This window comes from Anomaloglossus baeobatrachus, chromosome 7 (genome assembly GCF_048569485.1).
Source record: "Anomaloglossus baeobatrachus isolate aAnoBae1 chromosome 7, aAnoBae1.hap1, whole genome shotgun sequence".
Lineage (NCBI taxonomy): Eukaryota > Metazoa > Chordata > Amphibia > Anura > Aromobatidae > Anomaloglossus > Anomaloglossus baeobatrachus.
In genome coordinates, this window is record NC_134359.1 from 223,062,455 (window position 1) to 223,350,812 (window position 288,358).

The following is a 288,358-nucleotide window of genomic DNA, read 5'->3' on the forward strand; positions in this document are numbered from 1 at the left end:
ATCAGTTTTTACACAATCTAAGACGGATCCGTTGCATCAGGCACAAACCGGAAATGGCAGATGAGCAAGTGGAGCAGGAACCAGTAGATGTAGCTGAGCCAGAGGTGTGGATTGTACAGGATTCACAGGAACAGCAGAGATGTATAGTGAAACTGGTATCTTGCTGGCAGGAGTGCAGTTACACACAGGAATAGATTGATATGAAAACTGATACAGTATCTTGCTTGCAGAGGTAGCCTTACACATAGAAATCATACAGATGTATAGGAAAACTTGTATCTTGCTAGAAGAAATGTGGTTACATTACCGGAATAGCAGAGGTGTATAGACAAACTGGTACCTTACAAGAAGTGTGGCTACCCACAGGAAAAGCAGGGATGCATAGCAGACAAGCAAGCACATAGGCATAGTAGCGTTATATGTGTTCAATAGAAGTAGGACTGCAGAAACAATTAAATATAACAGGTACCCTGATAATAGAGACAGATTTGTAACATGTAACCTGACACGTGAGAGCCGAAAATATATTGTCGCGGGCGGAGGAGGGGACGCTGCGCTCTCCCACTGCTCGGGTCCGACCGCTGCTGCTGCTGCGGCTGCCGCTGCTCGGTGGTGGCTCGAGCGGTGGGCCGGATCCCGGGGACTCGAGCGGCGCTCCTCGCCCGTGAGTGAAAAGGGGGAATTTTGATTGTGGGGATTTGAGTATTGTCCGTGACGCCACCCACGGTTGTGGTGATATTGGTGACACCACCGCTGCTCTGGACGGGGATCCCGGGAGCGGTGACAGGGAGCAGCTTTGTTGTTAGTTCTCCCCTCCGTGGGTAGGGGGTTGGTTGTCCCGAGGCCCGGTGATGGGGTAGGAATGGATGACAGGCGGGTTACAGGGCCTGGTGGGGTGCAGGGTCGCGGGGGCAGCGCTGTGCCGCACGGCACGGTTGTATTCACTCAGCCAATGATGAGGACACAGTTCTCGGTAAAACAAACGGCTGGATGGACGGGTTCCACAGGCGGCTGCGGTGTTGTTTCTCCCGGCAGGTTGGTGGTGACTGCCTTTCCCTGCACCTATGTACGGTAGATGGTTCCAATGGGTTCCCACCGGTAACCCACTCCCCAGCTTGGATATGGGCTGGAGGAGCCCCTTTTGCCCGCAGGCTCTGGCCCTGAGAAACGGTTGCCTTGGCGGTGGCGGTGTCTCCCTCTCTTGGTTGGACTGTTGCCTTCTGTCGGGACTTGGCTGTTGGGAAACCCAGGAGGTTCCCTTCACTAACGAATTCAGCAAATTCACGGCGACTCCTAGCCTTGCCGGGGTCCGTAAGCCCCTGCCAGATGGTGCTGGCTTCTCCTTGCATACCGGTCCGGTACCGCCGGGCCACCGCCCGTCCACGGTCCTTACGGTAGACTCTGATAGGCCACTCCTGCAGACGGTCACCACCGTCTGCCAACCTTGCTGTACCGCCCGGGCCACACACCCGGACCAACTTCAGTCTGCTCAGCTGCCACTTTCCTTCCTTCCACTTTCACCTCCCTAGCTGATCTGCTTACTTTCCCCGCCTCCAGGACTGTGAAATCCTCGGTGGGCGGGGCCAACCGCCTGGCCCACCCCCTGGTGTGAACATCAGCCCCTGGAGGAAGGCAACAAGGGTTTTGTGTCTGACTTCGGTGTGCCTGACCGGGAGTGTGGGGTGTGTGGGCGTTGTGCTCTGTGGCCCCTGGCTTGTCCAGGGAGCCACAATATTAACTCCAAAATTTGAGTGTAGAAGTATTAGCTGTTTACTGGATTACAGCTATGTGCAGTAGAGAGGTCTGGTACCTTTATGACAGTGTTTACACGTAATTTATCACACAGAGCTGAGAGTGCAACAGCGCCAGGGTTATATGAACGTGGAAATGAAAACTAGTTGCCAGATTGCAATAAGGAGGGAATAACTGGGAAGATAATTTGACAACTGGTTAGAGCCGAGTCAAGTGGATGGTGAGGCAAACCCCTGGGAAAGCATGTGGTAGCAGGATGCTTTACTTCCCGGATACTCAGGTGGCTCACAGCATCCTAATCTGGCCTTAAAAGCTCAAGGTTGATGTCAGAAGTGTTTGTGTACCGCCCTCACGTCAGTGGCCGAGCCGCTTGGATCCGGCGCCGCGGTGGCTCGAGGGGTCTCCGGGCCCTGGGGGTCCGCACGGACACTCGAATTAAAAGAAGAGGGGAAGTATGTATAGGGGATTTGGAAAGTTCGTGATGCCACCCACGGTGTGTGGTAATGTAGGAGACCACCGCTGCTGTTGGGGAGGGAGCCCGGTGGCGGTGGTGTGGCAGCAGGATGTTTAACCCCTCTGTGGGTAGGGGTTTGTGCCCCGGGGCCCGTTGGAATGTTGGTGATGGGGGTGCCATTGGGTAGAGGAAAAGGGCTTTTCAGTGTACTTACTCAGTCCAGTAATAATCACACCGACAGCTTGTAAACCAGAATTCTGTAAACCAGAATTCTGAGCACCACTGCAGCTTAGAGGGTGCACGCTGGGATCCGTGCTCTTGTTATTACTGTTAGCTTGTTTCCTTTTCCGTGGCACCTTCTCACTAGCTGGACCCTCAAGCTTGAAACTTTTCGGGTCCCACTCACCTGTATATATATAACAAATAGGAATAACGTTTGGAACACCATTCTAAGTCCGAACTGGGTGCAAAAACCTAAAAAACATCACTATGGGGAGATAAGGTATGCACACCAGTGACTATGTAAGGGGAATACATGTAATAGCAGAAACTGCTGTGTGAATACTGACTTGAAAAATCCAATAGCTATATGCAAGAGTGAAAATGTGAAAAATGGAATCTGCATTACTGCCATGAACATATGAATCAAGAGAAATTTAGCTACTGAATTGATCAATGCAATAGAGCCCCAACACTACGCCAAAGTATTTCTCTACGTTGGGGTCCCTAGCTTGTGTGTGTCCTCTCATGCAGTTAAAAAACCTACCGTGGGGGGGCGTGTCCAGGATGCTGAGCTGAGTGGACGTGGGGAAGAGGAGCTCCTGTTGACCCTCAGCTAAATCAGCACTTATCATAAGCACAAACCTACTCACCGGCTCTCAGGATGGGACCACGGAGGATTAAACCATCGCAGCAGGCATCGGTGGCCCCCCCGCTGCACACCACGGCGCTGGATACTTTCTTGGGCCTGGAACAGGGTCCAGGGGAGGCCCAGACGCCATCTTTCCAGGAGCATGGAGGGGAAATGGAGGCACTGGCCCGGCCTGCTAAGCAGCAAGAGAAGGAGGAGTGGGTGAGCGGGGACACAGGGGAAAGTGGAGGAATCTCTGCAGCAGTTCCAACAGGGAATGCCTTGTCTCAGCAGCCCTGCACTGCATCGGATCCTCAGGCACAGCAGCAGCAGGCCCAGGAGCACATAGTGGCTGTGGGAGATAAGGTGGAGGTCGGGGGGCAGCCCTCCCCACTGCCGGGAGAAGGGACTGCAGCCACAGCTGGTGATATCAGGGAACAGAGCAGCCTGCTTCCCCCCTCTGGGCCTCGGTGTGGAGATCAGCTTCCCCAGCACCAGACTAAAACTCCAGTGTCTATTACTGCAGGTGCTCACCTTAAAGGGCCAGACACCTTCTATAAGGACATGCATGATTTCATAAGTAAACTTCCTTCTAAAGAGGACTTTCAATGCCTCATACGTGAGGTTAAAGCAACTTGCAGGTCAGAAATAGCTGAAGTGAGGAGAGATTTGCAGCAATTGTCTGGCAGAATTGAATCCCTGGAGGAAGAGCATGACATCACCAGATCCCATGTATCAGAATTACACAAACTGGCAACATCGCAACAAAAAATAATGGAGGATATGCAGTCTCACATAGAGGATCTCGACAACAGAGGACGCCGTTGCAATGTCCGAGTGAGGGGGGTCCCAGAGTCAGATGGGCCCGAGGACACAAACTCCATACTACAATCCATCTTTAATGAAGTGTTGGACGCTCCCCCTTCTAACATCATCAAGCTGGACAGGGCACACAGGGCTTTACAGCCGAAGAATTTATCCACCCAACCCCGGGACATCATTTGTTGCATTCACGACTTCTCCACCAAAGAACTGATCATGGCTAAGGCTAGAATGAGGCGCACGGCACCTGTGTTCAATGGCAAGGAAATCCAGCTTTTCCCGGATCTTTCTCGCATCACACTCCAGAAAAGGCGGCACCTCAAACCCCTCCTCACGAGCCTGAAGGAGCACCAGGTTCCATACCGCTGGGGTTACCCGTTTGCACTAACAGCGCGCAGAGGGGGTAAATCGGCGACCCTTCGCACTCCAGCAGATACCACTCTGTTCTGTGAAGCACTGGACATTCCAGCGGTCTGTATCCCAGATTGGGACTTGCAAAGGTTGGAAGGGCCGCCCCCTCCCGTGTGGTCCAAGGTGAGGGGTGGAGGGCGTGGGGCTTTGGGGGGGAGAGGAGGTAGGGGCCGCGGGTCGCCCCCCTCCCCGGCTCACCGTTGAGGACACTTCTTAACCTGGTTGGTGCCTATTTCTTATACCCCCTGAGTTCCAGTGGCTGAGCATGCTTTGTGATACTGTGACTCTCTCTACAGCAAGCCTCTGACTGTCCATTGTGTCATCTGCGGCCCTCTGGGTCTGTTGAGCTGCATAAGGGGGGGGGGGCTGTAGCCACAATGATGCCGTGGGTGGTAGGGGGGTTGGCGGGAGCCCGGTCCCCTTACTTGGAGTTAGTGGTTGAGGTTTTTTGTTTTGGCTTTTCTTCCCTTGTTTCCTTTTGGCACGGGCCCGTGCCCACTGGACTGACCCCCGTGGGAGGGCTACTGGGGAGTGAGGTGGGTGGCTCTCTTAGCTCAGACGGGTTGGGGAACCTCCCTCTAGGTCTCTCCCTTCCGGGTTGACCCCCCGGGAATCTATGCCTAAGGTTTATGCATTTTGGTTAATGTTCTTAATTCATGTTCATTTCTATGTTTGTCCTTGTCTTCCCCCCTCCCCGATGTTTTTTCCTTATGTGTCCTTTCAGGTACCACCCCTTCTAGAGTCCCTAGGAGCTGCGGCCCTTTGTCGTATGGACCATCTCCTCTGGCCGGCTTCACAGGGGAAGTCATGCCCCCGACGGTATAGGTGTGCCATTAGCTTTTTCTTACTTCTAAGTTTTAGATATGACCCGCATTATCTCTCTTAACGTAAAAGGTCTGAATTCACCCCGTAAGAGGAAATTGCTGCTACAGGAACTGAAAACATCAGGTGCAGACATAGCCTTTATCCAAGAAACACATTTTGTGGAATCAAACACTTTCAAATTTGCGTCCCACCGCTTTCCCATCCATTACTCGGCTTACTCGGGCTCCAAGAGGGGGGGAGTTGCTATTTTAATATCCTCCAGTTGTCCTCTACAAATTACGGGTTCTCACTGCGATCCAGAGGGTAGATATGTGATTCTGGAGGGCCAACTGGGGGGATCCCCGCACATAATGGCCAACATTTATGCACCTAATGAAGGGCAGATACGCTTTCTTAAGAAAATACTCGATCTGATAGGCGGACTGGCACCGGCCTCTACGGTGTTGGGGGGAGACTTTAACATCCCTTTTTCGGAGGTGGCCGACAGACTCTCTGTGGGTGGACACCCTCCATCGGGTGCTTTGAAAAATTTGTCCCGGGACTTTCGTAGGCTCATTAGATCAGGGGCTTTATACGACGCTTGGAGGGTGGACCACCCGGGAGAGAAGGCCTTTTCCTTCTACTCGCATCCGCATCAGACGCACACCAGAATAGACTATTTTTTCATTGACTCACAGCTGCTGGGGCGTCTTGAGAGGGTGGAAATGGGATCCATTACGTGGTCAGACCATTCCCCACTCATAATGGACTTCAAGAAAGATGGTCCTCGACCTAGGCCTCAGCATTGGCGCCTTAATGAATCTCTGATCAAAAATCCCGACACTAGGGCCTTTTTAAATAAGCAACTGGTCGAATTCTTTCAGTTGAACACGGGCACGGTCACGTCGCCGGCAACACTCTGGGAAGCTCACAAGGCAGTGATGAGGGGACTATGCATTAGAGAGGGCGCCAGGGCTAAAAAGAATGCCACAAGCCAGCGGGACTCTATAACGGCCCATCTTAAGCTACAGGAGGGGAGACTGGCGGCTGCCCCATCACTGACTATTCTTAGGAGAGTCATCAGCCTTAGGGAAAAGTTGAGAGACTTGGCAATTGGCAGAGCAGAAAAATTGCTAACCTTTTCCAAACAAAGATACTATGAAAGAAGTAATAAGGCTCATACCTTACTCGCCAGGCAGCTTAAGGAGCGCGCTACATCCTCATGCCCTCAGGCTCTGCGCGACGAAAAGGGCACTATCCACTATCACCCCGCTTCAATAGCTGACATTTTTTTCAATTACTACAACAAGCTTTATAACCTTCCGGTTCCCCCGGGCATGGCTTCGCGCGGGGCTGGGGCACTTGGGGACTATTTTTCGGCCCTTGAGCTCCCTTCACTGCCTTGCGGAGCAGCCGCGGCTTTGAATGAAGAGATTACTACAGAGGAACTGGAGCAAGTTCTGGAAGCCCTGCCTGGCGGGAAGTCACCGGGCCCGGACGGCTTTACTTATTTTTATTACAAGGTGTTTGCGGCGGAGCTCCTCCCACACATGGCCGCCTTGTTTAACTCTTTCCTTCAGGGTGACCCTATCCCTCCATCCATGCTACACTCCCATTTAATCCTCCTGCCCAAGCCACCCAGGGACCCATTGGACTGTGCTAATTATAGACCAATAGCCCTTTTGAACTCCGATTTGAAGATGTTCACCAAGCTCTTGGCGGCCAGGCTTAATCGATGGTTGCCCCAACTCGTGTATAAAGACCAGGTGGGTTTTGTCCCTTGCCGTCAGGGGGGGGACAACACCAGGAAGGTCATAGACCTGGTGGATGTGGCAAATCGGACGAAGCAACAGGCGTTGGTGTTGAGTCTAGATGCAGAGAAGGCTTTTGACCGCCTTGCGTGGCCTTTTCTCTTCAAGACAATGGAGGTCTTTGGGATCTCGGGTGGCTTTATGCGGGCCTTGAAGTCCCTGTATAGCGCTCCTACGGCCTCTATCAAACTCCCCCTCCACATCTCTAAGCCTTTTCTCATCTCCAATGGCACCAGGCAGGGGTGCCCCCTGTCCCCCCTCCTTTTTGCACTATGCATAGAGCCCCTCGCGGCCTCGGTCAGGAGCAACCCAGACATCTCGGGGGTCCTGGTCAGGAATAAACCGTTTAAAATCTCACTTTTTGCCGACGATGTGCTCATTACACTTACTAACATCCATGTGTCCCTTCCAATTTTAATGTGCACCTTGGGTAGGTACGGGAGCCTTTCGGGGTATAAGATCAACTCTAGCAAAACGGAGGCAATGCCCTTGAATCTCGACCCGGTGGCCCTGGATTACCTGCGTTTGAATTTTAAGTTTCGTTGGAAGACAGATGCGGTCAAGTACCTGGGGGTTAACCTCACATCTACTTATGATTCCCTCTATAACCTTAACTTCCCCCCCCTTTTCCGAGAGCTGAGAACTCTTTTGAGCAAGTGGTTGCCCCTCCCTCTTTCGTGGATGGGGCGCATTGCGGCGGTTAAAATGAGCTTGCTCCCAAAATTATTATATTTCTTTGAAACCCTCCCAGTTAAGGTACCAATAAAGGAGCTGAAGTCCCTTCAGGCGGCTATCCTTAGATTTATTTGGTGTAACAAACGTCATAGGGTGGCCAGGGAGGTGTTGATGGCTCGGAGAAACAGGGGGGGGCTTTCTGTCCCGGACATCCTAAAATACTATTGGGCGGCCCATCTTAGGAGGATCCCCTGTTGGGTGTCCCTTTGGGCATACAACAGGTGGACTGAGATTGAAAAACTTTGGCTGGCGCCTATACATCCAAAAGCGCTCCTGTGGCCCCCGGCCCAGTGTGATTCGCCCCCCCCCTCTTCTTGGACCGATGCAGTTCACTAGGGACCTCTGGGCATTTTGCATTAGAAGATTTCCTTTGGCATCCCCCTGCTCCCCTCTGGTGTCCTTCATATACCAACCCTTGCTCCCAAGCAGTCTGGAGTCGGACATGGTGCACCCCTGGCTCAAGGCAGGTCTATTCAGATTTGCAGACATTATAGATGGAAGTACAATGCAGATCCATTCCTTTGAGTACCTTAGAGATAAATTCTCTCTCTCTAATCGAGAGTTTTTCCAATATCTGCAGATCAGAGACTTGGCTGGCTCCTTGTTTGGCAGGGCAGGGGCCTCGATTCCCACAGATTTTGAGAAAATTTGCAGAAGGGGCACTGATACTAAGGGGCTGATTTCGGAAATTTACATTTTGCTTTCTGATCCACGGGAGGGGCCCGAGGGGTCTTTTCCATACATGCGGAAATGGGAGTCTCTATTGGGAAGGCGGATACTTCCTCAGGAATGGGCAGCAATCTGGGGAAACGCCGCCAAGACGTCAATTTGCACACTATATAAGGAAAATATCTATAAAATTTTGCTATTTTGGTACCACACTCCAGATTTCCTTCATGGCATAGACCCCTCCATACCGGCTTGTTGCTGGAGATGCGGGGGAGGCAGGGGCACCATTCTGCACATATTCTGGTCCTGTCCAGGGATAGTCCCCTTCTGGGAGCGGGTTAGAGGGTTGATCCATAAAGTACTATATATAGAGGTTGATCTTGATCCCCTGATCTATGTTCTGGGTCTTGGGAATGGGGGATTGGGAAAAACGGCCTCTAAGCTTTTGTCCCACATCCTTACGGCGGCCAGATGCTTAATTGCAAAGAATTGGAGGCAGCCAGGGACACCCTCACTCCAGAGCCTCAAGTATAGATTACTGGACGTTAGACGCATGGAACATCTCACGGCACTATTGCATGACACAGTTGACCGCTTCCAGGCCGTGTGGGCACCATGGGACTACTTTGCGGGACAGGAGGATCTGTGAGACTGAGGCCTATGGGTCCTATGGAAGGAGCATGGACTCTTGAAACCCTTCCCTCTTCCCTCCTATTTCTCCTCTCCCCTCCTAACCCTCCTCACCTGTCCTGTCATTGTTTGTCTAGGTTCGATAAGAATTGTGAATTTTATGTTTTATTTTATGTATGAAAAACGTAAATTGAAAATCTCAATAAAAATTCAAAGTTTAAAAAAAAAAAAACCTACCGTGTATGGGAAGCTGAGACCCAGGCCATTTATGCGTATGATATGGATTGGCAATAGGTGTGGTTGGGGAGGGTTCACAAACGAAAAAATACTAACAAATAGGAATAACGTTTGGAACACCATTCTAAGTCCGAACTGGGTGCAAAAACCTAAAAAACATCACTATGGGGAGATAAGGTATGCACACCAGTGACTATGTAAGGGGAATACATGTAATAGCAGAAACTGCTGTGTGAATACTGACTTGAAAAATCCAATAGCTATATGCAAGAGTGAAAATGTGAAAAATGGAATCTGCATTACTGCAATGAACATATGAATCAAGAGAAATTTAGCTACTGAATTGATCAATGCAATAGAGCCCCAACACTACGCCAAAGTATTTCTCTACGTTGGGGTCCCTAGCTTGTGTGTGTCCTCTCATGCAGTTAAAAAAACCTACCGTGTATGGGAAGCTGAGACCCAGGCCACTCGAATTAAAAGAAGAGGGGAAGTATGTATAGGGGATTTGGAAAGTTCGTGATGCCACCCACGGTGTGTGGTAATGTTGGAGACCACCGCTGCTGTTGGGGAGGGAGCCCGGTGGCGGTGGTGTGGCAGCAGGATGTTTAACCCCTCTGTGGGTAGGGGTTTGTGCCCCGGGGCCCGTTGGAATGTTGGTGATGGGGGTGCCATTGGGTAGAGGAAAAGGGCTTTTCAGTGTACTTACTCAGTCCAGTAATAATCACACCGACAGCTTGTAAACCAGAATTCTGTAAACCAGAATTCTGAGCACCACTGCAGCTTAGAGGGTGCACGCTGGGATCCGTGCTCTTGTTATTACTGTTAGCTTGTTTCCTTTTCCGTGGCACCTTCTCACTAGTTGGACCCTCAAGCTTGAAACTTTTCGGGTCCCACTCACCCGTATGGCTAACAGAGTGACCTTGCTCTCAGGGTCCACATACCCTGTTGTGCCCTGGCCCCTGCCCGGTGATGGATCAAGGCCACCGGCTGCCTTACTCGGCAGACCGTGCCCCTTGACGCGATCCCCTGCGACCGGGGTTCCAGCTCCTACCAGGCCCAGACCAACGTCTGCCACCAAGTAGTCTCCAGAAGCCCTGCTCCGGCCCAGTAACCTCTCTCTATCAGAGAGAAACTTTTTCACCTCCTTCTCCTTCCACTCCTGTTTCACTTCTCTCTCCTTCCCCTACCAGCCCCCCCTTCTGGGCGGCCCTATTCCCTTCAGGCACCCCAATGGTGTGTCTGGTGGGTTCGGTGCAAAGTAATCCTAGGATTTTGATTGGCTAAGCTGGTAGCAACACCAAAGGACCAGGATCCGTAACCAAGGAGGAGTGGATACTGTGCAGAAGGGCAGGTTGCACAATACCGTGTGACGACCTGATAGGCCAGGGCGTCACATTTGCAGTGTTGGAAGGGGGCTCTCTGGCCTCCCTTCCAACACTCTTGCACCCCTCCAATCTATCCTGAACTCTGAAGCCCACTTAATTCACCTCTCCCCTCGCTATTCCCCAGCCTTGCCACTCTGCCAATCCCTTTACTGGCTTCTCATTGCCCAAAGACTCTAGTTCAAAACATTAACCATGACCTACAAAGCCATCCACAACCTGTCTCCTCCATACATCTGTGACCTAGTCTCTCGGTACCTACCTGCACGCAATCTGGTATCCTCTGATGTCACGTCAACTTCCAGGTGCTGAATGTTGACGTTACATCAGCAGCAGCAGCTGCCTCTGATCCTTAGTAACTGGGCTCTGGGCGGTGATCACCGCACTTCACAGCCCAGCATGAGGAGAAGGAGAGGAGGGTTTTACTTACCATCCTGCAGCTGTGTGCGGGGCCAGCAGCAGGAGCGAGAGGAAAGGAGGAGTCATGTCGGGTGAGTATGTTATAACATGTTATAGTATGGGGGTGGGAGGATGAGCAGAGCGCAGGGCGCCACTGCAAAAGATTATGGGTGTTGTAGGAACTGAATGCAGGAAGTCAGGAGAGAGATTAACCCCATCAGAGCTGGAGCCAGGAATGGATGTGCTGCTAGAGCATGATAAAAGGTAATATTGCTGAAACAACATAATAGATGTGTGGAGAGGCACATAATAGCAAGATTTAAGAGAAAAAAAAAATCAGTTTTGGTAACTGGACAACTTCTTTAACAGCCATTTGTTAACGACTATGTAGAATGGATAGCGTATACATAAAGTCTCGTACTATTCTTCATCGAGAAAATGAGACTCATTTTCTTCCAATAAAATGTTGCTTTGGACCCAAGTTTTTATTTTTCAAAAGGGGTAATAGGAGAAAATGAACAATGCAGTTTGTTACGCAATTTCTTCTGAGTATACGATACAAAAAATGTGATAGAAACTACTTTTGAGGCACAGTACAACGCTCAAAAAGGAAGGAGAACTACATAATGGTATAGATTTTGCTGAAATGGTTTGAGAGTGTCATGTCGCATTGGCAGCGCCCCTGACATGCCAGAAAAGCAGACCCGCCCACAAGTGACCCACTTTACAAACTACACCCTTCAATGAATTTATGCTGACACCACATGTACCTCAATTTTATACCATTGGGTTGTGAAGAAAAAATATTTTTTACTACTAAAATGTTGTATTAGCCCAAGTTTTTCATTTTTAAAAGAGGTAATAGGAAAAAAATGGACCACACAGTTTGTTGCGTAATTTTTCCCGAGTGCGCCAATACACTACATGTAATCAGGAACTACTTTTCAGGCACAGTGGAAACTTCAGAATGGAAGGAATGTGATATTATAGTGTAAATTGGCACCAACATTTGTCACACAATTTCTGCTGAACATAGCAATGCCCCACATGTGGTTGTACAGTACTACTTAGTCACATGGTGAGACTTGCAAGGGTAAGAGCGCTGACTCTTGGAACACAGCGCAGCGCAAAACAAGTGTGACAACTGAGATAGTATAGAAGGAAGGCTCTGGTGACAGGAAGAGGAAATGGGACATCTTCTGCAACTCATCTGAGTCTGTAACCTAAGCTCCCTTTTGTCCCTATACGAGTCCTTCCCCCTGTCACGATCACATGCCTAGGCCCTTGCTTGCCCTGAACTCAGCATGGCTAGTGAGAAGGCCGACAAGCGCACTACTCTCACCACTATGATAATGCAACACCAGATAAGGGAGACAGACAGAGGGAAAAAGGCACAAACAGGAAAACACTCCAAGTTTCTGTAATGCAGCAAAACATCACTGCCGCAATAGTTACAACTACTCAGTTTCTTTCAGAGACTGGCTCCTTCCAAAGTGGTCAGCTTAAGAATGAGATTCTATCACCAGCATCAAATGGTAAGACACATGATTTGTTTTATAGATAATGGAAGTGGTCACAAAAGAGTTGTACTTGTGATTAAGGCTACAAAGGACAGCCAGATAGGAAAGAATCCTTAACTCCTACAGTATTAAAAGCAAGTAGATTTCACTCAAATACAAGTAGTGGATCTGCAAGGAATAAGGTGTTGTGACCTTTTGATCCTGGATTCGCGAGAGGTCTACCCAGAGCAGACACAGTTATTAGACTACTCCTTCTATGAGGGGCCTCTGGACCCTCAGGACCTGGCTTGTCCAGAAGAGATGCATAGAAGGAAGGTATCATCCTACTGGCAGTTCACTTCTGATACATCCTTTCCTCAGGTGCAAACCATCTTCAGTGCACCAAAAAGTAAAAAAAGAGCGAGGAACAAAGCGAGGATCCATGATTCTTGCTACTTGAAACTCTATGTTCCCATCAACAAAAAGTGGAGGCGGTGGTTAAGGTGATGGCGACATACTTTTTGAGCAATGAACTGTACATTTTTTTGTGTATTTTAAATGCTGGGGGTAGCGCAAGCCAAATGACCAGAGGGTTAATAATGGCGACTACTTTATGAGGGCCGATGAACCTAGGACCCAGTTTTCAAGATGGAAACTTCTGAACCTGACAAACATCTTTTGTCAACCATGCATTTCCACCTATTCGTCATAAGTTAACCCTTAAGTTGTCCAGTACTCCAAATAGAAGAGAGCAACGAGGAAAATTGTTCCTTCCCAGGAACACTCTGTGATGGGGTTACTCCCTTTAGCTGGCTTCTCGAGGTTGCAAACAAAAAAACATTCAATTTAAATGTCCAGAAGGTTTATTAAACATCACAAAACCTCTCCAGGAACATGGCATAAGCCTCCTTGCAGCTTTAAAGGAACACAAACTCAATTTACAGTCCATTCCTGGTCAGAACAATCAGATTCTTTTTCCCTCAAAGAATCCTTCTAAAGTCATAGCAGCCTCTATACACTGAACATGTGCCAAACTGTGGCGCCCCTGAGGCTCCAGTTGCCACAGAGGTACTACACCTCAGCTAGAGGTGTGGTATCCCATTTCCGGGTAAGGAGGAGGTCACTGTAACGCCTGCCTGGATCCACAGACTCAGATGGGCTGTGATGGGGAGGCTAGTGGGAAGCCACTCACCAAGCAGGACCCCCAGAACCCTGAAACCCTTTAACCTCCTATACAGGGATTTGGAATTACACAGGGCCCTGGTGATCACTACCTGTGGAAGGCTGCAGTCCGATGAGAGTAGTAGTCAGGCAGGGTCAAACCAGGAATTGCGGAACAGAGACAGAATCGGCAGGCAATGACGTAGTCAGCAAACGTAGCAGAGGTCAAATCCAGATCGGGCAGTGAGGTACAAAAACAGTAGGCAGGAGGGTAGTCAGAAAACACGCAGAAGTCAGCACACTGGAATCACCAAAAAGAATAGGACGTAACAGGAGCCAGGAAAATCAGAACTATCTCTGGCAATTGTCATGTAACGGGGAATAAGAAGGGTGTGGTGTCTTCCCATTGGCTGTAGCTAAACGCTGGCAACTTCAGCTGGAAGACACATGCCACCCAGAGTCAGCCAGCGGTACTGCAGATCTCAAGATAACCCAGCCTAGTGGATGATCGGAGCCTGCGCCTACTGGTGTCGCTGGCATCGACTCCTCTCCCATCACCAGCATCATCCACGGCAGGAACACGGCGTCGCCTGGCGATCGGTGCAGAAGTCACTGGAGCAGACTCCGGCGGTGACGTAACAGTCACAAGTCGTTACACACATACACATACACAGACACACACTCTTAATTTTGCGACACTCTATTAGGCCGTGGTAAGAGCAAGTTACACCTTAAGAAACCACAGTCCCGAAGCCAGTCTGGAGGTGGAGTTTAGTTAGTGTAGTAGGAGCAGACTGTAGAACGTTAGTCAGTCAGGAAGTGGGCTCGGAGGAGACAGGTCCTGGGGTCTGGAGCTAGAGCAGCTCGTCCCAGGATCAGGAAAGGAGTCTTAGAGCTAAGGGAAGTGCGCTATCCACCTGTGGGCTCGCATCCACAGCCGGTATACTGGTGTGAAGGGACTTGGCCGACGGAGAACCGGTCCCTAGACTAGTGGAGAACCACAAGGCTCAGCCAGTAAACCGGAGGCCAAGGTTCCTTAAAGTACCAAAGCCAGCACCGCACATAACCCGCTGAAAAGGTGACCACATAGGACCAAGGGACCAGGCAGGAAAGCCACCCATACACAGGATCCACGGACACTGGCTCAGGGCCACTGTGTGTGAAGTGCAGGGCAGGCGAGAGAGGCTAGCGCAGGAAGATGACCAGGGAAGGAACACAGAAGGGTGTACCGGGCTGTGACTCCGAACAATCCAGGGATCGGCTGGGGCCCATCACAGCAGTACCCAGCACTCCAAGGGCAGCCTCTGACTAGTCGTGGTAGACTGGAACTATGAACAGTGAGTAAAGAACTTGTGACTGCATTCCAGTGTTGCCCAGTTATTGTCTGCACCCCGCCATTACATCTCGACACCATGGACAGCCCTAGCCCTAGGGCCCAACTCTACCTGTGGAGAGCTATACCAACTCAGCTGCATCACCAACGACCCAAAAGGGAACTGAATAGCAGCGGCGGCACTTATCTTGCCGCATACCACAGGTGGCATCAGGACATCTCCCCTTGTAAACAACTTTTCCCCCATTATCTTAAAACAACACCGCCGGGGTCATGGAGTCGGGTCTTGCCGCCATGATCTCTTAGAACAGAACTGGCCCAGTAACGAGTGCTCCACGGTCCTGGTGAGCGTGTCACAGCAAACAGACTTCATTTTAAAATTATGAGACAGACCCATAAGTGAAAGTATGTGGATACTCAGATCTGCCCACCTCTCCAGCTAACTGTAAAACCTGTCCCTGGAACACCCTAAGAAGCCTTGTGGCACTAAACTACCAGATCGGACATCAAGGTTTACCCACCTTGGGTGGAGCCATTAGGCACCAAATATGGGGGACTTTGCAGTGAATTCATTGCGATGGTTATTTAATGCAAACTCAGCCAAAATGACATTTTTGTGTACTCACTGTAAAATGTCTTCCTTGTAGCCTTTCATTGGGGGACACAGACAGTGGGTATTATGATGTCTCCAGGGAGGCGTGACACTAGATTTGCAAAAGTGTTAGCTCCTCCCCCCACAGCATATACCCTAGCTAGGCAGGAAACTAGCTCAGTTTGGTGTAAAAGCTGTAGGAGAAGGACAACCAAAACCACAAGGGTGGGAGCTGTGTCCCCCAATGAAAGGCTCCAAGGAAGACATTTTACGGTGAGTACACAAAAATGTAATTTCCTTTCTCGCCTTTTCATTGGGGGACACAGACAGTGGGATGTCCCTAAGCAGTCCCTGGGTGGGAGCTGAACTATTAACAGTGTATAACATCAGACTAAAGGGGGCTTTACACGGTAGCGATATCGCTAGCAATTTGTAGCGATAGCGAGCGTGTAAGTACCCGCCCCCGTCGCGCATGCGATTGTTTGTGATCGCTGCCGTAGCGAACATTATCGCTACGGCAGCGTCACACATACTTACCTGGTCGTCGTCGTCGCTGTGACTGCCGAACAATCCCTCCTTCAAGGGGGAGGGACGTTCGGCATCACAGCAACGTCACCGCAACGTCACTAAGCGGCCGGCCAATCAAAGCGGAGGGGCGGAGATGAGCAGGACGTAACATCCCGCCCACCTCCTTCCTTCCGCATTGTGGCCGGCGGCAGGTAAGGAGACGTTCCTCGCTCCTGCGGTGTCACACATAGTGATGTGTGCTGCCGCTTGAGCGATGAACCACCTGGATAAACAACCCTTACCGATTTTTGAGTTTGGGACGACCTCTCCATGGTGAACGATTTTCACCATTTTTGAGGTCGCTTAAGGTCGCTGGTCAGTGTCACACGCTGCGATATCGTTAATGACGCCGGATGTGCGTCACTAACAACTTGACCCCGACAACAAAACATTAACGATATCGTAGCGTGTAAAGCCCCCTTAAGAGCTGACTAACGACTGCAACTGCAGTGAACATATATCAAACACTGTCAAAAAGCCGAGCAGTGGCCACTTATAAATGGGCCACTGACGCCTGAAGGACTTGTCTTCTAAGAGCAACATCCGAGGAAGCATGCGTATACACTCTGTAGAATTTTGTAAACGCGTGCACACTGGACCAGGTAGCGGCCTTGCAAAGTTGGGCCGCCGAAGCCTGATGGCGGATAGCCCAGGAAGCACCCACTGCTCGCAAAGAGTGGGCCCGCACAGATTGAGGAGGAACAACACCTCGTGCTTTGTAAGCCTCACAAATGGCAGTCCTAATCCATCGAGAAATTGTGGATTTAGAAGCCTGATTGCTATTTTTGTGTCCTTCTGAGAGGACGAAGAGGGCATCGGAATTGCGCAACGGCGCTGTTCTGGAGATGTAGATCCGCAGAGCCCTGACAATGTCTAGAGTGTGAAGGGCTTTTTCAAAGGAGTGGACCGGGGCCGGGCAGAATGACGGCAACACAATGTCCTCGATTAAGTGGAAAGAAGATACGACCTTCGGGAGAAAAGCGGGGGAAGGCCGAAGGACCACCTTATCGTGATGGAATATCAGGTAAGGTGAGCGACAGGAAAAAGCCGCTAGTTCGGACACTCGCCTCATAGAGGTAATGGCGACGAAAAAGGCAACCTTCCAGGACAGTCGTTGAAGAGAGATTTCTCTCAGAGGTTCGAAGGGAGGAAGCTGAAGAGCTCCGAGAACCAGATTCAGATCCCAGGGATCTAAGGGGTGGTGATAAGGAGGAACCAAATGCGCTAACCCTTGAAGAAAGGTACGGACCTGAGGGCGAGAAGCCAGCTGCTTCTGGAAAAATATTGACAAGGCAGAAACTTGCCCTTTAAGGGTACTGAGAGCTAGTCCCGAGTCCATACCGTCTTGCAGAAAGGCAAGAACATTAGGGATTGAAAAGGTAAGGGGCGACCGATTATGACGGTCACACCAGGAATAGGTCTTCCAGGTTCCGTGGTAGATACTGGCGGAGGAGGACTTCCGAGCATTAAGCATGGTATGAACTACCTTAGAAGAAAGACCTGATTTGGCTAGAATCAAGGATTCAAGCGCCACGCCATCAAATGCAGCTGTGCTGTATTGTGGTGGAATATTAGACCTTGCGACAGAAGATCCGGGCGGTCGGGAAGACGCCAGGGCGTGTCGCCGAGCAATTGGAGAAGCTCTGGGTACCAGGCTCTCCTGGGCCAGTCCGGGGCCACGAGGATCACCGGGATTCCCTCCGCTTTGATTTTCTTGATTACTCTCGGAATGAGAGGAAACGGAGGGAAGATGTAGGGTAGGCGGAACTGCGCCCACGGAAAGACTAGAGCGTCGGAGCCGATCGCTAGCGGGTCTCTCGACCGGGATATGAAGGGACGTATTTTGGCATTCATCCGAGACGCCATGAGGTCCACATCTGGGAGTTCCCAACGAAGAGTGATCTGATGGAACACTTCGTCGTGGAGGGACCATTCCCCTGCCGCCAGACCTTGCCTGCTGAGAAAGTCTGCGGCTCAGTTGTCTACCCCTCGGATATGGACAGCTGAAATAATGGGGATGTGCTTCTCTGCCCAAAGAAGAATCCTGGATACTTCCTTCATCGCTGCATTCCTGCGAGTTCCTCCCTGACGGTTGATGTAATCCATGGCCGTGGCATTGTCTGACTGGATCCGAACAGGGAGGCCCAATAGTAAGGGTTGAAAATTCTGAAGGGCCAAATATATGGCTCTGATCTCCAGAACATTGATGTGCAGGGAGCGCTTGGAAGGAGACCAGCGTACGTGAACAGTGTGGTGGAGAAACACCGCCCCCCAGCCTATCAGGCTGGCATCCGTCGTGACTACTTGCCAGTGAACCGGGCGGAAGGACTTCCCTCGAGATAGGGAAGAGGCTTGAGTGTGACGGCGAGAGCGGAGGGATTGGGCGGCCCGGATCAGGGAACACCTCTTGTCTTCTGGAAGAAAAACCCGGGACTGAGCCATGTCTATCAGCATACCTAAAAAGGTGATGCGCTGATGAGGAATGAGGGATGACTTGTTGAAGTTGATAAGCCACCCTAGCCTTGACAGCGTGTCTAGGCAAATCTGCACGCTTTCTGAGCAAACTTGAAGAGAGCTCCCTTTGACAAGAAGGTCGTCCAAATAGGGAACGACCAGGACGCCTCTGGGGTGTAAAATGGACATGACGGCCGCCATGACCTTTGTGAAGACCCGAGGCGCAGTGGCCAGCCCAAAGGAGAGGGCCCTGAATTGGAAATGACGGTGTCCTACGGCAAAACGAAGGAACTGTTTATGAGAGAGACATATGGGAATGTGTAAATAAGCATTTTGAACGTCTATGGAAGCTAGGAATTCTCCAGGTTCCATGGCGGCTAGCACTGCTCTCAATGATTCCATTCGGAAAGTCCGAATCCGTACGAATTTGTTCAGCCGTTTGAGGTCCAAGATAGGGCGGACAGAGCCATCTTTTTGGGAATGACAAAAAGGTTTGAATAGAAACCTTTGGCGCGCTGTTCCAGGGGCACTGGAATGATAACGTTTGCTTTCTGTAAAGAGGCTATGGCCTGAAATAAGGCCTGGATTTGCGTTTTGGACTTGGGAAGACGAGAACGCAGAAACCTGTTGGCCGGCAGGGAATGGAAATCGATCTTGTAACCTGAGGTGACGATTTCTCGAACCCAAGCATCGTGAGTGTGGTCTAGCCAGATATCCCGAAAAAGCAGAAGCCGCCCTCCAACAGGAGTCGGATCTGAGGGATACCTGGCGTCATGCTGAGGGGGCCTGTACAGAGCGAGGTCCTTTGGGTTTAGGTTGCTTGGAGTGGGAACGCCAGGAAGAGCCCCTTGAGGGACCGGATCCTCGATCTGAGCGTTGGGACGATCCTTGGGCTGATGGTTTTTGGGGGGCAGGCCGAAAGGACTGCCTGCGCCAAGGAGATTTTTTAAAATTCCTGGATACAGGCTTTTGAGGTAGAATGGTACTTTTACCACCCGTCGTCTCAGATATGAGCTTGTCCAAGGATTCTCCAAACAGACGCAGGCCATGGAAGGGGAGTGTAGACAGGGATTTCTTGGAGGCACTGTCCGCAGTCCATATTTTTAGCCAAAGGACTCTGCGGGCAAAGACAGCATTGGCCGCCGATAGGGCTGACAAACTAGCAGCATCTAGGGAGCCGTGAAGAAAATAATTAGAGGCTAGAGAGAACAAATCAAGGATCTCAAAAGCCGCCGGGGGAATATTACAAGAGCGAAGTATCCTGCGTAGGTTCTTGCTCCACACCCCCATAGCTCTCGCGACCGATGTTAAGGCAAACAGGGGGCGAAGACAGGAGCCTGAAGCCTGGAAAATAGATTTGACTGCAGCATCAACTGCGCGGTCGGACGAGTCCTTGAGAGACGCGTTGACTGAAACAGACATGACCGTGTGTTTAGCCAGTCTGGATACTGGCGGATCCACAACGGGGGGTACTGACCAGGGCTTAACCATTTCAGAGGGAAAGGGATAAGCGAATGAAGAGAAGGGTTTTTTATTAAACCTTCTATCAGGGTGATCCCACCGTTTAGATATAATTTGCCGAAAAACCGGATCCTGAGCAAAGGATTTAGGAGGCTTCTTGGCCCGCTTGATTGCCGACTGAGAAGTCGGGTCAGGAGGCTGATCAGAGATCGACAGAGAGTGATTGACAGCCGAAATTAGTGTGTCTTCTATATGCCTAGACTCAGAAAGGACATCTGAATCAGAGTCAGAGTCTTGAGAATCGTGACTACTAAAGGTCACGGAACCTCGGTCAGACTGACTATCGTCCGAGTCGGATGAGGCGTAGAGGTCGCAATGGCGCCTTTTGGAAAAAGCCTTTTACGTTCTGGGGAAGAGGGACCAGACGAAGCAGGCGGGCTCCTCTGAGGGAGCTGGGCCGGGGGAAGGCTGTGGGAGCCTGAGGACGGCTGGGATATATGAGCAGCAAGGTCATCTAACCTTTTAGACATTAGAAGGCAGGCATTACGTCATCAGACTGGGGTGCTGCCTGGCCAGTGGCCGGAGCAGAATCCAAAGACTGCACGGCATCCTGATCTGGCAACGGGGTCTGTTGTGACATGGTAGTAGGGGCATCGCAGCCCCGGCATAGTGGAAAGCTTCGGCCATTAGAAAACGAGCGTCCACAGATGGTACAGGCATAGTACAGGTCCGTAGAGGATGCCTGGGAAGGTTTATCACCCTTGCGGTTACGCATGTCAGCAATAGAGTCTTACAGCCCTATAGGGATAGAGTTATATGAGTGAGGAGCCACTAGCAGTATTATAAAGTGACTGCTATGCACAGCCGGTATATACCGTAGCAAAATGGCATATACTGTCAAACAGCCGGCATATACCTGCAGGCAGAGCCAGTATATACCGCTAATAGCTGATATACACCGCTAGCCAGCTAGAGAGACAGCGATATACCGCTGAGCAGAGCGGTATATAGTGCTGCAGAAGTGCAGAGCCAAGGAGGCGATCTCACCCGTATCTGCTCCCCACGTGGAAAATGGCGTCCAGCGTTCCTGGCAGCATGGAGGAGTGAGACGGCCCCCGGAGGCTGATTGGTCCCAGGGCTGGGACTAACTTGACGGCCAATCAGAAGGAGAGCCGCTGCGACTGAGGGAGCGGCCTCCAGAGCAGTGAGAGGGGGCGTAGCTAGAATGCAGGTCGACGCCGGGGGCTAAATTAATGAGGCTCCCCGGGATCACAGCCTGCATCGCCCCACCGGCGCCTTTTCAGGCGGCGGTTTGGATGCAGGGGACAGATGACTCGTCGTCTCCCTACCTGCTCCTGGCTCCGTCTGAAGACGCGTCGGTCCGGTGATGCGGGAATCTCGGTGACGCATCTTTGGCTGAAGGCTGAAGCAGGTCCTCGGCTCTGCTCAGCCCTCTGGAGCTACCTTGGTGTGAGGTGCTTCCAGGGAGCCTGGAGGGGTACGCAGACCCGACCACTTGGGCGCGAGGGAAGACTGACGGCTTGTGCACGCCAGGTTTCCTCTGCCCGTACGCGCGGGGAACGAGGGTGGCAAGGCACCCCAGTATTGCCCCATAATCAAAAATAGAATGATTAAGAAAAAAACAAAATAAAAATAAAAACAAAATAAGCTGGCCTAAGGCACCTGGTAGGGCAAGGCCAGACATGTCAGCCTCCCTGCTGACAGAAAAAACTGAGCTAGTTTCCTGCCTAGCTAGGGTATATGCTGTGGGGGGAGGAGCTAACACTTTTGCAAATCTAGTGTCACGCCTCCCTGGAGACATCATAATACCCGCTGTCTGTGTCCCACAATGAAAAGGCGAGAAAGGAAGGTAGGTAAGACCAATTTTCATGGTTATGGGACATAAAACACCTTAGGTATATTTCCAAACTTTGATTTAAGGGTTCAGTCTGCACATTGGATTGGGGATGGAATGCTGAGGAAAAAGACAAATGTACCCCCAGATGACAACAAAATGCCCTCCAGAATTTAGAAACAAAATGGGTCCCCCGGTCTGACACCACATTGGTGGGAATCCCATGAAGATTCACAAATTAGGAAACAAACACTAGCTAACGATTTTGCATTAGGGAGAGCAGGTAGAGCAGTGAAGTGCTGATCATGTCATCCACCACTAAGATCACTGTTTTACCACTGGACAAAGGAAGGTCAGTAATTAAGTCCATAAATAAATGAGTCCATCGTCTGTTAGGTATAGTCAAAGGTAGGAATGACCCGGACAGTCAAGTATTTGGGGTCTTAGAAAATGGTCCTTATGCAACCTAGGTCACCAAAACCAATGATAAAGGAGGTCAAGGGTTGCTTTATTACCTGGGTGTCCTGCTACAAATTAGTTTAATTAAAATTGTGAGGAGCAACTGCTAAGGTATAAATAATTTCCCTGAGAGCAAGAAACAGGGACGCCCCCCCCTGAACCTTTAGCATCTCACATTTGAGCTTAGAAAATACAGTAGAGACGACCACCCTCTCCTGTAAAATAGAGAGAGTCATCCAAGCTACCTCCCCAGGAAAACTCTGGGACAATGGGTCAGCTTTGACATTTTTCACCCCAGGAAAATAGGTAACCACAAAATTAAACCTGGTAAAAAATGAGGACAATCTATCTTGTCTAGGATTAAGGTGCTTACCAGACTCGAGGTACAGAAGATGTTTATGATCGGTAAGCACAGTGACAGGGTAAACTACCCCCTCTAAAAAAGGACTTAATTCCTCAAATACCATTTTATTGGCCAACAGTTCCCTATTGCCAATATCGTAGTTCCTTTTGTCCAGCAATAACGTCTTTGAGAAAAAGGAGCATAGATGCGATTACTAGGAGACAGCACTTGCGATAACACTGGCCCAACCCCCACCTTGGATGCATCAACCTTAACAATAAATGATTGCGAGACATCAGGTTGGTCAATCACAGGTGCTGTAGCAAAGCATCTCAAGGAAGAGAATGCACTGAGGGCATGGTTGGACCACCTTGAAAAGTCTGTACCTTTCTTAGTCATGTCCTTGATTGGATTGACCATTGAAGAGAAGTTCCAGAGGAACTTCCTGTAATAATTAGAAAACCCCAGAAAGTGATGTAGACCTTTCAGATTATCAGGAGGATCCCACTCCAGAACAGCACAGACCTTATCTGGAGTCATCCGAAAACCAGCAGATTACACCAAGAAACCCAAAAATTGTACCTCCTGGACAGCGAATACACACATTTCCAGTTTGGCATACAGTTTATGATCATGTAATATCTGTAAAACCTGCCTGATGTGTATGTGATGTGTTTTGAGTGTGGAACAAAATGTTGGAAAACGGTGGGGACATTAGTCAAACCAAAAAAGGATGACCAATTTTCATAATGCCCTTCAGGCATGTTAAAGGCCATTTTCCATTCATCCCCTTCTTTGATTCTAATCAGATAAAAAGCCACCCTGAGATCCAACTTGTTGAACCATTTAGCACCAACAATCTGATTAAATATATCAGGGATAAGTAGAAGAGGAAAAAGGTACCTTCACACATAGCGAGATCGCTAGCGAGATCGCTGCTGAGTCACAGATTCTGTGACGCAACAACGACTTCGCCAGCGATCTCGCTACGTTTGACACATAGCAGCGACCAGGCCCCTGCTGTGAGATCGCTGGTCGTGTCGGAATGGCCTGGACCATTTTTTGATCGTCAAGGTCCTGCTGGGCAGGATGCATCAGTGTGTTTCACGCCTTACCAACGACCTCGTTGACGACTCAGAGCTCAGACACGTACAGCCACGTACAGGTCCCAACGACCACCGAAATCATTATACAGGTCGCTACGGTCGCTGCGTCGTTGGGAAGATCTGACTGCTTGACATCTCACCAGCGACCACGTAGCGACTTACCAGCGATCCTTATCAGGTTGGGCATTTGCATGCTTTCCATGGTATCATGCCCCTATGGGCGTGAGACCATGGATTTACATGAGCGATGTCACCATCAGCTCCTAGAGATCCCGCGCGTGCGCACTTGCCCTTCGCGCAGCCTTCTTATTCGGATGTTTGCTTGCTGGCTTTAGGCCCTGTGTGCACTAGAAAAAGATTTTTTTCTCAAGAAATTTCTTGAGAGTCTGAAAGATTAGTGAACTTGCGTTAAAAAAAATGCACCAATAACGCACCGAAAAACGCATGCGTTTTACTGCATTTTTGTGCTTTTTTTATGCGTTTTTTCTGTAGGTTGGTCCCTGCGTTTTTTTATCATTATCTATGGCAAAAAAACGCAGGTACCTGCAGAAAAGAAGTGACATGCTCATTCGTTTTCTCAAGAAATTCTGCAGAAACATTGTTCTTAAGAAAAAAATGCAGTGTGTGCACAGATATTTTTTTTTCCATAGGTTTTTCTGGGGAATATCTGCAGAAAGGTTACAACCATTTTCTCACAAAATTTCTGCAGCAAAAACGCAAAAAAGCGGGTAAAAAGGCAGTGTGCGCACAGGGCCTTAGACGCTCTCTGCGCATGGTCGGAACCGCAGGAGTCTTCTGATTATGCGCAGTGACCTTGTGAAACTGACCAGCAAACACCAGAATAAGAAGGCTGCGCGAATAAGAAGTAAACACGGGCGGGATCTCCAGGAGCTGACGGTGATGTCGCTCATGTAAATCCATGGTATCACACCCACAGGTGAGTGATACCATGGAAAGCATGCAAACGCCCACGGGGCTAATGCGGGCATCACACGGTATGATATATTTGGTGATATGTCGTCGGGGTTACGTCGTTAGTGACGCACATCCGGCATCGTCAGAGATATCGTACCGTGTGACACCTATGAACGAGCTGGAATACTCACCTTCCCATTCATCGTTGACACGTCGTTCATTTTCATAATATTGTCCCTCCTTCTGTGCTCCGGTTGTTCATCGTACCCGGGGCAGCACACATCGCTCCGTGTGACACCCCGGGAGCGACGAACACAGCTTACCTGCGTCCCGCCGCCAATGCGGAAGGAAGGAGGTGGGCGGGATGTTTACGTCCCGCTCATCTCCGCCCCTCCGCTTCTATTTGCTGGCTGCCGAGTGACATCGCTGTGACGCCGAACATCCCTCCCCCTTCAGGAAGAGGATGTTCGCCGCCCACAGCGACGTCGCCCGGGAGGTAAGTGTTGTGTGTGACGGGGGTTTAACGACTTTGTGCGCCACGGGCAACTAATTGCCCATGACGCACAAACGACGGGGGCAGGTGCGATCGCTTATGCGATCGCACGATTTATTGTCCCGTGTGACGCCCGCATAAGCGACGCCCAGGGGACTAGACCCTATGCTTTTTACATAGGGAACACGTAAGTATTAAAACCTTTTTTATAATTTCCTATTACACAATATTACAACACAGGGATGGGTAGGAAGGGGTTTCTAGGCCACTCATCACCCTGCTTGTAGGTCAGAACGCATATGGAACCTCACAGATTCCCTTTAAGGGTGTAGAATTGCGTGACGGTAGCGCAAAGTGTGTCTGGCATACTGCGTTTGCTGTCCTGCAGTCTGATCATTCCATCTCTACCTTGGCAATACACTAGATTAGGGAAATGGCTGGTGAACACCCAGAGTTGTTAGAAACCTTCAAGAACTTTGCGGAAAGCAGACGTCCTCTAATGTTTCCTATACCTGGCGCCATCATTCGTTATCATGAGATGAAGCCCGGGCCACACATGCAAAGGTCGGGACACGGAGACGTGGGGGACGTGGACTGATCTGATTACAAACACTTCTAAAACTTAACAATCTGGAAAAGTGAGCAGGATCCAGTATGGTAGAACTGATAAGCTGAGTATGGGGGGTGAGCAGAGATCTCTTATCCCATGAGCTCTTCCCACCAATCACCACATTAGGAAGGGGCGCCCTCTGTCTCTCTGTTATCAGCCAGCGCATTACGACCCCCCCCTCCGGCTGATGTTTTTTCAGGAACAGCCATGGGCCTAACACAAGCCCCCGATGCACCCGAAAATGAATCTGTAATCCAATACGCCACAGTCTAATAACACAAGCCTCCTCGTGGGACACACACGTTTAGAGAAAAGTTTATTAAAGGTCATTTAATAGGAATAAAAAAGTTCTTATAAAATCTTTCTGATAAAAGCCATAATACAGAAAACGTTCTATGCATTTGGGGTTCCCATAATTGTAAAAACTATTGCAATAAAGGGTTAATACTGTAACAATAAATGGTGTAATAAAAAAATTCTGATATAAAAATAATATAAACAATTTCCCCCCCCAAAAGTTAAAATTATCAGTGACCTCACAGGGTAAGTGACATTACACTGATATACCCTGGTGCCGGTAGAGGGAGCTCTTCCACAAACAGCTTCTCTTATCACAGGACGTCAGCTCTGGAAGTAACGAGACTCTATCACACGCTGAGCGGTTTTTTCTCTGTGTCGTGCGTCCCTCGCTCACTTACGGCACACTATTCTTACCCACAATCCCCTCCTGAATGCTCGCACCGGCGGGAGAGTGTCAACCACACGATTTGGTTTCGAACACATGACCCGTTTGGTGCACACGCCCTCCTGTGCGTGACGCAGCGGATGAGGGGCGTGGCTTTAACCGTTCACCAAGTTTGGCACCAAACGGATACTGTCCTCCACGTGATCGGTACTACCGGAGCGGCTGTGCAGAGAGATGGAGGCGGCGGCGAGTAATGACGAGGTAACCGGAGGACGCGGGGCGGCGCGCACACAACAGAACTTGCCTTATTTCTGCTGTTCTTGTCATAATTGGGGTTTTGTTAATAAAGATTTGTAGAGTCAAAGTTCTCATGCGGTTGTGGTAGTGGTAGGCTCCTGATAGACAGCACTGTGCCCAGAGATCAGGGGACGCTCTGTACCGACCACGCCTCTCTATGGTGCTCTCTGTAATGCATGGTTGTATGTAAATGTATTGTCCATTATATCCCAGCCCAGGCACAGATGTGCGATTACTGCACCTCTATTGGTTGTGCTCATCACCATGGTGGCACAGGTACTCCACCGTGCTGGTTCTCTGGAGCGCGCCCAGGTACAGATGTGCGATTACTGCACCTCCATTGGTTGTGCTCATCACTATGGTGGCGCTGGTACTCCACCGTCCGGTTCTCTGGAGCGTGCACAGGTACAGATATGTGCGATTACTGCACCTCCATTGGTTGTGCTGATCACTATGGTGGCACAGGTACTCCACCGTCCGGTTCTCTGGAGCGTGCACAGGTACAGATATGTGCGATTACTGCACCTCCATTGGTTGTGCTGATCACTATGGTGGCGCTGGTACTCCACCGTCCGGTTCTCTGGAGCGTGCACAGGTACAGATATGTGCGATTACTGCACCTCCATTGGTTGTGCTCATCACTATGGTGGCACAGGTACTCCACCGTCCGGTTCTCTGTAGCACACCCAGGTACAGATGTGCGATTACTGCACCTCCATTGGTTGCACTAATCGCCATGGCAGTGCAGGTACTCCACCGTGCCGGTTCTCTGGAGCTCGCCCAGGTACAGATGTGCCTTTACTTCTTCGCCATTGGTTGTGCTCATCACTATGGTGGCGCAGGTACTCCACCGTGCCGGTTCTCTGGAGCTCGCCCAGGTACAGATGTGCCTTTATTTCTTCGCCATTCGTTGTGCTCATCACTATGGTGGCGCTGGTACTCCGGCGTGATGGTTCTCTGGAGCGCGCACAGGTACAGATGTGCGATTACTCCACCTCCATTGTCTGCGCTCATCATCACAATGGTGGCGCAAGTGCTCTGGGTTGCCGGTTCTCTGGAGCGTGCCCAGGTACAGATGTGATTACTCATCGCCATGGCGGTGCAGGTACTCCAGCGTGCTGGTTTTCTGGAGCGTGCCCAGATACAGACATACGATTACTCCATCTCCATTGGTTGCACTCATCGCCATGGCGGTGCAGGTACTCCATTGTGCCAGTTCTCTGGAGAGCGCCCAGCTACAAATATGCCTTTATTTCATCTCATTGGTTGTGCTCATCACTATGGTGGCGCAAGTACCCCTGCGTGCCGGTTCTCTGGAGCATGCCCAGGTACAGATGTGCGATTACTCCATCTCCATTGGTTGCACTCATCATCATGATGGCGCAGGTACTCCCATTCTGCTTCTCTGGAGCACAACAGTGTACTGATGTGCCTTTACTCCGTCTCCATTGGTTACGCTCATCACGATGGTGACATTGTTACGGCATGTCAGCCTTGCTCACAATCACTGATGATGTCCACCTTTAATCGAATCGAACATCATGAGGAAGTGAGAGCTGCGGCTGCCACTCACTTCCCATTTTTTACTTATATGGCCCTGCAGGTGGAGGACAGTGAAGCAGGCGCAGACTTGTGGGACTAGTATGACGTAACAACCTCGCGAGAGCCCCAGGAGAGTGACTGCTTTCACCTCTGGTATAGCATCGGAGGGGAGTTACAAGTGTTATTTTAATAATCAGATTGAGAAGGGGGTTATCTGAATAGTGGACAACCCTCTTTATTTCCACATTACGAGTCCAGAGATATGGGCCTTTATATTAAGCTCTAATTTTTTTAGTCTTTGCCAAGAGGGTGTGACTTAAAGGGTAATAATGCAGAGCTGCCTATAGACACGCCCACCGAGACTCTTATAAGCCTCTCTCCTTTGGTAAAGACTATACATATTTGCACCAAAAAAAGGTCCAGATCAGAGACCGTATGGCGGATTAAAAAAAAAAAAACAACATGGGATAAACGGGAGCAGCGGGAATTTAATAGGTAATACCGGTGTAATTATACCTGGGGACAGGTCCTTGTAAGATGTGAGTTTGCGCCGTGGAAAGGACAAACTGGACACATAGATTTCAAAACTTGTTGGTCTTTCTGTGAATCCATGGGTACAAAAAGTTGATGTGTAAAAAAAAAAAACCCAAAAACTGGAGAACCAGGGACACTTCAGTGTGTGTTTATTTTTTTTTTTATCGTGTTATGCCTGGTGAGCCTCTTTAAAGGGAACCTGTCAGGTCCAATATGCACCCAGAACAATGAGCAGTTCTGTGTGTATACTGCTAACCCCTGTATAACCGTCCCTGTATAGACTAGCATAGATAAAGAGATCTTTAGAAAAAGTATTTCTAAAACTCTTATATCGTATGCTAATGAGCGAGGGCAGTAGCCCCAAGGGCATTGCTTCCCTTGCCAGTTGCCCCCATTAGTATGTTAGCTCTCCCCTGTGGGTGTGCCATCATGCTAATAAATGCGCAGTGTCAGTAGATGATCTCACTCACCTGCGCTGTGATCGCCGCCTGACGCTGGATCAGTGCACATGATCCCGGAGTTTGGGTCATGCGCACTATGAAGCCGGCTGTACACGTCCTGGCTTCAAACTGAAGTAGTGCATGTGATCAAAAGTCTGGGGTCATGCGCACTGAGCTGAAATCCAGCGTCTTGCAGAGGAGAGGTGAGAGAGATCATCCTGTGACACTACGTATTTATTAGCATGATAGCACACCCATAGGGGTGTACTAACATGCTAATGGGGGCGACTAGCAAGGGAAACAACGCCCAGGGGACTAGTGCACTCACTCATTAACATACGATGTAAGATCTTTGGAAATACTTTTTCTAAAGATTCCATTATCTATACAGGGACGGTTATACAGGAATTAACAGTATACACCCAGAACTGCTCGTGGGTCTGGGTGCATATTACACCTGACAGGTTCCCTTTAATCGCATCTTTGCATTTATTTCCTGCATCATTTTTAGACATATCATTGAGACGCTGCAGAGGCAATTGTATGGCTCCGCACGCCTGACATCCGCAGCATGAAAAGTGGAGAACGCAGCACATTCATACTTCTACAATCGAACATTCTTTATCGAGGATCCATAGAAAAATGGCAAACCATTAAAATCCACGTGATACAAACACTGTGGTCACTGACGCATTTCTGATGTCTCGGCCTAATTCGTAGGCCGAGACATCATCCCTTTGACTCCCTTTGACTCCTTTGGTGCACATTTCGCACTGCGGTGGTCACTGCCCTTATTGACGACTGTTTTGCTTATGGACCCGAAATCTGAAAACCTATTTTGCCTCTTTGTGATACTTGTGAATGGACAACATGAGTCCTAGCACGTTTGGTTCCATTTTCTTATCTGATATTGTCTGAGAAGACAGTTTGTCCATGATGGTGGAGGAATTGTGCAGAGCATTGATAGCTGTGGTATGTGAAATATGAGACTTGCGGGGAATCTCCATCACTCCTTCATCTGATGTCACTGGATCACAGGACTATTATGGAAGCGTCACACAATGTCATGTTTATCTGTGGTTGTCTTTAGAGATGGTGACTACTCTGCACCTTCTTCTGTAGGCATCGGGGCACCTTCCTGTGCACGGAGCTCAGCGTTCTCAGCTTGTGCCTACACTGTTATTACATCTCTCCATAGAGATTTCTTCTCCTTGTTAAGCAGCTGACGCAGCCTTTGGAAAGCTCAGAAACTAGAGTGAAGGACAGGTGAAGATTCAGCAGGTGAAATAAGTATTGGACACGTCACCAATTTTCTAAGTAAATATGTTTCTAAAACTGCTATTCACATGAATTATTCACCAGGTGTCAGTAACAACCCATCCAATCCACACAAGCAATGAAATCAAACCAAAGATGTCCATAAATTTAGTGGTTTAATATTGAGAAATGACACTCGAAAAAAGTATAGAACACACACTGAAATTTATGTAATACTTCATACAGAAGCCTTTGTTGGTGATGACAGCTTCAAGACATCTCTTGTATGGAAAAACAAGTTGCATGCATTGCTCAGGTGTGATTTTGGACCATTCTTCCACACAAACTCTCTTCAAATCCTGAAGGCTCCGTTGTCTTCTTCAAGAACTCTGAGCTTCAGTTCCTTCCATTAATTTTCTATTGGATTCAGGTCAGGTGATTGGCTGGGCCATTCTAGCAGCTTTATTTTCTTTATCTAAAACCAATTGAGAGTTTCCTTGGCTGTGTGTTTGGGATCATTGTCTTGCTGAAATGCCCTCCCTCGTTTCATTTGCATCATTCTGGTAGATGCCAACAGATTTTTATCAAGAGTGTCTTCAGTACATTTGTGCATTCATCCTTCCTTCAATTAAGCCCCCTTCACACATCATTGTTTCCAGTACGTGTGGTGTCCAGCTTCACATGTAGTGGAGACACACACACACACACACACACTAAAATCTCTGATCTTCACATCTGTTTTCTGACTAACCGTGTGCCTGTTTTAAGCCATCGGCACAGATGTAAAGAGCCTATAGAAGTCTGGAAAAACACGTACGGCACCGGATGCCATGTGTGTGACATCTGTGTGCCGTCCGTGTGACAGGTACCAGAATTAAATGCATTCAAGAAATGTGTTGAAAATGTTTAAAGTTTATAGATTGAGTGAGAGAGATGATGGATGGCTGTATAGATTTTACAGCTATTAACCAAATAAATAAAAGAAAAAAGCAATGTGGAATCCACCACATTTGTGATAACCAGCAAAGGTAAAGCAGACAGCTGCAGGCTGATATTATGAGGCTGGGAAGGTCCAGGGTTTTTGGGCCCTTTCCATTTTAAAAATTCCAGCCATCCGCTTCCCCTAAAGTGGTGTTTCACATTAAATATGCCAATTTTGGTGCTTCACCCCAGCTTTTCCCAATTGCCCTGTGGCAGTAGGCAATGATAGTTGGGGTTGACGTCAGCTGTGTAGTGTCATCTGGCATCAAGCCTTGGTGTTTGTAATGGAGAGTTATCTATCAGACACCCCCATTACTAGACCCATTAAGTAGTAAGTATAAAGAAAAACGCATACCCCAAAATAGTTTGTTTGAAAAAACACTCCCCGACTTTTTCCCTGGTTCACCAATTTATTAAAAATAACAAAAAAAACCCATGCAGGTCTAACATAACCCAGGGAATCCGATGTAGTCCACAAATGGAAACTTGAAAAATTATAAGAGAGAAATAAAAACGACTCTTCCTTGTTCACTAATTTATTAGAAACAAAGTTCCTAGGTCCGACGTAGTCCAGTGGTTCCCACAACATTCCTTCATTATGTTGATCAAAGGCTCTGGTGCCGAAAAACAAGGTTTCATAGACTTTGAACAGCAGCCACTCCTGGCTCAAGCTGTGCTCCGTGAGACCCTGCAACACTGTCAATGGAGAAATTTAGGTAAGACTGCTAATGGAGTCTTTGTTCAGGGCAAATTCAAAGGACGGGTCCAAATTAGCTATCTGTGCAGATATATTAAATAACTCAGACAATGATCACAAGGAGACGTGTTCACTGTTTGAGCCAGTACAGGTGTCTGACTTATTTATACCATACAACATTCAACTTCGACCTTGAAGCAAGAACAGGGAGTGATCATCCCACATATAACATCCCTTATTTCAGCTGTGAGAAAATTATAATTATAAAATTCTTTCAGCATATTATGAAATACCTCTCTGTTTATTATTTATTCTGGCTTGATTATCTAGTTAGAACATTCTTTCTTTGTGTGAAATCACTGATAAGACTTTCACTAAAGCTGGGGTCACACATAACGACGACGACAACGACGTCGCTGCAACGTCACCATATTCTGTGACGTAGCAGCGACCATAGATGATCGTTAGTAAGCTGTCAAACATGGTATAAAAAGCAGCGACGGAGCAGCGATCATAGCGACGTCGACGGTCGTTGTGTGGTTTCAGACGTAGCGTAGCGTCCCTGCTGCGGTGTCAAACAAAAGGATTATCAGCTTATCAGCATGGCGCAGCGGGATAGCAGCGTTCAAAAAATGACCTGGAGCATTTAGGAGCGAGCAGCGATTTCGCAGCAGGGGTCTGATCGTTGTTATGTGTCACACATAGCGACGTCGCTGTTGAGGTCGCTGCAACGTCACAGAATATGGTGACGTTGCAGCGACGTCGTTGTCGTCGTCGTTATGTGTGACACCAGCTTAAGGGGTGCTTCCACATAGCGAGATCGCTATCGAGATTGCTGCTGAGTCACGGTTTTTGTGACATACCAGTGACCTCATTAGCAATCTCGCTGTGTGTGACACTGAGCAGCGATCTGGCCCCTGCTGTGAGATCGCTGCTCGTTACACACAGCTCTGGTTCATTTTTTTGACGTTGCTCTCCCGCTGTGAAGCACACATCGCTGTGTGTCACAGCGAGAGAGCAACGATCTGAATGTGCAGGGAGCAGGCTTCTGGCAGCCTGCGGTAAGCTGTAACTAAGGTAAATATCGGGTAACCAAGGGAAGCCCTTTCTTGGTTACCCAATATTTACATTAGTTACTAGCACCGCAGCTCTCACGCTGCCAGTGCCGGTTCCCTGCACACGCAGCTGGACTACACATCAGGTAAATAAGCACAGCGGTTTGCTTATTAACCCGATGTGTACTGTGGCTAGGAGTGCAGGGTGCCAGCGCTAAGCGGTGTGCGCTGGTAACAAAGGTAAATATCGGGTAACCAAGCCCTTGGTTACCCGATATTTACCTTAGTTACCAAGTACAGCGTCGCTTCTACGCGTCGCTGGGGGCTGGTCGCTGGTGAGATCTGCCTGATTGACAGCTCACCAGCGACCATGTAGCGATGTACCAGCGATCCTGATCAGGTCAGATCGCTGGAGCGTCTCTAAAGTGTGACTGTACCCTAAGTAGGGCTTCACTGCTCATTATTTATACCTCTGTTCACTTGTCCTTGGTTAACTCTTTCTTGAACATACAGCTTAAAATCATATTATGGCATCTGTGCAATTGTCATATAGACACACAGATAATTATGCAATAACATCTATATTTTGATTATTTACATACACAGATAATCTTATTGCATTTGAACAAACACTATACCCCAGGCTACCTTCACAATGCTAATGAGTGATAACGTCAGAATTGTCAACGATCATCACCGTGATGAGTGGTGACGTCCCCGCTCATTAAAGACGTCACCGCTCATCAGACGCTAGGTCTCCAGAGTGGTTGCTGCTCAAAGCCTATGGAGCCTCGTTCTGAGGCTCAAATTTTTTGGGTTGCACGCTACATGTAATCGTGCTTATGTTACCTCCAGTGCGAGCCAATGAAACACTGCAAGCGAATCGCACAGGGATGAGCACCAAGCGTAACCGAACACAGCGTTACTCACACGAGTGAAGTTTGCACATAAAACATCCGAACCTCGAACCCAAACCTTGATTTTTTTATTTTTTTTTTAAGTTGGTGCTCGGTTTGAAAATTGAACCTCAGGTTCACTCATCTCATACTAATACCAGGGCTTCGTGACAGCTGACATCAACCTCAACTATCATTACCGTGATTGCCACCACACCAGGGCAATTGGGAAGAGCCAAGGCAAAGCACCAGAACTGATGTATCTAATTTGATGTGCCAATTGTGGGGCGGCTGTTGGCTGCTGTTTTTAGGCTGGGAAGGGACAAGTAACCATGACCCATCCCTGCCTGGTAATATCAGCCCACAGCTGTCTGCTCTACTTTGCTGGTTATCAAAAATTTGGGAGGGTGATATAATCTACATATCTATCTCTCTGCCTATCTCTGCAGATACTGAACTCATAAAAACTATTCATTTCAGTGTGATGCGTTTTTTTTCTGCTACGTGGGCACACGTACACACGAGTGGACAAAACGGAATGTGCCAGACGCATATTTTTTGTGCGCATGTGTAAATGTTATGGGTTGTAATAATCACCCAGGCAGGTCTTATAGCAACTTTGGGGTAGATGGCCAAAACAAAATGCCCCTAGTCCAGTCCACAAGATCCCAAACCAGGACCGATGGTTCCACTGCTCCTGTACCAGGTGATACCTACTGTCTCCTAATTTAGGTTGGCCCACAGCTTTGGCATGTCCTGCCGATATGGTCTGCAGTCACAGCCTATGCTCCTCCAGACCACTGCGTGTGTATGTAGCTCCAGTCGGCAAAAACCCCCATCCCCTCAACAGTGTCCTAAGTATTCCACTCCTCAATGCTAATTGGGCATTGATGGAGGTATTTTTCTGAGGATCAGTTCCCCACACCTGGGACTGCATGTTAGACTCCTGTAGTGACTGATCTGCACATAATGGGCCTCGTGGCTGGGAGAACAATGGCTTAATTGAGGCCCCTTTGACACTGAGCATAATATCATTGGTTAAAGCTAGGTTCACACACTGCGTTTTTGTGCATTTTTTGCGGCAAACACCGGACAAAAACGCACCTGCGGCAAAAACGCATGCGTTTTTACCGCGATTTGCGTTTTTTGCTGCGTTTTGCTGCATTTTTTCTCACTGCGTCTTTATGCGTTTTTTTTTTATCAGGGAACAATGCCATTAAAGATTGTTGAAAAGAGAAAAAAAAAAAGGTCTGATGTAATTTCCTTCTTCAATATTTTCTTCATTCTCCACTAGTGTATGCAGGAGAGCAGACAGCTGCAGAACTACAAGGCTCAGCATGCTCCATCCAGGACTGTATGCTGGAGGGAGAGGCAGGGGGAGCAGAACTACAAGGCTCAGCATACTCCATCCAATAGTGTATGCAGGAGAGCAGACAGCAGCTGCAGAACTACAAGGCTCAGCATCCTACATCCAATAGTGTATGCAGGAGAGCAGATAGCAGCTGCAGAACTACAAGGCTCAGCATCCTCCATCCAGGACTGTATGCAGGAGTTTTTTGCCCCCCAAAAAAATGACGCGGGCTTCGCCATATTTTTGTATGCTAGCCGGGTACAGCAGGCAGGTACGGGCTGCCCCCAACCCCCAGCTGCCTATTTGTACCTGGCTGGGAACCAAAAATATAAGGAAGCCCTTTTTTTTTTTCTTTTTATTATTTCATGAAGTTCATGAAATAATTTAAAAAAAAAAAAAATGACGTGGGCTTCGCCCAATTTTTGAGTCCAGCCAGGTACAACTAGGCAGCTGGGGATTGGAATCCACAGTGCAGGGTGCATATGCTTTCTGGGCACCCCCGCTGCAAATTTCAGTCCGCAGCCACCCCAGAAAATGGCGCTTTCATAGAAGCGCCATCTTCTGGCGCTGTATCCAACTCTTCCAGCTGCCCTGATGCCGGGTGGCTTGCTGGGTAATAATGGGGTTAGGCTTAGCTGTATATTATCAGCTGGCCCTAAGCCCGAAATTCATGGTGTTACGCCAATATTAGGCATGGCCACCATGAATTTCTAGTAAAGATAAAAGAAAACCACAACACACAGAGAAATATTTTTATTATAAATAAAACACAACACAATTAGTGACTCCATCTTTTTTGAAATAAAGAACCCCCCTCCGCAGTAATCCTGGATCAAGGGTCCCGCGCCGTCCAATCGGGGATCCAATATCATCTGATCGGTTTGCTGGAAGGCAAAGCGATCAGATGATGTGATTCAGTCCTTGATCCTGACACATCACACATTAGCTGATTGTATAAAAGCCGTTTATAAAAGCTGATGCATCGGTGCAAAAAAAAAAAAAAAATACTTATGTGCTGATTACCGCCAGCTCCTGGAGCGGAGTCTGATCCCGTCCGATCACTGCAGGAGCTGCCGGTAATCAGCGATGAAGTCTCCTGACGGCAGGATCAGCTGATAGGTGAAACCGGCCGGGCGCCGGCGTCACCGCGAGACTTACGATCAGCTGATGCGTCAGGTGATCAGCGCCAGGTCCTGCAGCCATCGGACGTGCCCGGGAAGACTGCACACAGTCGGAGCGGCGGTACCGGGAGAGGAGCTGGGAGCGGATATGGCACCGGGAGTCTGCAGACAGGTGAGCATGACTTTTTTTTTTTTTCTACTGTTCACTTTTGTTTTCACAGCTGCCTCCACCTCCTGCCCAGACATGATGCCGGGTGGCAGCATACATGCACAGGACTGGAGGTGGAAGCGGTGGTGACGGTACCGGGAGGATTCACGCTTCTGTATTTACTGACAGAAGGAATCCTCTTCCTGTACATGTCACTTTACTACCCACCCCTTGCGTTTATAGCTGCGTTTTTAGTCATAGAAACGCACTAAAACGCAGCTATATTTGCAATTTGCGTTTTTCATTGCATTTTTTAACATCTCATTGAACTCAATGGGTGGAAAACGCAGTGAAAAACGCAAAAATAATTGACATGCTGCGTTTTTGTGTGCACCACAAAAACGCAGCTAAAAAAAAACACTGTGTGCGGACAGCAAAAACGAAAACTCATAGACTTTGCTGGGGAAGCAAAGGCACAGCGTTTTCTGAGCAAAAATGCACTCGAAAAACGCCGCGAAAAACGCACTGTGTGAACTTACCCTTACTGTAATTGCCAATCTGTGCCTGGTCTTCTGTGTACCTAAGGTCCAACTAGCAGATCTCTGCTTCATGGCTTCAGGGTCTGGTTTAACATAGTATGTGTACCTATGAACTGTCTCCCACAGCGCCCCTTCCGATGCATTAACATTTTATTGTGCACTTTAAACTAACAAGTAACAAAACATCTAAAAAAAAAAAAAAAAAAACAATGAGATCGACGTAACCAGTGCCCCTTGCTGGAAATTCTGTTTTCTTTTAGAGCTGTGGACTTCATTCAACGTCCATTGGTCCAATAGTCTTTATTTCGCAGCCAGCTCCTCACGGGAACCTTAGATGAAGTTTGTCAGCGCCATATGCTGAAAAACAGCCCCACGCCATGGTGTTTCCACCTCCAAACTTCACTATTGGTATGGTGTTTTGGCGGTGATATGGCTATGAAGTGACTTTTGGCCTCCAATCATGGTGTGTATTATGGCATCCAAAGAGTTACATTTTGGTCTCATGTGACCAGACTATATTCTCCCAATATTTCACAGGCTTATCTAAATGTTGCTGAGCAAACTTTATAAGGTGCTTAAGCATTCTTTATTCAGCAATGGAGCTTGCATGGTGAGTGTGCATACAGGCCATGGAGGTTGGATGCTTTACTTATTATTTTCTTTGAAACAATTATACCTGCTTTTTAAACTTTTTGTAGCTCTCCTCTGGTGGTCCTTGGCTCTTTAAACAACTGTTCTGATAATTCTTTTCACTCCTCTTTGACATCTTGCTGGATTAAAGTCCCACCAGTGCTCACTGGAACCTTCAGCAGTTAGAAATATTTCTGTAACCAATGCCCTCAGTATGTTTTGCAACAATAGCTGGCGAAGGGCTTGAGACAGTTCACTGGTTTTACCCATCATGAGATGTTTCTTGTGTGGCACCTTGGCAATGAGACACCTTTTTATACGCTATCAGTTGAACCAGCTGATCTTATTTTTTCACTAAGTGGCAGAATTGTTTTCTAATTACTAATAGTTTTCACCCGCTGTATATAGGGGGTCCTTCTCATTGAGAAGGATGCCTTTAAGCATGATGGTACTGAAGATACATAGAGGTATATTTTGCTTTCTTGCCTAAAAGCTGTGTAAAATATATCTTTGTACCGTGTTAGCCAGTAGAGATAAAAAAAAGTGTTTAAAAGAACTGAGAGTCCTCAGTGGTTGATACCTTTTAATGGCTAACTGAAAAGATGGTAATAATTGCAAGCTTTCGAGACTACTCAGGTCTCTTCATCAGGCATGGTATAACACAAAATCTGAAGAGTCACATATTTATACACAACAGGACATAGAAAAGTGCAGTAAAAAAAAAAAACAAAAAAAAAAAAAAACACGTTATATAACGTTTATAACGTGTTTTTTTTTTTTTTTTGTTTTTTTTTTTTACTGCACTTTTCTATGTCCTGTTGTGTATAAATATGTGACTCTTCAGATTTTGTGTTATACCATGCCTGATGAAGAGATCTGAGTAGTCTCGAAAGCTTGCAATTATTACCATCTTTTCAGTTAGCCATTAAAAGGTATCAACCACTGAGGACTCTCAGTTCTTTTAAACACTTTTTTTTAAAAGCTGTGTGACAGTTTTCTTACCGGCGAAAGAGTTCTGGGGTAGGGCAAATTTTTGGCCATTCACTGATTCTCACCTTGCCAAGCAGCATCTTACTGTGCCATCTCCAATAATTGGCACTAGAGAGCCAATTTTTTTCCTCAAATTCTTCTTGGAAATTATGAAGCTATCATGTGGCATTAGGTAGTCAAGGGGCTCCAGCTGGTGCCAATTGCATAAAGTTAAAGGGAATCTGTCAGTAGGATCAACCCTCCTAAGTCAGTGACCTCATTAGAGATCTCGCTGTGTGTGACACTGAGCAGCGATCTGGCCCCTGCTGTGAGATCGCTGCTCGTTACACACAGCTCTGGTTCATTTTTTTGACGTTGCTCTCCCGCTGTGAAGCACACATCGCTGTGTGTGACAGCGAGAGAGCAACAATCTGAATGTGCAGGGAGCCGGCGTCTGGCAGCCTGCGGTAAGCTGTAACCAACGTAAATATTGGGTAACCAAGGGAAGCCCTTTCCTTGGTTACCCGATATTTACCTTCGTTACCAGCGTCCGCCGCTCTCACGCTGCCAGTGCTGGCTCCCCGCTCCCTGCACAAGTAGCCGTAGTTACACATCAGGTAAATAAGCAATGGTTTGCTTATTAACCCAATGTGTACTGTGGCTAGGAGTGCTGGGAGCCAGCGCTAAGCGGTGTGCGCTGGTAACCAAGGTAAATATCGGGTAACCAAGCCCTTGGTTACCCGATATTTACCTTAGTTACCAAGTGCAGCATCGCTTCCACACGTCGCTGCTGTCTGGGGGCTGGTCACTGGTGAAATCTGTCTGATTAACAGCTCATCAGCAACCATGTAGCGATGCACCAGCGATCCTGACCAGGTCAGATCGCTGAGAGAAATGGCTGGTGCGTCGCTAAAGTGTGACAGTATCCTTAGGCTACTTTCACACTTGCGTTGAACGGAATCCGTTGCATTGCGTTGTGTGACTGATGCAACGGATATGTTGCATACAGTCATGGGCAAATGTTTTGAGAATGCTACAAATATTAATTTTTACAAAGTCTACTGCTTAAGTTTTTCTAATGGCAATTTGCATATACTCCAGAATGTCATAAAGAGTGATCATCTTAACAGCAATTACTTACAAAGTCAATATTGGCTAAGAAAATGAACTTTAACCCCCCAAAACACATTTCAACATCATTGCATTCCTGCCTTAAAAGGAGCAGCTAACATTGTTTTAGTGATTGTTCCATTAACACAGGTGTGGGTGTTGATGAGGACTCGGCTGGCGATCAATCAGTCATGATTAAGTAAGAATGACACCACTGAACACTTTAAAAGGAGGCTGGTGCTTGGTATCATTGTTTCTCTTCAGTTAACCATGGTTATCTCTAAAGAAACACGTGCAGCCATCATTTCTCTGCACAAAAATGGCCTAAGAGGGAAGAGTATCGCAGCTACAAAGATTGCACCTCAGTCAACAATCTATCTCATCAAGAATTTCAAGGAGAGAGCTTCCATTGTTGCCAAAAAGGCTCCAGGGCACCCAAAAAGGACCAGCAAACGCCAGGACCGTATCTTAAAACTGTTTCAGCTGCGGGATCGGACTACCAGCAGTGCTGAGCTAGCTCCGCAATGGCAGCAGGCTGGTGTGAGTGCTTCTGCACGCACTGTGAGGCGGAGACTGCTTGAGCAAGGCCTGGTTTCAAGGAGGGCAGCAAAGAAGCCACTTCTCTCCAGAAAAAACATCAGGGACCGACTGATATTCTGCAAAAGGTACAGGGAGTGGACTGCTGAGGACTGGGGTAAAGTCATTTTCTCAGATGAATCCCCTTTTCGATTGTTTGGGACATCTGGAAAACAGCTTATTAGGAGAAGAAGAGGTGAGCGCTACCACCAGTCTTGTCTCATGCCAACTGTTAAGCATCCTGAAACGATTCATGTGTGGGGTTGCTTCTCAGCCAAGGGAATCGGCTCACTCACTGTCTTGCCTAAAAACACAGCCATGAATAAAGAATGGTACCAGAATGTCCTCCAAGAGCAACTTCTCCCACCTGTCCAAGAGCAGTTTGGCGCCCAACAATGCCTTTTCCAGCATGATGGAGCACCTTGCCATAAAGCAAAGGTGATCACTAAATGGCTCATGGAACAAAACATAGAGATTTTGGGTCCATGGCCTGGAAACTCCCCAGATCTTAATCCCATTGAGAACTTGTGGGCAATCATCAAGAGACGGGTGGACAAACAAAAACCAACAAATTCTGGCAAAATGCAAGCATTGCTTATGCAAGAATGGACCGCTATCAGTCAGGATTTGGTCCAGAAGTTGATTGAGAGCATGCCAGGAAGAATTGCAGAGGTCCTGAAGAAGGGTCAACACTGCAAATATTCACTTGCTGCATTAACTCATTCTAACTGTCAATATAACCTTTTGGTACTCATAATATGATTGCAATTATATTTCTGTATGTGATGTAACCATCAGACAAACACAATTAAAAACCAGAGGGCAACAGATCATGTGAAAATATAATTTTGGTGTCATTCTCAAAACTTTTGTCCATGACTGTATAATGGCACAACGGATGCAATGGATCGTACAAAACGGAAAGCTTTTTTTTTTTTTCTCCTCTTTACAGTTTTACCGGCAACAGACCATTGTGAACGATCAGCTGAGCGTTCAGCCACCAAGAGACAAAATAAAGTTTCTGTGATTTAAAAAAAAAAAAAAAAAAAAGATGAGCATGTGCAGTGAAAAATAGAGGATTCCGACGCTCAAAAAAACGTTACATGCTGTGTTCCTTCCGCCCGGCGGACGCAACGCAGCGTCGGCCAGCGGAAGCAACGCAGGTACTTTTGGCACAATCCTTCATCCATACAAGTCTATGGGAAGCAGCCCGGATTCCGCTATTTTCCAAAAGGGCGGATTGCGCCAGAAGGTAATTAACGCAAGTGTGAAAGTACCCTTACTGCTTCAAGCACCACTCCATAATTTTTTTTTTCTTGTACCGCTGGAACGGTGCTTTAAATCTAAGTTTCCTGCCCCTGGGCTTATACTCCCCTTCTGGCGTCTTCATCTGTTTCCATCGTCCGTCTGGTTGGTCTTCTCCAGTTTGTGAACTGCCGACAGCTTCAGTGTTTTATGGAGCGCGCCGGAGGTCACAGCTCAATACGAGTCTATGGGTGCCTCGTTCTGTCCTCGATTTGGCTCTCATAGAGATGCATTAAGACCTTGTGACGTAACGTCTGAGTTGCGGGCACAAGATGGCGCCGTGGGACCAGAGGAGTTGTTAGTACAAGATGAAAACGCCGTAAGATGAGTATACTTCCATTTCGCAGGATCCTAGTGTCGCAATATCATTGAAATACAGCTGTGAGAGCTGCTGATGCTAATATGTTGTAATAAGAAAAAGTTGTACTGTTCTGTGTTACCGTAGTTACATGTCTCCACTGGTAACTCCCCCTTTTATTAAAAATTATCTCCGGAGACAGATTCTCAGAGAGATCTCTGTCTGGCCATAGCCTGGAACAGCTCATTCACATATAACACAACATGGATTTCCTTGGAGTCAGACATCAGATCACAGGTATCATTGATTTTAGCTTCCTTTGACCTCAGTGCCCATATAGATGGCTTAGTAGGGTTGATCCTACTGGCAGATTCCTTTTTAAAGGGTTTGTTCCATGAACAAAGTTTGTTAATCAATGGATCTTGGAATAATAATAATAATTTCCGCAATTGGATGTTTGTTTTTTTTTTTTTTTGTTTTTTTTGTTTTTTTTTAAAAAAAAAGTTCCTGTGAGATAATCTTATATCTGTGTACTGGCCGTGTCTGACCGTACAGGGATATGGTCTGATCACACCACATCTCCTGGGCTGGGGAGGAAGCAAAAGAATATACAGCCATTACTGCACAGGATCAGAACAGAGGTAAAGCAATAACCTGCCAGTTTAACAACTTGTTTTAACTCACAGAAAGATTTATCTGTGCTGTTATCTTTATACTCTTTTGCTTCCTCCCTGCCCACGAGATGTGGTATGTTTAGATCATTGGTCATGATGGTAATTCCCTTTGCCCCACTCCACAGACCCCATGCTTCCTTGGGGGTAATTTCCCACGAAGATAACACTGACCAGAGAACAGAGTATTTCCAAGGCACCATTGTTGTCAGCTCTTGTGCCTTGGGTATACAGTTTTCTGTATGTTCAGACCATGTTCCTGCACTTCCAATTGTAAAACGTTTCTTTTTTTTTTTTTCTAAGATCTATTAATTATAATATACCTTGTTCGTGGGGAAAACCCCTTTAGGCTATGTGCCCACATGTGTGCGCTCTGCACAGCAGCGTAACGTCACTGCATGTGTGCTTCAGAGCGCAGCTGAAAAGCTCCGTTCTGAAGCTTCGGTGACTGCCGATTCCATGCGCTCTGGATGCAGCCTCTCCCATAGACAGAGCAGGGGCTGCATGCAAAGCGCATGAAAGTAGTGACAAGTCACTTCTTAGATCTCAGCGCTTTGGCAGTAGCCGAATCGCTGTGTTCTAATACGCAACGTGGCCATGGATTAGGCACAATCTTCATAGATTATGCTGGAGACGCAGGACGCATGCAGTTACGCTGCGGTGCAGATCGCAGCGTAACTGCATGAAAATACGTCACGTGGGCACAGAGCCTTACAGTATGTGCCCACGTATCAGATTTGTGTGCAGATTTTCTGCTCACAAAACCGCATGTTTAGGCAGGAAAAACGCAGCAGAACAAAATCGCTTGCTTTTCCCTGGCAATCTGGTCCTTGTAATGCGATCACAGGGACCTGATCGCTGCCATGGCAACCAGGGTCGTCACCATGGCAACCCTGGGTCATCACCACGACGACCCCGGGTTACTAAGCTATGGAGACCCTCACACACCATTCCGGGTGCATGGTGTGTGAGGCGAAGTGCAGCACTGACAGATATAATGCAATGCAGTGATCAAGCTCAAGCACTGTAGGGGATTATATCCACAGGAAAAAACACAAAGAATTGATATGGCTGCAGATTTTTTTTCTGCACCAAAATCTGAAAGGACAAAATCTGCAGCATTTACACTATTGTATTCATCAATAGTGAATAAACTGGGAGAAATGATAGTTCTAGCCAGGGCTGTGGAGTCGGAGTCGGAGTCGTGGAGTCGGAGTCGGAGTCGGAGCTCATTTTGGTGGAGTCGGAGTCGGAGTTGGAGTCGGTATAAAATGCACCGACTCCGACTCCTAAAATATATAATAAATTGGGGACAGGAGTGCAATGCAGAATGTGCTGAATATTTTACTAAATAATAACATTTAGTATAATGCTTATATTTAAGTGAAAAATTTATTGTAGTATAATGTGAACATCAGACATTTAATTGTTTTTATGATACAATAATCAAGATATTTGGATAGAACATAAAATATTTATTGGATACAACTTTAGAACACAAAAAACTAATAAATTGTAAATATGTAATATTATATATATATATACACAGTGTATATACACACACAAGATATATATGTAATCTACTGTATATTACATAGTGTATTACATATTTACAATTTATTACAGTTTTTTGTGTTCTAAAGTTGTATCCAATAAATATATTTTATGTTCTATCCAAATATCTTGATTATTGTATCATAAAAATTATTAAATGTCTAATGTTCACATACACATATTCATGTACTACAATAAATTTTTCACCTAACTATAAGCAATATATGTAGGAGTCGGAGTCGGAGCCGGAGTCGGAGTCGGAGCCGGAGTCTGAGTCGGTGCAAGAGAATTTGAGGAGTCGGAGTCGGAGTCGAAGGTTTGGCTTACCGACTCCACAGCCCTGGTTCTAGCTTTTCTAGCTGCACAAGTGACACTTTCAGATAGGATTTTATACAGAATGTCAACCTGGTGTAACATAGGATAATATTTGTGCATAAGATCTGCGATTTTATAGTCTGTGCCAAAAGAAGCAGAACGTCACTTGTCCTGTTGAGACATTTTTGGATTCATCTTGATGAAATGAAAATCAAGGTTTTTGGTGTGCTTTTCAGGCTATATGCGCACGTTGCGTTTTTTCCCCACGTTAACTCTGCGTTTTGAACTGCAGCGTTTCAGTGCCAAATTGCATGTGTTCTGCTTCCCAGCAAAGTCTATGAGAAGTCTGAAAATGCAATGCGCACGCTGTGTTTTTAAATGCAGTGTTTTGGATGCCAAAAATCGCTACGGAAAAAAAAGCAGCATGGTACTACTTTTGTGCGTTGTAGCTGCGTTCTCCACCCATTGAAATCAATGATGTGGGTCAAAACTCAACCAAAATGCACTTGGACTGCATTTTTGCTGCGTTCCACGTGCTTTTTTGACAAACAAAACACAGGTCTTTTCAGTCTCTCTCTGTCGATGTCGGTCAATCTGTCGATCAGTCTCTTTCTCTGTTAGTTGGTCGCTCTGTCTCTCTCTCTCTGTCCGTCGGTCAGTCTCTCCCACTCCCTCCCTCTCTCTCTCATACTTACTGATCACCGGAGCAGCGCTGCACGGTGTTCACACTGCTCTGGCGGCTTCTCTTCTTTTGAAAATGCCGGCCACTCATTATTCCATCTTGTATTCCCTGCTTTCCCCGTCCACCGGCGCCTATCATTGGTTGCAGTCAGACACGCCCCCACGGTGAGTGACAGCTGTCTCACTGCAACCAATACCTTGATACCAGCCAGGGTAAAGCCACACAGCTGAAGGCTGGTATTCTCAGGATGGGGAGCTCCACGTTATGGGGAGCCCCCCAGCCTAACAATATCAGCCAGCAGCCGCCTGGAATTGCCGCATCCATTGGATGCGACAGTCCCGGGATTCTACCCGGCTCATCCTGAATTGCCCTGGTGTGGTGGCAATCAGGGTAATTAGGAGTTAATGGCAGCCCATAGCTGCCACTAAGTCCTAGGTTAATCATGGCAGGTGTCTCCCCAAGATACCTTCCATGATTAACCTGTAAGTTAAAGAAAATAAACACACCCGAAAAAATCCTTTATTTGGAATAAAAGACAAAAAAAACACCCTCTTTCACCACTTTATTAATCCCCAAACACCCCTCCAGGTCTGACGTAATCCACACGAGGTCCCGCAACGCATACAGCTCTGCTACATGAAGCTAACAGGAGCGGCCACAGACCACAACCGCTCTGTCAGCTCCACGCAGCAACTGAAGTGAGCTGCGTGATCAGCAGTGACGTCACTCAGGTTACCCGCGGCCACCGCTGGATCCTCCAGCTGTGACAGCAAGTCGCCCGAGTGACTGAAGTAAGCTGCGCGATCAGCGATGACGTCACAGGTGAGTTGCAGTCTGGGGTGGAGGACTCCAGCTGGCTGCGGGTAACCTGAGTGACGGCACCGCTGATCGCGCTGCTCACTTCAGTCACTCAAGGGATTAGCGTTCATCGGTGAGTCCTTCTCGGGTGACCGCTAATCAGGACACAACACACAGACAGAGCCGGGGGGATGACAATGAAGTCGGGTGAAGTTCATCCGAGTTCATTCTCATCGCGCAACTCTGCTGTCAGTGGGCATGTAGCATGTTTTTACAAACGCAGTGTTTACATTTGTCCAGTCTGCCAGAGGGTGCGTTCTTTTCCGCACTGCACAGAACGCAACGTGCGCACATACCCTAATGGTGAACATTTGTAACCATGTTTTCTAACGGTTTTTTTTTTAATATTCTGGCATTCCTGAATCCTGATTGAGGCTATGATCAATAGAGCATACGCGACGGGCTCTAATGAATTTCTCCAAAGGCAGAATGCAGGTGATAAGGTGAGATGGATGATGGCTATCATCCACGTGCAAAATAAAATTGCCACTAATAGTGTCTGTATAATGTAGTGTGAATTACGCCATTTGTTGTATCACCGTTAATTGTAATGTCCAAAAACTTCCACATCGGTGTGTTTTGTCAACCTTAAATTTAAAATTTCATCTATTATGTTTTTTCAAATGACATCAAGGTATCAGAGGACAAAATGTTTGGTTCCACTTGCCATGTCATCAGCAGGTCGTCTATATACCTTCCATACCACATGATGGATGGTAGGAATGGATTTTTGTTAGTGTGACTGTATTATTCCTTCCACCAAGACATATACAAATTGGCTAAAGGCAGTAAGAAGCTAGCATCCCTAGGATATTCGTATATATGAAAGAAAGAGATGATGAAAACTAAAAAAAGTGTTAATTTCATGTAGAAATATTACCAGTAAGAATACATTTGCTTAAGTGAAATTAATATATACTATATTTGGAAAGATGAAAGGAGAGAGTGTGAAGAGAGAAATCATGAGGTATACTTAAATATAAGGAAAAATAATATTTGACCCATCTCATTTTTTTTTGTATACTGAAAAGAAGCTGTTTGGTGTCACATATATAATCAGTGGTACATTGTACCAAAGGTTGTAATAAATGATCCAACCATGGTGAAAGGCGTTCAGTGAAAGAACCAATTCCTGCTACGAAGGGACGTAGAGAGGGTGAAAATTGGGATTTGTGTTTTGTGAAAAATGTGGAAAATTGGATATACGGGAAATTGTACAAGCAAGTATTTTATTTTTCGTTTTATAAGACGCACCCTAAATTTACAGAGAAAATAAGGTAAAATAAAATGGGGTCCGTCTTATACTCCGGTGTTGTCCTATTGGAGGGGGGCGGCAGGGGCGGTGCTGGTGGGGTCTGTGCTGGCAGTGGAAGCTGCAGTGGTTGTGTGGAGCAGGTTGGTGCGGCCCACGTTCGAGATGCTCTGTCGGCAGTCTGGGCTTCAAAGAAATGTCACCCGGAGCGGTGTGTGCACAGATCGAGCGCTCAGCCGAGAGCTCCATCTGCTCACGCACTGACTCTGGGCACCATCCTTTGAAGCCAGCGCATCTAGGACACCTGCCAGCACAGCCACCGCATCCTGCACGGAGGGGCAGCTCCCTGCGACAATTCTCCACCTTCCGGTAAGCTATATTCGGATTCTAAGCAGCACACCTCATTTTCCTCCCAAAAATACGGTATTCATATAATTTATGATTTTGATATACCCAATTGGACGCCTTACCATAGAATATGATCATGTTGTTTAAATTTAAAATTGGTTGTAGAGTCATGTAGAGGGAGATCGGTATTGGTATCACACAACATAGTCATAACCTTACATCTTTATAGATTTCTAAACATAACAAGTGATCCTCTTTGTCGGATGTCATATAATCACATGGTTATTGGTTAGCGCTTTCGAAGCCGGCCTTTCATCAGGGGTAGCATTGTGGCAATTAGAAATCTGGGTTGGGTATACAACTTGGACAGGTGGGAGAAGATAGCAGACTCTTTTGTTGTAAATCCATTATTGTTTCTGTGGCTACTTGATCCGGAAATTCCATAGAGAGTGGAATATCTGTTTCAATTTCAGGTGTGGAATAATCATGTGAAATTTCATCTGTATGGTCGTTAAAGAAATGTCTTTTCACTGCGGGTAACCGCATACATTTATTTATGTCTTTGATTGTCTGAAGTAATTGGCACGTGTTGTGGGTACAAATTAATTCCTTTTTTGAACACCTGAAGTTGTGTAGATGAAATAATGTTAGATTGATGACTGAATATTCCGAAGAGTTTTCATTTTGCGAATGGGATTCATAATTAACATCTACTGGTTATAACGGCCCGGAAATCTTTGTTTGTGCTTTCTTCCGGCTCGGTCGTCTGTGTTTTTTGAAGATGTAGTAAAGTTAACTTGATATTTGTTACTTAAAGTGCCCATGCTTCAGGAGTCAGAAAGCTCCATATGACCTTCAGATGTCTCCAGATCTGAAGACGTAAAGTTGACCAGTCAGTTGTACCATTCAGACTGTTGGACTATATCTATGGTTTTTGGAAGTTGTCCATCAATAAAAGGTGTTGGATTTATACTCATGACAGGTTCCCTTTAAGTTTGACCAGGACTGTAAACAGATTTGGGGCCTCTAAGCTGCGTCCACCACCAGTGGGCTCTTGTATACAGCATTCTAACATGCTGTATATAAGAGCCCAGGCCGCTGTGTAGAACGTAAAAATCACTTCATAATACTTACCTAAACGGTCACTGTGGTGGTGTCGAGTCATATGGGTGTTTTGTGTTCTCCGGTACCGGCGCCTCCTCTTTCGGCCATCTTCATCCTCCTTCTGAAGCCTGTGTGCATGACGCGTCCTACGTCATAGACACCGGTCCCGCGCAGGCGCACTACAATACTTTTATCTGCCCTGCTCAGGGCAGATCAAAATGCACCTGCGCAGCACCTCAATGCCGGTGCGTGGGGATGACGTAGGACGCGTCATGCACCCCAGCTTCAGAAGAAGGACCTCAAAGATGGCCAAAAGAAGAGGTGCCGGACCCGAAGAACGGAGACGCCCATATGACCCAACTCCACTGGAGCGACCTCCTTGGTGAGTATTATAAAGTGATTTTTACGTTCTACACAGCAGCCTGGGCTCTTATATACAGCATGTTAGAATGCTGTATATAAGAGCCCACTGGTGGTGGCCGCAGATTATAGACCGAAAAACTGGTGACAGGTTCCGTATAATCTTTTAGTTGTGGTGATATATTTTGTGGAGTTTATTTTATGTTGTAGTTTGTCATTAAATTTGCTGAAATCTGGGTGATGTACAATACAAGATTATATTGTGGTACCGTGTTAGTGACAAAAGTGATCTTTTTTTCTGGTTAGCCAGTAAAGGTATCTTTGTGAGCTTTCAGAGCCCAAAGGCTCCTTCATTAGGTCCATCTAAAAATGAATTAGAGACAAAAGGCCCCTTTACACACTGAGACTTTGTAGCGATCCCAACCTGGCCGGGATCGCTACAAAGTCTCTGGTGAGTCGCTGGTGAGCTGTCAAACAGGCAAACCTGGCCAACGACGCAACAGCGTTCCGGACCTGCAGAACGACCTAGCTAGTCATTGGAGACGTTGTAAAGCAGCTTTATGAAAGGGAAGTCACTAAGGGGTGCTTCACACACAGCGAGCTCGCTGCCGAGTCACGCTTTTTGTGACGCAGCAGTGACCTCATTAGCGATCTCGCTGTGTGTGACACTGAGCAGCGATCTGGCCCCTGCTGTGAGATCGCTGCTCGTTACACACAGCCCTGGTTCGTTTTCTTCAAAGGCGCTCTCCCACTGTGACACACAGATCGCTGTGTGTGACAGCGAGAGAGCGACAAATGAAGCGAGCAGGGAGCAGGAGCCGGCATCTGGCAGCTGTGGTAAGCTGTATCCAAGATAAACATCGGGTATCCAAGATAAACATCGGGTAACCAAGGTGGTTACCCGATATTTACCTTAGTTACCAGCCTCCGCCGCTCTCACGCTGCCTGTGCTGCCGGCTCCGGCTCTCTGCACATGTAGCTGCTGTACACATCGGGTTAATTAACCCGATGTGTACTGTAGCTAGGAGAGCAAGGAGCCAGCGCTAAGCAGTGTGCGCGGCTCCCTGCTCTCTGCACATGTAGCTGCATTACACATCGGGTTAATTAACCCGATGTGTACTGTAGCTAGGAGAGCAAGGAGCCAGCGCTCAGTGTGCGCGGCTCCCTGCTCCCTGCACACACAGCTAAGCGGTGTGCGCTGGTAACTAATGTAAACATCGGGTAACCATATCCGATGTTTACCTTAGTTACCAGTGTCCGCAGCTTCCAGACGCCGGCTCCGTGCAAGCGCAGCGTCGCTGCTGGCTGGGGGCTGGTCACTGGTTGCTGATGAGATCTGCCTGTTTGACAGCTCACCAGCGACCATGTAGCGATGCAGCAGCGATCCTGACCAGGTCAGATCGCTGGTCGGATAGCTGCTGCATCGCTAAAGTGTGAAGGTACCCTAAGTCGCTGTAAAGGCCCCTTTACACACTGAGACTTTCTAGAGATCATGCTGCACAGCGGGAAACAAACAACCAAAGAATGGTCCTGAACGATTTGTAGTGATCAGCGACCTCACAGCGGGGGCCAGGTCGCTGATGTGTGTCACACACTGCAATGTCGCTGGGGAGGTCGCTATTACGTCACAAAACCGGTGACGTTACAGCGATGTCGTTTGCGATGTTGCAGTGTGTAAAGGGGCCTAAAGACACAACTATTAAGTGATGTTACAATAGGACATTTGTGCCTGGGAAAGATAAGCTGGGGAAATCAAGCAAGTTAAGGTGTTACAAATGTAGATGTGGTGGAAGTGATGGCTTAGTGATCTGGAGTGTGTCTGGTTTTGGTGTGAAGTATTTCCATGTAGTGAGTCATAAATCCAAGTGTTAAAAGTCCTTTTGTCAAAGACATGAACAGCTTTATGAGCTTGAATTCCGAGATTTTTATCTGTTACCCTTAAAATGACCTTTAAATCTGCCATGCTGTGTCCTGGTCCCGAGAAATGTTTTCCCACCGACGTGTCCAGCTCATTCCTTATAGTGTGCCTGTGTAGATTCATTGTCGTTTGTAGTTTTTGCTTAGTTACCCCAAGATATGTTCCTCCTCCAGCAGGGTGCCTCTCGTAGTCCCATACAACCCCCATGTGAGCATCCTAAGAAAAATAGGCGCTGATTTCCAACCAATATTCCACAGACTACCACTTCTCTCCCACAAACAGCCGCCGAACTTAAAGGGAAGCTGTCACCAGGTGTTTCCATGTATGAGCTGTGGCCACCACCAGAGAGCTCTTATATACAGTATTCCAGGATATTGTATATAAGACCCAAGCTGCTCTGTAGAATGTAAAAAACATCATAATACTCATCAAGGGGGCGGTCCGGTCCGGTCTGATGGATGTTGCTGCTCTCCTTCCGGCACCTCATCCATCTTGTGCGTCATCTTCCTCCTGCCGAGCCCCATGTGGATGATGCGTCATTATTCACAGAGAGGCTTCCATTGTGCTCCTGCGTATATGTTCACTGTGAACAAAGTACTGTAATACGCAGGCGCAAGGAAAGGTCAGACCTGCCGCCATCGATGGCCCCGTGACGCGATCATGGGTCGCCAATGTGTTGTCATGATAGCGTGGGGTCAGCTGATGACCCCTGACGTTGCCATGACTCACTTCCTGTGAGCGCCAACGGAGATGAGCATTTCTGCTGATCAGAGAGATGCTCCTCTGATCAGCAGAAATGCTCATGTGATCGGACTGTGCAGTGATAAAGTTCTCTAGTGGGACTATTAAAATAAATAAAAAGTAAAAAAAAATAAAATATGAAAAGATTTAAAAAAAATAAATTCAAATCATCCCCTTTTGCGTCATTGAAAATAAAACCGATAAAAATATACACATATTTGGCATCTCTGCTTTCAGAAATGCCTGAGCTATCAAGATATAAATTAAATTAATCTGATCTGTACACGGCGTGCCAAGAAAAAAATTCCAAATGAAAAAATTGTGTTTTGGTCGCCACAACATTTATTTAAAATACAATAACAGGTGATCAAAAAATAAAATGAATAAATCTTTACATACAGTACAGACCAAAAGTTTGGACACCTTCTCATTCAAAAAGTTTTCTTTATTTTCATGACTCTGAAAACTGTAGATTCACATTGAAGGCATCAAAACTATGAATTAACACATGTGGAATGAAATACTTAACAAAAAAGTGTGAAACAACTGAAAATATGTCTTATATTCTAGGTTCTTCAAAGTAGCCACCTTTTGCTTTGATTGCTGCTTTGCACACTCTCGGCATTCTCTTGATGAGCTTCAAGAGGTAGTCACTGGAAATGGTTTTCACTTCACAGGTGTGCCCTGTCAGGTTTAATAAGTGGGATTTCTTGCCTTATAAATGGGGCTTGGACCATCAGTTGTGTTGTGCAGAAGCCTGGTGGATACACAGCTGATAGTCCTACTGAATAGACTGTTAGCTTCTTTTTTTCTTGCCATAATACAAATTCTAAGTAAATAAAAACGAGTGGCCATCATTACTTTAAGAAATGAAGGTCAGTCAGTCCGAAAAATTGGGAAAACTTTGAAAGTGTCTCCAAGTGCAGTGGCAAAAACCATCAAACGCTACAAAGAAACTGGCTCACATGAGGACCGCCCCAGGAAAGGAAGACCAAGAGTCACCTCTGCTCCGGAGGATAAGTTTATCCAAGTCACCTGCCTCAGAAATCGCAGGTTAACAGCAGCTCAGATTAGAGACCAGGTCAATGCCACACAGAGTTCTAGCAGCAGACACATCTCTAGAACAACTGTTAAGAGGAGACTTTGTGCAGCAGGCCTTCATGGTAAAATAGCTGCTAGGAAACCACTGCTAAGGACAGGCAACAAGCAGAAGAGACTTGTTTGGGCTAAAGAACACAAGGAATGGACATTAGACCAGTGGAAATCTGTGCTTTGGTCTGATGAGTCCAAATTTGAGACCTATGGATCCAGCCACCGTGTCTTTGTGCGACAAAGAAAAGGTAACTGGATGGACTCTACATGGCTGGTTCCCACCGTGAAGCATGGAGGAGGAGGTGTGATGGTGTGGGGGTACTTTGCTGGTGACACTGTTGGGGATTTATTCAAAATTGAAGGCATACTGAACCAGCATGGCTACCACAGCATCTTGCAGCGGCGTGCTATTCCATCCGGTTTGCGTTTAGTTGGACCATCATTTATTTTTCAACAGGACAATGACCCCAAACACACCTCCAGGCTGTGTAAGGGCTATTTGACTAAGAAGGAGAGTGATGGGTGCTACCACATATCAAATGTATTATAGTTGTATTTTATGCACAAAATCCTACTAATGAAGCAAAATGGCATACAATGTATAATGCAGTGGTTCTCTTTGGTGAAAATACCATGGAACTCCTAATCCAGGACGTGCAGTAGGATTCTGTGCATAAAATACAACTATAATACATTTGATATGTGGTGGTCTTTGGCAGTCATTGAAGTTTACCTTTTGATAAACTAAGAAGAATTTTCCTGATACTTACCTGACCTGAGGGTGAAATAAATTATTCACCTAGAAGGATGCATATATTCACTATATGAATCTGTCTATCAGCAACATCCATAGATCTAGTTACTGACTTGTCAACCTGATCACAACAATTATTCTAAACAAACATCTAAGGCATTTGACTCATAACCCGACACATTTGTTTGTGTCTATTTACAACTTAAGGTTGTTCTATTAGGTCTTCCTCTAAGGATTTTATCCATCACAGGTCAAAACCTTAGGATTGATCGGATTGATACTCTTTGGAGTTTTTTCTGTATTGACACTATTAAAAAATCATTGAAAAACCACTAAGAACTTCTTCCATTTTTTCTATAAGTGTGCTATAGTCTCTACATTATCCTAATTTTTGTTGGGTCCCGAACAGCATTACTTAGTTGACAGAATTCTGCAGTTTTGCATGTAACTGATCACTTCCGGCCAGAACGGTGAAGAGCTGTTCAGTGGAGCCCTAGGGGTTGCACCGTTGCCAATCTGATATTGATGACGTTCAATTAATTGGTGTTCCGTATTCAGAATCAAGGGTGCGTTACACACTGCGACATCAATAGCGATTGCTAGCGATGTTGCGAGCGATAGCACCCACCCCCGTCGTTCGTGCAACATTTGGTGATCTCTGCCATAACGAACATTATCGCTACGGCAGCGTCACATGCACATACCTGTTCTGCGACGTCGCTGTGACCGCCGAACAATCCCTCCTTCAAGGGGGAGGTGCGTTCGGCGTCATAGCGACGTCACTGCGGCGTCACTAAGCAGCCGCCCAATAGCAAAGGAGGGGCGGAGATGAGCGGCCGAAACATGCCGCCCACCTCCTTCCTTCCTCATTGCCGGTGGACGCAGGTAAGGAGATGTTCGTCGTTCCTACGGTGTCACACATACCGATGTGTGGTGCCGCAGGAACGACGAACTACCAGCGGCATGCACCACCAACGATATTATGAAAAGGAGCAACGTGTCAACGATCAACGATTTTTGATGTTTTTGCGATCGTCGCTCCTTGGTGTCACACGCTGCGATGTAGCTAACTGCGCCGGATGTGTGTCACTAACGACGTGACCCCACGATATATCGGTAGCGATGTCGCAGTGTGTAAAGCACCCTTTAGAATCCTTTTTTTGTTTTTTGTTAGAGGCCCATGAAAATAAAGTTATCATAAAATGTTCTCCTGCTGAGTTCCCTAAAGATCAGCTATAATCCACAGGAGAGCCAGGCAGCCAGAGTTCATGTATGTATGTATGTATGTATATATATGTATGTATGTATATATGTATGTATATATATATCTATCTATCTATCTATCTATCTATATATCGATCGATCGATCGATCGATCGATAGAGATATATATATATATATTTATATATATATATATATATATATATATATATATATATATATATATATATATATATATATATATATATATATATATATATATATATATATATATATATATATATATATATATATATATATATATTTATATATATATATATTTATATATATATATATTTATATATATATATATTTATATATATATATATTTATATATATATATATTTATATATATATTTATATATATATTTATATATATATTTATATATATATTTATATATATATTTATATATATATATATATATTTATATATATATATATAAATATATATATAAATATATATAGATAGATATATATCTATATATATATATATAGATATATATCTATATATATATATATCTCATGTATATGCTTAGCCCTCCGGATGCACAGACATTCTTTGTCGCTCGCCTACATCTTGGCTAATTGATGAAGTTCTGAATTGTAGGACTTGCCTGTAATAACTCGAAATGCTTTAATAGATATTAAAGATAAAATTAAATTCTAAACTGGATAAACTCTTGTCAATGGACTCAGCAGTCGGGCTACTTCACAATATAGCAATGCACAGAGTGCACTTTTCCCATTATAATATGTGGCCAAATGTGTTGGGAAACACCTCTTAGGCTGGTTTCACACTACGTTTATTTAGCATCCGTCCATAATGTTTTTTTAGCGGAAAAACGGATCCAGTGCAAATGCGTTTTCACTTCAATGCATTTGCAATGGACTCGCGTCCACCTGCGTTCGCATGCGTTTGCGTGCATTAGACACAGGATCCGTACTTTTGCGTTATTTTAACATGTTTCAAAAACGCTACTTGTAGCGTTTTTTACCTTTGTCAAAATAACGCATCTCACAGGATCCTTCACATTGCGCCGCGAGCTGCAATGCATTTCAATGAGCGCTGGATCCTGCCTAGCAGAATGCGTTGAGTTGCGTTGTAACAGGATCCTGCTTTTGTACTGAGCATGCCCAGAAAGTACTGAGCATGCCCAGAACCAGTCTCGCGTGATCTGTCTCTCTCTCCTCCCTCCCTCCCTCACCCTCTCTATCTCTGTCTTTTCCCCCTTCCTCTCCTCCCTCTCTCTCCCACCTGAGAGCTGCGGACACTCGTAACCAAGGTAAATATCGGGTAACCACTTCTCTTAGTTACCCGATGTTTACGTTGGTTACGTGTGCAGACAGCCCTGCTCCTAGCAGCTGCAGACACTCGTAACCAAGATAAATATCGGGTATCCAAGCCCGATGTTTACCTTGGTTACGAGCCTCGCAGCTGTCAGATGCCGGCTCCCAGTCTGGCACGTTTAGTTCCCCTCACTCCCGATCACATGACTCCAATGCCCGCCCCTAAACATCCAGTGACAGGATCCTGCAAAATAACACATGCGTTTACATGCGTTTTTTGCTGTAAAAGCAGGATCCGCTTTTGCAGCAAAAAAACGTTCAGGACGCATGTTAAATAAACGTAGTGTGAAACCAGCCTTAATCATTGAGTTTAGGTTTTTCGTTCAGGCCCATTGCCACAGGTGTATGATATCCAGTCCCTCACTCTGCAGTCGGCCTTTACTAACATTTGTGAATGAAAGGCTCGTTCTAAAAAAACTCACTGATCCCAGCGTGGTCCTGTAATACCATTGGAACAAGTCTGTTCTTGTAATTCCTTTCCTCCTAAATATTACATAATCAATTGGGTGATGTTATTGATAAGTGTAAGGAACGAAAGAAACTTAGCTTCGAAGTGGAGACCTTGTAAAGCGCAGAGTCTTCATGTGATGAAGCTCATAACGCATAAAAGTCGGCAATGCTTTCTTAACTCCATAACCGCAGAGATCCACCTCTCCTCTGGCAAAAACATCATGACAAAAACTGTGGGCCAAGAGCTTCATAGCACAGTTTCCGTAGCTGAGAACTGCATGCAAGCCTTACATCACCAAGCACAATGACAAGTGTTGGTTGGATGAGGTGGTGTAAGGCATGCTGCTATTCTGCTCTGAATTATTGGAAATGTGTTCTCTGGAGTTGCCAGTTACAATTCTCTGACAGTCTGAAATACAAATCTGGACTTTGTGAACTCCAGGAGAACATTACTGGTTGGCTGTATTTGCCAGCTGTAAGTTTGGTGGAGAACGATAAATGTTATGGGGATGTATTTCCTCGGACTGCACCTTCATTCAAAAGAAGGAATTCTTAATGCTTCAGCATTTGAGATTTTGGATAATTGCAGCTTCTAACTTTGTGGGAACAGTTTGGGAAAGGCTCTTTTCTCCTCCACATGACTGTGCTCAGTGCAAAAAGCAAGGTCCATAAAGACATGGTTAGGGGAGTTTTGTATAGAAAGGTCCATAAAGGCATGGTTAGGGGAGTTTGATGTAGAAAGGTCCATAAAGGCATGGTTCATGGCGTTTGGTGTAAAAAGGTCCATAAAGACATGGTTCGGAGAGTTTGGTGTAGAAAGGTCTTTGAAGGCATGGTTAGGGGAGTTTGCTATAGAAGAACCTTGCAGCACAGAGCCCAGACCTCAACCTCATCCAACAGCGTTGGGATTAATTAAAGCAGAGTTTGTGAGCCCAGTCCTCTCGTCCAATCTTTAACCTCGCAAATGGTTTTCTCTATGAATGGGAAAGGTGACCACAGACTAAAGGTCCAGTCACACTAAACAACTTACCAGCGATCCCAACAACGATAGGGATCGCTGGTAAGTTGCTAGGAGGTTGCTGGTGAGATGTCACACTGCGACGCTCCAGCGATCCCACCAGCAACCTGACCTGGCAGGGATCGCTGGAGCGTCGCTACACGAGTTGCTGGTGAGCTGTCACCAGCAACCAGTGACCAGCCCCCAGCGCCGCGTGGAAGATGCTGCGCTTGGTAACTAAGGTAAATATCGGGTAACCAACCCGATATTTAACTTGGTTACCAGCGCACGCAGCTACACGTGCAGAGAGCAGGGAGCAGCGCACACTGAGCGCTGGCTCCCTGCTCTCCTAGCTACAGCACACATCCGATTAATTAACCCGATGTGTCCTGCAGCTACATGTGCAGAGAGCAGGAGTCTGCACTGACAGTGAGAGTGGCGGAGGCTGGTAACGAAGGTAAATATCGGGTAACCAAGGACAGGGCTTCTTGGTTACCCGATGTTTACTGTGGTTACCAGCCTCCGCAGAAGCCGGCTCCTGCTGCCTGCACATTTAGTTGTTGCTGTCTCGCTGTCACACACAGCGATCTGTGCTTCACAGCGGGACAGCAACAACTAAAAAATGGCCCAGGACATTCAGCAACAACCAACGACCTCACAGCAGGGGCCAGGTTGTTGCTGGATGTCACACACAGTGACATCACTAGCAACATCGCTGTTACATCACAAAAGTTGTTCGTTAGCAGCGATGTTGCTAGCGATGTTGCTTAGTGTGACGGGGCCTTAACTCCAAAATCTTATGCAAACCCTTCTCAGCCGTGTAGAAGCTATTGTAGCTGCGAAGGTTGGACCAACTCCATGTTAAAGGGGTTGTCTCAAGTTATGTAGTTAAGATAGCAAAGTGCTTCTAGAAAACAAGCAACTTTGCAATATCCATTTTCAAAAATAAAGGGATATTTAATTGTATAGTTACCTGTGATACCGGCCACCCTGTCGCCTGAGTGGCCGGCTACCAATGGAGCTTCTGAAGTTGGCTGGATCTGGCCAGCTTCAGTCCTCCTTCATTTCTTCCATGCTTCCTCTACCAGTCTGGAATAGTGCTCAGTCCGGACCGGTGTCCTAATCCTGTTGAGCGCACCCCCGACAACCAAGAAGCCAGGGCTGGGAGTGGGCCCCTTTTCATTCCTATGTATTTAGAATGGGATGTGTATAATGCTCCTATAGGTGTCCATATCTATTTGTATACATGTATAGTTTCTATTTTGAAGGCTCCCATTACATTATCGGTGACACTTGGTATACATCATTGGCTCTCCGCAGGAGATGAACATACAGGGAGATCGGTGGCTTGATGACACAGCTCTGGTGTCGGCTGTACAATAAGCTGTCTTTCTGATCATTGTACACACTTGTCAGCTGCTACGACAATTTGTATAAGCTAGAGGCCAAGGACCGAATAAGGAGCCCTTGTGATCTTGAGAGTTGGGATGTGGATGTGATGAAGGTTCAATGATTGTTTCTACTTGCATAGAGTTATAAATTGCCACATCTGCTCAATTTGTGTCTGATATCATGTGCCGTGTACAAAAGGAGTGGGTAACATGGATCACCCTCCATGACATTCGCAGTGGAGAAGCCTGCAGACATCATTTTAGACTTCTGTCACCTAAGATTTCATCATCGTGCTGGTTAACACCTTCATCATAATTCTCTTCTCAAACCCTTTGATCCTATTTATTCTATAGGATTTTAAAGAGAATGTATTGTCAGAAAATGAACTGTTATGTACGGCAGGTGTTTAACTTAAACATAGCTGGAAAAAATTGGGTGGTCTTGTTTTTTAATCCTTTGTTATGCCTATTAAAAAAAAAAAAAGCAGTTTTCTGGCTTCTGAGCCTCATGTTTGACTGACGCGTCCTGTCCTGTACAGATCACTTTTCAGCAGTTGTTTCGTTATCATCACAGGCAGCATTATGATGACCGATAACACAGGATCCATCATTAGCACTCGGTGACGCAACATGAATCCGAAAAAAAGCAGATTTGCTCATTGCATTTTTCCCATATTCAGTACATTTTATGATAAAATGAATGGTTTAATTGAAAACTACAGTTCGGCCTGCAGAAAACAAGCCCTCAAATGTCTATGTAGACACTAAAAAATGCAAGCGTTATGGTTCTTGATAGAAGAACCAATGCAAAACGCAAAAAAACTAAAATTTACTGAGGCTACAAGGGGTTAATTAGGAATAGAAATGCAAAAGCTTCATTGAAATATTGTGATGAAATGTCATCTCCTGATTTGTGAACGCATTTATCTCCGTTTTTGCCACCCATTGATCCCTTCAGGATGTAAATGGTAATGTGAATTCACACAGTCTCCACTTGAGTTAGTGCAAATTTATTTGGGCATCTCATTCCAAATAATGGTCAGCATTCATTATGGTTTTATCCTGAAGAAGAGGCCAGATCGCCTCGAAATGCGTAGATAAGTAAATCTGTTAAATTTTATCAGACTTATCATTTGGTTACACGGGCAGCACAGAGGAACCACTTTCTACTGTATTATATTCCATTGACCATGACAGTGGTCCATGGCATAATACCTGCCAGAATCTGTGGCCCTTCTTTTGATTAGCTGTCCTTTTGGGACGTCACTGAGGCACATGCCCGACCGGCTAATCAGAAGTGTTGTGGTGTCAGGTATGTAATAGGCAGTACTCTTGTTGCTGTCAAGTGGCTACAGACCTACAGAACATTATGGTGGAAGATGGATTGGGACGATTTCCACCAACTAAAGTCTCTGAGAACTTTGCACCTGACAAGTCAGAATGTGACTTGATCAACATTAGAGTTGGTGCAAATTTATTTCCATTGACCACAACACTGGTCTATGGCCCATGGAATGGGAGATGGAGAACGGCCTCTTCCCTGACAACACCCGCTGCTCTTCTTTTGATTAGCTGACCTGGCTTAACGTTGTTGTTGCAGTATGACGCATATGTGGACACATGCCGGGCTGGCTAATCATAGTATGAGCCATGGACGCTGTTGAGTAAGAGCCCGTACTCCCTCTCCATTCTAGTGGCCATGGACCATTGACGTGGCTGATGAAATATGATGTGCGAATCAATTCACATAGATCAGAATATAGTTAGTGCAAACTTCATTGGTTATCATTACGGTCTTACAGCACTGGGGTCCTGAATTCTAATCCAACCAAGGGTAACATCATAAACTTTGTATATTCTCCCCGCGTTTGCCAGGATTTCCACGCAATTCTCTGTTTGCCACCATTCAAAAATATATTGCTAAATGAAAGGGGTTATGCACTACTTGGTCAATCCCTTTTCATTCCCTATGTCTGGAGCCATCACTTGTACTCACCTTCCATACCGGCGCTGTTCAAGTGGTGTTTATAGACTCTCTAGCGGGGCTCTCGTGATGTTGTAATGTCTCCCAATCCCCGCCGGCTTCACTCTCCCCGCCTTAAGACATACAAATAATCAACAGGATGTGATTGCAGCCGCGTTTCTCGCGGTTGATTACTCAAACGACAGAAGACTGGAAGAGCGAAGCCGGCGGTGATTGTGTTGGGGCTCGCGTGACATCACAACGTCACATGAGCCCTGGGAACAAGTAGTGGCTGTCCAAATCTAAATTCCATCTAGTGGACTAGGAATTTTAGATTTTGAGTCATGGATTGATGTGACTGATGGCAGTGTCTGTACGACGCTTCAGAGTATGTTAGCACTACATAACTGAATAAAATAAGCGTTGCTGGTTCTTGGTAGTCTTTCTACTCTGCTTGTTGCAGTTTGCTGACAATTCCCATATGTGTTGTCGTATATCAATTACTTGTGTTCCTACACGGCCTCTTTTGCAGTCTGTGAAATCTATTTTTAAGCTTTGATTTCATGGCGGCTGTCATCTTCCTTAGTAAGATATAAGCGTGTATAGATCTAGACGGCCGTTGCTGGCGTTGTACACAGTGCGTGAATTATACCTGAGCTGAGCAGAGAAACGTCTGAAGTATAAAACCGCCACTGATCATAAAGTATGGCGTATAGCAGATTGTAAATACCTCTTTAATGTTAAGCTGTCTGTAGGATTTTGCTATGGAATCTGAGAGCAGCATGATGTAGGTATAGAGACCCTGATTCCTGTGATGTCCCTCACCGGACTGATAGAATCCCTGTTATCTCTGAAGTGTCTGTAACAGTGGTCAGAATGCTGAGTTCTGTATAATCACGCCCATACCCCCGATAGGCAGCATTCTGTGTACACTGAATTATCAGCAAGCCAATCAGTGGTGGGGCGGGGTAACCCAGATTAGCTGGACTTTCCTGCATGTCACAACTAGTCAGGCGGTGATAATCTCCTGATGATAAAATACTGATTGTGCTGAAACTACAGCACACAGCCTAATAAGTGACCCAGCTCTAAAATTAGGATCTCTGCCCCTACATCATGCTGATTTCAGACTACATAGTAAACATATTTTCACAGATTTCCTTTAAAGGGACTGTCCAACCTCATTGTTTTCTTACAGACAGCAGCCGACTGTCTAAAATAAGAAAATGAGTAATGTTTTCCTTTGCACCCCCGTGCCACTCGTGTGCCAGCCATCCGGTCTGGGTTCACCTGGATAGAGCCAGGATTTGGTGATGTGAAATGTGTGGTGTTGTCACGCCATGTCATCACTAAGAATATAGGAAGCTTTAGTATGGGAACAGCAGATGTTGGGTGACTATCACACTTTTTGTAATTTTAGACCATTGGTTGCAATTTGTAAAAATGTTAAGGGTTGGCCAGTCCCTTTAAAGTGTTCTCTGACATTATGAAACTAATCATGGACATTTTGACTCTGAAACTTACTAAAATTGTTTTTCTTCTAGGCCGTCCTAATGTCCCCTTCAGGTGGGCCAGCAAGAAAAAAATTCCGAGCCAGAAAAACTATGACGGCAAGCTGTCGAGAGCAGCTGGCCACACTCAAACGGAAAAACTCTTCCAACGGTGAGAACACCATTAAAGGTGATAACTCCCTCAAAGAAGCCCCTATAAAAGCCGTGCAGCAGCCAGATAACCCTGCACCCGCAATCAATAAAAGCCAAGGTGTCTTCCATAACGGACTGAAGCTTTCTATAGAGGTTTCACAAGTGGACTCTGGAATTAACATTGGCTGTTCTGTCAACGAAACCTGGGATGGCATTTCCAAAAAATCTGAAGATGTCCCATTGTCTCACACGACTCATTTTATAGTCCATGATTTCAATACCGATGCCACAGAAAATCATATCACTGCCGTACAGCAAGTCACTGCCTTCACGAATACCGAAAATCAGGCTTTCAGTGAGGAGGTGAAGGACGAGGGTGAACAGACAAACACTACATGCAGCACCATTCCTGAGAATCTGAATGCATCCATCACTGTCAAAATAATTGATGAAGACAAGAGCCTTAAATCGGCATCCTCTTTTGATGTGACACCAGCAGAACCCCCAGATCCAGAAAGCTCTTCAGTTCCCGAAAAGGAGCTTGATGCTTCTAACTGCACTGCGGACAATAATAATGCACCACCAACATCTGAATCAATCACCGGTGCAGTGTCCGATTCTGTCCAGCCGGAGCCCCCATCTGATGCTGCGTTCCAGAAGTCTGATTTGGGGGGTATGTACATAGAATAACTTTATATTTCCCCAGGTCACCTGTTAGTGGGGAGTCTGAAGATCTACCTACACCCAAGATTGTCTTCCTCTCCCACCAAAAATCTCGTAAAAATATCAGTCTACATACAAATTTATTCTGGTGGGGGAAGGGGACTGGAGTACATTTGTAAAAAATTGCAGATTTTTTTTACAAAGTCGCATTTCATTAGTCTGTCTAAAACAGTGGTCCCAACTTTTTTTTTTTCACCAGGGGCCGGCTTCAAGCAAGACCATTTTTCCATGGCCCAGCAGGGGCGGGGCTTTGATCATATAGGGGTGGGGTATGGAGAACATTCAGCTAGTAGGATGGGAAAGAGGGCTAGACACTATATGACGTTCTTGTCCCAGCTCCTGGTTGAGCAAATCCTGCGAGTAGCAGCATTGTACATTGAGCCTCCGTGTACAGCACTACTACTTAGCAGCACTATACACCAAACAGCGCTGTAGATCGGGGACTGCTGGCTGGACCTCTGTGAAAAGCGCTGTAGACCAGGTCCGCGCCAGGAGCCACAACACTGCCAGATTGCCGATCCGCCCCACCGCGCCCTACATAATGGGCTGTGTCGGGAGCCACGTCTACTGAGGACACCCTGCTGCCACGGCAATGTCATGGCTCCCGACAGAGCATTATGCAGGGCAGCGGACCAGCAAAAAAACCACCACAGACCGGTGGTTGGGGACCCCTGGTCTAAAACATCTGGAACAAAGACAACTTTAAAAAAGGAGAAAATTCTTTGAGCTTCTTGCAAATGAAAAAGTCGTTACTTACGATGTATTCATGCCAACAGGCCCATAATTTATTGTCTTGTAGGACCAATAACCATCTAATGTATATGGGGGCTTCCCAACTGTTCCCAGGATCAGGAGGGACACTTATTGGTTATTTCTCGTTCTCCCATATTACATTTACACCATATGGACATCTTTATTATTTTTGCTTATTATTTTTTTTTTTACCACCCTGGGTTATTAGACCTCATCCACTAGGATTGTACACAGAAATATACACAGAAAATCCCTCACAAACTATATGAGCACCCCTTAGAGCTTGTTCACATGTTGCATATTTGCTGCCTACTCTGTTTCGGAAAGTTCTTCCACTGATTTCTGCAGCGTGGGGATTGTTGCAGTGCTCATCATTAGTTGTGTTCTTATTAAATGACAACAAATTTTTCTTCTTTCTTAAGGTGGCTGTCGAAAGAAAAGGACTTGTGGAGAAAGCAGTCAGGTTCCTGCTGGGAAACGAGCTAAAACATCAACTAATACTTTATTAGACGAGGTACGCAAGTTTGTCTTACGGAAATGGGATTGTACCCTCCAGTCACCCTCTTCTCTGCCTGGCCTGTTGGCTCCGACATGAGCGTGGGTTACTGTGTTCTTCATAGCCAACGTGAGGCGTCTTGTCTCTAGCCCGATCAAGAAATGTAAAGATTTCCCTTATTTAGAGGGGTTGTCCACTTTTCGGGAGCTTTTTTTTTTTTTTGCATGTATTTGGGGCTAAAATTATTTTTTGCATTTGGGTGTCATAAAACATTTTGCATATTTTTGGCTTTTACAGACTTTTTCCCTGCACATTTAACTTTGATGTGATCTGTGGTCATAAATCAACTGAGGAGCTCGGAGAAAGATCTATTAAAGTTGGTCTCTCCTATTAGACTTTTAAACTGGGTTCACCGACTGATTCTCAGTCAACTCATTCTGCAGCCAGCAATAGACACTGGAATATAGTGTATTAAAAGTAAACTCTGCAAACATTTTAATGACACCCAGTTGAAAAAAAAAGATTTTTAGTCTACAATTCGTTCATATAAAGGGTATGTGCGCACTAGGCATTTTTTTTACGCTGCGTTTTTATGTGCGTTTTTGTCTCAAAAAACGCACCCGCGGCTAAAAAATGCGTTTTTACCGCGATTTGGTGCGTTTTTTTGCTCACTGCGTTTTTAATCAGTGCACAATGCCATTAAAGATTGTTGATGAAAAAAAAAAAGGTCTGATGTCATTTCCTTCTTCAAAATGTTCATTGTATGCAGGAGAGCAGACAGCTGCAGAACTAGTGTATGCAGGAGAGCAGACAGCAGCTGCAGAACTACAAGGCTCAGCATCCTCCATCCAGGACTGTATGCAGGAGTTTTTTGCCCCCCAAAACAATGACGTGGGCTTCGCCATATTTTTGTATGCTAGCCGGGTACAGCAGGCAGGTACAGGCTTCCCCCAACCCCAGCTGCCTATTTGTACCCGGCTGGGAATCAAAAATATAGGGAAGCCCTTTTTTTTATATTTCATGAATTTCATGAAATAATTTAAAAAAAAAATTACGTGGGCTTCGCCCAATTTTTGAGTCCAGCCGGGTTCAACTAGGCAGCTGGGGATTGGAATCCACAGTGCAGGGTGCCCATGCTTTCTGGGCACCCCCGCTGTGAATTGCAGTCCCGCAGCCACCCCAGAAAATGGCGCTTTCATAGAAGCGCCATCTTCTGGCGCTGTAACCAACTCTTCCAGCTGCCCTGATGCTGGGTGGCTAGCTGGGTAATAATGGAGTTATGGCTAGCTGTATATTATCAGCTAGCCCTAAGCCCGAAATTCATGGTGTCACGCCAATATTAGACATGGCCACCATGAATTTCTAGTAATGTTAAAAAAACACAACACACAGAAAAATATTTTCTTTGTCGCTCCATTGGGAGACCCAGAAAATTGGGTGTATAGCTTCTGCCTCCGGAGGCCACACAAAGTATTACACTTTAAAAGTGTAACCCCTCCCCTCTGCCTATACACCCTCCCATGCATCACGGGCTCCTCAGTTTTATGCTTTGTGTGGAAGGAGGCAAACATCCACTAATGCATTCTCAGATTAGTTATATCGGTTGGAAGAAAAGAGGACCCCCACGGGGTCCCCGGCATGTTCCCTTCTCACCCCACTAAAGTCGGCGGTGCTGTTAAGGTTGAGGTACCCATTGCGGATACAAAGGCCAGAGCCTCATGCCGTTTTCCTTCACCATCCCTTAGTGGCTCTGGGAGAAGTGGGATCCTGACCGGTCATCCATTCACTGGGACCGGGCTCCCTCCGCAGCCCCTGTGGGAATCTGCTGGCAGGAGTCTATTCTTCCTCAGGGATCGGGCCCTGCATCTATAAGGTACTCTGTGTCCCCATGGGGACTGTGCATGGAGCGCCTTATTCCCGGACGCTGCAGCAGCTGCTGATTTCTGAAGACCGGCGGACTTCCGCGCCGACCGAGCCTGCTTGTCGGCCGCGGTCTTAAATTTAGTCCCCGGCTTCATCGCGGCCTAGTAGCAAAAATCCCGCCCCCGGGCCTGCCTGTCAGGGGTAAGGGCGGGACGGCCGGCCTGACGTCGGCTGTGAGGGCCGGAGCATCCTGTATGTTTCCTCCCCCCTCACTGATCACTGTGGGGACCCCAGATTCCCGCACTTTTCTAGCACCGCCCACGGCTCCACTCCTCCCCTGAGAGCTCCGGCAGCCATGTTTTTGGCATTCTGCCGGTGGAGGATTATCAGAGAAGAGCTCTGCAGCTCTGGGAGACCTAAGGCAGGGAATCTGGAAGACACACACTCGCTTTTTAGCGGTCGGTAAGCCACACCGGTCACCCGGTGCTGGTCCCCCCCCAGGGTGCCGGAATAGATACGTATTTATATACATATTTCTGTTCGGTCGGGCTGTATACCCCTTCCCATATACCCTCAGTGATCACTCTCCTAGGAGACAACAGCATGTCGTCCACAAGGAGCAAAGGTGCTAAGGCACAGGGTTTTTTTGCGGACTGTACCTCTTGTGCGGCTATGTTGCCTGCGGGTTCCACCTACCCTCACTGTGAGCAATGCTCAACCCCTGTTTCGCTTGCTCAGCCGGAGCCTCGGTCACTAGTGGGCCCCTCGGCTCATGTAGACCCCCTGCTCCCCCTGTCCAGGCGGCAGGGACAGAGTTTGCTGCGTTTGCTGAGAAACTCTCTGAGTCACTTTCGCAATCCATGGCTCAGTCTATGGACAAATGGTCTGCCAAGCTGCTAGAAGCTTTGCAGTCCAGACCGGTCCTTACACAGGCCCCGGTCCCCGTTAGCTCGTCGCCTCCAGGCCCCTCTCGGTCCGCGCCGCAGCGCGCTCCCAGGTTGGGCCCTAGGTCCCACGCGGAGGACTCCTGCCCGGATCTCAGTCCCAGACCGACTAAGCGGGCTCGCTGGGAATCTTCCCCGACTTCTTCACGCTGTTCGGGTTCCCAGCCCAAGGACTCTCTGGAGGACGAGGCGGACGTCGCAGCTCAGGGCTCTGAACCTGACGTTGCTCTCAATCTTGATACACCTGAAGGAGACGCCTTAGTTAATGATCTTATCTCGTCCATCAACCAGGTGTTAGATCTGTCTCCCCCGCCTCCACCTGTAGAGGAGTCGGCTTCTCAGCAGGAGAAACACCAGTTTCGGTTCCCCAAACGTACACGGAGTGCTTTTTTCGATCACTCTAACTTCAGAGATGCCTTCCAGAAGCCCAGAGCGGTTCCGGACAAGCGCTTTACTAAGCGCCTTACTGACACACGTTACCCCTTCCCCTCTGACGTAGTTAAGGGTTGGGCTCAGTGTCCCAAGGTGGATCCTCCAGTCTCTAGATTGGCGGCTAGATCTGTAGTATCGGTGGCAGATGGCTCATCGCTGAAGGATGCCACTGACAGGCAGATAGAGCTCCTGGTGAAATCCATTTTTGAAGCTACGGGCGCGTCTTTTGCCCCGGCCTTTGCAGCCGTGTGGGCACTACAAGCTATCTCAGCTTGTCTGGCTGAGATTAATGCAGTCAAACGTAATTCTGCTCCGCAGGTTGCGTCTCTGACTTCTCAAGCGACAGCTTTTTCTTCCTACGCCATGAACGCAGTCCTAGACTCTGCTAGCCGTACAGCGGTGGCATCCGCTAATTCTGTGGCAGTCCGCAGGGCCATGTGGCTGCGCGAATGGAAGGCAGACTCGGCCTCCAAGAGGTTCTTAACCGGTTTGCCGTTTTCTGGCTACCGATTGTTTGGCGAACGATTGGATGAGATTATTAAGGAATCCAAGGGAAAGGACTCCTCCTTACCCCAGTCCAAACCTAAGAGACCTCAGCAACGGAAAATTCAATCGAGGTTTCGGTCCTTTCGTCCCTCCGCCAAGCCCCAGTCCTCTTCGTCCAACAGGCCGGAGAAAGGCCAGAGGAACTCCTATGCGTGGCGGTCTAAGTCACGCCCCCAAAAGGCCGCCGGAGGCACTGCCTCCAAGGCGGCCTCCTCATGACTCTCAGCATCCCCGAACCGCATCCTCGGTCGGTGGCAGGCTCTCCCGCTTTTGCGACGCCTGGTGGCCACATGTTCAAGACCGATGGGTGAGAGACATTCTGTCTCACGGTTACAGGATAGAGTTCAGCTCTCGTCCTCAGACTCGTTTCTTCAGAACCTCTCCGCCCCCCGCTCGGGCCGACGCACTTTTTCAGGCAGTGGCCACTCTGAAAACAGAGGGAGTTGTGATCCCGGTTCCCCCTCAGGAACATGGTCGCGGCTTTTACTCCAACTTGTTCGTGGTGCCAAAGAAGGACGGATCATTCCGCCCCGTTCTGGACCTCAAATTGCTCAACAGACATGTGAGCACCAGACGGTTTCGGATGGAATCTCTCCGCTCGGTCATCGCCTCGATGTCAGAAGGAGACTTCCTAGCATCGATCGACATCAAGGATGCTTATCTCCATGTGCCGATCGCACCCGAACATCAACGCTTCTTGCATTTCGCCATCGGGAACGAGCACCTTCAGTTCGTGGCATTGCCTTTCGGCCTGGCGACAGCCCCACGGGTGTTCACCAAAGTCATGGCATCCGTAGTGGCGGTCCTTCACTCTCAGGGCCACTCGGTGATTCCCTACTTAGACGATCTCCTAGTCAGGGCACCTTCTCGGGCGGCGTGTCAACACAGCCTTACAGTCGCTCTGGCGACTCTCCAGCAGTTCGGGTGGATAATCAACTTCCCAAAATCCCAATTGACACCGACCCAATCACTGACTTACCTCGGGATGGAGTTTCATACACAGTCAGCGGTAGTCAAGCTACCGCTGGACAAACAGCTGTCCCTGCAGGCAGGGATACAATCTCTTCTTCGGGGTCAGTCATACCCCTTGAGGCGCCTCATGCACTTCCTGGGGAAGATGGTGGCAGCGATGGAGGCAGTGCCGTTCGCGCAATTCCATCTGCGGCCACTCCAATGGGACATTCTCCGCAAATGGGACAGGAGGTCGACTTCCCTCGACAGGAACGTCTCTCTGTCCCTTGCAACCAAGACGTCTCTTCAGTGGTGGCTCCGTCCCAATTCTCTATCGCAAGGAAGATCCTTCCTACCCCCAACCTGGGCTGTGGTCACCACGGACGCGAGCCTGTCAGGGTGGGGAGCGGTTTTCCGCCACCACAGGGCTCAGGGAACCTGGACTCCGGTAGAGTACTCCCTTCAGATCAATGTTTTGTAGATAAGGGCGGTGTATCTAGCCTTATTGGCCTTCCATCGGTGGCTGGAGGGCAGACAGATCCGTATACAGTCGGACAACGCCACGGCCGTCGCATACATCAACCATCAGGGAGGCACGCGCAGTCGTCAGGCCTTCCAGGAAGTCAGGCGGATTCTGCAGTGGGTGGAAGCCACAGCCTCCACGATCTCCGCAGTGTACATCCCGGGCGTAGAAAACTGGGAAGCAGATTTTCTCAGTCGTCAGGGCATGGACGCGGGGGAATGGTCTCTTCACCCAGACGTGTTTCGAGAGATCTGTCGCCGCTGGGGAACGCCGGACGTCGATCTCATTGCGTCATGACACAACAACAAGGTCCCGGCCTTCATGGCACGGTCTCAGGATCACAGAGCTCTGGCGGCGGACGCATTAGTTCAGGATTGGTCGCAGTTTCGACTGCCTTATGTGTTTCCTCCTCTGGCGATGCTGCCCAGAGTGTTACGCAAGATCAGGTCCGACTGTCGTCGCGCCATTCTCGTCGCTCCAGATTGGCCGAGGCGATCGTGGTACCCGGATCTGTGGCATCTCACGGTGGGTCAACCGTGGGCGCTTCCAGACCGCCCAGACTTGCTGTCACAAGGACATGTTCACAAAGTCCACATGAGACACCCAAAGAACCTAGATAACTTGGAGAAGATCTGCATGGAGGAGTGGGCCAAGATAACTCCAGAGACCTGTGCCGGCCTGATCAGGTCTTATAAAAGACGATTATTAGCTGTAATTGCAAACAAGGGTTATTCCACAAACTATTAAACCTAGGGGTTGAATAATAATTGACCCACACTTTTATGTTGAAAATTTATTAAAATTTAACTGAGCAACATAACTTGTTGGTTTGTAAGATATATGCATCTGTTAATAAATCCTGCTCTTGTTTGAAGTTTGCAGGCTCTAACTTATTTGCATCTTATCAAACCTGCTAAATCTGTAGGGGGTTGAAGACTACTTGTAGGCACTGTATACCAGTCCTATAGTGGTGGGTACATACCATGTTTACAATGGTTTAAATTACTTGATTAAATGTAATATTCTCTATGTAGTGCTAAGTTTACCCCCAAAAGAAAGCAGACATTCCCTAAAAGAATCGCCCTTACCTGACCCCAAACAATTTGAGTTGGCAAGTAAATGGGCTCTCACAAACAAATCTGCTTCACTGTCAGGTCCCACTGCACGCTATAGAGGTTGAAAGCAGTATCACTCACGCGGAGTGATACTGGTACTCAATCTGTGTATGAGAGCTGCACTACAATGCAGATGTAATAGCAAGGGACCTGACAGCAGGTCTCTGTGTGAGAGCATATCCACCATTGGCACTCGCCAATTGTAATTATTTGGTGCCTGAAGAGTGTAACTTTTTTTTGGTGAAGGGTGACCCCCTCCGGCGACTGCTTCCTTTTCAGGATGTCTGCTTTCTTTGACGAAGAGTTCTGCTGTATTCTTTAACCTTTTTGTTGCTTGGACACTTTATGGAACCACAACTAGGGCTGTTTGTTTGGAGCAGGGCTTATATTTTAAGCATACTCAAAAAAGCCCCAAATATACTTCTAGGACGTATTTTCGAGGAATGTCTTATGTTAGAGGAAACGGTGTATCTATAATATAATTTATTTTAATCTTTTTTTTTTTTTTAAATAGGTTCAGTGTCTTATCGACAAACGGGTGAATAAGATATTTGAGGATGCTTTTGACCAACGAATGCAAGCTTTAATGCGTCAAGCCGACCTGGTCCAAAGAACTCGGAATTACACTGATGAGGTTTCTAAGCACCTGGTAGGTTTTCAGCCTCAGATATTTATTTGCTCTGGAAATAGTAAAAAATAAAAAAAAAACAAAAAAACCCACCTTGGTACGTTATGTATGCACTCTGCATTTCCAGCAAAAAACGCACCCTCTGGCCAAAAAAAAGTATAAAAAAAATGCCAGCATTTGTGCCGTGTTTTCAGTGCATTTTCCCACGATACCATATGTGTATTTTATTTTTTTTATTCTATTTATTTATTTTATCTTTTACGTTTAATGGGCGAAAAGAGTGTTTCAGACTTTTTTACTTTTTTGTCTTTTCACTGTATTTATTAGTCTGCTTAGAGGCCTTGAATCTACGATTGTCTGAGGTTTTGTATTTTATACTGTAATACCACAGTATGGCTGCATATAGTAAAAATCACTGCCACCTTTGAAGCCCGGCCACAGGCAGAGTTTCAAAGGAGCTCCATAATGACAGGCTTGGACGTCTTCAACAGACCCACGACTATCGAAGCAACCATTCGGCCACCTGCGATCACATATTATTGTTTTATAGAACAACCTCTATACCAGCGTGCTGTTAATGCCGTTGTCAGAGTTTGACAGCGACATTTAACAGGTTGTCGGTTGTGGGATGAGTTACGCTCCTCCCTTGGCTTATAGCAGTAGGTCCTGGCTATAACACACAGCCATTACCTACCAGGTATGGGGTGAGCTCACCCCATGAGCCCACTCATTACACGCACTACTACCTTGCACAGTACATGTACGATGGAAGTCTAAAGAGGCGGTTAGTGGAGCCATGTGCCATTTTTAGGATTTATTTCTACTGTACTATACACTAATCTTATAGAAGTTAGTGTCTGTTGGAACTGAAAACTAATTTCTTTATTTTTTTTCTTTAAATTGCGCGTGATAGAGAAGTGTAAGAAGACTGGAAAGACAACTGAAGTACGCCGTACACAATCAGAGGCAGTTAGGCACTCACCCGACTAATGTGAATCCCATCAGCTCTTCATCTCAGGAGGTAATATATAGCCACCATTCATCGTCTGTGTACCGGGAAGATAACTGAAATATTTTGTTAAGGTCAGCATTTAGAAATAAATTACTAAATGTGAGGATTATGATTAAATTACGTATAAACACTTGTTTCAACCGGAGGACCCCTTTATCACTTATCCAGAGGATATGTGATAACTTCTAGATAGGTGGGGGTTCCATCTTTTTCCAGAATGGGGCCCTTTTATCCCTGCAGCCGTGTGTATAACTCATTTCTTATGGGGCTGCCATGTAAGGTGGCAGTCCCATAGGAATAAAGGGGATAAAAATGCCCTGTATTAGCAATCTGTGAGGGTCCCAACAGACATCACCTATCCTTATCCTCATTAAGGGTTCGTTCAGACCAGCATAATTTTGGATGGTATACAGACCATGTGCCAAACAGACTGCACACAGACTAGCGCAAGCAATTGGGCATGTTCACATGACCAATAGCTTGACACTCCTATGCATTTAATGTAGCCACTATGGTGGTGATTACTACATATGTATACACTTTGTTTATATCAGGATGGGGGACATATGTATATCAGGATTGGGGACATGTATACCAGTTTGTTTGTTTTCCCATATTTGCGTGGGTTTCCTCCCACACCCCAAAGACATACTGATTGTGAGCCCCAACGGGGACAGTGATGTTGTATGTAGAAGCACTGTGGAATACAGTGGCGCTGTATAAAGGCTGCTTTACATGATGTCGCTAGTGAAAGCACCTACCCCTGTCGTTTGTGCATCACTGGCAAATCGCTGCCCGTGGCTGAACAATATCGCCGTCACACATACTTACCTTCCTAACGACGTCGCTGTGGCCACCGAACAACCTCTTCTTTTTTTAAGGGGGAGGTTCGTGCGGCGTCACAGCGACGTCACACAGTGGCCCGCCAATAGAAGCGGAGGGGCAGAGACCAGCTGCTTTAAGGACACGCCCACCTCGTTGCCGAAGGACGCAGTAATGCTGTTGTTCGTCGTTCCCGGGGTGTCAAACATAGCGATGTGTGCTGCCTAAGGAACGATGAACGACCTGTGTCCAGAACCAGCAACGATATTTTGAAAATGAACGACGTGTCAACGATTCGCGATTTGGTGAGTATTTCTGATCGTTAGCGGTCACTTGTAGGTGTCAGACGCAACGACGTTGCTAACGAGGCCGGATGTGCGTCACAAATTCAGTGACCCCGTTGACATATCGTTAGATACGTCGTTGCATGTAAAGCGGCCTTTAGGGAAGAATAAATAGTGTGCAGAGAGAATCTGTGACTTACCAGCTATTGAAGTCGTCAGAATAATCCACGGTGCTATGACGGAGGATTTCTTAATGGGAGGCAGACGACCGAGCCCTTACTGTACGAGCTATTGAGTGTCCCAGCTATGCTAAGCACTGAACCCCACAGCCTTCTATTGTAGGCCATATCTGTTGCCGTTTGCAATGGTGTTTTTGTCTTTAAGTAGCAGTGAGCTGCTGATGGGGCTTTATGTGGCAGCGATTGGGGCAGGGGCAAAATGGATTTATACTTGTTACTATTTACTTTGAGTTGTCTATAAAACATGGTGTTGTAGAGACGGATTGTAACCAGGTGAATAGTCAGTCATTTCTTTACAGCTTGGCAGCACAGTTGCAACATCCAGTGCTCCACCAGTCCTCCCAGCTACCGACGCTGCAGAGTCCGTGCCGAGAACCCCACCGGCAGATACCGCCAAGAGCATGGACCTGGTTGTAGTTAGTGACAATGAGTCGGAGGAGCCGAGGTAAGACAGTACTGCGATGCCACCACAACTCTCCAAATAAAAATATACTCACCCCTGCAGATTAAAGGGGCTGTCCATTTTCAGATAACTTTTCCCTTTATGGACAGTTTGATTTAAAAAAAATAAATAAAATAAAAATTAAATATATGTATGTCATTAAAAGTATTTTAGGTGCATCAAAGCTTTTCTCTAAAGGGCTTGTCCGGTCTTGGGAGTGAAAGTCTGTGCTTACTCTGTGTCTGTAGGCTTCTGAATCCTGACAGTGTGTGGACCGCATGCTGTCAGGATTCTCCAGTGTTGCAGTGACAACACCGTCTGCTCTCAACAGCAAGTTTGCATACTTTTTGTTTGAGTTTGAGCACGTCTATTGATTACAAGTATACAAATCTCATTCACAGTCACGTGACCGCCATCTGTCACTGACAACACCGAAGAATCCTGACAGCGTACCGTGTACATGATGTCAGGATTCAGAAGACTGCTGCCACATATAGTGACTGCAGACTTTTATCCTAGACGTTCACCTGGACAACCCCTTTTTAAGAATTTCGTCCTGAAATCACCAGTAAATGTTAAGGTTTTGCATTGTCCTTTTCTAGCAAGTTTTTCTTTTTCAGCAATTCATCGGAATCTCGAAAAAGCTCCTCCAAAGAGAGGGAAAACGCAGGTATGAAGCCTTTCAACATTAATGTCCACAAGCCATTATGTATTTACTGAGGAACTGGGATATAGTGGTCCCGCTAACATGTGTCCTGTCAGGTGGAGAAATTGCCACTTTTTTCTCTTGTATACTTCTAATTCATGCTAGATTCACTTTTCTTTTTGTGCTGGAAAATGATCTTCATGTTAAAGGGAACCTGCCACCTGCTGTATAATCTGCGGCCACCACCAGTGGGCTCTTAACATAAAGAACACTTTATAATACTCACCTAAACCGGTCGCTGCGGTGGATGTGGCTCAAATGGGAGTCTTCGTCCTCCGGTGCTGGCACCTCCTCCTTCGGCCCTCTTCTCCTCCTTCTGAAGCCTGTGTGCATGATGCATCGTACGTCATACACGCTCGCTGGTCCCGCGCATGCGCACTACAATACTTTGATGTGCCCTGCTCAGGGTAGATCAAAATGCACCTACACAGGACCTGAATGTCAGCGAGTATATATGACGTTGGACGCGTCATGCACCGCAGCTTCAGAAGGATGACGGAGGCAGCGACAAACCTGGCCGAAAGAGGAGGCGCCGGCACCAGAGGACGAAGACACCCATCTGAGCCACAGCCACCGCAGCGATTTGTTTAGGTAAGTATTAGAAGTGTTTTTTTACGTTTACACAGCGGCCTGGGCTATTATATACAGCATGTTAGCATACTGTATATAAGAGCCCAATGGTGGTGCCCGCAGTTTATAGGGCAAAAACTGGTGACAGGTTCCCTTTAAAGGGAACAGGTTACCACATTTGAACCATAAGAAACCTGAATCTGAGAATGGCTGTGAAACTTGGCTTTTATGCTGCGGCTGACTAATCCTGGGCTGCTCCTCCCTGCCCCGGTCCAGTTGACTGACAGGTCTCTTCTTATGTAGGCACGTGCTACTTGCTTGCCCGTGGTAGCCTAGGGGTCACTATCGACTGCAATGGTGCTGTGACATAGAGCATTTTTTGACCATGTAACCTGTCGGTGAAATTCCCATTGTATCCCCAGCGTTGTACAGCAGCGAGGTGTGAACACAGCTCTGCAGTCCCACCACTCTGTTGTACTTTATGAACTATGATGAACAAAGTACAAGGTCATATACAGTATGCTATGTAAAGTGTAGTGTGACGTCCAAAGGTGGCCCAGATGTAATGTACCGCTACAATCAAGACTTATTCAGCCCCCATTCCATATTTATTTACAAACAAAATTTTCACTTTTTGCTGTATAATAATTCAATACAACTAATAGAACTGGTTTCTCCAAGTTCAACACAAAATGTTACTTTCTTTGTCGCTCCAATTGGGAGACCCAGCCAATTGGGTGTATAGGCTATGCCTCCGGAGGCCGCACAAAGTATTACACTTAAGTGTTAAGCCCCTCCCCTTCTGCCTATACACCCCCCGTGCTCCCACGGGCTCCTCAGTTTTTTGCTTTGTGCGAAGGAGGTCAGACACGCACGCACAGCTCCACAGATTGGTCAGCAGCAGCTGCTGACTATATCGGATGGAAGAAAAGTGGGCCCATATAGGGCCCCCAGCATGCTCCCTTCTCACCCCACTCTTGTCGGCGGTGTAGTTAAGGTTGAGGTATCCATTGCGGGTACGGAGGCTGGAGCCCACATGCTGCTTTCCTTCCCCATCCCCCTCAGGGCTCTGGTGAAGTGGGATCCTATCGGTCTCCAGGCACTGAGACCGTGCTTCATCCACAACTCCTGGGAGACTGCTGGATAGGAGCCGGGTATCGTTCAGGGACATGGCCCTGCTACTTGGAGGTACTCTGTGTCCCCGTGGGGACCGCGCACAGCAACACTCCAGCATTGCTGGGTGTGCTAGTGCACCGGGGACCGCGGCGCTGACCGGGTTAATATGTGCCATTACACACTCAGCGCTGCTGAGTGTGTTTATGTATAGGGACTGCCGCACTAACCGCCGCTGCCAGGGAAACACTGCGGCGCGGCTGGGACTTGTAGTGCGCCGGGGACTTTCGCGCCGGCCGCGCTTTTACGGCGGCCGCGTTTATTACTAGAGTCCCCGGCTTTTTGCGGCCTAGTTTCCTTTCCTCCCGCCCACAGCCCTGACAGGCAGGGGAAGGGCGGGACGCTGCACAGAACAAGCAGCACTGAGGGCTGGAGCATGCTTTGCATACTCCACTCCCCTCACTGTGCACAGTGCAGGCACCAGCTCCCGCTCTTTCTGAGCCACGCCCACGGCTCCCACCTCTCCTCAGGACGCCGGCAGCCATTCCTGTCAGCTCCTTGGACGCTACAGAGGGGGACAAAGTCTGGGAGACTCAGGCAGGGACTCTGGTGGCCTCACAACCGCTTTAAGCGGGTGGTAAGCAGCACCTGTGGTGCTAGCCCCATTGTGCAGTAGTGTAACATTATATGTTTATGGTATACATATTTTACACTGTATGGTGCACAGTTGATTTCTGGCTATATACCCTATTGTGTTACTCAGGGAAGATAATAGCATGGCGCCCACGAAAGGCAGGGGTGCCAAAACACAGGCTTATTATGCTGCCTGCGCCGCATGTATGACCCCGCTACCGGCAGGTTCCACTGACCCTCATTGTGTGCACTGTTCGGCCCCTGTGGCACTTACTCAGCTAGAGCCTCTGCTAAGGGGGGCCCAGGGGGAGCCACCTGCTGACACTGTTCAGGTGACGGGGACAGAGTTTGCAAAACTCTCTGAGACTATGGCTAAGATACTAGAAGCCTTGCAGTCCAGGCCGGTATCTCAGCACAGGGACTCTGTTGAATCTTTGTCCCCTGGCCCACCTCAGTTGGATCAACAATGTCCTCCTGGGGTGTCTCATGGATCCCAGGCTGAGGGTTCTGACACAGACCCCGGCCCCAGACCGACTAAGCGAGCTCGCTTGACAATTCCCTTGACATCCTCATATTGTTCAGGGTCTCAGCGGGGGGAATCTCTAGTTGATGATGCGGACACAGCTGATCAGGATTCTGATCCTGAGGCCGCTCTCAATCTTGATACTCCGGACGGGGACGCCATAGTGAACGACCTTATTGCGTCCATCAATCGTATGTTGGATATTTCTCCCTCAGCTCCTCCGGTGGAGGAGTCAGCTTCACAGCAGGAGAAATTCCGTTTCAGGTTTCCCAAGCGTACACCGAGTATGTTTCTGGACCACTCTGATTTCAGAGAGGCAGTCCAGAATCACCATGCTTGTCCAGATAAGCGTTTTTCTAAGCGCCTTAAGGATACACGTTATCCCTTTCCCCCTGACGTGGTCAAAAGTTGGGCTCAGTGTCCCAAAGTGGATCCTCCAATCTCCAGACTGGCAGCTAGATCCATACTTGCAGTGGAAGACGGGGCTTCACTCAAAGATGCCACTGACAGGCAGATGGAGCTCTGGTTGAAATCCATCTATGAAGCTATCGGCGCTTCTTTTGCCCCAGCATTCGCAGCCGTATGGGCGCTGCAAGCTATCTCAGCAGGTCAAGCGCAAATCGACGCAGCCACACGCACGTCCGCGCCACAGGTGGCGTCCATAACCACACAGACTTCGGCATTTGCGTCTTACGATATTAATGCTGTTCTGGACTCTGCGAGCCGTACGGCGGTTGCAGCCGCCAATTCGGTGGTACTCCGCAGGGCCTTGTGGCTACGGGAATGGAAGGCAGATTCTGTTTCCAAAAAGCGCTTAACCAGTTTGCCAATTTCTGCCAACCGATTGTTTGGCGAGCGTTTGGATGAAATCATCAAACAATCCAAGGGAAAGGATACATCCTTACCCCAGCCCAAACCGAAAATACCCCAACAGAGGAGGGGGCAGTCGAGTTTACGGTCCTTTCGGGGCACGGGCAGGTCCCAATTCTCCTCGTCCACAAGGCCTCAGAAAGATCAAAGGAACTCTGATGCATGGCGGTCTAAGTCACGTCCTAAAAAGGCCACCGGAGGTGCCGCTACCAAAGCGGCTTCCTCATGACTTTCGGCCTCCCCACTCCGCATCTTCGATCGGTGGCAGGCTCTCCCGCTTTTGCGACACCTGGCTGCCACGGGTAAAAGACCGTTGGGTGAGAGACATTCTGTCTCACGGTTACAAGATAGAGTTCACCTCTCGTCCCCCGACTCGATTCTTCAGGTCATCCCCGCCTCCCGAGCGAGCCGAGGCTCTTCTGCAGGCGCTGGGCACTCTGAAGGCAGAAGGAGTGGTGGTCCCTGTTCCTATTCAGCAACAGGGTCACGGTTTTTACTCCAACTTGTTTGTGGTCCCAAAGAAGGACGGGTCTTTCCGTCCTGTCCTGGACCTGAAACTTCTCAACAAACACGTAAAGACCAGGCGGTTCCGGATGGAATCCCTCCGCTCCGTCATCGCCTCAATGTCCCAAGGAGATTTCCTTGCATCGATCGATATCAAGGATGCATATCTCCACGTACCGATTGCTCTAGAGCACCAGCGCTTCTTGCGCTTCGCCATAGAAAACGAACACCTGCAGTTCGTGGCACTGCCGTTCGGCCTAGCAACAGCCCCACGGGTTTTCACCAAGGTGATGGCTACTGTAGTAGCGGTCCTCCACTCTCAGGGTCACTCGGTGATCCCGTACTTGGACGATCTGTTGATCAAGGCACCCTCTCTAGAGGCATGCCAACACAGCCTCGACGCTACCCTGGAGACTCTCCAGAGTTTCGGGTGGATCATCAATTTTCCAAAGTCAAATCTGACACCGGCCCAATCGCTGACATATCTTGGCATGGAGTTTCATACCCTCTCAGCGATAGTGAAGCTTCCACTGATCAAGCAGCGGTCACTACAGACAGGGGTACAATCTCTCCTTCAAGGCCAGTCACACCCCTTGAGGCGCCTCATGCACTTCCTGGGGAAGATGGTGGCAGCAATGGAGGCAGTTCCGTTCGCGCAGTTTCACCTGCGTCCACTTCAATGGGACATCCTACGCAAATGGGACAGGAAGCCGACGTCCCTCGACAGGAACGTCTCCCTCTCTCAGGCGACCAAAGCTTCCCTTCGGTGGTGGCTTCTTCCCACTTCATTATCGAAGGGGAAATCCTTCCTACCCCCATCCTGGGAGGTGGTCACGACGGACGCGAGTCTGTCAGGGTGGGGAGCGGTTTTTCTCCACCACAGGGCTCAGGGTACGTGGACCCAGCAAGAGTCCTCGCTTCAGATCAATGTGCTGGAAATACGGGCAGTGTATCTTGCCCTGAAGGCGTTCCAGCAGTGGCTGGAAGGCAAGCAGATCAGAATTCAGTCGGACAATTCCACAGCGGTGGCATACATCAATCACCAAGGCGGCACACGCAGTCGGCAAGCCTTCCAGGAAGTCCGGCGGATTTTGATGTGGGTGGAAGCCACGGCCTCCACCATCTCTGCAGTTCACATTCCAGGCGTGGAAAACTGGGAAGCAGACTATCTCAGTCGCCAGGGCATGGACGCAGGGGAATGGTCCCTTCACCCGGACGTGTTTCAGGAGATCTGTTGCCGCTGGGGGGTGCCGGACGTCGACCTCATGGCGTCCCGGCACAACAACAAGGTACCGGTGTTCATGGCACGGTCTCAAGATCCCAGAGCTCTGGCGGCAGACGCCTTAGTTCAGGATTGGTCGCAGTTTCAGCTCCCTTATGTGTTTCCTCCGCTGGCACTGTTGCCCAGAGTGTTACGCAAGATCAGGGCCGACTGCCGCCGCGTCATCCTCGTCGCTCCAGACTGGCCGAGGCGGTCGTGGTACCCGGATCTGTGGCATCTCACGGTCGGCCAACCGTGGGCACTACCAGACCGACCAGACTTGCTATCTCAAGGGCCGTTTTTCCATCTGAATTCTGCGGCCCTCAACCTGACTGTGTGGCCATTGAGTCCTGGATCCTAGCGTCTTCAGGGTTATCTCAAGACGTCATTGCCACTATGAGACAGGCTAGGAAACCAACGTCCGCCAAGATCTACCACAGGACGTGGAAAATTTTCCTGTCGTGGTGCTCTGCTCAGGGTTTTTCTCCCTGGCCTTTTGCCTTGCCCACTTTTCTGTCCTTCCTTCAATCTGGACTGGAAAAGGGTTTGTCGCTCGGCTCCCTTAAGGGACAAGTCTCAGCGCTCTCTGTGTTTTTCCAGAAGCGCCTAGCCAGACTTCCACAGGTACGCACGTTCCTGCAGGGGGTTTGTCACATCGTTCCTCCTTACAAGCGGCCGTTAGAACCCTGGGATCTGAACAGGGTGCTGCTGTTTCTTCAGAAACCACCATTCGAGCCAATGAGCGATATTTCTCTCTCACGCCTTTCGCAGAAAGTGGTTTTTCTAGTAGCAGTCACTTCACTTCGGAGAGTGTCTGAGCTAGCAGCGCTGTCATGCAAAGCCCCTTTCCTGGTTTTTCACCAGGACAAGGTGGTTCTGCGTCCGGTTCCGGAATTTCTCCCTAAGGTGGTATCCCCCTTTCATCTCAATCAGGATATCTCCTTACCTTCTTTTTGTCCTCATCCAGTTCACCAATGTGAAAAGGATTTGCACTTGTTAGATCTGGTGAGAGCACTCAGACTCTACATTTCTCGTACGGCGCCCCTGCGCCGCTCGGATGCACTCTTTGTCCTTGTCGCTGGCCAGCGTAAAGGGTCACAGGCTTCCAAATCAACCTTGGCTCGGTGGATCAAGGAGCCAATTCTCGAAGCCTACTGTTCGGCTGGGCTTCCAGTTCCCTCAGGGCTGAAGGCCCATTCTACCAGAGCCGTGGGCGCGTCCTGGGCTTTGAGGCACCAGGCTACGGCTCAGCAGGTGTGTCAGGCGGCTACCTGGTCGAGCCTGCACACTTTCACGAAACACTATCAGGTGCATACCTATGCTTCGGCGGATGCCAGCCTAGGTAGACGAGTCCTTCAGGCGGCGGTTGCCCACCTGTAGGAAGAGGCCGTTTTACGGCTCTCTTGCAAGGTATTATTTTACCCACCCAGGGACTGCTTTTGGACGTCCCAATTGTCTGGGTCTCCCAATGGAGCGACAAAGAAGAAGGGAATTTTGTTTACTTACCGTAAATTCCTTTTCTTCTAGCTCCAATTGGGAGACCCAGCGCCCGCCCCTGTTTTTTTGTGTACACATGTTGTTCATGTTGAATGGTTTCAGTTCTCCGATATTCCTTCGGATTGAAGTTACTTTAAACCAGTTTTTAATTCTTTTCCTCCTTCTTGCTTTTGCACCAAAACTGAGGAGCCCGTGGGAGCACGGGGCGTGTATAGGCAGAAGGGGAGGGGCTTAACACTTAAGTGTAATACTTTGTGCGGCCTCCGGAGGCATAGCCTATACACCCAATTGGCTGGGTCTCCCAATTGGAGCTAGAAGAAAAGGAATTTACGGTAAGTAAACAAAATTCCCTTCTTTAATGACTTACGCAGTCTCAGAATAACTCATCGTTTTCATGACTTTGAACTTAAAGGGATGTTCCCATCTCCAAGATCCTATCCCAAGATGTAGTAGGTATAATAGTAATATTAACAAATATCTCCAATTAGAAATGTAGCATAGTTCTTCTGATTTCACGGTCTCTTACCTCATGTTCAGGGCATTGCAGGATCTTAGGTATCCATGGTTATGACCACAAGCTAACTAACTATATGTGACTATATGTGTGGTTGTAATCATGGACTCCTCAGGTCCTTCAACTACATATTAGGATAGGATCTTGGAGATGGAAATATCCCTTTAAAGGGGGTTCCTATTTTTTTTTTTTTTTTCTGACCATCGGATAGACTGGAACATGACGCGCTGTCGAAGATGAAAAAAGCCCAGTGGGTATAAACAGTGCTTTTTACCGTGTGTGTTCCTGAGGAAGGAGAGGGGTTTCTCTCCGAAACGCATTGAAATAAAAAGCACTGTTTATAACCTCTGGGGTTTTTTTCATCTTCACAGCAGCGCGGCATCTTTCCTGTATATCTAGCGGTCATCCTCTTATCTACGTGGAACCGCAGCAGCCGTGGCTTTCAGGTTTCTTAGTCAGTTGTGACTCCCACAACTGCCGAATGTGAGCTCCCCTAGAGTTTTTTTTCACCCTGGTATCATCTGATACAACCCATTTGTGCTCTATTTGTCTTACAGCTTTTTCTAGAATTTTTTTTTTCTTAAATACATACAGTTGGAGCTAAAAATATATATACAATGGAACCTCTGTTTACGAGTAACTTGGTGTGCGCGTATTTTGCTATACGAGCAAAGCTTTCTATAAATTTGTAACTCTGTTTACGAGCAAAGCTTTGCTGACGAGCAAAATACCGCACACACTTCCGGTTCCGTACGCACAAACACACATATTATACTCACATATCCTCCATTACCTCACCGGCCTCATACTTGGTTCTTGTAGTCCGCCAGTATGTGGTTCCGGTAACTATCGTGACCGATCTAGGAGCTGCCGCTCTACTTCCCAATGGCAGCGCGCTGACCAATCGGAGACACTGACGTCAGCGCCCTGGCCAATCAGAGGCAAGCGGCTCATGCCAATGACAGCCACTGTAGGCCTGACAGTGGCAGCCCTTGCATCGGCCACCATGGTTACAGGCGGATTTACAAGAACCAGGCTGGCGAGGGAGCGGAGGATATGTGAACATAATGTACGTGTGTGTGCATGTTTGTGTGTGTTTGTGCGTGTGTGGAATGGCACAATAGGGGACCAGAATAAGACATTGCACAAGTTGTGGATCGAATTGTCTGCATTCCAATGATTTCCTATGGGAAATGTTGCTTTGCTGAATGAGTAACTTGGTTTACGAGCACACTCCCAGAACGGATTGTTCTCATAATCCAAAGTTCCACTGTACAAATATACTGGCACTCCCACCCCAGCTACATAAAGCTCAAGCTATCTGCTGCAACTTGCTATATCCAAAGAAAAGAAGTATACAGTGGAACCTTGGTTTAAGAGCATAATCCGTTCTGGGAGTGTGCTTGTAAACCAAGTTACTTGTCTAGCAAAGCAAAATTTCCCATAGGAAATAATGCAAACTCAGACAATTCGTTCCACAACTTGTTCAATGTTCCATCCTGGTCCTCTATTGTGCCATTCCACACATGCACAAACACGCACGCCGGCCTCATGGTTCTTGTAGTTCGCCGGTACAGGATGTGTATTGGGTAACTATCGCGACCGATGCCGGAGCTTCCGCTGCCTTGCCTCTGATTGGTCAGCGCGCTGCCTTTGAGAAGCGGCTGACAGCGAAAGTTCCTCCATGGTCGCGATGGTTACCGATACACATCCTGTACCGGCGAACTACAAGAACAAGGATTCCGGCGATGGAACGGAAGGTAAGGTGAGCATAATATATGTGTGTGTTGACTGCAAGAGTGGGTCAGAGCGTGGTGAAAGTACAGAACCGGAAGTGTGTGCGGTGAGTATTTGTTCGTACGGTAAAGCTTGCTCGTAAACTGAGTTACAAATTTACAGCAAGCTTTGCTCGTATAGCGAAATACTCGCACACTAAGTAACTCGTAAACTGAGGTTCCACTGTATACTATAAATGAGCAAGCTGCAAGATGCTCTGATGTGTCTGTAATCCACATTCCAGGAGCAAAGAAGGGAGAGTAAAACGTAATTGCCCGTCAGCGGTTGATTTTCTGGTTGTGGATGATAGGAGTTTGTGATATGTGGATGATTGGTGTACGAGGGAGGTGCTTGTGCAGGGCTCCGACCAACAGTGCTAGCCACAATACAATATAACAATCAGTCTAAACAGTGACATCCCTCACTAAGGAAAAGTCTGATCCAGGATACTATCTCCAACGCGTTTCAGAAGAAGCGTCCATCAGGGTGGGTATAGATATGTATAAAAACTGGAAATACAAAAAAGTGCAATAGGGTCTTATCTGTGTGAAAGTATGGAAGAAAAAAAAAAGCGGACCCCCTCATCTAGAAGGGTTGTGTAGACATAACTACTTTTAAAAGGATCAAAACAGCTGCCATGGGTCCTGCCATGTAAGTCAAAAGATGTCAGGACAATTCTGCGCTGCTGATGATCCAAATTTTGCCCTTGACATCTAATGAACTTATATAGGCAGCCCTTACTTTAGGTAATTATGGATTCAATAATACACCACCTATATTTTCCAACACTTCACTTCATAAATGCAGACTGTACTATATGGTATTGTGGCTAGCGTTGCTGGCTGGAGCGCTGCACAGGCACCTATCATTCAAATATCACAAGCTCAGGAACTCTTCCCGTTCCATACACAACAGGTGCCGGCTGCCTCATACAGCTGGCACCAGCCTCTAACAGCAGCGACCAGAACTAGTGCCGATCAAGACTTCTAAATGCCGCTGTCCATCCCTGAGCAGCATAGAAACGGTTGAGATCTGTGTATCCAGGAATTTGAGATAGCGAGGTAGGAATGGATTACCATAGCGGTACAGGAGAACAACCACTACATTGTGCAGAGCTTTGCTGGATTTCGTTTATACACAGTTTCCTTCCATCCGCCGTGGGATTTAACAGCTGATTGTGGCGGTCCTGGGTGTACGACTCCCACCAATTTGTGATATTGATGACTTATCTAAAGGATATTCCAGCTTTATCAAAGTCCACGACAAACTCTATGAATGGGATCTATACATCTGTTTACAAAGCTGATCCAGGGGCATAAGCATAGTCTGGGGAATACTGCTATAGCATATCTAGCTTCTTTAGCTCTTTTTCTAAAGGAACTTTAACCTTATACATATATATACTTTTTTTTTTTTTAATTCAGCTATGCAAAAAATTATGGAATCCATCAAGCAGCATAGGAAGAAAACTCCTTCACACACAGTAAGGATACTTTTACTTTCTTTTTAGAAGTTAATCTTGAAGTCATCCATTTGTGCCCTCTATATTATCTGTCTGTTTTTATTGTCCTGTATGATAGCCTTAATAATTCTAATAATATGCTTTATTGCATCAACAGGATAAGCCAGTCAAGACAGTAATTGATCTGACGGATGATGAGGGGCAAAAAAGTGATAAAGGTACCATGAAATGATGAATTGTTTGAATATATCGGGACAGTGAAAGTATCCGAAATCTGCGTGTATTAAGTCTTTCAGGACATATGATGTAACTACATTGTGTGATAGGGAAGGGGTTCCCGCAAACTGGTGTACAGCTATGGCACGGTGATCACCCCCCTATGTTCACCGCCAGGAGCTCTGCCTAAATGATAGCCGGGCTCCTTGTGTCACAGCCAGGGCTGGTGCCTCACCACCCCTGACTGGTTAACCCCCTAAATGCCATTATAAATAGCCATCACCGCATGTAGAATACTAAGAGAGGGTGTGGGTGTGTGTATATGTATGTATATATGTATGTATATGTGTGTGTGTATATGTATGTATGCATGTATGCATGTGTGTGTATGTATGTATAATATATATATATATATATATATATATATATATATATATATATATATATATATATATATATATATATATATATATATATATATATATATATATATATATATATATATATATATATATGCATGCATGCATGCATGCATGCATGCATGCATACATACATACATACACACACACATACATACATACATACATACATACATACATACACACACACATATATATATATATATATATATATATATATATACATACACATATATATATATATATATATATATATATATATATATATATACACATATATACTGTATATGTATATATTATGGCAAGTAAAGATTCAAAACCTGCAATTTTTTTCAACATTTTTGGTTACATTTTTAGTAGCTATAAAAAAAAAACCCCTGAAATCATGTCAATGTATATTTACTACTATCATAAAGTACAATGTGTCACGAAAAAACAGTCTCAAATTGACTGGCATATGTTGAAGTGTTTCAGAGTTATTACCACATAAATTGACGCTGGTCAGAATTTAAGTTTGGCCTGGTTAGGAAGGTGAAAACCGACTGTGGCGTGAAGGGGTTAATGGGGTTGTCTAGTTAGCAAAACCTATAGTAGGGAGGGTCCTCTTTTCAGGGGATTCCTTTCTAGGCAAGATTGGAGAGTGATTAGAGACAGTCTCTTAAAGCCCTCATACAGATTAAAGCCGACCCAACCCACTAATATCAATGGTGGCCATCCATGTTAGATGAATGCCAGTCAAACAGCTTGATTTCTAATGTGTATACAGGTCTCTTCATTTTCCTCTATTATGGAGATCGAAATACATGTCCGATACGTTTTTAGGTGGTAAGTCGCCACTTTTTTCACTTTCTTTTTTGACCATACATGCCAAGCTGAGAATGCACACCTACCGTGTTTTTCCAAAAATAAGACCTCCCCCAAAAATAAGCCCTAGCAGGGATTTTCAGCATTTTCAGAGAAAGGCTTAAATATAAGCCCTCCCCCAAAAATAAGCCCTAGTCCCGGATCAATAATGAAGTGTCCGTGCAGCTAAAAAAGTTAGATACTGCAGGACACTTCATTATACACAGCGGCACCCGGCAATCACACTCACCAGACGCCGAGCAGCAGGACCTGCAGTGATCACACACCCGCACACATCAGCTCACACACACACACAAAATCAGATCACACACACACACCAGATCTCACACACAAACATCGGATCGCACACAGTCAGATCACACACATAATCAGATCGCACACACAAACTTCGGATCACGCGCAAACATCAAATCACACACACACACACACACACACACACACACAAACATCGGATCGCACACACATCGGATCACATACACACTCACCTCATCCAGCGACACCGATCTCTTCTCGCCGGGAGAATCCTGAGAGGCAGTGCGGTGCAGCGCGACGAACAGGACCTGCGGCCGGACATGTGACTTGCTCTCATTCCCTGCTGCCGTAAGTGCTGGATGTGATGTGTGTGTGTGTCTGCGATCGGCTGTGTTTTTCTGCGATCGGCTGTTTGTGTCTGTGATCGGATGTGTGTATCTGTGATCGGCTGTGTGTGCCTCTGATAGGATGTGTGTATCTGTGATCTGCTGTGTGTGCCTGCGATCGGATGTGTGTATCTGTGATCGGCTGTGTGTGCCTGTGATAGGAGGTGTGTATCTGATCGGCTGTATGTGCCTGTGATAGGATGTGTGTATTTGTGATCGGCTGTGTGTGGCCTGTGATAGGATGTGTGTATCTGTGATCGGCTGTGTGTGCCTGCGATCTGCTGTGTGTGATCTGCTGTGTATATCTGCGATCTCCTGTGTGTGTGTGCCTGTGATTGGCTGTATGTATCTGTGATCGGCTGTGTGTGCCTGCAGTCTGCTGTGTGTGTGATCTGCTGTGTGTGTGGTCTGCTGTGTGTGTGGTCTGCTGTGTGTGTGGTCTGCTGTGTGTGTGGTCTGCTGTGTGTGTGGTCTGCTGTGTGTGTGGTCTGCTGTGTGTGTGGTCTGCTGTGTGTGTGGTCTGCTGTGTGTGTGGTCTGCTGTGTGTGTGGTCTGCTGTGTGTGTGGTCTGCTGTGTGTGTGGTCTGCTGTGTGTGTGGTCTGCTGTGTGTGTGGTCTGCTGTGTGTGTGGTCTGCTGTGTGTGTGGTCTGCTGTGTGTGTGGTCTGCTGTGTGTGTGGTCTGCTGTGTGTGTGGTCTGCTGTGTGTGTGGTCTGCTGTGTGTGTGGTCTGCTGTGTGTGTGGTCTGCTGTGTGTGTGTGGTCTGCTGTGTGTGTGTGGTCTGCTGTGTGTGTGTGGTCTGCTGTGTGTGTGTGGTCTGCTGTGTGTGTGTGGTCTGCTGTGTGTGTGTGGTCTGCTGTGTGTGTGTGGTCTGCTGTGTGTGTGTGGTCTGCTGTGTGTGTGTGGTCTGCTGTGTGTGTGTGGTCTGCTGTGTGTGTGTGGTCTGCTGTGTGTGTGTGGTCTGCTGTGTGTGTGTGGTCTGCTGTGTGTGTGTGGTCTGCTGTGTGTGTGTGATCTGCTGTGTGTGTGTGATCTGCTGTGTGTGTGTGATCTGCTGTGTGTGTGTGGTCTGCTGTGTGTGTGTGGTCTGCTGTGTGTGTGTGGTCTGCTGTGTGTGTGTGGTCTGCTGTGTGTGTGTGGTCTGCTGTGTGTGTGTGGTCTGCTGTGTGTGTGTGGTCTGCTGTGTGTGTGTGGTCTGCTGTGTGTGTGTGATCTGCTGTGTGTGTGTGTGATCTGCTGTGTGTGTGTGTGATCTGCTGTGTGTGTGTGTGATGTGCTGTGTGTGTGTGATGTGCTGTGTGTGTGTGATGTGCTGTGTGTGATGTGCTGTGTGTGTGATGTGATGTGATGTGCTGTGTGTGTGATGTGATGTGCTGTGTGTGTGATGTGATGTGCTGTGTGTGTGATGTGCTGTGTGTGTGATGTGCTGTGTGTGTGATGTGATGTGCTGTGTGTGATGTGATGTGCTGTGTGTGTGATGTGATGTGCTGTGTGTGATGTGATGTGCTGTGTGTGTGATGTGATGTGCTGTGCTGTGTGATGTGCTGTGCTGTGTGATGTGCTGTGCTGTGTGATGTGATGTGCTGTGCTGTGAGTGATGTGATGTGCTGTGCTGTGTGTGTGATGTGCTGTGCTGTGTGATGTGCTGTGCTGTGTGTGTGATGTGATGTGCTGTGTGTGTGATGTGCTGTGTGTGTGATGTGCTGTGCTGTGTGTGTGATGTGCTGTGTGTGTGATGTGCTGTGTGAGTGATGTGATGTGCTGTGTGATGTGCTGTGATGTGCTGTGTGATGTGCTGTGTGTGTGATGTGCTGTGCTGTGCTGTGTGATGTGATGTGCTGTGTGTGTGATGTGATGTGCTGTGTGTGTGATGTGCTGTGATGTGATGTGCTGTGTGTGTGATGTGATGTGCTGTGTGTGTGATGTGATGTGCTGTGTGTGTGATGTGCTGTGTGTGTGTGATGTGCTGTGTGTGTGATGTGCTGTGTGTGTGATGTGATGTGCTGTGTGAGTGATGTGCTGTGTGATGTGCTGTGATGTGCTGTGTGTGTGATGTGATGTGCTGTGTGTGTGATGTGCTGTGTGTGTGATGTGCTGTGTGTGTGATGTGCTGTGTGTGTGATGTGATGTGCTGTGTGTGTGATGTGATGTGCTGTGTGTGTGATGTGCTGTGTGTGTGATGTGTGTGTGATGTGCTGTGTGTGTGATGTGCTGTGTGTGTGATGTGCTGTGTGTGTGATGTGCTGTGTGTGTGATGTGCTGTGTGTGTGATGTGCTGTGTGTGTGATGTGATGTGCTGTGTGATGTGATGTGCTGTGTGATGTGATGTGCTGTGTGTGTGATGTGCTGTGTGTGTGATGTGCTGTGTGTGTGATGTGCTGTGTGTGTGATGTGCTGTGTGTGTGATGTGCTGTGTGTGTGATGTGCTGTGTGTGTGATGTGCTGTGTGTGTGATGTGATGTGCTGTGTGATGTGATGTGATGTGCTGTGTGTGTGATGTGCTGTGTGTGTGATGTGCTGTGATGTGCTGTGTGTGTGATGTGCTGTGTGTGTGATGTGATGTGCTGTGTGTGTGATGTGCTGTGTGTGTGATGTGTGTGTGATGTGTGTGTGATGTGCTGTGTGTGTGATGTGCTGTGTGTGTGATGTGATGTGCTGTGTGTGTGATGTGATGTGCTGTGTGTGTGATGTGCTGTGTGTGTGATGTGCTGTGTGTGTGATGTGCTGTGTGTGTGATGTGCTGTGTGTGTGATGTGCTGTGTGTGTGATGTGCTGTGTGTGTGATGTGATGTGCTGTGTGATGTGATGTGATGTGCTGTGTGTGTGATGTGCTGTGTGTGTGATGTGCTGTGATGTGCTGTGTGTGTGATGTGCTGTGTGTGTGATGTGATGTGCTGTGTGTGTGATGTGCTGTGTGTGTGATGTGCTGTGTGTGTGATGTGCTGTGTGTGTGATGTGCTGTGTGTGTGATGTGCTGTGTGTGTGATGTGCTGTGTGTGTGATGTGATGTGCTGTGTGAGTGATGTGCTGTGTGATGTGCTGTGATGTGCTGTGTGTGTGATGTGATGTGCTGTGTGTGTGATGTGATGTGCTGTGTGTGTGATGTGATGTGCTGTGTGTGTGATGTGCTGTGTGTGTGATGTGCTGTGTGTGTGATGTGCTGTGTGTGTGATGTGCTGTGTGTGTGATGTGATGTGCTGTGTGTGTGATGTGATGTGCTGTGTGAGTGATGTGATGTGCTGTGTGAGTGTGAGTGTGTGTCTGGGATCTGCTGTGTGTGTCAGCTAGCAGCAGGGTAGGACGGCATGCAGCACCGACCGGAGATCATAGGAGACGTCTGGCTCTGGTGAGTATGAGTCTCCTGGGAAGTGGGGGGATCTGCTTTTTTGGGGGGTAAACCTACCCCCAACCGTGTTTCTCCAAGAATAAGACCTCCTTCAAAAATAAGCCCTAGTGCTTTTTTGGGGGGCAAAAAAAAATATAAGACCGTGTCTTATTTTTGGAAAAACACGGTATGTGAGATCAGGAGCAGTCGCTGGCGGCTGATGCATATACACGTACCAACAGGATTCTCCACTGCTCACAGCTGATTGCTGGAGGTCTGTCGTGCTCAGCTTTTAACAAGCAGCAATTATCAAAAGCCGAGACTCCTTTAGCAGTTTGATACAGTTTTCATACAGCTATTGAACCCATAAAATGTTTGCAGGTGTTTTGAGGGTTTTATGACATAGTGATTTCTCCATTATGCCATCCTATCCAGATAACTTTGATTATCTTGAGCATAAATACGTACGTTAGACTTTACTTTTGTGCGAATTCATTTTATAATCTACAACGATCCCTTGGATATTCCATGACGTGTGTACATTGTCTTAAAATCTACCATAATGTGCATCCAAAATTTTAGAAGTAGATGGAAACTGAACACTGCACACTTACTTTTACCTTTTTGAAGAAGCCCAAAAATACAACCAATCATGAACATAGATAATGTTACGAGTCCAAGAAAAAGTGAAACGCTGATATCTGTGTTTAAAGTCCATGATTCTGACTTTTTTTTCATTCTTTTTAAAAAGTCAGACGTAGGGATAAGGCAGTAAATTGAGTTACGATGAAGACTCATGTAGAGTCGAAACGTGTCAACTTACTGCCTTATCAACTTTTTAAAAGGAATTAAATAGTTGGAATCACTTATTTTATACACTAATGACGTGGTATTACCTATGGCGTGGTATCTGGATCTATTTACGAAGGGCTGCTAATTTTACGGTGAGCACAAATAGATGTGTTACGTTTGACGAGTGAAGTCTATGGCCAACCAGATGCCAAAATCTTGCTGTAAACTGCCCTTATAAAGTGATGCCGTGACTTTGCGATTGCCTCAATCTGACTTCTGGGACCTCATTAATGCTGGGAATAATTTTTTTATTACATTTTTACTTCCAGAATTACCTGACGACCCAGATGACATTACAGTAAACCATGATTTACTATTCACGCCTCGATTTATTTCTAAACGACAAGTTTTACATGATTGCTGATAACAAAAGCAATACACATTTTTCTAGATTTCGGTTGGAATATCCACAGGTGTCTTTGTAGATATTGTGAGGCAAATCCCGGGATATGAAGATGAATTATGACTCCAGTCATAATCTCTCATCACTCCCTGGCAGTGCCCCCTCCCTTCTTGTTCTCAATGTCCAGCATCTGTGAAGGTGTTACACCTCCATGGCCATGTCCTGTGATATGGAAATGAGGTGGTGTGGGAACAATGGACACAGGATGACTCCCTGCCGTCACCCTGTAACAAGAGTTGTATCTCATTAGCAAGGCTATGGAACTAGCTAGACAGAACGACTCCAGTAAAAAATGGTTCATATCTCGCAAGCCATATTTCCGATAAATATGGCAACCATAAAAATGGTGTCTCCGCATGCGGACGATGCCGGCACACCCTTTTTATGGGAGCAGGACATTGGGAAATGCCCCAGGCGTGATATCAGCCAATGGGGAACTGGCAGACAGGTCATGAGTCCCCTCGTTCTGTAGCTAAATTCATAACTGTCACAATGAGAGCATTGGCGTCCGCCTACGACGCTCCCAGGCAAAGTTATGGCCAATATCCCCTTTGCTGGATAATTCTGATCCATGCAGGGGGAGTGGCAGTGCTTCCCTGTGAGGTCACTAAGGTAGGAGGGGACCTGGATGTGCCCAGGTTGATAACCCTACTTCGGCCATTTTCCAGGGTTCTTTCGCTGGGGGTCACGTGTAGGAAACATCTGTGGGAGTTCCTGGAAACCTGGTCTACAGCGCCCCCCTGTGGCCAGACGCACAAGGTAACTGATTGAATTGCATACCTGTTTGAAAACCATGCTTTATCTGTAACTGTACTCTGACATATGTATATTCTGTAGATTCCCTATTGTATATATTGTAGTTCTAGTGTGCTTTAGGCTGATTAAATTATATAATTAATCTTGGGCTGTTCTGTTATCTCGATCTTGAATCCCACGTCTGTGTGTTCGGCTAATAGTTACCGTAAATCGGTTGGTGGCAGCGAATTGTGCCAAGGATTATTGTGGGGAGGCCAGTGAGATTCGGGGAGATTTTATATATTCCGCCCGCGGAGGTCGGGGGAATATATATAACTTACTCTCACCGGGGACCCTTCAATAATCGGCATAAGTAGTATAGCGGCCTCCTTGCTTATTGTCGGGCAATTCCATAATTGGCCTGACTATAAGAGGGGCGCTAGAGAGCGCGTCACGTGCTCTGTCTGTCGGTCGGGAGGTATAAAGGAGGGGTGACCCCCACTTGTTACCCCCCGATTGTGACGTACTGGTAGCCAGCGCGGGGGATTTCTGAGTGACCCCCCCGGTGGTTTGTGACATATTGGTGGCATAGCGGTGGGATCGAGATAATAGTGTGTGTGAGTGTGAGACCCATACTCCCAGACACTAAAGACTGCCTGCAGCAGCTGTGGCTGCTGGGGTCTTCAGACTAGCTCAACACTAGAGTGTCAGAGTGCAGATACTGTAAGGTTGTGTGGAGGCATCAGGTGTCAGTTCTGTGTCAGTGACCAAAAGTCTGCAAGAATGGCTGATGGCACCAGGAGCAGAGCTATGCAACTGGCCAATGCTAAGGCAGGAGCCGAAGAGAGGGAGGACGGTGCTGTGGACAGCAATGAGGAGGTTGCCCACGAGTCCTCCAGGAGCTCGACGCCAGAAAACCGTTCTGCCGAGGACATTGCGCAACCTGGCACTGCTGGACAAGATGAGGAGGAGCTCACCCAAGGTTCCTCAACGAGCCAGATGCCAGCCCTCCGCTCTGAAAGGGACAGTGAATCGCCTAGCTCTGCAGCGTGCCGCAGATCACCACGTGCCATTCCACCGAGCCTGGGAGGCTCGGATAGCCTTCTTCAAATGGCTATGGCCCTTCTCCAGGCTGGAGACCAGAAGGGCTACAAGGAACTCCTGGCAGAGCGCAGGGCAGAGCGGCAGGCAGCGCGTGACGCTGAGGCTGCGGAGCGGCACGCAGAGCGTGAGGCTGCGGAGCGAGAGCGGCAGGCAGCGCGTGAAGAGCGAGAGCGAGAGCGACAGGCAGACCGTGACTACCAGCTGCAGCTAGCTCAGCTCCGGCCCTCATCAGCCACATGTGACCTTCAAAACACCAAACTTCCAAAGGTCCGTGTTGAGGACTTCCCAGTGCTGGAGAAGGATGGAGACTTGGACTCTTTCCTGACTGCTTTTGAACGGACTTGCTTGCAGCACCATCTGAACAAGGACCAGTGGGCCAAATACCTGACCCCCCGTTTAAGGGGTAAGGCCCTGGATGTCCTTGGGGACTTGCCTGCTGAGGCAGATCAGGGCTACGACACCATCAAGCGGGCCCTGATCCAACAGTACAACCTCACCCCGGAGTCCTACCGCAAGAAGTTCCGGAGCCTACAGAAGGGACCAAAGGACTCCTGGGCTGACCACAGGCGGGCACTTGCCCGAGCTGCCGACCACTGGACCCAAGGCCTGCAGCTTTCCACCGGACCGGAGATCCTGGACTTGTTCATCACGGAGCAACTCTTGTGGAACTGCCCTGAGGATCTCCGCCAGTTCATCCGAGACCAGAAGCCAAAGGGGTCCACGGCTACAGCTGCCCTTGCCGATGACTACACCAACAACCGGGCCCCTGAGGCCAGGAGAGCGGCCACCAGCAGCACCTGGAGAGGGGGTAAGATGAATTCTGCGACTGCCCCACCTGCCCCTAGACTGCAGGGGGTGTCCCCCTCAACTCCCCTCTCCAGGCCCGTGGCAGAACCAAGACGGTGCCACCAGTGCAACTTACCTGGACACTTCAAGGCCATGTGCCCTCAGCGTCCCAAGGCCCCGGCTCCGTCCCCGTCCCAAGGGCCGCCCAAGGTGTATTGTGTGGGTGGGGGTGGTGGTAGGTCCCTGGACAGCTTCCAACCTGTCACCGTCGGCCGGTCTGTGACCATAGGACTGCGAGACAGCGCCTCGGAGGTGACTCTGGTGCGGCCTGAGATGGTGTCCCCCCAAGACTTGATCCCTGGAAAAACCCTCGCTGTCTCCGGGATTGGAGGCACTGACCCGGCGCTGCCTGTTGCTGACATTTATGTGGACTGGGGCGCAGGGCGAGGGGTGAGGGAGGTGGGGGTAACTGATCGGATCCCTGCAAACGTGCTACTTGGGACAGATTTCGGGCAGATAACCTCCCAGTTTGGGCCCCAACCAAGGGCTGAACCTTCAGCCAGTACTGACATGCCTCCGGACAATGTTAATGTGTTATCTATGAATGATGTAAGGGAGGAGGGAGTGAACTCTGATATTTCTGCTTGCATAGACACCATAGACACACACACAGCTGCAGCTGTGACAGGGGAGGGGGTCAGAGAAAGGTGTGACAATGCCTCTACAAGTAATCAGCCTGCGAGCTGGGATCTGTTGCCCTCTGCAGGGATAAGCAGAGAGCAGGGTGCTGCAGGGGGAGGACCAGTGTGTGGGGTGGGGGCTACCACAGCAAATGTGGGGTCCCCAGAGATTTCACAGCGGGGTTCTGTTGCTGCAGGAGGGGAACAGGCAGGTGAGATTGGGGCCGGTCCAGGAGCGGAAGTGCTCCCAGGTAAGATCTCGGTGCATGGTTCCCCCACAACCGGGGTGTCAGGAAGCCAGGTAGGTCTGCCTGAACCGGCGACTTGGTCAGGAACGGAGGAGGAGCAGGCACGACCCACGGTCGCAGCGGCTGTGGCCGCTGTCACCCGCAGTGGGAGTGCTGGAAGCCAAGGGGCCTCCCGGAGGTCCGATAGCTCTTCCCCTTCTGACCAAGTGGCAGCCGAGTCAGGTGGAGGCCAGGACACAGGTCCCAGGGTACTGACCGAAGATGTGACAGTCTCGTCGATTCTGGCCACATCTAGTCAGGGGTTTCAGGCAGCGTTAGAAGCTGACGACAGCCTGAAAGCTCTTAAGGAGCAGGCGGCACAGCCTCCCTCGGACTCGGACCCGGAGCGAGTGGTCTGGGACCAAGGACGGCTGTACCGGGCCACGGTCCAGCAGGGTTCACCGGAGGCGTGGCCCAGGGACCGACAGTTGGTGGTACCCTATCCGTTCCGGACGGAGTTGTTGCGGATCGCACATGAGATTCCGATGGCCGGACACCTAGGGATCGCTAAGACCAAGGCCAGGTTAAACCAGCATTTCTACTGGCCAAAAATGGGGGCCGATGTGGCTGCCTACTGCCGTTCGTGTGAAACCTGTCAGAGAGTGGGGAAGGCGGGGCCACACCCCAAAGCCCCACTAGTATCTCTGCCAATCATCGATGAGCCTTTCAGGAGGGTGGCTGTGGATCTGGTCGGCCCGCTGGCCATCCCCAGCAGCTCCGGGAAACGCTTCCTACTGACGGTAGTGGACTATGCCACCCGGTACCCAGAAGCAGTGGCCTTGTCGTCCATTCGGGCTGACAAGGTGGCCACCGCATTGCTGGAGATTTTCTCCCGAGTGGGTTTTCCCCAGGAAATGCTCACTGACCGGGGGACCCAATTCATGTCCCAGCTGATGGAGGCCCTCTGTAAGCAAGTCCAGGTGCGACATCTGGTGGCCAGCCCGTACCATCCACAGACTAATGGCCTGTGCGAGCGGTTCAATGGCACCTTAAAGCAGATGCTTAAGATGTTGGTCGACTCCCATGGGCGTGACTGGGAGCGGTATCTCCCACACCTGTTATTTGCTTACCGGGAGGTTCCACAGGCCTCAACAGGATTCTCACCGTTTGAGCTCCTGTACGGGCGACGTGTGCGGGGCCCCCTGGCTCTGGTGAAAGAGGCTTGGGAAGGGGATTTGGCCACCCCTGGAGTGTCGGTTATCGAGTATGTCATGCGCTTCCGGGACAAAATGCAGGCCTTGACGCAACTGGTACACGACAATATGGCTCAAGCCCAGGCCGATCAGAAGCGTTGGTACGACCAGAACGCTTGTGAGAGGACCTACCAAGTTGGTCAAAAGGTGTGGCTACTGGTCCCCGTACCACAGGACAAGCTTCAGGCAGCCTGGGAAGGCCCATACCTCGTGTACCAGCAGCTCAACCCTGTAACGTACCTGGTCACCCTGGACCCTGCCCGTGGAAGGCGGAAGCCCTTCCATGTGAACATGATGAAGGCACATCATGAGCGGGAGGCATGTGCGCTCCCCGTGTGCAACCTGCCCGAGGAGGGAGAAGCGGAAACCCTCTTGGATATGCTAGCCCAGGTTAGGGCAGGCGGATCCATGGAGGATGTGGAGGTTGGCCACCAGCTCTTGGAGGACCAACGGTCCCAGCTGTGGGCCACCCTCCTCCCCTTCCGGGGGTTGTTTACCAACCAGCCCGGAAGGACTGACTTGGCTGTCCATCACGTGGACACTGGGGATCATCCCCCGATCCGGCGTTCAGCATATCGGGTCTCCCTGGAGGTGCAGCAACACATGCGCCAGGAGATTGACGAGATGCTGAAGCTGGGGGTGATCCAGGCATCCAACAGCGCTTGGGCCTCGCCTGTAGTCCTCGTCCCTAAGAAGGACCGAACCACTCGGTTCTGCGTGGACTACAGGGGGCTCAATGCTGTCACGGTCGCCGATGCGTACCCAATGCCACGCATCGATGACCTGCTCGATCAGTTGGCCGGGGCTCAGTACCTGACCATCATGGATCTGAGCCGGGGATATTGGCAGATCCCCCTGACTCGCAAGGCCAGGGAACGCTCTGCCTTTATTACCCCATTTGGACTGTACGAGTCCACGGTGATGCCATTCGGGATGAGGAATGCCCCTGCCACTTTCCAGCGGATGGTCAACACCCTGCTCAAGGGACTTGAAGGGTACGCGGCCGCGTACCTGGATGACATTGCCGTCTTCAGTCCCACCTGGGAGGACCACCTAGAGCATCTAGCACAGGTGCTCAGGCGGATCCACCGGGCAGGTTTGACCATCAAGCCGGGAAAGTGTCAGCTGGTCATGAGCGAGGTCCAGTACCTCGGTCACCGGGTAGGTGGGAGAACACTGAAGCCCGAGCCTGAGAAAGTGGAAGCCATCGCATCCTGGCCCACCCCCAGGACCAAGAAGCAGGTGATGTCCTTCTTGGGGACCGCTGGGTACTATAGGAGGTTTGTTCCATGCTATAGTAGCCTGGCAAAGCCCTTGACGGACCTCACCAAGAAGAAGCTGCCCTCTGCAGTCGATTGGACAATGGACTGCGAGACAGCCTTCCGGGCCCTAAAGGACGCCCTGTCCAGCCCGCCCGTGCTACAGGCAGCCGACTTCACGCGGCCGTTTGTAGTACAGACCGACGCCAGTGACTTCGGCCTCGGTGCGGTGCTCAGCCAGGTGGACTCTGCGAGCCAAGAGCACCCAGTCTTGTACCTGAGCAGGAAGCTGTTACCAAGGGAAGTTGCCTATTCCACGATGGAGAAGGAGTGCCTGGCCATAGTGTGGGCCCTGCAGCGTCTGCAACCCTATCTATACGGGCGCCACTTCATCGTGGAGACGGACCACAATCCCCTCAGCTGGTTGCACACCGTCTCTGGGACGAATGGGCGATTGTTGCGATGGAGCCTTGCGCTCCAGCAATACAACTTCACCATTCGCCACAAAAGGGGCCGTGACCACGGTAACGCAGACGGGCTGTCCCGACAAGGAGAGGTCGCGGACGGGCGCACGGGGGAACACCGGAGTGTGCTGCCCACTAGCGCCCTCAAAAGGGGGGAGGTGTGAGGCAAATCCCGGGATATGAAGATGAATTATGACTCCAGTCATAATCTCTCATCACTCCCTGGCAGTGCCCCCTCCCTTCTTGTTCTCAATGTCCAGCATCTGTGAAGGTGTTACACCTCCATGGCCATGTCCTGTGATATGGAAATGAGGTGGTGTGGGAACAATGGACACAGGATGACTCCCTGCCGTCACCCTGTAACAAGAGTTGTATCTCATTAGCAAGGCTATGGAACTAGCTAGACAGAACGACTCCAGTAAAAAATGGTTCATATCTCGCAAGCCATATTTCCGATAAATATGGCAACCATAAAAATGGTGTCTCCGCATGCGGACGATGCCGGCACACCCTTTTTATGGGAGCAGGACATTGGGAAATGCCCCAGGCGTGATATCAGCCAATGGGGAACTGGCAGACAGGTCATGAGTCCCCTCGTTCTTTAGCTAAATTCATAACTGTCACAATGAGAGCATTGGCGTCCGCCTACGACGCTCCCAGGCAAAGTTATGGCCAATATCCCCTTTGCTGGATAATTCTGATCCATGCAGGGGGAGTGGCAGTGCTTCCCTGTGAGGTCACTAAGGTAGGAGGGGACCTGGATGTGCCCAGGTTGATAACCCTACTTCGGCCATTTTCCAGGGTTCTTTCGCTGGGGGTCACGTGTAGGAAACATCTGTGGGAGTTCCTGGAAACCTGGTCTACAGCGCCCCCCTGTGGCCAGACGCACAAGGTAACTGATTGAATTGCATACATGTTTGAAAACCATGCTTTATCTGTAACTGTACTCTGACATATGTATATTCTGTAGATTCCCTATTGTATATATTGTAGTTCTAGTGTGCTTTAGGCTGATTAAATTATATAATTAATCTTGGGCTGTTCTGTTATCTCGATCTTGAATCCCACGTCTGTGTGTTCGGCTAATAGTTACCGTAAATCGGTTGGTGGCAGCGAATTGTGCCAAGGATTATTGTGGGGAGGCCAGTGAGATTCGGGGAGATTTTATATATTCCGCCCGCGGAGGTCGGGGGAATATATACCTTACTCTCACCGGGGACCCTTCAATAATCGGCATAAGTAGTATAGCGGCCTCCTTGCTTATTGTCGGGCAATTCCATAATTGGCCTGACTATAAGAGGGGCGCTAGAGAGCGCGTCACGTGCTCTGTCTGTCGGTCGGGAGGTATAAAGGAGGGGTGACCCCCACTTGTTACCCCCCGATTGTGACGTACTGGTAGCCAGCGCGGGGGATTTCTGAGTGACCCCCCCGGTGGTTTGTGACAGATATGTAGAAATATATATGTATATTTTTTCCAGATTCAAACATGGTTAGCGAACCTTGTATCCCAAATGGCGATCTGTCGGCACCGGTGACATCGTCTCGGAAGAGTGGCAGCGTAGAGAATGTCCTTGATATAAACTCCGCCAAGAAAAACCCTCCTTCGAGTGATCATAATGAAGCTTCAAGTTCTGATGTGAATGAAGAGAGACCGTCTGCCACCATACCACCCAACTCTTCTACGGCAGAGGTAAGAGACCAGATGGTTATCAGGACTATCTTTTTCTTAACGACTAGCAGCTTATACAAGTACGTGTACAAGTGACCAATAAATCCGCTAGATACGTCACTGCTGCTATAAATGGGCAGAGTCATGCTTCTCTATAATAATGAGTTGCAAGCATGCCCCTTACATAATCTGATCATACCCCTTATATAATCTGCAGTCGTACTTTTTTTTTTCATCTGCTCTCCAATTCTTTATTAGCTACTATATACACAGTATGATAGCAAGAAGTAGCAGAAAAATGGCCAGTGACTGTCAGCTCAGACTGCAAAGGATTTCTTTGTAATTTGTTTCCATGTAGACATCAATCTGCATAAGAGCTGTAGACGCAGAAAGGTAACCTGTATTCTAATGGAGTCTATTTACAAAGTTTCATTTTAGATGCATTGGAACTGTAAAAATAATGGTTAAGGTGAATGTAGGATAGGCAATCAGTTTTTAATTAGTGGGGAGGCCGGCTCCTGACACTCCAGATAATGAGATGTTTATGGTGCCATAGTGCAACTGTGAACGCTGCAGCCTTTTCAAGATTTGCATTGTACTCCAAAAACCTAAAAAATCTATTGCCTCTGCTTTAAAACTATAAAGATAAGATGCACAGTACTGTACCTGTAATTCAGTGGGACGCTGGAGGTGCTCCCCCTCCTTTCTGGGATGTTGTATCACACATCAGGGGGCCTGGCCTGCTCCATGCTGTTGGTAACAGGCAGCCCCCGATAGCTTTTTCCTTGCGTGGCTACACCCCCTGCTGCCCTGTTCTGTCAAAGAGCTGGAGTCATGGTGGGGCTATTCCCTTGTTCTCTGACTGCAGGGGGCTGATGTGTGACGTAATGTCCCAGAGGTGAGGGGGGGATCAGCAAGGAGCAGCTCCAGCATCATTACAGGAACAGCACTGTGCATTTATAGTTTGAGGGCAGCGAATTTGTCATCTCCCCGGAGTATCCCTTTAAACAGACCCCATACACCATCAGGGAACTGAATGAGCACATGCTCTTTTAGGGTTCAGGCTCATAAAGCTTTTGCCATGCACAGTGATCTGAGGTGTAAACACCTCTGCCTCACCAAGCTTACTGCTCATGATCATCATCTATCCCGCACATCAGTCTAGAGAGCGCCACTCTAAAAGGTTGATCATGCACAGTAAGCTTGGTGGGGCTGAGCGGTATATGCCTGTGCACTGTACATGACAAGCCTGGACCGCAAAAAAGCATGTGTGGGACTTCAGAAATGTCTACTCTTACACCACCATACTGAGGAGCAATAAAAAAAAAACATTTTGGTGTATTTACAAGGATAAAATACCCTGATGACTCAAATAACGGGGTTTTCTTCAGCGCTCTATTGGGAGACCCAGACGATTGGGGTATAGCTACTGCCCTCTGGAGGCCACACAAAGCACTACATTAAAAGTGCAAGGCCCCTCCCCCTCTGGCTATACCCCCCCCGTGGTATCACGGGTTCTCCAGTTTTAGCTTTGTGTGCGAAGGAGGTCAGACATTCCATGCATAGCTCCACAGATTTTAGTCAGCAGTAGCTGCTGACTATTTCGGATGGAAGAAAAGAGGACACGTATAGTGTCCCCAGCATGCTCCCTTCTCACCCCTGGATGGTGTTGTAAGGTTGAGGTACCTATTGCTGGTACAGGGCTGGAGCCTGACATGCTGTTTTCCTTCCACATCCCCTGGTAGGGCTCTGTGGAAGTGGGATCCTGCCGGCCTCTCAGCTCTGACGCCGGGCTCCATCCACAGACCCATTAGAACCTGATGGAGACGGAGCAGGAGTACGATCAGGGACAGGCCCTGCATCATACAGGTACTCTGTGTCCCCGGCAGGCACAGACACACTCCGGGCTGGCTGGGTGTTGTAGTGCGCCGGGGACCGCAACGTTGGAGTTAGTGTCCCTACAGATTACTGGGGGATTTTTTGTGTATGGGAACGCAGCGCCGACCCCCTCTGGACCGGGCGGCGCTGCTGTGACTTGTGGTGCGCCGGGGATCCGCCGTCCGCGCTTTTACGGCGGCGGCGGTTATAAATTGAGTCCCCGGCTTTTTGGGCCTAGGACGCCGGCAGCTCCGATTCGTTCCCGCCCCCACCCTGTCATTCAGGGTAGGGGAGAGACGCTGTTCGCTAGCAGCGACGAGGGCTGGAGCCTGATTTACATGCTCCAGCCCTCACACTAGGCACAGAGGGAAGCAGGCTTCCCGCTCTTAGCCAGGAACGCCCAGGGCCCGCCCCCCTTCTCTCTCAGGACGCCGGCAGCCATTACATGCAGTCTGGCTGGAGGAAGGACGCAAGGCTCTGGGAGACCTGGACTAGGGGCTATCTGGCGACCACACACCCGCTTTTTAAGCGGGCGGTAAGCGATTTTTCTGTGCTGGTCCCTCTAGTGCCTCACGGTGTATCGGTGTACTGTGTAGGATATAGAGATATTGTATTTCTTGCACTGTGAGGTCGCTTCTGGCTGCATCTCCCAGATCCCTCTGTGGAAGCAACAACATGCCATCCTCAAAACGCAAGGCTGCCAAGGCTAGGGCTGTGTATACTGCGTGTGCTGCATGTGGGGCTAATCTACCAGCAGGCTCCGATGACCCCCATTGTGTGCAATGCTCCGACCCGGTGCTGCTTCGCCAGCCGGAGTCAGGAGAGGTAGTGACCCAGGCTGAGACGCTTGTAAGTTCTGCCCCGGTGACAGGGACAGACTTTGCAGTTTTTGCTGATAATATGTCTGTGTCTATGGCAAAAATCCTTGAAACCTTGCAATCTATGCATGGGGCTCAGTCTTTGGGCACGGCGAGGCCTCTGTCCTCAGGTCCCCCTCACTTGGAATTAATCCAGCCCACAGGGGGGTCCCCGGCTTCACAGGCCGAGGATTATGACTCAGATGATAGCCCCAGCCACCCTAAGCGAGCTCGCTGGGAAAGACCCTCGACGTCATCACACTGCTCAGGGTCTCAGCGCAATCAGTCTCCCTGTGATGTGTCTGATGAGAGTGATCAGGAATCCATTCCTGGAACCCCTCTCAACCTGGATACCCCTGATGGGGATGCCATGGTAAACGACCTTATCTCAGCCATCAATAGGCTGTTGGATATTTCTCCCCCAGCCCTTTCAGCAGAAGAGGCGGCTGCGGAGCAGGAGAAGTTTCGTTTCCTTTATCCCAAGCGTAAATTGAGTGCTTTGTTGGATCACGCTGACTTCAGAGAATCAATCCAGAAGCACGACGCTCACCCAGAAAGGCGTTTCTCTAAACGATCTAAAGATACGCGTTTCCCTTTCCCCCCTGAGGTGGTCAAGCGCTGGACACAGTGTCCAAAGGTAGACCCCCCGATTTCCAAACTCGCAGCTAGGTCCATAGTTGCAGTGGAGGATGGCGCTTCACTTAAAGATGCCAATGACAGACAGATGGACCTTTGGTTAAAATCTGTCTATGAAGCTATCGGCGCGTCGTTTGCTCCGGCATTCGCAGCCGTATGGGCACTCCAGGCTATTTCAGCTGGCTTAGCAAAAGTGGATGCTATCATACATCCAGCAGTGCCGCAAGTGGCGCACCTTACCACGCAGATGTCGGCGTTTGCGTCTTACGCTATCAATGCGGTCCTAGAATCTACCAGTCGCACCTCAATGGCGTCCGCCAATTCGGTAGTTTTGCGCAGAGCCTTGTGGTTAAAGGACTGGAAAGCAGATGCTGGTTCCAAAAAATGTTTAACCAGTTTGCCTTTATCTAGAGATAGACTGTTTGGCGAGCCATTGGCTGATATCATTAAGCAGTCCAAGGGTAAAGACTCCTCTTTACCACAACCCAGAACAACCAAACCTCAGCAGAAAAAGTGGCAGCAGAGGTTTCAGTCCTTTCGAGGTTCGGGCAAGACACCGTTTACCTCGTCCAAAGGGACTCAGAGGACGCAAAGAAACTCAGATTCGTGGCGGGCTCACACGCGCCCCAAGAAAGCAAATGGAGGTACCACTTCCAAAGCGGCTACCTCATGACTTCCAGCCCCCTCCCTCCGCATCGCCGGTCGGGGGCAGGCTCTCCCGCTTTTCCGGCATTTGGATGTCACAGGTCAAAGACCGGTGGGTGACGGACATTTTGTCTCGCGGGTACAGAATCGAGTTCAATTCTCGTCCTCCAGCTCGGTTCTTCAGAACCTCCCCACATCCAGACCGAGCAGATGCTCTGCTGCAGGCGGTGGACTCCCTAAGAGCGGAAGGAGTGGTGATCCCAGTCCCTCCTCAGGAACAAGGGCAAGGGTTTTACTCAAATCTCTTTGTGGTTCCAAAAAAGGACGGCTCGTTCCGTCCTGTTCTGGACCTAAAACGGCTCAACAAACATGTGCACGCCAGGAAGTTCCGGATGGAAACCCTGCGTTCTGTCATTGCCTCAATGTCCAGAGGAGACTTCCTTGCCTCAATAGACATCAAAGATGCTTATCTCCACGTGCCAATTGCTACAGAACATCAACGTTTTCTACGTTTTGTGATAGGAGACGACCATTTTCAGTTCGTAGCTCTGCCATTTGGTCTGGCGACAGCCCCACGGGTCTTCACCAAGGTCATGGCGGCGGTGGTAGCAGTCTTGCACTCTCAGGGACACTCGGTGATCCCTTACCTAGACGATTTATTGGTCAAAGCTCCCTCTCAAGAGGCATGTCAGCGCAGCCTGAATGCTACGCTGGAGACCCTACAGTCTTTCGGATGGATCATCAACTTTCCAAAGTCGATCCTATCACCGACTCAATCACTAACGTATCTTGGCATGGAGTTTCATACTCTAGCAGCGATAGTGAAGCTTCCGCTGAACAAGCAGCGGTCACTACAGACAGGGGTGCAATCTCTTCTGCAGGGCCAGTTGCATCCCTTGCGGCGCCTCATGCATTTCCTAGGGAAGATGGTGGCAGCCATGGAAGCAGTTCCCTTTGCGCAGTTTCATCTGCGCCCACTTCAATGGGACATTCTCCGCCAATGGGACGGGAAGTCAACGTCCCTGGACAGGAAAGTCTCGCTTTCCCAGACGGCCAAGGACTCCCTACAATGGTGGCTCCTTCCCACCTCATTGTCTCAGGGAAGATCCTTCCTGCCCCCATCCTGGGCAGTAGTCACGACAGATGCGAGTCTGTCAGGGTGGGGAGCAGTATTTCTCCACCACAGGGCTCAGGGGACGTGGACTCCGCAGGAGTCCACCCTTCAGATCAATGTTCTGGAGATCAGAGCAGTGTATCTTGCTCTACTGGCCTTCCAACAGTGGCTGGAAGGAAAGCAGATCCGAATCCAATCGGACAACTCCACAGCGGTGGCATACATCAACCACCAAGGAGGGACGCGCAGTCGGCAAGCCTTCCAAGAAGTCCGGCGCATTCTAATGTGGGTGGAGGACAGAGCATCCACCATATCCGCGGTTCACATCCCAGGCGTAGAAAACTGGGAAGCAGACTTCCTCAGTCGCCAGGGCATGGACGCAGGGGAATGGTCCCTTCACCCGGACGTGTTTCAGGAAATCTGTCGCCGCTGGGGAGTGCCGGACGTCGACCTAATGGCATCCCGGCACAACAACAAGGTCCCGGCATTCATGGCGAGGTCGCGCGATCAAAGAGCTCTGGCGGCAGACGCCTTGGTTCAAGATTGGTCGCAGTTTCAGCTCCCATACGTGTTTCCGCCTCTGGCGCTCTTGCCCAGAGTGCTACGCAAGATCAGATCCGAGTGCAGCCGCATCATACTCGTCGCTCCAGACTGGCCGAGGAGGTCGTGGTATCCGGATCTGTGGCATCTCACGATCGGTCGACCGTGGTCACTGCCAGACCGACCAGACTTACTGTCCCAAGGGCCGTTTTTCCATCAGAATTCTGCGGCCCTGAACCTGACTGTGTGGCCATTGAGTCCTGGATCCTAGCATCTGCAGGATTATCTCAAGGAGTCGTTGCCACAATGAGACAAGCTAGAAAGTCGAATTCGGCTAAGATCTACCACAGAACGTGGAAGATTTTCTTATCCTGGTGCTCTGCTCAGGGAGTGTCTCCCTGGCCATTTGCATTGCCCAAGTTTCTTCCCTTCCTGCAATCGGGGTTAGAAAAGGGCTTGTCGCTCAGCTCCCTTAAAGGGCAAGTTTCGGCACTATCCGTGTTTTTTCAGAAGCGTCTAGCACGTCTTTCTAAGGTGCGCACGTTCCTGCAGGGGGTCTGTCATATTGTGCCCCCGTACAAGCGGCCGTTAGATCCATGGGATCTGAACAGGGTACTGGTTGCTCTCCAGAAGCCGCCCTTCGAGCCTCTGAAGGAAGTTTCCTTTTCTCGGCTGTCACAGAAAGTGGCGTTTCTTGTTGCGATCACATCGCTTCGGCGAGTGTCTGAGCTGGCAGCTCTGTCATCCAAGGCTCCCTTCCTGGTGTTCCACCAGGACAAGGTAGTGCTGCGCCCTATTCCGGAGTTTCTCCCTAAGGTCGTATCCTCTTTTCATCTTAATCAGGATATATCCTTGCCTTCTTTTTGTCCTCATCCGGTTCACCGGTATGAAAAGGACTTACGTTTGCTAGATCTGGTGAGAGCACTCAGAATCTACATTTCCCGCACGGCGCCCATGCGCCGTGCCGATGCACTTTTTGTCCTTGTCGCTGGTCCGCGCAAGGGGTTGCAGGCTTCTAAAGCCACCCTGGCTCGATGGATCAAAGAACCAATTCTAGAGGCCTACCGTTCTGCGGGGCTTCCGGTTCCTTCAGGGCTAAAAGCCCACTCAACCAGAGCCGTGGGTGCGTCCTGGGCATTACGTCACCAGGCTTCGGCTCAACAGGTGTGCCAGGCAGCTACCTGGTCCAGTCTGCACACTTTCACCAAGCATTATCAGGTGCATACCTATGCTTCGGCGGATGCCAGCTTAGGTAGAAGAGTCCTGCAGGCGGCAGTGACACCCCCGTAGGGGAGGGCTGTTTTGCAGCTCTAACATGAGGTATTTCTTTACCCACCCAGGGACAGCTTTTGGACGTCCCAATCGTCTGGGTCTCCCAATAGAGCGCTGAAGAAGAAGGGAATTTTGTTACTTACCGTAAATTCCTTTTCTTCTAGCTCTTATTGGGAGACCCAGCACCCGCCCTGTTGTCCTTCGGGATGTTTTTTTGTTGTTTGCGGGTACACATGTTGTTCATGTTGAACGGTTTTTCAGTTCTCCGATGTTATTCGGAGTTAATTTGTTTAAACCAGTTATTGGCTTCCTCCTTCTTGCTTTGGCACTAAAACTGGAGAACCCGTGATACCACGGGGGGGGTATAGCCAGAGGGGGAGGGGCCTTGCACTTTTAATGTAGTGCTTTGTGTGGCCTCCAGAGGGCAGTAGCTATACCCCAATCGTCTGGGTCTCCCAATAAGAGCTAGAAGAAAAGGAATTTACGGTAAGTAACAAAATTCCCTTCTTTTCTCACAAGTAGGCACAGTTTTATCATATAGCTGTGCCATAATATGTAATCCTACAGCTTGGCTAGAAACAACATTATTATTATCATTGCCATGTTTACTTGAGCGGTGGCATCAGATTAATATGCAACAGGCTGTGAAGGGAAGCTGAAAGATGATACATTCTGCCCATAGATCAGGGCGCATGTATCAGAAAAACATAGTTTAATAGCTACATGGGACCAAGCTGCACGGGAAACTAGTCAGAAAGGCGGTTCCCAGTGCCTTCAAACCAACCCCACAAACTCCTACTGCACCTTCCCCTGGGGTCACTGTGTCCAGTCTCTCCCTGTGTGCATGTATAGGGAGAGACCTGTCAGTCATTGGCAGCAGGTGGTGGAGAATCTGCTGGGGACCTACCTGCCTGACTAGTCACCCACGCAATTCAGTCTCTGGCGACTTTATATATGTTTGTCTGACGCTGCAGCGACTACTTGGCTGAAATCATGCAGCCAATGTCTGATACATGCCATGGATCGGGCAGCAAATGTCAGCTGGCAGGTTCCCTTTAAGTTTGCAGTATTTGATAAGTGTGGTGAATATTTTTTTCAACCTCCTGCCAATACAACACTACTACTTCCAAAATATACTGTTAACCGAGTGTTGTTTTTTTTTCTCATACCCACTATTGCCCTCCTGTACCATTATATGATGACAGGTTGAAAAAGTTAGATATGTTTAGCTTAGAAAAAAGACGTCTCAGGGGAGATCTCATTTATATGTATAAATACATGTGTGGTCAATATAAAGGACTGGCACATGACTTATTCCTTCCAAAGATAATACTAAGGACCAGGGGGCACTCACTGCAAGTGGAAGAAAAGCGAAATAGGAAAGGGTTCTTTACAGTTAGAGCAGTCAGACTGTGCAGACTGTGGAATGCCCTACCACAAGAGGTAGCAATGGCAGATACTATAACAGCTTTTAAAAAAGGCTTGGATGATTTCCTCAGTGCACACAACATTGTTGGTTATAAATGACTTAATAACCAAATGTAGAACTGGTGGAGGAAGGTTGAACTAGATGGACCTAGGTCTTTTTTCAACCGAAGTAACTATGTAACTAATTGATATACATTGTGTGTGTGTGTATGTGTGTGTATGTGTGTGTGTATATATATATATATATATATATATATATATATATATATATATATATATATATATATATATATATATATATATATATATATATATATATATATAATATATATAATATAATTTTCTCTGACGCCTCATTGGGGGACACAGGACCATGGGTGTTATGCTGCCTATCCATAAGAGGACGCTAAGTAGATGCAAAAGCATAGCTCCTCCTCTGCAGTATACACCCCATGGCCGGGCCAGGCAACCTCAGTTTTAGCTTAGTTTCTGTAGGAGGCACATCCTTTCAAGGTTTTGTTATTTTTTGAGGGCGACGGTTTCCCTTTGGGACCGATCTCCCAGTACCATCAACGGGCGGGAACGCGAAGTGTCGTCTCCACGTACCCCCTCCTGCGACGCTGGATCCTGGGCTGCGTTTTACTGGACGACGGGTCCCACAGACACCGATTTTCCAGAGCTCAGGGCAGAGGCACAATTCCTCAGCCCCTCTTTGCAGGCTCTGAGTTGAACATGGCACCTGTGTGGCTGAACACAGCAAGCTGACTCTGCTATTTCCACTGCCTGGACTGAGGCAGCGTTAAGGTGAGATCCCCCCCCTGACTGGTTTCCCAGACAAAGGGAGAAAAGACTGTGCAGGGAAGGCTCCCAGGACACTGAATCTACAGTATTTATTATGAGAAAGTCCCTTGCTGATTGCAAGGAGGAGGGCCCCAGGGATCCTGAACACACAGTGTTTAATTTTTTCTCTAGCTGCGTGCTGGCTGGAGGGGGGGGGGGGGGGAAGTCCCTCGCTGTTTGCAGAAAATTCTGCACAGATATTTTTCCGGTGGCGGGGGGGGAGGCCCCAGAGCTCAGGAACTCACACTGTTTATTTGCTCTGCTTATTTGCTCTAGCTGCGTGCTCTGATTGCAGGAAAGCCGGCAGAGATAATCCACCAAGCTGTGTGCTGACTGGAGGGAGGGGGAGAAAAACTGTCACAGAATCTCCCTTCCCGCCGTTTTTTGCTACCGACAGCAGGGGGGCACACTGACTTCTTCTTTGCGCTCTTTTAGCGCTAAGCCCTACCCCCCCATCCCCCAGGAAAGCGTGCGAAGTTCTCTACAGAGCTTACTCCTTCCTGAGGACGCAGGGCCATCGGCTGATTCTGGTGAGGTACTTGCTTCACTTGTAGCTCTGCTGAGCATTGCTCCCCCTCCTGGCATACTCCTATTAGGAACATGCAGAATTCTAAGGGTACTAAGAGATTATTCAGCCTGAACTGCCTGCCACGCTGAGCTACCACATAAACACACCTCTTCTCTCTGTGAGTCCTGTGCCCTATAGCCCCCCCCCCAAGACCCTCCCGCCACCACCGCCGCAACCGTCAGCCCACCGGAATGGGCACAGTTTCTGTCCCAATCCATGGAAAAACTGTCACAGAACCTGGTTCTGGCTATACAATGTCGTCCTCCACACCCTTCTGGGCCCCTGGAAGTAACGCAGCCTGAGGATACCCCTATGGAGGATCCTTCTGAGGTAATCCGGGCACATGCTTCACCGGTTGCAGGGATCAGGAAAAGAGCACACGGCCAAGTGTCTCCAGCACTCTCTCATGGCCCCCATGACTCTCCCTCGGGAGCACACAGGGCAGGCTCTCCCACACGCTCCACGGCTTCTGAAGAGCTGGAGGAGGGAGAATGCTGTTTGTACCAGGAGAATTCCTTGGTTTCATCCTCTCCAGATGATCAAACTGCAATAGACTCCCTTATAGCAGCAGTCAACCAAACTCTGCATGTGGAGGATCCCCCATCCACTACCACTGACCATGTGGTCTCCTTTAAGAGGGCAAGGAAACCCAAAAAGGTTTTCGCTGATAACCCAGAGTTTCAGGTTATCCTCACAAAGCAAAGGGAGAAGCCTGACAGGCGTTTCGGTAACCGAAAACTCATGGAGTCCCAGTACCCTTTTGCCTCACCTGCCCCTAAGGGCTGGGCCGATCCGCCCTTGGTCAACCCCCGTCTCCCGCCTTGCCACAAAGACGCTCCTGTCTTTACCCGATGGTTCCTCCAACAAGGACCCGACAGACAGACAGGTGGAGCACCTCACCCGCTCTGTTTTTGAGGGTTCCTCCCTCTCGCCCTCCTTTGCCTCTGTGTGGCGATCTCGGTCTGGGCAGAATCCCTTAACACTTCGCTTGAGGAATCCCAGTTCACTCATACCTGCACAGAGGTAACAGCTCAAATTGCCACTGCGGCGGAGTACCTCATGCAGGCCTCCATGGACGCTGCTACCTGTGCAGCGTTTGCCGCCTCAAATACCATAGCCATCCGCAGAGCTCTCTGGCTCAGACAATGGCGAGCGGTCTCTGCCTCCAAGAAGTCTCTCACGGGCCTTCCCTTTTTTCCAGACCGATGGTTTGGCGAACGTCTGGACAAGCTCATTTCTGACGCCACGGGAGGAAAGAGTAACTCCCTCCCCCAGCTGAAGTCCAGGACGACCTTCACCAGACGTCCACAGTCCTCGTTCCGCTCCTTCGGAACTCATTGGTTGGTCGACATCCCGTGCTGTCCCCGCCACCAGCCGCGGACTACGCAGGGACCGACCTTCTCAGCTCTCCCCGAGACCCACTTCGTCATGGCAGCCTAGACCAAAACAGTCCAGGACTAGGGAGACTCGTCCACAACGTTCCCCCCCCCCCCCCCTCATGACTCCTTCGGCGCCCCGGAAGACACACTCATTGTAGGAGGTCGACTGCGGCTCTTTCAACACATCTGGGCTGCTGCCTCAGACGACAAATGGGTGCGAGACCTTGTGTCTTCCGGTTACCAGGACCCGACCCCCGAGTCGGTTCTTTCTCTCAAACCCCCCAAAGACTCTCAAACGACGGATAATACTTGTCCCAGACGACGAAAAGATCAGGGCTTTTTATTCCAACCTCTTTGTGGCCCCCAAAAAGGATGGGTCAGTTCGACCCATCCTGGACCTCAAACACCTGAACAAACATGTGCACGTACGGAGATTCAGAATGGAGTCCCTAAGGTCCATTATTGCATCCATGGTTGAAGGGGAATTCCTCGCCTTAGACATCAAGTACGCGTACCTGCACATACCCATCGCCCCAGATCACCAAAAGTTCCTCCGCTTCGCAGTTCAGGACTCCCACTTTCAATTCGTAGCTCTACCCTTCGGCCTTGCCACCGCACCAAGGGTCTTCACCAAAGTCATGGCGGCCGCCATGAGCGTCCTTCACGCCAGGGACTCCCCTTGAGGTCGTTCTCCCTTATTTGGACGACCTCCTCATCAAGGCCCCCTCCTTCCGCGACTGCTCAACCAGCGTACAGAAGATCACTGTGGACACCCTATCCCGCTTAGGGTGGCTAGTGAATCTAGACAAATTATCCCCGATCCCATCACGATCCATCACCTTCCTGGGCATGTCCCTGGACACTTGTCGGGGCTTGATCTATCGCCCCCTGCACAAGGCGATCACTCTTCAACGAGCGGTACGCTGCCTTCTACGTCCTCCGTCTCGCTCCATTCGATTCAGCATGAAGGTGCTCGGCAGGATGGTGGCGGCTATGGAAGCAGTACCCTTTGCTCAACTGCACCTCCGCCCACTGCAGCTAGCCCTTGTAGCGGCCTGGGACAAGAGCACCTTCTCCCCGGACAGACATCTTCACCTGACGCCTTCAGTCAGGTACGCACTCCGCTGGTGGCTTCGGTCCTCATCCCTATCGAAGGGGAGATCTTTTCTCCCAGTGAACTGGCTGGTCCTGACCACGGACGCCAGCCTCCTAGGCTGGGGAGCAGTGTACCGGCACCACACTGCTCAAGAACGTTGGATGCCCCAGGAGTCTTCCTTACCCATAAACATCCTGGAAATCTGCGCGATCTTCCTCGCGCTCAGGGCGTTCTGCCCTCTGCTAGCGGGTCATCAGATTCGATTCCAATCGGACAATGTGACAGCTGTAGCCTACATCAATCGGCAGGGGGACACCTGCAGCAAGGCAGCTTATCTCGAGGCCCACAGGATCCTCAGCTGGGCCGAATCGACAGGGTCAGTGATATCAGCGGTACACATACCAGGAGTAGAGAACTGGGCAGCAGACTTCTCAGTCGCCAAGGCCTGTCCGCCGGAGAGTGGTCTCTCCACCCAGAAGTGTTCCTACACATCTGCACTCGCTGGGGTACACCAGACGTGGATCTAATGGCCTCAAGGTTGAACGCAAAGATACCCGCGTTCATAGCCAGGTCACGCAATCCGCAGTCCATCGGCGCAGATGCTCTAGTCTGCTCCTGGCACCACTTACGCCTGCCTTACATATTTCCACCTCTACCTCTGCTGCCGCGGGTAATCAGGAAAATCAAGGCAGAGGGAGTCCCTCTGATACTGATAGCACCGGACTGGCCCAGGCGCGCCTGGTACGCCGAATTAGTACAAATGCTCGTAGACGTACCGTGGAGCCTTCCAGACATCCCAGACTTGCTGACCCAAGGGCCCATTTCCCATCAGAACTCCAGAGCCCTGAAGCTGACGGCATGGCCATGGAGACCTGGGTATTAACAAGAGCAGGATTCTCCCCCGCGGTTATCTCCACCATGATCAGCGCCCGAAAACCTGCTTCATCCCGCATTTACCACCGTACGTGGAAAATCTTCCTTTCATGGTGCAGGGAAACTAACGTCCAGTTTCTGCCTCTGGCCATCCCCAGAATTCTCAATTTTTCTACAGGTCGGCTCTCAGTTCCCTTAAAGTGCAGATCTCAGCGCTCTCAGTCTTCTACCAATGCCGCCTGGCTCAAAAACCGCAGGTCAAGACCTTCCTCCAGGGCGTTTTCCCATCTAGTTCCCCCGTACAAACGGCCGCTGGACCCATGGGACCTCAATCTCATTCTGGACGGTCTCCAGAGGTCCCCCTTTGAACCTCTCAAGGAATCCTCCCTTGCTCCTCTGTCCTGGAAGGTAACGTTCCTGGTGGCAATTACGTCCATCAGACAGGTTTCGGAGCTAGCAGCACTCTCTTGCTGCAAGTTTTTTTCTGATTTTTCACCAGGACAAGGTGGTTCTGCGCCCCCTTCCGGATTTTCTTCCAAAGGTTCCTACCCCGTTTCATTTGAACGAGGACATTGTTCTGCCTTCCTTTTTGTCCACACCCAGTTCATAGGGTGGAAAGGTCTCTACATTCGTTAGACCTCGTCAGAGCTCTCAGATATTACATATCCAGGACAGCCCCCTTTAGGAAAATGGACTCTTTGTTCATCATTCCTGAGGGGCCTAAGAAGGGACAGGCAGTTTCAAAGGCGACTCTGGCTCGCTGGATTCGCTCTGCGATCCAGGAAGTCTACCGCTTGCAACTCAAGTCCCTTCCTAGTGGGCTGCGGGCTCATTCCACGCGAGCAGTTGGCTCTTCGTGGGCCATTCGGCATCAGGCTTCAGTGGAACAGATGTGTAAGGCTGCGACCTGGTCTAGCCTACATACGTTTTCAAAGCATTACAGAGTCCATACCCAGGTTTCAGCTGAGGCAAATCTGGGTAGGACAATTCTGCAAACGGCAGTAGAGCACCTTCTCTCAGTAGGTGCTCCAGGCTGTCTGGGACTGGTTCCTAGTCCTTGGGTTGCGTTGTCTTGTTTTTATTTTTCCCACCCATGGACTGCTTTAGGACGTCCCATGGTCCAGTGTCCCCCAATGAGGCGTCAGAGAAAAACGGATTTTTGTGTACTCACTCACCGTAAAATCGTTTTCTCTTAGCCATCATTGGAGGACACAGCACCCACCCTGTTGCCCTGTTGGGCCTTGGTTCTCTCAGTACCTTATTTGGTTATGACTCTTTTTTTTTCTCATGTTCCTCTGTTGAGGTACGTTTTTACTGGCTTTTTCCTCCTACTGCTTGTGTACTAAAACTGAGGTTGCGTGGCCCGGCCGGGGGTGTATACTGCAGAGAAGGAGCTATGCTTTTGCATCTACTTAGTGTCCTCCTATGGATAGGCAGCATAACACCCATGGTCCTGTGTCCCCCAATGATGGCTAAGTGAAAACTATTTTACGGTGAGTACACAAAAATCCATTTATTTAATATATATATATGTATGTATGTATGTATGTATGTGTGCGTGTACGTACGTACGTGTGTGTGTGTATATATATATGTGTGTGTATATGTATATATATATATATATATATATATATATATATATATATTATAGAGAGAGATATAGATCTATATAATTATACATTTGTTATTTTATTTTTTTTTTTTATTTATTGATTTATTTTATTACATCAGTGTGCCACTTGTTTGTAAGCCTTTCTTTCCACTCCCTCTTCTGTTTCTTCCTTTCTTTCTCAGAAACCAGCAGAGCCGGTGGCGGCCCCACAAACCTCATCAGCCCCTGAAGCACCTACTCTAAAGCCACCACAAAAGCCTCATCTGAGACTTGCTCAAGTCCAAAATCCCAAAGGCATTGCTCTGTCGTGGAACGTCACCAGTGTTGATCACAGCTGTGCTCCTGCTAAAGTCTACTGTCTGTACGTACATCAGGGAGATCCGAACAACCCAAAAAAGCTGTGGAAAAAGATAGGCGAGATCAAGGCTTTACCGTTACCTATGGCTTGTACGCTTACACAGTTTGTTGACGACACCACGTATTCATTTGCCATGAGAGCCAAAGATGCCAATGGCCGCTTCGGACCACTGTGCGATATCCAGTCTACTACGCTAAAGCCTCAGAGCTCCTCCAAGAAATCATAGCTTGTCTATGTTTTATCCTTATTACTCAAAATTCAACTAGTTTTCACTCATATTGAGTCGTGTGAATTTGTTTTCTTTTATAGTCCACCCTTTTTTAGCTATTTTTGTTTGTACGGTCATTGTTTTACTGTTGCATTTGAGCTGTATAGTTCTGATCTGGCAACCAAATACAGGGTTGATTTCTTGTTTTGTTTCTCCTTTTGCATGAATTTGGTTTTATAATAAGTTTAACAATCCACAATTATCATTAAAATTAGTTTTGGGGATAAAATATTACTGGCCTGTCTTTAGGATCTTTAAAGGGAATCTTTCAGCTGGTTTTTGCTATGTAAGCTGAAAACAGCATGCTGCAAGGGTTAGCACAGAGAATTCAGGGATGCCTGTCTTGTCGTAGTCTGATGTGTTGTTTATTTGCTATGTTTGTTTATGCTGCAGGACTTTTAATGCTCAGTCTACAATGTCATGCTTATTACTATGTCATGTGCACAAGTCCATCACGCCCCCCTGATCTGATTACCACTTCACTGTCAATGCACAATCTCTATTGAGAGCCTGGTGTGGGCAGGGACAGCCCTCTCAGCTCTGCTAAATGGCTAACTTTCAAAATTCAGATTCTGCCAGAACGGCAGCACCCAATCAGTATAGTGGTACATAGTTAGATTCAGGATCTCTTTGCCTACATCATGCTGCTCTCAGATGAGCGAGCAAAAACCTGCTGACAAGATTCCCTTTAAGACAAGTTATCTACTAGTGGTGCTCGGCCACATTCAAGTGAATTGGACTTTAAACTGCACAATGAGACACTGATGCACATAGAGGAAAGCCACTGTTCTTAGAAGGGGCTTCCATTTGTTCTGTTGATATATACATGATTCACAGGGGCTGGAGCCATGAAGATGTAGAATTAGTAGTTTTTCACCCTTCCCTACAAAAAAATTATTTTATACCTATTTGCTATTGAAACTTTCTGCCAGCTAAACAGTTTCCCAACCTTAAAGGGAATCTGTCAGCATGTAAGCTGAAGCCAGCATGCTGCAAGGATTAACACAGAAAGTTCAGGGTTGCCGGTCTTGTCACAGTCCAATCTATGTTTGCTTTGCAGCAGGACCATTATCATTTTAGGACTAGAAACTCATATGCAGATAAGTCCTACACGCTCCCTGCTGTGATTGACACCTCACTGTCAATATACAATTTCTATAGAGAGCCTGGTGTGGGAGGAGACAGCTACCTGGGCTCAGCTACTTGATTAAAGATAAAAATTCAGATTGTGTTCGCTGCAGGCAGTAATCTAAGTGATACATCGTTGGATTCAGAATCTCTTTGCCAACATCATGCTGCTTAGGCGAGGTAGGAAAAACTGCTGACAGGTTCCCTTTAAAAGAAAAATATACACCGTATTTTTCGGTTTATAAGACGCATCAGATTATAAAACACACCCCAGATGTAGAGAAAAAAAGGGTGAAAAAAAATGGAGCCCGTCCGGTGGTGTCTTACTGGAAGGGCAGCAGCTGTGCTGGGGTGAGGGCTTCAAATATTGGTGCCTGGAATCGGCATGTGCACAGATTGAGCTCTTTGCTCAATGACAAGCCGAGCTGTCACCTGCGCACGCGCCATTTTCCTTAAGTATGCTGCTGGGAGATCAGTGGGCCAGAGGCAGCGCGTGCGCAGATAAGATCTTGATAAGAGAGCTTCATCTGCTCATGTGCCGACTCCGGGCGCCATTACTTGAAGCCCTCACCGCCACAGCCGCCGCAGACCCTGCACAGCCGCTGCTGTATTGCCCCTGCTTTCTCCTACCCCTCTCTACCACCCTTCCGGTAAGCTACATTTGGATTATAAGACGCTTCCCTTACTTTCCTGCCAAATTTTTGGAAAAAGGCTGTTTTATAATTCGAAAAATGCGGTATGTATTTTTTTTCCCCATTCAGTGCTACTCTTATGAATTGGCTCTTTTAAATTACACGTCAGTCCAACATATCAATTAAAGAATGACTGTCGGGTTAATTTTTATCTCCTAAATCATGCAAAAATCAGCAGATTGAGGTATATTTTATCAGAGAAATCTTCTTCTTTCTTCTCCTGGATTGAACTTTTACTCTCAATTCATTAGTAAAAGCTGTATTCAGGGAAGGCGAATTTCATTGCTGAGATCGGAGATGGCAGTTGGTGCACTTTAAAGGGAACCATTCACCAGGATTTTCGTATATAACCTAAATCCAGTGCTATACTGGCACTATCAGGCTGATTCTCTACATACCTTTAATGGTCAGCTCGGATGTTTAGGTTTTGAAATCCAAGAAAGTAAAGTTTATAAAATTGGCAGCTGCTTGAGTGACAGCAGCTGAGCAGCAGATAATATCTGGGGGTATCATAGTTATCCCCTCCCCCTATTAGAATTAGCATAAGTGTTATACAATCGACGTAACTTTTCTCTTGCAGGACCTGTGGTGAGGTCATATCCATGTGACCAGAAGGGGCGGAGCCTCAGCCAATAGGAAAATGTTGCTTCCTGATAGCTTTGTTGGCTAAGGCCCCGCCCTTTCTGGTCACATGGGTATGACCTCACCATAGGTCCTGGAAGAGAAAAGTTACATGGATTGTATAATACTTATGCTAATTCTAACCGGGGGTGGAGATAACTATGAATTCCCCCCCAGATATTATCTACTCCTCTGCTGCTGTCACTCAAGCAGCTGACTATTTTATAAACTTTACTTTCTTGGATTTCAAAACCTATACATCCGTGCTGACCACTACAGGTATGTATAGAATCAGTCTGATAGTGTCAGTATAGCACTAGCTTTAGGTTATATAGGAAAATCCTGGTGATTGGTTCCCCTTAACATTCTGTAGAGGAGGGAGGAGGCATACACAGGCATTCTGCTGCAAGTTCTCCTGAAATGTCAAGTGCTGTTCTCTATACAGTCTTAGTTAGGCTTTTTAAATATGGATGAACTTCCATGCTAAACACTGCTCACAAGCAAGAGTGGCGTCAGGAAATTAAAGCAGTTTTTTTTTTGTTCTTTTTTATTTTATTTTTTAAATCGCTGACAACCCCTTTAAAACATCCCACCTTTGCCTTACTACACTTATTCCTTACCTCGTTCTTTCCTATTGAAAACTCTTGAGCTCACCATATTTTATAATTGATTAGATGTAGAACTTTTGTACTTTTTTTTTGTTTTTTTTTTTTTTTTGTATGTATGCACATCGTCTTTTCAGAGAAGAAGTCGTCTTGAACTCTAGTGCAACCTGAAAAGGCTATTTGCAATTTTAAATTTTCAGAAGAGCATTAAATGACCTATAAGTCTCCTTACGCCAGTTTTTCACTCTAGGACATTTGTTACCCCTTAGGCTGTGCGCACACATTGCATTTTTGATGTGTTTTTTTGCAGAGATTTGTCACAAAACCTGAAGGGATTCCTGATTCCAGCAAAAGGAATGACAATCCTGAAGTCTCATGCACAGGGTTGAGTATTTTTGACTTGCAGATTTGGTGCAGGATGTCAATTCTTTCAATGTTTTTGCTGCAGATTTCACCCATACTAATCAATGGGAAAAATCTGCACCAAAAACACGTGTTTTAGTTTTGTGCTTTTCTTGCAAAGAGATTAAGTATTTGGTGCAGACGTTTCTGCACCATTTCTGCATGTGTGCACACACCCTTAGACCCCTGTCAGAAGCCTCTTACCCAGCCTAATCGGACCACCTCCTTTGCAGCGATGGTGGACAAACACCCTGAAACTCGTGTCTGCAGAGGAGGTTTGAGGTTTGACTTTTATCCTAAGTTGTGGCAAGGCTCATTAAAAGATTGATATTGACTTTGAAGAACGCGACTTCCAATAGGGGGCACTAGGGTTCCTGTCCTCTTTGTCTCTGAACTCTGAAAACTCAATTTGTATATTTAATTTCCCAGAGGAGCATTGGATGGCTTATAAGGCTCCTTACACTGGTATAATAAAGAGAATATCATGGCACAAGGAATTATTCAGTTCATTTAATTCTAGCATTGTGTGTAAATGAACACAGACCAATGTTTCGGTCCAGTGACCTTTTTCACGGCCTACAAATTCTAAAAAGATATTGGTATATAAATAAATATCAATAGACACAATTGCTTTGTGTAATAGTATCAGTATAATATCGTATGCAAATATATATATATGCACATAATGTATATGTATGTGTATGTATATAATATATATATATATATATATATATATATGTGTGTATGTATATAATATATATATATATATATATATGTATGTGTATGTATGTGTATGTATGTGTATGTATGTGTATGTATATATATATATATATATATATATATATATATATATATATATATATATATAATGTATGTGTGTATGTATATATGTATGTGTGTATGTATATATGTATGTGTGTATGTATATGTGTGTGTGTATGTATAATATATATTTTATATAATATAATTATAATAATTATAATATATATATATATTATAATTATAATAATTATAATATATATATATATTGGAGCGAAACCTTGGCCTGTGTTTAAATAAACTGCACCATTTCTTCATATTTGTGCCATAGTATTCTCTTTATTGTGATTATATTGCTACCATTGAGCACTGACTTCTTTACCACGAGTGTCCACCATATATATATTTTCCTTACCCTGGTACGTCAGGAATTTCACTTTCCACAAGGGGAGAATTTACCCCTTTCCCTTTTGTTTAATGGCACATTGTGCTCCTGTTTTGTAGTAATTTTTGTATAAAGTGGCCGTAGGTTGATCTTTAGTTTTCTATTTTGGAAAGGTAAAAATGAGCGTCCGTTACGTCTCCTCACACGGTCTTGGTTGTGCTGTCTAAACAGTTGTGTTGATTTATGCTTGTAAATATGTGAAATAAAATTGATAGATGGATAAAATACATTAATGGAGCAAATATTAGTTAAAAAGGGATACTATTCGTATATCAAAAAGTATTAGGATTGCTTTGTGCATTGTTCTGCTCACATTGTGGCTTCCGCTATAACCGGCCATCACTGCCCTGACAAACAATTCCTCACGGATCCCATTGACTTTTTCATCCGAAATTAGACTACTAATCACCCATAAGGTAGTGTGGTCTGATTGGTTGGCAGAACAAAGAATAAACTAAGTATTAATATAGGGGGTGTCCAGTCATGGTAAATGATACCTATATTGAGAGCTGTACTTCTTTTTGTTTAAACGTCTATTTTTGTAGTGACCATCCACTATGCAACTATGTGAACCCAATTACTGTTTTTTTTTTATTAATTGTCTGGGGTTTTCAATATTAACTTTCAATGTGATTAAATAAAAGTAATGACCCATTGTGTAGCTATTAAACCTCTCGCGGCTCTATCACAGACCTGCGGTGATTCCAATTACTGCGTGCCGGTTCATAGTTTAATTCATTTTTGGTCAGTGTCCATTTTTATCATGAGGGTTTAAACACTCTTTTTCATATGCAAAAAATGTGACCGATTTCTCACACTTCTTAAAAAAAAAAAAAAAAAAAATAGTAAAACATAGTACAAGTGGAACATTGGAATAAGAGTAACTTGGTTTGAGAGCGTTTTGCAAGACAAGCTAATAATTTTGTAAGAATTGTAACTGTAAACTACCAAGATTTTGCAATATAAGCATCACGTAAGCCATCCCCACCCCTCCACACTACTGTACCTCACTCCCTGCACAGGTACAGTACTGTACCTCCCTGCGCAGATAGTGCTGTACCACCCCCCCTACGCACAGTACTGTACCTCCCTCCCTGCGCAGATGCAGCACTGTACCTTCCACCCTGCACAGATGCAGTACTGTACCTTCCTCCCTATGCACAGTAGTGTTCCTCCCTCCCTGCGCAGATGCAGTACTCTTCCTTCCTTTTTCCCTACACACAGTACTGTTTGTCCCTCCCTACACACAGTACTGTACCTCCCTCCCTGCACAGATGCAGTACTGTACCTTCTTTGCTAGTTCAGCGCCCTCCATACTTGATACACCGTTACTAAACTGACTTTAGGTAACTAACTTTCTGTATATCTGCGATACATGTGGGGCAGGCACATGCTGTATATACAGATCTCTCTGGCTGTACTGTATACTGTACAGTATTTTGTATTACTGCAATATATGAATACAGTAAATATTTTTGAGTTGTGGAACAAGTCGTCTGCGTTTGTTATTTCTTATGGGAAAATTTGCTTTCATATACGAGTGATTTGCATTACAAGCACATTCCCGAAATGAAGTCTTCTTGTAATCCAAGGTTCCACTTACTAGGATGCAGCTTGGATGCCATCACTGGGCTGTATTTTTTTACTGACCTACATATGAGTCGAATGGGCAGCCCTACGCCGTGGTTGTGCTTGCAGCGACAGCTGTCAATCACTAATAGGACTCCCCAGTGGTGGACTCCTACATACAAACACCAGGGAATTAAAGTAATAAAATAAAAGTTGACCTGTATCCTTTCCTACAAATCTATACCTCGTACTGCTCAGCTTCTCTATACCGCGCTGTCCACAGACCGCACTGCACATAGGGCTCCCTGTAAAGGGTTTTTCCACCTATATAAATGGATCGTGTTACTAAATACAAGCACTCTTATTATTTATCAATGGGTGCAGCTGTTCATGAAGTAAACACTTTTCTTAGGTTTACAGCTCATTGCCTACGACACTGACCACTGCTTCTGTCTAGCTTGTAAGCACTGCGCTATAGCTGGCCAGGATTAGCAGGGAACAGCGCTCTCCAGCTTCAAATTGGTGCAAGCTTGCTAGAAAAGAGTTTGCAAGCACTGCGCATGTTCAGATGTCTAGCAGCGATGGCCGATGTCAAAGACAACAATCGATAAAAGAAAAGTCTTAGGGAATGGTATTTGCTGGCATTTCTGCATCAAAAACTTATCTCTTGACAAGAAAAATGATACAAGAAGTCATTAGAATGAGTTAAAAATGCTGAAAAAATGAACATTGTAGATTTGGAACTGCTTCATCTCTGCAATGAAACAATAAACAAGAGGTGTCAGATTTCAGAAACCTGATTTTCGCTGGGACAGTAAATTGTGAATTTTATTTTTTTTTTATTTTTTTGGGGGGGGGGGAAAACGTGATGTCTGGAAATACCCTTAGTATGTCGAGTGGTTGAACATTTGGATAGGCGGTAAACGGTAAATGTCAAAATTGCTTGTATTTACATGCACTATCCGAAAATACCCATTTATGAAGATGGGAATAACCTTAAAGGGAAGCTATCCTCCCAAAATTACCTATTGTGTAAAGGGTTTTTTGTGTCATACCTTTAAAAAAAATACATGTGTATATAAAGCAAGGTTTCTACCCAGTCCACTGGAGATTTGTACTTTAACCTCCTATTGTTTCAAGAGGAAAATTACAGGATTACTAATTTTGTTAGTGTGTTTCCCTTTTTAAAGGGAATCTAAGAGCAGCATGATGTAGATAAGGAGATTCTAAATCTAACACTGTATCACTTATATTACTGGGTGCAACTGTTCTGACACAGTGAAAGATATTATTTTTAACATATAGCAGAGCTCTGGGAGCTGCCCCTGCCCACTCCAGGCTTTCAGTGTACATTTCTATAGTCAGAATCTGCTGATCATAGAGGGGGTGGAGTCAGACTACAGCTCACAAGCTGCTTAAGGCCACGTCACACTAAGCAACATCGCTAGCAACATCGCTGCTAAGCAACGACTTTTGTGACGTTGCAGCGATGTTGCTGTGTGTGACATTCAGCAACAACCTGGCCCCTGCTATGAGGTCGCTGGTTGTTGCTGAATGTCCTGGACCATTTTTTAGTTGTTGCTCCCCCGCTGTGAAGCACAGATCGCTGTGTGTGACAGCGAGAGAGCAACAACTGAATGTGCAGTGAGCAGGGAGCCGGCTTCTGCGGACGCTGGTAACCACGGTAAACATCGGGTAACCAAGAAGCCCTTACTGGCAGTGTGAGAGCGGCGGACGCTGATAATGAAGGTAAATATCGGGTAACCAAGGTAAGGGCTTCTTGGTTACCCGATGTTTACCGTGGTTACCAGCGTCCGCAGAAGCCGGCTCCCTGCTGCCTGCACACGTAGCCGAGTACACATCGGGTAATTAACCCAATGTGTACTGTGGCTAGGTGTGCAGGGAGCCAGCGCTAAGTGGTGTGCGCTGGTAACCAAGGTAAATATCGGGTTGATATTTACCTTAGTTACCAAGCGCAGCATCGCTTTCACGCGTCGCTGGGGGCTGTTTGCTGGTAAGATCTGCCTGTGTGACAGCTCACCAGAAACCCGTGTAGCGACGTTCCAGCAATCCCTGCCAGGTCAGGTTGCTGGTGGGATCGCTGGAGCGTCGCTTAGTGTGACATCTCACCAGCAAACTCCTAGCAACTTACCAGCAATCTCTATCAGGTTGTATCGTTGTTGGGATCGCTGGTAAGTTGTTTAGTGTGACTGGGCCTTAAAGGCCCCTTTACACACTGAGACTTTGTAGCGATCCCACCAGCGATCCCAACCTGGCCGGGATCGCTACAAAGTCTCTGAGTCGCTGGTGAGCTGTCAAACAGGCAAACCTGGAAACCGACGCAACAGCGATACGGACCTGCAGAACGACCGAGCAAGTCATTGGGGACGTTGTAAAGCAGCTTTTTGAAAGGGAAGTCACTAAGTCGCTGTAAAGGCCCCTTTACACACTGAGACTTTCTAGCGATCATGCTGCACAGCGGGAAACAAAGGACCAAAGAATGGTCCTGAGAGATGTGTAGTGATCAGTGACCTCACAGCAGGGGCCAGGTCGCTGATGTGTGTCACACACTGCAATGTCGCTGGGGAGGTCGCTATAACGTCACTAAACCGGTAACGTTACAGCGATGTCGTTTGCGATGTTGCAGTGTGTAAAGGGGCCTTAAGACCCACTAATGATAAAGATAAGAGGCTTAAACTAACATTACTGGTAAATGAAAACAGACTGGCTGTAAACTGCATGTTAACTTTTACGGCATGCTGGCTTCAGATTTACATAGCAAAAATGTCCCAACAGAATCCTTTTTAGCACTTTTCTTTGTATATTTCTTTTTGCAGTTCAATAACCATGTTTGCGCTTTGTGAATATCAGTGTATGATCCTGCTCACGGCAGAGAATCATACAGGATCCATGTATACAGGGTCTGTGGGTTACATGTATAGAATCGCAGGCAGATAAAATCCTTCTACACTGCTACATCAGAGCAGAGAGACAGGACAGGCGTTATGTTGCTGATAAACAGATTAATTAAAGCTGAATGCGAGTGTAGCAGACACTCAGCTGTGAAAAGTATTAGTTTTGTCCAATTTTTCAATGTATTGAGGTTTTCTTGTTCACATGAATATGTTTAGCTTTCTATAATGACCTGAAATCCTCACAAAGATGTAAAATACCTTTTTATAGAATGTGTATGTCTATTAAAAACTAGATAGACCTTTTGATGGTTATTTACTTTATTTTTATACTTCTTCCATTGATAGTAGCTGTTGTATGTGGCTTCAGAGAAGAACTGACCATACCCAAGGTATAGGTATTGTTGCAAAAAATATATAATCACATTTAGTACCTCTTCTGTATTTAAACAGTAAATTTTCACCAAAGGAGATTGTCAGCACACACACACACACACACACACCAGTACAACCATTCTCTAATTAGGGGGTGGGGAACCTTTTTTTTTCTGCCAATTGCCGTTTTGATATTTGTAACAAATTGTGAGCTGTAGAGTGCTAAAGTTCCCCATTTACTGCCATTAAACTTGGATAATCAAGTCGCGCCATCCGAAAAATCCAAGTGCTCTTTAATCACTATAGTCCATCAGTTGAACCAGATGATATTTTTCACTACGTGGCAGGATTGCTTTCTAATTGCTGATAGATTTCAGCTGGTGTCATGACTTTCCATGGCTTTTCAATACTTAAATACACGTAACTTAATTTATAGACCTCTATGGTGTGATTTCTTGTCTGTGCGGATTGAATGGGTTATTAGAGACAGCTGGTCATGTCAATAGCACCTTTAGCAACATATTGGTGATGTGTGTAACTCAGTTCACCCACTGTATACATCACATAGGAGACACTGGGGCATATACATCACATAGGAGATAATGGTGCTGTAACATACATGTGAAATTGAAGACAATGTGGCTGCGGTCTTCACCAGTTGACCAGGAGAGCAGGGTGCACCAACTTAACCCTTTATTGCATCTGCTTCTGCCTTCTGTACTGATCGCTACATGTGCGTGCTCGCTATGTGAAGAAGAATTAAGGGACTGGCAAAATGGGACTTGCAGCCCAAACACTGCTGTCCCCGTAAATCTGCACAGGGGCTGGAGAAAATACATCATAGGCTGTAAACGGCCTCTAGGCCAGCGGTTCCCCACCTGATCACTAACGTGTATGGGCAGGGCCATCAGCTACTAAATGCCATTTGTGCATATGTGGCACGTTTTTGGAGGCCAAAAGGCATATACCAAAGGTGGAACAATTGTTGATTTGACCACCAGAAATGGAGAAATGGTGCCATTTGTCAATTTTGTTTTCACTACCAGCAATTAAACTGTGACCAGTGCAGCCAATCCTCAGCAGTGATGCCTGTATGCAGGGCACAAGACCAGTAAAAAGAGTAATTGATTGCACTTGATCGGCGCATCATGACTGTAGTACAATTTACTGGCACCAAAAGGAACTTATCAGGAAAGTCATTTTTTTTATTTTAAAATTTTTGACAGCCCCTTTAAAACCTTGTTCCTGCTGAGTTAAGAGGGTGTTCCCACACAAAAAAATGTGAAAGGTAATAAATTTGCGTTCCCTGGGGCATCAATCACAGGCACGATAACAGGGGGTCCTGAGATGTCACATGAACTTACAGCTTTATGTACTCTGCATAGGTAATAAAAAAAAAAAAAAAAAAAACACAACTTGTGAGAATATTCACTAAATGGGATGAGCTGAAATATGAAATCCAGCCCATGAACAAGAGTGGTGCTCTTGTAAAAAAAAGTTTTTTTGTTTTTTTTCTTTTCTAATCCTGGACTCTCCCAGTAAATAAATTGGCTTTCTAAATATTTTATTAATGCATTAAGGAATAAAACACCGGACACATTAATTTTTAAAGCAATATTTTTCTTTTGTAACAATAAAATGACCAATTTCCATACCTAGTTTTAAACTACATGCAAAACAGATTAGGAACAAATCTGCATTTCTTTATATATACACACACCGTTCAAGGTTGTAGGGGTAAAATCTGACTATAACAAAGCAAAACTTCCAATAATAATGATAAAGCAACAATACATATCTGTAAATTGTAAAACAAGGTTTAAATTCCAGAATGTCCAATGAGTTGCAGCACGACTTGTTCATTTTTAGTTTTTCTCTTCTGAATTATGGAAAAAGTAAATCATTGCTGCTGTTCTTGTATGAGTTTTATTGTGCATTTTTTGGTAAACATTATTAAATTCTAATGGAATCTATTACTCCCCAAAATAACTAAACCACTAATACAGAAATGAAGGGGGCTTAGCCCATATAAAAAAAAAAATTATATATGTAGTACTGCTTTTAGTGATTAGTTGGCATATAAAAAGCATTTGTATGCAAATGAGGGGGCGTGAGTGCACAGTTATGCCCCCATACTGAAATTGTGTCTTCAGGGAGGAAGGAGACAAACTTTAGTGCCACCTATTGGAAGTAGCAATCCTAAAAGTCAAAAGTGGCTCTTTAATGAGCCTTATCATATGACACAGGATTTATGCCAGATCAGAACTTCAATTTGCAGACACGGTGTTTCGGGGTGAGTGCCCCTCGTCAGTGCAAAGTATGAGATATGATCTGGCTGTATGAAAAGCTATAGTGGGGTCTAAGGGGAAAACTTTTCTTCTTGCAGTTTGTCAGGTCTCCGCAAGGAGAAATGTTTTCGCCTTAGCCCTCAAGATAAGAGTGCTCAGTATGATTGACAGCCACAGTCGGTGTTATTGCCGGCTCTCATCGCGGGTTCCTGTCTGCAGTACCCAGTGGCAGCCACAGACAGGAGCCTATGTTGGGAGCTGGCAATGACATGTCAGGATGGCTATAGTGTACTATTGGAGGTGCAGAACTGCTGATTGACATATCTTCATTGACTGACAGTGCTGAAATAAATCAGCAGCTTTTCACCTCCGCACTGTCATCACAGCCACTCTCACATAGTGTCATTGCCGGCTCTCATCATTGGCTCCTGTCTGCAGCTTCCGCTTGGTATTGTACTGCAGACAGGCGCCAGCAATAATGCTATGGGAGCAGCTTCAGACTTCATTGTCTATTAAGATATGACAGTGCTCATTATGCTAATTCAGGGGAAATATTGGTGCAATGAGCCCACTGGCCATGTCAAAAGGTGTACCAAAGTCAATATATTTACATATAAAATACATTTTATGCCAATTAAACCACTAAAATATATACTTCAGGTATTATTTTGTTTTTTTTATTTGGGCTAAGTCCCCTACATACCCATATGAGTGCTTTCGTTAGCGATTTGGGGGTGACAGACTCCCTGTAATAGTAAGTTCATCTATTCAGAGAAATATAAAAGTAGATTTTTGTAATCTGTTTATTCAATATTGTTGCTTTGCACTTCATAGCAAGGAAAGAAATCATATGGTAGGTCTCTGTTTACATCTGCATTTGAGGCTCTGCTATTTTTTTTCCCATAAAATAACTGAAACAAGAACCCCATTATAAGTCAATGTGGTCCGATGCATGCTAGCAGATCCTTCACAGCTTTAATTTCTTTTTTCTGCTTTATGACAAAAAAAAATTACAAAAGTCTGAACTAATGTGCATACAGCCTAACTAATATCACTGTCATGTAGTCAGAATCCCTACTATTTGTGTACAATGGACTGTTCCAAAGCTGTTATCCTTAAGGAACATTCCATTACAGTGTAGTAATGGGGGTGTTTGGGAGGAGAATCTGACTACACCCAAAAAATGTCAGGATAACAAATACAAAAAAAAAATAATTTTATAAAACTCTGATTTCTATGTGCTTTATAAAACATTAACCTACACCCAAACCGATTTTAGGCTGAGAATATTTTTTTAGATCATTTCTGAGATGTTTTATGCTAAAGATATTTCTGAACCACCCAATTCTCCCTCCCCTTTCCCCGGACAATATGAACTTGTTTACTCTAAATCTACTAACCCCCCCAAAAAATATATATATATTTATATAAAATAAAACAAAAAAAAGTTCAAGTTGTAAAACATCATACATGTATTGTAATATTCTAATTCTTTCCCATTGACCAAAGGGCCAATGTTCCAGGATACATGTATAATGCGTAAGACTCTTAGCGTTAACACTGCTAAGAAAACAGTACGTCTTTAGGAAACATTACCATTTACTACACAACCACTTCAAAATGATTATATACAAAATGGTTATCTGCATTTGGTTTGTGTAGGGAGAGGTCATCTCGCTGATGTTACGGCTTATTTACGCTTTCTAAGTATCAAGTACATGATGCTGTTAATGAAGGTGAAGGCAAAGGCAATCCAAGCTAGAATGAAGGAGTATCCGAATGTGCCGTCCTTTAGGCCTAAATTCGGATGGAAGTCTTCATGCATGGAAGTGTAGATTGAGGCAGCGATCATGACACACAGACCTGGAAGATTAAAAGGAAAATATATATAAAAATCAACATATACTGTATATCTAAAAGTCTATATGTATAATTAAGCACAGGGACCTGTGCCTGAGGGCACCAGATGCTGGGATGGTGCTCATTTTCTGCATTTCAAACCTTTTTCTTAATCATTCATGACATACAAAGTAAAAGAATAAATGGAAAGAAAGAAAGAAAGAAAAAAAAAAAACAGTGATGTAATGTTAGAGAGAAACAGGATAGTAATGGTGCGACGGATCGATAAGGCTAAGAACACACACCCGGCTTTTCTCCCATTTGTCAGATCCGGCGCACTCCCGTACAGTCTATACAGTACAGTCGCTGCAACTTCCTGGTCACATGCTCCGGTCACATGACAGCACATGACCGGAGCTTGTCACGCAGCCACTGTACTGTATACACTGTACAGGAGCACGCCGGATCCGACAAAGGGGAGAAAAGCCGGGTGTGTGTTCTTAGCCTAAGCTGTAGAATTGGATGTCAAGAGCCACAAAGGGATTGACGTTAGGCCTTATAACTAGAGATGAGCGGATCCGTGGAAGCTCAGTTCGGCGGGTTCAGATGGACTTTAGATAAAGCAGTTTGGGACTCGGACTTGACCTGAACCACAATGGAAGTCACTAATTGGGCAGTTTAGGCTCTGCCCACATGCAGCTTGCCAAGAAAAGATCACTTCTAAAAGCGTTTGGATATAGCGTTCCCTTCCAACAAAATGGAAAAACTCCACCCAATCACGCTGTTAACCACAGTGCGAGCAGCTCACACTGAACTGAGCATACCGGAGCACAGCGATGCCCATGTGAGTGGTTTGCACACGTAAAGTACCTGAACTCTGTTTTGTAAAGTCTGTGTTCGGTATGAAGACTGAACCTCAGGTTCGCTCGTCTCTACTTATTAGTAGAGATGAATGTACCCCAAACAGTAAAGTTCGCTATGTGTACCGAACACGGACTTTACAAAAAAAAAAAAAATCAGTGTTCGGGTGCTTTATGTATCCAAATTACTCGAGCGAGCATCACTGTGCTCAAGTACGCTCGGTGCTCCACGCAGCGCGAGCCGTTTGCAGTGTTTGATCGGCTCGCATTGGGGGTAAAATCAGCGTTATCGGAATGTAGTGTACACCAAAAAAAAGGAAAAAAATCCCGCCCACTCGCTCCTGGAAGTGATCTGTTTATGGCGGAGACCTAAACTGTTCAATTCATGACTTCTAGTGGGGTTCAGGAAAAGTCCGGATTCGGAACCAAACTTGATCTATAGTCCGGTTGAACTGACAGAACATGAACTTCAATGGGTCCGCTCATCTCTACTTATAAAAACTAGCTATGATTGTGCTGACCCATGATACAGCACCTATAGCAGGCAATGAAGCACCACGCTACCTACATGCACCAGCAAGTTCTTTTTATTGCCAAGTGAGGCCTATAAACTTGGTGCGGCAACATGCCGAGTCCCTACTATGACACCATATTATGTGGTTGACAATGAACAAACGGAGGAAAGAAAGTATGCAAGAAAGCGGTGATCACCTAAAAGGTTTAATTTTTATCAAATGATAACCAGATGAGTCAAAAAATGAAAATCATTTAAAAAAGTCCATTCACTTGGCTTATGACAGACTCATCAACAATAGAGTCACAATCACTCCTCTCTGATATAGAGGATTACAGGTACGAAATAGCATGAAAAGTAGAACTGTCCATCAAAATGATGCTGAAAAATATAAAGCAATCAGGAACCTAAATGAGAACAAATATTAATACACAAGTTGATTTACTAAATACTATAAGATGGGGAACTTGTGGAAACCAAAATGGCACAGGTTGGGGATACTCCCAGCACATGGTAAGATGCTATGAATAAGTAGCCCAAAATGAACACAAAAATGAAATAAGCCTGAAAATAAATTATAAATACAAAATTCCCACAATAATAGGCCGTATGATTTGTTCGAGGATTGTTTGGTAATCCTTGAACTGGTCGGCAGCTCTCCTGACCCGAGCGTGACTGCTGCATAGAAATACAAGCCGACACGCTTCGGTCAGGAGAGCCACCGACCAGTCCAAGAATTACCGTGCGATCCTCAGACAAGTCATACAGCCATGTGACTGCACCCTTAGGCTACAATCAGTCCCCTCTGGAAGCACAGGCTACAAATGAAAATCAATACAATAATTAAATATGCTAAACAAACAAGTGTTCAATAGGAAAAAGATCAAGCTGTGCAGGTGGAGTCTATATACTATAGATACAGACGCTTGCGGCACTGTGATAAACCGGTTGTAAAAAGGTGGCAGTAATAGCAGCACTAAGAAAGAGATGTAATGGACTTGCAATGAGCAAATGGCAGAGAAGGACCTCCAATCAACATAGAGGAAGAAATGAACCCCACGTGTAACACCACACACTGCATGGCTTCTTCAGGGGAAAAGTGCCACATTATGTGGATAACAAGCCAAAGAATTGTGACTTGGTCACTAGTCATAATTATCGCTAAGTCCAGTTGTAATTTTAACAAATGAAAGACATTGCTGAGGATTTTTTTTTTTTCATTCCCAAAAGCTGAGTCCCTACATTCACAATATTCCCGGTTTCAGTGCTGTTCATGGGAAAAACTGACATCACATGGACAAAATAAGACCAATGTCATCAGTTGGGCTCTGCATGCTAGTTTGCACTAGTTTGCAACTCATTTTGGATGAGACTCGCTTATTCTAGTGTATCTCATGCAAATCCCATATGTAGCATCCGGTTTTTACCGATACAGTTCCTACGTTAATACCGGCAATGTATTTGGTCTGGTAAGTTTTATTAACTGCTGATGTATAAAAAAGGTTGTGTTTTTTGATGAGTTTTTTTATGTGCTTGTGTGAACTTTGACTTCAAGGGACTCTGTCAGCACAGAAAGACTTACAGCCAAACCTGGTTTCTCGTGTATCAAGGCCGGGCCAATTTGTTAAATACATCTGCTTGTTTTCCCTCTATCTCCTCCCTGCCTGTTCTTTGATTGACATTGCTTAAGAAAGTTAGAGAAGGGAGGAGATAGATGGAAAACAAGCAGGTGGGAAGTTGCTCTTAAAGGTTTGGCCCCACCATGATGCACAAGCTTGGTTTAAGCAGTCATTGTATTCTGTCCCTTTAAGGTCCCATAAACATTAGATTAATGTCAGCCGGACCAGCCAATATTTATGGGTTCACGTCAACACTCTAATGTATATGGGGTCTCCAGACAACTAAAAGTTGGGGGAGATGTCAGGCTTGTCTGATTTCGAACTGTCAATCGCTATGTTCTCTTGAAGAACATAGAGAACAAAATATCCACTTGGCCAAGTGACTGCTCCTGTGTATGGTAGATCTGGCCAAGATGGCTGTGGGCCACATAATTGCCTGAAGCATCATTCAGCCAAAAGCCATTTAATATATATGATTGACTTTAGGCTGTATTCTAAACCATGGAGTAGACCTATTCAATTAAATATATTCAGGTTCCTATACCAGACGTAGCCCATAGACTGGACTGGCGTGGTTTCGTGATAGAAAAAAAAAAAATCAGAGTCAATGGAAACCACAGGGACCACAACCAATCACTTTCCCGTCACTCGGCAGTTCAGGCGCTTCCAGGACTTAGATGTCCTCATTTTCTACGTATTTTTTATTTTTTTTTACAAAAGTGTAGATAACAAATATAAAGATGAAAGCAAGCAGAAATAAGAAAAGGTTTAATTTATCTCATTAATTAGGCCATACAAGACAGCTTCAATTAATATAACAAATGGATTAATATTAAAAAAAAACTGTGACCCAGAACAATAACTTCATAATCGTCACTAAATGAAATCATTTATTTCTTTGTGAAATTACAACAATTAGAAGATCTAATTAACGAGATTGATGACTTTTTAGAACCGCAGTGCCATGTGTTGTAAAAACGAGAGAGGTGGTATTCCATTCATAGCGGATGGGAGGTAAGGTCACCTTGTAGTTTGGGTCTACCACCTTGCTTGACCGAAAATTTGCCACATTTAAGAAGACCTTTCCTCCCTTACTTTTTAAGTGTTAAAACAATACAGACCACCTATGTGAATGTATTGGCTTAAAGAGAATCTCTCAGAAGATTTTTGCTATGTAAGCTGAAGACAGCATGCTGCAAGAGTTAGAACAGAGAATTCAGGGATGCCTGTCTTGTTAAAGTCCCATTTGTTGTTTATTTGCAATATTTGTTTAAGCAGCAGGACCCTTATCATTGCTCAGGCTACAAAGTCATGCACAGGGCAGTTTGACCCGCCTCTTCCTCTAATTGACACCTCACTGTCTATTGAGAGCATGATGTGGGTTGGGACAGCTCTCTTAGCTCTGCTGTATTGCTAAATCTAAAAATTCTGATTGTGTCAGAATGGCTGCACCCAATAATCTAAGTGATACATGGTTAGATTCAGGGTCTCGGTTCCTACATCATGCTGTTCTCAGATAGGGTAGCAAAAACCTGCTGACAGATTCTCTTTAATAAAAGTACTGCTCTAGCCTTGACTGTAAGGATATAAGTTACTGAAGTATAGAATCACCTAACAGAATTGTTCTACTCACATGACAGCATCTGGATGATAGCAGTCAACACAAATCGCTCTCCTTGTTTAAGCCTAAACAGTTGGAGAACAAAGCTCAAGAGTCCGATACAGCAGAGAATGGTGGCCAGGATCATGGTCGCCTGGATGGTCTGGATAGCCTGAAAAGCTAAAAATGAAGATATATGATTAGTAGCATGCTCACTGATCCGTGCCCAAGTTAGGGACTTTGTTTCCCCCACCTGAAACCTTTTCTCTTTTTTTCAAAGCTGATTATCTTATATTAGTATCAGAACTTACAATTGTTGTCGCTTGTAATATCTGTACAGGGTGTAGATGTAGTAGAGTTCATACAGGTCCTCCAGATGTCCACATAATAGTTATTTCCGACCCACCAGGCCTGAGGATGAAAATAATGGTAGACGCTTCGGTCACATTTTAATATTTATTTTCTTCCAATATCACTTCGCTTTAGTTTTTTTTTGTCAGTAGTTTACTTATTTTTTGCAAAATTTGATGCTTAAACAAACAATCTTTTTGCTACAATTGGGGAAGAGTCTGGTTAACGCTTGCCTAGTTCTTCTACATACAAGAGATAAGGCCACCATCTGTAAAACGCAGATTAATGTTATGGCCTATCGCTAGACATGATTGATAGATATCTCACTGCCAAGACCCTCACACCCCTAAAGTTTTACCATACATATTGAAGTTGACCGAAACCGGCAAACTGACCAGGACTATCCAAACATCTATAAATGACTTGATCCTTTGATTCCCCAGAAGGTAGGAATAGAAATGACACTAAACACATTGTATTTGGTGTACATCCAAACAATTGAAGATATGCAGATATTTCCATCAATCTTTCACTTCTAGTTTTGGCTTATAAATACTAATGCAAAAAATACTAGGTCAAATGAGCCCTAACAGGAGGTACCCTTTAACTATTTCCAGACCACGCATAAACTAAACTTCTGGGCAGTCCACTTTATGTTTTGCAGTGATATTGTAAAACATCATTGAATTGTATAGCAGCTGCAGGAGCAGAGAACTGACTGTCAGATACAGCCAGACTCCCCATCAAGAAGGTAGGGACAATTACCATCTCTGCTTTCCCAATTACTGTATGTTCAATTCTAGACAAGAGCTGTGTAGACATTATAAGAAGGTTGAGCCTAGAATGTATGGGATCCTTCCAGGCTAGTGGGCGTGACTGGTTTGGTTGGTGAGAGTGGCGATGTTTCCTCCTTTCCACTATAATCATGCATGGGGGGGCTTTGCCCCTCCCTGCAATCCTCCCCCCACCTGGAGGTCTTACCCCCCAGATCCTAGCTTCTATTATAAACAACTCCATGACCACATGGACTTAGAAAAAGAATGTTTATTCTGTCTGGAAACCATCCGGCTGCATTTTGAACATGCGCCCCTATGACATGACAAATTATATCATACCTGGAAGGACCCTATGCATTCTAGCATCTACCATTATAGGAAGCATTGACAGTTTCCTCCTCTGGACCCAGCAGTCATGTGATAGCTGGGCATAGGGAGGTAGTAGGAACTGCTGGATCCCAGGAGATTCAGTCAGCTCTGCTGTGGAACCTGGAGTCTGCTTTTCCACTTTAACTGGGGCTAATGCACTGGCACCAGTTACAGAGGAAATTAAATTTAAATAAAAATATATCAATGTTGAAATGCCCCCGAAGGTGTTTTATGACCTTATGGAGGGAGCACGATGTTTTAAATAAGTGCAAAAATAAATAAATAGGAAAGGTAAAAAAAAAAGCCACTGCCAATCCAAATCGCTGTTAATAGCCCCTGCACCATTGGAAAAAAAAATTCTCTCCAATATCTAGAAGTATATGTTACGGAAAAAGGAACAAGATTTAAATATTTTAGTGGTCCTTTATGATCATTGACATTTTTTTTAAAAAAAATGTATAAAAACACATATTTTCTTATTTTGCCACCGTCAACACCTGATAGCACTAAAAACAATTAAATACAATAAATATATAAAAATGACACCACAAGTATTGAGAAAAGAGGATACAAAAATTATTTGAATATCCCAAATGGTAACTTTTTTGTTCAAGCTGTTTGACCTCATGAACGAAGAAACACAAAAATATAAGGAGCAAGAGTAAATGCCGTGGCCTTGAACTGATGCAGGACTAGACTAAAGGCCCATTTATATGCAACGACATCGCTAATGAGATGTCGTTGGGGGTCACGGAATTCGTGACGCACATCCGGCCTCGTTAGCGACGTTGTTGTGTGTAACACCTACGAGCGAGTGTTAACGATCAAAAATACTCACCTAATCGTTGACATGTCGTTCATTTTCATAATATCGTTGCTCGTTGTGGACGCAGGTTGTTTGTCATTCCTGATGCAGCACACGTCGCTACGTGTGACACCTCAGGAACGACGAACACCGTACCTGCATCCTCCGGCAACGAGCTGGACGTGTCTTTCCTTCGGCTGCTCTCCGCCCCTCTGCTTCTATTGACCGCCTGCCGTGTGACGCCGCTGTGACGCCGCACGAACCGCCCCCTGAGAAAAGAGGCAGTTCGCCGGCCACAGCGACGTCGCTAGGCAGGTAAGTATGTGTGATGGGGACTAACCATATTGTGCGCCACGGGCAGCGATTTGCCGTGACGCACAAACGATGGGGGCGGGTGCGATCGGCAGCGACATCGCTAGCAATGTCGCTGTGTGTAAAGCAGCCTTAAGTGTGCCCAAAACAGAGGGAGGGATATTTTTTTGGGGAGGGAGGACACTATATTTAATCTCACATTTGGGGACTGCGCGTGTCAGGGTGGGAGCAATATATGGACACAACAGGGCAGTTAGGGAACAAGCCCTTTTGAATTTGACCTGGAGGCCCCATGGACTTCGAAGCTCATCCTATGGAATTGACGAAATTGAAGCTTTTTATATATGTTTGCATGGTTTATCACTTTGGACTTTATCTGTTCATGCTTCCTTGTTTCACATTTACTTAAGGGTTCATGGATGAGGATTGTGTCTTAATTCTATGGTCTGGGAACATCTTTTTTTTTTTTTTATAAATAATCAATAAAGCTTATATTTTAATAATGATCTTTTCAGGCTATATAGCCTAGACCAAAACAGGAGAGATATGTCAGATTTTGACCCGAATCGTGGATCAAACTCCCCAATGCACATCCAAGAATCCATGAAAATATTGTTCATTATAACTGATAGGTGAAGCTCAAGAAACCTCCATTTTTTTTGCATAGAAGAAAAAAGGGACCAAACTGATGAAAATCTGATTTCAAAAAGACTGATTAAAATTGGTATTTTTTTTCCCATATATGATAAAAATCATTGATGTCTGATGAGGCCTTAGACCTAGCAGGAGTGAAGGGGATACAGATGTACATGTCCACAGGGAGAAGAGAGAAAATATAGACAAAGAAAGGACATGAAGATGAAAATACAGTATATGATATGTGCTGATACATGAAAACAAGTGAACACAGCAGCACCCCGGATACACATGTATCCCAAATCCAACCTGTATTACTAGAAGGCCCACTCCCCAAGAGAAAAAAAAAATCAAAAATTTGCATCATTCTGCATATCAGAGGTATGAAAATGAAGGAATAAAAATTGCAGACTGAAACTTTTTCAATTTTATTAATTAAACGTAACCACTAACTCGTAAAAAATATTTTTATTTCCATATCACTGGTGTCTATCGCCTTTAAAAGGGAATCTGTCACCAAGTTTTTGCCACATAATCTGAGAGCAGCATAATATAGGGGCAGAGATCCTGATTCCAGCGATGTGTCACTTACTGGGCTGCCTAGTGTAGTTTTGATAAAATCACTAATTAATCAGCAGGAGATTATCATTACAGGACTACTTGGCGTGCTGCAGGTAGTCCAGCATATTCATCAGCTCTGTATAACTGCTAGATCTACAGCAGAGAAAGCATTGATTTTATCAAAATGACAGCAAACAGCTCAGTAGGTGACACATCGCTGGAATCAGGGTTTCTGTCTCTATATTATGCTGCTCTCAGATGGGGAAGCAAAAATCTGGTGCCTATCGCCTTTAAGTGACAATTTAGTATGAGCTCTATTTTTTGGCAGGTTTTAATCCACATCTTTTACTCATTTTAGATATAAACATCTGTGGCACCGACGTGGAAACAGGATGAGAAGGATTTGTGCTTAGTGATAACTGGAGAATTCGCCGCTGTACAACTACATCTATAGAATTTTGGTTTTCATGAGGACGCGCATATTAAGCAAAGCAGACACATCAGTACGCAGCAATGGCCTTTACACTGCTGTAATACTGTCTATACTGAGGTTTTTTTCCCATCGCTCTGGTGAGCACATTGCGTACTGTATACATAACAATGGGATTTTTCACAGGAAAGCGACTGTACAGGAGGACGCCGCAGTGGCAATCTGCAGTGCTGTGACTCACATTGTCTATTGTAGCGATGAATAGCAATACCATGGAGGTTATGTGGAAAATGATAATAAAAGCCAACACGACCAACATCTTCACTCTTCTCTGCGTCTAGATCAAAAGGAAACTGAAAGACAAAATATGGTCAAAGGATTAGTCACATCGTAATAACACAAGCCTGCAAATACGCACTGAACCTTGTACAGTACACTACCTGTGCAATTCGAGATTATATATTGATTTCTGAATATATATATATATTACACACATACATACTGTGAATTTTTTGCATAGAAGAAAAAGTGACCAAACTGGTGAAAATCTGATCAGAAAGACTGTACACACACACACACACACACACACACACACACACACATACATACATACATACATACAATATATATATATGTATGTGTAGTACCCAGCATTGCTCGGGATAGTAACTAAGCGTCTGTCTCTTCCACTCTCCCTCTCTCCCTGTCCCTCTCTGTCTTTGTCTCTCTCCTTGCCTGCCTGTTTTTCTCTGTCGATCTCTCTCGCTGTCTGTCTCTCTATCCGTCTCGCTCTCCATCAGTCTCACTCTCTAGCCGTCTGTCTCACGCTCTATCCGCCTCTGTCGCGTGCTCTATCCATCCCTCTCTCTACCCGTCTGTCTCAATCTCTATCTGTCTGTCTCTATCCTTCCCTCTCCCCGTCTGCCTCTCCCCGTCTGCCTCTCCATCTCTCTGTCTGTCTCTCGGTCTGTCTGTCTCCCTCCTTGTCTCTCTATTCATCTCTGTCGCTCCCTGTCTGCCTCTGTCTCTCTCTCTATATCCATTTGTCTCAGTCTCTCTCTGTCTCTGTCAGTTGCTTTGTCTGTTTGTCTCTCTCTGTCTCACTCTGTCTGTTCCTCTCTCTACCCCTCTCTTTACCCAAATCATATTACCTCACACATAAGGTTTTTATACTATGAATGTCCTTCGTTGCCTATAGAAACCACTTAGAACTCTGATTAATGACCTGTAGCTCCCAGCTCCATTGACTTTAATGGAGGCAGTTTTTTTGGTGAATAACTGTAAAGCATAGGGTTAAACTTTCCCTTCAACACATAGTCTATTACGTCCCCTGAGTCAAATGAGGTGTCTGCAAAATTTTGTGATTGTAAATGCAACGGTGTAGATTCTTTTAGCGGACACACACACATACACACTTACATATACATACACACACACACACACACACACACACATACATACATATCCACACACACACACACACATACGCACACTCAGCTTTGTATATATACAGTACCGACCAAAAGGTTGGACACACCTTCTCATCTCTAAGGCTATGTGTCCACGTTGCTATTTACCTGCTTTTTTGCTGCTTTTTCAACTGCAGCGTTTAATGCCAAAATGGATGTGTTCTGCTTTTCAGGCATAGTCTATGGGAATTTGGGTTTCTTGTGCGCACTATGCAGTTAAAAATGTTGCCTTTTTGTGGCAGAAATTTGAGCAAAAACTCAGCTTAGCAGTTCAAAGGGCAAATGGCAAAAACAATTGACATGTAAATTGTTTTTGCCATTTGGGTTTTGCACTGCAAAGTTGAGTTTTTGCCCAAATTTCTGCCACAAAAAGGCTGCAGTTTGAACTGCATAGTGCGCACAAGAAACCCAAATTCCCATAGACTTTGCTTCAAAAGCAGAACACATCCATTTTGGCATTAAACGCTGCAGTTGAAAAAGCAGCAAAAAAGCAGGTAAAAAGCAACGTGGACACATAGCCTAAAACAACTATTAAGAGGAGACTTTGTGCAGCAGGCCTTCATGGTAAAATAGCTGCTAGGAAATCACTGCTAAGGACAGGCAACAAGCAGAAGAGACTTGTTTGGGCTAAACAACACAAGGAATGGACATTAGACCAGTGGAAATCTGTGCTTTGGTCTGATGAGTCCAAATTTGAGATCTTTGGATCCAACCACCGTGTCTTTGTAGAAAAGGTGAACGGATGGACTCTACATGCCTGGTTCCCACCATGGAGCATGGAGGAGGAGGTGTGATGGTGTGGGGGCTTTGCTGGTGACACTGTTGGGGATTTATTCAAAACTGAAGGCATACAGAACCAGCATGGCTACCACAGCATCTTGCAGCGGCGTGCAATTCCATCCGGTTTGCGTTTAGTTGGACCATCATTTATTTTTCAACAGGACAATGACCCCAAACACACCTCCAGGCTGTGTAAGAGCTATGTGACTAAGAAGAAGAGTGATGGGGTGCTACGCCAGATGACCTGGCCTCCACAGTCACCAGACCTGAACCCAATCAAGATGGTTTGGGGTGAGCTGGACCGCAGAGTGAAGGCAAAAGGGCCAACAAGTGCTAAGCATCTCTGGGAACTCCTTCAAGACTGTTGGAAAACCATTTCCGGTGACTACCTCTTGAAGCTCATCAAGAGAATGCCAAGAGTGTGCAAAGTAGTAATCAAAGCAAAAGGTGGCTACTTTGAAGAACCTAGAATATAAGACATATTTTCAGTTGTTTCACACTTTAAGTATTTAATTCCACATGTGTTAATTCATAGTTTTGATGCCTTCAATGTGAATTTACAATTTTCAAGGTCCTGAAAATAGAGAAAACTCTTTGAATGAGAAGGTGTGTCCAAACTTTTGGTCTGTACTGTGTGTGTGTGTGTGTGTGTGTGTGTGTGTGTGTGTGTGTGTGTGTGTGTGTGTGTGTATGTATGTATGTATGTATGTATGTATGTATATATATATATATATGAGATAGATGTGTGTGTGTGTGTGTGTGTGTATGTATATATATATATATATATATATATATATATATGAGAAGGTGTGTCCAAACTTTTGGTCTGTACTGTGTGTGTGTGTGTGTGTGTGTGTGTGTGTGTGTGTGTGTGTGTGTGTGTGTGTATATATATACACTATATATCACCCATTAACATTTCCTTGTCCATTATGCACCTGAGGGACAATCCGTATTAATATATAATTAAGCCTTATCACTGGCTAAAGCCCTTTTCACACCATTATTATCATCATTCACTGCCCAATCATTGCTAGAAGTGTTCCCTTATGTTTTTGTCTTTTTCTTTTTTGTAACTTTTATGGTTCGCTTACACAAGTGTATAAAGAATCGGTCTGATTTTCATCCAGAATAATAGGACACTTTATTCCTCACTTGTCATCCGTGTGCGGTCTGTATACAGTCCGTTTTTTTTCTCAGCAGCTATTATTCATTTACAATCATCCAGGACCATGTGCCTTACAGAATAGTTATGTATTCATAAACCACGGATGCCACTAGGATGGTCCATGTGGCATCTGATTTTTTTTTCTGCACCCATAGACTTGAATAGCTGAATCGTGTCCGATTTACGTGTCCACTTGCACCATGTTGTGATTTTTTCTCAGGCCGAATACAGCTGAGAAAAAAAATTTACACATCTGCTTTGCCTCTATGAATAACATGAGTCTGAGCACAATCAGATTGGAATACATTATATGCAAGTCTATATCCAGTAATGTTTCATAAAAACTCTATTTGTAATCATTTACATGCCTATGCATTACCAGTCACTAACACTAGGTGGCAGCAGAGCTCCATATATAATATTTGTCAGTCCTGCCTATCCCCTAAGAGGGGAATTCTGTATATAATGATTATTATATAGGTACATTTAGGTCAGATATAATTTAGAAATATGTTGCTCTTGAAAATCTTTGTTAAAATACATATTGTATTGAGCACGCCAGCCTAAATTCTGGCTTGTGAGCTCTACAAGGAAGGCACAGGATTATATGTAAGCATACTCACTATGTCTAATCTTTCCTTAGCACGGAGAGGGGCATTTTTAGCAGCCAAGGTGTAGGATAATATATTTTGAAATGACTTTCCCTATAAGTTCAGAAAACCTTTATAAAGAGGTTATCCGAGAGATTTCTTTTACTATGTGTCTAAATACTAACAGGCAGGTACTTGCAAACGAGCTGCCTATTAGTGCTTACAGACATAGTAAAAAACTTAAAAAAATTGTCCCCGATATCCCCTTTAAAGCCGTGTGGCTAAGAAAGAAGGCCTGCAAGATCCAAAGTGAAGAGCTGCAAAAATAAGGCTGGCTGTCTTGGCACAGGCACTACGAGGGACTGCTGATAAGTCTTTGGCTTTGTGATTTTTTTTTTTGTTTCTATGGTAACAAATGTTACATGACGGGAAAGCCTTATGTTTCTAATATATGTTTTCAAAATTTTGTGTTTGTTGCTTATGGCAACAGTATTCTACGCACGCGGGAAAACAAAAAAATGGCAGAATCTAATGCGATATTCACAGCAACTGAGAGCAGAGGAGTGATAAAATTCTTGTGTCTGCAAGTAAAACCTGAAAAGGATATTCATGGTGATATGTCGCAGACATTGGGGGATCAATGCCCTTCATATGCCACAGTTAAGAACTGGGTTGCCAAATTTAAAACAGGCCACTTCAGCACCAATGATGAGGAACGTCCTGGATGACCGAGAGTGGTTGTTGTTCCGGAGATCATCGATGCTGTGCACAACCTCATACTGGAGAATCCACGAATTTCAGCTAAAGCAATAGCAGACATCATGGGGATTTCCCGTGAACGTGTTTGCGTCATTATCCATGAATTGAACATTTGGACATGAGGAAGTGATCTGCCAAGTGGGTCCCCAAACGTTTGACAGGAGATCAGAGAAGCATGCGAGTGAAAACTTCCCAGTCCATTTGTCAGTGTTTCTGGACTGATAAGAACTTCCTGGATCGACTGGTTACTATAGATAAGATCTGGATTTATTTGTATGACCCTGAAAACAAGGAGCAGTCAAAAGAGTTGAGGCACAGTGGTTCGCCTCGTACAAAGAAGGTCAGGGTGCAAAAATCAGCCACTAAGGTGATGGCGTCTGTGTTCTGGGATTAGGAAGGCATGCTGCTAGTGGACTACCTTCAAAAGAGTTCCACCATCAATGTAAGGTATTACATTGAACCTTTGGACCAATTGAAGGCAGCTCTGAAGGACAAAAGGTGCGGCAAGCTGTCCAAAGGAATCTCAACGCCTCCGCTCACACTGCACAAGCGACTATGGCAAAACTGGCAGAGTTGGGCTTCCAGCTGGTTGACCACCCACCTTATTCACCAGATGTAGCTCCCTCTGACTATCATCCGTTTCCAAACCTGAAGAAACACTTCAAGGGTACCAAATTTCACATCATTTCTGATGCCATGGCTGCTACGGATGCCTGGTTTGAGGCACAACCGAAATCCCTTTTTGCTAGGCTTACAGAACATGGAATACCAATGTAAGAAGTGTGTTGACATCAGTGGAGAGTAAGTGGAATAAATGTAAAGTTTCATCATCCTATCTCGTTTCTTTCTAAAGCCAAAAGCTTATCAGCAGCCCCTCATACATGGTCAAAGAGGATATTGGAAGGAAGATGACTTTATTTCTGGTGTTGGATGTAACAATGGTAACAGTCAATATCCACTCTTTAATGAGCCTTGCCACATAACAGGATATGAAGCCAAACCAGAAATTCCATTTTCAGACACGTGTTTCGGGTGTTGCCCTTCCTCAGCGCAAAGCTGGAGTGAGAGGCCAATAAGTCTTCATGTTGGCAGTATTTACAAGGACAAAACATTACCTCCTCAGGCCCCCAGCGAAAGGCCTCTCACTTAACCAAATCAGATCTCCTGCTCTGCACTGAGGAGGGGAAATACCCCAAAACACATGCCTGCATATTGAGTTTTTTGTCTGTTTTTTTTTTCCTTAGTCATGTGGCAAGATTTGTTAAGGGGGTCGATACTGATGTTTAGGATTGCTACATACAATAGGTAGTGCCATAGATCAAATCTTCCTTCTGATGAGGCTATCTACATATTAAAATTCTCAGAGGAAGCATTACATGGCCTATAAGTCTCCTTATGCCGCCTTGGCACTCTCCACAAGAAGAAACCTCGCAATGAATTATAAACACTAAATAACCACATAAAAGAAAACACATGTAAACATGCTCAATAGAGCATTGAGACAAGAAGATAATTGGCAGATGAGCTTTCATAAGGACATTCATTCCAAATTATCTCCCAGTGTAAATAATCTGGTTATTGGATGGTTTATTTTCCCATCTCGAGAGGCTGTTAAACGACCGACAAATACAAGTCTGTTCACATGGACCAACGAAACGGTGACGGTAACTTAACGATCATTATGTCTGCTAAGTCATCATATAGTATGTTTTAGCCATTCATAAAAATCATGATATAAAAATCAATTCCAATGATGCCCGCCTGTTTAAACGTAACCATAATTGGAAATAAGCGTTCCTACAAATGCTCGGTCACCAATTTTATGCTTATATAAAAACAGGCCATATTTAGGCATAAAATAAATCATGTCAACTTTCTGGCTTTAAGAAACACTAAAAAAAAAAAAAATAAATAAATAACTCAGGAAAACATAATGTGCTAGCCACCAACGGTTATTTTTCAGAATCAAATAGGGGGAAAAATTATGGAATCACTCAATTCTGTGGTAAAAATTATGGAATCACCCTGTAAATTTTAATTTCCATGACACCTGCATCAAATAAGATCTGCTTGTTAGACTGCATCTAAAAAAAGGAGTGATCACACCTTGAAGAGCTGTTGCACCAAGTGGACTGACATGAATCATGGCTTCAACAAGAGAAATGTCAATTGAAGCAAAGGAAAGGATTATCAAACTCTTAAAAGAGGGCAACTCATCACGCAATATTGCAAAAGATGTTAGTTGTTCACAGTCAGCTGTGTCTAAAATCTAGACCAAATACAATCAACATGGGAAGGTTGTTAAAGGCAAACATACTGGTAGACCAAGGAAGACATCAAAGCGTCAAGACAGGAAACTTAAAGCAATATGTCTGCAAAACAGGAAATGTACAACAAAACAAATGAACGAATGGGAGGAAACTGGAGACCATGTCTGTGACCGAACTGTAAGAGACCGCCTAAAGGAAATGGGATTTGCATACAGAAAAGCTAAACAAAAGCAGAACACAACAAGGTTACAATGGGCTAAGGAAAAGCAATCGTGGACTGTGGATGACTGGATGAAAGTCATATTCAGTGATGAATCGGAAATCTGTATTGGGCAAGGTGATGATGCTGGAACGTTTGTTTGGTGTTGTTCCAATGAGATTTATAAAGATGACTGCCTGAAGAGAACATGTAAATTTCCACAGTCATTGATGATATGGGGCTGCATGTCAGGTAAAGGCACTGGGGAGATGGCTGTCATTACATCTTCAATGAATGCCCAAGTTTACATTGAAATTTTGGACACTTTTCTTACCCCATCAATTGAAAGAATGTTTGGGGATGATGAAATCATTTATCAAGATGATAATGCATCCTGCCATAGAGCAAAAACTGTTTAAACATTCCTTGAAAGAAGACACATAAGGTCAATGACATGGCCTGCAAATAGTCCGGATCTCAATTCAATTGAAAATCTTTGGTGGAAGTTGAAGAAAATGGTCCATGACAAGGCTCCAACCTGCAAAGCTGATCTGGCAAAAGCAATCAAGAGAAAGTTGGAGCCAGATTGATGAAGAGTACTGTTTATCACTCATTAAGTCCATGCCTCAGAGACTGTTAGTTGTTATAAAAGCCAGAGGTGGTGCAACAAAATACTAGTGAAGTATTGGAGGGTTCTTTTGTTTGTTTGTTTTTCATGACTCCATAATTTTTACCTCAGAATTGAGTGATTCCATAATTTTTCCCCCCTGTTTGGTCTTGAAAAGTAACCCTTACTGGCTAGCACATTGTTTTCATGATTTTTTTTTTTAGTGTTTCTTAAAGCCAGAAAGTTGACATTTGAAATGACTTTAGTTTTGTGCCATGTCTGTGATCTGCTTTTTATTAAGCAAAAGTAAACAACTGAATGAACATCCTCAGAGCCAGGTGAGTCCATAATGTTTGCCAGGGGTTGTACTACATGGAGTACATCAATGAGGATGACTCCGCACCAGTCACATAGGGAACCTTTTTCCTATGAGGGTGGCTGTGAGGGTCTACAATGGCAAAACCTTTAGCAAATGATGTGCTGCAGCTATAACAACACACGTCATTGTGAATGACAAGCGTCCACTGATTTATTAATTCTACATATACAAGGCATGAATCAACAGGCTGTGACTAGATTGACACTGTAGATAACAAAAATATGCTTTTTTTATGGCCATTTCCATGAATAAAAGCTGCAGCCATGTTCACAAAATTCACAATAGAATCAATTGCAAAACAGAAAATGTATTTTCCTGTCCAAACCCCCATGGCAGCCACTCCTTTCCTGTACCTTATTCCAGGGTAATAAAACAGACTTCTACTTTCTCCAAACAAACATTTACTAAATGTGACTAAAACGTAAGCGTTGCTGGGGATGCAGAATCCCACAAACACTGATTTATCAGACCGAGGCAGCACGGAAACGAGGAGGATGTGAAGAAGAATCACCTGGTCTGAATTAAAGGCACAGACGGGTCAAATTAAAGTGTCATAAAAAACAAAGATTACAGCAGCACTGTGCGAGCGCCAAGATGGATGCAAAGATTGAATATGTGATATGTCAACTACATTATTATACACAATAAAATATATATATATATATATATATATATAATATATATAATATACATACACACACACACACATATACACACACACACACATATATATATATATATATAATTAAAACACAACAAAAAAATACAGCAGCACTCTGTTAGTGTCAAGATATATATGCCAATCTAGAATACATGAAATTTAAACTGCATTAATGCTATGCGGAATGTACTTCGAAAAATGAAGATTGGGCTCACATGAATTAGAATGCACTTCAACCACGGCAACGTGACCTTTCTTTGATGAATCCCTGTCCTCAATTCATGCCAATAAATAAATAAATAAAACAATATAAATATATAATATAAATATATAATATATAATATATATATATATATATATATATATATATTATATTAATATATATATATATATATATATATATATATATATATATATATATATATATATATATATATATATATATATATATATATATATATATATATACACTGTATATATCTCAAATCAAATTAGCATTATTGGCAAGACCACATATACTTTAGTTTTGCCAAAACAAGTGTGCAGTAGAGACTGGGACTGTGGAGATGATGGGTAGGGACTGTAGGAAGGATGGATGGGGCACATCCAGGGTGGGGACTGAAGGATGGATGGGGGCACATCCAGGGTGGGGACTGTAGGAAGGATAGATGGGGCACATCCAGGGCAGTGACTGTAGGAAGGATGGATGGGGGCACATCCAGGGTGGGGACTGTAGGAAGGGTGGATGGGGGCACATCCAGGGTGGGGACTGTAGGAAGGATGGATGGGGGCACATCCAGGGTGGGGACTGTAGGAAGGATAGATGGGGCACATCCAGGGTGGTGACTGTAGGAAGGATGGATGGGGGCACATCCAGGGTGGTGACTGTAGGAAGGATGGATGGGGGCACATCCAGGGTGGTGACTGTAGGAAGGATGGATGGGGGCACATCCAGGGTGGTGACTGTAGGAAGGATGGATGGGGGCACATCCAGGGTGGTGACTGTAGGAAGGATGGATGGGGGCACATCCAGGGTGAGGACTGTAGGAAGGATAGTTGGGTATATATGTAGATAGATAGAGTACTATAAAACTAAGGAACATATTGCACAAATTGGCCAATTCAATTCATATGTACCCACCAAGCATGGCAATTAATTTTTGCTCCCACCAGCCATGATAAGGCAACAAGGCATATCTTTATTTTAATGGGTTCCTAACCATTTATAACAGATATGTCTCTCCTGGGCCAAAAGCCTACAAATTTAAAATGCAGATAGGATCCAATGGTAAATAAAGGGACTCTGTCAGCACAGAAGACTTTTCAATCCAAGTACAGGCACTTGGTGCATCATGACATGGCTAATTATTTATATACACCTTCCCACCTGCTTGTTTTCCATCTATCTCCATCTATCACTGGCTCTATGAAGCCAGAGCTGTCAGTCAAAGAAGATGAAAGGGCGTAGATAGATGGAAAACAAACAGGTGGGAGGGTGCACTTAAATATTTGTCTGCGCCATGATGCATCAGAGCCTTTTCTGGGTTTGAACAGTCATTCTGTGCTGATAGAGCCCCTTTAAAACAAGCAAACAGTCTTGCTCGCACCACCGTATTAATCGGACGAGTGCAATCTCATTTTTTTATTGAATAGTAACACGGACAAATGTTATTCAATGGGGCAGTGATGATGAATTAATTTTTGTCCATGACAGAATCTGTCAGTGAAAAAAATCTCAGTGTTTATTAGTATTCGGTTAATCACCATACAAGTACATTTTTACCAACATTTAGGACATTTAAGCAACCCTCGAAGAAATGTACAGAATGCCCAACAAAACACTCACTTTTTAGTCTTGTTTTTAAGCCCCCTATGTTTTGGTCCGATGTGTGAGAAAAGGCCAGAAAAATCAGAACTGTTGAAGAAATGGTCAAAAAGATTCCCATGACTTTGGTTCAGCAGCAACATCAATGATCTGTGGCCACTAAGTCTGATGCTGCCTTCTACCTGCAGGAATCCTTGGCACATCTCATTAGTAGGCCCGGTGTAACATCATGTATGCATCAAAGTGGTGGTTGGGCGGAAGCTTGCAGGGATGTGGTCCGGCAGCCATGGGCTACAGAAGTGGCTGCTGGACAAGGATCATGTCAATCTTTTTGATCATCTTAAATGTATTGTCAAGTAGAAGCAAAAAGTGAGGTACCAAAGACACCCATCAAATGACTATTGCTCCTACAGTAACATATGGTGTCTCAATGACAAGGGCGCACCTATAAGGGGTATAAAGAAAACAGTTGCAGCCAGAAGTCACACATCATAAAACCCAATATTATGTTTAAATAGTAGACGGTAGGTGGGAGCCCTGTTTCAGAATTTGCATTATTATCCAAAAGTGTGAAATTAAGCCATTGCTTACTGACCCCACTTACAGCTCTATATGGACCTGGTGTCACGCTGCAGGTGTGGAACCACTGCGCCAAGGACCAGACTTATCGTAGACAGGCATGGCTAAGTGTCTACTGGGTATTCACCAGAGCTTCTGGTTGTAAGATTGGATTTGGCTGCTGGTAGACACAAGGTGCCACTCAGTACAATGAGTGGACCCATGGGGTCAGGAATGCAGGTTCAGACTCTGAGTAGCAGACAGGGCACTTTTATGATCGCTGGTAGCAGGACTCCGATATCAGTTCATACTGGATGGCTGGTACTGGCTGGGCGGCTGGTACAGGAACACAGGTGTGGCTACCCTAAACCGGTTCTGGTTTTGGAGCTCGGGTTTGGAAACACTATGCAGGTACTGGTTTCTGAAACACAGGTTTAAGTACACAGGACTAGCTCAGGATGATGGGAAACCTGACAACTAGCAAACATGCAGACAAACACATTGCTCAGGAACCTCCCAAAGGGGAAGGATGCCTTAAGTAACTAGTGCCTCTCAGCCATAGGCTGGATGCACTTCCAGAAAAAATGTGCTGCCCCTTTAAGAGGTGGGGAGGACACGCATGCCCTGAGTGCGGTACCAGGAGAACTGCACAGTATGCGCAGTCCCTGGGAGCAGAAAGCCGCGGCATTAAGAGCGGACACTGAGCGGCCAGGAGGGTAAGGAAGTAAGCAGGAATGCCGGTGTTACACCTGGGACTTGGTGCACTGCCATTCAAGGTGAATGAATACAACTATTCCTTGTGCCCTAGAACTAATGGTGCTCCCACACCTCATCAGTCAAATGTTCTGCCAACAACGATCTTTTCCAACTACCAGATCCACATGAATACTCTGCTGAATTTAGTCTATATGGGGCCCTTTAGTCTTTCTTTTACAATTTTCCCCTCTTGAAGATTCACTCTTGATTTTGAAACTGAAATATATGCATTTTGTTAATCCAGCAACAATCAGCCAGCAATCTATATATTTTAGGGTAAAGGGTGCTTTACACGCTGCGACATCATTAGCAATAGCTAGCGATGTCGTGCGCGATAGCACCCGCCCCCGTCGTTCGTGCGAAATTTGTTCATCGCTGCTGTAGCGAACATTATCGCTACGGCAGCCTCACACGCACATACCTTTTCAGTGACGACGCTGTGACCGCCGAACAATCCCTCCTTCAAGGGGGAGGTACGTTTGGCGTCATAGCAACATCACTGCGGCGTCACTAAGTGGCCGTCCAATAGCAGAGGTGGGGCGGAGATGAGCGTCCGGAACATGCCGCCCACCTTTTTCCTTCCTCATTGCCGGTGGACGCAGGTAAGGAGATGTTCGTCGTTCCTGCGGCGTCACACATAGCGATGTGTGACGCTGCAGGAACGATGAACAACCAGCGGCATGCACCACCAACGATATTATGAAAAGGAGCAACGTGTCAACGAGCAACGATTTTTGCCGTTTTGCGATCGTTGATAGTCGCTCCTTGGTGTCACACGCTGCGATGTCGCAAACGGCGCCGGATGTGCGTCACTAATGACGTGACCCCGACAATCTATCGTTAGCGATGTCGCAGCGTGTAAAGCACCCTTTAGTCTATAGCATTTGATATTCACTGAAAGCCGTCACATTACTGCTAATAACAGGGGCATGTCTGATAGCAAGATATTAGAGAATTTGTTGAGTTCCATAATATATCTTAGATGCTGGCTAAATATTCACACACTGGAGTCAATTACCAGACCACATACAGAAACATGTGTGGCTCACTGTACATAAAAATGCTGCTGCCAAAAAGTATTAATGTCTAAATATTAGAAATGAGCACATTAATTTGATGTAATTCAAATTTGAGTCCACTTTTAGGAAATTCACTCGACCAAAAGGATTTGAAAACTTTAAGAGATTCGATTTGCATGAATTGCTCTGAAAATGGCCATGGCAATTTACACAAAGCAAAAGATTGCAAGAACTAGAGAAGGCTTATGTGAACCTGCAGGCTTCACCATGATGTCTTCCAGCTATGACATCATGTGGTATAGCATAGTTAATAAGCTGTATAAAAGCTGAGGCAGGGAATGCAGCAGCTATTTGTCCTGAGATAGTGAGAGATCATCACAATTCACAGTTTATCAATAGAAGTATGGAGAGAAAGCTTTAAATAACTAAATAAACATTACAGATAGTGTGTGACAGGACAGCAGTGAAAAATAGATAGCATCCATCTTCCCATAGTCAATTATATTGAGGTCACTTGGATATTACTAAATCTGAGTTTGTGTTAAAGTGCTTAAAAAGTGTTTAATACAAAGTGGTATACAAATATTTTCAGGGCAATTGAATGCTGTGCAATATTCTCTGCAAATCTAATTTTTGTTAAAATTCAACCAATTTATTGTTACATATTTACAGTTAAAACAAGACCTAGGTCCATCTCGTTCAACCTTCCTTCACCAATTATACATTTTGTCGCCAAGTCCCTTATAACCGACAATATTTTGTATACTGAGGAAATCATCCAGCTCTTTTTTAAAAGCTGTTATAGTATCTGCCATTACAACCTCTTGTGGTAGGGCATTCCACAGTCTGACTGCTCTAACTGTAAAGAACCCTTTCCTATTTATTTGACAGAATCGCCTTTCTTCCGTTCACAGTGAGTGCCCCCTGTTCCTTAGTATAGTCTTTTGAAGGAATAAGTCATGTGCCAGTATTGACCATACATATAAATGAGTTTTCCTCTAAGATGCCCTTTTTCTAAGCTAAACAGGCCACTTATGGGAGGTCTTCCATTTCTTATAATGATCTAGTTGCCGCCTTTGAACTAAAAAATTCAAACTTCAAAAGATTTGCTCATCTCTAATTGATATGAACTGGCTATGATATTATTTGCCTGCCGTGTGACATGCCGTAATATGTCCTAAGCGCCCATCCCCCACCACATCATGGGTAGATAATGCTTCGCACACCTCCTTTGCATATAAATTAATATATCACCTGCCTAGATATTTGCATGTTGTAACAAAGTCACACTGATGAAACAACATAGAAACTTACACACCAAAGATAACAAATTCCTGAATAAATTTAAAACCAGAAATCTTACTTGAAAGGCTGAAATTGATGGACTGGTTACTTTTTTAGTCTTTGTAACTATATGAAGACATTTATGAAAAGACTTTAGTGCACAAAACAAGGATCATTTTTTTCTGATCTGTGAGTGAAATCATGGAGACAATATAGTTGAAATCACCATCCACATAGATGTGTACATACTGCTTGGCTTTGTGTGAACATTGATGTGGATGGTGATCTTCATCACTGCACACTAATAAAAAATCAAAACAGGTGTCCTTCATCCTTCAAAGTAATTTTCTCGAGTTCTCCATTAAGGCTGCTTTCACACATCAGTTTTTTGGTATCAGGCACGATTCGGCAGAAAAACAAATGCGATGGATCCGGCAAAAAAACTGATCAGTTGCATCAGTTTTTTCCATCAGTTCCTTCAGTTTAACGGATCCGTTGTGTTACTGAGCATGCTCAGTTCAAAAAAACGGATCCGGCGGCAGTATCCGTTTTTTTGCCGCATTGTGCCGGATCCGGCGTCCATAGGCTTCCATTATAAAACACGCCACACAGCACCGGATGGGGTTTTTCACTGGAGACAAAAAACGTTCCTCAGCGTTCCATCTGGCCGCCGCACAAACAAATTTTGCGAGATCCGGCGAAAGCAAGATGGAACGCAAGGCCATCAGGCACAATCCGGTGCTAAGAGAAGTCTATGGAGCGAAAAACGCATCCGGCAGCAACAGAGACCGGATGCGTTTTTTCATATTTTTGCCGGATTGTGCCTAATGGTAAAAAACTGATGTGTGAAAGCAGCCTAAAATGTACCTACAACCATGATTTGTCATAATTTTGTCTCTAGGCCCAAATTCCTTACCGATTAGTTTCCCAAAGGTGTCAAGTCGCCATGGACCACTATCTTACTGATATGAAGAACAAGAAAAGAACTTCCCCTGATAAGCGAAAATGGAAAGGGTGTCAGCTATATACTATGACTAGGGGTTGTCCAAGTAGTGGACATCTCCTTGAACTTCTTGACAGCAGTTTTGTTTTTAAAATGGTATCCCTTTTGCAGGTTTTCCCGGATGTAGACCCCTCAAAGTCCCTTTATAGATCCAAAAACAAATTGTAGAATGGCTGGGAAATAATGAAAAATTGCAGATATTTGGAAAATTGGGCTCAGTCAGTAAAGGGTTAAAGAAACTAATATTACGGGTTATGATGTAGTGTGATCAATTATCCTCCCCTGCTCCTGGCCTGAAAACAAGCAAAGGACAATGTGTCAGATGATCATTAAAAACCTTTCCAAAATAGTCTTCGTCCCCTGGGACGTTCTTGTGGGTTACGCTGAAAGAATGACTATGGAGGCGGCAGAGCTGCTTTCTGAGTGAGTCACTGAAAAGGCTGATCGTCTGCACTCCGAAAGAGTTTGATGGGGTTTTTTGCACTATCTGTATAGATAAATGTCATTGCTCAGGCCAATAAATTTCTATGTCTTACCCCTTCATCGCCTAGACCACCAGGAATATTCTTTTCAAACCCCTCAATGACCCTAGGCCACCAGAGATGTAATGCAACCTCAAAACCACCTTACACTATCACATGTGTAATTTATTACCGTCAGACCACTATGTGCAAAGCTATGAACAAACTCGTTTGTTAAGAAAAATGTATCCTGAGACTGATTCAGCAGCATTTCTTATGTAAGCGTTCTATATTTATAAGTGCCCGTATGCAGTGCCTTGCGAAAGTATTCGTCCCCCTTGAATTTTTCAACCTTTTCCCACATAAAGATAAAAATTTTAATGTTATGGTGAAGAATCAACAACAAATGGGATACAATTGTGAAGTTGAACGAAATGTATTGCTTATTTTAGACTTTAAAAAATAAACAAAAAAAACCTGAAAATTGGGGCGTGCAGTATTATTCGTCCCCTTTACTTTCAGTGCAGCAAACTCACTCCAGAAATTCATTGAGGATCTCTGAATGAACCAATCTTGTCCTAAATGACTGATGATGATAAATATAATCCACCTGTGTGTAATCACGTCTCCGTATAAATTCACCTGCTCTGTGATAGTCCCAGTGTTTTGTGTAAAGCACAGAGAGCATCATGAAGACCAAGGAACACAGCAGGCAGGTCCGTGATACTGTTGTGGAGAAGTGTAAAGCCGCATTTGGTTATAAAAAGATTTCCAAAACTTTAAACATCCCAAGGAGCACTGTGGAAGCGATCATATTGAAATCTAAAGAGTATCATACCACTGCAAATCTACCAAGACCCGGCCGTCCATCCAAACTTTCATCTCAAACAAGGAGAAGGCTGATCAGAGATGCAGCCAAGAGGCCCATGATCACTCTGGATGAACTGCAGAGATCTAAAGCTGAGATGGGAGACTCTGTTCATAGGACAAAAATCAGTCGTACACTGCACAAATACGGCCTTTATGGAAGAGTGGCAAGAAGAAAGCCATTTCTCAAAGATATCCATAAAAAGTGTAATTTAAAGTTTGCCACAAGCCACCTGGGAGACACACTAAATGTGGAAAAAGGTGCTCTGGTCAGATAAAACCAAAATCAAACTATTTGGACACAATGCCAAACGATGTTTGGCATAAAAGCAACACAGCTCATCACCCTGAACACACCAGCCCCACTGTCAAACATAGTGGTGGCAGCATCATGGTTTAGGCCTGATTTTCTTCAGCAGGGCAAGGGAAGACGGTTAAAATTGATGGGAAGATGGATGGAGCCAAATACAGGACCATTCTTGAAGAAAACCTGTTGGAGTCTGCAAAAGACCTGAGACTGGGACGGAGATTTGTCTTCAAACAAGACGATCCCAAATATAAAGCAAAATCTACAATGGAATGGTTCACAAATAAACCTATCCAGGTGTTAGAATGGCCAAGTCACAGTCCAGACCTGAATCCAGTCGAGAATCTGTGGAAAGAGCTGAAAACTGCTGTTCACAAACACTCTCCATCCAACCTCACTCAGCTCCAGCTGTTTACAAAAGAAGAATGGGCAAGAATTTCAGTCTCTCGATGTGCAAAACTGATAGAGACATACCCCAAGAGACTGCAGGTGTAATCGCAGCAAAAGGTGGCGCTACAAAGTATTAACCTAAAAGGGTCGAATAATATTGCACGCCCCAATTTTCAGTTATTTTTTGTTAAAAAAAAAAGTTTAAAACAAGCAATAAATTTTGTTCTACTTCACAATTGTGTCCCACTTGTTGTTGATTCTTCACCAGAACATTAAAATTTTTATCTTTATGTTTGAAGCCTGAAATGTGGGAAAAGGTTGAAAAATTCAAGGGGGCCGAATACTTTCACAAGGCACTGTATGTTGATGCACATATTGTATTGCACTATTTAAGCACTGTGTGAAAATTTTCCGTTACCAACACTGACTACAATTAAACAGGTGCTCCCGATTTAAACCACTCAGATATGTACGGTAGCTCCGAATTCCCTGTATAGCCAAAGGCAAATGGTAAAATTCTATCCTTCTCAAGCTGCTGTCCCAGTGTGACTACTGGTGTCACGCCAAGCCTGTCTACATTGCAGTGCATGCCTGCTCAGTTTCCTTGCACCCTTCGAACGGGTGTTTCTCCAAGGATTAGGTGAGCTGGTTTTTGAAATTTCTTAGTGTCACTCCAGTGGTCTCCCAGCAAATGGCACAACACAACGGAAAACTCCCAGTGATTGACGCAGCACAAATGGGACACAATACAACCATAGGCCCTTGCACTATTATGAGAGGAGGGGATTAAGTCCTAACACTTACCTAAGGCTGATCCCTGCACTCCCTAATGTCCCTAGATGGGCCACGCTCACCTTTCGCCGATCATGTGCCTAGGCCCTTGCTGGCCCTGAACTCACCTTGACTAGTAAGGGCCAGAGAGTGGCTAGTCTTGCAACTACAATAAGACAATACAAGTTAGGTAAGACAAACTGTTGGGGAAAAACACAACGAAAAGCACTTCAAAGTTTCTTTCGTAGACCTTTACAGCTGCAATAGAAACCCCACAGTTGTCAGCAACAAGCTCCTTCAACAAGGTCAGCTTAGGTATGAGCTATAGCCAGCATTGGAAGAAGTAAAGAGCGGATATTTATAACAGAAGAGAGTGGCTGCAGCTGAAGGTACAACTACCTGTTAGATCACTGCAGGATAGAAATGAACCTTAACCCCTTCGGCACCTGATGGAATGAAATACGTTCCAACTCAGGATAAATATTGAGCAGACACGATACCGGATCTGCGATCCACAATACGCTGTGACCTTCTGATCCCACATCCCCCTGAGATCACATCAGTCCGTGACACACTTGTGACAGCTGTTTAGGACTCTACTGCAAATGAATACAGTTGGCTGTCTTTTTCAAGAATCAAAACTTGTTACTTGTCCACTGCTTGGACCCATACTGATCACGGCAGGGCAAATATATCATTGGTGCAACCTGTGCAGCTACAAAGGGACCCAAGAGCTAAGGGGGCCCCTTTCAAGCTTCAAAACAAGAGGAACTGTGCATTATGATGAACTCTTGAACTGCAAACAACCAAATTGCTCTTGCACAGGGTCTTATTTCTGTGTGTGTCCACCAGTGGATCACGGTATCTCCGACCCCCTCATTTGGTCTGGTGTTAGGTCACTCATCAGGAGCATAGCAATAAATCATATAAGAATATAGTAATAATTTATTCATTTATATAGCGCTATTAATTACATAGCACTTTACATACATTGTGAGCCCCAATGGGGACAGTGTTGCCAATCTAAGGTCCCTAACTGTGTTTTTTTGGAGTGTGGGAGGAAACCGGAGTACCCGGAGGAAACCCACGCAAACACGGGGAGAACATACAAACTCCTTGCAGATGTTGTCCTTGGTGGGAATTGAACCCAGGACCCCAGCGCTGCAAGACTGCAGTGCTAACCGAATGCAACAATATTGTAAATGGCATATGGTAGGGGGATAAGAGGTGGTTGACATAGATTTTGCATTGAATCCACTGAGCCTTTGGAGTGGTTGGGGTGGTGTGGCCTGCTGAGGGGTCATTGCTATAAGTGCGGTGCAGTCAATTGAAAGAAAAGAAAATGTGAACGCGCTAGAATTCACAATGCAGCTTCTGGTGAAGGTGGGGGATTGGAAGAGACATTTTTTCTTTTAAATTACACTTCAAATACTATGGGTAAAATAACGCTTAGGTAAGCCCTGTCTAAAGGCTGCGATGTCAAAAAGGGTTTTACATCTTCTATTCTTTACCTTAGAGGTAAACTCTGGTCTAAACCAAACCATTATCTTGTCAATCTAGTTCTTCAATTCTGCACATTGCAGCGACTACTGTAAGGATACATGAAAGTGTGACAAGAGCACAGAGCTGTCGGCTGCTAGTATGAGAAAACAATGAAAACACGCAAAATATTCATATTTAAGCCCCATGAACTAGGCTGGGCTTTACATTTTTGGACCCAGGGGGCAAATAACCTTTAGCACTCAGATTCCTGCCCCACCTAGTAATGTGAACAATTGTACAATTTATTTAAGCATTTGCCTTCAGAGTAACTAATTCAGAGTGTTAGAATAAAAACCTTCACTTTCTTCAGAAGAATTCTTTTACACAACGCAACTGTCACTCTAGACCAATCAATAAGACTTCTCACTGACCAGTGTCTGTGCACCGTCACTAATTCAACTGTCCAGGATTAGGGTTTATCCACATACCTGGCCCAAGTATCAAGAGACTTCATTGACCATCCCTCCTACCATTTCATTTGGGGTGCTATTGTCTCAGGATCCATGCCACATGGCATTCAACATTCTGCTAGACACTAGTTGCTAGTTCCTCCCAAAGTGATGCTTAACTCATTAAAGCTTCCTCTAGGCCAGGCTTTTGGTTTACAAAAAGGCTGCCATTGTTCATAGCCCACAAAGACCACCCAGAGTTACTTCCTCCAGGACTGTTGATGTATTCTCAGCCCTTGCTACGCAATGTCACATATTTCTTCCTCCAACAACTCAAGATCTTCTTGATCCTCAGAATTCCTTCAATACTCCATAACCGTCTCTGGCAAGTGTTTGTCCTTGCATCCCATAAGCCTCTACCCAAGCCCAATCTAACATTAACATGCTGATAAAGCCACCAACCCATCAGCTTTCTTTCTAAGATGGACAAACAGCTCTGGCCTTCAGCAGACTGATATACAAAATAATAAGCTCGGGCCTAACAGTTAAATAGGCCACTAATAGTTTCTTCAGACAACACACAAGGTCCAGCAACACGATGGCCACAAATCATCAAATCCGGCATTTTTAACATCAGTCTTGACAAGACTGCAGGACAGTGGGAGATGGGGTGAAGTAAGATTTGTGCCGTACGGCACGTCACACCTTGACATAAATTTCACAAGCGGGGATCACCATGCCCCATCATACCCCAGCTCCACACATTTTGTCTGCGCTCAGTTAAAATGGTGTGAACACACCAAAAGTTGAAACATTTTTGGACATTTTTGCATTACACAAAAAATGCGACTCGAAGAATTTTATGTCTGTTTGGGCTGTAAAAGCTTTTATGATTTGGGACCTATGTCTTTTTCTTTAAAGCCACTCACATACATTCACACTTCTTACTCCTCCTAACAGTTCAATAATGTATATGTCAGTGATAGGCTCCTGGTAGGCAGTTACTTAAAGGGGTTGTCTACTACTAGGCCAACCATTTTTAATTACCCAGTTTCCCCTCCACAAAATAATAAAGGCTATACTCACCTCCCATAAAGATGTCCTTTCAGCGGTGTCCAAGATTGAGATAACGGGACTCACATGGAGTTGTGACATCATGTGAGCCTCTTCTCTAATCAGAACCGACCTCTGTATCCCCACCTTCGGACCAAATGAATAAACAAGACAAAGTGAGCGCAACTGCTGGGCTCACTTCCTGTTGATTAACTTGTGTGGTCCAAAGGTGGGGATAAGGAAGTTGACGCAGATTGGATGAGGAGCTCGCGTGATGTCACAACCCCATGTGAGCCTCAATGCCACAATCTTAGACACCACTGGAAGGGCGTTGATACAGGAGGCGAGTATAGTCTTTTATTTTACCATGAGAGAAATATGTGGAATCAAAAAAAAGTTGTCCCTAGTAGTGAACAACCCCTTTAATGCTGTCATAGTACGCTTACTACTGAGAACTAACATGCTTGTGATTAGCTAGTATAAAAGGGACAAAACTTCATCACTGTGTACCGTGACCCGCCAGTCCCAAAAATGTAGGACCCCAAGGCAATAACATACTGAGGCCTCGTGGGAATGTTGCTAAAACCATTCAGCTGCCTGATCTGAAACAGACAAAATCGTGAGACTTTTTTTTGACAATTGTAGTGAAATATTTTAAAATAAAGCGTCTAAATAGTTTTTATAAGAGGCGTCTTTATTGTAAACCTATATTATAAATCATTACATTACAAATAAATTCTAATATATTACTCTCTGTGACAGCAATGGAACTTTTTTCTTTTGGTCTGCTGAGTCCAAAATTACAATCTTTGGTTACAAATTGTAACCATATGAGAATCAGAAAACATGAGGCAATTGGATGAAGGAAGGGATTATTAAAACTGATGCTTCATACAGAATTCCATCTTTGGCGCATATTTGTCCAATTGTGTGTTAAAAATTTAGACCCTAATTTTTGCTGCAATTATTTTTTGCAATTACATACATTTTTAAAGTGATTTATAGTAAATCTGTAAGGATGGGTGAGCTTCTCCCCGTACTGCTAAACCATGTCCGCTTTTCAAAAGCAGCAGGTGAAGCTCTGAATGGCGGAAAGTCAAAAATGATTGTATAATATGGCACTCTACGTTTTTTATTTTTGTTTTTTTTTACACCACCTTAATGGCATTAAGATCATTTTAAATCCCTTGCAGAATTTATAGCATGTATCTGCAATATAATTGAAGCACGGTACCACCGTAGGTCCCATTACATTCTGCAGAAATAAACTGCCCTGTCTGGTTTTCACTTAGCTGTCACTATATTTCAGCAGGACATAACCCAAAACACTGCTCCAGGCGGAGTAAGAGCAATCTGACAAAGATGGAGGGAGTGTTTGACGTTGCATAAGAGAACTCAGTCAGTCAACAGGCGCGTGACCCAAGCCAAGGAAACACAATAGAGATTGGAAAAGTATTCCAGGATTCCAGGTGGCTACAAAGTTGAAGAGAGGGCACAGTGGCAATATAGGAGTAAGCTCAGGTTAAAATACAAACCATCAGACACACAAAACATATACAAAGTTTCCTGCTTTTCATAATGTGTGACTTATTCCTTTATAAACCAAATGCCAATATTTCCCTCCTTATTAAAAGCAAAGTTGGCTGATGGGATCCGAAGTGTCTTTTTGCATCCTCCATAATCATCCCCATCTATATTCTCCAGTCACATGGACGCAGCTCTGTTTATAGAGATTACTTTGGCTTCCCCTCCATTCACACAGAGCGAAGCTTGCTGGAGGAAGCTTTGCTTGCGAAACGCGCGTTGAGTATGGTAGGACCTAGCCCTTGTGTCTCACTGGACTGGTAATTACATGTGCACTGCAGCACTTATGCTGTTACATTCCTAACTTGCTTCTATTTTTTGTCACACTGATGTCTATTATATATTATTACTATTTTTATGTATTCCCTACTATTTATTTTTTATAATTGCTATAATAATATTTATTGTCCGAACTGAGGAGTTTATTGATCAATTATTTATTTTTCTTGATAAATGTTATAGCGTATTTTTGTGTGCCATACCAGCTGAGTTTGCCAGGTGTCTCCCACTTTTCTTTCTTTGTACCTGTTGTAGTTTTGTATTTGGTCTTGTACCTTTTTAACATTCTTTAAATAAAAATTATTTTTTATAGTGATTGGCATAGGCTTGCTTCTCTCTTTGGTGTTTATAAAAATGATTTCTTCAACATGCATGCTCAGAAGTTAGGAGGACGTGCAGAAACTGGAGCACATCTCTCAGGAAGGTCACGTGTTTGTGATGTCACGTCAAAATCCAGAGCTCAGAACATGGGAAGATCTGACATGTCATCAACCAGGGCCAGGGCATACTTTGCAAACTGGAAGTTATGTAAGACAGTATACTTATGGAACTGTTAATATTTCTTTAAGAACTTAGGAAAATAGTGGAAAATCCTTTGTCAAGGGATCTGGTAATAAGTATTCAATTTTCTTGCAGCGCCACTAGAGGACACAAAGAATTACACAATTCCCATTGAAAACTAACTATGCTTTATAGGAAACCTGTAATGTTCCCAAAGCCATTACCCTCCAGAAATAGGGTTATTCTTCAGGTTAGTAGCATTACAATGCTGTCTGGCCACCATACGGAACATGTGGCTGCTGTGAGAAAATTCACTTTATTCCACCTGGGAACTGCCAGCTTTCAGTTACAGAGGCATGTCAGTGCATCTAGTTACGGCACAGTACACAGTAAGCACGCCACAGCACTTTGACAAATCACTCTGCAGGGCATCGGTGCAGATCAAGCTGAGAAAGTTCCAGGTTTGTGCCCCTTTGACTGAAAGCCGGAGGCCTCCAAGAGGAATAATGTTTATTTTCTCCAGGTATCTGCACTTTCAGTACGGCTGCCAGTCAGCATTGTAACACTATTAACCTGCAGATTAATCCTATATTTGCAGGTTAACAGCGTTTGCGGACAAAACAAGTCCCCTTTAAACTGCAAGCTCACATATATTATGGGTCCTCTGGATTTTCCTACAGTATATTAGCTTGTAATTTCTTTTAAGATTGGGTTTGCTAGTCTAGTTAACCTCTCTGAAGAGCACTCTTATACAAAACATTGCTGCACACACAGTATATACACACACAGATCAGCTACATCAGCACACACAACTCAGCTACATTACACACAGCTCAGCTATAGGACATTCACAACACAGCTATTTTCCTTACAGGCATGTGATTGATCACATGATGTGATAGGTGGTCCACATTGTCTATAAGTTATATGATAAACACTTATTAACAAGGCTTTCTCTTGCTTAAAAGTGCATCTCAATCATTTTAGCTACATTGAAAAAAGTCTATAATTAAGACTTGGTAAAAAAAGCATATGATAAAAGGTTTGTTCAGGTTCAAGGCTGGGGCACACAAGCATATGGAATCCGATGCTGCGAGCGTGAGCCGAGTGTCCTGCAACTGTGATCAGATCTTGTGATCACAGCTGCGGAGGCGAGAGAGAGATTAATCTCTCCATCTCCTTCATTATCAGCTGATGTGATTATCACACTGCACTCCGGTGTCATCAGAGTGCAGTCCGATGTTTCAATCGCACCCATAGACTTGTATGGCTGCAAGTTTACTGTCACTTGCAGCATGCTGTGATTGTTTTCTCAGTCTGATTAGGTAACATTGAGTAGAGTGTGAACATAGAGTAATATTGGTTCGAGTGTAATGCGATTTTTTATTGCATTCTACTTGTCCAATTTTACTCGCAGTGTATCCTAGGTCTAACACGAAACACGGCATTGACTCTGGGACTACAGAATTGTGAATCCTTAGAGGGCACTTTCAGGATTCCCCATGCTGGTAGCGAGATCGAGCAGTCTCATGACCACATGTACTGTATGCCATATGCTTACTTTTGGACACATTCCAACTAGATGTGCACAACCTCGCTCAGTTCACTAGTACTGAGTGATGCAGCGCATGTCTAGTTGGAATGTGGCCGGGAGCATGCATATCACATACTTGTGGTCATGTGCCTGCTGCCATTACCAGAGAATTCTGTGTGCTGTGTGGCAAACAGCTATCTTTCCTAATTTCCCCTCACACATCAGTGCTTGGCTCGGATGAGGTTATGTATTTTCAAGAAAGAAAGCCATTTCCAGACTCCTCCGGTGGCGACTTATTTAGCATGAAAACAAATGAATGAAGTGTTGAACTTCTAATTGCCGACCATTCTCTACCCCAACATCATCTGTCAAGGGAGAATGGCGAGGCCCCATACACATCACGTGATCTCAACTAGTCCTACCGAAATGGATGACTTCTGCAAACATTTATCTAGTATGAAAGGGACCTCAAGTATTGTGCAGTAGAAACGCTCAACTCCATTTAAAGAACTATTACAGTCACAGCTAGGAACACATTCACTATTATGAAAAATTAAGACATTTTCTAATACACTTTGTGAAGCAATTTAATGCTGCAATCTAGAAATGAAGGCCCGTCCATGCTAATCTAGAAAAAGGTGTGCCTTAGGCTGGCCACAATAAAAGGCCACTCTAAAATGTACAGTATTATCTCATAGGACAATGCCAAAAATGTCAAGTTTTGAAGGAGTGTGCTATTGTCATGCTGACTGCAGGAATGTCACCAAAGCTGTTGCCCATGAATTAAATGTTCATTTCTCTACCATAAGTCGTCTCTAAATGTGTTCTAGAGAATTTAGCAGTATATCCAACCTGCCACACTACCACAGACCACGTGTAACCACACCAGCCAAGAACCACAACATCCAGCATCTTCACCTCTAAGATCATCTGAGACCAGCCACCCAGACAACAATCAGGTTGCATAATGAAAGGATTTCTGCACAAAGTGTCAGACACTGTCTCAATGAAGCTGATCATGGTCATTGGGGTCATTGTCGTAACCAACTTGAGTGGGCAAATACTCAGATTAAATGGCATCTGTCATGTTGGAGAAGTGTTCTCTTCACGGATGAATGTCGTTTTTCACTGTACATGGCAGCCTACATGTATGGCATTGTATGGGTGAGTGGTTTGCTGATGTCAATGTTGTGAATCAAGAGGCCCATGGTGGCTTTGGGGTAATGGTATGGGCAGGAATTTGTTATGAGCAATGAACACATTGCTGCCATTTTGAATACACAGAGATACCACAATGAGATCCGGAGGCCCATTGTTGTGCCATTCATCCACAACAACTACCTCATGTTGCATCATGATCATACATGGCCCCATGTTGCCAGCATCTGTACACAATTCCTGGAAGCTAAAAACACCCCAATTCTTGCATGGCAGCATACTCATCTGTGGCGCCCTGGAGAAGCCAGGACGTCACAAGCACAACACCAACACACCCCACACTCCCGGTCAGGCACACCGATGTCAGACAAAAACCCTTGTTGCCTTCCTCCAGGGGCTGATGTCCACACCAGGGGGTGGGCCAGGCGGTTGGCCCCGCCTACACCGAAGAGTTCACAGTCCTGGAGGTGGGAAAAGTAAGGAGTTGAGTGTTGGAAGTAAAAGTGGAAGGAGGGAAGTAGCAGTTGAGCAGACAGAAGTTGGTCCGGGTGTGTGGCCCGGACGGATCAGCAAGGTTGGCAGACAGTGGTGACCGTCTGCAGGAGTGGCCTATTGGAGCTAACCGTAAGGACCGTGGACGGGCGGTGGCCCGGCGGTAAAGGACCGGTACGCAAAGAGAAGCCAGCACCATCCAGCAGGGGCTTACAGACACCGGCAAGGCTAGGAGTCGCTGTGAATTTGCCAAATCCGTTAGCGAAGGGAACCTCCTGGGTTTCCCAGCAACCAAGTCCCGTCAGAAGGCAACAGTCCAACCGACAGAGGGAAACACAGTCACCGCCAAGGCTAAAGTCCCCAGGGCCAGAGCCTGCGGGCAAAAGGGGCTCCTTCAGCACCCATCCAAGCTGGGGAGCGGGTTACCGGTGGGAACCCATTGGAACCGTACACATTACACAGGTGCAGAGAAAGAGTCACCATCAACCTGCCGGGAGGAGAAACACCGCAGCCGTCTGTGGGACCCGTCCATCCAGCCGTGTGTTTTACCGAGAACTGTGTCCTCATCATTGGCTGAGTGAGTACCACCGTGCCGTGCGGCACAGCGCTGCCCCTGCGACCCTGCACCTCGCCAGGCCCCGTAACCCGCCTGCCATCCATCCCTACCCCATCACCGGGTCCCGGGACAACCAACCCCCTACCCACGGAGGGGAGAACTAACATCCAGGATGCTCCCAGTCATCGCTCCCGGGATCCCCGTCCAGAGCAGCGGTGGTGTCACCAATATCACCACAACCGTGGGTGGCATCACGGACAATAACCAAATCCCCACAATCCAATCACCACCCTTTTCACTCACGGGCGAGGAGCGCCGCTCGAGTCCCCGGGATCCGGCCCACCGCTCGAGCCACCACCAAGCAGCTGCAGCTGCAGCAGCAGCGGCCGGACCGGAGCAGTGGGAGAGCGCAGCGTCCCCTCCTCCGCCCGCGACACATCCATTAAGCATGTTTGGGATGCTCTGGATCAGTGTATATGAAAGCATGCTCAAGTTTCTGCCAATATCCAGCACCTTTGCACAACCATTGAAGAGGAGTGGACCAACATTCCATAGGCCACAATCAACAACCTGGTCAACTCAATATAAAGGAGATGTGTTGCACTACGAGAGGTGAACGGTGGTCACACGAGATACTGACTGGTTTTCTGACACCCCCACACCCCCCAACGCCTCTCCCAATACTGTAAAACTGCACATTTTAGAGTGGCCTTTTATTGTGGCCAGCCTAAGGCACACCTGTGCAATACTCAGGATGTCTAATCAGCATCTTGATATGCCGCACCTGTGAAGTTGATAAATTAGCTCGGCAAAGGAGAAGTGTTCACTAAAAAAAGATTTAGACCATTCTGTGAACAATATTTGGGAGAAAAAGGCCTTTTGTGTATAATGAAAGAGTCTTAAATCTTTTAGTTCAGCTCATGAAAAATGGGAGGAAAAACAAAAAAGTGTTGTTTTTCTACTTTTGTTCAGTGTATAAGGCGTCACAGTATTGTTATGGCTTGTATGCTTTCTAAATGGAAGCACCCTCCAAAATATAGGTGTTCGTAGCCTAATAACTCTCCTCCCACAATAAAGATCTACTCACAAGCAGATATTTTCAGAAACAATGACAATCGTTTTAGCACTCTTTGGCCTTGAGTGTCTCCATAAAGCATGTGTAAAGTCAATTGTGCAGTCCCTCGGGCCATTTACATATACTACAGGTCATGACAAATCCAATCTCATAAGCAACTTCAGTTCACAAGCCTCCAGAAACACCGAGCCAAGCCCCAAACTTAATTACCACCTCCATGCAGAGGGCCAAGCCCACACACAGGAATCTCCTACCCGTAGATTACTACTGAACGTACCAGATACATGAATGCTCATTTATCACAGGTACAAAGAATTATTGTCTACTAGTGAAAGTGCATGATTATTACCAAAAATGTACATAGATTAATAGTCATAGATGTCACCACAAACTCAGAGATACAACGCTGTATATATGCAACATTGGAAAGTCAACTTTAGAATTGGATAGGAAACATTTTATATAGCTTTAAAGGGAATTATTCTACCCCATTTGAGAGCAGCATGATTTAGGGGCAGAGATCTTCAGCCAATGAAGTATTGCTTACTGGGCAACTTGCTGCAGTTTTGATAAAATCCCTCCAGATCTAGCAGTTCTCTGAATGCTGAGCTCTGTATAACCCCACCCACACCAATGACAGACAGGCTTTAGCCTATGCACAGTTTACAGAGAAAGCTGCCAATCAGTGGTGGGGCAGGGTTATACAGGGCTCATGAATATGGAGGACCACATGCAGCAAGTTTACTAGGCTTGGATGAAGCAAAGTAATTGCTTGACTGTGCAATGGTGTACACAGCTTATAATCAAGGCATCATGGAGCTGCACAGCAATCTGCATCACCACATTCCCCACTGAAAGAAAGACTTGGTCGCTCATCCAAAATCTGCAGAAACTATTTCATATTATTTATATCACTTCTGGAAGGAGCTGTTGGATTTCCTCAGACACTAGATATGTTTTGGCAACATCGGCACCCCTAGAGTTGCTAGTGAAAAATACTATTCAAATTGGACATGTACATAATCTGTGTAAATGGGTGGGCACTCAGGATCATCTATTCTTAAAGAGTCCAAAGAGTCCTAGTCTAAGGCCTCGCTCAAATTAGTGTTGAAATTGGATGAGTGCAATACGAGAAAATCTGACATCCATCCCAACTACCATTACCCCGATTACCACCCCACTAGGGAAATCGTGAAGAGCTGGGCACAGTGCTAGAATTAGCTTATCTAATGTGGTGCACCAATTTTGGGGCGGCTGCAGGATGCTATTTTTAGGCTGGGAAGGACCCAATATCCATTGACCTTCCCAGCCTTATAATACCAGCTCCCAGCTGTCTGCTTTACGGAGGGACACCATATCATTTTTTTTTAATTATTTTATTTATTAGGTTAAACCAGGCTAAACACCCCTTAGTGCCACATGTTAGGCAATAAAGGGTGTAAGTTAATTATGTTTAGAGGGCTTGCGATGTTATATAACTATAGGATATCTGTCTATTCTGAGAGCCCTGGTCTGATTTTTTTCTGGCACACACTGACTTGCATTGGTGAGTCAAAGCCGATATATGCGGCCACTTACTGAGAAAAAAAATGGCTTATTAGCATGGACTCATTGAACAACATTGGACAGAGTGCGATGCGATTTTTTTGTCGCATGGCACTCATCCGATTTATACGCTAATGTGAGTGAACCCTAACATTGAATAGTTTTGCAACATGGAGTTACACACAGATATAAAGCATACTTCAAAAAGACATGGAAATGGTATGGTGCGGCCACTCGTTCCAGCCTACAAGCCAAATCATTATCAATCTACTTATTACTATAATATTTGCAGATATTTTTTCCTTTGTATACTTAAAGATCTTAGTTTCTCCATGTGAAAACTTTCTGATGATCAAGAATTGATATAGAGAAGACAGTCTTTTCAATCTGCGGAAATTTACGGATATTTTACTGAAATCAATTGAAAAATAATTATACACAGGCTTGTGTGATACGTCTGTTTTATAATATCGTCTTCTTTTTACTATATTTACTATATATTTAATATATTCACTATATTACTTAGCATGTTAGTTTCTAAACTGGGTTCCCAGCATCATAATATTTACTATGTTAATACTGTTCCCATTATAGATGGGTCACTGTGGGCTCCAAACCTCAGCTTTATTTAGAATGTACCAAAGACAAAATTAGAAATTTCTAGAAGCAACAAAAATATTTGTGTGGCAACCAACAAGTTACAGATTACTGAAGGGCTATTTATCTCAAGGCACTCTCTTAACGAGTAAGTGTTGTTTTTTCCCTTTGTTTTTTTCTTAAATTAATTATTCAATAGTTCATGTACAAAAAAGAAACTTTGTATTAGAGAAATGTGCTTCTTTCTCCGCCAGGGTTGATCATTCATGCTCAAAATTCTTAAGCTGGGTTAACAAAACATTTGGTGCTACCATCAGTGGCTTTGTGGGGACTGTAACACCCATGCTGTCGTCCTCGCACTCTCCTGCCCTCCTCCCCCAGCGAGGATGTCGGTTCCTCACCTGTCCAGGTGTCCTGCGGTAGTGGTCCCATCCCAGTCCCATGCTGCAGCCTCACAGAGCATCTGTACTCCTGACAGGCTCCAGGACTTTGCCCGTAGGGTGTACATGTGGCCACGCCACCTTTTTTAAAGGGCCAGCATCCTCTTAACCCGGAAGTGCCCATTAGGTCAACTGGGAGGCTGCAGGTATTTAGGGCAACTCTGCCCTATGAGAGTTGCCTGGGCAATGAGTTTGAGTTAGATTCCTTGCACTAGTCAGGTCCCCTAGGACTGTGCTGCTGCCATTGTCTTATTGTGCTAATTCTATTGCTTATACCTGTTTGCATTACAGTGTGCTGCTGCCGTATCCCTACCTGCTGCCACTTATACCCTGGCTATATTATTATATATATATATATATATATATATATATATATATATATATATATATATATATATATTATACCATTACCCTGGCTACCTACCACGATACCCACTGCCACAAAGTATCATCCCCTGCATTTACAAGTATCCACGCCGGTCGTCCTACACGATACCCGTCCGTACAAGTATCCACATCGTATGCTGCTGTGCTGCATCTGTCCATCCATCCCATACCCCTGGTGCCAGCCAATGCAGCACCAGCCAACTCTTCCCGAGTGGCACCCAGACAACGCATACCTGCAACGTAACACCACCACCATTAGAAGCTCGGGAGAAGACCAGGCTCTAGTCCGTAGTCAAGCCCCTCTGGGTTTTTTGTGTGTTGCGGTCCATTGGAATCACTAACTTCTATGCTCACCCAGTGAGCATGACAAGGGCTCAAGTTTGTATCCCCGCAAAATGGGATTCGGGTATATGGGCCGATGGAGCCATTGACTGTACTGATGCAAAGTCACAGTGTACTCCATAGTGATGGGCAAGCATGCTCGGCAGTGTTACTTGTTCGAGCATCAAAGTGTTCGGGTACTCCTGGAGCTCGGCCTAGTATTGCGGGTGCTTGGATATTTTGTTAGTGAAACAATGACCACAATGTACAAGCTTGCCTCACTGCATGATGTGTGCAGGCACCCCATGGAGCACCATTCGCAGTCTCTGAATGGATAGCACGGGAGATAAAACAAAATTCTTGGATGTGGTGTGATCAAAAGAAAACAATCCCGCCTTCCCGCCTTCCCTCCCACTGGAAATGCTGTTTATGGCGGACTGTATGTGGGTGGCCAATCATTGACTTTCCATAATACTCACGTCAACCAGCTTTAAATCGAGTAACAAGTATTCAAACCATTTTAGTGCTCGCCCATCACTAGTGCTCTGTCATGGATCATTTTCTGCCATACAAACCTAGTTGACACAAACATAAATCAACCATGTCTACCTGCCTACCTCAATTAGGCATTAAAGATGAGCGAACACAAGCTTTAAAGTGCAATAATTATACCGACAAAGCTTTATGTATGCTGACCACTCGAGTGAGCATCGCTGTGCTCAGGTACGCTTGGTGCTCAACTCAGTGCGAGCCGCTTGCAGTGTTTGAATGGCTCAGACTGGGAGTAAAATCAGTATTATCAAATGTAGGGTGAACAAAAATTAAACCCCACCTTCCCTCCCTCGGAAATCCTCCATTTATGGCTGGCTGCATGTGGGCGGAGACCCAAACTGCCCAATCAGTGACTTTCATTGGGGTTTGTGTCCAGAATCTAACTTTATCTAAAGTCCAACTGAACCAGCAGAACCCAAACTTCAACAGGTCCGCTTATCTCTACTAATAAATATGTGGCCGAAAATTATGCATGACATAGCACACTGGGACTTTGTCTACATGATTATAGGCAATAGCCCTGTCGGTGAATACACGCATTTATCATTTTGTGGGGGTTTGGACAAAAGCACCAAAGGAGCCATGGGACATAGCGCCAAACACTATGTGAATATAGCCTTATTTCACAGGTCAAATCCGTATTCAGGGGAGAGAGTTTTACATTACTGAGATAGGAGATGACAGTTACTACCGATAAGATTGTATGTAGATGTGACGGAGAAGAAGAGCTAGGGGTTAAAAGGGTATTCCCGTCTCCTAGACCTTATCCCAATATGTAGTAGGTATAATAATAATAATTGCAAATACCTCCAATTAAAAATGTACTATAGCTCTTCTGATTCACAGTGTTGCTTAGCTGGCCAAATGAACCACGTTACCTATTACCCATCTTTCCCTGGAGCAGGAAATACATGGGAGGAGCAGCACACCACCGATCAATAGTGGAGAGATGCTTGCGCATAATGGTGGAGGCAGAGGGAAAAGCGTGGGCACGAGATTATGGGCGGGTACTTGGATGACGCTGCTAATGACAATCACAGCGCCGCCCATAATCTCGCGCCTGTGCAATCACCTCACCAGCGTTCACGCTTTGCACAGTGCTCAGTCCCACGAGAGTGTCACTGGGCATGCGAGAGACCTCGGGAGGACACAGTTACATGAGGGGGTCATGCTGATGTATGTAAATGAGCAATGGGGGACGGCGTACAGCGGCAAGGGTGCGAATAACGGATGAAATACAGCCCACCCCCGTGACCATAAAAACACATTTGCATACAAAAAGGTAAGAGTTTATAAAGTGTTTATTTAGGTCTCAAAGGGGGCACAATAACAACAGGAACCTTTCTAGAATGCAGCCCAGGAGCTGCAGAAGGGGAATCTTTTAGTTTAATTCCGAAAATTCTGCTGACAGGTTCCCTTTAAGGTTCTGCAATGTCCTGAACATGAGGTTTCTCTACTAGACACTAGAACACATACACCGTCTCTATACATAAAGCAACTCATGAACAAAAGTGGGTTTTTTTATATATAAAAATTGCCCCTATTGCTGATAGCAACCAATCAAAATGTAGCTTTCTTTCTCTAAACTTAATACAAATATATAAATATTGGAGTTGCTACAGGCAACGAGCCCAAATATTTTCCCTTACATTTTTTACAGTACATTTACAAGAGTATTAAAGCGAGTATGGGGTCAACGGCGTCCATGGATTCCAGCAGTTTCACTTTTCAGGATTTCTACGTTTTCACCTGTCCCATGTACTCCCCCCCCCCCCACCCCACGTCTGTTCCTACAAGAACATGAAGATGTAGCAAAGAAGTGTTTCCTGGAACTTCTGATGAATCACTTAATATAAAAGATCGTACAGACATTTTTCTGACAGTAACACCTGCTTTACAAACATAGGAAGATATATTCACGTCAAATATACATAACAGCTCCTGCAGCAGAGACAATGGCTGACCTTGAACGCTCGGTCTGCTGACACTTAAAGGAAATTTATTAATGTCAGTAAAAGTAAAATGGCAAAATACCAGGTAGAGACTTGAATAGTAAAAATGTGGATGACAAAGAATATGCACCATGGATATGGGTGGCAGATAATGTGCATGGGTGCAATGCCTGAGTGGTCCCATAACTGGACACCAGCACAATAAACAGGTATCAGTTAGGGCACTAGTGTTGTAAATTCTTTTTATGAGTTTTTATTTAGATTTCTGCTGGAGATCTTAGTACTGGAAACCAGGGATTTCGCATCAAAGGATAGGACACTAAACTGCTCAACCCAAGGAACTGGGTCATCAAAAAGATTGATATTAAAGTGAACCTGTCAGGTGCAATATGGACCCAGAACCACGAGTGGTTCTGAGTGCATATTTGTAATCCCTGCCTAGCAGTGCCAGCCTATAGTAGCATAGAAAGGAATCTTTAGAAAAGTGTTTCTAACGATCCCATATGCTATACTAATGAGCGAAGGGACTAGCCACAAGGGTGTTAGTTCTCTTGGCTAGTCGACCCCCTTAGCATGTAAGAACGCCCCTGTGCTCATGAATGTGCAGCATCAGAGGATGGTTGTTCTCACCTCTCTCCTGCCATCGCATTCGAGTCCTGGATTTTGGCTCAGTGCGCATGATCCCGGACATTTAGTCATATGCACTATGAAGCCAGGTGTACACGTCCTGACTTCAAAGTCAAATAATGCGCATGACCGAAAGTTCAGGGCCATGCGCACTTAGCCGAAGTCCAGCGCCGGATGCGATGGCAGCGGAGAGGTGAGTGAGATCAACCTCTGACGCTGCACATTCAAGAGCATGTTAGCACACCCACAGGGGCGTACTAACATGCTAAGGGGGCCGACTAGCCAAGGGAACTAACGCCCTTGCGACTAGTCGCTGGTCTCATTAGCATATCATATGGGATATTTAGAAATACTTTTTCTAAAGATCTCTTTATCTATGCTAGTGTATACAGTGACTGCTAGGCAGGGATTAGAAATATGCACACAGAACTGCTCGTGGTTCTGGGTGCATATTGCACCTGACAGGTTCACTTTAAACTCAACTATAGTGAAAAAAAAGTACATGAATATGGGTGAAAAATCACAGTAAATTAGCATAGAAGTGTAAAGAAATACAGGTTTTGTTAAAATTGACTTGAAGATAAAGCATGCTTTGGTGAAAATGGTGATTTGTAACTGAACCATTTCCCTTCAGAAAAAAGCCAGATTATGTCCAAACACAACCAATGAAATGTCTAAGAGCTAGAGATGAGCGAAGCCTAACTGAAAAGTTCAAGGTTTGTACCGTAAACGGAATTTAAAAAAAAACAAACAAAAAAAAAAAACAGTGACAGGTGCTCTACGTATGCTAACCACTCGAGCGAGCATCGGAAGCTCGGGTAGGCTCGGTGCTCGGCTCAGTGACAGCCGCTTCCAGTCTTTGAATTGCTATCACTGGGAGTAAAAAAAAAAAAAAAAAAAAAAAAAAAAAAAACACAAACATTTTCGGATATAGTGTGTCCAAAAAAAAAAAAAAAAAAAAAAACACAAACATTTTCGGATATAGTGTGTCCAAAAAAAAAAAAAAAAAAAAAACTGAACAAAAAAACCCCACCCTCCCTGACCTGTTGATGGTTGGCTGTGTGTTGGCTGAGAGCCAAACTGTCCAATCAGTGACTTCTATTGGGGTTCAGGTTGAGTTTGCGTCCTGAACTGAACTTCCACGGGTCATCTCATCTCTAGTGAGGAGTCGATTTGCTCACAATGTAATGTGTATAGAGTATCCCAACTGTACCCAAATTGGGGAACCAAGAATGGGGTCTGATCTTTTGCTTTGTGGAACGTTAATACATTTTGATTAATTCATATTGTGTCTAGAAATCCTTTCTTGGAATAAATGTCTAATTTTTTTTCAATTATTACGTTTACAACTGATATAATTATTGTAAGGTATTGTGCGTAATTGGATCATGTCAGATTTCCATGAAAGTAGAGTAGAAATCCAACCTTACCGTTTTAATGGTCTGCAAAGCACCCATCAATATTAAGTAATTACTATGTAATACCCTATACTTTTTCATGAATAGGTATGTACATATCAATATCTTTAAATAGCCATTAATTTTATGACATACGGTATGCACTACTGTGTCCATAAGAGATGAACCAATGGGACGTAGGAAGGAAGGCACAGTTAGCCTGGCTCTAATCTGCCTCTGCCTAAGGCTGGGGCCACACGGGCACTACTGCGATCCACTTGCATGAGACTCGGCTCGTGCTGGCAGTACAGCAGAGCCGAGTGTCATGCCTGTGTCCTTGCAACTGAGGTCCGTTCGTGCGAGCAGACCTCAGCTGCGGGGGGCGGGCCGGCACTCAGGAGGGGAGGGAGGGATTTCTCTCCCTCTCTACTGCGTAGTCGGCTATTGCCATTCTCGCACTGCACTGGCAGTACACCGATGTACCGCGAGTGCAGTGCGATTTTTCTCTCGCCCCATTCACTTGAATGGGTGCGAGAGAAAGAGTCTCGCATTGCACCCGCAGCATGCTGCGATTGTTTTCTCAGTCCGATTAGGGCTGAGAAAATAATCGCCCATGTGTGCTGACACACAGGCTAGAATTGGTCCGAGGGGAATGCGATGTTTTATCGCACTCCACTCGCACCGTTTTTCTCGCCGTGTGGCTTAGCCCTAACGCTTGTCATACATAATATTTGGCTGGGATTGCTGATTTGGCTGACAGCTATCTATCCAGTTCCTATCCTAAATGTGCACATAGGGCTCAGCCAAGCATCCATGTTTATTTATTTTGGGAGAGGAATATAAGCTGCTGCCAGACACTACAGGCATCGGCTTATTTCTTTTCTCGGAGCAAAAGATCTTTCTTTTTGTTCCTTCATGCACGTTAGTCTGCTGATCCTGCACAAATTGGTTAGTGCAGTGGATTTTATATTTTGCACGGCCAGCTTAAATGGTTTGTAACAATTTAAGTTTTTTCCTTATCCATAGGATAGGTAATACGTTTCTGGATCACTGAGAATCTCACGACTGCTCCCATGGATTCAGAGAACATGTGATGTTGGGCATAATCTTCATTCATAGTCTGTACAGAGGACAGATATTATATGTATTCCTATAGACAAGGAATGGAGTGGTGGGGCACTTACTCGACTGCCACTATTAAAATGCGGCTATGCTGAGCTCTGTTCTTGGGTTCTGTGGGGCTCCCAGTGATGGGACCTGCAGAAATCAACAAAATATCACCTATTCTATCAATGGAGACTGCTGAGACCTGATAACCCTCAACCAAAAACCCTCCCATGTCCGATTAACCACTCCAAGCCAAATTAACCAAAAATATAAACTTTATTAGGAGAGCTTTATAAAATAGTAAACAACTCTCATCTTTTATTGTGGATGGAGGTCGGTCACAGCACAATTAACCATTATTAATCACCACTTTCAAACTAAACTTTGTGCCAGGCCGGACTTCCGGCGCACTTTAGCTTTCGTAACTGAACTGTTTTGCTTGAAACCGCTGTGACTTTAAAAGAATAACCATAAGCAAGAGAGGGAGGGTGGGACAGCAGCGTCCGGATCTCACAAGGTGAGGAGAGACCGGAACAAGGAAAAGGTGGAATATTTATAGGGGAAAGAGAGGGATCATGGGAACATTCCCATTGGATGAAACCCTTGGAAGGGGAGGAGGGAGAATCGGACATGAGAGGGGAACTTAACCCCTTACTACCCAGGCACAGCAGTCAGGGTACATTCAGTAAAACACTGACATGCCCTGAATTATAAGTAGTGATGAACAAGCATGCTTGGCACAGTTCTCTACTCAACCAGGTATCAGAGTGCTCAAAATGCTTGGTACTCAGAATCTTGCGAGTACTCAACATGCTTTACTTACTGCCTGGAGAGACATTTTCTGTCATTTCTGTCTTCCGGACAAATGCTCAAGCTTCCCATTGACTTCTATTATGCTTAGTACTCAAGTTGAGCCCCTCCAATCTGCTCGTTTCGCGTACCGAGCACTCGAGGATTTTGATACCTCCTCATTGCTAGTGATAAAGGGTTATTTCGAATTTAAAAGTTATCTAACAGACTTAAAAACGTGTCATAAACCATTTAACATTGGTGGAGTAGAAGTTAGATTTACTCTTCTGTGGAGTCTAATTGTGGTGTGAAAAAATAGATGATTGGTTGACAATGGGAAAGTGAGTGCAAGGACTGGGTAAAGGAACAATGAACAGGTCTAGAGGAGGTTTGAAGGCCATGAAGCTGGGACAGGGTGATGACCAGCCTGTCATAGATGGACCTAAAAGTAAGCAGCTACGATGTTTTGGGTGTTTATTGGAGTTGATGGTCGGATAGTTTAACATGTGCCCCCTTAAAGGAATTCCTATGTGTCTCCAAACTGTTGACATCTCCAGTTAAGTTCAATCCATAACAATCATTTCACTTTGATGTTTGAAGTTGCAAAAACTATTTGCTAAATTTATAAAAGCAGAAAAAAGGACTGGTTTCAGATAATATTAACAAAGAAAGCTAGCAATACTACATACTAGCCTAAGGAAATAAGCAGCCTCCACAATGAGTAAATAGGTGGGGACCTGTATTCATTACTCATATGCGGTTAGACTGGTAAAGTGAAAGATATGTAATGAACACTGACAGCATACAAATTCCATTTGTTGTGATTTTTTTTTATAAACCACTTGGTTTTTCCTACATTTATAATAGTCATCGTAATGTCTTGTGTGGCCAAAATTTTTATTTAGTCCAGTCAGATTATAAAGATCGTTAACTTTGACTTCCTCTTATATTCTTAGTCAAGTAGGCGTGGTGTGGGCCTATAGTTAATGGCATGACCATTTCTAATTGTATGGAACATTCTGAGAAATGCAAGTAACCGTATGTAAAGAAAGAGGTTGTCATCTTCAGGTATTCTGCATCTCAGTATATGCCATGGCCATATGTCATGATGCCCTATATATATTGTGCTGTGACTTTGATTTGAAGGAACTTCTGAAAGTCAAAATGGTAGAACTGAATGTCCCAACATGCTCATTATTCTTCTCAGAGGATAGCTTGATAACTATCAGCCATGGGCCTTGTCATTGCTTAAAGAAGATGTTCCATCATAAGAAACTGATGACTGATCCTTAGGATAGGTCATAAATGCCAGATTGGTGGAGTTCCAACACCTGGTACCCCTACGGATCAGCATCAATGATGGCTGGATATAAACACAATGAGAAATAGTCTAAAAATGAGCATGAACCTCTTAAAGGGAAGCTGTCAGGTAATTTATGTGTTCTAACCTAGTAGCAGTGTGATGTGTGGCCTAGTAACCCCTTCCTACCCATCCCTGTGTTGTAATGTGTAATGTGCATGTATAAAAATGTGTTTTATTACTTATGTGTATCCTATGTAAATGTGCAGGGGCTGTAGCCCCATGGGCGTCGCATTGCCCTGTGGGCGTTCAAATGTTTTCCATGGTATCACTCCCCTGTGGGCGTGATACCATGGATTTATATTAGCGACGTGACCGTTGCTACATCAGATCCAGTGCATGCACACTTACCATCTGCGCATGACCGGAACCGCAGGAGTCTTCTGAGCCTGCGCAGAGCACGTCTGAATATGAGAAGCAAGCAATTCTGCGGGAATGGTAAGTGCGCATGCGCAGGATCTGAAGTAGCAACGGTCACGTTGCTGATGTAAATCCATGGTATCACGCCCACAGGAGCATGATACCATGGAAAACATGCGAACGCCAACAGGGCGATGCGACACCCATGGGGCTAGAGCCTCTGATTATTTACATAGGGTACACATACGTGAATGTATAAAAATGTTTTATTACTTAACACAATATTACAACATGGATGGATAGGAAGGGGTTACTAGCACACACATCACACTGCTACTAGGTTAGAAAACAAATTACCTGACAGGTTCCCTTTAATCAATTCAGCAGATTTAGAAAATGACTAGTCTAAAAATTAGACAGTAATGTCTGTGTCTGTCTTGCTCGAAAATTGTGTCCTTACGGTGACAGTGTCCTTACGGTGACACACAGCTGATTGGCCGCTGGGCTCTCCATGGCCCCGCCCCCCCACGGATTGGCCAGCCGCTCGCCCAGGCTCCGCCCCCCCACAGATTGGCCTCTCGCCCCGGCACCCTGCAGGCATTGGCAACTCGGCCACGCCACGCCCCACCCCCCTCACGCAATGCACGCTGGCTCTAGCCCCGCCCCCCCCCCCGCGCATTCCCTGAACTGACATGGCTCCCAGGTGAGTACTGTACTCCCCCCCCCCCCCCCCCAACGGGAGCCCGCATCAGCGTACGTCGCCAACCCAGCCGACACTTACCCTTGCATTGCTGGCCTTGCCGCCGTATGCTGGTGTGGGCTCCCGTGCGAGCGGGGTGGGATACGTTGGTAACCATGCTAGCATAGTTACCAGCACATCAAGGTCCTGCAGCGGCGGAAGATCCACACGCAACCACATAACAGCACATACACACATCAGATCACACTCACTCTCACAAACACCTCACACACACACACATCGCATCCACACACTCACAGCATCCGGCGATATCGCTTGCTTCTCGGCCTAGATACTGTGCTGTTGTGACCTTCCAGGACCTGCCGGAGGATCACATGGCCAGAAGCATGTGGTATCTCCGGATGTGAGTATGAGCGCTATGTGCAATATCGTCAGTGTGTGTGTGCGTGAGTGTATGCGATCGGGTGTGTGTGAGTGTATGCGATCGGGTGTGTGTGAGTGTGTGTGAGTGTATGCAATCGGATCTGTGAGTGTCGGCAGAGGAGCATGGCGTGCTGGAGGAGGCTGGGAGGAGAGAGGCTGATCCTGGGGAAGGCTGGGATGGGGAGGCTGATGCTGGGGACAGAGAGGCTGATGCTGGGGACAGAGAGGCTGATGCTGGGGACAGAAAGGCTGATGCTGGGGACAGAAAGGCTGATGCTGGGGACAGAAAGGCTGATGCTGGGGACAGAAAGGCTGATGCTGGGGACAGAAAGGCTGATGCTGGGGACAGAAAGGCTGATGCTGGGGACAGAAAGGCTGATGCTGGGGACAGAAAGGCTGATGCTGGGGACAGAAAGGCTGATGCTGGGGACAGAAAGGCTGATGCTGGGGACAGAAAGGCTGATGCTGGGGACAGAAAGGCTGATGCTGGGGACAGAAAGGCTGATGCTGGGGACAGAAAGGCTGATGCTGGGGACAGAAAGGCTGATGCTGGGGACAGAGAGGCTGATGCTGGGGACAGAAAGGCTGATGCTGGGGACAGAAAGGCTGATGCTGGGGACAGAAAGGCTGATGCTGGGGACAGAGAGGCTGATGCTGGGGACAGAGAGGCTGATGCTGGGGACAGAGAGGCTGATGCTGGGGACAGAGAGGCTGATGCTGGGGACAGAAAGGCTGATGCTGGGGACAGAAAGGCTGATGCTGGGGACAGAAAGGCTGATGCTGGGGACAGAAAGGCTGATGCTGGGGACAGAAAGGCTGATGCTGGGGACAGAAAGGCTGATGCTGGGGACAGAAAGGCTGATGCTGGGGACAGAAAGGCTGATGCTGGGGACAGAAAGGCTGATGCTGGGGACAGAGAGGCTGATGCTGGGGACAGAGAGGCTGATGCTGGGGACAGAGAGGCTGATGCTGGGGACAGAGGCTGATGCTGCGGGTAGAAAGGCTGATGCTGGCGCAGCATGGCGGATGGAGCACGTTTGGGAGTGCGCAGCATGGGAGATGGAGCACGATGGGGAGTGCGCTGCATGGAGGATGGAGCACGATGGGGAGTGCAGAGTATGGCGGATGGAGCACGTTTGGGAGTGCGCAGCATGGCGGATGGAGCACGTTTGGGAGTGCGCAGCATGGCGGATGGAGCACGTTTGGGAGTGCGCAGCATGGGAGATGGAGCACGTTTGGCAGTGCGCAGCATGGCGGATGGAGCACGTTTGGGAGTGCGCAGCATGGGGGATGGAGCACGATGGGGAGTGCGCTGCATGGCGGATGGAGCACGTTTGGGAGTGCGCAGGATGGGAGATTGAGCACGATGGGGGGTGCGCAGCATAGGGGATGGAGCACGATGGGGGGTGCGCAGCATAGGGGATGGAGCACGATGGGGAGTGCGCTGCATGGGGGATGGAGCACGATGGGAAGTGCACACCTCCCCCCAACACACACACGCGCGTGCGCACTGCACAACACACCACACACACACACTGGGAACCACAAACAACTGCCCTACACAGACAACGCTGCACACACAAATATACGCACATACCGCACAACACACACATTGCACAAAACATACCTCCCCCCAAAACACACCACACACACACAAACCGCGCAACACACACACCACGCTCCACAAACAACGCAACACACAAACACCGCTCTCACCCCCCATCACACCCAGACAACACCCAGAACATGTACAGCGCCCTACACAAACACTTGGTAACTACACACAACAACATCTATATATATATATATATATATATATATATATTATATATATATATATATTTATTATATATAACAAAAATCATACATGAACTACACAATACGTAAATTCTAGAATACCCGATGCGTAGAATCGGGCCACCTTCTAGTGATAAATAATCTCTTACTTTTGAGTTTTGTTGAACTAGCTCACCTTTGTTACAGTATAAACTGATGAAAAAACCCAATAATAACTGATGTCGTTTTGGCATCAGTTGAGGTACAAGAAAGCCCGGCCTAAAATATACCCTTATTCCCAGAGGTGAATATAATGACATTTAGAGAATAACTAATCTAAAAATTAAAGTGATGATAAATAATCCCATACTTTTGCATTTTGTCGAACTGGCTCACTAGTGTTACAGTATAAACGGATGTCGTTTTGGCATCAGTTGAGGTACAAGAAAGCCCAGCCCAAAATATACCCTTATTCCCAAAAAGGTGAATATACTGACATAGGCTATTACAACCATCCACTGTAAGGCTATGTGAGCACTAGAAAATGGACTTTTCTTAAGAAAAATTCGCACCCTCTGGCAGAATACTGCATCCGCAGCAAAAACCGCGGTAAAACCGCACCTGCGTTTTTGCTGCGGTTTGCCGTGGTTTTGCCACCTTTTTTTTCACGGGTTGGTCCCTGCGGTTTTTTATCATTATCTATGGCAATAAACGCAAGTACCTGCAGAAAAGTAGTGACATGCATTCTTTTTACTGCAGAAATTCTGCAGTAAAACCTGTAGGGGAAAAAAAAAAAAAAAACGCAGTGTGCGCACACCATTATTTTTACCATAGGTTTTGCAGGTGAATGACTGCAGAAAGGTTATGAACATTTTCTGCAGCAGTTCATGCAGCAAAACCGTGGCAAATCCGCGGCAAAAACCACAGCGTGTGCACAGGGCCTAACATAGGCAATAAAAAGTAACTAAGCTCTTTATTTTTTTAATATCTGTGACCAGCATGGAAAGTTATGAAACTTTGCAAATATGAGCTTTATGTGATTATACTTGTAGGACATTCTTAAAAGGGAATCTGTCAGCAGGTTTTTGCTATCTCATCTGAGAGCAGCCCAATGTAGGCAAAGAGATCCTGAATCCAATGATGTATCACTTAGATTACTGGGTGAAGCTGCTCTGAATCTGAATTTTTAGGTTGTCATGTAGCTGAGCCCAGAAAGCTGTCCCCACCCACATCAGGCTCTCAATAGAGATGATACATTCACAGCGAGGTGTAAATTACAGCAGGGGGTGTGTCAACTGCCATGCAAGTGAGTTTCTAGACAGGTATTGATAAGGGTCCTGCTGCTAAACAAACATGACAAATAAACAAAACATGGGACTGTGACAAAACAGGCATGCCTGAACTTTGTGTTAACCCTTGCAGCATGCTGACTTCAGCCTACATAGCAAAAACCTGCTGACAGATTGCATTTAAATTGCACTCTAAATCACACAATGAAATAGAAATGTCAGGCCTGGAATGGCAGAATCATTTATAAAAGAGCCACTTGAACACATTCTTGTATTCCTGCTCTTGACATTTGAGAAGCATTTTGTCTGCATAAAGGGTGGCTTTTTGTGGTCAGATTCATTATCATTTTAATAGGGTTACTTATGCCCCGAGCCCAACCGGCACTTAGTGACAGCCTTTCTATAATTTTTAAACCCAAGCCTGTTGTAAGTAGACCCAAGATGTGTAAGGTTCCCTAAGCGAAACGTTCTGGTCTACAGACACACTGACGACAACCTCCCTTTTCCAGATTCATTTCTGCAACCTGTCGGTGAGTAACCAGGACAAATATCTTTGTAACCACAAGTTACATGCATAATTGAGGCCTTGTACATTGGCAGGCTTTATTGTTCATCTGTATTAGTTGCTGCACCACACACCTTTATAAATAGATTGGAAAGTTCATTGCACAACGCATTTCACATCCACAGAACATATCTTACTGCAGATTTTGTATAGAGATCACTTTGTGTTCAACCAAATATTCTATTTTAGATGTTATCTATAACTTACAACTGTAATGCTCAGGTATATTTCCACATTACATTGATCCTTCATATGCCTCCACTGTCACATAGAAGAACATTGTGTCACGTTGCATTCATTTCTTAAAGGTAATTTCTCACCAGGAATTTACCACCTAATCTGAGAACAGCATACTATAGAGACCTTGATTCCAGAGATGTGTCACTTACTAGGCTGCTTGCTGTAGTTTTGATAAAATCACTGTTTTATCAGCAGGAGATCATTATTAGAGGACTGCCATTCTATCCATAACACAAATTTGACATAGTGAACAAAACATCGCACTATAGCAATGCCTCTACCCATAATGTATAGTCACTGAAGACATGCTGTCAGAGTGAAATCAAACCTAACTCCTGGTGCGAGTTTACAAAACTACAAGGTCTTGTCAAGATAGGAGATATTATTTATATCCATTAATTATTAAAGATGTGCATGACATCTTAAAGATGCTGGCGAAACTGCCAAGGCTTTCCTAGGCGAAGCTGCTTTAGGATCAAGTTAGCAGTCTTTGTCCTGAAGCTGCTCCATTGTCAGTTTTGCTAATTATTGGCGATGACTCTACCATTGGTGAACTCTGCTATTATTTCAACTATGGCTAATGAGTGGCTTCCTTGCGTGAGCCCCCCCAAAGTATTAGTATGTTATTTTTTTTCAACAATTCATGGTTTCTGGACACTAAAAGGGTAAGTTCACACAGTGCGTTTTTCGCGGCGTTTTTGCGCAGTTTTCGGGTGCGTTTTTGCTCAGAAAACTGCATGACTTTGCTTCCCCAGCAAAGTCTATGAGTTTTCATTTTTGCAGTCTGCACACAGCGTTTTTTTTCAGCTGCGTTTTTGTGGTGCCACAAAAACGCAGCATGTCAATTATTCCCGTGTTTTTCACTGCGCTTTTCATCCATTGAGTTCAATGGGATGTTGAAAGACGCAATGAGAAACGCAAATAGCTGCGTTTTGGTGCGTTTCTAAGACCAAAAATGCAGCTATAAACGCAGGAGGTGGGTAGGAAAGTGACATGTACAGGAAGAGGATTCCTTCTGTCAGTATATACAGAAGCGTGAATCCTCCCGGTACCGTCACCGCCGCTTCCACCTCCCGTCCTGGGCATGTATGCTGCCGTGCGGCGCCATGTACAGGCAGGAGGTGGAAGCGGCTGCGAAAACAAAAGTTAATAGAAAAAAAAAAAAAAAAGTTATACTCACCTGTCTGCAGCCTCCCGGTGCCATGCCCGCTCCCATCTCCTCTCATGGTATCGCCACCCCCGCTCCGGCTGTGTGCAGACGGCCGGGAAACCTCCGATGGATGCAGGACCTGGCGATGGATCACCTGACGCATCAGGTGATCGTAAGTATCGCGGTGACGCGGGCGCCCGGCCGGTATCAGCAGATGCGTCAGGAGACTTCATCCCTGATTACCGGCAGCTGCTGCAGCGATCGGACGGGATCAGACTCCCGCCCCATCGCTCCAGGAGCTGCCGGTAATCAGCACATAAGTGAGAATTATTTTTTATTTTTTTGCACCGATGCATCTGCTGATTGTATAAACGGCTTTTATACGATCAGCTGATGTGTGATGGGATTCAGGCACTTGATCCTGACACATCATCTGATCGCTTTGCCTTCCAGCAAACCGATCAGATGATATTGGATCCGGATTGGACGGCGCGGGACCCTGACCCAGGATTACTGCGGAGGGGGGTTCTTTATTTCAATAAAGATGGAGTCACTAATTGTGTTGTGTTTTATTTCTAATAAAAATATATTTCTCTGTGTGTTGTGTTTTTTTTTTATCTTTACTAGAAATTCATGGTGGCCATGTCTAATATTGGCGTGACACCATGAATTTCGAGCTTAGGGCCAGCTATACAGCTAGCCCTAACCCCATTATTACCCAGCGAGCCACCCGGCATCAGGGCAGCTGGAAGAGTTGGATACAGCGCCAGAAGATGGCGCTTCTATGAAAGCGCCATTTTCTGGGGTGGCTGCGGGACTGCAAATCAGAGCGGGGGTGCCCAGAAAGCATGGGCACCCTGCACTGTGAATTCCAATCCCCAGCTGCCTAGTTGTACCCGGCTGGACTCAAAAATTGGGTGAAGCTCACGTCATTTTTTTTTAAAATTATTTCATGAAATTCATGAAATAATTTAAAAAAAAAGGGCTTCCCTATATTTTTGGTTCCCAGCCGGGTACAAATAGGCAGCTGGGGGTTGGGGGCAGCCAGTACCTGCCTGCTGTACCCGGCTAGCATACAAAGATATGGCGAAGCCCACGTCATTTTTTTTGTTTGGGGGGGGCAAAGAAATCCTGCATACAGTCCTGGAAGGAGGATGCTGAGCCTTGTAGTTCGACAGCTGCTGTCTGCTCTCCTGCATACACTATTGGATGGAGGATGCTGAGCCTTGTAGGTCTGCTCCCCCTGACTCTCCCTCAAGCATACAGTCCTGGATGGAGCATGCTGAGCCTTGTAGTTCTGCAGCTGCTGTCTGCTCTCCTGCATACACTATTGGATGGAGTATGCTGAGCCTTGTAGTTCTGCAGCTGTCTGCTCTTCTGCATACACTAGTGGAGAATGAAGAACACATTAAAGAAGGAAATGACAGACTTTTTTTTGTTCACTGATAAAAACCGCATAAAGACGCAGTGAGCAAAAACGCAGCAAAAAAACGCACCAAATCGTGGCAGAACGCGTACGTTTTTTGCCGCGTTTTTTTGCCGCGGGTGCGTTTTTGTGCAGTTTTTGCCGCAAAAACGCACAAAAACGCAGCGTCAAAAAAACGCAGTGTGTGAACCTAGCCTAAAAGGAAGAAACACAAAACTGAACATGTGCTCAGCAATGTCGTTTTTTTACAGTGCTGTGCATCAAGTTTACTTTTTTTGGTGGTTTTGCAGCACATTTTTCGGGCAACTTCCCAGTGTGCACATAGTCTAAAAGAGACTTGGGACCAGTTCCTAACACTGATTTCTGCTACCTTTGAACATCCTATCTTTTTATATGGTTTGTATTGGTACACACTACCCATAAGCAATAGAGATGGGGGCAATATCAGCTGATTACTTCATGGGCTTCATTGGGTTGTATACCCTCCATTAGTCAACATATTGACGAACATGACCATATATGTAGTGTTAGTGTGCAGGAATCTGTGCTGAAAAACTGCAGTTTTGCCATATATTGATGCCTTACAGCAAGAGCAGGTAATGCACATAAGAGCTGTAGGGGCAGATATATAAATACATGTTCGAGATTATATAAAAATCTATATTATAATATATATATATATATATATATATATATATATATATATATATATATATATATATATATATATATATATATATATATATATACACATACATATATACACACACACACACACACAATACAGACCAAAAGTTTGGGCACACCTTCTCATCTCTAGAATAACTGTTAAGAGGAGACTTTGTGCAGCAGGCCTTCATGGTAAAATAGCTGCTAGGAAACTACTGCTAAGGACAGACAACAAGCAGAAGAGACTTGTTTGTGCTAAAGAACACAAGGAATGAACATTAGACCAGTGGAAATCTGTGCTTTAGTCTGATGAGTCCAAATTTGAGATCTTTGGATCCAACCACCGTGTCTTTGTAGAAAAGGTGAACGGATGGACTCTACATGCCTGGTTCCCACCGTGAAACATGGAGGAGGAGGTGTGATGGTGCTTTGCTGGTGACACTGTTGGGGATTTATTTAAAATTGTAGGCATACAGAACCAGCATGGCTACCACAGCAGCTTGCAGTGGCGTGCTATTCCATCCAGTTTGCGTTTAGTTGGACCATCATTTATTTTTCAACAGGACAATGACCCCAAACACACTTCCAGGCTGTGTAAGGGCTATTTGACTAAGAAGGAGAGTGATGGGGTGCTACGCCAGATGACCTGGCCTCCACAGTCACCAGACCTGAACCCAATCGAGATGGTTTGGGGTGAGCTGGACCGCAGAGTGAAGGCAAAAGGGCCAACAAGTGCTAAGCATCTCTGGGAACTCCTTCAAGACTGTTGGAAAACCATTTCCGGTGACTACCTCTTGAAAGCCCATCAAGAGAATGCCAAGAGTGTGCAAAGTAGTAATGAGAGCAAAAAGGTGGCTACTTTGAAGAACCTAGAATATAAGACATATTTTCTGTTGTTTCACACTTTAAGTATTTAATTGCACATGTTTTAATTCATAGTTTTGATGTCTTCAATGTGAATCTACAATTTTCAGAGTCCTGAAAATAAAGAAAAGTCTTTGAATGAGAAGGTGTGTCCAAACTTTTGGTCGGTGCTGTATTTGTTTTTTTACCAATTATTTTTTTTTTTTCTAAAAAAAGATGTTCTTTGTAGTAACCAATCACAGAGCAGATTTCATTTTAGTTGTTGAATAGTTTATCCAATAAAAGCAGAGTTTTGATTTTTTGATATTTGCAACAAGGACAGTTTTTCGTTTAGACAGTTTTTGGTAAATGAGCCCCATGTGTGCTTTATTTGTATTTACTACCTGAGCAACAAACAAAAAAACTGCAACTACTTGCGGTAAAACCATGTACTGTTTTAGCTATGGCGCTAAAAAAAACAAACCAAAAACACTACGTGTCCAGACACCACTATTTTTTATGGTATCAGTATATAAATTACTTTTCTTTAATAAATATTTGTATTTAGGAGAAATATATAAAATACGGCAAAAACCTATTTTTGTATTATTCTAATAACACATTAATGTAAACATATGCTTTATTAGTTTGGCAGTAAATACTGTGGATCTCTGAAGACAGTGGCCTGTGATGTTGTTTCCTGGAGCAGTAAATTACGCAAAAAGTATTTTCTCACAAAGCACAAAGTTCTCTGAGAAAGTTCTATACTTTATAGTTAAATCACAAAAGCAGTGATTGTGTTTCCTGCCCGCCACTGGTCTCTAACTCCAGACATCTGAGAAACAGATTAAGTTCATGTGTTTAGCAGACATCTCTGTTCATTTATACAGATTCCAGCTGTGCTATATTGAATCACAAGAAACAAAACAAGCCTTGTGGTCAGTGGGCCACTGGGGAGAGTGCGAAAGGCACACCCAAATTTGGAGGAAATTTATGAAATGAAATTAATCAAAAAAAATGTATATCATAGCATGCAAAGTGTTTTATGTAGCAATTACGACTTCTGTACAAAACATGTCATCGCCACACCTCTGAGAATGCAATTAAGATGGAAGGAAATAAACACGTAACATCTAAAACTAATGAAACTGGAAAAAAAAGTGGCGTATTTCTATTCTTCATGGAATATAGTGTTATAGTTTTATAGGTTTTATGCGATTACGATTGAAGGAATTTACAATATTAGAACCAGCACCACAGCAGTCTATGGGCGACCAAAATCAGGCTTCCTAGGGGGTCAACTTTGAATGAACAGGCCAAGGCTGCAATACGATGGGCTGCTGATACGTCTTTTGCTTTGTGATCTTTTTTTGTTTCTATGGTAATGAAGGTTACATCACAAGAAAGCCTTATGTGTCCAATATATTTTTTCAAAATTTTGTGTTTGTTGCTTCTGGCAACAGTGTTCCACGCACGCAGGAAAACAAAATGGCAGAGTCTAATGCGATATTCACAGCAACTGAGAGCAGAGGAGTGACAAAATTCTTGTTTCTGCAAGGAAAGTCCACAAAGGATAGTCCTGTTGATATGTCGCAGACATTGGGGGATCAATGCGCTTCATATTCCACAGTTAAGAACTGGGTAGCCAAATTTAAAACGGGCCACTTCAGAACCAATGATGAGGAATGTCCGAGAGTAGTTGTTGTTCCGGAGATTGTCGATGCTGTGCACAACCTCATACTGGAGAATGGACTAGTTCCACCTAAATCAATAGCAGACATCATGGGGATTTCCCGTGAACGTGTTTGTGTCATTATCCATGAACATTTGGACATGAGGAAACTATCTGCAAAGTGCGTCCCCAAATGTTTGACAACAGATCAAAGAAGCATGCAGTGAAAACTTCCCGGTTCATTTGTCAGCGTTTCCGGACTCATAGGAACTTCCTGGATTGACTGGTGACTATGGATGAGACCTGGATTTATTTATATGACCCTGAAAACAAGGACCAGTCAAAAGAGTTGAGACACAGTGGTTCTTCTCGTCCAAAGAAGTTCAGGGTGCAAAAATCAGCTAATAAAGTAATAGCGTCTGTGTTCTGGGATAAGGAAGGCATGCTGCTAGTGGACTACCTTCAAAAGGGTTCCACCATCAATGCAAGGTATTACATTGAACTTTTGGACCAATTGAAGGCAGCTCTGAAGGACAAAAAGCGTGGCAAGCTGGCCAAAGGAATCTTGTTCCTGCAAGACAACGCCTCCACTCACACTGCACAAGCAACCACGGCAAAACTGGCAGAGCTGGGCTTCCAGCTGGTTGACCACCCACCTTATTCACCAGATTTAGCTCCCTCCGACTATCATCTGTTTCCAAACCTTAAGAAACACCTCAAAGATACCAAATGTCACACTATTTCTGATGCCATGGCTACTACGGATGCCTGGTATGAGGAACAAATGAATCCTTTTTGCTAGGCTTGCAGAATTTGGAATACTGATGTAAGAAGTGTGTTGACATCAGTGGAGAGTATCTGGAATAAATGTAAAGTTTCATCATCCTAAAGCCAAAGACGTATCAGCAGCTACTCGTACTTGCCATAGCTGCTGCAAAGTAAATGGTGCGCAGGTAGAGCGGGCCATGTAAACATTGAAAAACCTGATCAGCATGGGTGCCGAGAGTGGATATTAGTGGTGTAGGTAGACAGAGCAATGTAAACACTGATGAAATCTGATCAGCTTTCTGAGAGTAGATTTTAATAGCCTATTAGTATTTAGGTGACTACTTCAGCAGCAAAATCTTAAACAAAACTAGCTAACTATTAGAAACTATTGTCTAAAAGAACCAGGTTTTCTTTTGGCATAAACACAACTCCTTTTCATATCCCACACCTCTTTTTAAAGCCATACCTTGTTCCTGAACTTCTAGTCTGTCTTCCTTGCCTCCTGCTTTGGATAGGCTTTTCCCTGTCAGTTATTACAAGCAAAAGGCAGAGAAGAACAGTGAGAAGTTGCATTTCATTTCATAGAAAAAAATAGAAATTATACACACAGCACTCACAGATAATGTAGACAGCTATTAACTAGGATAAAAATAAAAACCTAAGTAAATGCCCTGAAGTAAATAGTACATGTAAAAAAACATAGGGTAGATAGTTGACACTATTTTGATTAAAAAAAAGAAAAAGAAAAGTGTAACAGCTGTCCTACCGCGTCAAGGTGTACCTAATCAGGATGGTCTCCAACTGGTGTACTTCACCTTTCTATATGCCAGCAGGTCTCAGAATAGCTGGATACATGGCCTTTCAAAATATTGGAATAAATTAAAACTAAAAATCCAATATAAAGAAAATATGACTCTTCCAACACATTGAAAACATAAAAATCCTTTATTAAATATGATTAAAGGAATAGATATTAAAATTGATAAGCATGAAGAGATGTTCATTTGCTTCAATGCACAATAGTCCCTTTACCAGTAGAATTGATAGGGTTGTGTCTGTTATGCATTATTTGTAAAATGACTTTGTTTGTATGATTTTTCTCATATCCGGCACTAAAACTTGTACTTGTCTCTTTATGTCCTTGATCTCAATGTAATCATTCATAGGACTTTGGCTATTACCCAGAAATTATTAATTTTATTGTGTCCTGGATTTTCTTGTCATGCACATCTCTCAATTTTTAACAATTTTAATAGATATCTCTTTAATCAAATCTAATGAAGGATTTTATATTTTCAATATGTTGTATAAGGAGTTATATTTTTTTATATTGGATTTATAAGGTCACAAAATAGATAGGACACAGGCCTGACTGTGTAAACACCTGCCCGTGGAAAGCTATAAAGACTAAATGCACAGCCCTGGTAAAGGTGAACAAGAAGAATTAGGGTCAATCCTGATTAGGTACACCAAAACCAACATGTGTTCCAACTCATTTCTTTTGTTATGTCAGCAAAGTTTAATACTAAATTATACAAATGGGAAGATATGCAGAAGAAAAAAGGAGCGTAGTGGGATGACGAGAGGTTGGAAAGCTGCCAGGAGAGATTTTGCACAGCCCTGAGAGAAGAGAACAATAAGAGTTAAGGTCCATTCTGATTAGGTACACCTATACTAACATTTGTTCTAGCTCATTTCTTTGCTTTTGCCACACTGTAAACAGCTAGTATGTCAGCAAAGTTAATGCAAATCATGTAAAAGGAGAACATACATAAGAAAAAAAGAGCTTAGTGGAAAGATGAGGGGTTGCAGAGCTACCAGGAGAGATTTTGTAAACTATGTCATCCTGTAGTTCACAGGAAGTCATTAACCGTCCTCCTGGCTCCACAGGACAGCATGCATCCAACCAATGGCCAAACTTGAAATGTATATATGTAAAAAACAACTCAGATGAAACAAATTATACAACTAGAATATTACTGGTGAATTAGTATTAAATGTAGAAAACATTTGAAGGAGCTGTCCATAAGTATATCAGAGGAACAGTGCTGGTGTGGGAGGGGAGTATGTTTTTTTTCTTCCATGTGAAGCACTTTAGTAGTTGATGTAATGCTCGCCACTGAGGATGATAAAGGTGCGAGCTGAAGTGAACCCTGGGCTTAACCCTTCCTGGGGTAAAGGCCGGCACTGTTTCGAATACAGGAGCAGACAGCACAGGCTGGATAGACAGGCAGAGAGACTAGCACCAACAGGGCCAGACAGACATGCAAAGTCTCTACCACCAACAGGGCAGGATGAACAGAGAGTTTCTAGTACCAACAGGGCAGGATGGATAGGCAGAGTCTCTAGCAAGGCAGATGGCACAACCAGGACAGACACAGTCACAAGCATCAACAAGGCAGGACGGACTGGTAGCAGATATGGACACAAAAATGGAAGCAGGTGCCAACAGGGCAGGACGAGCTGGTAACCAGTACAGGCGGGACAGAACTTGAAACAGGTGTAAAAAAGGCAGGACAGGCTGGTAACCAGGTATGAGTGGGACAGGACTGCAACCAGGTGGCAACAAGGCAGGATAGGCTGGTAGCCAAATATGGGCAAGATAGGACTGGAACCACGTGTCAACAGGGCAGGAGGTGTTGGTAGCCAGGTATGGGCAGGACAGGACGGTCAGATGACCTGACAACTAACTAGACAGAACACAATTGACTAAACTAAAGCCCGCTTTACATGCTGCAATATATCTTACAATGTGTCGGCGGGGTCACGTCGTAAGTGACGCACATCCGGCATCGTAAGGTACATTGCAGTGTGTGACAGGCACGTGCGATTGAACGGTAAAACGTTCATCGCACGCACATCGTTCATTTCTCTAGAATTGAACGTCAGATTGTTCATCGTACCCAGGGTAGCACACATTGCAGTGTGTGACACCCCGGGAACGATGAACAGATCTTACCTGCATCCTACAGCTCCCGGCCTGCAATGTGGAAGGAAGGAGGTGGACGGGATGTTTACGTCCCGCTCAGCTCCGCCCCTCCGCTTCCATTGGGCGGCTGCCGCATGACGTCGCTGTGACGCCGAACGTCCCTCCCACTCCAGGAAGTGGACGTTCACCGCCCACAGTGAGGTCGGATAGACGGGTAAGTACGTGTGACGGGGGTTAATTGTTTGTGCGGCACATTCAACAAATTGAACGTGCCGCACATACGATGGGGGCGGTTACGATCGCATACGATATCGTATGCTGGATCGTAAGGTGTAAAGCAGGTTTTAAGGTGTTGAACAGACACCTCCCCTAGAGGGAATGTGCCTTAAATACCCAGTACCTCTCAGCAGTAGGCTGAGAGTTACGTCCTAGGAGTGGCATGCTGGCCCTTTAAAAGAGGGATAGCTGCAAGAGTGCACGCCCTAGTATCACTCTCGAAGGAGCTGTGATGCCTGCTAAGACTCCTGGAGGGGGAAGGAGGAGGCACCCACATGGAGAAGCGCAGGGACACCGGGCAGCATGGAGGAAGCTGTAGCGGTGAGTGACAGCATGTCCTTGCAAGAGGGGAGAGAAAGGAGTGCAGGGATGCAGTGCTGCAGTTAAGAAGAAGATGTGGAGTAGAGGACAATCCCTTTAAATGTGTCTCCTATTGTAACAATATCCACCACCCTAAAAAAACATGTACTGTAAATATGTTAAAGAAAAATCATATTTCAGATCTCCAGCTGTTCATTAGATGAATATTTGCACAGCTGAAGGGATGATGTGATGTCCTGACAATTGAACACTGCAGTTAATTGATGGAGGGGACAGAAGTGACTTTTCAGCCTCTTGAGGTCACTTCTGCCGCCAGTGATTGGTTGCTGCAATCAGTGTCTGAGCAACACATCATTACTACAAAGGTGTAAAACTTGGCAATCTTATACAATTTCCTCATGTTCCTTATTCCAATGAGGTCAAAAACTGCTGAAAACATCTGCAAAATGATATGTTAACCCAACATTAAACGTCAAAAATCAAAATTATAGAACAAGAATCCATAAATATTATCATCAATGTCAACCATATTCAAAGTTTGTTATGCTCTGGTCTCGACGGGTCTTCTAAACACCAGTATTAATTTCATAACCAATGTGAGAAGATAATAGACAGGGTAATTATATTTTCTTTTTCCAGACACTCATAGCTGCCATCATTCTCAAGTGGAACATTATTTTCACAGGTGAAGTTTGTTATTTAAAAATGACCCTTTAAGAGGAATATAAGCTGAGCTCCGATGTTTTCTTACAAGATTAAAAGAGCAGGATATGGCAAATTTCATTTAACCTAAACAAATCTATCCGCAATAAGTGTTCACCATATTTCCTTCCTGTGGAGTGAAAGTGAACAAACCAATCAGAACAATATGCGGAAAGCATTAAAGTTTGAAGAAGCTGTAAATCAAAATACAAACCCATAATGGAAATGTTAACAGCCAGCTTCCAAGAATAACTAAAGCTGCCATAACCTTCCATTACTTAGCTCTAGTTTTAAAAACATTTTCTGGTGTTACATGAAACTAGAAAAACAATCCTGAACCTAATGGAAAATTATATGACTGAAGAAGGTCAAGGTGACTTCCATTTTAAGGTGACCAAGGGTTTTTCAGAATTCAGTGACAGTCTGGAAGATCATGGATGTGGTTTCTTAAAGTAAACCTTGATCTTGTCTATTAACTATATTTGGATAGATGGTAAGTCTCCAAGTACAGCACTCCTGGAGTTATGACTGGTGCCCGGATAGGGTCCACCTCCGTAATACTTAATTTATTGAGTGCTGGATTCTTTAACTGGAGGGTCAAATTCTTTAACTTATATATTTGGACAGATGTCACACACAGGGAAATGTCAAGGTGTTCAATGAACAATTACTGATAACATAGCCAGCAGTTGTATGAAAGTGTTACGATGACTCTGGGATAGCGGGGAACTGAAGCTCCTAAGCTGTCCATCAAACTAGGAGGCCTTATGCTATCCCTAATCTCTGGAATACTACTGGTGGTAGAGAGATGCCCGAGTCTTCTTCCTGGCCCTGCTCCTGACCAGTCTTGATCTGATTCCCCCTCACCCAAGGGAGGGATGGAACAGGTGTGTGATGAAACCCACAGATAAGGACAAACAAGGGAAAACCAAAACTATATCACACAGCACGCAGACACAAAAGTAAAGACAATAAGAGATTCAGAAGGACAAATAAGAGCAAGAAAGAAGCTACAAAACAGGGGTAAACTCTAAAACTGCACCAAACAAAAAACACAACTTTCATCAGTAAGTCTGTGACACCACGCCTCACAGACCAATATAGAACAAGCTATTGCTGGCATAGGTGGAAGGTTTCAACCAGTATAAATAAGAGGGGAGCAGATGTGATAGGCCTCCTAACAACATGTGATCAAGCAGACCAGCAGAGATTACCTCTTGCTAGCCTGCCTATGAATCAGCACACAGTTCAACGCCCAAGTCTGCCTTTTTTAATCCAAGACACCAGATAAATCATTGGGCAGAGTGTCAGAATCTGCAATCTTAACATAACCCAACGCCACCATGACAGTCAGCGAAGTTTATACAAAAGTCTGTGTGACGGCAAGATTGACCAGGTCCATAAATCCATAAGGGTTCCTCACATGCAAAGCTAAAACGTTATGACAGATATTCTTCAAAAATGACACATATTTCCTACACTTGACAAAGATTCCATATTTGGTCAAAAAGTTGTAGTTTTAGTTGGCTAATAGAATAAATTGTTAGACTTTTATGAAGAAACCTCAGATCCTGTCATAACTTTTTAAATTTATATAAAAGGAAATAATCCATGGGTTTTTATTGCTCATTTATCAACAAATTCACCTCAAATATATCTCTATTAACAATGCTAAGAAACACATTGGCTTAAACGTAATGAATAGACCAAAAAGCAGAAAAAAACACTAATATACCTAATCTTGTACAGCAGGGGATCATTGGCCATTAGGTCTATATTTGAGAAAATTTTTGGCTTTTGGCATGTATGTATTACAGTAAATGCTTATAAAACAAATGCAGTGAATGCCACAGAGATAATCCCAGTATCATGCACTACACTCAAAAGGCCACTTTACAAGCTGCGATATCGGTACCGATATCGCTAGCGTGGGTCCCCGCCCCCATCAGTTGTGTCACACGGGCAAATCGCTCCCCGTGGCGCACAACATCGCCCGGACCAGTCACACTCCATACCTGCTCTGCGACGTCGCTGTGACCGGCGAACCGCCTCCTTTCTAAGAGGGCTGTCCGTGCGGCATCACAGCGACGTCACTAAGCGGCCGCCCAATCAAAGCGAAGGGGCGGAGATGAGCGGGACATAACATCCCGCCCACCTCCTTCCTTCCGCATTGCGGGCAACGGCAGGTAAGGTGAGGTTCCTCGTTCCTGCGGCGTCACACGGAGCGATGTGTGCTGCCGCAGGAGCGACGAACTACATCGTACACGCTGCAGCGGCGATATTTGAGAAGGGACCCCCATGTCACCGATGAGCGATTTTAAACGTTTGTGCGACGATTCAAAATCGCTCATAGGTGTCACACACCACAACATCGCTAATGCGGCCGGATGTGCGTCACAAATTCCGTGACCCCAACGACATCGCATTACGAATGTCATAGCGTGTAAAGCGGCCTTAAGTCCACAAAATCAGCATAGATGTGTTCAGATGTTCCATAACATGATTTGCACTAGAACTATAGATGAGTGGGTTGTTTCGCACAACTCCAGTTCAGGTCAGTGCTTCGTGGCTGTGGACAAGAGCTGCGCAAATGTTTTGAGCATCCAGGTTCTCTTCCACGATGTTTGATTCACCAGCCTGGCATAATATCATGTGTGTGGTGCACAAGTGACGCCACAGAAGCTTGGCTAATCCTAACCAAAGCCTGAGATTTTGGAAAGTAAGAAAGTTTGCAAAGCTCCTGTTCATGGCCAAAGAGTGCTAACCTGAACCGTGGAGCAAGGGTGCATAAAGTGATTTGCTCATCTCTGATTAGAATTTCAAATTTTCCACAATACAAAATCAGTACATTATTACATGTTAGAGAAAGTCCACTTACACTGCACGATTATCCTAGGATTGCTCATTTCATAATGCAGTCTAAACATAGTTGTCTAAGACTTTAACATTAATGACCTATCCTTAGGATAGGTCCTCAATGTCTGATCGGGGATGGAGTGACACCCAGCACCCCCAATGATCAGCTGTTCCTAGTGCCACCACTCCTCAGTTACGGAGCCACAAAGCACAGCCCTGTCAACAGAATAGTGGCTGGTACTCCACATCCATCTACTATTGATTCAAATAGGGGGTACCCAGCTACAGCCCTAAAGAGTCGACAGAGCTGTAATGTGCAGCTCCACAAACGAGCAGTTCTGGACAGTGACGGCATCATGAACATATGATGGGTGGAGATGCTGGGTGTTGCACCCTCACTAATCAGACATTGATGACCTACTCTAAGGAAAGGTCATCAATATTATAGTCCCAGACAACCCCTTTAACTTACAGCACAAAACCTGAGTGGCTACACGTAGAGAGAGATGGGAGAATAGTAACTGTTCGTGTTCAGATTATTTGTAACGGATCCCAAAATACTATTCTGGTATTTGTTACGAAATGCAAGTCAATGGTTAACCCGAGCATTTTTCTTGCCATGTCAAATATTGGAATAGTACTCGGTATTGGGTAAGCATTATCCGAACACGAATAGTTACTATTCGCCCATCACTAGTAGATTATAGCATAAAACACTCCCAACCGCATGACAAAATTAGATTTTATTTCCAAAGCTGGTCATTCCTCACTCATCTGAGAATATACCGAGACCAGAGGAAAGATAAGGAAAGATACATCTGTAAAGTTTCAAGGAACTGAATTTCATCACGTAATTTGACATAAAACAAAGCAGAAATAATATGTAACAGTATTGGGAACCTCAATATCATCTTTCTCGGATTTTCCTAAATCCTTCAAGGTATATCTACATGCTTGAGGAAATCTGAGCACAAGGGAAAAAAAAAAAATGTAGAGATGAATGAGCCTGGGAATCATCACTCATACTTGAACAGATGCCAAGAGGAATTGTGATAAAATTCCACTAACCTCTAAGGATATACCCACATTCATTGCTAAGCCAAGGGGGAATTCTAAGGCTAATCACGCTCATGACTGTTCATTCATAACTTCCCTTACCCTGCTGTGACTCACTACTACAAGTTACATGTGTATATCAGCAAAAGCATGCTGAGAGGTATAAAGTATCACAACAGATCAACCATTTCCATACGGGATTTATTCTCTTTATCCATATATATTGGAGTCAGTCACTTTTGGAGTAATTCAGCTTATTTTGCTTGACATCAAGTTGAACCCATTATTGGTTCCATTTAACTTAGAGTGCCACACACCTAAGAGCTCCACGCACACCTAAGAGCTCCACTCACACCTAAGAGCTCCACTCACACCTAAGAGCTCCATTCACACCTAAGAGCTCCATTCACACCTAAGAGCTCCACACACCTTAGATATTTGTCGGCCAACTTATATCTTATCCAACTCCCCCAACGAACACAGGCTTCACCTGAGCATTCATGTGCTTTTAGTGGGGAGAGAGGAAAAATTTGCTGCCAACAGCTCTGGCTGTGACTTTTGCCGAGGAAACAAGAACATTCAACACTTGAATTCAAGCTTCCTAATTCTCAAAAGAGTTTTCCTCTTCAGGTTTGTCAATGCTATTCTAGTGTATCAGTTGCAGTGGTGACATTGCGACTAAAGAGCACATCACCGCTGCAGCCAATCATTGGGCTCAGTGGCTTGTGCCAGCTACATAAACGGTGATTTTTACGGTTGTTGTATCATCACCACTGCAGCTAATACAAAGAGACTGGAGCAGCGATGAAGACCAGGACCTTGACTTATTGGGAGGGCGAGTACTATCTAATTTTAATATTGCCGGCCAATAGAAAAGGAGGAAACTGAAAGTTGAAAACCCCATTAACATCATCTGTTGGGGGAGAGTTGGGAGGTCCCCATAAAGATGATAGGATGATTATGCATCATGCACAGAATCTGTACAGTTTCTTATGTCACTACATGATACATCAATGCAATGGAGACATTCTCTCTGTAGTAGATATTCTTTTGTCATATATGGCATTTCCAAAAAAATACATAGGTACAGAATGGTCCCTCTATTGGTTCTATGGCACCACTCTGTACAATGGTCATATATAGACATCCGAGGCCATCCATTGTGCTGCTCCAAATAGACAATACACCCATGTGCACAAGCCCTAAAGCCGTTTTCTCAGAGCATTAAAAATGGCCACACACGTATATTACTAAGAATATCGTCAAACCTGGTTTAAAGAATCGGTATAAATCCTAGCAAAATTGGAGCTAATCTGATTATAAGTATTAAAGCCACTGAGGCCATGAACAATTATAGATACTTTCACTGTAACTTTCAAGAACTAATAGAGCTATTAAGTGCCACCCAGTCAAGTATCTTGTACTAATACCTGGTGACATCATCAAGTAACCAATTTTCCATTCTGATGAATTTTGACTTTCGAAATTTAAGGACTGCAGTTGTTGACCTCGCCTTGTTAGATGACCCGAGTGAAAGTAAGGATGAAATTACTACAATGTCTGCTTACTTTCTGTATTATTTATTGATATATAAGTGGACCACTTTAGACTGTATATTGTGGAAGCTTCAAAGAGGGGTTCATTGAGTCCACAAACAAAAATGTTTCTGCTGGCCCACCCTACACCTTTGTAGATCATGCCCTCGGGGTGGCCGTCTGACCCTGAAGCAGTGTACAATGATTTTCTTCATACTAGATACAGTATATGGATATTAAGATATGCAAACAGCGCAGCATTTACCTACTTTAAAGGGAATCTTTCAATAAGGTTTCACACGCCAAACTATTTAATCTGTATGTGCATTTAGCTCTTTTAAAGACAAGTCCAGAAATACCTTTACATGGCCAGTCCACCCCTCCCTTACTGAGAAATCAGCAATTGAATAGATATGAAATTGAGGCTGAAGAGCTATGGTAGATCTGAGTCCTCTGTCACTCCAGCTCTATTCCTCACCCAGCACCGCCACCTCCTGCTTAACTGACCAACTATGTTTTGTGACTTCCAGCAAAGGAGCCATCAGTCAAGCAGGAGGTGGTGTTGGGTGAGGAATAGAGCTGGAGTGACAGAAGCTTCAGATCTACCATAGCTCTTCAACCTCATTTCTATATCAATTCAATCACCAATTTCTCAGTAATGGAAGAACAGTTTGGCCAGTAGACGTATTGCTGGACTAGTCCTTGAAAGGGTTACATGTGCATATAAATAATTTGGAAGGTGAAATCCTGGTGTCAGATTTCCTATAAAGCAATATTTCATATGACTTACGAAAAACCTAAAAGTGGAAATCAGGTTTGGATTTTGTTATACCTGGTGCATAATTACCTCATATCTATTTATATGCCATTCAGATTTATATAAAGAATGTATTCAATCTCATCATGTCCCACCTTAGTTGACCATTCTTTCTTACTATAGACCTACAGTTATTAAGTAAATTTAAGGTAAAGGACATTGGGACTTGGTTACAGAGATCCAGAAATACTTAAAATATGGCACCTTGACACTAAATACCAAACAGAGTAGCAACAGCATGGTATCAGCTTATGGGGAAGACAGGTATGTGCAACTTAAGTCCTCCTATTTCACAAGCTGATAGCTGTGTACACTCCATCTATAGGACATGCACACATAGAAGAAGTGATAACCATTAAACCATTGAGTCCAAGGAGAACTACTGACTCCATTATATAAATCAGGTAGTCTGTAGTCAATGTGTTTGTCTTAGCTTAATCCTAGAACGCATGACGTCTGAAATATAAATAGCAAAAAAGTAAGCTACCAGGCCAAAAAGGCCAGGGTTACACATTCTAGGGTTCAAGCCATTTCCATATATCCATACTAAGAGTATATGGACATCATTGGTGGAAGTGTCGGGACTTCCCCCTTTTAGGGAGAGCAGGGTGCCACTAATAAGCAGATGTTGGTTTGTGAGCTAGATCTGCTTACGTATTACATGGACGTCAGCCAGATGAATCCTACAGGTGGACACGAGCTACTGATAGAAGCTTCAGGAACCGAACCTGCAGCCATCAGCTGATCCTTATAGTGGCTTTCATAGTAAGTGGGCTTTGTAATGATGCATCTTCTGCAACCTCAATGTGTTGTGTTTTAATTAAGGCAGGTTCCCCCTCTGTACTTTAAACATATACAATAAAACTTCTCCATATATTTCATTGTGATGTCAACAGTTCTCCCCGACAAAGCCCAAATCCCCAACAAACAGCTACAGTTTATGGAGTCATTCAGCAAGACAATCATGAGTCGGAAACATGATGTGTCATGTCGAGCAGATGCCATACACGCAATGAATATACAAAGAGAATGGCAAATGGTAAAGCTCTCCGCCACCTCCAAGTATTTCCAAACTTGTCTGTACAGGAAAACCTAACAAACAGCTACCCAACACAAGCAATGTATCAGGAAGTTTCTGACTTCACGTAACCTTGTTTAACTTGAAGAAACCAGTGTTTAGCGTGTTTATTACCTGGTAAACAATTGTCCTAATATATTTATTGCATAGGACACAGACAAGGCCACCTCCAGCTGGAAAACACTGCACAAGGTATTAGGTCACTGAGATGTGTCTCAGGTTATCAAAAGATCTTCTCAATCTCTTGTGCTGAAACAACAATTCTTTAGTCTACAAATCCGAGGAGTCGTGTTACTAATGTGCTTAAACCTGCACACAAGTTTTGAGAAAGAAAAAAAAAGGAACACACTAGTTTCTTCCTGGCCCCAAGGTTTGGATGACCATGTCCAGTGGGAAATGTTCTTCAGCATTGGAGTCACGTTTTAAATCTAAGCCCCCCCTGTCATATACTCGCATTCCGGAGTCTTCACCTTTTACTGATGCCGCTCCAGTGCCATCTTGTGCCCGCAACTTCTGACTGACCAGAAGTCATAAATTACATTACAAGCTCCCAATGTGAGTCTATGAGAGCCAGAACGAGGCCAGAACGTGGCTCTCAGAGACTTGAATTGAGTTGTGATCTCCGGCATGCTCCATGAAACACTGGAGCTGCCAGCAGGTCACAATTCGCCAAGACCAACCAGAGCGGCAGCAAGAGTGTTACCACCAGAAGTTGAGTATAAGACAGGGGGCATGGGGCTTAGATTTTAAGTACCATTCCAGGAGTAAAATTTAAAAAAAAAATGTCAGAAGAGTGCTTTAATTACTCTTTCACCTAGAATCACCCTAAAATATGGGCCCCTGTGCAAGAACAATATATGGGCTCTTTCCAGCCCAAGAGCTCTTGGGTACATGTGTGGCCACTTAGGTTGCACCAATGGTAATTCCACCCCTGGTTCTCACATCACTTTTTTCCGACTTGCGCTCAACATACTAGTTTGAAATGTACCATTGTATACATGCCCTAGCAACATAGAAAAGATACATGCCTGTACAGAACCCCTCGGTGAACCATACAGGTCTATGCCCTGTACAGAACTCCTCGGTGAACCATACAGATCCACACCCACAGCAAGCATCTATGGACAGGCTGACATTTTCCATCTCCGGTAGAAATGTGACTGCTGTGGTTAATGCTTTCTTATGGAGAAATTCTGACCAGGTTTTAAGGAACTCTCAGGCTGGAGAAGCCATGCTTGGAAATCATAGGTGTAGAGTGACGAACAAAGGCTAGGGCTGCATCAAGGTTTTTGTAGCACTCATTTAACAAAAAAAAAAACAAATCTAAAACTTAACCAGTGATTTATCTGAAAATGGTAAGATATTTTTTCCATGTAGAAAAAAATAAAGTCAAATGGATAACTACTTACTAAACTGCAGTGGTCCTGACCTGAAGACATCTTCAAGCTACTCAATGTATTCCTATGGATGGCGATATCACTGCAATTTTGTTTTTTGCAGTGCGACTAAAAGTATAGGTGTAGCCCTAGTTTAAGAGGTATAGAGCATGCACTCAGTATAGTTACTCTAAACAATATAAAAAATTGTACGCCTTAGCATCGCATGTGACCTACAGAATTATTGATATACTGTAATATATATATATATATATATATATATATATATATATATATATATATATATATATATATATATATATATATATATATCTTGTAGTTTGCTTCATTTCCACAATTTGGCAACCAATAGGCAAAACATTACACCACTAGGTGGAACATTTTCCTCCCAAAAAAAAAAAACGAAAAGAAAAAGAACAGCCACACCTATGACAAAGATGGAGGGAGCTTGGGATATTTAAAAAAAATATAAACGGTAGAAATGAGTGAAGCGTTAAATATGAAAATTATTTTCTCTTCACTTTTAAACGCAGTTCTCAAAGAGTTAAAAGAATTTGGCTTCAGTTTTAAAGTGAAGTGACCGTATCCATCCTCAGGCACATTCCTCATTAGGATCAGCCCTCCCCGAGCCCCTGAGGCATCGAAGGAGATAGATCATTAGGTGTTCGTCACCCACTGTAAACTACTAAAGGTAGAGCATGGGAGGGGAAAAAAAAGACCCCCGGAGCTTAGAATGTGCTTACGTCTCATACCTTACAATACACTTATTATCCTTCATAAACAGTTACTTGTGAGACTTGCAACAAACTTTATACCAGCATTAAAATGTTAGAATGTGTATTTCTTCCACCCATGTGTATAAATACATATAAAAGTTAAATAACACCTAACAATGTGTAAAATAACTCCTTACAATGTGACATTGTAACAAGAATAAGAAATGTCTCCATGGTAATCTTGTTCTGCAACTTTACTTACAGCCTAAGTAAACCTTCTGCCAGGAGCAAACAAGCAGATGTTCCCTGCACAGGCGGCTTTTGCAGCGTTTCTTGCTAAAATGGAGCTTTACTCACCTGTAGTTTTTGGACCTTGCAGGAGATAAGTCCTCGCAGATTTTGCAGTCCAGGCGAGTCTCGGAGTAGAGTACAGCTGCTAGTTTGTATGAATCTGGAACTTGTTTTGAACCTCTCCCTCACACCACACCAGTTCCCTCCCCTTCTCTCCTATGCCTGGATTATGAGATCACACGTAAGATGGGTGTGGAGAGAAAAAAAATATATAGATTCCACTCTGTCTATATAAAGCAAGTTACAGGGGAAAAAAAAAAAAACCAGCCTGCGAGAGGATCGTTTCCCACCCCGCAGCGGAGTTTAAATTCAAAAAATGCACCCAGACCTATCTTTCAGCGTTCACCTCGTAAGATCACTATGTATCCAATTGACTCCACCCTGGCAAAGCAAAACAGATGGAGAGAAAAACACACACTCATATCCAGTCTCCAGTCAGGAGGCTCAAGTATTTGTTTTTGTTCTTGCGCTGCCACCTACAGAGATATTGAAAGTTTATGCTACAAAAAATCTGCGCCACGTAGAAGATAAAGAGGCAGTTGTGCTTTCGGGATGGAATTTCAACTGTAAATTTACAAACGTTTATCCAAAGTATAGATTCCCTCAAGATACATCTTTGAATCATATGCGGCAATCATGTAAGGCTAGGGTCACAAGAGAGTATAAAAAGATCGATTTTCACCCCCAAAAAACGGACGATTATTCATCATATTTATCATCTATATGCAATCAGTTTTTAGTTGTGTTCATCTATAAGATTAAATACGTTAAAGAATTGCAATATATTTCCAAAAATCGGATGCTAAACTGTTCATTTGTATGGGATCCGACTTTTTGCTTTGCGTGATGTTACTTTTTTTTCATGGACAGCACTCAGACCGAAAATATGGTCGTGAAGACATAGGTTAAGGGATGTACCTGCTCCTGTGATCTGATAATCTAGGAAAAATAGCAAACGGTCTTGAGAAACATGAGAGATTATACGTTAACATGTAGTTAAAGAGATTGTCCACTACGTTTACATTGATGGTGGATCCTTAGGGGTACTTTGCACACTACGACATCGCAGGTGCGATGTCGGTGGGGTCATGTCGAAAGTGACGCACTTCCGGCGTCGCTCTCGACATTGTAGTGTGTAAATCCTAGATGATACGATTAACGAGCGCAAAAGCGTCGTAATCGTATCATCGGTGTAGCACCGGCGAAAACCATAATTACCATGCTGCGATGGTCCGATGTTGTTCCTCGTTCCTGTGGTTGCACACATCGCTGTGTGTGAAGTCGCAGGAGCGAGGAACATCTCCTACCTGCGTCCCGGCTGCCAATGCGGAAGGAAGGAGGTGGGCGGAAGGTTTACATACTGCTCATCTCCGCCCCTCCGCTGCTATTGGCCGCCTGCCATGTGGCGTCGCTGTGACACCGCATGACCCACCCCCTTAGGAAGGAGGCGGATCGCCGGCCAGAGCGATGTCGCAGGACAGGTGAGTGCATGTGAAGCTGGCGTAGCGATCATGTTCGCTACGCCAGCTATCACCATGATATCACAGTTGCGACGGGGGCGGGGACTATCGCGCTCGGCATTGCAGCATCGGCTTGCGATGTCGTAGTGTGCAAAGTATCCCTTAGGATAGGTCATTAATGTCTGATCGGCTGGGTTTGACACTTGGCAACTTCCACAGATCAGCTGTTGTTGGTGATGGCAGTGGCAGCAGGCGAATGGAAATGGTCTGTTCCGGAGCTGCCCCATTAACTGATAGCAGACACAGCCAGGTACTGCACATCCACCTTCCATTAAAGTCAATGGTAGGCAGATGTGCAGTACCCAGCCGCAGCCGATATCAGAAGATGGGGCAGCTCCAGAACTGAACATTTATAGCCACTGTACCGAGAACAGGTAATCGGCAGGATATGACATGTCCTAAGTAGAGATGAGCGAACCTGAGATTTGATGTTCAGAGTTTGGGTTCGGAAACCGACTACCAAAAAAAAACAAAGTTCGGGTTCGAAGTTTGAGTGAGTTATGAGTGCAAACCACTCAAGCGAGCCACACTGTGCCTGGGTATGAGTGATGCACAGCTCTGTGGGAGCCGCTTACAGTGTTTGATTGGCTCGCACTTGGGGTAACAGCAGCGTGATCACTTGTAATGTGCACCCAAAAAAAAAAAAAAAAAAAATTTGAAAAACCTTGCCCACCATCCCCCAGAAGTGTTCTGTTTATGGCTGGCTGCATGTGGGTCGAGCCACGGACTGCCCAATTACTGACTTCCATTAGGGTTCGGATCAAGTCAGGGTCACATACTGAACTTTTTAAGGTTCTACCATACCTGCCGAAATTCCCAAGGTTCCATCACATCTACTCCTAAGGATTAGTGATGAGCGAGTACTAAAAAGCTCGGGTGCTCGAAGCTCGGGCCGAGCCTCCCAAGATACTCGTGTACTCGGGCCGAGCAACGAGCCCAATGTTATCCTATGGGAGACCCGAGTATTTTTGTGAAATGACCCCCCGGCAGCATGTAGAAACCCTAAAAATGTCACAAAAGTCTCAGAAGAGTGCTCAAATGACATGGCAACAGCATGGGGAAGACCCCTTGAAGCATTTATCACTCAAAAGTCACAGCTGTGAACAATTTTGTCCGCGTTTCACGCCATTTTTACGGACTCACCAGAAAACCTTCCAAAATGACCCCAAAATGATTTTTCATGGCAGAAATGTTAAGGGCACATACCCAATAGTGAGATAGAGCTGGTGTATGTTACTTTTTGAGATTAATACATGAAAGATTTTACGTGAAAACATTGTGTGGCAATCCGATGTCCCTGAGAAGAGACGTACATGAAGGCCTCTTGAGTCTAATGTGCCCATTTTGAGGAAGTGAGTCTTTGTAGTATTTTCCTTTGCCAGGGCAGTCCAAAATTGTGAGGTTCACCAATGCCCCTGCATACAGACGTGCATGAGGGCCTGTAAACCTGAAGTGCCCATTGTAAGGAAGTGGGTCTATTGTAGTATAGCCCTTAGGCAGGGCAGCCAAAAATTGGGAGGCTCCACATTGTCCCTGGATAGAGACGTGCATGATGGCCTGTAAACCTGAAGTGCCCATTGTAAGGAAGTGGGTCTATTGTAGTATAGCCCTTAGGCAGGGCAGCCAAAAATTGGGAGGCTCCACGTTGTCCCTGGATAGAGACGTGCATGATGGCCTGTAAACCTGAAGTTCCCATTGTAAGGAAGTGGGTCTATTGTAGTATAGCCCTTAGGCAGGGCAGCCAAAAATTGGGAGGCTCCACGTTGTCCCTGGATAGAGACGTGCATGATGGCCTGTAAACCTGAAGTGCCCATTGTAAGGAAGTGGGTCTATTGTAGTATAGCCCTTAGGCAGGGCAGCCAAAAATTGGGAGGCTCCACATTGTCCCTGGATAGAGACGTGCATGATGGCCTGTAAACCTGAAGTGCCCATTGTAAGGAAGTGGGTCTATTGTAGTATAGCCCTTAGGCAGGGCAGCCAAAAATTGGGAGGCTCCACATTGTCCCTGGATAGAGACGTGCATGATGGCCTGTAAACCTGAAGTGCCCATTGTAAGGAAGTGGGTCTATTGTAGTATAGCCCTTAGGCAGGGCAGCCAAAAATTGGGAGGCTCCACATTGTCCCTGGATAGAGACGTGCATGATGGCCTGTAAACCTGAAGTGCCCATTGTAAGGAAGTGGGTCTATTGTAGTATAGCCCTTTGCCAGGGCAGCCAAAAATTGGGAGGCTCCACGTTATCCCTGGATAGAGACGTGCATGATGGCCTGTAAACCTGAAGTGCCCATTGTAAGGAAGTGGGTCTATTTTAGTATAGCCCTTTGCCAGGGCAGCCAAAAATTGGGAGGCTCCACATTGTCCCTGGGTAGAGACGTGCATGAGGGCCTCAAAACATTAAGTGTCCATTGTCAGGAAGTGGGTGTATTATAGTATAGCCCTTAGGCAGGGCAGCCAAAAATTGGGAGGCTCCACGTTGTCCCTGGGTAGAGACGTGCATGAGGGCCTCAAAACATTAAGTGTCCATTGTCAGGAAGTGGGTGTATTATAGTATAGCCCTTAGGCAGGGCAGCCAAAAATTGGGAGGCTCCACGTTGTCCCTGGGTAGAGACGTGCATGAGGGCCTCAAAACATTGTTCCCATTGCAAAGGAGCGGGTCTCCTGTCGTTGTAATGTCCATTCTGCAAAGAATGGGCGAAAAAAATTACCACTGGGGGTATACCTGAAACAAAGGCCTAAGTATTGCAATTTGTAACGGTCATCATCATGGTGGCGCATGAGGAGAAGGAGGAGCAGTCCAGCGATTATCCAAAGTCCAGAAGTGTGTACCCATGGGTGAGTGGAGGTACATGGCAAACTTTAAATTCCGCTCTCATTTGCTGGTGGTGTGGTGAAGTCTGGCCCAATCCAACCCTTGTTCATCTTGATCAGAGTCAGCCTGTCAGCATTTTCAGTTGACAGGCGGGTGCGTTTATCTGTAATGATTCCACCTGCGGCACTAAAAACACGCTCTGACAAAACGCTAGCAGCAGGGCAGGCCAGGACTTTCAAGGCGTAGAGAGCCAATTCATGCCACGTGTCCAGCTTGGATACCCAATAATTGTAAGGCACAGAGGAATGTCGGAGTACAGTTGTTCGATCTGCAAGGTACTCCTTCAGCATCTGGGCAAACTTAGGATTTCTTGTGGCACTACCCCGCACCTCAGGGGCTGTGGTACGTGAGGGGCTGAGAAAACTGTCCCACATCTTAAAGACTGTTCCCCTACCTCTGGCGGATTGGACTTGTGCCTCTCTCGGCTGTACGCCTCGGTTGTCCACTGATTCCTGACCTATGCCGCTAGCGTTTTGTGAGGGGAATGCTTTGCCTACTTCCGTGACTATGGCCTTCCGGAACTGCTGCATTTTGGTTGACCTCTCCTCCACGGGAATAAGAGACAAAAAGTTCTCCTTGTAGCGTGGGTCTAACAGTGTTACCAACCAGTAATGATTGTCGGCCAAGATGTTCTTAACGCGAGGGTCACGAGACAGGCAGCTTACCATAAAGTCAGCCATGTGCGCCAGACTCTTAACAGCCAGGACTTCAGTAGCCTGACCAACAAGATGACTGAACATGCTGTCCTCCTCCTCCTCCTCCTCATCTACCCTGTCCTCTGGCCAGCCACGCTGAACCGAGGATATGACTGGTGTGCATGTCATATCCTCAATTTGGCCGGAGAGTTGCTCCATGTCTTCATCCTCCTCCTCGTCATAGTCCTCCACTGCACGTTGTGATGAGACGAGGCTGGGCTGTGTGTTATCACCCACTACTGTTTCTTGCTGCAACTCATCGCGCTCCGCCTGCAATGCATCATGTTTGTTTTTCAGCAGAGACCGTTTTAGAAGGCAGAGTAGCGGTATGGTGACGCTAATAATGGCGTCATCACCACTCACCATCTTGGTGGAGTCCTCAAAGTTTTGGAGGATGGTACATAGGTCTGACATCCATCTCCACTCCTCAGGTGTTGTGTGGAGTTTGACCCATTTCCTGACGGCTTAGGTGATGCAGGTACTCAACAACTGCCCTCTTCTGCTCACATATCCTGACCAACATGTGCAGAGTTGAATTCTAACGCGTGGGGACATCACACACCAGTCTGTGAGCCGGAAGATGCAAACGGCGCTGAAAGCCGGCAAGGCCGGCTGAAGCAGTAGGTGACTTTCGAAAATGTGCAGACAGGCGGCGAACTTTTACCAGCAGATCAGACAGCTCTGGGTATGACTTTAGAAACCGCTGAACCACGAGGTTGAGCACATGGGCCACGCATGGAACATGTGTCAGCTGGCCTCGCCTCTAAGCCGCCACCAGGTTCTGGCCATTGTCACACACGACCTTTCCTGGCTTTAGGTTCAGAGGTGTGAGCCAGTGATCTGCCTGCTGTTTCAGAGCTGTCCACAGCTCTTCTGCATTGTGGGGTTTGTCACCTATGCAGATTAGCTTCAGCACAGCCTGTTGCCGCTTCGCCGAGGCAGTGCTGCAGTGCTTCCAGCTTGTGACTGGTGTGGAGGGTACAGTGGATGAGGATGCGCAGGAGGAGGAGGAGGCTGAAGAGCATGACATTCCGGAGCTGTAGAGTGTGGGTGAAACACTGACTGAGGTAGGGCCTGCAAACCTTGGTGTGGGAAGGACGTGTTCCGTCCCTCGCTCAGACTGGGTCCCAGCTTCCACAATATTAACCCAGTGTGCCGTCAACGAGATGTAGCGGCCTTGCCCACAAGCACTTGTCCACGTGTCTGTGGTTAGGTGGACCTTGGGTGAAACAGCGTTGTTCAGGGCACGTGTGATGTTTTGTGACACGTGGTTATGCAACGCGGGGACGGCACACCGGGAGAAATAGTGGCGGCTGGGGACCGAGTAACGTGGGACAGCTGCCGCCATCAGGTCACGGAATGCTTCTGTCTCCACCAGCCTAAAAGGCAACATTTCCAGCGCAAGCAGTCGCGAAATGTTAGCATTTAGAACTGTGGCATGTGGGGTGTTGGCAGTGTATTTGCGCCTGCGTTCAAAGGTTTGCTGAATGGATAACTGAACGCTGCGCTGGGACAAGGACGTGCTTGATGATGGTGTTCTTTCTGCGTAGGCAACTGCAGGTGCAGGAGTGGAGGAGGCTTGTTCGCAGGCAGCATGGACAGGGGATTGGCTCGCATGCACAACCAGCGAAGACGTAGCAGTGACATCAGCAAGCACTGCTCCTCGACTCTGTTGTACTTCCCACAAAGTCGGGTGCTTGGCTGACATGTGCCTGATCATGCTGGTGGTGGTCAGGCTGCTAGTTTTGGTACCCCTGCTGATGCTGGCACGGCAGGTGTTGCAAATGGCCTTTTTTGAATCATCTGGATCCAACTTAAAAAACTGCCAGACTCGGGAAGACCTAACATTTGTACAGGCACCTTGTGTCGTCGTGTTGTTCCGGGGAACGGTTGCCTGACTTCTGCCTGGGGCCACCACCCTGCTTCTTACTGCCTGTTGTGATGCTACGCCTCCCTCCCCCTGTGCACTGCTGTCTTCGCTCTGCATATCCTCCTGCCAGGTTGGGTCAGTTACTGGATCATCCACCACGTCGTCTTCCTCTTCCGCACCCTGCTCCTCCTCCTGACTTTCTGACAATTGTGTCTCATCATCGTCCACCACTTGTTGAGACACGTTGCCAACTTCGTGAGAACGTGGCTGCTCAAATATTTGGCCATCTGTACAGACGATCTCCTCATGACCCACTTCAATATGAGCTGGCGAGAGGCCAGAATTTGTGAATGGAAACGTGAACAGCTCTTCCGAGTGTCCAAGTGTGGGATCATTAATGTCCGAGGAGGACGTGTACTCAGCCTGGTGGTAGGAAGGAGGATCAGGTTCAGAAATGTGCGGTGCAGTATCACGGCTACTGACACTTGACCGTGTGGAAGACAGAGTCTAGTGGTGGTGCCAATCTGACTGGAAGCATTATCTGCTATCCAACTAACAACCTGTTGACACTGGTCTTGGTTCAAGAGCGGTGTACTGCTGCGGTCCCCAAGAATTTGGGACAGGACGTGCGAGCGACTAGATGTGGCCCTTTGTTGTGGCGAAATTAGAGCTTGCCCACGACCTCGGCCTCTGCCTGCACCACCATCACGTCCACTTCCTTGTTCCTTGCCAATGCCCTTGCGCATTTTGCAATGCTGTGCACTGCTGACGTGTATATTCACTACTTGTGCGTTATATCAAAGTTTCTGGAAATTGCACACAAGTGCACCTGTACGCTGCCACCAACAGGCACACACGTGCGGTTTTAAAAACCAAGCACGGACGCAATAAGAACCTAACAGGTTTTTTTGGGGAGCGACAATTACAGACAAGTCAGACACTATCTGGACTGTTTTACACTGTGTACACCAGCCCCAGATATGATGAAGGCTGGTATACGGTCACCACTACCCTGCCTGCCTGCCTGTATACTGGTACAATAGTCCTGACAAGGACTCTTTTGGTCACTAGCCTGTATTCAGACCTGGCTATACCCTGCCTGTATATAGCAACAATAGTCCTGAGAAGGACTCTGCTACTGTACTCCGACCTGGCTATACCCTGCCTGCCTGTATACAACTAGAATAGTCCTGAGAAGGACTTTTGGTCACACTGTTTGCAGCCCTGCAACTGAAAAAGCTATAAAGGGCCGCAAAGCTTTCCCTGAATCAGCGACACTCTCCCTGCACTGACTGTCTGGATAGCTGTGAGCAGAGCACAGCGCGCCGGCCGATATAAAGGCTCGGTCACGCTGTGCAGGCCGGCCAATCACTGCAATTCCACAACTAACAGGGCTGTGGCATTGCAGTGGTCTGCCAGCCAATCCCTGCATGAGGGCTGGCTCTCAAAAGAGCGCCAACATGCAGAAATGAAGACCACGAGTACAGCACGAGTATCGCGAGATTACTCGGTCCCCGCCGAGCAGCCCGAGTACAGCGATACTCGTGCGAGTACCGAGTAGTTACAAGCATGCTCGCTCATCACTACTAAGGATCCATGTAAAAGTAGTGAACAACCTCTTTAACATCACCTTAGTAGAGGTGAGCAGATGGAGGGCACTATGCTTATGTCTCACTCACACATCCATGGCACTGATGTCATCATTGTTTTGGATCAGTGTATGGTTCGTGTGGCCGTTTTTAACATTGGTTTCATTGTTGTTCTTCAGAGATGGATAAATAAGTAAATGACAAAGTTTCTCCTATCCTTTGTTATGTTAAACATGGATGGCACACTGATGTGTTTTCCATGGATTCATAGACTTGTCTTGGCCCTTTTCATCCATGATACAAGAAAAAAAATGGAAATGTCTCCATGAGTTTTGCACTGACACGTTCCATGGAAACGCACAGCCATGTGAATAACACCAAAGATTATAATTACATGTTGCAACCGTGAACAAAACAGATAAAACATTGATGTAACAACATGGATGTGTGAATAAAGCCTTACGCTGGGTTTTGAAAAATAAATTCTTATAATAATAATACATAATCCACAGTAATAGGTTAGGTCAAAATTGCTTGTTTTTTATGAAAGCTACACCTGTAATCACTCCCCGGAAGTTGATTGACAGCATACTCTGCAGCATGAGTTTGGAACAAGATGTTATCAATGTGCCGTGGAGTGATTTCCGCCACACTCACTGTAACCGCTCCCTGCACCGCTCCAGTGCCTGGAAATGAGTGGCTACAAGGAGAATCAAACTTCATTTTCGCTCTGTTGCCACTGTTCTATTAAGCTACACAAGGTTTAAACACTTTACCTGCAGATTGGCACCATATATGTGCAGGTAAATAATGTTTCTTGAGATGACAGGTTCACTTTAACACTAGAACTACTGAGGTAGTCATTTTGACTACTTTGCACTATGTATTTCTATATAGGTGTCACGAGTCCAGTAGTTCTAGTGTTAATGGTTAATATGCCCATGAATTTATTGGGAAATTTATCATATGTGCAGCTGTTTAGACGTCATACAGGTGTGACGCCCAGGGCTGTGGGGTACTCGGTCCCAGGAGTGCAGTGCGCAGGGGGAAATCAGTCGTGGTCGCGGCCGATGCCCGGTTCTGTGACCCTGGGGTCGGTCCGATAAAAAATGGGTGAAAAATAAAAAGGAAATAAAAGTAAAAAAAGAGTTCTCAACTACGCCACTTGCGGTGTGCAGCCAGGTTATTGAGGTCGCCGCTGCAGGGTCCTGCTGGGGCTGATGGAGTAGTGCAGCTTAGGTGTTTTGGGCCCTCCACAAGCAGGGCCTGCTGTGACCTGGGTTAGAAATCCTCCGTTCACACTTGTTAGTGGTGGGCTCCCGTGGCCTAAAGCTTCTGAGGAGGCCCTCTGTTTCGGTCTTGGTCCTATTGCAGGCAGCCTGGACTATTTAAGGGTTTCAGTCCCCGATCCCCTCTTTGCTGCTGATGCTTCAGACTCTTTGGGTGGTGAGGAATCCTGGAAATCCCCTCACCTGGCAGAATTAACAGTTGACCATAAAGTGTCCCGCTGTCCCAGGGTCTGTACCTCGCCTTGTGCTGAGTCCTGTGAGCCTTGGTTCCAGACTTCCACAGGTATCCCGCGGTTCCTGGAGTATTACACTTCCACAGGTAACCCACAGTTCCTGGAGTCCTGGTTCCTTACTCCACCGTCCCTCACTCCAGTGTTACTTCAGGTCTTTTCCCTTTTTTCTGTACTTTCACTCTCCTCTCCCTGACTTCTTCCTCCACACTCCTCCACTACACTACTACCTCACACTACACTTCTCTTCTTTCTCTCTGTCTCACTGTAGACTTCTGTCTGCTCTTCCCGCCAACTTCCCAACTGATCACTCGCCCCTCCCCTTGCTGGGTCTCTCCCTACAGATTGGGTGGCAACTATCCAATCAGTGCCCACCCTTTTACCTGTTGCTAGGTTGTCTCCCAGTCTGGTGTTGGGGTTGTGTATGGCCTGAGGGTGCTGGTGTGTTGATTGGCACAGATACTGTATTCCGTGGTTTGGGTTTCCACAGGTTACATTTTGTGGCACCTGATACCTCATGGGTGCTACACAGGCAAATGGGACATTGTTACATGAAAAAAATATTAGTGGGTGCTGATTTTCTATAAGGTCAAATTGAAAGGTCTACACAAATCTGGGACAGCAGTAAGGGAATTTTTGAAGAGCCATGAATATGATGGACTATGGCTAGCACCCTACTGACATCAAGTTAGCACCTGGGACCATACTATGCTTGCACAGGTCCCATTCTCTGTTAGTATCTGCCTCTGGTTCAATTTCAGTGATGCTGCAAATGATTATGTTAAAGAGTCTTGCTCCACACAACTGCATTCAAGTAAGTCACCTCAGTGAAACATCAGAAGAAGACGTTATCCTGAAACAGTGAGGTGTTCCCTTTAGTCTCAGGATTGGTGGGAGCTCAGAGGTTGGACCCCTCCTAGTCAAATTGGTGACTATCACGCATGGACTAGGGGAGAGTCTGGCGTGAGGCCAAACACAACTTAAAAGGGGAAACCATCATGAGAAGACAAGGGTACATCGGGGACACATGAACAATGGTGGGCCCTAGCATTACTGAGAAGGAAGATAAACACCTCCTCCACTTACCTGCAGCTGTACCATGCACTCTTAGCCATTTCCTATACAGGTTCCTCAACTGTCGCTGAGCAGGAACCTGAAGCTCTGAGATGACCCCACAATATTCCCTGGCTAAGGAGTTGGCAGGTGAAGGATGCTAGCCCCACCGCTGCACTGAAGCAACACATCAGAAAAGGAAGACAGACAGGGGCAAAACAATAGCAAAATGCTGCAATCAGCACCAAGACTGCAGTAACTATGGCACAAGGTTTTCAGCAGCTCCTTCTTCCTCCAAGACCATAATCTGAAAGAATCAAGAAAAAAACAGCACCCTCTGCTGGTAGCAGAGGATATTTAAAGGGACTGGGAGTGATCCTAAACCAGAAACACCTGGTATGGTAATTGGCCTCCTTGCTGTCAAGGAATACAGCCATTAACCCTACAACTGCCAAATGAAAGGAAAATACGTTTAAATAGCAGTCTAACAGGGGAAAGTGAGACTCAGACCCAAAACCGGTCACTAAACTTCTATAGCAGAGAAAGAACCGTGACAATGGCATAGTAAAAACTTTTAAAGGAGTCTTTATGCTCAATGCACAGAATCCCTATTCATTTCATTAATAAATTATGTTGGTGCTCCTTTGTGTCTGGTGTTGAAACACATGGTGGTAAACAATGCTTACCAATACAATTCTATAGCGGTGTGCCAAAGTACAGGCAGATACCAGTATACCCCTTCAAGTGGTAGTAACTGCAGTTTCACATTAGAGTGTTCTCACCACAACTTTCTGGTGTCTTTTTTATGTGGGGCCTTCTGGCAATTTTCACTACTTAATTGATTTTTATTGCTTAAGTCTAGCAGTGTTTTCATTTAAGATATGTGTATAAATCATCACGCGGAGCTGATGATTTCTTTACCCCAGGCTATGACAAGTAAATAAATCCAATCAATCTACAGTATTGTCTCTTCCTCATCCAATTGTTCTGCCTGTCCTTCCCAAGAGCTGGAATTGATAAAAGCGTGCTCAGCAGGCTACCAAATACAAACATAAAACTATCTATCTATCTATCTATCTATCTATCTATCTATCTATCTATCTATCTATCTATCTATCTGTGGCGCCCCTGACCTGGTCAGGCACCACTGAGTACTGCATCCATGGTGGGTCAGTACAACACAGGTAATCCCAGAGGCTGACTAGGGTGTGGACACACGGAACACAAGAAACCAGGAACACGCACACAGCTAGAGGGGACCCCTGGGCAGATCCAGGTATGGGGCGTAGTCCTCGCATCCCAGCTAGTGTTGGGTGGTGTCACTGGGAACAGGGAGGTGTCAAGAGGCAGCCAAAGGGGAAGGAAGTGGAGGAGCCGCGTCTGGAGGACAGGGCAGAGGAGCAGAGCCCTTCCAGACACTGCACCGTTCGTGGCTGCTGGCGGGGGAGAAGGGCTGCTCAGCAGTGCCGCCCGAAAACCACCTAGTGCAGAGGTGGCTGAGTAAGGGGACTGTCAGTACACCCAGCCCGCACGGGGTACAGGTCCCCAGAGCAGGGGCCCATTCAGTTGGCATGCCCAACCTGCCAGTGAGGGCACTTTATGCGCCTCACCAAACTTACAGAGTCCGCAGCTGCAGCAGCAGTGAGGGGCCCATAAGTGACTGACGGCAAGCAGCCAGAATTAATTGGTCCACGCTGCCCGCAAACGGGCCAGAAAGGGGAGAACGGCGTATGCGACTTCCCTGGGTGATCCCAGCAAGACTTCAAGTCAGGGGGTCACCTCAAAAAAAGAAGGGCTAGGAAGGCGACTCAGCAGTCACCCCTACATCAGCCGAAGGGATATCTGGCTCCACCTGGTCCACTATAGCATCGCCCGGGTTAACTCACCCCTGCCACCTGAAAGTGAGTAAAAACCCTGAAAGACATTGCTGTTTTTGTGTGTGAGTTCTTCTGCGACCTGTGGTACTACACACTTAGGCTATGTGCGCACGTTGCGTACTAGCCCTGCAGAAATTTCTGCAGCGATCTGAAGAGCACATGTGCACTTTAAATCGCTGCAGAAATGTCCGTAGTGAAAAAAAAAAAAAGCCGATTCCATGCGCTCTGCCTGCAGCTCCTGTCATAGACAGAGCAGGAGCTGCCGGCAAAGCGCACGGAAGAAGTGACATGTCACTTCTTAGATCGCAGCGCTTCGGCAGTAGCTAAAGCGCTGCGCTCTAAAACGCCACGTGCGCACGGCCCCTGCACAATCTCCATAGACTGTGCAGGGGACGCAGGACGCATGCAGTTACGCTGCGCTACAAAGCGCAGCGTAACTGCATGTATTTATGCAACGTGCGCACATAGCCTTACACTGGGCCCTGGGGCCAGCCTCACTCTCTGGAGGCTACAACATCTGACTGCATCTAATATCAGCCCCAGGCATCCCCCTAAACTGCAATGGCGGTCACCCTGACCGCAAATACCGAGAGTGGCGTCACAAATCCCTCATTGAAGTTAACCTACCTGTGACCAGAAGATTTCCAAGCCCGTGGAGACTCTGCGGCGACCAGCACCAGAAGGTAATGCGGGGCTCCACATTTCTGGTGTCATGAACAGGATAAGGACTAGACTTGTTAAGAGAGGTGACCATGTGCCTTCGCGGTCTGTTCGAATAATTTGAAGCGCTGCCATATTGCCACCATGGAAAACGCGCCAAGAAACTACAGCAGCCCGCGCTAGAAGAAGTAACCACCCACGAAGAGGTGTGGCTACCCAGAGAGCCCCTGCAGCGTTCTGACCTCGTGAGCGATGGGAGCAGACCTGACCTTACCCGGCGGAGATGTTCAAGGCTGGTGGAAGAGGAAGGACAAGTCACAAGTCTGCTGCAGGAAGTGAAGCTGGAAGGTTGCAAAGAAGACGCAGGAAGCATAGCGTCTGCATGTGGTGATCCTGAACCAGGCTCCGTTGCCTGGTGGGACTGGGAGATTGCCCAGTTTTGCGACCGGCTGGAAGCTCGAGTCATGCAGCAGATCAAGGAGGGACGCACCGAGCTCCGGGAGATGGCTGCAGCGGTTCGGTCCTATGAGAGTTGGACTGCGAGGCAAGTGTCCCGCCGGGCGGCGACCACCCAGACTCCGATGCTGATGCCTTTGGGTGAGTCACACGTTGCCCCTGACCGCTCAAGTGCACCAACCCTGCCCGCGCTGCTACAACCGGAGGCCGCTGCGATGCTTGCGGTGCACCATGCTGCTACACCTGCTGTGATCCCTGCTGCAATCCCGGAGGCGACGCCCACAAAGATCCCTGCTGCGATCCCGGAGGTGACACCTGCCACGATCAATGCTGCGAAGCCCGTGGTTCCTGCTTAGATGCCTAGTGCAGCCACGCCACGCCCAGACCAGGCCGCAGCAGTGTCCCGCCAGCCCGCCAAGACCAGGCCGCAGGCACGCCACGTCCGGCCAGACCCGACCAGGCTGCAACGCAGTCTGCCCTGGCCTGCACAGCAGAGACAGCCACCGCACGCCAGCCGCCGACCGAAGAACCGGGTCCTGCGTTCCCACCGGGAGAAGACCCTGCGTTCCTGAAATTCAAAGCGGAGCTGAGTGCACGGTTCCCAAAAGACCTAGTGGACCAGTATATAGTCCACAGGCGCTCACCCGGAGCGGCCCCAGCAACTTCTGCGGCTGAGAGCCCACCACCCTGACCTGCTGAACCTTGTCCATCCCCAGTGCTGCTGCCGGAGGAGTGCTCAAGAGCACTACGTGGGAGGAGAGGCCTGGAGAATGAAGAGCAGGCTCCTGAACAGCCAGAGGAGGTTGCAGCATCCTGCAGAGTTGAGGGAGGTCCGGAGGCCGAGATGTTGCCTTACTCCCGCTGGGATGAAGAGAGCCCGAGACCCCCTGCTGAGGAAGAAGTGCTGGTCATCATGATACCCAGCATGTGCGTCACCTGGGAGCCCGCAGGCAGCGAGGTGGCAGAAAAGAGGAGTCCAGCCAGCAGAGCACTGCACCACGCCAGAGCGAGACAACCCCCTGTGCAGCATTCCCCAGACCGGCAGAAGGAAGACGTGGCAGGCCGGGACTTGGAGGGCAAGCAGACGCTCAGGAAAGCCCGCCACCAGGTTAGAGGTCCTCTCTACCATGGAGTAGTGGAGAGTGGAGGTGTTCAGCCTAAAAACTGGTTATGGCTTTATTGTAGTGAAACGCCCGCACCGGGGATTGCAGGGCTCGTACGGTCACCGGGCCGATGGTATTCGGGGTCAGGCTGTTAGTGGCCCGACCCGGCTTCCGTGACCCCGGCGGGTTTCAATAAAAGGGAAAGTCCGACAGTCAGTCCGGTGTGACAAGGGGGATGGAAGGAGGGTAACGGGGTTCCTGGGGAGCTTGCCATCACTCACGGCGGCCACTGAGGTCTCGGTCTCCTCTGCCACCGCCTGTAGCCTCTGGCTGGTCCCGGGCAGGTAGGAGGAAGGGTCCGGTTGAGTGATCTGGGGTCCCTCTTTTTCGGTGCGTTAATGCCGTCCCCGTGGCTTAGAACATCTTGGGAACTCGCCGCCTCTCTGTCTCTCTCTTGCCCGGTAGTGGGCACAACACCAACCGCCACCGGGTACAACACTCTCCAAAGATCCCCAGTACTCAGCTCCAATCCCTTCCTCAGATGTTATCAGCCCTGGTTTCGTGGCATCTCTTCAACAGGAGCTGTTCTATGGAGGTCTGTACTCTCTAGCATCCTCTCATGTTCTGACCAAAACTTCAGTCTGCTCTGCACTAAACTCACTCATTCAGGCCCCCCTCCCCTCAGGTTGTCATGGGAACCTGCCCTGTGCAGCCACCTGCTCATTAAGGAGACAGGATGAGTCATGCAGGCTCAACTACATTCTGAAGAATTTTTAACTCCTTCCTGCCAGTGTGTGTGTGTGTGTGTGTGGACTCTTCTCCTCCTGCCCGGGAAAAATAGGGGCAACATTTAACACCCAGTAACGACCCGGTTGCAGGGGCGTTACAGTAGCGCCGGGCGTAAAGGGGGGCATTTTTGTCAGCAGGAGAGATGTCCGTTCCCACCTGCCCCGAGGACACCCTGGCCGGGATTTGGATATGGGAGACCTGGTCGAATTTACCAAGCACCAAGGTGAACGCGGCTGGTATGCACTGTATGTGGTGCCATGCCCCAGGAATCCTTACTGCAACCCTGCTGTCTCCACCCAGCCCCCAAAGTCAACACCACAAAACAAAGGAACAGAAACAAATAAAGACAAGGCTACAGATACTACAGATAATACAGATCCAGATGAAGCATCAGACGACAGCACAAGAACAGCATCAAGCGCCAGTGAGAGGATAGAGTCCATGTAAGCCAAGAAAAGTAAAGAAAGTTACTAGTTTGCAACGTTCAAGTTTTAAGATTTCGTGCCCACATGAACTAATGTGAGAACTCTTTAAAAATTCTGCACCTGGTTTGTTCACTTTCAAAAACAAGGACCATTAGGCTATGAACTAGCTATAGCCACAAATTCTCGCAGTGTATGACGTTTACCTCTGAGGTACCACCACCAGAGCACGCCCGTATATGGGGCCTGGCTCGTCTGTGACCAGGGAGCACGCCTGTTTATGGGAGGAAGATTGGAGGAAAGGTCTGGGGAAACAGATAGCCCAGGCCTGGTTTCTAAAAGGACTGGTGACCTGCCTCCTGAGAGGGTTTTGGGTGGGTAACGGACTTATGGGTGGAGGGTGGTGATGTATGGTACCTGGAATGTTTTATGATGCTTTATGATGTTTTAAATGTTTTGCATTTTCTTTAAATGTTTGTCTTCACAGCCCGAGGACGTGCTGTTGGTAACTAAGGGGGAATGTGGTGCCCCTGACCTGGTCAGGCACCACTGAGTACTGCACCCATGCTGGGTCAGTACAACACAGGTAATCCCAGAGGCTGATTAGGGTGTCGACACACGGAACACAAGTAACCAGGAACACACACATAGCTAGAGGGGACCCCTGGGCAGATCCAGGTAGGGGGCATAGCCCTCGCATCCCAGCTAGTGTTGGGTGGTGTCACTGGGAACAGGGAGTTGTGCAGAGGCAGCCAAAGGAGAAGGAAGTGGAGGAGCCACATCTGGAGGGCAGGGCAGAGGAGCAGGGCCCTTCCAGACACTGCACCGTTCGTGGCTGCTGGCGGGGGAGAAGGGCTGCTCAGCATTGCCGCCCGAAAACCAACTAGTACAGAGATGACTGAGTAAGGGGACTGTCAGTACACCCAGCCCGCACGGGGTACAGGTCTCCCGAGCAGGGGCCCATTCAGTTGGCCTGCCCTACCTGCCGGTGAGGGCACTTTATGCGCCTCACCAAACTTATACAGAGTCCACAGCTACAGCAGCAACGAGGGGCCCATAAGTGACTGACGGCAAGCAGCCAGAATTACTTGGTCCACGCTGCCCGCAAATGGGCCAGAAAGGGGAGAACGGCGTATGCGAATTCCCTGGGTGATCCCAGCAAGACTTTGTTTATTGATGTTACTTAATATACTTGATAATATTGGTGTTCAGTGGGATTTATTCCTTTTTTATTGATGTATTACTATTAAACAGAATTTTAGGAGTTTTTTAAGTATAGTGTAAAACTAAATAAATAATTCAAAAAGCTGATGTGGGGTTCCCTCTATTTTTGCTAACCAGCCAAATATAGAGCAAACAGCTAGAGGCTGGTATCAGGCTGGGAAGGGGTCAATTTCCATGGCCCTTCCCTGCCTGATAATACTATCCCCAGGCTGTCTGCTTTACCTTGGCTGTTTAGCAAAAATAGAAGGGATTCCATGTCTTAAATAAATAAATAATTGAAAAAAAGAAAAAAAAAAAGGGTGTGGGGTCCTTCTATTTTTTTATAACTAGCCAAGGTAAAGCAAACAACTGCAGGCTGGTATTATCAGGATGGGAAGGGCCATGATTATTTGGCCCTTCCAAGGCTAAAAATAGCAGTAGACAGCCGCCCCAGAAGTGGTGCATCCATTAGACTGACATCAGTGCTCATGGGAAAATTCAAGTCTGTCGCTGCCCTCCATGATAGTCTGCGAGAGCAATGAGGTAATGTAAAGTTACTGACGTCATCGCTCATAAAAAATGATCGCGATGGACCTATGGAGCCCTGTTCACTTGAACCGGGCTGCATAGGATCCACTAAAGTATCACTGGATTTGTAGGATCATTATATGCTATGGATTACGTTGGACGTGCAGGTTTTTTTTGGGGGGAGCTAATAAATTGGTGAACGAGGGACTGTGTTTTGTCTTTATTTATTTAACATCTCTCTTTTTATGTCTGTCAGGTTCCCATTATTGGACTACATCTGATTTCTTGGATTACATCTGATCTTCCTTTTTTTAATAATAAATTGGTGAATGAGGGTGTTGGGGAGTGTTTTATAAAATAAAATATTTTTTAATGTGTGTGTGGTTTTTTGACTTTACATCTACAGGGTTAGTAATGGTGGTGCCTGATAGACACCTATCCATTACTAACCCATGGACTTGATACCATCTGTCAATTCATAGCTGACACCAACTCTATAAACTGTTACCTTGATTGCCATTGCACCAGGGCAATTGGAAGAGCCAAAACGAAGAGCCATAAATGGCGCATCTAATGGATGCATTACTTCTGGGGTGGCTATGAGCTGGTATGTTCAGGCTGGGAGGGGTCAAATAACCAAGGACCTTCCCAGCCAGATAATACCAGCCTACAGCTTTCAGCTTTAGCTTGGCTGGTTGTAAAAAAATAGGGAGGACCCCATGGCATTTTGTTCAATTATTTATTATGTGAGGGTCCCCTCTATTTCTGCTAAACAGCCAAGGTAAAGAAGACAGCTGGGGGATCATTTTATAAAGCAAGGAAGGGCCATGGACATTAGCCTTTTCCCAGCCTGATATCAGCCCCCAGCTGCTGCTTTACCTTTGGCTGTTTATCAAAATAGGGGTACCCCACGTCATTTTCTTAAAGTTTAAATTATGGGCTGGAAAGGGAAGGGAAATTACTGAAATCATAGGAAACAGCACTGAAATGAATGGGACGAGTAAAGAACAGCTATTCTCATTTGCCAGGTACTGACTACAACTCCCATCAGAGCCACGGCATTCCGCTGAGCACAACGTTGAGTCATGCCTCTGATGGGAGTTTTAGTCAGTACTCGGCAAATGTGAATAGCTGATCTTTACTGTTCTCATTCATTTGAGTGCTGTTTTCTGCAATTTCATTGATTTCCCTGCTCTCCTCAGAATATAATAATAATATTTAAAAAACCTATTATGCTGAACTTGAACATGGACTTTCCTGAGAAGTCTGTGTTTGAGTTCGAGAGACGCACACTAGGTGTTCGGTACGAACGCTGAACTTTACTGTGCTCATTTGCTCATCACTACTTATAAGTCCTCTTTAAATAATTTGTACTAACTTATTAGAATAGGTGATAACCTGCTGGTTACTTGTGAGCCCACTAACCCTGAGACCTTTTTGAATGAAGTGGTGGACAAAGTAGCAGTGCACCAATACTTAAAGTGAACCTATCATGTGCAATATGCACCCAGAACCATGAGCAATTCTGGGTGTATATTGCTAATCCCTGCCTAACCGTCCCTGTATACACTAGCATAGATAAAGAGATCTTTAGAAAAAGTAATTAAAAAGATCCTTCATGATATGCTAATGAGCGCAGGCACTAGTTGCAAGGGCATTAATTCCCCTGAATAGTCCGCCCTCTTAGCATGGTAGCACACCCACACCTGCATCTGTTGTCACTGCCGTACCTGTGTCCGTTGTCACTGCTTCAAACACCACGTTAAAGGCCACTTTCAACACAGCGACATCGCTAGCGATGTGGCTGGTGAAAGCACCCGCCCCTGTCGGTTGTGTGTCACGGGCAAATCGCTGCCCGTGGCGCACAACATCGTTAGTCCCTGTCACACATACTTACCTGCCTAGCGACATCGCTGTGGCCGGCACACCACCTCCTTTCTAAGGGGGAGGTTCGTTCGGCGTCACAGCAGCGTCACTAAGCGGCCGCCCAATAGAAGTGGAGGGGCGGAGATGAGCGGCCGGAACATCCCGCCCACCTCCTTCCTTCCTCATTGACGGCGGCCGCAGGTACGCTGTTGTTCCTCGGTCCTGCGGTGTCACACATACCGTGTTTCCCCGAAAGTAGGACCCCCCCGAAAGTAAGGCAGGGTGGGGGTTTCGGGGGGGTCCGCCAATGTAGGGCACCCCCCGATTGTAAGGCAGGGTAGCGGGGGGCCCGGGGAATGTAAGGCCGCCTATGGGTGGTGGTCGCGGCATAATGTAAGGCCGCATATGGGTGGGGTCACTGGGGACAGTACAGGAACTTGCCGCTGTTCCCTCGCTCCATCCAGGCCTTCTCCAGTCTCGTGCCACCCGTGGTCCGCCTCCGGTGAATGGCCCCCGCAAGGCTCCCTGCTGGCCATCAGCTCGAGCTGTGATTGGCCAGTCAGCCGGCTCGCAGCTGATTGGCCCTCAGCTCGAGCTGCGATTGGCCAGTCAGCCGGCTCGCAGCTGATTGGCCCTCAGCTCGAGCTGCGATTGGCCAGTCAGCCAGCTCGCAGCTGATTGGCCCTCAGCTCGAGCTGCGATTGGCCAGTCAGCCGGCTCGCAGCTGATTGGCCGAAATCAGCCGCGACGTCACCGCCTGCAGGCTTGCTCCGATTGGTCCAGCATCCCTTGCATCTGAATCGTCAGCCCGGCACCGCAGAGGAGATCGAAACAGAAGGAAAGTAACGGTAAGTTCCGAAACTCTCTGTGTGTGTGTGTGTGTGTGTGTACGGTATGTGTACGGTATGTGTATGGTATGTGTATGGGTGCCGTATGGGGCTGTATGTGTCAGTGTGTGTGTGTGTGTGTACGTACCGGTACGATATTTGTGTGGGTGCTGTGTGGGGCTGTACCGGTACCGTATGTGTCAGTGTGTGTGGTGGCAGAGTGGGGGGCAGAACCACTGTATGGGGAGGCTGCAGGGGGGAGGATGGGGTGGATGCCAGACTCTCAAACAATGGGGAGGCTGCAGGGGGGAGGATGGGGTGGATGCCAGACTCTCAAACAATGGGGAGGCTGCAGGGGGGAGGATGGGGTGGATGCCAGACTCTCAAACAATGGGGAGGCTGCAGGGGGGAGGATGGGGTGGACGCCAGACTCTCAAACAATGGGGAGGCTGCAGGGGGGAGGATGGGGTGGATGCCAGACTCTCAAACAATGGGGAGGCTGCAGGGGGGAGGATTGTCATTTTTTTTCCAATGTAAGGCCTCCCCCGAAAGTAAGGCAGGGTGGGACTTTTGGGGGTAAAATTAATGTAAGACAGGGCCTTACTTTCGGGTAAACACGGTAGCAATGTGTGCTGCCGCAGAAACGACGAACAACCTGCGTCCTGCAACAGCAACGGTATTTGAGATTAGAACGACGTGTCAACGATGAACGATATGGTGACTAATTTTGATCATTAGTGGTAGTTCGTGCGTTTCACATGCAACGAAGGCGCTAATAAGGCCGAATGTGCGTCACGAATTCTGTGACCCCCAACAACATCTCGTTAGTGATGTTGTTGCGTGTAAATCCCCCTTAGGGTCACTGCACATGATCAGATGTCCCAGTATTTCCAGTCTTGCGCTCTAGACCTCTCTGCAGCCAGGACGTGTACACCCAACTTCATAGTGCGTATTACCGGAAGTTATGATCATACCCAATGAGACTAAACCTGGCATCTGAAGCGGTGACATATGTGCATCACCGCTGAAGATGCTGGTCAATGGGCATTGAATAGCATGTTAGTACGCCTCTGTGGGCATACTAACATGCTAAGAGGGTGAACTAGTTGGGGGAAGTAACTCCCTTGTGACTAGTCCCTGCACAAATTAGCATGAAAATAAAGGATCTTTAGAAATACTTTTTCTAAAGATCTCTTTATGTATTGTACTAGATACAGGGACAGTTAGGCTGGGATTAGCAATATGCATCCAGAACTGCTTGTGGGTCTGGGTGCATATTGCACCTGACAGGTTCCTTTTAATTATCTATGGGACTACTGGAGATAGCCGATTATAGCGCTTGACTACTGTATATCTAGCAGTCCAATGAAGAATGAATTAAGTGATTGTGCGCATGATCGACTACTGCTTCATTCACACAAGACTTTGCAGAGCCTCATTGTATTGATCTGGGGGGATCCCAGCAATTAAACTACCTGTGATTAGTAGAATATCACCTATCCATTGAATAGATGAAAATTTAAAATTTAGTATAAACGCTTTAAAACTTTGTGATTATTTGCTTAGAGAATGTTGTACAGTTACTGTCCGCTTTCTTGAATCAGCTGGACTCACTCTTTTATGACACAATTACAATAGATTAAGTTCTGTTCACACTTGCATTAAGGTTTCTATAATAGTTCATGCAAAAGAAATCATGATACACATTTATCACATAATGGAATTAAATAGACCCTTGTTGACTAATAATGGGGTTCATAGTTTTGGCTAAAAGAATAATGATGCATTCAGCGCTACTCAATCTGTCAAAAAGATGGAATCTGCAGTGGAGATTCAGCGTAGCTTCTGACAGATGTGAACAGAGCTTAAAGGCCGCTTTACACGCTACGATATATCTAACGATATGTCGTCGGGGTCACTCATGTCGTTAGTGACGCACATCCGGCCTCGTTTCACATATCGTAGCATGTAACACAAATGAGCAACTGTGAACGAGCAAAACTACTCACCTTATCGGTGCTCGTTGACATGTCGCTCATATTGAACGTCCTTCTGTGCTCCGGTTTTTCATCGTTCCCGAGGCAGCACACGTCGCTCCGTGTGACACCCCGGGAACGATGAACTGCAGCTTACCTGCGTCCCGTCGGCAATGTGGAAGGAAGAAGGTGGGCGGGATGTTTACATCACGCTCATCTCCGCCCCTCCGCTTCTATTGGCCGGCCGTTGTGTGACGTCGCTGTGACGCCGAACGTCCCTCCCCCTTTAGGAAGAGGATGTTCGCCACCCACAGCGAGGTCATTCAGAAGGTAAGTGCGTGTGACGGGGGTGACTGAGTTTGTGTGACAAGGGCAACAAATTGCCCATAACGCACAACCGATGGGGGCAGGTGCGATCGCACATGCGAACGCTCGATAAATTTATACGTGTAAAGCAGCCTTAAGCCTTAATATTTTTTCACAATGTAAATACCAACATTTCTTGTCTTGAGTGCAATAAATGACCTATATGTCCCACCTCACCAGACATCAATGTCATGGTGTAGGTACAGTATTTGTACATTAAGGCTATGACCCCCCCAAGGTATTTTATGAGGCCTACTTTACTGAAAGATAATTTTACACAGGTTTCTTTTGTAAATCTGGGAAAAATAATTCGATACATGAAATATGGAGATGAGATGTCAGTGTGTTGAACATGATATATAACTTCAATGTCAAAATAAGCTTTGTCTATGGCTGTATGCACAACTGCTTCCATTCATCAAGGTCTGTAAGTGTTGTATTATTGATGTAAATGTTTGCTAGACTCCAAACAATAAAGAAAGAATAGAGGAAGAAATAGAGTCATCACTATATACTGTATAAGTTGAATTTGGCTATAGCCGTACTGGGCTTCAACTTGGAGAATAGAAGGGGAAGGTATAGTATGAGCGATACTTGGTGATTAATGGTAAGGTCGGAATTCACAGAATCATAAATGTATGTAATTATGTTGGTGGGAGAGACATTGATGGCTGTGTGTTGAGTTATGTAGAGGGCACCAAATTTACCCTGTTAGGCTGGTGTCACACTTGCGAGTGCCTCGCATGTATCTCGCACGAGTCTTGCAGTGCATCACCCGGCACAGAGTCACAGTCTCCTCACCGGAGGGGGTCGGTTGCTTGTATGTCTATGCAGCTGAGACGCTCCTGTGAGGAGAGTGTGAGTCCATGTCTGGTGATGCAACACGAGACTCGCATAAGATACACGCAAGGCACTTGCAAGTGTGACACCGGCTTTATACAAGCTGTATAGTGACTACTTTATATAGTATCAAAATCTCAGATCTTCAGTGTTGTTCCCTGAAAATATATAATAATATACAGTGCCTACAAGTAGTATTCAACCCCCTGCAGATTTAGCAGGTTTACACATTCAGAATTAACTTGGCATTGTGACATTTGGACTGTAGATCAGCCTGGAAGTGTAAAATGCACTGCAGCAAAAAAGAATGTTATTTATTTATTTATTTTTTTTTTTTAAATTGTGAAAAGTTTATTCAGAGGGTCATTTATTATTCAACCCCTCAAACCACAAGAATTCTGTTTGGTTCCCCCTAAAGTATTAAGAAGTATTTCAGGCACAAAGAACAATGAGCTTTCACATGTTTGGATTAATTATCTCTTTTTCCAGCCTTTTCTGACTAATTAAGACCCTCCCCAAACTTGTGAACAGCACTCATACTTGGTCAACATGGGAAATACAAAGGAGCATTCCAAGGCCATCAGAGACAAGATCGTGGAGGGTCACAAGACTGGCAAGGGGTACAAACCCTTTCCAAGGAGTTGGGCCTACCTGTCTCCACTGTTGGGAGCATCATCCGGAAGTGGAAGGCTTATGGAACTACTGTTAGCCTTCCACGGCCTGGACAGCCTTTGAAAGTTTCCACCCGTGCTGAGGCCTGGCTTGTCCGAAGAGTCAAGGCTAATCCAAGGACAACAAGGAAGGAGCTTCGGGAAGATCTCATGTGAGTGGGGACATTGGTTTCAGTCAATACCATAAGTAACGTACTCGACCGCAATGGTCTCCGTTCCAGACGAGCCCGTAAGGTACCTTTACTTTCAAAGCGTCATGTCAAGGCTCGTCTACAGTTTGCTCATGATCACTTGGAGGACTCTGAGACAGACTGGTTCAAGGTTCTCTGGTCTGATGAGACCAAGATCGAGATCTTTGGTGCCAACCACACACATGACGTTTACAGACTGGATGGCACTGCATACGACCCCAAGAATACCATCCCTACAGTCAAGCATGGTGGTGGCAGCATCATGCTGTGGAGCTGTTTCTCAGCCAAGGGGCCTGGCCATCTGGTCCGCATCCATGGGAAGATGGATAGCACGGCCTACCTGGAGATTTTGGCCAAGAACCTCCGCTCCTCCATCAAGGATCTTAAGATGGGTCGTCATTTCATCTTCCAACAAGACAACGACCCAAAGCACACAGCCAAGAAAACCAAGGCCTGGTTCAAGAGGGAAAAAATCAAGGTGTTGCAGTGGCCTAGTCAGTCTCCTGACCTTAACCCAATTGAAAACTTGTGAAAGGAGCTAAGATTAAAGTCCACATGAGACACCCAAAGAACCTAGATAACTTGGAGAAGAGCTGCATGGAGGAGTGGGCCAAGATAACTCCAGAGACCTGTGCTGGCCTGATCAGGTCTTATAAAAGACGATTATTAGCTGTAATTGCAAACAAGGGTTATTCCAGAAAATATTAAACCTAGGGGTTGAATAATAATTGACCCACACTTTTATGTTGAAAATTTATTAAAATTTAACTGAGCAACATAACTTGTTGGTTTGTAAGATTTATGCATCTGTTAATAAATCCTGCTCTTGTTTGAAGTTTGCAGGCTCTAACTTATTTGCATCTTATCAAACCTGCTAAATCTGTAGGGGGTTGAATACTACTTGTAGGCACTGTATGTACAAAAATGTGAGGGGTGTATTTACTTTTTTGATATACTGTAACTCTTAATTTCCAAAGTAGGAATTGCATCTATCAGATATTTATAGTTTATTATCATGATGTATCACAAATGTCCAAAATGATAATATCCATTTCTCCTTGATAGAGAACCTATTAGGCTATGTGCACGCACTGCAGATTTGGTGGAGAAATTTTCCGCACCAGATCTGCACCCTGTGTCAAAGAAACCACATGAAAACTGGATGCGGTTTGGTGCGTTTTTGATGCGCTTTTTTGGGTCATCAAGAAAGTCAATGAATTGAAGTCAGTGGGTGAAAAAGCGCTGTAAACGCATGTCTCAGTGACCATATGTTGGATTTAAAAATAACAATAATACTTCCCAGCAGGAATACAATAAGAGCAACAACTGGACAGTTTTTTCATCTTTTTAACAAACACGTAAGGAAAGGGGACAAAGTATAAATATTTGCCACATCATTTATTAGCTATGAATATATTTCTCTCATATGGCGCTGGAGGGCAGGTATATTGAATGTGGGCTGGTGGGGCCTGTGTGCCAGGGCTACTTTCTAATCCTTATCTACGCCAGGGATGCGCTGATGATGGCATGCTCTGCACATTTGGATGGCATGAACGGCTATGAGCTACTGAGCTCAGTGATGGACTGCAGTGCTGTCAACATGACGTCTCCACTTTAACCAAACGATGAAGACTAAGGGGTACTTTGCACGCTGCGACATCGCAAGCCGATGCTGCGATGCTGAGCGCGATAGTCCCGGCCCCCGTCGCAGCTGCGATATCCTTGTGATAGCTGCTGTAGCGAACATTATCGCTACGGCAGCTTCACATGGACTCGCCTGTCCTGGGACGTCGCTCTGGCCGGCGACCCGCCTCCTTATTAAGGGGGTGGGTCGTGCGGCGTCACAGCGACGTCACACGGCAGGCGGCCAATAGGAGCAGAGGGGCGGATATGAGCGGGATGTAAACATCCCGCCCACCTCCTTCCTTCCGCATATCCTACGGGAGCCGTGGTGACGCCGGTAGGAGATGTTCCTCGCTCCTGCGACTTCACACACAGTGATGTGTGCTGCCGCAGTAGCGAGGAACAACATCGGACCGTTGCGTCAGCGTAATTATGGATTACGCCGACGCTGCACCGATGATACGATTACGACACTTTTGCGCTCGTTAATCGTATCATCGAACCTTTACACACTACGATGTCGCATGCGATGCCGGAAGTATGTCATTTTCTATTTGACCCCACCGACATCGCACCTGCGTGTGTGCAAAGCCCGCATTAGGCACCACCGGAAACCCCTGGAAAGGGGTAAGTAAAAGAGGTTTTATTGACTTTTTGTTTTTTTTCTAAATTAACTCCATATAGGGGAAAGTTTTCTTAAAGAGGACAACCCTCTAACACTTTGCATAAAAATATTTTGTTCTCAAGGAACATATAGTCTAGTAACAGCACTTGTGGCCAGTGCTGTCAATCCTTTCTTCTTTAATTACACTGTGTGAATACTGTTGTGTGTTTTGACTTAATTTAAAGGGGTGATTCACTAGTTATTTTTCCAAGCCACATTGATATTATCTTGGGAAACAAGCTTTCTCTCAAATACCTTGTGTTGCCAGTAATGCCTGTGAGCAGCGCTATTGCGGTCCGCTCACCCCCTTCTCGTGATCTCTCGGGCTCCGTGATCTCTGGGATCTGGTGATGTCACGTCAACTTCTAGTTGATCTGAAATCACCATAGATGGCCCCAGTCTTCCTGAGTGACTGGACTATGGGAGGCATTTCTTTGCCCATCACAGCCCAGCATCACAGACCTTCATCTCCGTGCTCCCACCTCCTTCACTGCAGAGCACCGCAAGCAGGAGCGCCGCTGGACTGTGATGAGCAGTGAAACTCTGCCCACAGCCCAGTCACTCATGGAAGTTGACTTGGCATCAGAGGTCACAGAGCTAGGAGGGGTCACATGATAAGGGATGAGCGGACCGCAATAGCACTGCTCACATGCACTACTGGCAACACAAGGTATTTGAGAGAATCCTTGATTTTCAACATAATATCGATGTGCCTTGGAAAAATAACTAGTGAACCACCTCTTGACTTCACATGAGTAAATAGTACTATGTAACCATATTTTCTATTGTTTAAAACCCAAAGCTATTGCCCTCGGGATACTCTGTGTCACGTCTTCTCATCAATGTACTCTTTACAGCAGATTCAGCAATGAAATGTGTCGGAAAGAGGTAAGAGGTTGCATGATTACATTGTTGCATGACGTTATATGACGCCCTGGCAGAACCAGGTAGTCACACATCAGGCCCCCGCATAACACCTTCCCTCACAGGGTTACATACAGCCGACCTGAAACCCTAGTCACCCCCTCAGGGCAAGACAGGCACTCCAGTGGGCGGGAACAGGCGGATAGGGAATGCCCACCTAGCGGTCTAGACAGCCCGGGGCGGGAAAACAGACAGATTAAGTTGTAGTTCAAGTTGAGAGGAGTGGAGGCTGGAGCTAGGTGTAGCTCCAGCAGAGGAGAAACCCAAGTTGAACGGTGCCAGGGTTGGAGCCCTGGTATCTTGGCTAGGTGGCAGACGGTGGTCTCCGTCGGCAGGCAACGGGAAGACGGCAGCCGGAGATCCGAGGTGGACCGGGACAGGGTTGGAACCCGCCAGTACCGACACCAGAGACCCGACCCAGAAACTGTGCACAGAGAGAGTACTCGGACCCTGAAGCCAGGACCAGAACTAACGGCCTAGCTAATCAACCGATTGAGGGCAGGATTATAGGTCCTGTCCCAACCAAAGTCCCAAAAGCAGACAATCACCCACAGAGAGGGATAGAACAACCGCCAGGGCCCATAGATCCCACGGGTCAGCGTCAGCGGGCACGGCTCCTCAGGTACACAACAAGCCGGGAGCGGACTCCCGTGTTCCATACCGGGAAATCCAACATAAGCAAACACAGTGCAGAGGGAAAAGATGGCTACCACCAGCCCGGGTGGGGGACCAGAGTACACCCGGCCGCAGCGGCCAGCCACCAGCACCTTGGTTTACCAAAAGACTCGTGTGATTCATTTAATTGTGAGTAACCAAACATCCCCTGGTATGTCCAGGCGCGCAAGCCCTTGCCATCGCCATACCCTGCACAGAGACACAGGGTCCCGGGGCAACCATCCCTACCCACGGAGGGGTTAACATGCAGCTGCCACTACATCTCCCCCAGGTGTCCCACAACAGCAGCAGTGGTGTCCCACTTCACCACACACCATGGCTGGCGTCACAAACTGAATACGGCCAAGGCCGTACAACTACGTCGCCCTTTTCATTTGGCGTTTCTGCGTGACCCCTGGGACCAGAGGATCCCTCGAGCCACACAGCGGGTCCGGATCCGAGCAGCCCGGCTGCTACAGGCGTGGGGGCAGCACAGTTACACTTATGTTTTGATTTTTCTGCAGTAGTAAACTTATATAGAATATTGTGTATTGTAGAAAACTTTTTGAGCTAGCGCTATAAAACCAATGCCAATTTGCAATTCCAGTGATAGCTTTACAAGGCCAGACCATTACTGATAAATCAGTGTTTGAATTGGTATGCAAATGAGGCTGTAGATCTGAAGCCTCTGTCACTCCAGCTCTATTCTGTCTTCTCCTACTTCACTGATGGTTCCTTTGCCTGAAGTTACACAGCAGAGAGGTGGCAGTGGACTAGAAATAGGGGGAAACATACTGGCCATGTAAAACTATTACTGGACTTGTCTTTGAAAGAGCCACATACACATATAAACAGTTTGAGGGGTAAAATCCTGCTGATAGATTCCATTTAACCCCTTAACAAGCACGGGCAGTAAAGTTACATCCTAGCGGTCATAGTGTTAATCCCCACCGGCTGCTGTAGGCTGTCGGCGGGGATCCGCGCACATGGCAGCTGATTTATACAGCTGACGTGTGCCTTGCAGGCACGAGTGGAATCACTATCCACCCATACCTGTTAACCCCTTAAATGGTGCTGTCAAAATGTGACAGCGCCATTTTAATGGCGATCACGGTAAAAGTTCATTCACCGTAAGCCACATGATGTGATCATGTGGATCCGATGGTTGCCATGGTTGCCATGGTGGCACAGGGTCATGTGATGACTCCTGTAGCTCACATGACTCAGGTCCTGTAACAAGCAGCTGAGTCCTGCAGCTTACAAGAGATGATCATTTCTTCCAGTCTGAGCGGTGTTGCTCTGATCGGGGGAAAAGAATGAGTGATCAGACTGCTGATCCTTATATCCCCCTAGTGGGACTAGTAAACTAAAAAAAAGTAAAAAATAAGTTTTGAAAAAACATTGAAAATTAAAGGGTTTAAAAAAATAAAAAAATATACACACATTTGATATTGGCGCATTCAGAAATGTTTGATCTATTAAAATATTAAATCAATTAATCTGATCGGTACACGGCGTAGCGGCAAACAAATTCCAAACACCAAGATTATGTTTTTTGTTTGCTGCAAATTTTGCTCAAAATGCAATAACAGACGATCAAAACATAGCATCTGCACAAAAATAGTACCATTTAAAACGTCAGCTCGAGACACAAAAAATAAGCTATCACTGAGCCATAGACCCTGAAAAATGAGAAGACTACGGGTTGTGGGAAATGGCACAAAATGGGCACCACTTTTTTGGACAAACTTCTGTTTTTTTTTTAACCTCTTAAATAAAAGTAAACCTATTCATGTTTGGTGTCTACGAACTCACACTGAACTGAGGCATCACACCGACACATCAGTTTTACCATATAGTGAACACCGTGAATAAAATATCTAAAATACAATCGTGTAATCACACTTTTCTTGCAATTCTTCTGCATTTTGAATTTTTTTGCCATTTTCCAGTACACTATATGGTACAACTTAAGGTTTCATTTAAAAGTACACCTCGTTCTGCAAAAAACAAGCCCTCACAGGCAAGATTGACTGAAAAATAAAAAGTACAGCTCTCGGAAGAAGGGAAGAGAAAAAAAAGCAAAAAACGGAAAATCAACCGAGGGTGAAGGGGTTAAAAGGTTGTCTGCTTTAGAAGTCCTATTTAAAAAAAGTAAATATTAAATAAAATATAAATTAATAAAAGCAGGTTTAATTTCCAAGACTTTAAAGGTGTTACCCAGACTCTTGCTTTCACACAGAACCCACCATTGTCTAAATATAAAATAATAGCAATACTCAAATACAGATTGTGTGGCGCTGCCTGCATGCACCGCAGATCTCTTTGCTTCCTCTTGTAGCAGGGACAGGCAGCTAAGCTACTGATGCAGACTGTAGAGAGGGCCAGTGAGCCCTATAAGGCTATGTTCACACTAGAAAAATGATTTTTCTTAAGAAATTTCTTAAGAGTGCACCTGTGTTAAAAAACGCACCAAAAACGCACCTGCGTTTTTGCCGCGTTTTCGGTGCGTTTTCGGTGCGTTTTCGGTGCGTTTTTACCGCTGGTTGCTCCATGCGTTATTGTGCCAATTATCTATGGCAAAAAACGCAGTTTGCTGCAGAAAAGAAGTGACATGCTCATTCTTTTTCTTAAGAAAATCTACTGAAAGAATTTTCTTAAGAAAAAAACGCAGTGTGTGCACAGCTAATTTTTGTTGCCATAGGTTTTGCTGGGGAATGTCTGCAGAAAGGTTACAAGAATTTCTCAAGAAATTTCTGCAGCAAAAACAGACCCAAAACGCAGGTAAAAAACGCAGTGTGTGAACATAGCCTTAGGGCGAATAAGCCCATGACAATCTGGAGGGGGCTAGGGTCTGAAGGGGTTAATGTTTGGAATGCAGAGGTGTGCATTCTATGGGGTTATGGGATTGGTGAAAAGGGGGCAGTTGTGATTGGGGGGATAGGGTAGGAGGCTGGCTGATCAGGGGGGTATATAGGTGGGGTGAGGCAATGGTTACCTCCTCTTGCTGCAGGAAGATCAGCGTGGCCACATGCTGCTGGAAGTGCTGGTGGTCATCATCATCATCGGGAGAGCTGCAGGATTTCTGACTTGGAGGCCCTGATGGAGATGGTCCGGGGAGCCTCTGGAGTGCTGGGAGTCGAGGCACTGCGTGAGCAGCTGGCTGCAGTGTGCGCTCCCGGTCCGGTGGTGCCTGATCCTGCACCTCGGCCTGAGCTGCGCGCTCAGGCTCGCGGCCACCGGAGCGCTACTCCCCGGCTGGGGGAATTAGAATACAGTTTTGGAGCCCCCTCGGGGACCCTCCTGGACAGGTGAGCCCGCGGACGTTCCCTGGTTCCCCTACGGTCACCGGGAGGAATCCGCGTCTGTGACCCCGCGAGCCGAAAGTGGGCGGAGCTACACTAAGGCCTACTTCCGGTTCGCGGCCTGCAAGGACCCGGACCAGCCGTACGGCAGCCCCCGGTGACGTGCGGGCCGGGGGGCAGAGCCCAGCTTGAGGTGGCAGCAGTGGAGACTCCCTGCAGGCCGCAGGGGAGCCGCCCGTGGCGGAATCGGCAGTGGGCTGGAGAGAGCGAGAAGCCAGAGGATGGCAGCGAGGGAGGAGGGGATGGTGGCTCCTGCAGTCGGCAGGGCCACAGACTGCGATCAATGGTGACGGTCCCCTCCAGCGGGGATCTGGCTGGAGGGCGGACCTGGCAGACGGCGGACTGGATACGGCCTTCCTGCAGCTGGCAGGGAGGGAGACCTCGGAGGACGGCCGATGGAGCGGTGGCTTCACAGATGGGCAGTGATCTGGCGAGGGCTGATGGCGGCAGGACGCCGCGTCCGTTAAAAAGGCGGACGACCAGCAGGAGACAGTTGGCGGAGAAGGGGCGATGACCGCGGGGGTTGATGGCCGCCGGGAGCGGTTTGTCCCTCCGAGGGTCCCCCCTGAGGACGCCAGCAGCACCACGGATTCCGCTGATGAGGAACGTCGAATGAACGCATCTGAAGGAGAGCAGCGACAGCAGGAATATCTTGTCACGGCTGCTCCAGGATCGGACCAGAGGCAGCCCGGTGAGAGATCATCGATTGTGCATAATGTTGTGGGTTCTGGGGGTGAGGGGTCAGTTGCGGCTGTAAGTACATGTTTCAGGGGTTGGTGGTAAAGTGATCGGGAGCAAGCGGGTCCGTGTTTTCGGCGGGTGCATGAGTGGGCCCCACTGGGGCTGGGCAATCGGTTGGAGTGGTACAGGAGGAAGGGGTGCAGGGAGCTGGAGTTGCGGTTGCGGTGGAAGCACAAGTGGTCGGGTTTCGGCTGGGGTTGAGACGGCGAAGGAGAAGGATGCAGACAAGGAGAAAGAGGATGAAGTAGTTCGTTTAGATGACAGGGCGCGGAGCGAAGTGTATGTGTGCTTTGAGAGTCCGCTGGGGCTCCATTTGAAGAAGGAGGTGAGGGAAACAATTTGGAAGGGGGAGTATGGGGAAATATTTTCCCTGCTCCCCCTGGAGAAGTTTAATCTCGATTAAAGTTAAATTAAGCGATTCAAAGAAGGAAAAAGAGGATGAGGAGAAGAGGAGATATAGGTTCATCCCCAGAACCTTTACTAATTGGCTGAAAACGTTTGCCATACTAGCTAGTATCATCAGGGAGAGGGAGCCGGAGCATTGCTCTGCCCCTTTTAGGCTATATGGATTCCAGTGGGGAGGCATATCGAGTGTACGGAGGTTTGGAGTGGTTAAGGTATGATGAGCAGTTCCGGCAACGGAAGGCTCTGCGTCCTGGCCTTAGATGGGACCACAAGGATATATCCTTGTGGATGCGGTTGATGACGGCTCTGGCTCAGCCCTTTCGTGGGGGTGCCGGGATCCCGGGTATGAGCAACGGGTCGCCGGCTGGCAAAAGAAAGGGGGCATATTGACAGTGTAATGAGGAGCACTGCAAGTTTGGGGCCTCGTGTCGGTTCAAGCACGAGAGTTCCGGTTGCTGAGGTGCCCACCCGTTGGTCAGGTGTTTTAAAAAGAAAAGGGGAAGTCAGGGGAAGGGGCTGAAAAGAGGGAGGATGCCAGTGAAAGTAGAGGGTTGCTTCCCTATCTAAATAGGTATACGGATGTGCAGGCGGCAGGGTTATTGCGGCACGGTTTTGGTTGACGGTTGCAGGTTTCTCGGGCACCAGTTTTTCGCCCAGGTAATTTGAGGTCTGCAATGGAACACCCGGAAGTTGGGAGGGACAAGCTAACTAAGGAGGTGGAGCTAGGTCGGATGGCGGGTCCGTGTAAGGACCCTCCATTCCCTAATCTCAGGATTTCGCCATTGGGGGGTTGTGCCCAAGAAAGAGCCGATGAAATGCAGGCTCTTACATCAGTAATCTTACCCGGCCGGGTTGTCGGTTAATGATGGTATCTCACCGGATCTGTCTGCAGTTTCTTGCATTTCATTTGCTAGGGCGTTTGAATTAGTGTTAGCGGCAGGACAGGGGGTGTTGATGGCGAAATCAGATGTGGAAGCGGCTTTTCGCTTGCTTCCGGTCAATCCAGATAGCCATCATTTGTTGCGGTGTATGTGGAATGGAGAATATTATGTGATCTCTGCCTGCCCATGGGTTGTTCTATTTCATGTGCTTATTTTGAAGCATTTAGTTCCTTTCTGGAATGGGGAGTGCGGGACGTGGCAGGGGTTCATTCAGTAATTTACTCTCTGGATGATTTTTTTGTGCGTTGGGTCGGCGGGTTCCTCGGTTTGTTCCTTGTTATTGTTTACTTTGGAGCGGATTGCGCTGAGTTTTGGTATGTCGTTGGCAAAGAAAAAAACGGAAGGACCAGCAACGGTTTTTATGTTTCTTGTGCATCGAAATCGATACGGTTGCCATGGAGTGCCGGCTGCCAGAAGAGATGTTGGTGGATTTAAAGCGTTTGTTAGAGCGTTGTATCAGGCAAGAAAGGTAAGGTTGAGGGTTTTGCAGCCGGTGTTCAGTAAATTGAATTTTGCATGTCGCATTATGCCGATGGGGCAGATATTCAATAGAAGATGGGCAAGTGCGACCTCAGGTGTTGTATCGCCAAATCACTTTGTTAGAGTGGAAAAGGTGATTAAAGGGGACTTGCTGGTTTGGGACTCCTTTTTTGACAAATACAATGGAAAGACGTTGTGGATGAGCATAACAATGTCCTATAGTCAGCTGAAACTGTTTACGGATGCGGCAGGAGCGGTGGGTTTTGGAGCGATTTTCAGACTCACTGGGGTGTTGGGGAGTGGCCACGGCTGTGGAAGGAGAAAGGGTTGGTAAAAAATCTGGCATTGCTCGAACCCTTTCTGATTGTAGTGGCAATCGAGTTGGGGGGTTCAGAATTTGTTGGAAAAAAGGTTTGCTTACACTGCGATAATATGGCGGTGGTCCATGCTATTAACACTTTGTCAGCAAAATCACCTCCAGTAGTGGGGTATTTAAGGCATTTGGTGCTGCATTGCTTGGATTTCAACATTTGTGTGGTGGCAAGGCATGTGCTGGGGGTACAAAATTGGGGTGGCTGACGCACTGTTTTAATTTCAGTGTCGCAGGTTCAGGAGACTGGTGCCGGGGGTGGACGAGGATGGAGAACAATGTCCAGGCTGGCTGTGTGATCTGGCATCGGTGTCCCTTTCGAACGGATTAGGAGATCGGTGACCGAGATCACTTGGTGCCGATATCAGTCGGTGTGGAAGAAATGGGGAGACTTGGAACGAGAGGGTTTAATGGGACCTGGTTACAATGGACGGGTGTTGGGGGTTTTGACGTTTGTTAGCTGAGAATTTTTGTCGGGCCGTGATGGGACACAGGTTGGCGTCACTAGCGTTTTTGTCTAAATTGCACGTGGTTACAGATGCTACAAAAGATTTTCTGGTGCGGCAAGCCATGGAAGGTTTTAGGAAAGGGCCGAGGGCTCGGGACACAAGAAGACCAATTTCTATTCACTTGTTGGCACTTATGGTGCGTTGTTTGGGCGAGGTGTGTTTATCACAGTTCACAGTATGAGCAGGCATGGTTTGCGGTGGCGCTTGTTTTGTCGTTTTTTTGTGCTTTTCGCATTAGTGAATTGATTAGTCCTGCAAAGCAGGTGGCAGGAGGCCTTTTAATAGGGGATGTTGGGCTGGGGGACGGTCGAGTTGAATGTACTTTGCACCATTCCAAAACGGATCAGATGGGTCGTGGACATTTGACGGTGTTGTATGGCATTCCAGGACACCACTGGTGTCCGGTTGCACAGGTGGCAGGTTTTAAGGATGCGCGCTTACCCTGGCTCCTTCCTGAGGCATGAGGGCGGGTCATCGTTGTTCAAATTTAAATTTGTAGCAATATTGAAGTCTTGTTTGGCACGGGTGGGAGCAGTGCCAAGGAATCGCGTGAGGGCGATCGATTCAGTTTGGAGGTTAATAGGGGATGTTTAATGGCTGTGCGGCATGTGGGTTTTTTCTGTTCTTAATGGTGTTTATAAGCTTATAGTTGTGTGTCTTGTCTGTGTACTCGGGTATTCCTACGTGTACTGGGGGGCATTGCGGGCGGACGTGAATACGGACGGTCGACAACTCGGAATGGCGAGAGGGGAGGCGCGAGTAAAATGGATTGGGATTTGGGGATTGATGTGGGGGAGAGTATGCGCAGAGGTGGCATATTATGCTAGGGTTGACCAGGATCCCAAGGTTTTAATTTACATGCGGGAGGAAATTATTTGGGAGTGCGGGCAGCCAGAGATTTGAAGCGGAAAATTAAGTTGGACCTTTGGCTAGTGTGGTGAGAGTTTCCGGGTATTGTTATCGTCTGGTCAGATATCGTGGCTCGGATGAGTTGGCGTTTTGCCAGGTCAGTCTAGTGGATTAACAGGGCGTGTAGCAAGTTGAACAGGGCGAGTGGCCAGTTTGTGGCGAGGAATGGAGGCTTTGTCGTGCGGCACAGGGACTTAGAGGAGTCGTCGGATCAATATTTGCGGCAGGACGGAGTTCATCTCACTGATATTGGTTTGGATCTGTGGATGCTCGGTTTGCGGGAAGGTTTGGAGCACGCAGTGGGGGTGTGGAGGGCCCGGGCCATTTAAGGGGTCACGTGGCCGGTCGGTGGCGGGGGATAGGTCCGTTGTCAGAGGCTGGGAGTACCGATACTCGGTTGGTGGTATGAAGTCACTCAGGGGTAGTGGCTTTGTAAGAAATTGGGAACTTGTGGGCGTAGGTCCTGCAGATTCGGGGGAGGGGTATTTAACGATGGAACGTTAATACCTCTCACACCTCGGGTCGATTTTGGTCATGGCCGTGGTGGTCCCTTGGGCTGGTTTTAGGATACGGCCGGGGATAGGAAGAATTGGTTGCTTCTGGGACGGACCTATCGGTGTTTGGTTTGTGGTGTTTAGAATGTATATATATATATCAGTTATGGTTTTAATTAAAGGGGCGGCATGTTGAGCCGCGGGAAAGATATATATATATATACTTGTTAAATAAAACTGTGGCCATTCGTCCAATGGAAGTTGTCTTGTCATTATTTATAGATATAGTAATTAAGTGGGTATAATTTATGAAGACAGAAGTATCCCTCATAGAGATGTCATGATGGGAAAGTTCTGTAGTGAAGGCAAAATGCTAATGAAGTGGAAACACTCATTAAAAAGACTGGTGGCAAGTTCCAAAGCATGAGAATCAGGATAATTTTAGGTTATATTTTGACTAGTATGTGCAATTTTAACTTGTTGGGTTGTGGGCAACAAGACCATGCATTTTCTGTGCTTTTGGGTTTTTACAAGGAGGTGTTAAAATAGAAGTACACCCCAGATTTAGGCCCGTTTCACACGTCAGTGAAAAACACTGACGTTTTTCACTGGCGTGTAAAACACGCACATGTCCCTCCGTGTGCCGTGAATTACGGCACACGTGGGTTGTCTAAGTGCAATCCGGGCTCCGTTCTCCGTGGCCCGTGATTGCACTTAGAGATTTAGGGTATGTGCGCACGTTGCTTTTTACCTGCTTTTTACCTGCTTTTTTGCTGCTTTTTCTTCTGCGCTGTTTAATGCCAAAATGGATGTGTTCTTCTATTCAAGCAAAGTCTATGGGAATTTGGGTTTCTTGTTCACACTATGTTGTTCAAAATGCTGCATTTTTGTGGCAGAACTTTGGTCAAAAACTCAGCTTTGCAGTGCAAAACCCAAATGGCAAAAACAATTGACATGTTGCTTCTTTGAAAAGCTGAGTTTTTGACCAAAGTTCTGCCACAAAAAGGCAGCATTTTGAACAACATAGTGTGAACAAGAAACCCAAATTCCCATAGACTTTGCTTGAATAGAAGAAGACATCCATTTTGGCATTAAACAGCGCAGAAGAAAAAGCAGCAAAAAAGCAGGTAAAAAGCAGGTAAAAAGCAACGTGCGCACATACCCTAACTCCCCTGTGCCCGCTCCCGCTCTCCATGGTGCTGAACGCTCCCGCGGTGCAGCATCCGGCCGGCGCTGACCCCCGCAGCAGCTGCTTCCGGGTTGGCTGTGTCGTGCATCATGAATATGCGCGACAGTAATGAGCCGGCTTAGAAGCAGCAGGGAGAACGGGCTGCAGAGGACATCGCTGGAGCCGGGTGAGTAAAAATGATTTTTATTTTAAAAGCACATTTTTTTCTGGCACGTGTTTCACGGATCACACCACTGCGTGGTCCGTGGGACATCAGTGATGCCATAAAAAAAATGGACATGTCTCTGTGCGGCAATCACGGACACGCGTGAACGCTGCACGGAGACATGGTCAGTGAAAAATCACTGATGTGTGAGCAGACCCATTGATTATAATGGGTCTGCATATGTCAGTGATTCTGGTATTAAAAAAAAGCACAAACGTACCAGAATCACTGACGTGTGAAAGGGGCCTTAGGCACATAAATTGTACTGACAAGCCTCCTTTAGGTCCTGTGCGCACTAGAAAAAGGAATTTTCTTAAGAAAATTCCAGAGGCTCAGTAAGATTTCCGCACCTGCGGGAAAATACCGCACCGAAATCTGCATCCAAATCCGCATGCGGTTTGTTGCGTTTTGCTGCGGATTTTGTACGGATTTGGTGCGGATTTGGTGCGGAAATGCCGCAGCCAGCGTCGGACTGGCTACTGGAGGAATCTCCAGTAATACCAGGCCTGGCCGCGGTTACTTGCACTGAACTCCGGAGCTCCCACCTGAGCTCCAGAGTGCAGCCTAGACTAAACTGCGAGCGCCGAGTGATTGATTCCCCGGCGATTGTACCCTAAACTGAAGTGCGAGCACCGAGAGATTGATTCCCCGGCGCTTGCCATTTAGTTCAGGCCGGGCTGATCTCTGGAGCTCAGGTGACAGCTCCGGTGTGCAGCCGGCCTCTCTACAGCTGTCACCTGAGCTCTGAAGATCAGCCCAGCCTGAACTAAACTGCAGTTGCCGGGGAATCAATCACTCGGCGCTCGCAGTTTAGTCTACGCTGCACTCCGGAGCTCAGGTGACAGCTCCGGAGTTCAGTGCAGGTAACCGCGGCCAGGCCTGGCATTACTGGAGATTCCTCCGGTAGCCAGTCCTGCAGCTACCTGCGGAAAAGAAGTGATATGCAATTGTTTTTGCTGCGAGAATCCTGCAGCATAACATGCAGCTGTCAAAATTCGCCTAGTGCTCACAGCATTTTTTTTCCCATAGGATTAGCTGGTGAATCACTGCAGAGATGTTATGAACATTTTCTGCAGCAAACCATGCAGTAAATCCACGGGTAATCCGTGGGAAATTCTGTCTAGTACACACAAGGTCTTAACGTATATAATGTTCAGTTTGCTGAGTGATTAAAAAAAAGTTAAACTGACACCTAATTGGTATGAACAGCTTCAAAAGGTTAGCGCATATGTTCATTTTTCTTAAAGATGATTACAGTGGCAAGCAAAAGGGTAACAATTAGGAATGAGCAAATGTATTCGCCACTATTCGGTATCCGACGGATAACAGGCTATTCGCACCATTCGGTATCCGACGGATAAAGCAACATCCACTCCGATACTTTCATTTTCATTTCTGACTTCCTGGCGCCTGTTTTCCAGCCAATGAACACAACTGATGTTGCTTGCCCTCACAGTAACGCCGCAGCCATCTTTGTTGTGGTGTTACTGTGATTCGCTTGGCCGCACAGCGTCATAGGGGCTATATAAGCCAGCGGCCATTTTGTAAACACCCAGTGATAGGGAGCTGGCGGTGTAGATAGACTGTATTGTGTGCGGGAGAGCGTTCGTAGATCCAACTAATAAATAGTCCTTGTAAGGGTTGAACAAAGTGTCCAGTAGCTGCTAGCAGCTCCATAAATCGCTTTTTTGACAAACAGAACGCAGGTCTTTCTGTCTCTCTCTCTGTCTGTCGTTCTCGCCCTCTTCCCCCCTCTCTCATACTCACCAATCACTGAACAATCACCGGCGCAGAGCTGCACAGCTGTCACACTGCTTCGGCGGCTTATCCTGCTTTTGAAAATGTCGGCCGCTCATTATTACATCTCGTATTCCCTGCTTCCCCCACCCATCGGCGCCTATGATTGGTTGCATTCAGACGCGCCCCCACGCTGAGTGACAGCTGTCTTACTGCAACCGATCACAGCCGCCGGTGGGCGGGTCTATGTAGTGCAGTAAAATAAATAAATAATTTAAAAAAACGGCGTGGAGCCCCCTCCCCTATTTTGATGCGTTTTGGATGCATTTTGAATGCATTTTGGAAGCATTTTTGACAGTGCGTTCCCATTCGGCTCTGCTACATCCCCATAGAGCATGGGTGGCTGCGAGACAGAGCCGCATGATCAGAATGAACTCGGATGAACTTCACCCAACTTCATTGTCATCGTGCGGCTCTGTGTGTGTGCCACGGCTGATTTGCAATCACATGTGAAGGACTCATCGGTGACCGCAAATCCTCTGAGTGATTGAAGTGAGCCACGCGATCAGCGGTGCCGTCACTCAGGTTAACCGCGGCCAGCTGCAGTCCTCCTCTTGAGAGCTGTGGCTGCGGGTAACCTGAGTGACGTCACAGCTGACACCGCGATTCACTTCAGTTGCTGTGTGGAGCTCACAGGAGCGGCGGTGTTCTACGGCCGCTCCTGTCAGCTTCATGTAGCAGAGCTGGATGCGTCATGGAACCTTGTGTAGATTATGCCGGACCTGCAGGTAGTGGCGTAGCAGCTGCTTTTGCCACCCAGGGTGGTCGTCAAATTTGCCGCCCCCCTCCGTTGGCGAGGGGTGAGGGGGGGAAGGGAGGGTGGAAGGGGAGATTGGGGATAGCTATCTTACAGGATGGGTCTAGACAGCAGTATCACAGCAGATGGAAAAGACAGCAGATGGAGGAGTGTGAGAGGTGGGGAGGGGGCAGCAGATGCAGGGGGTGACAGGTGGGAGAGAGTGGGCAGCAGATTGGGGAGGGGGCAGCGGCTCATGGGGAGAGCGGTGGTGGATGAAGGGGGGCAGCGGCTGATGGGGAGAATGGTGGCAGATGGAGGGGGGGCAGCAGATGGAGGAGGGCGGTGGCAGATCGGTGGCAGTAGCGGCAGTGGATCGGGGGTGGTGACTACTGCTGCTGCCGCTGCTGCTGCGGGGACTGATCGGGTGCAGCGGTGGATCAGGGGCACTTACCAAATGGCACTTGCAGGGATCACTCTCCTCAGCTTTCACGGATGGAGTGAATCTGAGGGAAGTGGTCACCTACACGCCCAGATGCAAGGTGATTGGAGAGATCAGTCACAAGGCCGATCTCTCCAATCAGAGCTGGGATAGGGTGAAACAAAGTTCATGCAGCTCCAGCCAATGATCAGTGCTATAGCTGCACTGATCATAGCAGGATTTCAATGTTTCAGCCATTTTCAATGGCTGAAATATCACAGTGGCTGTGATTGGCTGAGCAGCGTTCGTCAGCCAATCACAGCCTCCGTAGGTCCAAGGGGGAGTCCCCGAATCTAAGGTTTTTGCACACCGATCACAGCCACCGGGGTTCCGGGCCGCGATTTCGCCAAGATGTACTGGGTATGTCATGGGTCATTAAGTACCAGGTCACTATGACGTACTCAGTACGTCATGGGTCGTTAAGGGGTTAAAGATGTTCAGGAATGCAGCTGATGGTCCTTTTCTATAAACTTTCTATTTTTTATTTTTTACCCCCAAAATGCCGCCCCTGTGACACATGCCGCCCGCCCGCTTTGCTATGCTGCTGCCTGGAGGGGTATTTAGGGATTTTAATAAAATGGTGAAAGGGGGGGGGGGTTTGTCTTTTATTCCAAATAAAGATTTTTTCGGGTGTATGTGTTTATTTACTTTTACTTACAGGTTAATCATTGGGGGTGTCTTATAGACGCCTGCCATGATTAAGCTAGGACGGACTTAGTGGCAGCTATGGGCTGCCATTAACACCTTATTACCCCGATTGCCACCGCACCAGGGCAAATCTGGATGAGCTGGATGGCTGCTGGCTGATATTTTTCGGCTGGGAGGCTCCCCATAACGTGGGGCTCCCTATCCTGAGAATACCAGCCTTCAGCCATGTGGCTTTACTTTGGCAGGTAACAAAATTGTGGGGGACCGCACGCCGTTTTTTTTTATTTATTTATTTTACTGCACTACATAGACCTGCCCATTGGTTGCAGTGAGACAGCTGTCACTCAGCGTGGGGGCGCGTCTGAATGCAACCAATCATAGGCGCCAGTGGGAGGGGAAAGCAGGGAATACGACATGGAATAATGAGTGGCCGGCATTTTCAAAAGCTGGAGAATCCGCCAGAGCAGTGAGACAGCCGTGCTGCGCCGTGCCTGTGATCAGTCAGTGATCGGCGAGTATGAGAGAGACGGGGAGAGGGAGAGACCAACAGACAGAGAGAGAGATCGAAAGACCTGCGTTCTGTTTGTCAAAAAAGCGATTTAGTTTGAGAGCTGTTCTGGCAACTACATAAAAGCCGCGTGCTGCTCTGAGCACGTTATTCCACAACACCAGAAATGCAGTCACGCACCTTCTACAGGTTGTGCCCATATTGTTTCTGCCTTTTCCCATCCATTTCATCCTTTTCCTCAGTCACCAGCTCGCCGTTAGGTCCAACATGAAATTATTAGGGTTTCCCATAAACTCACATTGCGCGTCGAATATTCGCGAATACACGAATAGCCGTGACCTATTCATCGGATATTCGTCGAAGCGGATATTTTGGTATTCAGTCATCCCTAGTAACAATGTTTTGTTCAAAACATTCTTACACTTTTGCTCGTCACTGTATAGCAGCACTATCACTGGAAAATCTCTGAGCTGAGAGGGGAGTATTTATAGCAGAGGTGAATAGGAAACTTAGACCAGTTGAGACCCGGCTTTACATGCAGAAAAACTACTAAACTCTTGAAGCATTGGACGAAGGGAACTCTGCACAGCCAGTAGTTTTAACCCACACAAGTATGTGTATAGCCATTCACTGAAATCTCCTGACGTGTGAAATAGAGGGGGCAACTCTCTGTTATGGTTCCCTCATGACACAGAACCATCATCAGTACAGGAATACAGCACCAGATCCAACATCATTAAATGAATATAGCACCAAAACCACCATTAGTACATGAATATAGCTCCAAAACAGTCATCATAAATAGGCCCTCCGTTGTGGTCCTGAATAAATAAAGACAGTGCGGTGGGTATAATTCATATATATAATTCATATATTATGAATTATACCCACCGCACTGTCCTCCCTTATGAAGTATATCCACCACACCACCCCTTTATGAATTATATTCATCGCACCTTCCTCTCTTATGAACTATGCCCCCAGACTCTCTCTACTCACACTATCCTTACCTCTGCACTGCTCCCCATGCTGCCCCTTTCGATACTGTGCCCCCTCTTCACACTGTTCCCTCCTAATATTATGATTCCTTTTTACACTGTCTCTCCGTTATGCAGACATCTCTCCATATTATGCCCCACTGTCCCCCTCATGCTGCCCCTATTCTTACTGTGCTCTCACACTCTCCTTTACTCTGTATACGGACCTCCCTGTACCCCTGCTTCTTTAGTGAAAGTTCCTTTTATCTTCAGCTCTAAGGGGTACTTTGCACGCTGCGACATCGCAAGCCGATGCTGCTATGTCGAGCGCGATAGTCCCCATCTCCGTTGTAGCAGCGATATCTTGTGATTGCTGACGTAGCGAACATTATCGCTACGCCAGCTTCACATGCATTTACCTGTCCTGCAACGTCGCTCTGGCCGGCGATCCGCCTACTTCCTAAGGGGGAAGGTTGTGCGGCGTCACAGCGACGTCACATGGCAGGCAGCCAATAGCAGCGGAGGGGCGAAGATGAGCAGGATGTAAACATCCCACCCACCTCCTTCCTTCCGCATTTCAGCCAGGACGCAGGTAGGACATGTTCCTCGCTCCTGCGGCTTCACACACAGCGATGTGTGCTGCCGCAGGAACGAGGAACTACATCGTACCTGTCGCTGCACCAGCATTATGGAAATGTCGGACCCTACACCGATGATACGATAACGACGCTTTTGCGCTCGTTAATCATATCAAAAAGGATTTGCACACTACGATATCGACTGTGACGCCGGATGTGCGTCACTTTCGATTTGACCCCACCGACATCGCACCTACGATGTAGTGTGCAAAGCCCGCCTAAGAGCGCTTACCTTCTCTTGGCTCATGTTTCTTTGCTGCCCCTACAGCTCAACAGGGTTGTGAGCCATGTGATGAGGAGAACTCATCATGCTGCAGCGACATCAGCAGTGGGATCACTCTGCTGCATTTCGGTGGGAAGCTGACTAGTGCTTCTCTGACTGCGGAAATGCCGATTCGTACACATCAACATTTATACTTGTGCCTTAAAGACTTGCATGCAAATGAATGCAAGGAATCTGTATCATTCCTCCGCAAAGATGTCATTTTAATTATTTGGTTTGGTCAAAGAGGATTAAAGAAGATTTTTTTTCTTTTAGAACGCCACCATAGGCACCTAACGTTCTGGGGCCTAGTGACAAATATGGCCCTGAATGCTGCATACAGTAGCTTTTACGATCCTAATTGGTGGCTTCAACTAGACATAGTGGTAGTTTCACTAATGATTGAATACAATAAGAGAATTAGCAATTTTATCTGCAATAATGTAAATCTTTTAAACAAAGGTTTTATATACAGCAAATATCAATGTGTTTATTATTATTACAGACATGATGATACATTTTTCGCCCAGATACTTTTGTGTAAAAGTAGCCTAAGTACGGTACAATTGTAGCTCAACATGTCAATGCCGAAGAGCTGATTGTCCCGGTACGTTAAACATTCACTCTCTCCTTGCTCTTTCCTTGCTTTTACAATATGGTAAATGTTCTTCACAAATGACAAAGTAACTTCAGAAAAGGAATTTCTGCCTTTGTGTTATTTCAGTCTGTTTGCTCATAAAGCCACATCCACACAATCTCGTCTGCATGCAATATAATTTGTTCCTTGGCTTGCCCTCAATACAGCTGCCAGATGACATTTGCATAGATAAAGGAGCAGTGTTTCTTATTTGTTTTCATGTGGTCTATGTACGACACTTGATGCCTCAATTTTAAGGTCAGAAAAATAAACATATCCGATGTACCTAGGGTTTTAAAATTGATAATTGTGGTCTTGAAAACCGAGTCAGAGTGAAGTACAGTTTATTCTATAGGATTATAGGTAAGTCCTTACTTCCTAAGGATAAAACGTACCAGCAATATACAGTGACAAGCAAAAGGGTAACAATGTTTTGAACTTTTGCCTTTCAGGCTCAATATTTCTTTCAGGATTAGACTACCTTCATTTTATAGACAAAGTTGGTTATCTCATACATAAATCTCAACTATTTAGCTTATAATTAGTTATGCAAAGTTTTGTCATGTCACTGCATTGTTACTGTTTTGCTACTAATATTCTACATTTACATTTTTATTAGTTTTTTAGTATTTTGTAAATCCCTCTTTGGCTTTCAACACTGCCTGAATCCTGCTCAATCAGATTCAAGCATGTCTCAACCAAAATCTGATCCCCGGTTTCTTCTACATGTTCTCAATATTGGTGCATACTGGTCCACTCAAATGGGTATGTATACAGATTTTTCTTCCACTCTACCCACAAGTATTTGATTGGATTGATGTCTGGGGACTATGGGGCCCAATCGAACACCTCTACGTTTTTGTCATTGAACTATTTCTTCATCAACCTCGATTGATGCTTCGGTTTGCTGTCCTGCTGGAAAACTATGTCATCCTTTTCAAACCCATAGTACTCGAATGTATGAAGTAACTCATCTTGTAGGATCCTCACAAATAGTCCACCATTGATCTTTGTCAACTACCCAACATTTTTGACTGTGACTACTCCATATCATCTTTCTTCCTCCATTGAACTTGACATTTCCTTAAATTTCTCGATCCGCTAGCGCTTTTTTCCTTGTTTCTTCCAGACCAATTTGTATCCATCCCCATTCAGAATTTGTGTCTCCCCTATTTCCTCATAGAATGTAAGATAACGAGCAGGGCCCTCACTCCTCCTGGTATCTTAATTTTGTTATTTTGTATCGTCTCATATTGTCTGTACATGTCCCCTCTTAATTGTAAAGCGCTGCGGAATATGTTGGCGCTATAGAAATAAAACTTATTATTATTATCAGAGCCTATATTGACTTTCATTTCATTGCTCCAAATCACCCGTTTCCAATCTTCTACTGTTCACTCTTTGAACTCCTTTACAATGTCGAGCCCAAGCTTCTTATAATAATATTGAAGTTGAGGCTTCTTCACCTTTTTACGAGGCAACAATTCCAGACTATTATGAAGCATACGAGCCACCTCCACTGTCATATTTGTCACACCAGAACTGATAGACCTTGTGATGAGCCGACTTGTTGACTGCAATATTTTGCCTGGATGTCCACCTCTTGGACAGACTTCATTTCGTATTCTTCATACTGTCATGGCACTCACATGATGCAGCTTGGCAATTCTCTTGGCTGAGAAACCAAATACCAATGAGCTGGACAATGCTGTTTCTCTTTTCTTGGGAAATCTTCTTCATGGTTGCTTCTCAATTTGAACCAGTGATTTTAACTTGAGAATAAATCTAATAATCCACTGAACTATTGGGAAATGTGAGAACAGGCTATAATTTGTAATATGCAAAAAAAAAATTCAAACACAAGGAGCAAAACAGTAACAATGCAGTGAAATGACAAGAATCTGCATAACTAATCATATACTAAATATTTGAAAGTCAAATTTAAGTGTGAGATAACCAAAATCATTGTCTATACAATGAAGGTAGTTTCATGCTCAAAGCTGTAGTAGATGGTGAGATATGGAGCCTGAAAGTCAAAAGTTCAAAACATTGTTACCCTTTTGCTTGTCACTGTATTTTTGGTCACATGTAATTACCTTACTTTCCAAATTGTAAGATGCACTTTTTTCCCCCAAAACTGGGGGTAAAATGAAGATGCATGTTACAATGTGGATATGGCTTACCGGGGTGGTGGTGGTGGAGTGGAGTCATGGGAGGCAGGGTCGGCGATATTGAGGGTGTCACTGCAGTGTCACCGCCGCAGAGGGCACCTAATCTGACTGCGGGATCTATTGAATCACCCGCGGTTGATGCAATGAACTTAATGAATTTAATGGAGCCCACAGTCAGATCAGGTGCCCACCGCCGCCGCAGCGACACCCCAACAACTAGTCCGATGACCCTACGGAGTTGCTCCACTGCAGTGACACGCCCACAGTACACCAGCAGATCAATTGCGCCCACTGATGCGACACCCCTGAGGCTGCAGTATTGCCGACCCTCCGTCCACTGACCCTCCTGAGACACAACACCCCCTCCTCTGAGCCCACAGCATCACTGACCCTTCCTCCTATGACCTTCCTGAGCCACTCTACCACCCCGCTACCCCCTGGTAAGCATTAGGATTAAGACACACTAGGATTTTAAGATGGACCCGCATTTTAACATTAAAATTAGTTTTTCCTATTTTCCTCCTCTAAATTTGGGGTGCGTCTTATAATCCAGTGCGTCTTATAAACTGATATGGTATTTGGTAGTCTGAATTATTTTATAATCAATGATTTGGCCTGATCCTTTGTCTCTCCTTTGTGTTTTACTGAAGCTCTGTTTATTCAGACTGGCCATTGTGTACTAGTAAAGCCTCACTATTATCTAGTGAATGTAAAGATGATTTTTTTATTACAGCAAGGCTCGAAACACAGAAACTACAACTGTACAAATAGTCACTAATAAAAAATATATAATAATTTTTATTTCTATAGTGCCAACATGTTCCGCAGCACTTTACAATTCAGAGGGGACATGTACAGACAATAAAGACATTACAGAGTAAACACATAATTCAACAGAGGAGTGAAACTTCATAAAATAATGCGATATGAAGATAAAGGAGGATCAGTAAAGAAAAAAACACTCTCCAATCCTCAATCCATAGGGAAACCATTGGAAACTTGACAAATTAGTAATCTAATGGACACTACTGAACACAGCTCTTCACAACTTGCACTTTCCTAGACCACCAGAGATGCTGAAATTGCCCCCTTAGACACTCTAAACTACCTAGTTATTGTTATTGCCCCCTTTACTATCCTAAATCCTCAGGGTTAAAATTATCATTATCGCTTTAATTTTATAGACAACTTGAAATAACTAATTATTCACCACTAAGTCACCCTAGCAGTGAGCAACCATGCCACCATGTGCACACTATGATGCGCAAATGTGTCGTTCCTTATAAATATTATTTTTACACAACATCTCCACATAGTTTCAAGGGGTATTCTCATCTACATGACCCGATCCCAATATGTAGTATGATTAATAATAATAATAATAATAATATTAGCGAATTCCTCCAATTAGAAATGTAGTATATTTCTCCTGATCTAGCCATGTCTCTTACCTCATGTGCAGGGTATTGCAATTTAGGTATCCATGGTTATGACCACGTGTAACTAATCAATTAACTGTCACTATATAAGTAGATGTAACCATGCATACCTCAGCTGTAATGCCCTTCACATGAGGTTAGAGACACAACTATATCAGGAGAACTATACTAAATTTCTAATCTGAGGTATTTGCTAATAATATTATTATTACGCCTACTACATATTGGGATAGGGTCTTGTAGATGGGAATACCTCATTAAAGGGGTGGTTCACTACTCTGCAATAGAACCACATGCCTGTAAAACTGATTTTTCTAAATACCTTGTGTGACGCCCTGGACTAGCCAGGTAGTCACATACATACCAACACATACACCCCCACCCTAGGCAGTTACAACAGTCAATCAAAAACCCTTGTTGCCTCCCTCCAGAGTCTGATGTCCACACCAGGTGGGGCGGAGCCAGGCGGTTTGCCCCACCCACAGAGGAGTTCACAGACCTGGAGGCGGGAAAAGTGACAGTTTAGTCTTGGAGGTGAAAGTGAGAGGAGTGAACACTTGAGGTGTCTGGGTTGGAGCCCAGACACTGACAGCAAGGTTGGTAGACGGTGTTGGCCGTCTGCAGGAGTTGGTGGAACTCCGCAGAGCCGTAAGGACTGGGGTCGGGCGTCGGAGTGAAGCTAAGCACACAGGCAGGGCCATCGGACCCCGACTAGGCTTGGAGCCACCGTCAATAGTCAAATCCGAATGTGACAGGAACCCCAGGGGTTTCCTAACAACCAAGTCCCGATTGAAGGCAACCGTCCACCCAGAGAGGATATACAGCCACCGCCACAGGCTAGAGATCCAAGGGCCAGCACCTGCGGGCAAAACGGGCTCCTACGGCACCTATACGCCGGGGAGCGGATTACCAGTGGGCAACCACAGGAGTCAAGAACATTCTCAAAGGTGCAGGGAAAGACAGCCACCATCAGCCGTCCGGGGAGAGCACAACAACAACACTGCAGCCGGCTGTGGGACCCGTCCATCCGGCCATTTTGGTTTACCTACGGCTCTGTCAGTGATTGTCTGAGTGAGTACACCAGTGCCGTCCGGCACCGCGCCGCGCAGTCCTTGCACCCCAGCCATCCGGCCTCCCCGTTACACCATCGGGCACCGGGATCACCAACCCCTGCCCACGGAGGGGACAACATCTCAGCTGCACCCTACCATCTCTCCCAGGATCCCCGTTACCATCAGCGGTGGTGCCATTATCACCACAACCCGTGGGTGGCCTCATGAACAATCTCCCTAAACATACCATCCCCATTGCACTCACGGGTGAGGAGCGCTGCTCGAGTCCCCGGGTCCGGTCCACCGCTCGAGCCACCGAGCAGCAGCAGAAGAAGCCCCGGACCCAAGAGTGGCGAGCGCGTCCCCTCCACCCGTGACACTTGTTCAGCCAATTTTGCCTGTGAGCGGCACTATTGCAGACCACTCATCCCCATGAAGTGACCCCCGTGCTCCGTGACCTCTGAGATCCGGTGATGTCACATCAACTTCCAGTTGACCCGACATCACCAATATAGCCCCAGTCTTCCTGAGTGACTGGGCTGTGGGTGGAGTTTAACCATTAGACACAGTCCAGCATCGCTCCTCCTTGCGGCACTCTGCAGTCAAGGACAGCACACACGAGATGCTGGCCTGTGACGGTCGGTGAAACTCTGCCCACAGCCCAGTCACTCAGGGAGACTATGGCCGGGTTCAGTAATGTTGGGTCAACAGGAAGTTGACTTGACTTCACCGGATCTCGGAGGCCACAGAGCCTGGAGGGGGGTCACATGATGGGGATGAGCGGACCGCAATAGCGCTGTTCAGATGCAAAACTTGCTGAACAAGGTATTTAGATAAAGCCTCTCCTATCAGTTTTACAGAGATGTGGACACTAATACAAAGTAGTGAACTGTAGCGCCCCTGAGACCCTCAGGGCACTACAGGGAACTGCATTCTCTAGGGCAGAGATTCCCAACTCCAGTCCTCAAGGCACACCAGCAGTGCATGTTTTCAGGATTTCCTTAGTATTGCACAGGTGATAATTTAATCACCTGCAAAGGTGCTGAATCCAACACCCATGCAATGCTAAAGAAATCCTGAAAACATGCACTGTTGGTGTGCCTTGAGGACTGGAGTTGGGAACCTCTGCTCTAGGGGATACAGGACTTACCTACTGGGACCTGGAGTATTAGTGCCGATACCACCAAAGCATAACCAAAATCCTAGTTCTCCACTGCACACCAGGCATAGAGAGTTAACCATGTAAGGGTATGGTCGCCATGGAAAGGAACGAGTCCCTGGGATTAGCCAGCCTGGTGGGAGGGGTCAGCAGTCAGTGAGAAATAGAGTCGAGAGAGTGTAGCACACAGGAGAGGTGTGTGGATGTGCCTGAGCTGGGTTCGTGCAGCGGTCACCCGGGGGCACAGGAGAGAGGTCGCCAGGTCGGGTACTGGAGATACCGCTGGGACCAGAGCATGCATGGGGCACAGGGCCCTTATCATCTCCCAGGCACGGCCCTACTTGCGGAGGGCCTAACACCATTGCTGCAATCACCACCAGCTCTGGGAGTACCCACATTTAGCAGCGACGGTTCTCTATCTTTAACCGCAAATCGCAGGTGGCTTCATGAACATTAACTTCATTATCCCTTCTAAATAGCCCCTGCCATTTCATTAAGCGTCCCCAGGGCGCGGGACCAGGCAACGGCCACCCAAAGTGGCATTGCCAATTGCAACCGCCCAGGACTGAGTACCCCCTTCCCTGGGCGAAACAGAACCACCTCTTTAAAGGAGCAACATCAGTTTGCTGAAATGAGTGGGTTTATCTATGAGAAGTCAGTTTTTTCTATCAATCAGATACTTAGTGCATTACTCTCACTTTTTTATGCTCTGTTCTATCAGTTCTTCTCTCTTTGCTTTTGCTTTCTAGCTGCAGGGCAAGCAATGTCACAAGCCAGTCAGCTGAAAAATCAATACATTATTCAGGTAGTGCATTTCTCTAGCCAAAGAAAAAAGAAATAGGAATATTTATTATCTACATAACAAGTCACATAATATCCTGCCTGGTGTCCGTTAAAGAGCCTTGCCCTAGGAGGATTACTCAGTAATTTCCTTGATATATTCAGGTTTTGGGAATTTTTTTGCTTATTATACATCTCCATTCTTTTTTATCTTCTTCTTTTGGTCTTATTATCGGGGAGAAGATTTGTGCTTTTCATCCAATTGGTTAAGCAAGACCTGGGTCTCCATCTAAAATATGTGCGATAAACGATTTTTTATATATATATATATATATATATATACATATATATATATATATATATGTATATACAGTACTGACATTGGACATACCTTCTCATCTCTAGAACAGCTATTAAGAGGAGACTTTGTGCAGCAGCCTTCATGGTAAAATAGCTGCTAGATTGTATAGCAACTGGCCATTAGCACATACACTGAAAGCGGTGTGTGAACACACTGACTGAAAGCAAGTAGTGTAATGTATTGACCTGCCACTGCAGGCTTTACTTTCTTTTTCTCCCCTGAGGAACTCTCCTGTCACACGGAGAGGGAAACGCGTTGGGAGGGTTATTGTGTATTTACTGGGGTAGTTATCCTGACTTGGGTGCTGCCCTTGTAAGGGCGGAAGCTATTGCAGGGGCACGACAGGGGTAATGTAACTATACTGTTTATCCCCGGCTTTACGTCATTGGTCTGATGCCCGCCCGCCTTGGTCTATACAGTGGTGTGGATCCCTCAGGAGAAGAACTGGGTGAGATCCTTCCTTTTATTGTACTTCACTTTGCACTTTGATCTATTTTATTATTATATTTATTAAAAGTTATATTTTAAATCCTTGCTATACAATATATCATATTTAGGATTTTGGCTGCATCTCCCTGCCTGTTGGCAGGTCTGCTTATCTTAAAATAGCTGCTAGGAAACCACTGCTAAGGACAGGCAACAGGCAGAAGAGACTTGCTTGGGCTAAAGAACACAAGGAATTGACATTAGACCAGTGGAAATCTGTGCTTTTGTCTGATGAGTCCAAATTTGAGATCTTTGGATCCAACAACCGTGTCTTTGTAGAAAAGGTGAACGGATGGACTCTACATGGCTGGTTCCCACCGTGAAGCATGGAGGAGGAGGTGTGATGGTGTGGGGGTGCTTTGCTGTTGACACTGTTGGGGATTTATTCAAAATTGAAGGCATACTGATCCAGCATAGCTAACACAGCATCTTGCAGGCGGCATGCTATTCCTCCGGTTTGCGTTTAGTTCGACAATCATTTATTTTTCAACAGGACAATGACCCCAAACACACCTCCAGGCTGTGTAAGGGCTATTTGTCCTAAGAAGGAGAGTGATGGGGTGCTACGCCAGATGACCTGGCCTCCAGAGTCACCAGACCTGAACCCAATCGAGATGGTTTGGGGTGAGCTGGACCGCAGAGTGAAAGCAAAAGGGCCAACAAGTGCTAAGCATCTCTGGGAACTCCTTCAAGACTGTTGGAAGATCATTTCCGGTGACTACCTCTTGAAGCTCATCAAGAGAATGCCAAGAGTGTGCAAAGTAGTAATCAAAGCAAAAAGTGGCTACTTTGAAGAACCTAGAATATAAGACATATTTTCAGTTGTTTCACATTTTTTTAAGTATTTCATTCCACATGTTTTAATTCATAGTTTTGATGCCTACATATATATATATATATGGTATATATATATATATATATATATGATATTTATGTATATTATACATATATATATGTATATATTATATTTGATGCATATATATGTATATATATATATATATATATATATATATATATATATATAAATACTGTAGATGTTACATATCTGAGTTCCGAGTTTTGCATTTGCTTCAATGTAGCATATTTTGCCCCTGATAATCAGTGCTCACCATTAGGTTCTCTTCTTTCCATCGTCAGGCACACCATATATCTGTCCTTTTCATTATAGACCAGGACTTATGGCCGGCACCAGGCTTCATAGGTTACTGTGTGTCATAAGGTTCCTAGGTCTTGGAGATGTGGCAAGTGACAGTGGAAAGAAGACCGGACGACGAACAGCAAAGACGCCAGAGAAGTTACTTTTTTATTTAACCAATACTACCCATTTGTAACTCGGAGTGTTACGTAAGTCAGTATACAGTACTGTGCAAAAGTATAGGTCAAGTGTGGATAAAAAGATGTAACGTAAAAATGCTTTAAAAATTAGAATTGTTAATAGTTTATTTTTATCAAGTAACAAAATGGAAAGTGAATGAGCAAAAGGGAAAGCTAATTCAATCTAAATAAACTCAATATTTTTTATGACCACCTATTGCCTTCAAAAACTGTGGCAATTGGGGTGATATAAGGGGTTAATGACAGCTGTGATTTGTAAAGAAAAAAAATCACAGCTGCCATGAAACAGTGGATTAGTAATGGGGAGCGGTAAATCATGTAAGTAAAAAGAAATAAACAGAAAACACTGAGAAATATCATTTTATATAAAAAAAAACAGCCCCACTTTCTCCAATTCAGTAACTCCCAAAACATCCCTGCAGGTCTGACGTAATCCACACAATGACGTGCTATGACGATCCCCTCTCAGTACATCCTGAAGTCACAGTGCACAATCATATTAGAAAACTTGACCCTGTGGGACACACTGATGGAGCCGCAGCTGTGAGAGGGATGACATTAGTGAGTTCACCTGAGGTCACAGCTGTTGATTCCCATGGTACCCCGGCTGTGACATTAGGTGAACTCACCTGAGGTGAACTCATTGAATTCACAGCCAGATTACCAGATTAGATTATGTGACTTATGCATTTAGTTGGAGACATTTCTGCACCAATCTGCATCTCTTGGCAGAAAAACGCTTCGGTGATCAGTTACATTTTGTAATGTGACCGTGCACTATAACCTCAGGATAAAGCAGAGCCGAGATCGTCATGGTGGGGATTACATTGGGCCTTTTTAAATAAAGGATTTTTCTCTGTGTTTTATGTTTATTACTTTTTAATTACACGATTAGTAAAGGGGAGGTCTCATAGATCCATTACTAATCCAGGGCTTTGTGGCAGCTGTGATTTTTTTTTACAAACTACAGCTGTTGTTAACTTCCTATTGCCCCCTTTGCAGGGTAATCGAGATGAGCTGGATAAGCACCAGGATTGGTGCATCTAATGGATGCCACGATCCTGTGTGGCTGCAGGCTGCTGTTTATAGACTGGGAGGGCCCGATAACCATGGGCCTTCCCAGCCTGAGACCTGAGAATACCAGCCTCTAGCTGTCTTCTTTATATTGGCTGGGTATCAAAATTAGGGAAACCCCACATAGTTTTTTTAATTATTTATTTAAATAATTTATTAAAAAATATAAATGCATGGGGTCCCTTTTATTTTGATAAACAGCCAAAAAGAAGCTCACAGCGCTAGCTGTCTGTTTTATCTGTGCTGGGTATCAAAACACGGGGGACCCTATGCCAATTTTTCCAAATATTTATTTCTACACTCTACTTTGGGGACCCAGACAGCTTGTGTGAGGGCAACCAATCAAGGACGTCGGCACAGAGGATGGGGGTGCAGTTGGCTGCAACCAATCACAGACACTGTCACAGAGGATGGAAGGAGAAGCAATTAATATTCATAAGTTTTAAAGAGCCGACCCAGAAGAAGTATGATAGCAGCGGAGCAGCGGGGAATCTAGGTAAGTATTGTCTTCCTTTAATTCCCATTTTGTAGGCCCCTTAGACCTTTATCTGGGCAGCCGAACCTGAACAGAAGTCCATGAGAAGTTCAAGCTCACCCATCATTAATCATAACCTGTTGGCGGTATCTGAAGAATGGAGTAGAGAAACTATGCCTATAACACACATCCTTAGGCAGATTTACAAATAATATCCTAAAGTTAACCAAGTTAATACTTTGAGGAAAAAAACTGGAATAGATGAGTAGAAATTATGCTAAATTTGTCACTATGGTGGATGTGTTTTGTTAGACATCTCTATTTCTTATGCCATCTCCTACCTGGCATGCTTTCCGCTAATATTTTGCAGCCCTCTGATAAATCGTCTGAAACGTTTGTCTATCTGGTCAATAATGAGAATGTGATGACAACAATAAATCTCCCCCATTTTTGTATCCATGTGGCCCCTACTTTTGGCTAGTTTACCATATATATTTTATAGTAGAGATAGAGGGGGAAGCAGACAAGTCTTCAAAGGTTACAACGTGTTTATATAATTTACTTAGTAAAAAAAACCAAAAAAAAACATTTTTATTCATCTCAGTACATTACATCCAATGAAGGCGTTACATTATTCTTCAAGAAACTTTTCTGTGTACTCTATGTAGAGTATGTTGTTAGCAATTTCCTGAAAACTTCCATTACTGAAAACAGTCACATATTCAGGAAAAGGGCTTACATGTATCCAAGTAAAAAACTCAGGCATTGTTTTTCCATAAAGGAAATAGTTGGTTCCGGCTATGAAAGTATTTTTTTTATCATTCCTGTGATGTGATCATGGAAGTATATCTAATATGTGACCTACTTTAGAACTGGCTGAGAATAAAAGCAGGGTCTTCATTTAAAGTGAACCTGTCAGCTTAGGCTAGTTTCACATGTGGCGCCCCTGACCTGGTCAGGCACCACTGAGTATTGCAACCATGCGTGGGGGCAGTACAACACAGGTAATCCAGAAGGCTGACCGGGGTGTGGACACACAGGCAGATAGTAACCAGGTCTCCCACGTTGACCTTTGAAGGGACCCCCGGGGAATCCAGGAGGGGGCGTGGCCTCCATCTCCACTCAAGGAGTGTGGTAGAGAGGCTGGTTTCTAGAGTTGCAGAGGCAGGCACAGAGGGAAGGGAGTAGTGAGCCAGTCAGTCATTGAAGCTCAGGGAGAGCAGTCGCAGAGGAAGAACCTGGAGGCTGTCACTAGTCGGACACTTCAGGTGCAGTGGTTGCTGGTGGAGGAGAACGGTCACTTGGTAGTGCCGCCCGAAAACCACCCGAGGCCGGAGCGCAAAGGTGTGGCTGAGTACGGGTACAGCCAGGTGAACCAGGCCCGCACGGGGTTACAGGTCCCCAGAGCAGGGGCCCATTCAGTTGGCCTTCTCAACCTGCAGGTCAGGGCACTTCATGCCCTTTGTCAACCAAAACACAGAGTCCGCAGCCACATAGCAACGACAGGGCCCATAGGTGACGAGAGGCAAGCAGCCGGAGTTTCCTGGTCCAGGCTACAAGCAAACAGGCCGAAAAGGGAGAACAGGTAGAAGCAACTTCCCTGGGTGACCTCGTAGGACTACAAGTCTGGGTCACCAGAAAAACAAGAGTGCTAGGAAGGCGAGTCAGTAGCCACCCCCTAAGCCAGCCTAAAGGAGCCTGGTTCCTACCTTGGAACATCACAGCATCGCCCGGGTTAACTCACCCCTGCCACCTGAAGTGAGTAAAACCCCTGAAAAACATACCTTCTGTGCGTGTGAGTTCTTCTGCGACCTGTGATTCCACGCACCTACACCGGGCACTGGGGCCAGCCTCACTCTCAGGAGGCTATCACATCTAACTGCGCCTTTCATCAGCCCCAGGTGCCCCTTAAACTGCAGTGGCGGTCACCCTGACCGCAATACCGAGAGTGGCGTCACGAATCCCATAGAAGTCAACCTACCTGTGACTAGAAGAATCCCGTACGTGGAGTCCCTGAAGACCCTGAGGCACCCTGAAGGTAACGGGGCACGGGGCTGCACACACACTTGCGCTTTTTTCTTTCAGTCGCAATCCGCCATTTTGGAAAACAGCGGAATCCGTTAACGTCTTCCCATAGACTTGTATGGAAGATGCATTGCGACTGATGGCCCTGCATTACATCCGCCGGGCGGAAAGAACGCAGCATGTAGGGTTTTTCTGCGCATCCCAGAGTGTAAAAAAAACGCAATTTTCTGGATTCCGTTAGCGTCATTTTTATAATGAAAGCCTATAGTAGCGGAATCCGTCGGAATCCATCATTTGACGGATTCCTGTGATGGATCCATCTTTACAGAACTGCGCATGCTCAGTTGAGTATATTGCTGAAAAAAAAAGCTATAACGGATTCCGTTGTTTTGCAGGATCCGTCACATCAGTTGTGCCACTATATGCAACGCATCGGTTACATCTGTGACTCCCTGGACTAGCCAGGTTGTCACAGGTAGGCCCTTACACAAACACCCCCCCTTAATAAGGTGACAGCAGCCAACCTATAAAACCTTGTCACCTACCTCAGGGTTTGATGTTCACACTAGGGGGCGGAGCCAGGCAGTTGGCCCCGCCCACCGAGGAGGGTACAGGACCTGAGGCAGGAAAAACAGTGTAGTTCCCCGTGGGGAGCAGAGAGTGAGCACAGTGAAGATTAGTCTTGAGAGTGGAGTGGAGTTCAAGTGCAGACCTGTGCCCAGGTCTGCTATAGTCTAACACCAGGTGTCTGGGTTGGAGCCCAGTCACCTCTGGCAAGGAGGCAGATGGTGGTGGCCGTCTGCAGGAGCTGGGATTACAGCCGGTGGAACCGTAAGGACCGGGGATGTGTGGTGGCCCGCCAGTACCGAACCGGGGAACTGATTGGAAACCGGAGCACCAGGAGGGGTACTCAGACCCAGTACAAGGCCCAGAAACAACCGGGCTGAGTCAAATCAACTGATTGAGGACTGGACTTTACGCCCTTTCCCACCTAAGACTCGACTGAAGACAACAGCCCAACCATAGGGGTAGAAAGCCACTGCCTAGGCATAGAGACCCGACGGGCCAGCGTCTGCGGGCAAAAGGGGCTCTACTGACACACACCAGGCTGCGGAGCGGACTACCATTGCTCAGGCATAGGAGTCATCATTTCTCAAAAGTGAGGTGCAGGAGAAAGGCGGAAACCACCAACCTACAAAGGGGAAAAGCGCAGCTGGCTGTGGGCACCATCCACCATCTTGTTTGGTTTACCAGAGACTCCAGCGTGTTTGTAATAGTGAGTACAACAGTGCCTTCGGGCCTCGCACCGAGCCGCACCGACACTCCAGCACGCATCCAATCCCCCGCCTCAGCACCTCCCCGGGGTCCCCGGGACCATCATCCCCCCTACCCACGGAGAGGTCAATATCAAGCTACGCAACACCGTCCCCGGGAGCCTAGTCAACGGCAGCGGTGGTGTCCATCCATTCACCACAACCCGTGGGTGGCATCACGAACTCAAATCCCCTAGAAACAACCGCGGCTCCGGCCGTGGACCTCCCCACCGAAGTCCCTACGTGTAGCGCCAACCCCCCCTTTTAGAGCAACGTGACCCCCGGATCCGCGAGGAGCTCGAGCCACCCACCGACGAGCATGGAGCCGAGCCCCGGGGCGGTACACATCGACTCTTCTGGCGTCACGAACAGGATTGAACCCATTCACTTACCTGTGGAAGTGCGCCTTGAAGTTATCATCAGCGGAGTCCCCATTGCAAAATTTCAGAATCCGCAATCTTGTCACTGTCCAGTGGCGCGAAGTTTCCCACGCAAGCCATCTTCTTCAAGCAAAAGTGTGCGAAAGTGAAGCCCCGCCCCCTGAGAGCAGAGCGGTGCAGAAAGAGAGCAGAGTGCCCCAAAAAGGCCAAGGGGGGGGCGGGTGAAGATCCTGCCTCATGTGACCGAGTGGATAAAGGACAGGGACTCCAGGACTCTGCCACCCGTCTGGTTCCTGGACCCCGACAGTGCATCATGTCCGCCCCGTCAGGCAAGCCAGAATTCCCGGAGCCCACGCCTGGAACAGCGGCGTGGGTGGAAGCCCGGAGGACCCTGATGTGTTGCCGCTTACAAGCCCAGGTGCAGTTCCTAATGGAACGATGGGTGGCCGAGATGGAGGAGATAGCCGCGGCCGTCAGGTGCGAGAAGTGGAGGCAAACTTTGGAGAGCGGGTAACCGACCCACGCCCCTATGTCCACGAGCGACCGGCCGCTGCAGCTGAGGGACCCAGTCTGCCCCTGACCTCCATGTTGCTTCCCTCACCACCCGTGCCGGTTGCCGCTGCGCCCCCGACACCGGCAGCGGATCCCGTCCCGTCCGCCTGTGAGGACTAGAGATGAGCGAACCGGCCGTGGTTCGGCTCCAGTTCGGTTCACCGAACAGAGGTCCCTTTCAAGTTCGGTTCAGCGAACCGGTTTGGCGAACCGCTCGAACCGCATAGGAAACAATGGGAGGCAATCACAAACACATAAAAACACCTAGAAAACACCCTCAAAGGTGTCCAAAAGGTGACAAACAACTCACAACACAACACAAACACATGGGAAAGTGACAAGGACATATACTCATGCGAAAACAAAAAAGCTGGACAAGGAAAAAGAGGAGGAGACATAGATATAGGCATGGCACGCCCTTCTAAAATCATGTAAAACACCGCAAGGTGACTCCAAGCGGAGTCTCCCTTTTTTCCAAAAATTGGGCCACACACACACCCCATCAGTGGCAGCACTTGTGCCCTAGTTGTACACTTCACAGGTAGATTTGCATCAAGCACATTCAAAAATACATCATCCTTCACCGTCCCCAGGATGGCACCGGGGTAGGTGGCAAAGTCTTTGCTGATCCCAGATCTGTTCATCTTGGATCATTTTAAAAAACACAGCAAGCAAGGGTTACTCCAAGCGGAGTCTCCCTTTTTTCCAAAAATTGGGCCACACACACACCCACCCCTTCAGTGGCAGCACTTGTGCCCCAGTTGTACACTTCACAGGTACATTTGCATCAAGCACATTCAAAAATACGCCATCCTTAACCGTCCCTAGGATGACACCGGGGTAGGTAGCAAAGTCTTTCCTGATCCCAGCTCTGTTCATCTTGGCTCCTTTTAAAAAACACAGCAAGCAAGGGTTACTCCAAGAAGAGTCTCCCTTTTTTCCAAAAATTGGGCCACACAGACACCCCATCAGTGGCAGCACTTGTGCCCTAGTTGTACGCTTCACAAGTAGATTTGCATCAAGCACATTCAAAAATACGCCATCCTTCACCGTCCCCAGGATGACACCGGGGTAGGTGGCAAAGTCTTTGCTGATCCCAGATCTGTTAATCTTGGATCATTTTAAAAAACACAGCAAGCAAGGGTTACTCCAAGCGGAGCCTCCCTTTTTTCCAAAAATTGGGCCACACAGACACCCACCCCATCAGTGGCTTAAAAAGGAATATATGATGCCAAACTTTTTTTAAAAAAAATACTTTATTTATTTTGAAAAGAATAAAAAACATATAAACAAACAACAACGGCACAGCAGGGTAGAGAGATACTTGTGCCCTAGTTGTACACTGCAAATCTACCTGTGCAGTGTACAACTAGGGCACAAGTGCTGCCACTGATGGGGTGTCTGTGTGGCCCAATTTTTGGAAAAAAGGGAGACTCTTCTTGCAGTAATATAACCACACTTTCCACATTTTTTGCACTGGTATAATCAGGTTCGCATCCTATCAACCGATATCACCACTTATCCTTAAAAAGGAATATATGATGCCAAACTTTTTTTAAAAAAAAATACCGGCCGGAAATAGAGTGAGGTAACTTCTGGTGAATCCTCCGGCCGGAACTATGCCGCGCCGATACGAACATGGAACCTAAAACGCAATTATGCACCACATGCACATGACCTCAGATGGATATATAAAGGGGGTTAACCACACAATATATGTACCTGCCTCCTGACGAAGCCCTAGGCGGTGAAACGCGTTGAGGTGTGGTGGGTGGGATTCGATATCACTCTGGTCAGGTCTGTATATTGCTGTATAATTTTGTACCACTCATGACTTTATGGGCTGAATTTTGCTGTGAAATGCTTCTGTGGGTGACGTGCTTGACTGGTGGGTCCTAGGCATGAGATATTGGGGGCTATATGCCCTATGATCTCAGTACTCAGATAGTGAGAGGGGGTGGATACCATTAAGGTGCATACCCTACGCATGTTAAATCAGGGGGATGAGTACTTGATTAGAGATTCCTCCCTGGGACCTACGGATGTAGCAGCCACCCACAGAGTGCTGAATTATTATTAATATTGGAAACTTCCTTTTCAGCAAGTATATTATAAATGTCTTGTTGCCAATTATGTCATTGATTGATTCCTGGTGTGGGACTTCCCTGTGGCGTCTTTTGCCCTATTGGGGGTACACGTGCCTCTTGAGTCTGGGAGTGAGAGAATATTGAGGCTACTAAGGAGCATACCTCACTTGTGGAATATTTGGGGGTTTATGGGAAAAAAAGCTCCCTCCTGTGACTTGGAGGTAAGGTAACTACCCGCAGGGTATTGGAGGACCATAGGAGAATTCCCTAGCAGCAACTATAGGACGGGCCCATTTGGCTGCATGAGGCCGAGTTCCCTGTTAGGGAGCAGACTGATTGTCATACGTTATTGTGAATTATTACCGTAACAAAAAGGTCCATGGAATTTAGTGGATACTTTTGTTAAATTGTTGATAGTGACAATCGGAGTGCTCACACAGGGTACTATTGACCACTTCCATGCTAGCCATACGTGAAACATGATGGTTATGTACATATTTTGGGCTATTGCTATACGCTTATTCAGACCAGTGACTTTTTTGAAGTATTATATGCATATTTGGAGAGATTTATCTTCACCCACCCCTCCCCCAATCCGTGGGAGTCACAGTTGTATCTCTCTACCCTGCTGTGCCGTTGTTGTTTGTTTATATGTTTTTTATTCTTTTCAAAATAAATAAAGTATTTTTTTTTTTAAAAAGTTTGGCATCATATATTCCTTTTTAAGGATAAGTGGTGATATCGGTTGATAGGATGCGAGCCTGATTATACCAGTGCAAAAAATGTGGAAAGTGTGGTTATATTACTGCAAGAAGAGTCTCCCTTTTTTCCAAAAATTGGGCCACACAGACACCCCATCAGTGGCAGCACTTGTGCCCTAGTTGTACACTGCACAGGTAGATTTGCATCAAGCACATTCAAAAATACGCCATCCTTAACCGTCCCCAGGATGACACCGGGGTAGGTAGCTAAGTCTTTCCTGATCCCAGCTCTGTTCATCTTGGCTCCTTTTAAAAAACACAGCAAGCAAGGGTTACTCCAAGCGGAGTCTCCCTTTTTTCCAAAATTTGGGCCACACACACAACCACCCACACCCACACACACACCCACCCACCCACCCCTTCAGTGGCAGCACTTGTGCCCCAGTTGTACACTTCACAGCTAGATTTGCATCAAGCACATTCAAAAATACGCCATACTTAACCGTTCCCAGGATGACCCCGGGGTAGGTAGCAAAGTCTTTGCTGATCCCAGATCTGTTCATCTTGGCTCCTTTTAAAAAGCACAGCAAGGGTTACTCCAAGCAGAGTCTCCCTTTTTTCCAAAAATTGGGCCACACACACCCACCCCTTCAGTGGCAGCACTTGTGCCCCAGTTGTACACTTCACAGGTACATTTGCATCAAGCACATTCAAAAATATGCCATCCTTAACCATCCCCAGGATGACACCGGGGTAGGTAGCAAAGTCTTTCCTGATCCCAGCTCTGTTCATCTTGGCTCCTTTTAAAAAACACAGCAAGGGTTACTCCAAGAAGAGTCTCCCTTTTTTCCAAAAATTGGGCCACACAGACACCCACCCCTTCAGTAGCAGCAGTTGTGCCCCAGTTGTACACTTCAGAGGTACATTTGCATCAAGCACATTCCAAATCCACAAGCATTTATTCTCCCCAGGATGACACAGGGGTAGTAAATTCCTTGTGGATCCATGACTTGTTCATTTTGATGAACGTTAGTCTGTCAACATTGTCACTGGACAGACGCATGCGCTTATCTGTCAGCACACACCCAGCAGCACTGAAGACACGTTCAGAGACAACGCTGGCAGCTGGACACGACAAAATCTCCAAGGCGTAAGTGGAGAGCCCTGGCCATTTTTCAAGATTTCAAGCCCAAAATGAGCAAGGCTCCATTTGCAAAGTAATGGCATCGATGTTCATTTGGAGATACTCCTGTATCATCCTCTCCAGCCGTTGACTATGTGTCAGACTTGTTGTCTCTGGTGGCCTTGCAAAGGAGGGTCTAAAAAAATTATGAAAAGATTTAATAAAATTGCTGTTACCAGCACCAGATACGGTGCTACTGGTACGGGTAGACTGTTGAAGATGATGAGACCGTCTCCCATGTTTGTCAAGTTACAACTGGGAGATTCACTCCCTGCACCTGCACGGTTGTTTGGTGGAAAAGCCGAGCTAAGATCGAGTAACAGCTTCTGCTGATACTCCTGCATATACGAGGGTCATGTTGGAGGTAGTGCAACAAGAAGGCACTCATGTGTCTTGCGCAGCCATGCAGACTAAGTCCACGCTGTGTTTGTGGCATAGAGGTGCTAACCGTTCTTTCTTCCTCTGACATCTCCCCCCAACCTCTTTCAGCTGAAATTTGACCAAGGTCTCCCTCAACCGCTGAGTCTTCCATGTCCATGGACAGTTCATCCTCCATTTCTTCATGTTCTCCTGCACCTTCCTCAACATTTCGCCTGCTACCATGCGCCCTTGTTGATCCCTGCCCTACATGGTCCAATGCCTGCCACGTTGGTGATGATGAACGTCTGGACCTTGGTGATGTTGTTGTCTCTTGCGCATATGAATCCTCCTGTAGTGTTTAACGTGTGCTCCAGCATGTAAATGACTGAAATTGTCATGCTGATAATGGCATTGTCAGCGCTAAACATATTCGTCGCCATGTCGAAACTGTGCAGAAGGGTGCATAGGTCCTTGATCTGACACCACTCCATCAGGGTGATCTGCCCCACCTCTGCATCTCGTTGGCCCAGGCTATACGTCATGACGGATTGCACCAGGGCTCGACGGTGCTGCCACAGTCGCTGTAACATGTGGAGAGTCGAATTCCAGCGTGTCGGCACATCGCATTCCAGGCGATGAACCGGCAGGCCGAAAGACTTCTGGAGCGATGCAAGTTGCTCAGCAGCGGTGGTTGAACGGCGGAAGTGAGCAGACAGTTTTCGGGCCCTGTTCAGAAGGCCATCTAGGCCGGGATAGTGTATTAAAAATTGCTGGACAACAAGGTTCAACACGTGAGCCATACAAGGCACGGGTGTCACCTTGCCCAGGAGAAGGGCCGCACCCAGGTTTGCAGCATTGTCACACACGGCCTTACCAGGCTGCAGGTTGAGTGGAGACAACCATTTATTAAACTCAGTCTCCAGAGCTGCCCACAACTCAGCTGCTGTGTGACTCTTATTTCCAAGACATTTCAAGCTAAAGACCGCCTGATGCCATTGCGCTCTGCTGCCAGCATAGTAATGAGGGGTGCGTGATTCCTTCTACGCAGTTAGAACGCTGGTGGCCTGACCAGGCAGGCTTGGGGCGGAGGTGGAGGACCCAGACGAGGTGGAGGAGGCAGAAGCAGTGGCGGAACTTGGACAGACAGAGGATTGACACACAAGTCGTGGGGACGGCAAGACTTGTGCAGCAGACCCTTCACCATCTATCACCATAGTTACCCAGTGCCCAGTCAGCGACATGTAACGTCCCTGTCCATGCTTACTGGTCCAAGTATCGGTGGTGAAATGCACCCGTTGACACACAGAGTTTCTCAAGGAAGCGGTGATGTTGTGTGCGACATGCTGGTGTAGCACAGGCACACCTTTCTTAGAGAAGTAGTTGCGACTGGGCATCTGGTACTGGGGCACAGCGACAGACATAAGGTCTCTAAAATCCTGTGTGTCCACCAGGCGGAAAGGCAGCATTTCGGTAGCCAAGAGCTTGCAGAGGGATAGAGTCAACCTCTTAGCTTTGTCATGGGTCGCATGAAATGGCTTTTTATTTGTCCACATCTGAGGGACAGAGATCTGGCTGCTCTGTGTAGACGGTGTTGAGTAGGGTGTCCCTGGAAAAATGCAGGTTTGTGAGGAAAGTGCAGGTGTAGACATGATGTTGCCTTCATCCAACGTTGGTGCTATAGATGACTGAGAGAGCTGTACACACGCACTTGTTTCCCCTTCCAAACCAACTGACGACCTACCAAGCAAACTGCCTGTTGCGGTTACAGTGGTGGAAGTTGTGCATGGAAAACCAGGTGTGACAGCTGTCCCCACAGTCCTAGAAGATGAAGAGTGCACGGATGCACTGGAAGGGGCAGGCGGTGGATGGTTCGCTCCGCTAGGCCGCATTGCAGCACGGTGAGCTTCCCACTGGGACATATGATATTTATTCATGTGACGATTCATGGGAGAAGTTGTCAAACTGCTGAGGTTTTGACCTCTACTAACAGAATCACGACAAATTTTACAGATCACATAATTTGGGCGATCTTTTGCTATGTCAAAAAAGGACCAGGCTAGGCAAGGCTTAGAGGGCATGCGACCTGTTGATCCACCCCGACTAGTGCTCAGAGGCAGAGTGGTGGCTGTGGATGCAGTTGTAGACGTGCTACCAGTGCTCCGACTCTGTCCAGGAAGGCGCAAGGTAACTTCGTCGTCGGTTGCATCCTCCTCCACCGCCTCTGTTGACCTCCTCGAGTGCCTGACTGTGGGTTGACAATAGGTGGGATCTAGAACTTCCTCATCAATTGTTGTGTTTGCACTCCCCTCACCCTCAGACCGAGCCTCTTCTTGCCCTGACAGAATATTTAATTTGTCATCCCAATCTGGTATCTGCGTCTCATCGTCATCAGTATGTTCCTCATTGTCTATAACAACAGGTGTTACAGTTTGTGAAAAAGGGTCAACATTATGCTCAGAAACTTGGTCCTCACGGCCTGAATCAGAGTCACAAAGGTTCTGGGCATCACTGCAGACCATTTCCGGGTCTGTACTCACTGTAGCTTGGGAGCAGACCTCTGATTCCCAGGCTATAGTGTGACTGAACAGCTCTGCAGACTCAGCCATCTCTGTTCCACCATACTGTGCAGGGCGGATGGAGACCTCAGAGCTGGGAGAAAGCAAGTGTGATTGGGCTGACAACTCAGAGGACTGGTGTTTTTTGGATGCGGTAGTTACGGTGGCGGAGAGGGCACTTGTTGGACCACTTGAGATCCATTCAAGTATTTTCCTTTTTTGGCCATCATCTACCTTTGTTCAAGTTGTTCGTGTCCGTAAAAAAGGGAGCACATCGGATTGTCAGCCAGCTAGTCCAGGGTGTCACATAATAATGGTGTGAACAACACCAAGAATAGTGGAGAGCAATTGAATATCTGAAATTTTAATTCAGCAGTGTTTTAGGGGCAGATAAAAACCACAAAAGCAGAAACTGGACAGAAGCTGAAACTGGACAGAAGCTGAAACTGGACACAAGCTGAAACTGGACAGAAGCTGAAACTGGACAGAAGATGGACTCTGCTTTCCATGGCGTTTTGCACTGCTCTTTGTTCATGTGTTCAATACATTTTCACTGTGTCGATTCTCATTATTATACATCACTAAATTTATTGACATCTAAGGTTTGATTTCTTTGCCTGTGTGGATTGGATGTGTTTTTACTGAAATCTGAAATCTGGTGAGAAATTTCTGTCAATAGCACCTTTAGAAATATATTTACTTGGTGATGTATTCAATATTTATCTCACCTACTGTAAGTTGTGCATTACACTACCTATGCAAGGAAAGGGTCACATGTTCAAGTCGCTATGTGAGACTATTATTGAATATTGAAAAAAGAAATGTAAAGATCATATTTAAATCTCCCCAAATTTTTTCCAATAAAAATTGGATTAACCTGAATTAAACACACTAAAGAAGACACTCATTTGATATCTCCCAGTCCATAATAACCTGAACCATAAATTATTTTATTATTTATTCTGTATTGTGAACACCAAAATATAAAGCAAAATTGCTGTTTGTTTCATCCCACTTCATAACGAAATAAAAAAATGAAATAAAAATAAGTAAATCAAAGTTGTAAGTATTCCGAAATTATACCAATTCTACCAATAAAACCTAAGCATGCTATGCCAAAAACAAGGACTGAGAAATTAGAAAAACAGTTATAGCTTGCAAAATATGACAACCAAAATTATGTTTAAAAAAGTTATTTTTTGTGCAAACAGTGGAAAAAATGTCATATATACAAACTTTTTCATATGACTGTGTATATATATATATATATATATATATACAGTCATATGAAAAAGTTTGGGCACCCCTATTAATTTATTAATTTATTAACCTTTTTTCTTTATAACAATTTGGGTTTTTGCAACATCTATTTCAGTTTCATATATCTAATAACTGATGGACTGAGTAATATTTCTGGATTGAAATGAGGTTTATTGTACTAACAGAAAATGTGCAATCCGCATTTAAATAAAATTTGACCTGTGCAAAAGTATGGGCACCCTTATCAATTTCTTGATTTGAACACTCCTAACTACGTTTTACTGGCTCGTACTAAATCACTAAATTGGTTTTGTAACCTCATTGAGCTTTGAACTTGATAGGCATGTGTATCCAATCATGAGAAAAGGTATTTAAGGTGGCCACTTGCAAGTTGTTCTCCTATTTGAATCTCCTATGAAGAGTGGCATCATGGGCTCCTCAAAACAACTCTCAAATGATCTGAAAACAAAGATTATTCAACATAGTTGTTAAGGAGAAGGATACAAAAAATTGTTTCAGAGATTTAAACTGTCAGTTTCCACTGTGAGGAACATAGTAAGGAAATGGAAGAACACAGGTACAGTTCTTGTTAAGCCCAGAAGTGGCAGGCCAAGAAAAATATCCGAAAGGCAGAGAATAAAAATGGTGAGAACAGTCAAGGACAATCCACGGACCACCTCCAAAGACCTGCAGCATCATCTTGCTGCAGATGGTGTCAATGTGCATCGGTGAACAATACAGCGCACGTTGCACAAGGAGAAGCTGTATGGGAGAGTGATGCGAAAGAAGCCGTTTCTGAAAGCACGCCACAAACAGAGTCGCCTGAGGTATGCAAAAGCACATTTGGACAAGCCAGTTACATTTTGGAAGAAGGTCCTGTGGACTGATGAAACAAAGATTGAGTTGTTTGGGCATACAAAACGGCGTTATTCATGGAGGCAAAAAAACACGGCATTCCAAGAAAAGCACTTGCTACCCACAGTAAAATTTGGTGGAGGTTCCATCATGCTTTGGGGCTGTGTGGCCAATGCCAGCACCGGGAATCTTGTTAAAGTTGAGGGTCGCATGGATTCAACTCAGTATCAGCAGATTCTTGACAATAATGTGCAAGAATCAGTGACGAAGTTGAAGTTACGCAGGGGATGGATATTTCAGCAAGGCAATGATCCAAAACACCGCTCCAAATCTACTCAGGCATTCATGCAGAGGAACAATTACAATGTTCTGGAATGGCCATCCCAGTCCCCAGACCTGAATATCATTGAACATCTGTGGGATGATTTGAAGTGTGCTGTCCATGCTCGGCGACCATCAAACTTAACTGAACTGGAATTGTTTTGTAAACAGGAATGGTCAAATATACCTTCATCCAGGATCCAGGAACTCATTAAAAGTTACAGGAAGTGACTAGAGGCTGTTATTTTTGCAAAAGGAGGATCTACCAAATATTAATGTCACTTTTATGTTGAGGTGCCCATACTTCTGCAACGGTCAAATTTTGTTTAAATGCGGATTGCACATTTTCTGTTAGTACAATAAACCTCATTTCAATCCAGAAATATTACTCAGTCCATCAGTTATTAGATATATGAAACTGAAATAGCTGTTGCAAAAACCCAAATTGTTATAAAGAAAAAAGATGCCCAAACGTTTTCATATGACTGTACAGCTAAAATAACAAAACTTGTGTCACTGTCCAAATATTTCTGGCCCTGACTGTATATATATACAGTGTATATATACATATATATATATGTATATATATATATATATACATATACATATGCATATATATACACAACACACATATATATACATATATGTACAACACACATACAGTTAGGTCCAGAAATATTTGGACAGTGACACAATTCTCGCGAGTTGGGCTCTGCATGCCACCACATTGGATTTGAAATGAAACCTCTACAACAGAATTCAAGTGCAGATTGTAACGTTTAATTTGAAGGTTTGAACAAAAATATCTGATAGAAATTGTAGGAATTGTACACATTTCTTTACAAACACTCCACATTTTAGGAGGTCAAAAGTAATTGGACAAATAAACCAAACCCAAACAAAATATTTTTATTTTCAATATTTTGTTGCGAATCCTTTGGAGGCAATCACTGCCTTAAGTCTGGAACCCATGGACATCACCAAACGCTGGGTTTCCTCCTTTTTAATGCTTTGCCAGGCCTTTACAGCCGCAGCCTTCAGGTCTTGCTTGTTTGTGGGTCTTTCCGTCTTAAGTCTGGATTTGAGCAAGTGAAATGCATGCTCAATTGGGTTAAGATCTGGTGATTGACTTGGCCAGAATGTTCCACTTTTTTGCACTCATGAACTCCTGGGTAGCTTTGGCTGTATGCTTGGGGTCATTGTCCATCTGTACTATGAAGCGCCGTCCGATCAACTTTGCGGCATTTGGCTGAATCTGGGCTGAAAGTATATCCCGGTACACTTCAGAATTCATCCGGCTACTCTTGTCTGCTGTTATGTCATCAATAAACACAAGTGACCCAGTGCCATTGAAAGCCATGCATGCCCATGCCATCACGTTGCCTCCACCATGTTTTACAGAGGATGTGGTGTGCCTTGGATCATGTGCCGTTCCCTTTCTTCTCCAAACTTTTTTCTTCCCATCATTCTGGTACAGGTTGATCTTTGTCTCATCTGTCCATAGAATACTTTTCCAGAACTGAGCTGGCTTCATGAGGTGTTTTTCAGCAAATTTAACTCTGGCCTGTCTATTTTTGGAATTGATGAATGGTTTGCATCTAGATGTGAACCCTTTGTATTTACTTTCATGGAGTCTTCTCTTTACTGTTGACTTAGAGACAGATACACCTACTTCACTGAGAGTGTTCTGGACTTCAGTTGATGTTGTGAACGGGTTCTTCTTCACCAAAGAAAGTATGCGGCGATCATCCACCACTGTTGTCATCCGTGGACGCCCAGGCCTTTTTGAGTTCCCAAGCTCACCAGTCAATTCCTTTTTTCTCAGAATGTACCCGACTGTTGATTTTGCTACTCCAAGCATGTCTGCTATCTCTCTGATGGATTTTTTCTTTTTTTTCAGCCTCAGGATGTTCTGCTTCACCTCAATTGAGAGTTCCTTAGACCGCATGTTGTCTGGTCACAGCAACAGCTTCCAAATGCAAAACCACACACCTGTAATCAACCCCAGACCTTTTAACTACTTCATTGATTACAGGTTAAAGAGGGAGATGCCTTCAGAGTTAATTGCAGCCCTTAGAGTCCCTTGTCCAATTACTTTTGGTCCCTTGAAAAAGAGGAGGCTATGCATTACAGAGCTATGATTCCTAAACCCTTTCTCCGATTTGGATGTGAAAACTCTCATATTGCAGCTGGGAGTGTGCACTTTCAGCCCATATTATATATATAATTGTATTTCTGAACATGTTTTTGTAAACAGCTAAAATAACAAAACTTGTGTCACTGTCCAAATATTTCTGGACCTAACTGTATATACTGTTGTGAGACTGTGACCGGGGTTATCTATGACGGCCGGTATGTCTCGCCCCGGCTGTGCTCCCTCCATGATAGAAAGTAAATCCACTCCAGGGTTAATGCTGTTTCCCTACAGGCTGAAGTAAGGGTTAAATGGAAACAGGAACGAGAGCAGGTGTGCCGGGTGTGAGGGAGTGAGCAGAACTTCCTGAGCTCTCTGCTGGAGAGGCACATGTATATTGTTGTGGACTTTTGTTTTGGACATTAAAACCGTGTGCTGTGAACCTTAATGCCTTGATCCCGTGTCTTCTGCTGCGCAGCCGACCGTGCTACCTCACATATGGTGGAGAATCGGCGGGCATGACAGCCGGTGAGGTGTAGCATCCATCCCTGTGCTACCTCACACTGTACATATATATATACAATATATGTATACAGTTAGGTCCAGAAATATTTGGACAGTGACACAAGTTTTGTTATTTTAGCGGTTTACAAAAACATGTTCAGAAATACAATTATATATATAATATGGGCTGAAAGTGCACACTCCCAGCTGCAATATGAGAGTTTTCACATCCAAATCGGAGAAAGAGTTTAGGAATCATAGCTCTGTAATGCATAGCCTCCTCTTTTTCAAGGGACCAAAAGTAATTGGACAAGGGACTCTAAGGGCTGCAATGAACTCTGAAGGCATCTCCCTCGTAAACCTGTAATCAATGAAGTAGTTAAAAGGTCTGGGGTTGATTACAGGTGTGTGGTTTTGCATTTGGAAGCTGTTGCTGTGACCAGACAACATGCGGTCTAAAGTACTCTCAATTGAGGTGAAGCAGAACATCCTGAGGCTGAAAAAAAAGAAAAAATCCATCTGAGAGATAGCAGACATGCTTGGAGTAGCAAAATCAACAGTCGGGTACATTCTGAGAAAAAAGGAATTGACTGGTGAGCTTGGGAACTCAAAAAGGCCTGGGCGTCCACGGATGACAACAGTGGTGGATGATCGCCGCATACTTTCTTTGGTGAAGAAGAACCCGTTCACAACATCAACTGAAGTCCAGAACACTCTCAGTGAAGTAGGTGTATCTGTCTCTAAGTCAACTGTAAAGAGAAGACTCCATGAAAGTAAATACAAAGGGTTCACATCTAGATGCAAACCATTCATCAATTCCAAAAATAGACAGGCCAGAGTTAAATTTGCTGAAAAACACCTCATGAAGCCAGCTCAGTTTTGGAAAAGTATTCTATGGACAGGATGAGACAAAGATCAACCTGTACCAGAATGATGGGAAGAAAAAAGTTTGGAGAAGAAAGGGAACGGCACATGATCCAAGGCACACCACATCCTCTGTAAAACATGGTGGAGGCAACGTGATGGCATGGGCATGCATGGCTTTCAATGGCACTGGGTCACTTGTGTTTATTGATGACATAACAGCAGACAAGAGTAGCCGGATGAATTCTGAAGTGTACAGGGATATACTTTCAGCCCAGATTCAGCCAAATGCCGCAAAGTTGATCGGACGGCGCTTCATAGTACAGATGGACAATGACCCCAAGCATACAGCCAAAGCTACCCAGGAGTTCATGAGTGCAAAAAAGTGGAACATTCTGCAATGGCCAAGTCAATCACCAGATCTTAACCCAATTGAGCATGCATTTCACTTGCTCAAATCCAGACTTAAGACGGAAAGACCCACAAACAAGCAAGACCTGAAGGCTGCGGTTGTAAAGGCCTGGCAAAGCATTAGGAAGGAGGAAACCCAGCGTTTGGTGATGTCCATGGGTTCCAGACTTAAGGCAGTGATTGCCTCCAAAGGATTCGCAACAAAATATTGAAAATAAAAATATTTTGTTTGGGTTTGGTTTATTTGTCCAATTACTTTTGACCTCCTAAAATGTGGAGTGTTTGTAAAGAAATGTGTACAATTTCTACAATTTCTATCAGATATTTTTGTTCAAACCTTCAAATTAAACGTTACAATCTGCACTTGAATTCTGTTGTAGAGGTTTCATTTCAAATCCAATGTGTTGGCATGCAGAGCCCAACTCGCGAAAATTGTGTCACTGTCCAAATATTTCTGGACCTAACTGTATATATATATATATATATATATATATATATATATATATATATATATTGGATATATAGGCTTACTTCCCTTTGAAATTTGGAAGAAGTCCACCAGTGTCAACAGCTCATAACTAGCACCAACTAATGAGTCCCAGCTACAGCCATCGACAGTTAGGAGAAGTGCGGCCATAAATGGTCTTTATGGAAGAACTGCAGCCAAGTAGCCATATCTTTGATAAGCAACCAAGATCAAGCGACTCAACCATGCCAGAAAACATTGTAACTGTGGTGTTGAAAAATGAGATTAGGTGCTAATAAGTAAAAAACATTAAATATTTGTGTACCGCCCCGCGGGCTCGGCTGCGGCCGCCGAGCCGCTCAGATCTGTGCTCGTACTGCGGGTGGTGGCTCGAGCCTCTCACGGACCCGGGGGTCACGTTGCTCTGCAAGGGAGTTGGTGCTACATGCGGGGATTTAGATGAGGAGTCCCACGGCCGGGGCCACGGTGGTTTGGTTTGGGATGATAGTTCGTGACGCCACCCACGGGTTGGGGTGATTGTAGACACCACCGCTGCGGTGAATGTATGGGGGCTCCCGGGAGCGGTGTAATGATGCAGCTAGGTGTTAACCCCTCTGTGGGTAGGGGGTGTTGGTCCCGGGGCCCGGTAGGCGAGGGCCGGGGTGCAGGGTGAAGTGTTGTGGTGCAGTGCGGTGCGTTGCCTGATGGCACTGGTGTACTCATTCTGACACAGGGCCCGCAGCCGGCTGCAGCTTCTCCCAGAATAGGTTGGTGGTTTCCGCCTTTCTCCTGCACCTCTGTGTGTAACTGTTTGACTCCTATGCCTAGACACTGGTAGTCCGCTCCCCAACTTGCATATGCCGTAGGAGCCCGTTTGCCCGCAGACGCTGGCCCTTTGGGTCTATATGCCTTGGCGGTGGCTTTACCCTGTATGGTTGGGCTGTTGTCTTCTAACGGGACTTGTGTGGGATAGGTCCTAAGGTCCAGTCCGCAATCAGTTGATTCGACTCAGCCCTGTCGGTTCAGGGCTTTGTACTGGGTCTGAGTGCCCTGCCTGGTGCTCCGGTATCCAGTTGGCTCCCCGATTCGGTTCCGGCAGGCCACTACCCTGTCCCGGTCCCTTACAGTTCCACCGGTAGTCTTCCCGGTCTCCTGCAGGCGGCCACCACCATCTGCCTCCTTGCCAATGGTGACTGGGCCCCGACCCAGCCACCTGGTAGTCTCTTGGCAGCCTGGACACAGGACTGCCCGTGAACTTGACTGCTCTTGACTTGCACTTGAACTAGTGTGTTCTAGACTGTGTGTTTTCCTGCCTCCAGGCCTGTGAACTCCTCGGTGGGCGGAGCCAACCACTTGGCTCCGCCCCCCCCCTGGTGTGGACATCAATGTTTTTAGTTTGACTGATGTCACCTAACCGGGAGGGGGTGTGGTGTTGTGTGTGACTACCTGGGATGACCCGACTAGTCCGGGGCGTCACATTTGCCTGTAACCAAAAAGAGTTTGTTCTCCAGACGGCTGGAGATCAGTACAATAATGAGTGCCTGAAGGCAATAGTAAAGCACGTTGGAGGTGCATTTCAAAAAATGGATTGGTGAGGATTGGGGATTTGGTCATGATTAATGGTGTCCTCAATGCTTCAAAATACAGGAAGGGAGGAGCAATACCATCATGGAGGTGTACTGGCTCAAAATTTATTCTGTAGCAGGTCAACAACCACAGACATACACTATATAACAAAATTGAGTACACTCCTCACATTTTTGTAAATATTTTATCTTTTCGTGGGACATGACTGTAGATATGTTACTTTGATTCAATGTAATGTAGTCAGTGTGCAGCTTGTATAACAGTGTAAATTTTGTGCCCTCTAAATAACTCAACACACAACCATTAATGTCTAAACCGCTGTAAAAAATGTGAGTACACCCATAAGTGAAAATGGTCAAATTGTTCCCAAATAACCATTTTCCCTCTCGTGTGTCATGGGACTTATTAATGTTACAAGGTCTCAGGTGTGAATGGGGATCAGGTGTGTTACATTTGGTGTTATCACTCACACACTCTCTCATACTGGTCACTGGAAATTCAACATGGCATCGCAAAGAATTCTCTGAGGATCTGAAAAATAGAATTGTTGCCCTACATAAAGATGGCCTAGACCATAAGAAGGTTGTTCACTCCCTGAAAGTGAGCTGCAGTACTGTGGCCAAGACTATACAGCAGTTTAACAAGACAGGTTCCACTCAGAACAGGCCTCACCATGGTCGAATAAATAAGTTGAGTGCTTGTGCTCAGTGTCATATCCAGAGATTGTCTTTTCATAACAGATGTTGTAGAGTGCTGCCACCATTGCTGTAGAGGTTACACGGATGGAGGTCCACTTGTTAATGGTTAGACAATATGCCACACACTGCATCAAATTGGTTGCATGATTGTCATCCCAGAAGGAAGCCTTTTCTAAAGATGATGCATAGGAAAGCCCACAGTTTGCTGAAGACAAGCATACTAAGGACAATGGATTACTAGAACCATGTCCTGTGGTCTGATGAGACCAAGATAAACTTATTTGGTTCAGATGGTGTCAAGTGTGTGGTGACAACCAAATGAGGAGCACATAGACAAGTGTGTCCTGCCTACAGTAAAACATGGTGGTGGGAGTGTCATGGTTTGGGGCTGCATGAGTGCTGCCGACTGTGGGGAGCTACAGTTATTTGAGGGATCCATGAATGCCAACATGTACTGTGACATACTGAAAAAGAGCATGATCCTCTCTCTTTGGAAACAAAGCCACAGGGTAGGATTCCAACATGATAACAACACCAGACAAATCTCTAAGGCCCCATGGGCACGCTGCATTTTTTGCGGTGCACTGCATGCATTTTCTTCCCCAGAAAAGTCTATGAGATTTCAGTTTTGCCGTGCACACATTGCTTTTTTTATGGCTGCAGTTTTGTGGTGACCACAAAACTGCAGCATCTCAAATATTTTTGTGTTTTTCCTTGCGTTTTTTACCCATTGAATTAAAAATAAACTGCATTATCAAAAACGCATGGAAAACACATGCTTTTTTTGATATGTTTTTGGGTGACAGGCTGCATTTTTGTGGTCACAGGGTGCAGTCTTGTGTTGAACGTTAAACTGCAGAGTGTGGACATACTCTTAAGCGGGCTTTACACGCTACAATATCGCTAGCAATTGCTAGTGATATCGAGCTTGTAAGCACCCGCCCCCGTCGTGGATGCGATATTGTGTGATCGCTGCCGCAGCGAACATTATCGCTACGGCAGCGTCACACGCACTTACCTGGTCGTCGTCGTCGCTGTGACTGCCGAACAATCCCTCCCTCAAGGGGGAGGGATGTTCGGCATCACAGCGACGTCACCGCGACGTCACTAAGTGGCCGGCCAATCAAAGCGGAGGGGCGGAGATGGGTGGGACGTAACATCCCGCCCACCTTCTTCCTTCCACATTGTGGCTGGCGGCAGGTAAGGAGACGTTCCTCGCTCCTGCAGTGTCACACACAGAGATGTGTGCTGCTGCAGGAGCGACGAACCACATCGATAATCAACCATTACCGATTTTTGTTTTTGGGACGACCTCTCCATGGTGAACGATTTTAACCATTTTTGAGGTCGCTTAAGGTCGCTGGTAAGTATCACACGTTGCGATATCGTTAATGACGCCGGATGTGCATCACTAACAATGTGACCCCGATTATAAAACATTAACGATATCGTAGCGTGTAAAGCCCCCTTTAGATGACCACTGCCTTGCTAATCAACTAAGAGTGACCGTTTAGCTACAACACACAAAATACAAATACAAAATAAGTAAAATTATTTCAATCATGGGATAAAGAGCTAAAAACAGCTTTAATTTTTATCAGATGTCTTCGATTACATTTTTGGGAAATGAGGCACATGTTTGTCCATTTATCCAAGGTCTGTAGTAGTGAAGCAAATGTTAACCAATTATTTTAACAATAAATGCCATAACTTTGTACTTTTGACCTGTACAATCTCTGCCATTTCAGCAAAAAACAAATGTTTCATTCATTTCCCTATACTATAATGTCCAAATGTTAGACACTGTAATTCCCATTTTACTGATCCACATGAAAACACCCTCGTATCCACATGTCACATTCCTCCACAGTGCACAGGAAAGTCATTTTCTTTTGTGAATGTTTATGGCTTCACTTTCCAAATTTTTTCAGTAAAATACGTCCTTTAGTTTCAACAGCTTAAAGGGAAGATACAGATGGCAAGCAGCCTGTGTCTTGGAGCACACATCAGACATCCAAGCTCTGGTGAATGTAGTTGGAAGGAATCCTGTGCCTTGTGATTATGAATAAAGCATAGAAAACGCAATGATCTATTCAGCACTTAAGTTATTTTCAAGGGCAGGATGAGGGTTAAGGCTAACAGTGTTCCCTATTGATTAAGGAGACAAATATTACTGAGAATCAGTAATGCGGCACTGCAGATCCAGCTCACATTGTTAAGTAGAACGAAAGATTGGCATGTAAAATACCATGGTGGTAAAGCTGCCTTAAAACTCCAGCTATTTAAGTTTCCAAATTCCAAAAACACATACAGTAGACTTATATCATGAAATAATTTCTCTGTGATATACCGTTCTTTTTTCATTTTATAAGACGCACTGGATTATAAGACTCACCCCAAATTTAGAGAAAAAAAGGGGAAAAAATATTTTGTCTGTTTTATAATTCGTATTTTACCGGAGGGGAAAGGGGCGACAGAGGTGGTGGAACGGGGTCACAGGAGGCAGGCGCGGTGGTGGAGTAGGACAATGCGGCTGGTATCACGGATGCTCGCTGTGGGCGCTGAGGTAGGAGAGCATCCATAAACTGACAGCTATCAGCTTAATGACAAAACGAGATCTTATCTGCGCACACACCAGCTCCGGGTGCCATTTTCCTTAAGGCCTTTAAATTTTGGAAGGGAAAGTGTGTCTTATATTCTGAAAAACACGGTACTTTAAAACATATTGTTGCTATATAATGTAAACTATACTGCAAAAATAGGTGGATATCCCAACACAGGCATAAAATAACAAACAGCCATGCAATCTTTATAGACTACAGTTGGTAGTAGAATGGATTCACATTAAAGATGATCAAACCTTTTGAAATTCAAACTTGCCAGGGTCATCATATTTTTCCCAAAAATTTGATTCTGTAAATTGATTCACTGTGAATAACAATATTGCAAAGCCTCCAGTTGCCCAAAACAGTTGTGTGTAAAATTCTGAGGTCTCCTATAACTCTATCCACATCTTTCAAGCAATTTAACACAAACATAGTCTTAGTAATGTCAAAGAGATCTTACCATAGAAAGAGATGGTAACTGGTAGTGGCCAACAGCTTATTCAATAACAAAAAACACTAACAGACTTTTCATGTTTTTTGTACTTCTTTTATTATAAAAAAAAAAAGAGTCGAAAAATTATCCTGCTTAGTCATGTGAGATCAGACAAATCATTCTTTGCAGAACACTGATTTATACTGATGGTGTCACTGTCAGAGGTAACATCATCCTGCTATGACTATGTAACTATGCAGTAGAGCTATGTGTGTACGCACGTAGCAGAGCTATGCATGTAAGTGTAACTGTGCAGTACATCTGTGTATGAGTGTATATGCATGCACATAGCAGAGCTGTGCAAGTGTAACTGTGCAGTAGAGCTGTGTATGTAAGAGTAACTGTGCATGTTGTAGAGGTGTATGTGTGTGTGTGTGTGTGTGTGTGAGCATGCGTGTGTGTGCGTGTGTGTGTGTATGTATGTATGCGTGGCGCATACCTGCTGGGAGCATCAGCCGAGGATCGCAGGAGAACCTGAAAGCCATGCAGACGCCCGGAGTCTGGTACGTATGATGATCCTGGGAAAGGAGACCTGCATTTTTTTTTTAAAGGGGGGTAAACTTTCCCCTAACCATATTAACAACACATATCTCAATACACAACAGGAAAACATTAAAATAAAGGTATACTACCATATCAAAAAGGGACACAAAATACAACAGTCCAGGTATAATGAAGTGCTAACAGCCCAGATATTAATCAAAAAGTGAAATACTGGAATTATCAAAATGATGACTGTCAGGCTATGGGTTAAATCACACAGGACAATTGTAAACAGTAAAGGTATTACTGATAAGGACTGGGGTAGGGTAATTGATACATCAAGTCATCATGGTCTCTCCGACCGGGGGTAAGGAGAAGCCATGGTGGCGATGGTTGCTGCAATAACATGAGTGAATTCAATTGAACAAAACATGTGTCAATATCACATTACAAACAGCCAGCATATAAAAACATAATGGGATATCGCTATCTTACCTAAAGTGCAAGTGGTTACTGGGTAGTTCCCAAATAGTATTTCCAGTACAGAAGACCCAAACTGCAGTCCCAGAATATGAGTACAGTCCCCAAAGAACGCTCAGGATCACAACCGACGCGCGTTTCGCGAGAGGTGCAAGCTTTGTCAAGGTGGAGAGCCTCATTGGTGAGAACAGTACCGGCAGTCTCATTAAATGGCCATCCTCAAGGAGATAGTAGAAAACAGATGCAATCCAAATACCGCCGAAACCGAAAGTGACATATATTATACAAAAGAGAAAGACAGCCACGGTGTAGGTGTCACGGACGCGCTTCCTTGGTTACCGCAAGGCCGGAAGTGGTCACCAATCAGAAGGCAACTACCACCCAATCATATTAATATAACCTCATGATGGACGTATGTCTCCATCAATGTGTGTTGACTACGTAAAGAGAGAGTCACGCTCAACCAACCAACCCGGTCAGAGGGCCCCACGTGGTTCCGGGGACGCGTCATCCCAGTAACCACGCCCCGCCACACATAGTCAGGTTAGGGAGGAGGCGTGCACCGATTACACACCCCTAGCCTACGTAACACATGGCGCCAGCGTGACCACATGCTCCAAGGGACGCGTCACCCTGGAGACAATGCGGACGCGCATGACAGCACAGCTACTGGCGCGGGGAGGTAAAGACATAATGCTAAAACGCACACTAGGAGGGACTGGGCAAGCCACCAAGGGATTGCCGGGGTTAATCTGGAGAGAGGGCAGGAGGTATATCTTTATAGGTAAAGGGGGAAGAAGCACAAATGGCATAAGTTTTGGAAAAACATATAAACCCCTCCAACACCTATATATATACTGATATTATCAATAAATGGTAAAAAAAAAGGGGAAGGAAAGGGAAATGTACCCAAAAAAGAGTGAAAATGCATACACAAATCCTATAAATAGGGGTTATTTAATATATCAATTCATTGAATAAATAAGTCCAGGAAAAGAGGAAAAATTCATCCAATGCCGCATGTTGTTTCCAGATGTAGCAGGAAGTGCGATTCATACGATGTACCATGGCATACGGACAGGTCACATGAGGGAGGACGCAGCAATGTAAACTATTATAAAGAAAGAGGAGGAAAATTAATATGAAAATATCAGAAAAAAACGGACTTTGGTCACCACCATTGAGTAAAAATCACTCATGGTAGAACTAACAAGGAGGATGTAATTTGTTAAAAACACAAAATGAAGATTAACAAAACTAGAGCATGCCAAAGAAGAGACACTGAAAGAATGCCGGAACCAATGTATCGATCACAAAAATTGCACAAAACTAATATTTTCATTAAGTCCCTTGGGGACTAATGTGTCCAGGATAGAAATCCACCGGGCGTCAACCTGAGCCAGCCGCTTTTTTAAATTGCCACCACGAGAACCACCATGCACAACGTCAATCCCTCGCACTTTCAGACCCGACGGGTTACTGCTGTGGAATTTTCTAAAGTGTCGAGGGAGAGTTTTAAGAAGTGTTAAGTCAGTCACATCTCTAGTGGCACATATGTCCCACACGTGCTTCCTCGTGCGCACCCACAACTCACGTGAGGTGAGGCCGATGTACACGAGGGAGCACGGACAGGTGGCATAATAAATCACATATGTTGTAGCACATGTGATGTGGCACCGGATGTTCAAAGTCCTTGTTCCATCAGATGAAGTGAAGGTGGTTGCCCGAAGAATGTTGGGGCAAGCCAGGCATCGGCCACATGGGAAACATCCCACCAAGGGACCACGAGTGATGAAAGTGTTGGAAATAGGAGGAACATAGTGACTTCTTACCAGGATGTCGCAGAGATTTTTGGAACGGCGAGCTGTCATGAGAGGACCAGGAGGATATCGGCTAGGATGGGATCTGATCGAAGAACAGGCCAATGCGTCTTTAGAATTTCTCGCATAGTCTGCCAGTGACCATTGTAGGTGCCTATGAAGCGAATAGGAGAATCAGATTGCAGTTGTTTAGGTGTATAATTAAGCAGTTGTTGACGTGAAGTGCACGCGGAAATATCCTCTCCTGATACAGCGATTGCTATACCCACGGTCTCTGAAACGGCACCCGAGATCGGCCGATTGCTGTTCGAATGAATCGTCGGAGGAACAGATCCGCCTCGTCCTCAAAAATTGGCCGGTCGGGATGGCACATATTGTAGCTGGTGTGTGGGCAGATGAGGCATGCAGCAGGGCATTGACTGAGGTGGATTTGCGATAAATGCTAGTTTGTATGTTTGACAAAGGATCCACCTCGATGTTAATATCTAGGAAGTCAATGCACCTGCTGCTATGCCTGTAGGTCAATTTAATATTCAAGTTATTGGTGTTTAAATGCCTCATAAATACGTCAAGCTGCTCCACTGTGCCCTGCCAAATGAAAAGAACATCATAAATATATCTGAGCCAGCACTGCACATGGGGGCTAAGCCCAATGCCACCCTCGCCAAAAACCAACCTCTCCCACATGCCGAGGAAGAGGTTGGCATACGAGGGGGCACAGGCCGCCCCCATGGCAGTGCCGCGTTGCTGCAGATAAAATTAATCCTTAAAAATAAAAAAAATGATGGGTGAGGGCAAAGTGGAGCAGCTCAAGGATGAATTTATAGAGTTCGCCATCACGACCGCTTATCTCGAGGAAGAGGCGGACAGCCTCCAATCCGTCAGAATGGGAAATGCAGGTATACAGGCTCTCCACATCTGCTGTAACTATCAGCATGTCATGGTCCATAAAGATGCCATCAATCCGCCGGAGCACATCAGTCGTGTCACGGACAAAGATGGGCAAGGTTTCCACTAACGGTTTTAAATGATGATCAAAAAATTTACAAATTGGGTCACCCAAGCCTCCAGTGCCTGGACACGATGGGGCGCCCCGGGGGATTCAGGGCATCTTTATGGATCTTTGGTAGTAAATAAAAGTTAGGTACCTTGGGATATTTAGTGGAGAGCCCTTCCACCATCCTTTTATTGATTAAACCGCTCCCGGATGCCGCCTCCAAGATCCGCGACAGGTCACGTGAGAAAGACTGGGTGGGATTATAGGATAATTTGGAATAAGTGTTCCTGTCACGGAGCTGCCTAAAGGCCTCCTTCTCGTAGTTTACCACTGCCCAGATCACAATATTGCCCCCCTTGTCTGCCGGTTTAATTACAATATTTTGAAAACTGCCCAGCTTGCTCAAAGCTTGTCTTTGTCTACGAGTCAAATTGTCTTTATGTCTCCTAGCTGGGATCTGCCACAGTAACTCCCCATCTCACCTGTATCCATTTCCCACCTTTTCGTACTAATAAATTCAGCCTTTCTAGTCTATGCTTTTACAATAAATTATTAGAGAGGTAACAACAATTTCCTATGTGTCTTACGAGTATTAACGAATATGAGTATCAAGTTTTCCCTCTATGTGTAAATGACATCTCTATTGTAGTTAAGGAGTGTAATGTTTAGGACTGCAGATTATATAGGGAGTGATAATACGATTCGACTATTGCAACCATATGATTTCACGTTAGAAAGTGGATTGCAACCTGCTGATTTCTATTTATATCTCTAAAATACTTGCATTTGGCGCATACCGTACTGCAACATTTCTTTTATATGAAAAACATTAAAAATAGCTTTTTAGTTTAAGTAAGTGGACGGGAAAGGAAAGGATCCACCACCTGTTTTACAAGCAATGAGAAACATATTTGACACATTAATGACCTGATTCTTGACAATAAACAGAAGACTACTGGAGTCCAAATGATAATTTATAGTAGGAAATATTTAAAAATGTCATGTCTAATATTAGATAACATTCCAGGCAAATGATACTCTTGAGATGTGTAAACTTTTCATATCATGAATACAACTTTCCTAAAAATGAAAGGTTAGAATTGGTAGTGGGGTTTAGCTTCAAATAAAGGGAATCTGTCAGCAGGTTTTTGCTACCTCATCTAACAGCAGCATGATGTAGGCAAAGAGATTTTGAATCTAATGATGTATCACTTAGGTTACTAGGAGAGCTGCCGCCACCCACACCAGGCTTTCAGTTTACATTTCCATAGACAGAAGCTGCTAATCAAAGAGGAGGGCAGAGTCGGACCCCAGCTCACAAGCCACTGAGACCCACTAATGATAAAGCTAAGAGGCTTACGCTAACATTGCAGGTAAACAAAAACACACTTTGAAATAAGAGATGATTGGTTGTAAATTGCATGTCAGCTCTTACAGCATGCTGGCTTCAGATTACATAGCAAAAACGTCATGACAGAGTCTCTTTAAGGCAAGAGGAACATTCTTAAGACTTGTTACTAGTGATGAGCGAGTACTAAAAAGCTCGGGTGCTCGAAGCTCGGGCCGAGCCTCCCAAGATACTCGTGTACTCGGCCCGAGCAACGAGCCCAATGTTATCCTATGGGAGACCCGAGTATTTTTGTGAAATGACCTCCCGGCAGCATGGAGAAACCCTAAAAATGGCACAAAAGTCTCAGAAGAGTGCTC

General features: G+C 46.0%; 2 protein-coding genes across 3 annotated transcripts; one reads left to right on the forward strand and one right to left on the reverse strand.

Annotated features, from left to right (window-relative positions):
• Window positions 1-26,499: 26,499 nt before the first annotated feature.
• On the forward strand, window positions 26,500-118,544 carry ATF7IP2 (activating transcription factor 7 interacting protein 2). The gene is made up of 11 exons (XM_075317911.1): window positions 26,500-26,753; window positions 62,839-63,610; window positions 64,836-64,927; window positions 71,798-71,932; window positions 72,825-72,932; window positions 74,568-74,713; window positions 75,331-75,380; window positions 86,102-86,160; window positions 86,297-86,357; window positions 100,842-101,053; window positions 115,953-118,544. Exons 1-11 carry the CDS (start codon window positions 26,727-26,729, stop codon window positions 116,352-116,354), a joined length of 2,064 nt encoding a protein of 687 aa, XP_075174026.1. The 5' UTR covers window positions 26,500-26,726; the 3' UTR covers window positions 116,355-118,544.
• Window positions 118,545-127,503: 8,959 nt separating this feature from the next.
• On the reverse strand, window positions 127,504-204,483 carry EMP2 (epithelial membrane protein 2). 2 transcript variants are annotated; one of them, XM_075317913.1, is made up of 6 exons: window positions 204,146-204,483; window positions 190,572-190,628; window positions 139,106-139,217; window positions 134,936-135,035; window positions 134,658-134,804; window positions 127,504-130,055 (listed from the first exon to the last, which is right to left on the reverse strand). In XM_075317913.1, the coding sequence occupies exons 3-6, from the start codon at window positions 139,181-139,183 to the stop codon at window positions 129,883-129,885; spliced, it is 498 nt and encodes a 165-aa protein (XP_075174028.1). In that variant the 5' UTR covers window positions 139,184-139,217; window positions 190,572-190,628; window positions 204,146-204,483; the 3' UTR covers window positions 127,504-129,882. The 2 variants fall into 2 exon arrangements, with proteins under 2 accessions (XP_075174028.1, XP_075174027.1); XM_075317912.1 differs by lacking the exon at window positions 190,572-190,628 and having other exon boundaries at window positions 204,146-204,481.
• Between the last annotated feature and the right edge of the window lie 83,875 nt (window positions 204,484-288,358).

Bases quoted from the DNA above. Each gene is read 5' to 3' on its own strand.
- ATF7IP2 (XM_075317911.1), top strand. From the start codon at position 26,727: ATGGAGGCGGCGGCGAGTAATGACGAG. The intron at 86,161-86,296 runs GTAAGGATACTT...TTGCATCAACAG, and splicing joins AGAAAACTCCTTCACACACA to GATAAGCCAGTCAAGACAGT. The intron at 101,054-115,952 runs GTAAGAGACCAG...TTTCTTTCTCAG, and splicing joins CCAACTCTTCTACGGCAGAG to AAACCAGCAGAGCCGGTGGC.
- EMP2 (XM_075317913.1), bottom strand. From the start codon at position 139,183: ATGTTGGTCGTGTTGGCTTTTATTATCATTTTCCACATAACCTCCATG. The intron at 135,036-139,105 runs GTGAGTCACAGC...TTTCATCCTCAG, and splicing joins TCATCGCTACAATAGACAAT to GCCTGGTGGGTCGGAAATAA. The intron at 130,056-134,657 runs GTGAGTAGAACA...TTAATCTTCCAG, and splicing joins TATCATCCAGATGCTGTCAT to GTCTGTGTGTCATGATCGCT.